This window comes from Nesoenas mayeri (assembly GCF_963082525.1).
Source record: "Nesoenas mayeri genome assembly, chromosome: 4".
Lineage (NCBI taxonomy): Eukaryota > Metazoa > Chordata > Aves > Columbiformes > Columbidae > Nesoenas > Nesoenas mayeri.
This window is the reverse complement of record NC_137540.1, coordinates 70,947,137-71,235,494: the sequence shown is the minus strand read 5'-3', so window position 1 is coordinate 71,235,494 and position 288,358 is coordinate 70,947,137. Positions and strand designations below refer to the sequence as shown.

At 43.9% G+C, this 288,358-nt stretch overlaps 1 protein-coding gene across 1 annotated transcript; it reads left to right on the top strand.

The window, feature by feature from the left end:
- Positions 1 to 62,194: 62,194 nt before the first annotated feature.
- On the top strand, positions 62,195 to 238,785 carry FGFRL1 (fibroblast growth factor receptor like 1; the record flags this gene model as incomplete). Its single annotated transcript, XM_080344456.1, has 7 exons — positions 62,195 to 62,289; positions 62,987 to 63,096; positions 151,518 to 151,790; positions 225,397 to 225,477; positions 230,541 to 230,825; positions 234,714 to 235,067; positions 238,376 to 238,785. The coding sequence occupies 7 exons, from the start codon at positions 62,195 to 62,197 to the stop codon at positions 238,783 to 238,785; spliced, it is 1,608 nt and encodes a 535-aa protein (XP_080200582.1).
- Between the last annotated feature and the right edge of the window lie 49,573 nt (positions 238,786 to 288,358).

The following is a 288,358-nucleotide window of genomic DNA, read 5'->3' as shown; positions in this document are numbered from 1 at the left end:
TACATCTACATGGGATCAGTGGACAATTTGAGCAGAAAACCTAGAAAGATGCAAAACATGTTACTGAATATGCTGGAACTTCAAAAACTTGTCCTCTGTTAGGGTCTTCTCCACTTCTCCTGCTGTGACAGTGTTGTCTGGGGCTGCTGACAAGCAGGTAGTTGAGTGTGGTGACAGCAATTATTTGCAGGCCAAGATCTTCTCACCATCAGGCCATCTTTGGACATAGTACAACGCTACTAAGAGCTGTCCAGAGCATCATTCTTCCCTCAGGCAACTTGGTTGAAAAGATGGGACTTCCTAGCCTTACATGGGCTTCTTAGACTTAATGATTTCTATTTTCTCTACCATGCAGCATGTGTTGCTGAAGTTTCAGGACTTGCCTAGTACACTGGAGCCCTGTGGCTTAGTCCAGTTAAATCTGAATTAGGTCACTGTTGGTCATCGCTAAGTAGGAAAAGTCCTCCACAGGCCAAGAATTTGTAAAACATTCAGCATTTCGCATAGCAGAAATTACTGCTAGGTTTTCCTTCTAGTAAATAAACAAATAAACATTGAAACACAATATCTCAGGACACCAGGTCACTTCAGAGTAATTTTCCATGGCCTTATTTGAGTTACTAGTCCTAAGTTTTCTGAGACCTTATTATAACCTTCTGCAAGCAAGATGAATATGAAAATCCCAGCCTAGGTGAATCAGCTGCCCAAACACCCATCCATCACCAAAATCAAAATAAATTCACATTAGCAGGAAAGCTCAGCATCATCCTTCTGTACCTTGTTTCCAAGACTGACACAAAGACTGATTCTTTGTGAGGACAGGGTGATTATAATAACCTCCCTGTTTCTGGGCAGGCAGCTCGTTGGCAATGATGTACATCTCAACGGTGAAATGTTGCTGGAAGAATGATCAAGACTGGGCTTACTTGAAATATAACCTTTAAAATAATCAAGTATAGGGAAAAATATATGTCCAAATAAAATCAATGTTCTAAAAGCAAGCAATCAGATTAGGTGCCTAATCAAGAGCTTAATCAGGAGCCTAAAATTATTAAGACTCCCTGTGCAACTTGCATGCTTTTGTGAAGAGAAAGGGCAGGAATGGGGAGAAGTTTGAAGCACTTAGTACCATGGAGCAATCTGTCCTCAGATCACACCATGGCACTGCTGCTTCTCTTCCCAGCTCTCCACCCCATCATTGGTTGTGTCCAGATGTGTCTGCCTTTCCTCAACACCCACAAACTCTTTCTTCTTTCTTGAGCTGCCCCTTATTTAACACAACTCACTGCACTGCTGTTCTGTATTTTTTTTAAGTCACTGTACAAAATTTGTTTATAGGATGGGCTCATGACAGTAACAAAACCCAGGACACGCATGAAGAAATCCTCCTAACTGGTGAAGAAATCACTGCAGTACTAAGTGCTTGGCTGGTATTCACCACACATCATCCTTTGGGCTTATTGCTTCACTTATGGGCTCTAGGCTGTGCTACCCACACAGCATGATGGTGCTGTCACGCATCATAGGTGTTGCATGGGTTGTGTGTCGTGGTAGCACTCTGGAGCTACTGGCACGTGTACCTGGGTCAAAACCCAGCTGCTACATCATTTGTCTCTGTTTTTGCCTCATCCAGGTACTATATAGAGGAACTGCAATGACCTGGACATCTAGATGGGACCTCTGGAGTAGGAACTGGAAAGGTGACCTGAGGCTGGAGCAAGCATGGGTAGGATCAGAACGGTGGAGAACCTGCCACATGAGATGAGACTGCTGGATTTGCCTTCTTTAGTTCAGGAAAACAAAAGTTCAAGGGAGGATGTGACAGCTGTCTATAAATATACTAGAGAGAGAAGAGTTATTTCAGCCCAAGGACAATGTTGGCAGAAGAACAAATGGGCCTGAAGCAACTATGAATATAACTAGGTTAGAAATTGGGAAGGTTGTTAGCAATTGGACTAATGAGCTCCTTCCTAAGCAGGAAGGACCAGGTATCAGTATAAGGTGGAGTGTGGTTGATTTATAGAAAGGATTTTTACGATGCTTTTGCTCAGGGTTGCAAGTGTCAGTGGCACAGGAGGTCCTCCCCGTCCTGTGTCTCAGTGCTCACTGGTTGAGATACAGCTAGTGGTGCAGCAGCTTGGCTGAAATGAAGTGCAAGTATTTCTTTTACAGATTTTCAAGGCCAAAACAGAATTTAATACCCAACTTCTCTGACCTCTCCCCAGCACAGGTGATAACTGTATCAACTTCAGTGTTTCTGTCATGAGCATGTCCTTACTTCAGGCAATGATGGGGAATTCACTTCTTTTTTAGAATCTTATTCTTCAGGGAGTGCACACAAACCAGGCTGTGCAGGGGCAGCCCTGAGCAAGCAGCGCACGGCACAAAGTGCTATCCCGCACCTCTATGCTCCGCGCTATTCCTTCTAACAGCTTCTGTGATATTTTCTTCAAAATATAAGGACTTTGGGACTAGGAGAAGAGAAACAAGCACCTGCTGATATTTCTTCTGCTGGCATTTATCAATTCAGCTGATGCTACCAGGGTTCATGCTGAGTGGTGTGATTACAGCAGTCGGTTGCAGGATCACACACACAGGTTGCCTGTCATGCGGGTGGATGGTTTAAGGTCTGATGTTTCCTACAGCTTCTTCTGTGGTGGCTCTGCACAGTGGCTGCAGGAGGGAAAGGGTAAAGAGACATAAATGGGGCAGTTATTAATATTTTTTGTGGCTGATTTATCAGGCACTGTTTTTTGCAGTAGAGGGCTGTTCTGGCTGCTCTGACTGTGAGTCATGGGGATGGTTGCAATCAGCAGGGTGATGGTTTTGTCACAGCAAATGGGGAGGTCAGGAAACAACATGGACTTTTTTTAGTCATCCAGCCCAGGACATGAGATTATTTTGAAGCATGTGAGATGTAGTACAGATTTAGGAAATCATGGAAGTGTTTGCCAGAGTTGAGCTCTCTGTCTTTTCCAGGACAGGAGCATGCAAACATGCTTGACATCTCTTTGATGATGGGTTTTGCCCCTCAGTCTCATCCCACAGCATGGCCACTATCAGTCTGCAACCCCAATCATTCCTGGGTTGCACGAGGAAGTCTATGGGTGTGGAGTGTGGCTGTGCCAAGACCTCAAAACCAAACAACACATGGGAGTTATTGGCACTTTCCCATCACTGGGATTTCTCAGTGAAGCTGGAAGAAGCTATTGCATGGGAACATCCCCCAGGCTGGGCAATGGCCATTTCAGCAGGAACGATGTATCTCTGTGATGCAGAAATGACTTAAAAATTGATGTGATAACAATCTGAAAAGTACTGTGGTTGCAGATTGCAAAACTTCTGGCCAACATGAGCCAGAGAATGGTTGCTCTCTTAAGATCACTCAAGGACATGGACAGAGTTTTTTCTAGGCGTTCTGGAGGAGGATTAGAATTTCATTGTTTTCTATGTACCCTTACACAGAAAGTCTAGAGGAGGATGCTGGTCTCATGTGTTTCTGGAAGACAGAGATATAAGAAGAGGTGCCCTGTGCTGATCATGGCTGTTTCCCATCTGTTTCCTCTTGAGATAACAGCTTCATGGAGAAGACTATGTCGTACCAAGGGAGATGCTGGAGTATGGCTTGGAGCAGACATATTGTGGACAGGTGAAGAGATGCCTCACATGGTGACAGGAAGGTCAGGAGTGCATTGTGCAGACTCTGCTCTGAAATGTGCTGCAACAAAAAAGGCAGATTTCTGATTTACTGGAAGCCAATACCCTGAGAGGATGTAAAGTTGTAGAAGAGTTAGACAGCACTTTGATGATATTTTTTCCATATGAGTTGCCCAAAATTAATGTATTATAGTTGCCAAAAAAGAGAGGAGATGCACTGAATCTTAAAATAAAATAAAAAAACAAAACAAAACCAAACCAAAAACCAAAAACCAAAAATCAAAAATCAAAAACCACAACAACAAACAAAACGTGTAAGTAAGGTTATTGAGGATCTGACCATGGAACACAGCCATTGTAGCCATGTGGTATTGTCACATCACTGAAGCCATGAGCAGAATGGTTCTGCTTTTCCATTTCTTTTGGAGGTGAATGCTGGGAAGATCTTCAAACTATTTTGAGCAAAAATGTTGGTATCATCAAAGAGTGTTCTCTGTATTTTCCATGAGACTAAAACAGCAGAAGACAGTCTGCCAAGCAGCAAGACCTTCACTACTATGTTTTTCTCTGAATTGTCTTAACTGTGCACTTGCAAAATTACCTGCAACTTTATGATTCCCTGAACGCGCTCCAGAAAATGCTGTCCTGAAGGCCATTTCTTGAAATGACTGTGGTTTTCCCATCCCTTGACCTCTCAATTTCACGCAGAGACCTAGGTCACCCTCTTTGCAGGTGGTGTCCTCCTGCTTGTGTTGGCCAAGGTGTGGAACATACTGAGAAGAGTCAGTGCACAATTGATTCTGTTCCCAAACCTCACCTTAAGGCAAATTATGTTGGAAAGATTGTGTTTCTTCAGCCATCAATGCTGTTCCCATATTTTCCTTGTACTCTGATGTTCCTTTTGAGAGACCTTATTGCTCTTTGCAACTACTTGAAAGGAGGTTGTAGCATGAAGGGTGTTGGTCTCATCTCCCAAGTAAAAAGTGACAGGACGAGAGGAAATGGCCTCAAGTTGCACCAGAGGAGGTTTAGAGTGGATATTAGGAAAAAATTCTTCATGGAAATGGTTGTCAGGCATTGGAACAGGCTGCCCAGGGAAGTGTTGGAGTCACCATCCCTAGAGATGTTTAAAAGCCATAAAGATGAGGTTCTTAGGGACATGGTTTAGTGCTAGAGTTAGGTTATGGTTGGACTTGATGATCCTGAGGGTCTTTTCCAACGAAAATGATTCTATCATTCCATGATAGATGTTCAGAAGCTTTCTGAATTTCTTTCTGCAAATACTCATCCCTATAGTGAGGAACCAGGACAAGGAAAGGCAGCGCTCTGAAGGGATGCATGTGCAAGCATAGAAGGAGAGGGCAAGTGGAAAGCTTGCACAGCCCCATTGCTAGTTGAGCTCAACATAGTGAAGTTCTCCTTGCCCACAAGAATTTAAATGGGGAATAGAGATCCTGCCAGAATAACCTAGGGCAAAGAACGAACACCCAAGTGCAAATGCGGGTGCCAAGCTAAGCAGCGTGGGGTAGCAGTCAAGCACTTGCCAGCGGCAAAAGCGGTGGGAGCCCATCCACAGCAATCCAACAAGAACAAGCTCTCCACAAAGCAACATAAAGTGTGATCCAAGGAGGCTTAACTACAGCCAACTGACCTGGGTGAAATGCAGGTTGTGTGCATGAGGTATTTTAGCATAAACTAGCTATGACTGTTGTTGATACTACTTCCCAGGATCCTTCAAAATGAGGTTGTAGTTGAATAATTCAGCAAAACTCCAATGCTTCTCACAAAACAGAAATCAGATGTCACTGGGTATTAATGGAGTGAGAAAAGTAATTAGGTCTAATTTCAAACGTCTCAGCCAATTAAACAACAGAGTGAGAAAAGCTGTGTAATTTAGCTCTGCTCATCAAAATTAAAGTTGTCAAATTGTCCACATTTACAAAACTCATGCTGAGCCCTTGGAAGGCTTAGGCAGGGTTTGTTTGGGAAAATACGCAAGTTGCATAGAAGGTGTCAAGACCAAGTGCACCTTGTGTTTTTCTGGTTCATAAAACTTGGACCTTTTAGGCTTAAATGGTTCAAAGCTCAGCTCTGCCCTCAGACATTCCCAAGAAACCAAGATCAGCCTGTCCAAACCAAGATCTGTCACTGGGTCTGAGAAGAAGCCTTAAATTCATAAATGAGAAATATGCTCCTCAAAAGGCAGGTGCATATGCTCAGCCTGTCAGATGGCAGAACCAGCACAACCACTCACTCCTGAGCCAAATTTTACAATAACAGTGTTTGCAACTGTAGAGCCAGGTCCTGGCCTCTATTCTGCATGAAATGCATATGCAGTTGTGCCACTGAATTTGGTAGAGATATGAAGGAATCAAAGTCACGTAATTAAGGCTAGAAACTGGCTCCTAGATTCCAGCCCTCCCTGATGTACGTGCTGGAGCTGGGCCAACCCTGCTTCAGTCTCAAATATCATATTGGCTGGCCAGACACCACTGCTTTCCCATCTTGTGTCCACATGGAAACATCTTTGACAACACAGAATAACTATTGCAAGAGGGAAAGTCCAAGGTGCAAATCTGCAACAGGAAGTGTTGAAAGCCCAGGACTGCAGGAGCTGAGCCTAAGAAAGATATATGGTGTCTATAACTTTCAAAGAGAGATGTAGTCTCTATAGACAGCAGGTCATGGGGTTTGTCACCCTGAATAACTGACAAGCTGGTTGGCTAATGGGGGATTTCAATATAAACCTGGACCTGGTTGCAGATCATAACCCTTGATCTATCACAAGACCCAAGCTCAGGGTAGATCCATGTGCAACCGGCCAAGCCAATGGAGATTTTATACTCAATAGCAGCATTTGTTTTCCTTTTATACTCAGCAGCAGGATCTGTTTTCCTTTGTCTGCATGAAAGGTGCTCATATTTGAGATTCACAGCTGACCAAGCAAAAATTTGCATGGCAACATCAGAACACTATTCATTGTGTTGAAAGTTGGAGGAGAAAAATGTGAGGAATGGGGTATAAAGGAGAAGAGAGGTGGGAGTAGGATGTGTTGCTACTCCAGTTGATTAGTCTTGGCTTTAAGACTCCTCTTCCAGGAGTGCATGCATATAACTGGTTTTATAATAACAAATAATTTGCATAATACCTTTCTTGCTGGCCTGTGCAGTGCTGAGACTGCTGATCGGGTCACCTAGAGGATTCAGATCTGCCAACCTGGCATTTACCTGCTAGACAGTAAATGGAAGCCACCAAACTAATGTCACATTCAGCCGTGAGGACTGCTTGGATGAAGACAACTTACAGTCATTGTTGACCTGTATGGGATTTGAATTAGTGACCCAGACATGAAAGGCTTTCTGTCCTAGTACCAGTTCTTTGACTCGCTTTGCTGTAACAATAAATATCCCCCAAATCTCTTGGAACTCCCAGCAATTATAGTCCTAAAATAAACTTACAACACAGGCTAGTGATTACCGAATCTTTCTTATTGTTTCCCCTCTGGGAGACATGTATCCCTCAGGAAATGAGCTTCTAATTAAATAGGAGAAGCAGGGCAGTAACGATAGTGTGGGAAAGCCAAATTAATAAAACTTCTGGGTACACTCTGACCCCCCTTGTACAGAAAGGTGAAAAATGATGAAATGTGACTGGACCAGGCATTTTTAACTTTGTCTCTTCATAGGAGATGCGTACACCAGATGTGGCAGAAGAGGTGTGAGTGGAGGAAGAAAGGATAGAAATAAAGATGCTATTAGTGACCCCAGGAAAAACTGCACAGAGCAGCCCACGGGAATGCTGCAGCCTGCAAATCCCAGACCATCTGAGGTTACTGGCAGCACCCTGTGCAGGACTTCAGCTACTAATTCTTTGGGCAAGTTAATAAAATCGGTGTGCATCCTCTATCCCCTGTGAGATGCTAACCCAGCTCATTTCAGAGTCCAGTATTCCCTTTAAAAACACAATTTTAGGGAGTCTGGATGCAGTTCAAGCCAGTGCCCTACCTCATGGAAAGCTGGGGCTGAAACACCCTGTATGGCTCAGAGAGGCTGGAAAGGATATAAATGCTTGTGATGGTTCATTGTGCCAGCTGGAATCCCCATGTCTGATTTTGGTTCTGTGAGTGCAAGAAAAAGAACTCTCCAACCCTTGCTTGAATTTGTTTCATTTCCCACAGTTCATACCATTTACAAACCTTGGGAATACAAGTAGTCCCTTGGAAAACATCTCAAATCTCATCCATGCAACAGTGGCATCCAGAGCAGAAAAAATGGTGCAAACACACTCAGTCCCTCTGGAAGTGAATATCAGGGTCTACACCCACACTCAGGTGATGTACTGTTGTCTGTTGCTACTGAAGACCAAAATCTTCAAGCCACATCTTTCTGGGCAAGATCAGGGTCATCCTTGTTCAGGAACTGTCTCTCTGTCTTGAACTGCTTTTCTGTGATGGAAGATGCATCAGCATAGAAGGGATGTGCCCTAAGATGGGAGTCAAAATACAGATGTCACATATCAAAACATGCATACTGCAGTCCACAAACATGTCCCAGGATTTGCAGAGTGGATGTCTAACATGAGACTGTTTACGGGGAACCCCTGTGAAATCTTGTTGTGTAATTCATTCAACATTAAAGAACGGAGAAATCCCATTTGTGTGTGCAAATAGCTCAGAAGCAACGGAGAAGGTAGGATAAACAGCAACAAGTCAAAACAAAACTTGGAGGAAATAATAGGATTTAATTTTAGGTGAGAATGTTGCCTTTCTATGGGTAGCTCAGAGCTTTATTTTATTTTGAGGTAGAAAACATACTAGTTCCTATATGACTGAGAATGTTTTTATTCTGAAGCCAGGAAAACTATTTTTGCTGAGTTTCAGCTTAGCCTGCAAATTGAAGCAAATTGCAGGGATCCCAAAACTACTCATTTGAAAATCAAGAGAGACAAAATTAGCTTCGTTCTCTTGGAACCAAAGCCACAGGATCTTGGCTTGTTGGAGCTGCACTTAAAATAACTAAATATCCTGTTCTTGGGATACAACTCACCATTTTGATCAAATCCACAGTTAAAACCTGTGGTTGTTAGACATTTAGTGGATCAGTACTCATCTTTATCTCCCAATCTATACATTTATGTTATTATTTTACTGTATAATTTGCCAGTTGGGCCTTTATCCTTGAGAAACATAGTGAGTAGCATCCTCACCTGTCCTGGCAGTGCCAAACCACACCTCTTAGGGATTCCACTGAGAGTGTTAATTGAATCTGAAATGGTGGTGCCAGCAAAACTTCATGATTTCAGCAACATATGTTGAAATGGCACAGGCTATATATGTACAGATAATATGTTCAATCCGCTCCTTGGGGAAACAGAGAATTTAAGTATCCACTGATGCGTTCTGTCCTTAGGGCTAGCGTGGGATCACCAAGCAAAAAATCGAATTGGCATATGGCAAGAGTTTACCCACTTGCAGCTGTAATTAGCTTCGTTCTGGCTGGTGAGGGTGCAAAATAAGACAGGACACATTCATAATAGCTTAATGTAGCTCATTTTACTTTGCTGTTGTTGCACATGAGGAGTTTTAATGTCTGAGCTTCTGAGAGAGTGGAGGTTACTTTTTCAGGTCATATCAACTCAATTGCTTCTGGTCTTTTGTAGCTACTCCTAGATCATCCTGCCCCAGGGTAAGACTCTTCTCCATCACATGAACATAACTAGTGGCTTTGTCTACTCTAGCTGTAAATAGCCACCAGCAATAAACATCTGCAGTGTCCCTCGAGAACCTGTTTCGCAGCCAGTGGGATGGTGGTATATTCTAGCACGCATACAGGTTTTTTAGCACAGGTACAGAGACTACATAGTGTTGGTCTTCATGAAGGAGAAATTATTTGGAACAAGACAAGACATTAAGTCCAGCAGAGCAAAAATGGGAAAAGCACTGGAATGAAACACTGAAAATTGCCTGCTGCCTTGATTTGTTATATAGTGTCCTCCTGACTTCTTCTACCAACTTCACCTGTTTAATGTGTACCAACAGTAACCCAAATATAGCTGCAGTTGGGTTTTCTCCCTCCATGTTTTCTGTTTATTGATTATTAACATGATGCACATGGTACAAAGAGGGCAAGATGCAACTATGGAGAACAGTGGCACCTCTTCATCTGTGTCATCCTGGACGGTTATTCGTATAGATAAGAACACCTTAAATGATAACACACCCCATGAGGGCACTTTTTGTTGTGTCCCTTTACATCTCCACCTTGCAGTGTGAACCGTCTGCCATTCTTTGTCTTGTCAGTTCTGGAAATAAGCTGCATCAGGACTGCACCTGACAGACCTGGGCTTGGAGTATCCACCTTTTACATCCTGTCTCTGTCTCATTGCCCTCTTAACTTTGTGACTGCTGTCTATGCAGTGCCCCCTCCAATACAGGACATGTATCAAGGTTTGGTCTACTAAGAACAGACAGTGGTAAATCTTTCAAATTATATTGCTAAGGCCACCACTTACCTTGCTGGCCCGTGTTACCTCCTTCTTCCATTTGTATTGTGTGCTATGTATCCACCTACCATTTCTTTCATATTTGGACTTGTCAGCTTCTTGGACATGGCCTGCATTTATGTTCTGTGTTTGTAAAGCACAATAAAACATAGCAAATAACAAGATATCCGACCAACAGGATCAAAACCAACAAACATATTGAATTTTCCTGTTGTTAAAATCGTTCTGGTCTGAGTGTCACATTATCCTAGGCTGTAAAAGGTAACAGTTCTTAGAAGGACCAACCTCCTTGAACTGTTTTCCCCTCTTGTTAACAATTTCCATCTCATTTCCTATTTCCGGCTCTAACTCCTGCCGATAATGCTCCTCAGCTAATATTGAAACCAAGAGGGAAAAATATATGAATAGTAGACATCCGATCCAAGCTTTGTGCAGAAAACTCAGGGCTGGAATGTTCTTGAGAACAAGAGGGTTTTTTAAATAGCAAAAGATGGCTTGTTTAGGAAGAAAAATTGCACTGATACCTATATTAGGTACTGCTGACGTTTGTTCCCACACTGCTTTTAGGTCAAATTTAACCATCTTCTTGAGAATTAATTTTTTTTAAAATTTTCAATGAGAAAGTGTGTGCATGGCAGTTTGCTATGCGACTGCAATTTGTATAAACATCGTCATGCATTTTCCCTGCGTACCTGACACAATTCTTGGTGCACAGATAGTTGTGCAGATGGCTGACTATTGGTGGAAATGAGCAGCCAAGGCAGTTTAAGTGCCCAGAGCAGACCCATCTTATCCTGATATTGCAGCCAGAGCTAATCCAAAACCAATCTGGCCATTTCTGGGCGAGCTGCCACATGCTCTTTTGCAGAAGAGATAAAAGCAAATATTTAATTTGTATAATGATGAGTAGTTAGGCAAGAGGTGAGTATGGGAAGTCCTCCTTGAGCAGTGACCATGTGAGGGTCTCTCTGTTGGAGCAGTTTTATGACCTAACCTACACTGGAAATACATCAAGAGGCACTGGCTATGAAAGGCAGGAAGGGAGTGGTCTGAGGAACTGCAGCTACACCAGCGAGCTAAGCAGAGCCAAGGAATGTCCTCAGGCACAACTCAGTTGTGTTGTTAAATTGTCAGTCCCTGGCTAGCAAATGCAGACTGCTCAGGGGTTGGCGAGGGCTTGGGACCGATCCCCATGGCAGCTTGGACATGGCCACCCCACACTGGAGGCCAACAATATGAATGTGGGCAATTGCACGCCAGTGGGCTTCAATGTCGGGGAGCTGTTCTGGGCATGAGCATTGGGATGAGAGTTTTGGTAGGAAGAGAAAGCTGCTTTTGGTGGATTCAGTTTTAGGCACCAAGGATCCCAGGTTTCTCTGTACAAATGGAGAGGGTGTGTGCAGCTCAGAGTCTCATATACAACTCTGGAAGTGGAATATGGACGTTACAGAGGCATCAAATCTCAAATTATTTGAAGATCTGTCTCTCCTTTGCGCACAAGCCGGTGCATTTGTGAGGGTCATAGCTTCTTCCACTGGATATTCAGCCAGTCCAGGACTGGGCTGCACAGTGGGAGGGGCAATCTCAGTTCTCCTGGCATGTAACACTCTGGCCAGCTCTGCCTCTGCTCCTGCTGGTGGCCCTGACTGGTGAAGACATGTTCCCAAGACATGCAGTGGCTCAAAGTCAGTTGTGCATCATTCTTCTTCTGGATTCTGACCCTCCCCCCCCACTCTCTGCTACTGGCTTCAGGATCTTTGTTTTGACTTTTTTTTTTTTAATGTGTTAGTGTGAATTTGAATCTTTTGGGGGCATTTATCTCCCTCAGGACCTGTGCACATAATACATCTCACATCAACAAGTGATCAATTTTTCACAAAGTCGTCTAGGATGGAGTCCTGAGGGCAGAGTGGAGCAGCAGAGCTTTGGGGCACATACTTGCTAGCAGTGTAACTTTTTTTTATGTCCATCACAGCCCAAGGCATCATTATCTTTCCCTTCATCACTCCCAAGATAGACAGTCCTTCTTGCAGATTCCCCACACCCCACTCCTTTTCTCACTCCTCTTCCATCCCTCTCTTGTGCCTTACTCTGGCTGGCTGGTCCCCACCACTGTCATTCTGCAGTAACCTCTCTCAGAGCCTGAGAGCCTTCAGTAGTTAACTTGTGTCAAGCAGCAAGTCTTCTGCCTTCAGGATGCTCCCTGCTACCAACAAAATGGTTCACTTTGGTTCCAAACTATAACAGTATAACAGTGAGTTGAGAAGGCAAGATGTTGTGTATTCTCCATAGAAATGGTCTACAAAGGTCTTTGTGGGGCCAATAAGTCTCCTACTGTCCTTCAGCCATAAGTTCTCCTTTACCTTAATCACAATTGGTTAATGCATTTTACTACAGAGGTTTCCAGTTTCAGTCCTCGTGGTCTTTGGTACATACCGGTGAAAGAGGGGCTTTGTGAAAAACCATGCCCTGAAAAAAGGTGTGTCCATTATTATCAACATGTTCTATATTCCTGTTCCTACATTTCCATCATTGAGGACACTGAGGAGAAGTAGATAGTGTTTGTTGGGACCATGATTTCTAAAAGCAAGCCTTCATTTGAGTGTTTCTATTGGATGGTCCTCATAGACTGATACAACCCTATAAAAAGGTTTGGTTCAGTTTCACCTGAGCCAGGTGTGACTCGTTTGCCCAGGTGAAGGGAGGTGGATCCAGGCCTCATAGTGCTCAAACTCAGGTTATTTAGGGCCAGAGGAGGTTCAGCATGGTTTCTTGGTTTGTAGGTTAAAGGCCTGAGAACCCTGGTCTGTGGGAGTAAGGAAGGTGGAAATCTTTAGAGGTGAGCTAAAGCTTTTCCTCATTGGGAGCCAGAAGAGAGTTTTTAAGGTGGTCTGCAGCTGTGTACAAGTGATAGGTCAGTGTCTCAAGGAGAAAGAAGACACTGCTTAGCTGCCTGGAGTGAAAATGGTGCCTGTTGCTGGATGCTGGTAAGTTCTTTTGATTTTTGGAAGTCTACACCCTGGTGAGTCCCATTCTGAAACTCCATAATGCAGGTCAAAATCTGTCTTGTGTGTGATGACTTGTGTCCTGTTCTTGCCTTAACTGCATAAACACACAGGGGTTCCCTGAGACTCCAGGAGGCCTCCAAATTAACCAGATTTTGGTTGCTTTGACCTGAGTGCTGCAATGTGTCCTGATCCCAGCAGATCTGCTGGCACCCAATAGGGCTTACTCTTCGGCAAAACTCAGGAATTAGAGTATTCATTTGCCTGTGGTTGGGCTCTGGTATCTGGAGAGGGCTTCTCCAAGGAAGGACCAGACAGGTTTTGTTATGCTGTAGGGAGGGAAAGGCCATGGGCATGAGCTGAAAATGTGAGCCCTGGGTGCCTGGAGCAGGTTTACATCATGTCCACATGGGGTTCAGCACTGGTGTAGACCTATGGGTGCTCTCTCACGAACCATGCAAGTGTCCCCTGTCCTTCTGAGCCCTTGTCAGCAGAGTGAGGATACAATGGGTGGCAAAGTCTTCCCAAGAGGGAGAAGCTGGCTGGAGAGTGAGGGATGGGGCTGGGAAGGCAGTGGAAGAAGAAGTTGCAGATATGTCTGTGAGAAAGAGAAAGAAACTGGAGCTCCCCTGCTGCTTTGAGAAGGGCGTAGGATGCTACATCTGGAGAGTGATTGTTTTCTTGACAATCTTCCCTAGAAGACAAGTGGTTGGGGAGGTCCATGAACTTCTAGCTTGAGCTGTGGGACAGGAGCCATGCAGCTTGCTGCTGGGGCTAGTGGAGCTCGGGGAGGCTTGTGGACAGGCCTGCACTTTCTCAAAGGCTTTTGAGGTGCACGGAGCTGGGTGGGAGAAGCACTAGGGAAGGGTTGCCAGCTGGAACAGCTGCTCTGCTCACTGCCTGGCTCACATTGGGCCCTGCGCCCCGGCTCCCCACTGGCAATTTCCACCCCTCCACGTAGGTTGTCCTCTAGCAGAGGGCATCACCACGATGCTTTGCACCACTGAAAGCTCAGAAGCAACAGCGCTGGCAGGGCCAAATACAAATTTCTTGCAGTTCTCCTTGCATGGGCAAGAATGGACAACCTCTGCCTTTCCAATGATGCCTCAGGCTGTGAATGTCCCTGTGAAACAAAAACAGAGATGGAAAACATAAATAATTATCTTCCTGGGGTCTGAGCAACAACAAAAAGGACAGGGAAGAAAAAATAGCCTCCTGGTGACAGGATCTCAAGGAGGAGAATCTCCAGGCCTTGTATCTGCCCAAATCCAAGAAAGCAGCAGACCGAGGATGCCTGATATCAAGCAACCCTGACACAACAGATGGTGTTCTGGGGACAAGAAGATTTGCTGCTGACCCATCTGGTGGAAAGCTGAAGAGCAGCCAATATGAGTGAGAAAGGGGGAGCCGAAGTGTGAGCTCTGAGACTTAATTTTGGACACCTGAGGAAGCGAGTGGCTTCTCAAAAACACCCTGACTCCAGAGGGTGCTGGCAGCGCTTGCTGCAAAACTGCTTCCAGGATAAGCTCTTTATTTTATTTTATTTGGTCAGAAAATGCCAGTTCCTTACAATGGAAACACTCTGCAGGGCTGTGTTGCCTCCGTGATGCTCCGAGAGAGGCCAAGCTATTTTCTTACCCAACTTCTTGGCTCCTCACAGCCCACCCTGGCAGGATGCTGTGCAATCACCATCCATCCTTGGGTTTAACCCTCTGTCCCATCCCAAAACCTCATGTCCCTCCTTGCTTGATGGCCAAGCTCCTGCTGACCTGTGAAGGTGAAGCAGGGGTGTAGTTTTCTGCTCCCCAGTTGGATCATTTTTTGGCTCAGGAGTTGGAGTGGCTTTTGTGTCTAATTGTGCAACTTTTGGGAAGTCAACCAGGGATTAATTTCATTCTTGTCTTCACGAGCTGGTTGGGGAGATGCTGGATCAGGACTGCATGCTTTCTTACTGGAAGCTGATCCATTGCCAGGCAAATGATATTTAAATGGTGTCTGGAGGGATGTTGTTAAAATAACTTAATCTAAGGAAATATTTTGATGAAATTGTCATTTGAGGGGGACCATTAAGCTTTTGACTTGCAGCTTTCAGAAAATACCTGTCTCTGTGCAGAAGTTGTCTGTCTTGGGCCAGCACTGGTGGAAAAACAAAGTATTTTCACTTCAGCAGGAAATCACAGTAACAGCTTGAGGATCCAGTTTGCTTGCTTCATACCATTTTTATTCCTGTAAAGGACAGGATCCCAAGGCCAAGGACTCATAGGTAAAATCTGATTTACCCTTTGCAAAGATAGAGAGCAGGCGACTTGGGCCCAAACTTACTTCCCTGCAGCATTTAAAAATAAAGTGGTTTTCTGCTTATTAATAAAATGTCCAAACTTTGGTTTGCCTGCAAATGTTGAGCAACCTGAGCAATTGAAAACCTATTTTGGCTGAAAGTTAGAGCAATCCTGTTCATGATCACTGTTCTTAATAAATAAACACCACTAACATTTAGCGAGAAATCCCTGGGCTTAGCACAACGTAGCTGCAGCACTGTGCTTGAGCTGAGCTCAGCTTGATCCAAAGACAGAGCAGTCAGAGCTGAGCCAAGTGCAAAGGGGAAGAAAATAACAAATGGAAAAATTAATTACATGTTAAAAACCCCCAGCACTCCAGCTTCCATCATCTCAGGAGTTCACAACTGGCAGGGAGTCTTTAATAAACTAATTAGTGGTCATGGCAAATTGTGGAGGAGTATGTAAGTTGTTGTAGTTGAGTAGAAGACAACTGAGTCTGGGTTACAGTAGCCAAGAGTCTTGCTCGTAATTTTTCACTGCACAATTTTATAAGTAAGGGAAGTTATTTACCCTGTCTCTGTTAAGATATTGCTTGTTTTGAATGAGACTTTACTTTAGAGCTTTAACTTTGACAGAGTTTTCTGTTTCATGTATATGAAAATAAGATATATTTATGTAACATATATATATTTTATATATATATATATATATAAATAAATAAAATAAAGTTACTCAGAGCCTTAAGTTAGCTATGAGAAAGCAAACACCTCCCATGATTTAGGGGTTTAATTTGCTGCTTCTCGAAGGGGTGCAGGAGGAGGTCAAGATCTCCAGGTTGCACAGTGCAGCACAGCGATGCTCATGACCATAAATAAACTTCGCCTGGGACTCCTTAAGCAACATTTCACTCTGAATAATCCTGGTGATTTAACTCCCACTAGAACATTAGTTTTAGTTCCACTTTGCTTTATTGCTGCCATGCTTAATTGATTCAACACTAGGATCGATCTGCATAATGAGGCTGCTTCAGCATAATGAAACCCTCACATTGTCAAAAATGAATGTTTTGTCTGCAGATTCTGGAAAGATTGCTAGTTAAACACTTCAAAAGTGTTAGATACAGAGATATGTGCAGATTTAGGAATTCATTAAGCTATGGAACTGGAAGATTAAATATTTCCTCTCTTATCCAGGGCTTATCCAAGTAATTACTTCGTTAATACATATTTCAGGGAGCTTGATTTTTTTTTTTTTAACACACAGATGTGAAATATCTTTAATTAGGGATGGTTATCATGGAGACACACTTATTTGTACCATGTAGATTGATGCTAGCTGTCTGTTTGCCTCCTGACAAATCTTTGAAGGCTTCTGCTTCTTTTATTTTGGGAGGAGGCTGCTGGATCCCCCATGGTTGCATTTGTAGTGGGAGACCTGAACTAAACAGCTCCGTCTAAGTGAGGTTTTCATCCTCACTGAATGTCCACTGAAAAGGGCCAGAAAATTTAGTTTTTGTGAAAAAACAAGCCTGGCTAGCCCTGTTACATCTTTTTCTTCTTTCACTGTATTTTTTTTGCAGACCCGCTCTGAAGGACCCAGAGCAAATTTGGCTTTGTCCACGAGGTGGTACTGTTAAGCTGTTGTAGGGGGAAGAGTTGCTTGCTCCGTCCCCAAACCAACCACTTTCGAAAATTTTCCACTCTTGGTGTACTCAAGTTAAGCTGGAGCCCCTGTTAATTGTTAGGGCACCAGACGAATGAGTGCATTCATGCCCGGTTTCCCTTCATACTGAGGATCAAATATGATTTACTTTTTTTCCCTGCCCGTAATGAAAGGAACGGGCTGGGATCTTCCACTGAGACCACATTCACAGCGTCCATTTGGGATCATTGCCTTTATGAAGATATTTTCTATATGAGCAATGTGACTCCTTGAGAGCCATGGAAAATGTGTTGGCTTTAATGTGTCCAAGGACACAGCAGGGCTTTAACTATAAGTTTGTGTTCCTAATCTGATGTGCAGCTTTCCCTGGGTGACCTGGATAACGTGTTCAGGCTCTGCCTGCAGTGACAGGAGGGGACACTCCAAGGTCCTGTTAGGGCTCCTGGGGCTCTCCTGTGCAGGGCTGATGTCTGTATATTCTCAGACAGTTCATCCTCCTACCTAGAAATGTTGTCCAGAAAGACTCTTGAAGGCGTTTTCTATGAATTTAGTCCCTCTGATACCTGCAATGGCTGTGACAGGGTTGCTGTATATCCTGAGCTCCCAGGCACAGCCACGGGGCAAAAAGCCATTTGAGGAGCATCTCTCACGCACGGTAATTCTGTCAGGCTGCAGAGATGTCAGATTCAGTGTCGCTATGGCTCATCTGGGAGGGAAGAGGACACAGGTACATGGAGATGCAGCTGCCTCACTGCTATGAGCTATTAAAATGCCATAGGAGCGATATAATTATTGATGTCCCTGGAGACTCTAATAACCCCTTAAAATCTGAGGACATTAACATTGTCTGATAGCTACTGCAGCTCTTCATTCCACAAGGATATTGCCAGCAGTGTACTCCGTCCATTGGGATTATTTATAGACTTCCCCACGTAAGCGTGAGTAATATTTTTTGTGCTTAGTTAACCATGAACTTCTGTACATCTGAGCAAACACAGGTCTTATCTGCTGCTGACTTTCCACACATGCCCTTTGAGCATTTCTCTAGTCCATGGCACTTTTCTTAAGACATTTGCATGTGCTGCGACAGGCTGGCTGGCAGGGTTTTTGCTTTGAGGCTGGTGCTGTTTATAGAGCTGAGAGTCACGGGCCACAGAGATGATGAAAAGACACTTAAACTGAAAGATCAGGTGCTTTCCAGGGCAAAACTAGCCACTTGGCAGAATTTAGCCAGTTGGAGTATCAGCAGCAGCTGCTTTTGGAGAGTTGCAGCTCTGGGAAGACTTGGTTTTTTGCGCCCCCCTCTGTCACACAGTGCTTATACCACTGTCACATACATAGAAGCCCCTGTGATCAGCATGGTTGCACAGGCAGCATGAGGGGCTTTAAACAACAAACCCTGCTGTAAAGCGGTTCTGCTGAGCACAGAAATACTCCTCCAAACTTGGCCAAGCAGTGGCATAATGTGCTAGGTCACCCTAAGGATCCAGATACCATAACAAATCTATATGGTGTGGGCCTGAGAAGCTGAAGTGATGGGTTTTTTTCCTTTATGTTATTAGCCAAGCAAATTAAAAAAAAACTGCCTAGAAAGCCCAATAGACCTTGACTATAACACATCAAGGATGATCTTGCATCCTTAAAATGACAGATGAGGTGAAGAGAGTTTGTCCCCTTTGTTTCCCCTCCTTCTCCAAACAAGAATTAACACAGAGGGAAATGAAATCTCTTTTAATCTAATAAGAGTTCCCAGACTGGTCATTTTTCCTGGTGTCTTGGGAAAGAGTGCTAATTTGCAAACAAGATATCTATTGCTACTTGGGTTTGAATACTACATTTTTGCCATCAGCTCTCACTCTCTGTGACTGTGTGACCTTGTGCAATGAAGTTGGGCTGTGGAGGGAGGAGAGTGGGGATTGCTGGTGGGGAGATGCCAGGGAAAAGAGGCTATTGGTGAAGGAGCAGTGGGAATTACTGGGAATGTTTTTCCTTATTCTAATGTGTAGAGGGAGAAAACTTCCTTTCCCCTGTCTTTAGCGGTTTGTGGTATTAGGCAACCCTGTTAGGTCTTGGTGCACCCCAAATTATTATTATTTTTTTTAATGAACCATTGTACTGAACAATTTGAGCCTCATCTCTGGTTCTGCAAAGGCTGGTTGTTCTTGGTGTGGAGCAGAAATACCCATAGAAAGGCAATTGCTCAGACTCCTCATGGGGCAGAAAGCTCGCAGCAGGAGCCAGCCCGATGTCATTTATAACTGCCCATTCCTGCTTCCTCTCAATTTAATTTCCTCCTGGCTTAATTTGCTGGTGCCCCATTCATAACCTTGCTTTTCCCTGGTGTCACTTCTCTGAGCTTGGCGCTCTGACTGCATCTCCTTGGTTGTGTTTGTGGACCTGTGGAACAAGTTTCACAAGTTTCCAGCTGCGTAATGTTGATGTGCTAAAGGGATTTTTTTCCCACGGATTGATATCGATGTTGCAAGCGGTAGGGTCATGGGGTGTGTTTTTTTCTCTGGGACTCCTTCCTACCAATTCTTTTGCTCTCCTCTTAAATTTCTGTCCACTGTAAACATTGTTTTAATGATACCTACCTGCAGCACTTCTAGACGTAATAACATTTGTGTGTCTTTGGTCAGTCCTTCTTAGGGCTTACAAAACAGCACCAAAAAAATCCTCACAGCTGAAACGTTCCTTTTCAAACAAAGAGTTTATCATGCCTCCCACTTACTGTGCATTTTTCCCTGGATATGACAGATGATCCATATCATCCCTTTTATCCTTTTTTCCCCACTTATTTTCTTAAAAAATCGAAGGGAGAGACAGTATTTCTTCAGTGCAGTTGTACAACAAAGACATTACCAGCATCTCATTTGGCTTCCAGTGCTCAGAACATTGTGCAAAGCCCCAACAGCCTCTGTGCGATGCACATCTTTGCTTCAACATCTGATTACTCTGGTTTAGTAATAAATACACCCACATATCTCTATTGAATAACGTGTAAATAAGAGCCACTGATGCTCTCTAAACGAATCCTTTGTTTAAAGCATTTTCTTACTTGTCTGTTCTGGGGCTGAAAAATGATGCCCAGCAGTGGGAGAAATTGAGCTTGGTATTTCAGGAAACAAAACAGCATGGGAATCAGATTTGCCCTAAAATATTTCTCCCAACCTTTGTGAACCTTTCTTTGAGCTGCAATGCTTGAGATTAGACAACTGTGTGAAACCAGCTCCTGCCCAACAAACCCTATGTTTCTGCTGTGAAGATGCAGAATAGAGGATACTGATAGCGACAAGGAGCACTTTTGCAAATCCCGTTTTGTGTATGGTCTGCCACTTTGCAGCAAATCAGAAAGAAGCCATTATTACCCTGTTTGACTGGGCAAATGCAAACACTTATGTTTGCCAGTAGGTTGAGATGAGGAGCTTGTTTGGGGTCATTCTGGCCTTGAGCTGGTGATGTATAAAAGGACGAAGAGATAAAAGAGGCTTGGGGAGGAAAGTTTTGTGAAGATCCCTGGTGCTTGGCAGGCTCATGGGTGTACTGGCCAGCACAGGAATGGTGACTAACTGCACAGAAGTAATGAGGTTATTTGGAAATAAATAGCCTATAGCAAATGTAGACACTTGGAGAAGAGCCTGCAAATGCTCCTAGGCTCCATAATTCCTTATAATTTTAGGAAACTGTTGTTCTCTGCTTGCAAACAGCCTGCAGAATTGGCTGCTACCTTCACTGGACAGATAAGCATTTGGTATAATAATGGAAGACTTAAATAGAAGGAGCGAGGGAGCCCACAATGCTTCACTAGAAAGTGTGGCGAGACCCTGCTTTTGGAAATCATTTGTCCATCCCTCAAATATCATAAGCTTGATTTCCCCCTGCCCCACCCCAGATCTCATGTTTAAGACAAATTATTTCAACATTTGAGCTTTACACATCACTTGTATCAATATGTATCTGTTTATCAATACAAGAGTTATCAATTAAGCAGTTTTATAATCTATACAAACTACGTATCTATATATACCATTCATCCGGACTATTTCCTGTAGCTAGATACTTGAAAGCTTGCTTTATTTTACCAGGGAGTTTGCAGTGAAAATATCTGACTGCTGGAGCCCGAGAGAGAGCATCAACTTTAATCTTTGAATGCAGCCTGTGCTTTCAAGGTGAAGGGACCTGTCACCCCTCTGCAATGCTGTAGCCTATAACACCATAACATACACCACCTTCTGTCCCACAACCATCCTGGAGCTGCACAAGATAATCGTAATTGTTGTTTTTTCTGTAATTTTTTCCATTTTTGCTTCTCTTCTGCCTTGCAAGCTCCTGCCTGCTCTCCCATGCTGGAGGATGTATGTCCAACAGTGAAGATGCTACCAAGGACTAAGGCATCACATGTGGAGACCTTGTTTATCTTGGGTGTCCTTTGGGGGTCTAAGGCCTCACGCTTGTGGAGGGGTGAAACTGCCATTTCCCTGCTGTGGAAGGTGTTGGAAGAGCTGCTCGTTGAAGGGTTGTGAGATAAAGGACCACGCAGCAGCACCCAGGGCAGCAGGGGATCTCCCTTGGTGTCACAAACCCTCTGCTCAGCTCTTTAGTTTTGAGAAACGCTTCAAGGATCACAGAGTTTCATGGAAAGCAGTTGAGAAAAACAGTTTTGAAAACTAAATTAATCCTTTTGTGTGAAGTTTTCTGTGCCTCACTTTTGGGATTTATGTCTTGCTTGTGTTTAAGGAAAGCCAAAAAAAAAATGTAGCTTCAACCCAGACCAAACCAAAATGATTTTGCTTTGATGGCCAAACTGGTAGATTCATTATCCTCAGTCCTACCTGTGCACTGAAAACAGATTTTTTTTTTATTATTTCCCCTGTAAAATAAACCAAGCAACTGAGAGATGTGTGTGTTTTCCAAGGGTCGAATGACCTGAGTGCACATCTTGTATGTGTGAGCTGTGGTCAGCTGGATGAGAGTCATGGTTTTTCTCATGGTCACAGCTGGTATGTGTTCTTGCATGTAGCAATTTCAAAATTTGGTTCCTACAAAAACTTGTGCCATGAACTATCCTCAGTATATTACGGAGACTCAGCCTGCAATAATAATTTAAAAAGTAAGCTAACTAGGGAATTAAGCATTATATGCAGATTGGTCACTGGAAATGAATTACTGGCTTGTTGACCCCTGTCCTCTGGGCCAGAGCCTTGGCTGTCTGAATTGAGTCACTGCACAATATGGCAATATCCTAAGCAACAGCTGGAGAGGAGAAGGGTATTGGTGGGGGGACGTGATTCAAGTTTTCAAAAGCTTCATGGAAATGGATACGCTGAATGTGATACTATTTTTCACCAAATCTCCTAATATTAAAACTGGAGGGAAAAATTATTAGAAGAGCGGTTTGAAATAGGGATTAGAAAGAACTGCCTTGGGCCAAGGCAGATAATGGTGGGACCATGCAGGACATTGTGGAGACAGTGTCAGCAGGTCCAAGGAGGACCTGGACAAATTCATCACCAGTAAAAGGATTCAATCCTTGCTGATGTGCAAGGCAACAAGTGCTGGCTGGAAATGTGGAATAAATTTCCTCTAAGTATTTGTACAGCTAAAGCTTGAATGTTTGTGGAGCTGGAACTTCAAATGAAGGAGAGTTTGCCCAAGCTGAATTAATTCACAGCCTTCAAGGAAAATGTGTATGGAAAACCTGTTGGAGCTGATCCATCCCTCAGCCAACACTCCACAAATGGGATCTTCATCCTGCCCATGGCCCCGGTGCAGCTCATTATGCCATGGCCGTGTCTGTTAGGACTTGGCTGCATGGGATGCAGCCTCTGATCTTACCACGGTGGAGCATTGTGGGTGGCAGTGTCTTGCCTGGGCTCTCCTGTCCTGCTTGGGGTTGAAAAAGGGGTGTGGGGAAGTGGTATAATGTAACTGTCTGCTGCTAGGAGTTTGGTCACAGAATCATAGAATCATAGGTTACTTTGGGTTGGAAGGGACCTTCAAAGGTCATCCAGTGCCACCCCTGCCATGAGCAGGGACATCTTCACCAGCTCAGGTTGCTCAGAGCCCCGTCCAGCCTGGCCTGGGATGTCTCCAGGGATGGGTCATCCACCACCTCTCTGGGCAATATGTTCTGGTATTTTACTACCCCTGTTGTAAAAAATTTCTTCCTCATGTCCAGCCTGAATCTCCCCTCTTTTAGTTTAAAACCATCACCCCTTGTCCTATCACAAAAGGTCCTTCTATAAAGTCTGTCTCCATCTTTCTTATAGGCCTCTTTTTAAGTCCTGCTCTTGCTAACCTGTGCTCTAGGGTACATGCTGTGGAAAAAACTGTCCTTCCCCTTGTCTGTCAAACTCCACCACCAGTGCCCATGGGAGAAACAGCAGACCCTATTTTTCATCTGACAGGGGTTATTTTGGTGTGGTGCAGTGCTCCCTTGTGCTCCCCCAAGCCCTGCCTTGGCATGTGCGAGTGAACGATGGGGTGAAGCCGGGGTGAATAGACCCAGGTCTGTTCTTGAATAGCTGCAGAAAATTCCTTTGGAGGTGTTATGTGTACACAGAGGCTATTGCAGGCTTCCTGAGGGCTGTTACACCTTCCCTCCTTGATGAATCCATGGGGTTTCACACACTGGATTATTACAGGGTGCCCTTTTAGCCCCTTCTAACACGACACCATTTGCATTTGTTCTCCCTCTGGAGAACAGGAGGGAAAGAACAGTGAGATATTCAAGGACTTAAAACCCCTGCACTTAAGAAAAATGAAATGGGATCTCATGCCAACTGCGAGATTCACACTCTCCTTGTTTTGTGCACAACTTCGGGGCTCTCCCCCTGCTTTCTTTTAGGTGATTAATTCCACCTCCTGCTAAATGGATTTACAATTAAAATGGGCTTATTTGTAGCAGCCATTGAATTTTCAGTCCTTTTTTTTTTTTTCAAATACATAATTGAAAACACACCCAAACTCAAGCCGCCTGTAAGTATTAATTTTCATTTCCACAGAATGCTCTGTCTCCGGGGCAAGGAAGGAAATTCCAGAGAGTTAGCCAAGACAATCAGGGTTAATGTGCTCTTTGAAAAGTGTGGTGTAAGCAGGACCCTCACTTTCTCATCCGAAGGTCAAGCCTGCTGCTGGGACACTGGTCTGGGTATGGGATGGGGAGGGCACAGGTCTGTCCCGTTTTGCCCAGAATGCAGTTTGGGAGGCCATAGTACGTGTGTAGCAACCGTGGGGATGGCAATGTGATTTTTTCAAAAAGCCTGTGGGTCACTCAGGGAAGCACGTGCTCTTTCACAAAGGAACAAAACCCATTCTCAGCTGTGCGGTGGATACCTGACTGCATAGCATGGGGAACGATGCAGTCATGAGTGCAGGAAAACACTTGTGGGGCTGGTGCTTTTTGGTTGCCCCCACCTTGACATCTAAAAAAAAGCAAGTGTAGACCATTTGGGTGGAACCTCATTCAGCCCAGCTTGAGCCACTTCAGCATGGGAAACAGAAGTGAAGACAGCAATAAAAAAGGCAGCAAGGCCTTATCACCTTGCTCATCTGGGCGATGGTCAGGGTCACCCAATGAATACTGATTTACCATTGACCACAGTCATGTCTGCAGCTTGGAAACTGGTAGAGGTGACTTTATGGCTCTTCATTCTGTGGTGCCTGTGGGTTCATCTTGCTTTGGTGCTAAGATGTCTAAAAAGCTCATCCACGTGCATTACAGGCTTCCCTCTGCAAATCTACTCTTTCAGTGTCCTGTGTGTGATTGGTGCTTCCCTATCATGCCGATAAGCTGTGATTTCCTCTCCACCTTGGAGACCACACTGTCAAAACCATGTTTTCAAGAGCACTAGGGCTTCTTCAAGATAAAATTTCAATTAATATTTGTAATGAAAAGAGCCCCCTCTTCCTTCCCACAACTGTTTTAGGCTTGGAAACCTAAGCACAAATGGGTTTTTGTTCATTGGTATAAAACCCGCAAAGTGAGACAAACTTGCTGCTCTTCTGCTTCTTCAGTTAATTAAATTTGGTTTCTGTGTTTTTTAGGTCTCACACTGTTTCCTGGCTGGCTCCCACCTCCCCTTTGGAAATGGGCAGGAACACTGAGTTCTGCTTGTGCGATAAGTATTATGGTCATTCACCCAAATTCCTCTCCTCCTCCCAGTCCCAATAGCTGAACCGCAGAGGAGGGCCAGGGCTTGTAAGAACATTTCCAGCTTCACTGCCAGTATTCAAGCCAGCAGTGCAAGACTTGCATTAGAGCAACGAGGGTCATCTTTTCCTCTCTGCCCTCTCCCTCCTGTAAGCAGTGAGGACAAGAAGTGCTGTTGATCAGCTTAATAAATACATATTTTTTTTTCTGATGAAAGAGCTGCAACAGTATTTAGGCTGAGATGCAAATCAGAACTGTTCTTACACCATAGGATTCCATGGTGTGGGGTATCAGCATTTGGGAAAGCCTATTCTGCATTGGAAACAACATGCAGGACAGTTTTGGGAAGATGTCCAGCAGTGCCAACGTCTACCTGTATGTCCTCCACTGCTCCCATGTCCTCCCAACAAGGAGTGGCTTTAGTGAACAGGGGTGTTTTCAGAGATATACCACTAAGAGAGCCTTCCAAAATATTATTTTTCTCATTGTAGTCTGGCTTTTGGACAGGACCATGGGCCCAGGAACACAATGCTCTAGCTAATATGCTGCTCGTGGGCATGTCATTCCATTGCTCCCTTGACCTTAAATGCCACCTTCTGCACGAAGATTAAATCAGACCTTGCGTGGTCAGACTGTGGTGCTTAAGTCTAGATAGGTAACCTCTCCTAATGTGTGAAATGGGGGCATCATCTCCAGCTCCCAAGGTTGGAGAGGTGAGATGAAAGCAGTAGGCTGTTGCTATCCAGCAGGGTCATGTTCAATGCTCTTTGGAGGTGGCATTGCTATCGATATAACTGGTAAAGCTAGTTGTAAGCAGTTGCTGTGAGGCTGGTCTGGTGGCTTGATAATTAATAATCTAATTTAGAAACATTTCATGTCACTTAGAGAACTGGAAAAGAAGGGAGCAGTGTGGCAAGTTGGGTATGTCTTTATTGCCTCAAAAAAGATAAATTCCTAAGAAATCTAGGCACCGGTTTCTTGATCCCAAATGTCAGCTTATGCACAAAAATACAGACTCTATTTCTGTATGAAAGTGCAAATGGTACAAATTGCTAATCTCTGAAAAAAATCTTGGTCCTCAATGCTTGCTTTTCCTTGAAAATGCTCTGTGCTAATTGCATTGATAGCATGTTTGTGTGAGATTTTAAGAATACTTACACCTTGGGCAAAAAAAGTGTATATAAATTAAGAGTCTGTGTGATCATGACAATGAGTGGTTTTAATTTCTTTTTTATACTCCAAACATGTAAAAAGGAACAAGACGAGTTTGGGGATTTTTTTGTTTGGTTTTGTTTGTGGTGTTGTTGTTTTTTCTGTCTCCAGTGATCCCTTCTGGGAAGATTTTTTAATTCATAAATTAAATACTGAGGTCCTATGGGTAGCAAGGTAAAGAAAAGACCCAGACAGAACCATCAAGAAATGGCCTGGGGAAGAACTCTAGAGAACATCTAGTCCAACCTCCTGCCAGGGCTCAAAGCATCAGCATCAAATGTGTCAGGATAAAAACAGGTGTGTTACTGCCATCAAGTACAAGGTAGCTGAGCAGTGATGATACTGATTTCTTCCCAAATTCAGTCTTCAGTTTGAGATGGTTTAAATTTGCTATGAGGATCATCAGTGTTGGTACGTGTGGATATGACATGGCTGCGGTTTTGTGTGGTTTTTGACTCTCTATGTTCCCGTATCCCCAACTTAGGTTTATTGAAACACTTGTGCTTTTTTCGAACAACATTAAGATCTAAGCCCCTGCAGCCTGTGTACATTGTGATAGCCCTTGTGAGAACATGCCATGCCATTGAGAAAATGACTTTATGACTTAAAAAAATGCATCAGTCGAGTCCCTGTTCAGCACAGAAAAGCTCAGTTTCATGGTGTCAGAGCTGTGGCTCCAGGCAAGTTAATTATAGCAGGGTTATTATTTTTTGTACCTTTGCAGCAGTAGATTTGATTAGGAGTCTAGGGTATTGCTTTGACAATGGTGAATGGTAGAACTTTATTCCTTTTAGGTCTTTATACAGAGCCAATCAATCTAACAAAATGCATATTTATATAGCATGCCAAAAAGTGATTATGTCTAATACTGAACTTTTTGTGTCAAAAAAAAAAAAAAAATCCAGGTTAGAAAAAGAACAGTTCAACTTTATAAAGTTGTCATTTATATAGAGCCAGGACAGGAAAATTGCTATGGGTAGGGTCAAACTAAATAGGCCAAAAAATAAAGGAGAAATGCAGTTAGTGCCCTTGTTCTCATTCTTTGTACTGGAGAATCCAGCCCAGTTGGAGGATGCGTCTTCTTTTAAACCCTTTGTCCTCGTGACTGCAGCCAGGTCTTTGTGGAACAGCGTTAACAAATCTGAGGCAGACCTTTCAAAAGACTCTTTTGCTTTTGGTCGGCCTGTAGGTTTATCCTGTTCAGATTCCAACTGTGCAAATCTTGCCATGGTAAAAGGCCTCCCTGTGAGAAGTGATGTTCACCACTGTGAGAGTCCTCCTGTTCAGCAATCCCCTTCAGCTGACTGGCAAAAAGAATCACTAACTTCCCTTCAAAACCCTAAAAAATAGATGCATATAACCCAAACCCTACAATCCGTAGAAATGGGGTTTAATGAACTTCTCTAAGAGCTTCATGACAGCTGAATTTTCCAAAAGCATCATCTCTGCCCATGATCTGGGGGTACAGATCAAGAGCTGCATGTGCTGAAAATACCTCATGGAACTGGTGTGCTGGTCAAGGAGAAACATGTTCATGTGTAATACTTAAAATACAAAAAATACTTCGCAAACTAAGTTTGTGAGGAGTGGCTGTATCTTTTATCCTCCAAACTGATAAGGCTGAGGCATGGAAAAAAGAAAACTTGCAAATTGTCCTGAACAGCTCACAAGGACTGGGGCTTGGGGAAAGGCTGGGGGAGCTGATCCCAGGGTTGGACTTGTGGGGATGGATCCAGTGAGGCTCGGCAGGGGTGCTCGGCGATCATTGGGGGACAGCTGTATGTCTCTGTGCTCCTGCATCCCCCACGGCTGCAGCTGTTACAGGAGGAAACGATACGGGGTTGTCGGCGGAGGGGGCTGGGGAGATTAAATAAACTCCCCCCCAGCACAGGAGCAGGGGAGTTCTGCCTCCCCTTTGCTTGCTTGGTAAAAAAATATTGTGGCCATTTGTTATCCCCCTGTTGCATGTTTGCCTGTCGGTCATTGTAATTGGGATGGTATATGGTCCCAGCCTCCTTCACCAAAGGCATTTCTTGGTTACATGTGTGAGATTCAACTGATGGTGAGAGCATGGCCAAGATCTGCCCATCCATGTGAGAATGGGGTAATTTTGCCTTTTTAACCTCTTTGCATCACCCCTTCCAGTTTTCTTGGAGATCTTGACATTTGCAGACTCATAAACTTTGTGTGGCTTCAACATCCTCCTGTACTGGGGGGTTTTGCTTGAGTAATTACTGGGTTTATGATATTATTTTAAACTGGTGTGAATGAAATTCCTGGGAAAGGTGTGAAAGATGGCTCATTTTAAAAGGGAAAAAATGGTAATGCAGGAGGAAGGGAGACTCTTCACCATCACTTTTCCCATCCTGCCCTACACTGGAGGAGAAACACAAAGATGTGAACTGAGCTAAAATTAAACTGTATTGTGTTCCGTTCTTGATCATAAGACTGATGCTAAGATTTAGCAAAAGATTTTCAGGCTATTTTTTTTTTAAACAAGAGGAAAATGGGGCCTTGACTAAAAGCAAATGTTCAGTTAAAGACGCGATTATTTCAACCTTTTCCCCCAAAAACCAAATTGTTGAAAAGAAACTATATGGGCTTTGAGGTTTGGGGACTTTTTATGAAGCAAGGTGATTGGGAAAGACTCTCTCTTTCAGTTGACACAGTTGGTTAAACTAATTTTTAGTTGGTAAAATGGATTTTCTTAGCTTATGGTTCTGGTGAGTCCTCGAATTGCTGGGCTGAAGCTGTCATACTCCACCTGTGAAACCCAAGCCTAGACCATGCTCTGTCCATGAAATCAAAGCTGGACCTTCACATTGCTGTGGATCTGGACTCTTCCTGAATTTCCATCAAAATAACGAAAGCCTCATTGCCTCCTTAACAACCCTCCAGCCTTTCCTTCAGGAGATCTTTTCTCAGGGAGGGTATCCTACAGGGCTTTTCATACCAGTGGATTTTTCCTTTCCCTGTCCAGTTTGCTGACTTTTCTCTCCACATGGGCATGGTGCAGTTGTATTTTCCCCGCTCTTCTTACACCATTTCTCTCTCTGTGTTGATCCAAACCATCCTCTCTGCTGTTGAAGTTGGTAGGTTTGGCAAGTGTTGCATTGAGAGCATGACCTGTGACTCTGGCTATAGCCTTTCTCTTCTCCACCTTAGGCTGAGACCTCTTCAATGACCTCATTGAGCACCTCATCATGTCATCTTCACTATTTCCCCTGAGTCCCTGCCATGCTGTAGCCAATGAGGTATGTCTTGGTGTAATTCTCTTCCTGAAGAGGATTGCTGTCATCATATCTGCAAAAATCCCATTTGGGCTGGCAAGGGATGGAATATATACCAAATCAGTGTTTTCTAGAAATTACGCTGTGGAAATTGATCCAGAAATTGTCTTCTCCAGAAGGCTCCTGTCTTTCATCTCTTTCATTCTCTCTTTTGTCTCATCCTCCCACTTGGTCCAACTTCCTGCTGCTTCAGATCTTTTTAGTGTGTAGATGAACGATCCACTTCTACCTTTGCAGGTCTGAAGCCAGGGTAGCTCCAGGGAGGACAAGGCTGATCAGCTGGAAATTACTCCGGTGTAGCCAAGCCCACGACTTGGCCATTTGTCAATGTACATTGATTTGGCTTCGTTCAGCTCTTGGCTGCTGAGAACATTTGTCCCACTTTACATTAGAAATAATTCCTCCAATGTCAGTAGAATGTCCTGAGTTGGAAGGGACCCACAAGGATCATCGAGTCCAAGGGTGTAGAACCCTGTAAAACTGATGTATCATGACATTGCCCTCATATTTTTGATCCAGCTTTTGACACAGCCCGGATTCCTTTGCTATTTTTCTCTGTGATATTGTAGGGTTTTTTGAATTTGGTCTCCCTTTACTACAAAACATGACTAGCAGATTCTCTGTGGGATCTAAAACTATATGTGGTCTTCACCTTGTTTTCTGCTGGCAGATCTACTTAAGATTTAACTGTCTCTACGCAGTTTGCTGATGGTTTTCTGTAAGACCAGAATGTGTGTTTTTAACAAATTAATTCCAAAGCTCACGAATCCATAGGAACCCAGAGCCAGACACAGACTTTCTTTTTGAGGTCTGTGGAAAATAAACACATCTTTTTACCACCTCTGAGCATGCTTCTGAGTTCTCAGGGTATCAATGTGCCAGCATCACTCCAATGAAAGCTGTTCTTGTGGGAACCTGGGAAAATTTGGAATCAACAGATATGCAGCCTTGAGAAGCGGATCAGATTCTGGTTTAAGGCTTTATGGTCCTCAAAACTTTCCAGGATCTCTTGTCTCACTTCTGGGGTGTTCTCATGGCAATCCTACAGTTTTAATCACATCAGCAAGTTCTTACTGGAAGATAGTTGGTCTCCAGGTTGGATTCAGTAGATAAATCCCTCCAGTAAGGCAAATGCAGAGATCTGAACAACTTTGAGATTTCATCTGAACCAATCCTAAAGTTTAGGTGAAGTTTCTGAATGGGCTTATTTCTTTTTATGATGTAATGAAGCAGCCACAGACTACAAAAACCACTTCAAAATCTCCATTCTCTCTAAAACAAAGATCAAATGATCGCACGGGTATAGCAAATCTCAGGATCAAGAATTCCTTTTTTCCAGTTCTCTTCCTTTCCTGTTGTCCTTCCTCGGTCCTTCAGACCAGTGGATGAGTAGATGGCTCCTAGGAGGAAGGCTCCTCCAGAAGGGTTCATTAGAGTCTTTCTCGCCACAGGCTTGGTCGCAAAATGAGGACATCAAAGTGGCCAAGTACACAGCCCTTTGTACCTAGAGTTTAGGGGTCTTTTTGTGTGTGGGTGTGTTTTGTTTGTTTGTTTTTCTGGGTTTTTTTTGGTTTGTTTGGGGTTTTTGTTGTTGTTGTTGTTGTTTTTTGTGGGTTTTTGTTGTTGTTGTTGTTGTTTGTTTGTTTTGTTTTGCTTTTTCATCGTTATTGTTTTTGGGTTTTTTCCTTTATTGAGCCCCTGGGGACATCTGGATAAACAGTTCAGTGTTTGGCTGTGGCTGACAAATAGATTACTGCCTTGCTGGTTGAGAGAGAGCAATCCAATTAAGCTAATAAAATATACCTGTTACCTGTTGTTTGTGAGGAAACCTCCCAGGGAAATGTATTGATTTCCAAATGTTTACACCATGTTTTAAATGGCTTCTCAGGGTAAACTCAAGGAATGAGGAGGGCATAAAATTGACAGCTGCAGGGTATTTCCCTCTAAAGTATCATGTAAAATGCATGAAGGGCCCTTGGAATGAGGTGAGCAAGAACAACCTCCTCCTCTTGGCTGTGGCTGCTGCATGCTCCACAGCTCTCTCTGCTCCTTGTAACTATGTAGAGATCCAGGTTGAAGGTGTAGAGCCAAAATGCAGCAGCTGTTGCCTTGTTGTTCCCCATACAGATGTAGAAGCTAATGCAGGACCTAAACTTTAGCAAGGGCTGGGAATGCAGTTCTGTACCTGTGCGTGGCCTTACTGCAAACCCAGAAACCAGTAGATCCCTGCTAGCAGCAAATGGCCTGGTTTTTCGCCCTCAGCTTGGGAAGGACACCCCACTTACAGACCCTGGCTGAGCTGCTTGAGGCAAGTGAACATGTTATATCCGGAATGTTCAAAAACAATGGTCTGAATTTCACCCAATGTCCATCTAAAGCACAATGCCAATTGCATTGTTCCCCAGATCACCGAAATAAAATCTCCAGGGGTCTGCAATGCCTAAAAGTTCTTCTTCAGCTTGAAAATGTCTTCACTAGGAAGAGTGGGAGGTGGGACTGGGTCTGTGGAAAAGACACTAGATGTAGTGTGGTGAACCCCAGCTTATTTCATGGCCCATTCAAGCCCACGCTTGGAGCTTAGCAGAGCTTGTAACTCCAAAACTGCTGCTCCACAAGCATGTTCCTTACTAGCCTGGGTTTGTGGCACAAAAATCAATGTTATTGATTCCTTTAGCAGAGGGTAGCAGTGGAGGAGCATGTAAACACACGTATATGCACACATGCCTTCACTCTCATATTCTTTACAACAAGAAAAGGAATGGAACACAAATGCCATCCCATGTAAAGGGATTGCTATCAGCTCATAGAATCATAGAATATTTTGGATTGGAAGGAACCTTCAAAGGTCATCCAGTCCAACATCTGCCATGAGCAGGGACATCTTCACCAGATCAAGTTGCTCAGAGCCCTGTCCAGACTGGTCTGGGATGTCTCCAGGGATGGGGCATCCACCACCTCTCTGGGCAACACGCTCCAGTATTTTACTGGAACATTGTAAAAAATGTCTTCCTCATGTCCAGCCTGAATCTAACCTCATTTAGTTTGAAACTATCACTCCTTGTCCTATTACGACTGGCCCTGCTAAAAAGTCTGTCCCCATCTTTCTTATAGGGGGAAAGTACAGAAAGGCCATAATAAGGTCTTCTCCAGGCTGAATAACCCCAACTCTCTCAGCTTGAGAGAAAAGATTTGTGCTCTGCAAGTCTTGCCATAGCAATGTTAGTGTCTGCCAAACTGACTGGATGGCTGAACTCAGAGGGCTGTGATCAACTGTGCAGGGTCTGGTTGGAGGCCTGTAGTTAGTGAGGTTCCCCAGGGGTCAGTGTTGGGTCCAGTCCTGTTCAACCTGTTCATCAGTGACCTGGATGAAGAGACTGAGTGGACCCTCAGTAGCTTTGCTGATGATACCAAACTGGGAGGAAGAGCTGACACACCAGAAGGCTGTGCTGCCATTCAGTGAGACCCAGACAGGCTGGCAGACTGGGAAGAGAAGAACCTGATGAAGTTAAATAAGGGCAAGTGGAGGGTCCTACACCTGGGGAGGAATAACCCCAGGTACCAGTACAGGTTAGGGGTGGGCCTGCTGGAAAGCAACTCTGCAGAGAAGGACTTGGGAGTTCTGTTTGATAGTACGTTGACCATGAGTCAACAATGTGTCCTTGTGGCCAAGAAGGCAAACAGTGTATTGGAGTGAATTAAGAAGAGCGTGACCAGCAGGTCCAGGGAGGTTGTCCATCCTCTCTACTCTGCCCCGGTGAGGCTGCATCTGGAGAACTGTGTCCAGTTCTGGGCTCTCCAGTTTAAGAAGGACAAGGAATTACTGGAGGGAGTCCAGCGGAGAGCTACGAAGATGATGAGGGGTCTGGAGCATCTTTCTTATGAGGAGAGACTGAGAGAGCTGGGTCTGTTCAGCCTGGAGAAGAGAAGCTGAGAGGGGATTTCATCAGTGTTTGTAAATATCTCAAGGCTGGGTGTCAAGAGGATGGACCAGACTCCTTTCAGTGGTGCCCAACAACAGGATGAGGGGAAATGGGCACAGACTGAAACACAGGAGGTTCCATCTGAATATGAGGAGAAACTTCTTTTCTTTGAGGTGCCAGAGCCCTGGAACAGGCTGCCCAGAGAGGTTGTGGAGTCTCCTTTGGAGACATTCAAACCCGCCTGGACACATTCCTGTGTGATCTGCTCTGGTGAACCTGCTTTAGCAGGCGGGTTGGACTGGATGATCTCCAGAGATCCCTTCCAACCCTAACTGTTCTGTGATTCTGTGACATGCAAAATCAGATGTGGTCCTCTTAAAACTCACTCTTCATTGCTTACAAATCTGCTCGTGATAGTTTGGCTCTTATATTTTTCTCTTGCCTTGGCTCATTGCTTCATGCTCGTGTGGTGGCTAAAGGATGGCAGCAGAAGTGAAGGTCAGCAGCCCTGAGGAGTAAAACAGAAGGCGGAGGTGGGGGGTAAAATTTTATATTAAGGGACATTTGGAAACAATTTCCTTAGTGCTACACCATGTGGCAGACAGAAAGGAGTTCCCCATCACTGTACACCACCCGCCAAACACCTGCTGAGTTCTTCAGGGATCCCAAGGAGTGGGACCACTTTATCATCAAGTCAGACTGAAGGAGATGCTGGGCTTGGGGTACTGACAATGAAGGTAGTGTCACCGCTGCCAGTAAACTTGCCAGATTCAGCAGAAAAGCTTATTAGAGCCTTATCTTAAACAAAGCTGCAGTTTTGTGATCTGAAATCATTAATCAAGCTAATTGCAGCTCATATTTATTGGCCTGTAGCTGCTGTGTAGCCATGAACAGCTGAACACACTGAACTTATCAGTTGAGTAATTGTTTCTGATAAATGAATTGCTGTCAAAAGAAAACAAGTGATGCCAGCAATCCATCAACAAAATGTCTGAGGGAAACCACTGGATGTGTTCAGTTCATACAGGCTCAGTCCTACTCAGTGTTAAATAAAAAGCAAGGGCAAATTGCTACAAGGACCTATATCCTGGCTACACTCTGACATCATGCAGCTTTTGGTGCATATGATGAATCCCTTCCAAAAAAAGGGCAAATATATATATTTTTGTATATCTCTGTATCTTTGACAGTGCCCTTGTCACCTGCTTTCTTTTCTTAATGCTTTTCTTACCATATGTTCAGTTCCACAGACCCAAGGGCCTCAGGGCTTTGTCCGTGGCAAGCAATCTCATAGGATGAGTGCTGGATTTAAGGAGGTGATGGCACAGCTTTCCCAGATTTTTCCCCTTCTTCTCAGTGATTTCTTCTGGATGTCTAATTCAGGCTCAGAATTACCCCAGAAAGCAATGGGAATTTTGCAACTGTTAATTCTGGCTGTCACCGTGAGCATAAGTAAATTTCTTGAGTTATGAAACATGATACTGAAGGAAAATGTTAGGGAAAGATATGAATAGGACTTGGAGAAATGGAAAAATAAAGGTGATGATGTTGCTTCCTAAACCAGGGGATTCCAAACCTATGCAAATCTCCATCCCTGCCCATAAAACTGCAACAGGGCTCATAGCAACTCTACTAGTTGGAAAGAGTGAGGGGGCTGGGCTTTTTTCCTGTGAAAATGGCCCCATGAACCATGTGTGTGAGAAAAGAAATAACTGGAAAAAGAAGGCACACATACCTGCTTGCAAAGAAAAGCCTGTTTGTGCTGCTAGTACACTGGAGGAAATTGTTGAAGAACAGTTCATCCATGTAAAAATACGACCCGTGCAAGGCTGCCAAGGCTGGTTAGAGCTGAGCGGATTGGTCGTCTAAATGCAGGTCAGACAAATTATTGGTGCCTAGGGGCAGCTTTCAGTTACGCACACCATATTTTCCCCCATAATTTATACAACTCATGGACAGCAGGATACAGGCAAATGGCTCATTGGGGTCCCAGTTACTCTTTCCTCTTCCAAATTCCTTGGCCTCCTTGTGGAAATGCCCTTGATGTCGCTGTGTTTATCTTTAGAGTTGGGGCAGTTCCACTCGCAGATGCTGGGCTGGAGAAAAAGGAGTCCTTTTCTGCAAGAGAAGTCACCTTTACATTCCCTTTTTTGCTTCTTTGGTAACAGAAAGCACAAATGGTAACTTGTTCGTGTGGTTTTAATGCCTTTAGTTAGCAGAAAGATGTCACAGATTTCTCAGACTGTTTTGAAGTGATGTTTCAATGATTTGCTCTGACTTTCTAGATAACACAGAACTCATTTCTGCAACAAGCCCATAACTTCTGCTACCACAATAGCTTCTTTAAATACAACTGTGATGTGAGAATTTCAAAAAACAGCAAGTCTCCTGAAACTTCTTCACAGTCCATTTCAAACAAATGAAGTTCTAAGATTAGGAATGAATATTTTTCTTGCTCTCCTAATTATAAGGCAGCTTGAATAAAAGGAAAAACCACGCTGCCACCCTTCTGCTTGCTTAATTTCTGTTTTATGGAGAAAAATGGTTTACAGCCATGGGTTAAGTGTCAGGACTCCTGGGTTCTTTTCCCAACTTAGCTACTGACTCATATTACATTTGGCAAGTCATTTAACATCTTTGCTTGGCTTTCTCTTCCATAAGAGAGATGTAATAATACTTCAGTGGCTTAATTAACTAAACCTTGTAAAGTACTTTCAGATCTTTGGCTGAAATTGTTCTAAATGGTGCTAAAATACCGTGATGGCAGAAACAGCACGATAGCAAAGCACAGCATTCGCCAGGCAGTATGGCAAGGACAGTCTGCCATGCAGTGAAGGTACCCAGGATGCCTGGGAGGAAGGAGCCTGAGATGTCCACCTGTCTTGCCAAGGAATTCTTGCCTTGATGAGTGGTGAATGTCATGTTTTTGGAGGTGGGAGAAGAAGATGGCTGGAAGGTTGCTGGAATACAGCTTAGAAGGGTAAGCCTGAGGTGCAAGTCCTTCCTATGGGGACAGGCTGGGAGAGTTGGGGTTGTTCATCCTGGAGAAGACAAGGCTCCAGGGAGACCTTATTATGGCCTTTCAATGCTTAAAAGGGGCCTATAAGAAAGATGGGGACAGACTTCTTAGCAGGGCCTGTTGTAATAGGACAAGGGGTGATTGTTATATAAGGGGTGACTGATATACAAGGAATTTTAAACTAAAGGAGGGGAGATTCAGGCTAGATGTGGGGAAGAAGTTTTTTACAATGAGGGTAGTAAAATACTGGAACATGTTGCCCAGAGAGGTGGTGGATGCCCCATCCCTGGAGACATCCCAGGCCAGGCTGGATGGGGCTCTGAGCAACCTGATCTGGTGAAGATGTCCCTGCTTATGGCAGGGGTGGCACTGGGTGAGCTTTGAAGGTTCCTTCCAACCCAAACTATTCTATGATTCTATGGTTCAACCCAGATTCAACAGCAAGAAGCATTCATCCAGTAGAGCAGGAATAGGGCAAATTTGTGTTCTTTGGTTGTTGCTTTTACAAGGAATTATTTGGGATAAACCACTGTCCTTTCCCTTTGTTGCAACTTTCTTGAGGTTGGTGGAACAGGTTATGTTTAACAGCTCCCTGTTCCTGCAGAGAGCCCAGATGGTTTCAGTGCATTCTGCAGGCAAAAGTGCTGGATGGAAACAGGGGTGCTGGGGCTCCTGTGTGATTCAGGGCTAGCCCATAAACCATCCCTGCGATGTTTCATTAGTCAGCAGGAAGGAGAAGTTAACAAATGGTCCGTATCATCTGAGCTCCTCAGCCAGGTCTGTGGGTGATGGGCTGCAGATGAAGGAGCTCCTCCCAAGACACACGAAGCCTCACCCTGCGTGCAGCGTGAGGCACTCCAAAGTTAACACAATTTCAAGGGAGCGACCCATGCTGTGCTGCTCCCCAGTATTCGTATTGCCTTGGACCTTAATGAAAAAAAGAGGCCGTGGGGTATTTTAATGCTGATTATGTGCTTATGAGAAGTCCCACCATCCCCAGGCAGAGTCAGGGCTTTGCCAGATGGGCAGAGGGGAAAGCCGAGTGCGTGCCTCCCATGGCTTAATTTTTAATTTTGACAAGCAATCTGGCTTGCAGCAAGGAGGGAGTGAAACAACCAGGAGGGAAGAGCGGGGAGAGGGTAGGAACTGCGAGGCATGCGGTTTCACAGGCTTGTTGGGTGCACAGCCACAGGGTGTTGAAATGTTTAAAGGGATTCAAGATAAATAAATCTCGCCCAGGCCCTGTCTTGGCAATGCCTGTTGGCGTAACTCAGAATCAGAGCAGAAACTAACCCGTTCTTTATAGGGAAAGTGTGAATCGAAGCGGGTTAATCCATCACTCACTTCTCCCCCCTTGCCCTCACCCTCCTCTGTCTGGGATAATTTCTAATCAGTGCCTGGGTCCAGACATGGTCTCAGCAGCTGTCTCTGACGCAATGGCGCAGCAACCCCTCCACCCTCCACCAAATGCAGACCCTATCCATGCTTTAGTTACATGAGGAGCCAGCCTCAACCTTTCCACTCCAGTCCTGTGTCCAGACAAGGCTGAGCTCATCTGCTACTTGCCCCCTGGACCATCAGGCAACCTGCCCCCTCTTTCCCTGATGCCCACCAGCAGCAAGGGAGCTGCAGCCTGACCCAGTGCCCTGTAGCTGGTGGGATGTCTCCATTTTAGCAACTGGACACTCTTGGTGCTGGAAGCAAGCGGAGGGGTGGAGGGTGTTTTATTTTCCCACTTCACGTTCCTTTTGGGACTGTCAAGTGTCACACAAACACAGGCACACACTCCATAATAGTTTTGAGGCAAAACTGCCACTTTGGGTATTTTTTTCTCCAGAACTTGCTCATTTTGCCCTAAAATTCACATGGTTCTTCCTGGCTCCCGAGGTGCTGTTGCCTCCTGGCAGATGGCCAGCTTGGGTTGGAGGAAGGCAATGGGCATAGACTGAAGCACATGAGGTTCCATATGAACATGAAGGAGAAACTTCTTTGCTTTGAGGTGCCAGAGCCTAGAACAGGCTGGCCAGAGAGGTTATGGAGTCTCCTTCTCTGCAGACATTCAAACCCGCCTGGACACCTTCCTGTGTGATCTGCTCTGGTGAACCTGCTTTAGCAGGTGGGTTGGACTGGATAATCTCCAGAGGTCCCTTCCAATGCCAACTATGCTGCGATTCTGTGACATGTATGTATGTTCCCCCATACATTCATATTTTGTGCATAAAGAAAAGTAACCTGCACAACAGGCAAGCAAAGCAAGTCTGAAGTGGCAATTCCCATCAAGGTAGGAGGGAGGAGAAGATGTCCCAACCCCTGGCTGATCTGTGTGCTGCAGGTGGGGAGAGGGGCTGGGGCAGACACATTTCTGTCTGACAATGGAGGGTTTTACACGGTGCAGGGAAGACTCAGCCCTCTGGTTGATGTCTGCTTAGTTGAGTCAGGAGGAATGAGTTCAAGGCATGGTGTGGGAGACCTCCCCTGCCATACAGTCAGTGACCTTATTGAGCCTAAACTTGTGTCTTCCATGTAATGCCTGTTTGTAGCACCTGAGGGTTTGACTTAGTGTCTGAAAGGAATTTATAACCCTTCACAAAGAACATTCTCAGGATTTGTTTGTTGATTTGTTTCAATCCAACCTCAAGTAATGGGGCTAAAAGAAAAAAAGGTAAATATAGCGGGGAAAGGTGCCCAAGAAGTCTTTTGCAAGGCCAGGGATTGAAATTAAGCCCCTTGCTCAGTGCCACGCACTGAAAATCACCCATCTTGTCTCAATGAAGTTCACTAAATCAGTCCAATACACGGTTTTTAACCAAAGGCCTCTAACTTACATGCTGGGAGGAATCCTGTTGCTTTTAAAGGGAAGTTCATAGACAATGAGAACCACTTAATGTTTGATGTCCAGCCAAGGTATCTCCCTGCAAGATTGTTGCCTGTGTTTGTAAATTAAACGTGCAAGACATCGAAGGGTTAGTGCTCTGCTTTCCGTCTGACCTCTCATGGGCATAGTGTCAGTGCTAATTGTAAATAACTTTTGTCCCATGAGCAGAGTCTACTTTTTGTTGGGTCCTACAGTAATATTATTATAAGAAATATCTCAGCTTTCTTGCACTTTCTCCTGTTGTTCACACAGATCCGATCCAGGTTGGCTTTAGGAAGCTGAATTTTTTTAAGATAAGGAGGTTTATTTTGGCCTGATCTCTGTCCCAACTTATCACTTTGTTTGAACGCAGACTGTTGTTTCTGAAGTGAGAAGCACATTTCAATAACGACATGACCATTGTGTCTTCAGTCGCCTTTTCTTTTTGCACTTGGGTGTTTTTGTTTCTCCACCAAGGCAAACTAACTATTTCTCACACAAATCAACAGATGAAGTGCGCCCAGGGAAGCTGAAAAAGTCCAGGACCATGTCCTCTCGCTCTTGATCAACCCAAGTTCTCTCTGCTGTCAATAGGAATTGGACAACATGAGAGGATCAGGCATCTATTAAGAAAAAAACACCAGTGAAAATTAAGCCAACAAATCTCCAGGTCAGAGGCATCTGAAGACTGGTAACAAACAAGTATGGTGCCTGTCTTTAAGAAGACCATGAAATCAGGTCTTGGCATCTCCTGTGTTATTAGCTTGTTGTCTGTTCTGGGGAAGTGTAATGACTTTACACTGTGCCGAAGGAGTTTATGTACCAGCATTTGGCAGAAAAGCATCCAATAGCCAGCAAAAAACATGGGCATACTAAAAAAAGATCATACCAAACAAATGTATAATTGCCTTCCTGATTTATTAGATGCAATGAATCTAGTGCAGCCATAATGTATTTTGGGATTCAGGAGGGTATTTGATATTGTGCTGTGCTAGAAACTTGATAAAAATACTAAGTAGTTAAAAATACCCTTGCTCAGATTATATATTATCCAGGAGTGAAGTGCTGTTGCTATTAGTGAGCTCCCCAGGGTGCAGCAGGGTGCCAAGGAGGTCAGTAGTGGAGGTGACTCTTATTTCATGTCTTCAAGACAAGGCCAGTTCCCGGTCATCTGGGCACTTGCTCCTTCTCTCATTCCCAGAGGGCATCAGGGACATGTGTGCTGTCAGCATCATCATCCTTACAGTACGTAAAAGGAGCCTGTAAGAAGGATGGGGACAGACTTTGTAGCAGGGCTTGTTGCAACAGGACAAGGGGTGATGGTTTTAACCTAAAGGAGGGGAGATTCAGGCTGGACATGGGGAAGAATTTTTTTACAATGAGAGTGGTAAAATACTGGAACATGTTGCCCAGAGAGGTGGTGGATGCCCCATGCCTGGAGACATCCCAGGCCAGGCTGGATGGGGCTCTGAGCAACCTGAGCTGGATGAAGATGTCCCTGCTCATGGCAGGGGTGGCACTGGATGAGCTTTGAAGGTCCCTTCCAACCCAAACTATTCTATGATTCTATGATCTGCAATGCTTGCAGGGAGAGCTGACTGCTGGTCCCTCTGGACACAGGAGTGCTGAGCCAGAGATGGGGAGCAGTGGTCTGGTGGCAGGGATAGCCCTGTGGTGAAATGCTGGAGTACTGCAGGTCACAAGCAGCAAAAGGGTGAAGGGAGGGATGGCTTGAAAACTCCTGCTGTGTCCAAGAGTAGGAAATGGAGACAGGGGATGAAGTGGGATTGTCATCCATAAAGGGAGAGTGAAACCATGAGCCACGGGATCTTGCAAAACACACCAAAGCTGGGTGCATTCATCAGTGCTGATGACCTGGCAGAAAACTTTAATTTAACTGTCAGCTCGTGATGTCAAAAGTGGAGGAGGACAAAGCCAAACTGGAGTGGAGAGTAGGGAAACTGTGGCAGCAATGAATGAGCAGCAATCCAGAAGCAGATCTGGGGGAAAAATCAGTTCCAGGAAAATTTGAAAGTTGCAGCAAATAATGAAGTAAATACAAGATCAGATTGCTGCTTTTGGAAGCCCACAGCCCCACAGCCCTGAAAGACCCCACCCTGAATATTTTAATTAGTCTTAGCCCATACAATTTAAGAAATGTAGGCATAGAAATGCTCAAAAGAAAAATGCTGAGAGGTTTAAAAGCTGCTGTGTATGGTGGGCTGATATTTGGTATGCTTGCCGGCAGGAAGAGCTCTTCATATTTTATTACTGATATGTTCAAGCAATGATGCAACTGTAGGGAGGGAGTTAGTCATTCTTGGGAGATTACTAGATAACGGCAGTGGTCAGATACTAGCAAAGCTTATGCCTTGCCATGAGATGGTTATGTGCTTTGCTTCTCGTTTCAACCCACCAAGCACCCAACTTCAGGTCCAAAATCCTTCTGCTGTTGGTGATCCTGATGTAAGCATAAGCTTAACCTCAGAAAGCGTATTCCTGCTCTCCACGTAGTGCACAGAGACATCACGCACCACTGCACTGCAGCATGGTGCAATCCAAGCTCCTGACTGCTCGTCTGCCAGATCATCGAGAGCACAGACCTACCGAGTTACTTCAAAACCTGGACATGTTCCCGTATCTCCTCCTGATGACAGACTTGTGCAAGGAGATACCTGGCATGTTAAGAAGTGCAGGCAGATTGTAAGTGGGAGACGAAGCTGAAGTCATCTAGATCTTGTAAAACTCTCTGTCTTGGCTTCTCCTGCTTAAGTCAAACTAAGAATGAAACGGAACCTCAGAGCCGGCTAATACCTGTGTGTAACATCATTAGGCTGTTTTCATAATGATCCTGGTTTACTTGAAATTTCAGAGCACTATAAAACAACATTTTGAGACTAAACACATTCTCAGAGCTCATTACGGCCAAATAATTAAATATTGCTAGGACGGCAAACGTTTGCAGCCGCTGGTCTGTCAGGTTCCATACTCGCCGGTGCCTGAAATACAGCGGCTATTTCCCCTTCCTTGGAAAAGGAGATGATTTCATCCTTTCATACCATCTCCTGTAGCAACATCATTACATGCCAGCTTTTTGGTGGGGATCTCTGTGCACCTAATTCATCCAGCTCACGCTAGCATTGCTGATGACAATCCCGAGCATGGGTCTTCCCTGAAGCTGTATTTGCTTAACCAGTATTTAGTGAAGTAGTTTCTAATTTGTCTGTCTAATCTGTGCCTAATTAGTTCTTTCTGAACTCATCATCCTGTATACCTACTTCTGAGAAACGATCTTGGGAGGTGGAGAAATGTTGCTGTCGAAATCAAGGGAGCCACACTGGTGCAAGTGAGCTCAGAGTTGGGCGTGATGTGGCAGTGCTGGAAATTGCTCTGCTTTCAGGGGCCATGTTTTAAAACTTGGATGATAAACTGTGCTGCTGGAAAACAAAAGGATTTGTCAGTTACTATTTTGCATCAAGTCTAGGCTTGCACATTCAGAGCAGTTATTTCTCCACGAAGAGCTCTTTCCAAGATCACGTATCCCTTTGCAGTCGTGCATCTTCATTTTTTCTGCAGCAAAGGGTGGGTTGGGAACATCCAGTTCCCCATATTCATGATCCAGATGAGTAATTGGCAGCTGTTGTGAACATGTGTCCTCATGCATTTATGTATATTTATGATCTTCCATAGTAGAGAGATGAACATGCTTTATCTCTGAGGACTCTGATGAGTCTACTTTCTTTTTCACTTTCCTGTAGCTTTGCTCATTGCCTATAGGTGTTTCATAGCAGAACAGCTGGCCAGATGGGTATAGGGGTATCTCAATGTCATGCTGAAGAGATATGTTGAAGTGTCATTTCTCCTGGAGGCAAGAACAGCAGGCTTGGCAGGCCAGGGCTCTGTTTGGCAGCTCCTACATCCCCATGATCTTTGCAAACTCACCCTGGTCCTTATGGTTCATAGTGCTCTTAAACCACAACAGCTGAGCTGCCCGGACATCCCCAGACCTCGGCTCTTGAAGGCATAAGAAAAAAGCTTCTGCACTGAAGGAGGAGTCCTCAGCCTTTAACCAGAAGATGGCACAATGTAACCGTTGTATGAACCTGGCCATTCTGGCGGCCCATTAGAGAGCTCTCCTTAAATAAAAGAGCGGAGAGTTGCTAAGAAGAGATCATAACTGCCAGACATTTTGCAAGGGGCGTATGGTGGCTCTCAGGTGATGGGTTCTGTGTTGCAGATCACACATCTCTCTCCCTGAGGGCTTCTTGTGCTTCTGCAAATGTGTGCAAGCCAGTGCATTCACACACCTCTGTTCGACCCCCTGCATGTGTTTGCGTGCATGCATGGGTGAGGATATTGCATATACATCCACATGTCTGCATGATTTCCATAGGGTTACACCCACTTCCAGCAAGACTGACTTTGGAAGGCGGCCTGAACAGCCAGCAGCCCACCTGCTTAATTATTCCCTCAGCCCAGAGCAAATCTCAAAACCCTCCAACAGATGCACAGGAGACCCCAGGAACTAATGTATTAGAGACCCTAGGCTGTCATCACCGGCTCATGGTCACGGTCCCCCCGCCTGCATGGTGCACACCTGGGCTTGCTGGCAGCCCGGGGTCCCAGGTGTTCCCCATGCTTGCATTCCTCTGCTCTCCTTCCTCTGAGCTTTAGGGACTTGCTGCCCATGTTTGCATGACTCCTGTGGACTCTTAGCCTGGCTGTGGCCTCTGCACCTTCTAACAAAACTGCTTGTGTTATATTTGTACTGAAAAGGCTGGCCAGGAGCTTCAGGAGAGAAGAGAAACTCTGGGGAGACCTTATTGTCGCCTTTCCGTACTTAAAAGGGGCCTATAGGAAAGACGGAGACAAGACTTTTTAGCAGGAACTGTTGCAACAGGGCAAGGGGTGATGGTTTTAAACTAAAGGAGGGGAGATTCAGGCCAGACACGAGGAAGAAATTTTTGACATGGAGGGTGGTAAAGCACTGGCCCAGGTTGCCCAGAGAGGTGGTGGATGCCCCATCCCTGGAGACATCCCAGGCCAGGCTGGACAGTGCTCTGAGCAGCCTGAGCTGGTGAAGATGTCCCTGCTCATGGCACGGGTGGCACTGGGTGAGCTTTGAAGGTCCCTTCCAACCCAAACTATTCTATGATTCTATAGAAGTCATGGAATGGCTCAAGAAGGGCAACCTTGCTGAAAGGTGGTGAAGGAGACCCAGGCATCTCCACTGCCATAGATAATTCAATTACTCTAGAGGGGTCTCATGGCTGGTGTCTCCCTGCTCTTGGGAAGGCTGAAAGTCCAAAGCTCATTCTATGAATGGGAAACTGAGGCTCAGGAAAAAATATGGCACTGGGTATGCAGAGAATGATTGTAGCCAAGGGCTGGATTGCTTCCTCTTCTCCTCAAGCGGTCTCTGCTGTGGCCATAGGCAAGTGTGTAGCTTTATTGTGGCAAACACAGCTACTCCTGTTGTGCCTCTGACCAAATTCTTGGGCACATTGTATTGCTTAAGCAGTTGGGACATGTAAAGCCCTATGCAAGTCTTGTATGAACACGCCTGTAGGAGTGCTAAGTGCTGTGGTGCTGAGGATGGATTATTTTAAGGCAGGGCCCAATTAATGTTGATGATGATGGTATGACAAGCAGTAGCTTAACTACAGATCCTAGACATGTAGCTGCACTGAGGTGAATAAGTGAGCAAAGGCCAGGGGCTCCTCTAACTTTCATCATCTTTTAGCTCAGTGCTGACATCAAAGTTGCACCAATGGCTGTCACCATAAGAGACGTGTCCCAGAGGTTTTGTGTCTGTCTCCAAGGACGGAATTGATTCCTAAGGTTTCTTTAATTGCCACTGATATTTTTTCATTTAACTTCTGCACCTTACTCAAACATAACCCCTTTGCTTGTCTAGGAAGATTCAAGCCCAATAAAACTGTGGTGGCAAAGAAAGCTTAAGAAAAAAACAAATGACTTGCTTGTGTTGTCTCTTGCCTTGGTGAAATTTGCTCTTTGGTGTGTCTGATAATGTTTGCATTCAATTATCCTCCTCTGAACAAAAATTGTTGGGACTAATTTAGGTTTTAGGGCATAAATCCAACCTTAGAAGGCTATAATAACATGGCAGCTCTCTGCCATTGAATTACATGTTAAGTATCTAACAGTGGAACTGTAATTACATGCTTACTCCAAGCATCGACAAGTAAACAGGATTATAACAGTCTCTGGAATCAATGTTTGCATGAATTCTTCAAGAGAAAAGAGAGACTTGAGGACACATATGCGGTTTATTTTCTGGCTGAAAGCATATAGTTCTTATTTATTATTCACATGCTGCTGCTATACATGGCAAAACAGAGGTTGTGCAGCACTTACCAGCTAAGAGGGAGACATGGATGAGAAAAGAAGAAATGAAAGGAAATGTTGGCGTTTTCAATATATAATCATGTTTCCTTTATCTGAGGTGGGGAGGGGATGGCGGATTGGGGCAGAAATCAGATATTGGTGAAAATGGAGGTAGCAATGGGATGCACTGGGAACACAATGGAGAAGTGCCTGCACAGAGTCTGCACCGAACTGTGTCAGCCTTCCAGTGACAATCAACACCTCTCTTAGCAGATCTGGAAGACTCTATGCAGAGCTTCTTACCTGTCTTTCCTGATGCTCTCTACCAATTCTGGGTCTTGAAGGACTTATCCATATGTAGGATATGGTAGTGAGATCTTGCCAATGACTTTTGACCTGGCCCTGGAAATCATATCGTTCATAGGAGCAAGGAGGTGTCATGCTTCCTCTGATGGAGCTCAGATGGATGTCTGCACCACCAGAAGGCTTTAGTAACAAAGGGATAAACCATCCAGCTGTTACTCACCCACAGCTGGGACTTGGCAGCATTTATTTCTCTCTTTCTCTGTTGTCTTAACTCTGGGATCAAAAGGGGGGTTAGCAAAGGGTGGTCTCTATAGCATAAACAAACATGTAGACTCCTACATTGTCTTCAGGAGAAAGTGGGATGAGGATCTAGTTCCCTGTCAAAGCTGAGAAGTGTGTGCAAAGCTTTCCTAAACATGATACTAACTGCAGAAAGTCAGTGAGAATAAATGAAAACAATGTAAGAAGGAGAGGAAGATGTTGCGAGTGCCATGTGCTCATTGTAGGTGTTTGGATGAGGCACTAGAAACCAAAGCAGCAGACGACGTCTTCATGAGATCTTGTGTCTCCAACAGGCTGCACAACAGCTTCAGGCCTAAATGCTCCTGAGTTTTGGGAAAATTTGCACTTGGAGCCAAATCCTGGGGCTGCAGGTCACCTCTGACCAGTGTTTTGTCAGCCTTAGCCCATGTGCTTGTGTTTGCTCTTTGTGCAAACTTCCCTTGTTAGGGGGTGACAGTGTCAGCCACTTGCCCTACACCTACAGTAACTGCATCGTTAAGAGATGCATTCACACCATGTGTCCTGCTCTCTGTGGTGGCATCTGGGGCCTCTCACAGGCATTCTCACTTACAGCTCGCAAGAGTGGTGGTGTGATTGCTATAAATCAGGAGCTTGGATACGATTGACATTTGAACTGGCAGCGAGAAGAAAAGAGCTTAACCATGCTGGAGTTTGGGTATGTCCTTGGTGGAAAACCCTCCTCCAGTGGAAGCCCTTCAGATACGTTGCTCTGGAATTGTGAAATCTCTCCTGCAGTATGTGCGTTGCAGGCAGACCAGTGCTTTTTTTTTTAATGGGAAATGGCCATAATGAAGCACTAAGGTTTATTACGAAGGACTGGGAGTCTGGGCTCCAGAGCTGAAGCTGACTGGGGGAGCTCAGCCAAGTGACTAAACTCGCCAGAGCCTTTTGCTTCTCCATCAAATGGAGTTACTCACAGGTCAGTGGAGCAGGAGGCTTCACTGAGATTTCACTTATGAACGGTAGTAAAATGCTTAGAGATGCATGAGTGAATGGACTAGTGTATATCTATATAGTAACCAAACAGCTTTTTACATGAACCTAAGAACAGATGATCAGGATATTGGCTATAGTGGTGTCCTAACATATCCAAAGATGACCCTACCTCTATGCAGAAAACATGCATGTAAAGCTGGAGACATTACAATATGACACGTGGTATTTTAGTTTGCAGTTCCAACCATCTCAACTTCCTTGTGTGTTTACCGGTTTTCCCAGAATAAGGAGCTGTAGATTTGGGTGCCTTTCACAGGCCTGAGATTGTTTTAAGAACATCTTGATTAGGAAAACAGAGCTAAACTTCTAAAGTATCTGGTTTATTCCTAGAAACCTTTGAGCCATGCAAGCATTCAAGTTTGTGTTTAACTCTGAAGCAATTTGGCATCTAGTTTCGTCAGGGCTATAACACCATGTTGTCTGACTTATCCACGTATATGGTTCACTGTTCCAATACACAGGTCCCCAGTGATGCCAGTTAGAAACCCAGTTTGAGACTCAGCTGTGCCCTGGATGGATTTCTACAGAATCACACCTGGAAACGGTTCTCCAGTGCAGCCACGATGTGCCTTCCTGCACTGTGCACTGGAGCCTTTGCTTCCAATTAAATCCACAATATCAATGTGGAAAGTGGCACCAAAGACACCTCAAAGTGATGGGAACAACACAGCACCCCCTTCAAGAACCTGCACTCCCTTTCTCACAGGATTGTACCTGTGCTAAATGTGACTTATATTCTTATTCTGCTTCCTGAAGGAAACACAAAGAGGAAGAAAACCAACCTGCCAAGAGTTGAATATAAGAAGGTATCATTTTCTTTGAGTGGCAGAATAAAACGGATGAAAAGAGGCAAGGTCAATTTGCACAGTCTCATCACTGGGTGAGGAAGATCAAGAAAAAAAGCTCAAAAGCCCTTAGCAGATGGTGAAAGTCTTAGCCTAAGAATGAAATACGCATTTCCAGGCCTGTTGGAGGACTGGCCTGTCAGAGTTCATGAATATAATAAACTGCAACTCTGCCTTCAAAGGGACTTGTCAGAAATGGGACTAAGCTAACCTCTACTTCGGTTTTTATGTGTCACTTTTGACTGACCCACAAGGCTTTATTCAGATCCAATAAACATGTTTTAACTATTTAGCCCCAGCACACCTCTGAGAGCCACGCAAAAAATAGCTACTAATAATTAAGACGTTCTTGCACATGCCATATTAGCCTTCTTGGGTTGTATCTTCAGAAAAGCATGGACCTACGTTTAACAACATTAATTATACAAGGATATAGATGTTAGCAACAATGTTTCTTTACTAAAAAAGAAGGGTCTTCTTATTTTTTTTAAATTTTATTCTTATACACACCAGCTCAAATGCCCTCCTGTTCCACATTCTATTAACGAGCCATTTTTCACAACCAAAGCTTTGTGTTTGTGCTGACAGATGCTGCTCTTTCCTGTACTCCTGGGTTTCAAGCCATGCAGTTCTACCTCCTGCACCTGAATTTCTACCAGCTCATCTTGAAGCACCTTCCAGAGGGCTTCTCATGAGGTGTAGCTGGGAGATATTCTCAACATGAGTATGCCCTGCAACTTTGCTGGGAAAACACACTTTGGGAGTAAATCTTGCCCAAGCAAAGAGTGACTCTAGGACTGGTTGTCCCTGAGGGGGTTCTAAGGCTGGGCAGGAACCCTTTGCTGGTGAAAGCAGAATGCTCTGATGGACCTTTGCTTTCCACTGGTTCCCGTCTGCCCTATGCACTGGGATTTGTAGAGCTGCTCGCCCTGCCAGAGCCCACTGACCAGTGTGGCTTTCCCCATCTGGCGTCACCATCAGTGATTTGGAAATGCTGACCTGTAGTTTCAATTCTCATTTTGCTTTTGAATCTCTTCTGAAGCGAAGCTCTGGTGAGCCTTTAATTCAGATGACTTTGGTGTCTGTAACCCAAGTACTGCACCTCGGTGTTGGGTTACATGACAGACTTACACTTACTACACTTTATTGGAAAATACGTCTGAGTCTATGCACCTTTGATTATCCAGATTGATCATCCTCATAATTCTGCTTGGCCTTGAAATGTAGTAATTTTTTCCATGATGCCTGGCCCAGATTTCCTTGTCTAAGGCTCAAGATGTGGTATTCCTTGAAGAATTCTTTTGCACCATGTAACTTTACAATATGAATAATTTATTCTCTCAATTTATTTACTTCGAGCGCTATGGGGAGGACTCTCACACCTTCAAAGTCCAAAGAATTTCCTTTGCATCTGATGGGAAACAAATGTCCCCGAGTAATTCAGGATGTATTTCTTCCGATGCTACTGCATGAAAATGAAGATTTCATATCTGAAAAGCGACACAATGTATGCTTTACGCCACTTGGATATTTACTGCTTATATATTCAGATGAGAATAGATGTTAAAGTCTTCTCCTCTGCTCTCTGCAGGCCAACACAGCAGAGGGATGGGGACAGACCCAGGATCAACCTTGGATTAAATGGGTGTGAACACAATCAGAATCAAATCCTGGGCTTGCAAAAAAACTTTGTTTCTTGCTTTGCTCCTGGAGTTGTGAGTGTCCTGCTTCTCTTGCAGGCATCCTGGAGATGCAGAGCATTGGTGAGTGGGGTGGGAATGCATCGAGCTTTGTATCATCTGCTTCTCAACTTTTTGCTAGGGGTAAAACAGCCTGTGGAGGAAGACAGATCTATTGGCTGGATGGTGGATGAAAGATGAGACATGAGCTGGCAATGTGCAACTTGCAGTCCAGAAGGCAAATCACACCTTGGGCTGCATCAAAAGCAGCATGACCAGCAGGTGGAGGGAGGTGATTCTGCCCCTCTGCTCTGCTCTGGTGAGACACCACCTAGAGTCCTGTGTCCAGATCTGGGGACCTCAGCACAGGACACACATGGACCTGTTGGCCAGAGGAGCCACAGAAATGATCCGAGGCTGGAACAGCTCTGCTGGGAGGATGAACTGAGAGAGCTGGGATGTTCAGCTGGAGAAGAGAAGGCTCTGGGGAGACCTTTTTGCAGCTTTTCAGTACTTAAAAGGGGCCAATAAGAAAGATGGGGACAGACATTTTAGCAGGGCCTGTTGTGACAGGACAAGGTGTGATCATTTTAAACTAAAGGAGGGCAGATTCAGGTTAGACATGGGGAAGAGATTTTTGACACTGAGGGTGGTAAAGCACTGTCCCAGGTTGCCCAGAGAGGTGGTGGATGAACCATCCCTGGAGACATCCCAGGCCAGGCTGGACAGGGCTCTGAGCAACCTGATCTGGTGAAGATGTCCCTGCTCATGGCAGAGGTTGGACCAGATGATCTTTGAAGGTCCCTTCCAACCCAAACTCTTCTATGATTCCATGATCCTATGACTTTACAGCTGGGCTGATATATGCCATTAGCTCACCATTCCCAAAGTGGGAATCTGCATGCTGAGGTTGCCAGACAGTGTCAAATCCTCCCAGACCCCTCCTGCCACAGGACATGGTGCTGCTGGATGCTCTTGAAGGATCCCTCATGCTAGGAAAATCCTATTATTGCCTTCAAACATGCTCTTGTCTTTGCTGGAGCAGCATAAAAAGAAAAGGGGAAGGTCAAACTGAGGACTTGACCCACCAGCCCAGGTTGAACTGAAGGGCTGGCAGTGTGGAATAAAATAATATTTCTGCTGCTAAACAGATCTGGTCTGGAATCAGTGAGGAATTACCCAGAGCTAACACAGCTTTCCCTGCGCTCCTCTTAGGAAAAAGCCTGCACGTGCACAGACCATTCAGAAATTGGGCTTCTTCCCCAGTGAGACTGACGGCTGCAGCCTCATTTTTTTCTCTTTTATACTTTTCTCTTTTTTTCGGTACTGTTTCCAGTGTGGATTTGTGGACAACCCCAGAGCATCCTCTGCTCCCCTCTGGGTTTTGTTTGGCTCTTTCTTGCAGAGACAAACATCCGTGTTCAGATTTTAGTGAGGACATTATTTTCTCTTTGATTTCGCACCGCCAGGAGTTATTCCTTTATACCCAGACTTGTCTATTTACTCTTTAAAGCATGTTCCTTTTATTTACTCCTCCAGAGCTGCCTGTTTAATCCAATCTCTTTTCCACTGAATTACACCAGCACAATAACACAGGCCAAACAGGTTCAGCCTGGGTCACGGGTGGCAGAGAAAGGGCTTATATTCTTGTCAGATAGTAAGTCTGGTATTAAAAAAAAAATAGTATTTACTGAGATTGGTGAGTTTTATAGCTAGAAAGAGAGTTGCTATTGCCAGACAGTATTTTCAATGGTTTTACAGCACCTATCCCTGCAAAAAGTAAACAAATGACCTGAAAATGAGGGTGAAGTCTAGCTTGTTTTTTCAGGAAGCCTGAGGTTTGACAAAAACCCCAGTAAATGGGTAGTGCCTGGTCAGTCAGATGTGGGACATCTTTGAGGAGACACATCCCAAATTCACAGTTGTCACTCAGCGCTACACCAAAACGCTGGGATGACATTCATCTATTTGAATTTATAGTCATGTACCACATGAATAAAACCACCTTGGTGAGCAGACCCTGGGGCTCAGAGCCAGCTCCACCCTGGGGGCTGCACCTTGGATCACCAGCATCTTTCTTCCCTCTGGCCTTGGCTTACAAAGCATGTGACAGCCGAGGACACCCTCTTATATATTTATGGCACATTTCTGCTCTTTCACTGGTGCATTACATCTGACTTGCTTTGCAAGAATTTTATGTTCTTCATTATTCTTTCTGAGTAGCAGATTTTTTTTTTGTTCTTCATTATTAATGTTACCTCTTAATCGCTCTCTTAAGTAAACAGAGACCTGCACTTTACAGAAACACAAGAAGATAACTTCTCCAGCCCAAGGAGGTTAAGTTCCTATTTATTTCTATGGTATATGATTTACTCTCCAGCCATTTTTCTATGTTATCACCATCTAGCTGCCCTGTATATATCTGCTGCTCACCAGGACACCAGCCAGCCCTACTCTGCTCCTGTTATTTTGGAAACCCGGAGCTGTGAGTTTTGTAAAGGCTGGGTTAAGTAAGCAACAGATTTATCTTTGTCTAAAGATAAAAGTGTTTGGCAGCAAACGTTGGCAGCTCATTGCATATTTTCAGGGCTCCTTAGTGTGCTCTCTCCTCTTCCCTTCATGTGGACATGGCTGGGGGGTGGCTGCCCCACCAAAGGGACCATCTTGCAGAATTCTAGTCTAAGCAGACCCAGTGTGGTCAATATTTAACCCTTCCTGTGTGGGAGTGTGGGACAGAGGCTCTGCTATGTAGTCATGGCATGTCATGGATTTTGTAGCCATCTTCCTCAAGTTGTGCTAGGGAAGCTTCGGCTTGGATATTAGGAAAAAATTCTTCACAGAAAGGGTTGTCCAGCATTGGCACAGGCTGTCCAGGGAAGTGGTGGAGTCACCATCCCTGAAGGAGTTTAAAAGGCCTTTAGATGAGGCTCTTAGAGCCATGGTTTAGTGTCAGAGTTAGGTTATGGTTGGACTCAATGATCTTGAGGGTCTCTTCCAACCAATTCTATGGTTCTATGATTCTATGATTCCTTGGGCTGTGTGCAAGCAGGCAGCGCTCCTCAGGTCCATCAGCATTTGGCCTCCTGGTGTGAGTGTCTTCCCTTCCAGCCTTGCCTCACACCTGCAGCCACCCTGCCAGTGCTGTTGGATGAAGCCATGGGCATGACACCAAAACAGGGAGGATTTGATGGACATTTGAGCAGCTGAAGGTCTGAGAGGTCCACCCTGAGCTCAGGAGATGCCTCTCTTATTGCAGCTCCCACGTCCGGTGCTGTTGGGAAACCATCTCTGGAACCAGCCAGTTTACTTGGGAAGCTCATCCCTCAGCCCAAGTAACACTAAGGCTGAGCCATCATGGTTTGCAGTTGCATGACCTGAGAGCTGTGTACAAGCCAGCACCCAGGCTGCAGGGTTTGCTTCAGAAATAATGCATCTGCGAGAGGAATGTCCTGGAGGGATATCATTATGGGGATGGATGCATCTTCCCTGCAAGCCCCATTGCTGTGCCAGAGCAGCCCCATCTGGCTGGATCTGCACTTGGGGAAATCCAGGAGAGGTTCTCAGGGAACCCTGGACACAACGAAGCTGCTGCCAGTCTAGGCAGGACAGAGCAAGAGGCTCCCCAGCATCTCTGCAAAGGTACAGCCTGGTGCTGACCTCCTTCCACCACACTCAGAGGACAAATCCTCACCCACAGATGGACAATCCCATCCTGCTGCTCTCTGGGGAGGCAGCAGCAAAGTCCTCCCACCCCATTTCTTGACAAGGATCTCATTCCAGCCTCTCCATTTGTTTTTATTTGCACACAGATAGAGAAAAAGAAGAGACTTCCTAGGAGGATTGTTTCCGTATGGTTTTACACATGAGAGTAAACAAGGCATAGCTGTCGACTATATAGTTAACATATTTTTGGTGGTGTTCCCATCCAGAAAATGCAGCTGCATTATATTCCTGATAAAGTGGAACTAATGTTCGGCTTCAGCAAGAATGCTAATAAATGAAAGACATTTCAAACAACACTGATTGAAGCAAAGTGTCATTCCAACCCCCCACCCAAAAATCAGAGAATCACAGAATGTCAGGGATTAGAAGGGACCTCAAAAGCTCATCCAGTCCAATCCCCCCGCCGGAGCAGGAACACCCAGACGAGGTTACACAGAAAGGTGTCCAGGTGGGTTTTAAATGTCTCCAAAGAAGGAGAGTCCACAACCCCCCTGGGCAGCCTGTTCCAGGCTCTGTCACCCTCACTGAGAAGAAGTTTCTTCTCAAATTTAAGTGGAACGTCTTGTGTTCCAGTTTGAACCCATTGCCCCTTGTCCTATCATTGGTTGTCACCGAGAAGAGCCTGGCTCCATCCTCCTGACACTCACCCTTTATATAGCTGTAAACATTAATGAGGTCACCCCTCAGTCTCCTCTTCTCCAAGCTAAAGAGCCCCAGCTCCCTCAGCCTTTCCTCATAAGGGAGATGCTCAGAGAGTTGCAAAAACTCTAATGCCTGACCCGGAGATCAGCAAATTTCTGCTCCTCGTTGTAGGTGTATGAATTTGAAGTGGCTTTACTGGTTTCAGTGGGTTTGTCTGGACTGGCACTTCGGTCACTGAGAGCAGGGCTGTGCTGTTATCTATAATACTTGGATCCTGCTTGATTGCAGGTTCTTCCTTCAAATAATACGGTTACTATTTGTTATGGAGATCCAGCCAGAAAGGGGGAGGTTGTGCTAGTACCACCTAAACTTAGCCAGTGCCCCTGACATGATGCATGTGGCTATTGCCTAATATCCTATTGCTGACAATTAAAACACAAACATATAGTCATATTTTTGGATAAAACTCTGCAAACATTTCAAAACAGTTTATACACACAGATTTGTATGTTATCAGAGAGCACCACACAGGCAAATGGAATTTATGGAAAATGCAGAGAGATTTGAAAGGAAATAGTCTGGGAAGTTGTCTTATTTTTTTGAACATAAATCCCCAAACAGTTTCCCTTAACATTCCTCACTTCGCTGCAGCAATTAATACTTGACATTTCTGTTTTCACTCTGTTGATCTTGTGTTGTGGTTTGTTTGTTTTGTTTTAACTACTATTTTTCACATTTCTTCTTTCATGTTCACTACATCTCTTTGCTAAACCCAGCATCGTTGTGTACAGACAAACTTCCTTGCACAGGAGGACGATATGAGGGAGCAATGAGAGGAGATTTAGGCCTTCAAAACTGTGGTCACCTCTGCAAATGAGATATTTCAATTTGAGGATGCATATTCTGAGTCTTAAGATCCTGCTACCTGGACTGAAAAGCTGCTGCACAGACGAGTCTGTTGGCTTGATCAGGTTTTTTTCTCACTTACAACGATTCCAATGGCTCCAGTGGGATTATTCTTGTACTAGCCAGATGTAAAAGGAAAGCAAAATCAAATCCTTCATACATCAGTGTCAGACTGACTCCAAGAAACCAGTGTTGAGTGATATAAAGAATAAGGGGCCTGAGGAAGGATGTGTTTATGGAGAACATTTGGAAACTTTAACTACTTGTAGTTTGAGCAAACGCTGAGTAAGGGAGTTGCCTGCAAACATTTAAGAGTGGAAAAAAGTCCAGAGCATAAGCAAATTGCTTAAGGTGATGCAAAGGGATGTGGGAAAGAAGAATGAGTTGCAATTAAAGAAAGCAGAAGGTGTATAGCTCTTTCAAACAAGTGGCAACCTCGTCTGCCATAATCTTTTTAAACCTTATTCCTCATCTGAATATCTCAGCAGCTTCTGGGAGGTTGGAAAGAGTGTGCTGAATGTCAGATGTGGTTTATTCCTGCTACAGCCATCATGGTGATGCATTCGTCAGGTGAAAGGGAAGCAAATTTTTGGGGGAGAGGTAATATCTTCCCTTAGACCTACTGGGACGAGTCAGAGAGAAAACAGATGAGATCTGGGACTTGGCATCCAAAACCTTCTCTGTGTTCTTCCATCTGTATTGCTTGATCCAAACCCCTTCCTTGTGCATACCTTTCCTGCAAGGGAGGAGAATTTTGCATGGATTGTGGTGTGTTATTACACCAGGACCTTCTTCCACACACTTTCAGAGCAGGGAAGGTTGTCTGAAGCTGTCATCAAGGAATATTGGCGTGTACTTCTTGGGGCTGCCCTGGGATACTCTGGCTCTCCTGTTGAAGCTATCAAGAGGACAAGTTGTCCTTTGCTAAAATTCACCTTGGAGACCTGAACTAAGCTGCTGAGCAGTATTTCCCAGCCACAGAGGCCTTGAACTTCATTTGGCAGCCCCTGGGAAGGCCGTGTGAGGGACTGGCGCTGCCGACGAGCTGCATCCTCCTGGGCTGGGCTGGCTGGCGTTCCTCGAGCGCTGCCCGGGCCCTGCTCCGGGCTGTCACGTTTCCTTAGTGCCAGGGAGCACTGACATAGCGTGCCTAACCTGGCCAAGGGAGATAGGGTCTCCCGGCCAACTGGGGATGGTGGAAAGCATTTCCTGCAGATGCCGTCATGTGCAAATTTAGCATCCATGAGAAAGCCAAGCACATTCTCCAGGCACAGTGAGACTGGGCAGCGTGTGCAACCGGTCACAGAATCACAGAATCAAATGGGTTGGAAAAGACCTCAGAGATCATCAAGTCCAACCCTTGGTTCAAGTCCAGTCCATTTACTAGATCATGGCACTAAGTGCCATGTCCAGTCTCAGTTTAAAAACCTCCAGGGACGGTGAGTCCAGCACCTCCCTGGGCAGCCATTCCAATGCCTGACCACTTTCTCTGGAAATAATTTCTTTCTAATATCCAGCCTAAATTTCCCCTGGCAGAGTTGAAGCCCATGGCCCCTTGTCCTATTGCTGACTGCCTGGGAGAAGAGACCAATCCTAAGGGGAAAGGCTGGGAACCCTGTCCTGGTGGTACTTCAGACCAAGACAGAGACCACAAGGCAGCAGAGTGATCATTCGTGCCTGCAAAAAGCCTCAAAAGCCTCAATGTAAGGGCCGTGGGGCGGTGGGACCTCCTAGCATCCCACACAGGACCAAAGGTTTGGCTGACAAGATATTCAACCCTGTGTTGCCATCTCTTCTTTGCCTGCCAGCGGTGTTCCTGCTTCGTGTGTAGAAGTTAACCTTATGCATATGATGTACCATTTGTTTCTTTGCAACACTGCTAAGAGCAAAGCATAGGGAATAAATGTATAAGTGGGGAGAAGAAATATCATTTTTTATTAAGGAAAAATTCAGTTTTCAGGACTGTATCACCCTGGTTCATCTTTCCATCTGCCCATACCTCCTCTCTGAATGTTACTGAGATTACAGCTAGGTATCAATTACCATAGATAGGGTAGATTGGGATTCAGCTCTCATAAAACATTGTTTTTTCTCTGAAAAGCACATTTTTAGCCTTAACTATAGATCCAAACGAATCAGCACAGTGAGTCTGCTGGTGTGCAAACAGAAAGGTGTGTGTTCTGCTTGGTTGTGACATTTAATGTGTCGTCTTGCCACACGACAAGTGCTTTATCAGAGTTGATCCACCCAGTTAATCATGTTACTCACCTTTCCTCATGTCCAGAGCAATACCCTTGCTCTGGCATCCTCGACGGATGCTCGATCCGACCCTGGGAGGCTGGTTTCCCCCTGGTAACCTGAGGAGAGCTGCACAAATGGGGCGGAGGGAATGTGCCTAATCCTGGCCATGCCCTTCCATCACCTTCATGTGCTCCGTCAGCTGCACCCAGCCACCCGGTCCCGCACACCCTCCGTCCCCACGGCATGTCCCTGTGGAGCTGTGCCATGGGGCCTCGTGCTCCTGCAAGGCACCGTTGCCAACCCAAGTCACTGTGTTGGTTTCAGCTCCCCACTCCATCCTGGGGGCGCTGTGTGTGATGGGGAATTCAACCTTGAGGCTACACCTGCAGTTTGAGAAAAGCATTGAAGCAGGTTAGGAATTACAGCCCAGAGGTGTTGTGTCTCCCAGATCACCTGTAGAGGAAAAGGCAACACAATCAAGATGGAAGGGATAAAATTGGGGGAAAACGGAGTTCTGTAATGATGGAGGTGAGCATCTCCCGGGAGAAAAGAGGTAAGAAAGCTGGAAAAAGGCCAAGTCGTGGTTTTGGAGACATGAGGAAAGTCGTTCTGGGGATGGATGTTCACTAGACCATCACAGCTATGCAAAACCTGAAAAGCCATGGTCTGGAAACGGGGCTTTGGGGACAACTGGGATACAAATGGACTGTTAGGCTGTTTCTCAGGCCGCATGGAGACACGTACTTGGTTGCTTAGCATTCCATTTTGTTTGTCAGCTTCAGAAAGCCGTTCCCACAGCTTGTCTCAGGACCGTGGGGTGCAGGAGCAAACTGGGGCTGTTGACTTTCAGACTACTCAATCATCCTGCAAATTACAGCCAGCCCAGAAAAAAAACACAGCTCTGCATGTTTCCTTATTTAGGTAGAAGTGTTGGGAAAACAGCACGAGATTTTATTCCTGATAAACTAGGAGCTGTTTCAGGATTATTAATTATTTTCGCTGTATCAATGTTTTCCATTTATTCCTCTGCTGCTGTATTGGGAATGAGATGGATGAAGTCTACAGCATGGTTTCAGACAGTCTTTCAGGCATGCCCAAGCGCCTGCAAAAACATAATAATTGTGCAGACATTTTGGAGTCAGTAGGGGTTGTTTTCTGGTTATTTTAGCCTGGGGTATGGAAGCTGTGGGCTCCATTCCCTGCCCCACGTAATCCCTTTGCAACATCACTTGGAGTCAGACCCTTAAAAGGCTTCTCAAGGCCTAAAGACAGAGGCTTAACGGGGATCTGAAGGTGTTTAGGCACCTGGGTGCTTTTGGAAAATCTTGTTTATCATCTCTATAATCCTCCATCTCCCAGAACTTCCCAGTGGTGAAATGCTGCAGGAGGCGTTTTGCTGCTTTACAGGTATATTGGGAGGAGGAATGCCCACAGCCTGGAAGATGTTGGAGCTCATAAAGGCACACGTGGGATTTTTTAGTATGGAAGTGAGGATGGAAGAAGTGGATGCATCAGAGGATCTTTTTCTCCTGTATCCAACCTGAGCTGGATGCTTGATGCTGGGCTTGGGGTGGAAGAATGTCCCTTCTTCCAGGCCAGAGCTGATTCGGGCCCAGAGCTCACCCGTGTCTCCAAGCATGCTATGATGACAAAGCCACCATGCATCTGGGAACTAAACCTCGATCTCAGTGCATGACCCACAAAAACAAGACGATGAGCAGGAGCTCCTCAGTCGGGTCCATCTAACTGATGGGAAACCCGTGATGGGCAGGCGTCCCACAGCTGAGCCAGAACTGAGGCTGCTTTGGATTTCAGTCTGAACGGGAACAGAAGGTCATGTAAATAGTTTTGGGGACGGATATTAGATGGTGATGTCCTTGGGACAAAGACCTTGAGTCTTTTGTGGTGAAATAGCGAGGAAATGTTACAGAGAGGTGTTTTACACATCTCGCCTTGAGATGTAGTGTGTGGTTGAGCTTATTCTAGTGCAAGTTGGAGTGATTCGCTCAGAATCAATGGCATGAATATGACCATGTAGGTCAAGTCCTTAAGGTTTGCCTCAGTCAACACTGTCTTTGAAGTCAATGAGGCTGAAGTTATTGCCTGATAGGAGGAGTAGTCCATCTGGGATTTCTCAGATGAATGAACTTTAATAATAAAAATGATGAAATAAATATGTAAAATATAAAAATGGTATTGTCAGCTGCTTTGTTTCTTTCTGATTCAGGGGTTTAGATGTTTAGTCTTGAATGTTTTTCACATTGATTTTGTATATCAAGATTTAATGCTGTCAGGAACCGCTCAGTAAAAACATTTAGTAATAATAATAACAGAGGGTGTGATTTCATAATCCTAACAAAATGGATAAAATGGATGTTCAAACTACTTGGCTTGGGTTTCAGGCTTCTCCTGATGCCCATCCCATTGAATTAGTATTGAGACAGTTTCATCTTCAAGGAAACTTTCATGTTGGAGCATATAAAATAAGAGGTCTAATAAACAATAACATCAACAGTAACAGTGCTTCTTTCCAGATATACACAAGTATAGCTATTGAAGCAGCTTTTTTTCTTGCCATTTGTTTAGTCTGTTTGGTGAATTCTGCCAGGTTGATTTTTATCCTGTGCGGAGAGTAATTTGCTGTAAGAGCGGATGCACCAGCTGAGTCCCCTTTGAAAACAAATAATAAATAATTGTAACAGTTAATCTAAGGAACAGACATCTCCACAGTTTATTTTCCAGTTCAGTTCACTCTCTTTCTGGCACGATTTGCATCCAAGCTGAGAGGTCAAAATGCCAGAGCTGGGGTGGGATCTCACCCACCCAAATAATAGAAACAGAGAATCATAGAATAGTTTGTGTTAGAAAGCACCTTCAAAGCTCATCCAGTGCCACCCCTGCCATGAGCAGGGACATCTTCACCAGCTCAGGTTGCTCAGAGCCCCGTCCAGCCTGGCCTGGGATGTCTCCAGGGATGGTTCATCCACCACCTCTCTGGCCAACCTGGGCCACTGTTTTACCACCCTCAGTGTAAAAAATTTCTTCCTCATGTCCAGCGGGAATCTCCCTTCCTTTAGTTTAAAACCATCACCCCTTGTCTTGCCATATCACACCCTTCCAAAAAGTCTGTCCCCCTCTTTCTCATAGGCCCCTTTTAAGTACGGAAAGGCTGCGATAAGGTCTCTCCGGAACCTCCTCTTCTCTAGGTGGAACACCACAACTCTCTCAGCCTGTTTAAGTATCATTGTCTCCCCATGGCATGTCCCCTGCACACCCCAGCTGTAAGGAGCCCAATCTCTCCTTCGATGCCTCCAGGGTGGGTTCCCACAGCCGGGGGTCTCCTTGCCCTGGGAAGAGGGGTGATTTGGCAAGGACGGGTTCCGGGGTGCATGGGGGGGGTGTGGGTCTCCAGAGCTTATGGGGGCTACGTGGGCTCCAGGGGGATGCTCTGGGGCACTGCAGGGGACAGGGTCGGTTGCGAGGGGCAGAAGGGGTGGCGGTGGGTTGCTCCGGGGCTTCATCGCCGTGGGGCTAAAGGGGGCAGAAGGGCTACGGGACGGGTCCCTTCACTCCAAGGCTCACACATAGCCCCGCGGGCCGCCCGTCCTCCCCTCCGCCGCCCCCGCAAAGGGTTAAGGGGAGCGGCGGCGCGGAGCGGGGAGGGCGGGGGCTCCCGGGGATTGGTGCGAAGTTTGGAGCGGGGCGGCACCGCACCGCCCTCCGCGGCGGCTCTGCCCCCACCGCCACAAAGCCCTGCAGGGAAAGTTGCTTTATCGCTGGTTTCTCTCGCCCCGGCTCTCCCCCCCCCGCCCCCCCTTCCCCTCCCTTTCCCCAGCCCCTTTCCCCTCCTCCCCTCGCTCCTTAAACGGGATTCCGGCTGGGCGAGCCGCGGGACGGCATCACCGGGCATCCCGCGGCGGAGCCCCGGCGGATCTGTCAGGTCCCCGCTGTCCCTCCCCGCACACACACACACTCAGCCCGACCCGGAAAGCAGGAAAAATAATTTACAAGGTTCCCCCCCTCCTTCTTTTACTTTGCTCCTCGCCCGTAGCTTCCTCGTGGAAAAACCGCCCTCAGGGCGAAAAGGGGGGAGTTGGTAAAAAGCCGGTGGTGAAGGGAGAAAGCTGCTCCGTGGGGAGGGCACCTCCAAAGCAGCGGGCAGCCCCCATCCGCCCCGGGGCGGGGGGGAGATGAGGTAGAGGCCGGCGGCGGAGCGCCCCGCCGGGCGCCGTGGCCGCGGAGGGCATGAGGCGGCGAGCGGCGAGGATGGGCGCCAGCGCACGGTGCTAGAGCCCCGGCAGCAGCCGAGGTAAGTGCCCCCCACACCACCCTCCCTGGCCGAGAGAACCCCCGCCTGGGTTAGCGCTGGGTCGGGGAGACACTAAGGCACAGCTGGGAGCAGGCGCGGTAGCCCCGAAGCGGGGGGCAGCACCAGGTGGCATCGCGCCGGGTGTCCCCCAGCCCCAGACCCTCGTCCTCCCTTCCCCGACCCCAGTTCCCGGCTGCGAATCTCCCCGTTACCGGCTGCGCTGCGCCCCGGGTCCTGCCCCGGGGGGAGCCCCCTCCGCCCGCCGGCCCCACCGGCCGCCCCCCGCCCCCTCCCTCCTTCCCTCCCTCCCTCCGAACCAGCTCCCCGCTGCAAATTGGGAAACTAATGGCAAGGCGTCCGTATTTACTTTGCTGGATGCTGCGCACGGGTTGTTGTGTGTCCTGGGGGCACGGAGTGTTTAAACCGGGGAGTTTACAAGGGTGAGGAATTCAGACAGTGTTTAGAGAGTGAGAGTTTTAGGAGGAGAACAGGGTGTAATTAATGTAAACCTGATCTACCCCCGGGTTTGTGTATCACAGCGAAGGCATCTTCAAGAATCTGGATAATTAAGTGTGGTTTTGCTTCGGGACGCACCTCTGGAGCACACGGAAACAAGTGGGGCTTTGGGGGCAAAGAGGAAAGGAAAAATCAGTGCTGTTCGGAGAAGGTGCAGAGTGGAGGAAGGCGCGTACCCAGGGCAGAGCCTGTCCGAGGGGCACTGCAGCAGCAACACAAAGTTTTCAGGGCTGCTTGATGGGAGAGGTAACATTCCTCCTCCCCCTTCCCCAAGTTCTTCCACAAATTGTTAACCTGAAATCTTGTTTTATGGCCACTTGCTAGTGTTTTGTTTGCCTTCCAGACTGGTTCTGTACAGGATACCAAAGAATTATGCATTAACTGTAAACTTAGAGGAGCTTACTGGCCTCAGTGGGTTCTTGATTTATATCAGGCTAAAACAGAGAGGAGGGCAAAGTTTTACTTGCTGAGCGCCAAGAAATGAATTGCAAGTACGTTCCTCTTTCATTTTCTGTTACTGCTCTTGCATCTTTGCGATAGGTTTTAAAAGTCTGCTAAGTTGTAGGTTGTTTGAGTTTCTTCCCCCAGCAATTATTTTGCTCTCGTTTTCCCTGCCTCCAGGTCTGAGAGGACGGCAGCCTGTACGATACAGAGGGATCTGTTTTTCAAAATGGAATTGCAGCTCGCGCTCCTTCTCGCCGGGATAATCGCGTTTTCGGACTCGGCGAGAGGTAAGGAGACCGCGCTGGCTGCGCACGCTGCGACTCGCGGCCGTCCCTCCGCTCCGCGGTGCCCTCGGAGGGACCCCCAAAGGGAGTTGCTGTCTGTGCAGACTCGTCCCATGCACGAACTTATCTGCGCAGGGGTGCAGGCTCGTGCCCACGTGTTGTACCTCCTTTACCTGCGTGTTTTGGGGCCGTCGCTTTGGATGGAGCGCGGTTGCTCTGGGTTTGCTGCAGTCTCATAGGCGCAGGTGAACTTCCAGGGGCTTTTCTCGTGCGTGTGTAAAAATACACAGGCAATTTTAAAGAAAAGCAACTGCATTCCTCTGTGGATCAGAAATACCTCTCCCCTCCTGTAATCCCTCCAGCCCCTGCCCCTGTATATTCCCACTAGCAAACTAAACAAACACATCCATTAACTTCCTCGGTGACAGACAAATGACAGTTCCCAACAGCGAGAGCGTATTTTAATGCTGGGGCTCCAGCAGTTGATCAGATTTCAATAAACAGGTTACCCTACCAGAGACAAATTGAAATACATTGACCTGGAAGTGACACGGGGGGTGGAAAAAGGAGAATTTTTTTGTGGGAAGGTGCTTTAAGCAAAGCTCTGGGATCAGAGTGGAAGGAGTGGTGGCTTTTCCTCTGCTCCCGCCTGTGTCATACCTTGGTGGGTGCTGTCTCTGGAAAGCCTGAATGGGAAACCATATTTCCAGCTCCCCCAGCTCCGCTCACGCAGGAGGGGTCGCGTTGTCCCAGAAGAATGGCTTTAGGATGCAGATTGCTCCAGCTGCAGTTGCCAGCAGTGTCGGAGTTGCGTGAATTGTTGAAAGACCTTTAAATCGCCCAGTGCCATGGAGTCACGACTTAAAAGGTTTAAACTTGCCCTTTGCTTGGGCTGTAACTTGCCAAAAATAAACCTTGAGGGGTGAGAGTGGGAAAGGAGAGGGGGAGCGTTACTCTAAAAACCCAAGGTTTCGTTACTACGTTGGTTTTTAATTTCTGTTCCTTCTTGGCATTGACTCCCAAGCAAATATTTTATGGAGGCAAAAGTGCTATAAAATGATTCGGCTGGAAGCTGAATGAAAAAGAAAACAGTATGTAGGCTGTAAGTCCTGCAAGTCTGAATTCCAGGCAAGGTTTACAATGGAGACTCAGTTGAAGTTGTAGGCAATGGTCAGCAGTGTATGGATTAAGATGACCTCATGGATGTATATTATTGCAATGGACCTGAGATGCTGGTGGAGTTCCGGAAAAGATCTGAAGTGGGCAGGAGAAGACAAAAAGATTTTTGTCTCTGTTGTGAGCTGAGTATCGGCTGCTTCACTGGCTTGACCCTGTTTAAATTTGGTTTGCACTTGTCTTGCTCATACATTTTTATTGCCCCTGGAAAAAGAAGTGTTGTGGGCTGTTGTCGTGTGAAGAAGCGATAGAAAATTAACAGTGGCGATTTCAGGATATAATAGTTTTTCCTACGGAAAGGTCTTTTAAATGTAACTTTGATAGGATCATATTGGTTACTGGGTTATTTGAACTCTTCTCAGAGCTTGAAAAATCCATCCTGCAAGTGGATGGAGAGATGGTCCTGGTTATTTATAACGATGTAGAAATAGAACTTAAAAAACAGGGCGAAACCCATGTAAAATGTCATTCATTCATGTGCTGATATCAAGAGAGGGAAAGTGGAGAAATAAAAGGTGTAAAGAAGTAAAAGGACAAAATCCTAACATTTAAATCTTGCTTTGCACCTCTTGGGGTTGAGAGTATTCTTGATAGTGAAGGACATAGATGAAAGATCAAACTTGTAAAGTGAGCAGAGGTGAGACGCTCTGTAGCGCTTTGCAACCTTGTTTTGCGCTGTCATATATGCCAAATTATTAGATGTTTACATTGGGATAATTTCAAATTCTTGGAAAAATGTGCCCGGTCGTTCACATGCCTGCAGATTTTTTCCGAGTGCATCACACGATGGGTTTGGGCGCTGGAAATGTATAAATGTTACCTGTTCCAGTTGCTCGGGCTTTACAGACAGTCCTTCGGCCAAAGCTCAGCCTGAGGTCACGAGGCTTTTCTCCAGAGGAAAAGGGGCTCTTTGTTCTGGCCAAACCAACACCTTGTATCTGTATCCTGACTGCAAATTAGACGTGTGTGGCCCAAAGATTGCCAACACCTCCTAATCTGAGGTGTCAGAAGTTAAATAGGTGCTCGCCGGCTTGTGATCAAGTGAAGAAGGTGGCTGAGGAGGCTCGATGTGAAAGTGCTGGTTCTTCTCTTTGGCTCATATTAGGCAAAAGTAGCTTATTCTGGAATTAGGAGGTTAATTTGGAGCCGGGTGATTGCCTGCCCCGTGTTTGGGGAAGGGCTGTGCCATAGTGCATTTGCTCAAGGGGGCAGAGTTAAGTTGCCCACGCGCTCCGGCCTCGATATTTCCTGACAGTTGAGTGCTCAGCTGCAATCTTGCATTAAGTGTTACCTTGTATTATTTTTACATCTTTATTTAGGTGATGCCTTTTAAGGCGACAAACCCCATTGGGTTGACTGATTGGGCTAACGCAGCCCTTCTTGTGACCCGATGTGTCACACTGCCCATGTACAAAACACTGCAAAAAAGGGGATATCTTGGGAAACCAAGAGAAACTCTTGATAAAGAGTCAATACATTCAAAGTATCCATGCAAAGTAGAGAGTAGGTCTGATTTTAGAGGCCCAGGTGCAGAACTCGCTGTGTCTGGAGGGATGAAGGATGAGGTAGCTCTGGCTAAGTTTGAACCAATGCTTTTGGGGCCGAAATTTAAAGTCTTTGGCTAAGGGCTTGTCTACACCTGCAAATACACTGGAATAACCCTTCCAAAAAACTGGACCTGGAATAACTCCCCCAGTGACGAATCTCATTCTGGGCTAAGGATCTCCAGGAGGGAGCCTGTATCAAAAAAGTCTTCCTCGGGAGCTATTTTGATAAATATCCAAGTCCCTTCTTTCCCTTGTGGGTGAACACAAGAACTTCTGTGTGTACAAAATCCACTTTTTTTGAGAACAAAACCTGCATGTTGTGGTTTTCTAAGAGGTTTTACGCCATCGGCTGATGGCCAAGGCGTCGGGTGGCAGCTTCAGCCCCGTCACCAGCTGCACGGGACAGTGTCAGCCCTAAACCTGGGGTAATAATGCAGGCCTGGTGGCTCGTCCTTCATGTCACCTCACTCCTCTTCTCTCCAAGCAGCCCTATACAGGGCATAAAAGTCCTCAGTGTCCTGCTCTGGCCCTCCTCCGCGGGGACGAATGCCATCTTGGGTCACTAACCTTTAGTGACGATGTCCTGCAGCAATGTAGCTCCTACCACTCCACACCTCCGGTCGGATACAGGTAATACAATCTGATATTTTCCTGCCTGTGTTGTCTCAGTGACACACAACGCAATATTTGTTCCAAATCTGTCAAGTTGCCATCTTATTCGCCTTGGTGACCGTATATGGTCACGTTGGGATGTGCTTGGCTTGGCCCCGTGGCTTAAATGAGATTTCGTATGGTATGTTTAGAAGTTTTTGGTAAGAGCAGTAACAACCCTTCTTTTAGCGAGTAAACTGATATTCTGCTGGAAACTAATTAGTTTGGATGTTGATTTCATTTTCGGTGTATTGCGTAGGGAGGGGAAGAACGGGACCTTAATTGCTTTCTGCTCTGGCACTTCTCTGAGCGACACTTGGCTTGCAAGCCTGGTTGGTGCCTGCATTAGAGGGAATTTGCTGTTGGGGCTGCCTCAAAATTCAGTGTTTTCATGTGGAAATAACGTTATGTGCCATTTTTGTTTTTCTGAATATTGGAGAAATGGGAATAGGACCCTAGAAGATTTTCTTTTCGTTTTCTTGTGAGATAAGTTCTTAATTCTGGTGAACGTATTTATCGTTCTCTAACTCTGGAGTTTATAAGAGTGAATGGCAGTAAACGTGTAAAAGATAAATAATGATAATATAAGAGAGATGGTTGTTGGCTTCTATTTTACTCCTTTATTCCTGTTGAATGGTTGTTAGCCGATTTAATGATTAGGTAATTCCTCACTTGTGAAAGAGAAGCAAGTTCAGATCTAACAGCCCGATTCAAATTTTATGTAAGTCGCTGCACATCTTCTGGTTAAGTTTGGGGCATTTTGGGATCGTGCCCTTGGGGAACTTGCTCATGAATAATCTGCCAGCATGACTTGTACCTAAAGTCAACATGACGATCTAAGAAAATCCTGGTTATTTTCTTTAAACCCTGGTTCCTCCCTTCTTCTGAGGCTGTCGGCTGCTTTATATTGCGGCTGAGTTTAAACATAAAATACAGTGTGCGTCATACTGGAAAATTAGGGTTGATTTTATTTTTTTTTTTATTAGGAATATTACAAAACTCGGCAAATTGCTCCAATACATTTAGATTTTCCTTTAAGTTTTTATAACTTTGTTTTCCAAGCCCTTCTATTTCTTTGACCTTCATTAAGAGATGCAAGCAGCAAATTAAAAGACGTCTTTTCTGTGATGAACTTGTACACAGCAAAGGCTGGATTCCAAAGTCTGACTTTTAGCCAAAGAAGAAGCTTTCATGTGCCATGAGGTGGTGCTTGAGAAATTACAGGATTCTTTTTTTTTCCAAGAAAAAAAAAAAAAGTCATTCAAAATCAAAAAGTGAACAAGAAAAAGTGATATTTGCTAGCAAATAGGAACCTGCATTTCAAGGTTTGGGACCATTGATATTAATTTATTACCTAAGGATGAAGTTTGTCATCTGGCCTGAATTGGCTTAATAGAGCTGATCTTCTCCAATGACCCATTTGATAATTCCTTTTCGAGTGGCTGTCTCGCCACGAGCGATGCTGCTACATCTGGGTGCAGAATACTTGGTATTGGAATAGCGTGAATGCGGGAGAGATGGTCAGTGTCTGAGTGTGCTTTTTTGGGTTAATTATTGGAAGACATAAACATTTCCACCAAGAGAGGAAAGTAATACTGCAGAGGTCTTCTTGCGCCTCGTTTGAATTTAAAACAAACAAAGAAACCCAAAACCAAACAAAAAGCCCCCAAACAAACACAAAACTGACAACAACCTTTAGCCATAGCTTTATTTATTCAGCAAGAGTAGAACCAATGTAGGTTTCTGATTTTTCCTAAGATGTGAAACTTCTACTCGTGTCTGCACTGACTTGTAAACTCACACTGTTCAAAGGGTCCGTGCAAATGTGTTACGTTTGGAGGTGTTGGAAATGATCCTTTCTCCCTTTCCTTTCATTAACCTGCTCATTTTGTCTTGTTTCAAAGAGTTTGTCTTTCACCTGACCTCCTCATGTGTTTTCTGGTGGGCTGGTCAAGCTGAAATTAATTTGATCTTGTTTTGAACATTTAATTTGGATTTCTATTCCTTTTCTTGCTCTCAATAATCAATCTTGACTTGGAGCTTTCTCTAATAATAATAATGCTTCCATAGGTATTTAGCTGTGTCGACCTGTCCTAATCCTTTGCATCAAGTTGAAACATTTTTGGTCATATAAGGGACTTTTTTTTGTTAAGAGTAGAGCCAATGTGAGTGTAGATGTTGCAAAGACTGCTGACTGTTGAAAGCCTGTTGAGTCTGGTTCTCATTCATAGCAGCATTGGTACTAAGGTAAAAGAAAATATTTTCAAAAGTAAGCTTGAATAATCTGATCCTGCAGCCCTGATGTTGTATGAAATATGCAGATGCAGCCCATGCCAGTTTTAACAGGTTGGAACCTGTGAGTGTTGGTGCTGTGACTCCTCTCACTCCCACCTGCTTTGGATCCATCCCTGAAGGGTGACTTGCACAGATTGTGATATTGATCTCTTTACGGATTCTTCACAGAATCATAGAATAGTTTGGGTTGGACAGGAATGTCAAAGCTCATCCAGTGCCACCCCTGCCATAGGCAGGGACATCTTCACCCAGATCAGGTTGCTCAGAGTCCCATCCAGCCTGGCCTGGGATGTCTCCAGGGATGGGGCATCCACCACCTCTCTGGGCAACCTGGGCCACAGTTTCACCACCTTCAGTGTAAAAAATGTCTTGCTCATGTCCAGCTTGAATCTCCCTTTCTTTAGTTTAACACCATCACCCCTTCTCCTGTTGTAACCGGCCCTTCTGAAAAATCTGTCCCCATCTTTCATATAGGCGCTTTTCAAGTATGACAGCACAACAGATGGGAGCTAAACGTGATATTTTGGATCCTGCCCTTCACTTGCTTGACTGGACCCCTGGACTCAATACTTTTATTCTAGAAACACGTTGCTTCTGGCCATTGCGAGCTCTGGCTGGTGGCTGTTGGAGCTGAAAGCAACTTGGTTATTAATTGTTTTAACTTTGGATGCTGCAGAGGGGTTATCCCCAAAGAAATGCTGCCATTCTGCAGACAGTGCTGCTCTCTGTGAAGGGGCTGAAGGCTGGCCTGAGTGTTATTTAACAAGTTAATATATGCCCTTTGCTGCTGAATCTATTAACATCTCAGATTTTTTTTCCCCCCTTCTGAGTCAAATAAACATGGGCTGCGTGGAGTTTGGGTGGCTGCCCCGATCACACAGTCTGCCCATTGTATCGCAGCAGAAATACAGTATCCAACAGTGCTGCGAATAACCTAACATTTTGATTTCATCCCAACCAGTCCAGTTCTTCAGGAGGAAATTCAGCCAGTAACTCCGGGCTGCTGCTTCCATTAAGTGTTCAAACTTAATTTTGAGCTACACTAAGGGAAGAAAAGTGTAAATTCGGAACAGAGTCTTTCTCAGAGCAGGTTGATGTTTCTCAGGACTGCTGCACCTCTGTTCTCAGCTTCTGTGAGTGGATTCTAGCTTGATGGGACCCAAAATCATTTCTCTTTATGTCTGGTAAATTTATTTCATGAAAGATTTACAGAATCTTGAGTGTCCTGTCAAGCGAGTAATACAAGAGGTGTCATACCCTAGATGCCACTTGGGGGGTGTTGACTTTGGTGGGTATTTTAGGAGCTGTCTGCACATGTTAGATAAAAACACAGGAACAGCAGACAAATGCAGAAATGCAAACTTAAAAATTCCTATTGCACATATTAAAAAGAATTAATATTCTCTTTGCTGGGTTTGCTTGCACACACTCAGTGAACTGATGACTGTAGGAGTTTGGTACTGGTGTTGTGCAGACTCTCTGTGGCAGTTTGGGGCTTGTGAGTTCTGCCCTGCACAAGATATATTGGAGAGGAAAAAGCTAGAGGAGGATATGAAAGGAAATCAAATCATTTTAGCCAACATCCAAGGGATATTTAGGCCGGATTAGTGTATGGCTGCTCTTGCGTTCCGGTGCAGCCAAGCTTTGGGAGAGGGTCTTGGGTGGGGAGCGTGTGTGCTGTGAAAAGGATGTTGGGCTGCAGCTTTTTCAAATCTGTCCTGTATTTCTCTTTTCACCTCATCATTAGTTATAGATATGATGCTTAATTGGCTTTTGACCAACCTGTGACTCTGAGCAGGAGCATCCTATTGTAAAAGGGGGGGGGGGGGTTCATTGTGGTAGCTGGTATTTTAGTATTGCCTTGTATGCATTTAAACTTTACTTTTTCTAGACAGAAGTGGGTGAGGTGAGGTCAAATCAACCCCAAAGGAGGGAGAAGGGACAGTTACTCAGCCCCACCAGCCTTCCAAAAGCCTTGATCAACCCAAACTACTGGATTTAGGATGCGACAGATGCTGGAACACTGTGACCTGGTTAATTTCCCACCTTCATCTTCTTGGCTGTTGGAGTAATTGAGGAAGCTATTTTTCGTAGTGGTTATTCTTACCGAAACAGATCTGTTAACACTGGTTAAGCAATGACAAGTGTCAGACGAGTTACAGGTGTATGAACTGCATGTCAAGGATCAGTGGGTTAATGAATAACAGGATAAACCTCTGGACATTGTTGAGTATCTCCCCAGGGACACTGCAGGCTCTCTGCAGAAGGAAGAATGCTGATTTGGCGTCCATCAGTCGATGTAAAACTGGTACCTAAAGCTCCTTCAGAGTATGGATACCCTTCTGAGAGAGGATGCTATGAGCCATATCGCTTGCCTTCTGGGTGGATCAAAATCTTTCCCATTCTTCTTCAGATTAACACAACATTTTGGTGGCAATCACAGTGTCTCTTTAGCCACACAAGTAATAGTATTATAGGAAGTGTTTATTGTATTTTTGAGCAACTTAAAGTCAGAAACAAGGAGAAGAGTTGCCAGCTCCACCAGCATATGGAGATCAGACTCTATGCTTGATAATTTGTTTCATATTTTAATATTCAGGATCAGATATTGCTTTCCAATACAAAGGTTAGAGTCCCTTTAGGTTCAGTGAGTTGTGGCTGAGTAGCAGTGAGTAGGATTTAAATTTAAAATCCTACCAAAAAGCAGCAACTGGGGCCTCATAAGACCAGACTGTGTTTCAGTTCTGTACAGCGTGGCACCAAGACACGGGAGGGTTCATCATGATCTGCGATAGTTAATATAAAACTAGATTAACAGATCTGAGCTGATGAGTATCTTTCCTCCTCCTGGTATTCACAACCAATCAGAAATGCAGTATTGCCGGGGTTAATTTTGCTAAGGGCTAATCAGAGTCGAGCTTTCACCTTAATCATGGCCAGGGACAGGAGTTTACTTTTCCTTGACAGGTTTGATTGACAAGGAATCGTAAACCTATTAGGGAGATATTTGCATATGCAGAGTAACTGGCTTTGGACAGTTGATTTCTAATCGCTGGATTTGTTATCTGAAAATGTTTGCCACTGCTCTCAGCACACATCTATTGTTTCTGGGAGACAAAGAGACACAAAGAAGTGGCAGAGGCTGGTCGGAGCATTTTGCTCAGGAGATGGAGAAATCATAAGGTAGGGATGGGTCAGTGTTTTATCTAGAGCAGAGCAAGGCCGATTCCCTGCTTGCTCAAACGGGGCTAGACCAGAGGATTTGGAGGATTCCAAGTAGTATTTTGTGATAGTGACATATACAGGATAATTCCTGTGACTGGAAGTTCATACCAGACTAGTCCTTTGCAACTGGTAATGTAGCCACAGGATATTGAATTCAAAGTTCAATTCAGGGCTCTTCTCGCCATGACTACTCCAGTTGGAAGGAGGATTGTAGATTCACAGGGATGCGAATCTGTCACTTTTCCCCATGTTTTACCATTAGTCCCAAGGACAAAACAGCAAGGTGCTACTCAAAAGTAGTCAGAGCAATAGACTTGTTTATTTATAATAATTATTACTGTTTATTGAGAGTTTCCAGTGAAGAAAAAAAAAATATAGAAAAGAGACCTCAAAAGTGTTTCTCAGCATAGGCAGTGTTCGTCTTCCAGATAGTGTCAGGAGAAAAAGCTTGGCTTCCTGAAGACCACAGACTAGCTAAGTGGAGTTTGAGGCTTATTTTTCTTTTATCTTAGAAAATCCAATAAATCCAGTAAATTCTTTCAGTGTGGTCTTCCAAGAGTTTTTCAACTTCATCTGACTCACAGATTATTTGAGTGCCATTATAGACTAGGGGTCAAGCAAGTTAATTCCCCGAACAGTATGCTGCCCTGTTCTCAAACTGTGCTAATCAGGGTTTTGAGTCAAAGCATGGTAGTTTGCTTAGTGGAAATTATTTTCCTGTTAGAAAATTACAAATAGGTTCTGACTATCCGTATTGGTTTTGGTCACCGGAGCGCTCGCATCACATGAGGACCAAAGCCCCCAGGGATGTGTGTGCTGTGGATCGGGTTCATTTTGTAGCCCCGTGGATTGAGCTCATGAAAATAGGCTGAAACCTTAGAAAAGAAATAAATTGTTACGGTCACATTTATACCCCCAGCAGGATGGAGGGAGGGCTGTGTGGAGCCCATCCGAGTGGTAACATGAATGTCCTTTCCCAAAGGAGACATTTAGTGGTTACCTCTCCCCCTCACCTTTTTGTAATTGACTCTTGTTTACTTTTTCCTCCTCCTTTCCTGAAGTTTATTACCACTGTTTAGGCAGAGGAAATGAATTAACACAATTTACTGTTGTTTTTTTTTAAAAAAACAAGACACATTCCCTGCATGTACATACACACACGCTCCCCCGTCACCCTCCCGGCGCTGTGCAGAGAACCGTGTTTACAGAGTCTGGGTCCATTTAGGGAGAACAATACCCTGATTATGGAGGGCAGCTTTTTATTCCCAGAAACCAGAAGGAACCATTCACTTCAAGCAGCTACTGTCCCTTGAAGGTACAGGCAGCTGGAGCTGCTGGAACGGGGGAATAAATCTGCTGTGGACACAAACCAGCAGCGTTGTTCTCTGCAGAAGTTGAATTTTGGGGTGGCAGGGGGAGAAATGTTGTTGGGACAAACCAAGCACCGAGTTTAAGATAAACCAGAGTGCAGAGAGGTGTTGTGGCTTTCAATATAATTTCCAAATAATAGCTGTGAGACTTTGCAAGGAATTATTTGGTGCTCCCTGAGCTGGAGGTTGAGTGGGGCAAAGATGGTAACTGCGGCTCCAAGTGTTTTCAGATGGGCTGCGTTGGGCTGAAAGGTGGTGTTATGTATGAAATGCTGGTTATTTCTAATTGCAGTCATGCACCTGTGCCTGGTAGATAATGCTGGAGCCACATCATATGGAGCATTTGCCTCACGTGATGTTGGGAAAGGTCAAACACGAGATTTCTGTCCTGCTAAGTTGGGTCACTAACTGCACAAACAGGACCCCCCCCTTCCTCTGCCCAGCTGCAGCCGCTTGGAATGCGGCAGTAAATGCTTCTCAGGTATGATCTCACAGCAGCTGAAGATGACTGAAGTTGACCTCACCACCATCCTGTCCTTGTCCTGCTCTGCTTCCAGCCTCGTAACTCCCTTGTGCCAGCGCAAGAGCTCTTCTGACCTTGTTGTTGGGTGTTGTGGGGAGATAACCTGGGCAGAAGCCGACCTGGAAAAACAGGTGATGAGGTAAAACGTTATAGGAGCATGATCTCAGCTTGTGATATTGGAGTGTGACAACAGGCAGCAGGTCCTTTTCATTCCCACTTGTGTCAGGAAGGCTCAGTACCTGAGAGGACTGAAAATTTACGTGAACTTTTATAAAATGACTCTTTGGGAATGTAAAATGCAGCAGGGTCCACACTGCAAAACGTAGCATTGCCTGGGGGCAGTGAATGTGAAGACTGGAGAAGTCAGATTTGGATCCTGGGTCCTCCCTCAGTGGATCCCATCAGAAGAAGTGTGTATTACTCTGGTAGGAACTTCTCATCCAGAAGCAGTTTGGGCCATTCTGAACAAGCAGTAGTTATTCCTTATTGACTTTTGCTCTTGGTTCAGCTCAGTCAGAGGGCAGCACATCGCTGTCCCTTCTGTATTGGGAGATTCCAGCTTTCGTACTCCACATCATAACTATTTTCCGTCTGTCTCAGTGTTCCCTTGAAATTTGGAGTGCTTTGCAGGAAAATGGGAATCTTCCTTCTACTGTCCTCTGCTTTTGGCTTATGAGGGAGAAGGATCGTTTTGGGGAGCTGGGATATGGCAAATTAATGCTGCCAGCACTTGCTGCCGGTTGTGCTCCTGATGGAGCAGCTCCTCCTTGCAGCAGACAAAGATGGGCTAAAACCAGCACTGCCGGTGGCCGAGTTCCGTCCAGTCCAAGCACCACGTGCTTTGACTCTGGTACCAAGGTGGAGTTGATATGTCGCCCTGAGAGGGAGCCAGGTTCCCCCCGCAACCTTGGCTTCGTCTCCTTGTGGACTCCTGACTACTGACACAGCTTCAGGGGGCTGCAAAAATAAGGCAGAGAAAACTTATGGAAAATACTTCCCGTGGGTGAAAATATTTTTCCAGGGGAACAGAGCCAGTAGGTTAAACAGGTAGAGCTGCAGGGCGGCATTAACCATGCTTTTAGGGGTTTTCTGGAGGGGTGTGTTTATGTTGGCTTGTGAGGCGCAGTGGGTGAATTCTGGCTGGGGATGATTGACGTGTGTCTAACATGACGAGCCATGACCCCGCACCCCGAAGAAACTCTGGCTTTCACTTGCCTGTTGATCCAGGCTTTTGTAGGGAGGGGAAGACCCTGGTACTTGTCTGGGAACTCACGGGAAGGATGCTGAGGTTACTCTTGTGTTGGAAGGCTAAACTACGGCTTGCTCAGGGAAATCAGAACTTGGTACTAAGTAATTATAATTAACCCATGGTGTCATGGTGTGGGTTTTTTTTTTATTATTATTTTTTTTCAAATGTCTTTTAAAACCTGACAAAGCGAGTGGGACAAGCACTGGTTCCCATGCCAGCTCATGGACCACAAGAAGTTCAACAAGAACAGGGCAACAAGAATGGCTCCAGAGTCCATCTCCATGTGTGTGTCTCCGCAATGGCTTTCTGCTCAGAGTGTGAGGGTGTGCGGTGATCTGTGGAAAAATGTGAATCTTGGCAGCGATCCCTCATTCAAAATATCTGGGAAACACTGAGCTGGGAGGTTGAAAATATATCTTTAGGGTTTCTTTCTCCAGAAGGAAAACCAGCATAGAACTTCCACTGAGAGAAGTGTTTGAAAGAAGAAAATGTGCAATGCAGAATTAAAAGGGAACAGCTTAGTTATTTGGCACTGATTGAAATAATAGCAGAGAGGAACAAGCCTGAATGAATTTTAATTGCCTCTTAATTTGGATCTTTTTGTTTGCATACGTGCAGGTGCTTTACCTTTTACATCTGTAAGAGTAATGCAGATACTATACTAAATGCAAAACCAACAAGCAGCAAACCCAATAACTTGTCTGGGGGGAATGAAAAATGCATCAAAGTAATTGAACAAGCTTTCTAAGTATCCCAGCCTTCAAACCAGTGCAAGGCCTTCATCCTGTGGCATGTGTTGGAGGGTATTTTTCTACGAGACAGATGTTAAGGCAGAGCTGGAGGAGGACTACAATGTCTAAAATATTTAATATTGCTCTGGATGAGCAGGTCAGCAAGCAAGCAGTGGTTTTGCTTGATACAATGAACACCAGGCAAAGTTGTTATTATAGCTGGTGTGATATTTTAGTATTGGGTTTAGTGCCTGGAAGTCCTGATTGTACCAAGGCCTTATTGTTCTGTTAAGGGCTGTCAAACCCAGAAAAAAAGACAGACAGCTACAGTTTTAACTGCAAGGTACTAGCAGCTCTTTGTATAGAGACTTTGTTTTACCCTGACAAAGGCTTCCTCCAAAAACCAGACCCATCGATCAGCTGAGTTTCATTTTACCCACATAAACCTGAGAAAGGTGAGATCCCATATTTGCTTACAGCGTCCCATGTAAAGCAGGCATTGCCTTGATAAGGATTTCTTGTTGCTGTTACAATAACAGACCTACATGATCGATAATCTCATGCCCAAACTCTGGTCAAGTGCCCAAGGTGAAAGAGATGCAAAGATATCGCTCATTCATGGGCTGAAGGGCCTGTGCCACACACCCGTCATGGTTCGTGTGTGTGTCACAAGCCCAGTGTTGCAGAATAAGTTTAATCAAATTATTATTCTATGGGAAACCTAGAGTCAAGAACATTTCTTGACTACCCAGTCTTTTCTTCTGCTTAAGTACAAACTTCAGCATTGACTTTAGGGAGAGTCAGGCATTGCACCATGTTTATTTTGGGGGGAAACAACAGTCAAAAGTCCTTGAATAGGAAAAAAAAAATGCAGAAATTATTCAAGCATTATTATTGTTATCATTTGCAATGTGTTTTCACATGTGCTGACAACAAGGTCTGCCTGCTCCTAGGCGTTGATCCACATCATGCTGGAGCTCATCATGGGTTTCTGTTCCCTCCTGGAAAAGTGCAAAGACAAGCCAACCTAAAATCTGGGGGAAGGGAAGAGAGTTGAGAAAGGTAAATTTGCACACTGGCACAGAAAAAGAGGTTCTTCCAAAAGATTTAATTTTGCTTGGAAAGGCTTGTGGTCGTTGTTGAAAGGGCATTTTGATGGAAAAGGGCCAAGCAGCTCTAGGCTGGACCAACATCCTCAACTAAGAAAGATTTTTCAAACAGCAGTACGGTTAAGAAGTAATTAAAGTCAAATAAAACACGGCAAAAATATTGTATGACACATCTATTTGAATTCATCCTGGTTTGAATCCACTGAAACCCATGTAGCATGACACCGGAGACACGCAAAGGGAAGTACAAAACTGAGTATTTCAATGCACTTTTGCAAAGTTTCTGATAGCAGGCACCATTTTTACCAAGTGTTTAATGACATATTTACTTTTAAGCACCTGAGGGTTGCTTGTATTCAAAGAAACACTTGCTGCGGAGCGTTACACAGTATGTTACTCTTATTTGAAATATGGAGGACCTAAGCATAGGCTGAAGTCGTAGCACATCTTTCTCAAGGATTCTGACACCGAGTTTTTCCCTTTAAAATTATTTTTCTGGATACCTGGAAATCAAGAAATAATTCAGCTTTCTGTTAAAGAATAGAGAAACTAAACCACAAGATTCCAGCCTTGATGATTTTGAAGGATTGCTAGAAAATGTGAGTTGTGTGCACCAGCCTCCTTGGCTGGCTTAGACACCAAGAGGGAAGTAAAGAAAGAACCAAAGCAAGTTTTCCTGACCCCTTTGAAGCAGTTCTATTATTCTAGAGCTTACTTTGTGATTTTTGAGGAGCTTGGGATAGGCAGTGCCCCTAAGTGTGCTGTCACTTCGGGGCCTGAGCCCAGTTGTATGGGCACCCTCCACACTTGCAGTTCCCTTTGCTTTGTCCGTCTGCCTCTCCTGCAATGCTATCTTGGGTGAAACTCGAAAGTAAAAAAGAAGAAAATTTTTAAAAAGGACCATTTTTGGGAGCCCAGCTGTGTCATTTCAATTTTTGCTAGCTGTTGAGGAAGATTTGTGAACCCTCTCTAGGGGAGGAAGGGTCAGGTCAGAGGTAGAAAGCTGCTTACCCTCTACCAGAGGCATTTATAATGCCAGGGCAGCTCCCTGGGGACCGTCCGTCTGTCTGTCCTTCCCTCTGGGGCTGACAGGAGGCAGACGGCCTCCCCCCAGCTGTTGCCTCTGCCACATTACAAATGAGACGCTGAAAAGCAGCCCTTGGCCTTGAGACAGCTCTTCTCTCTCTAGCTCATTCTACCCATCAATTAACGTCAAGCAAAGGTGTTTTATAACTCTTTTATAACTTTTTCAAGAGCGAGACCCTCCTGCCCTTGCAAAAGGAAAGTCCAGCTCCTGTGTGGGGTGGCTGCCAAAATCTGTGCCTGGTGAGTTACGTGCAAGAGCGAACAAGACTTTGGTGAATAAAAAGCTCCTTAACATTCAAATTCTTCCATGGAGACACTATCCAAAAAGAACATATTTTTAATAAGTGAGGGTAGGGAGAAAAAACATCTTTATCCTTCCCCATCAGGACAGTGGGGCTTAACACCAGTGTTGGATGTGATCTTCTGTCTGCTTCCACTTGATGCACTTCGAAACCCGGTACCAAAAGCTGGTGGCTTTGCCCAGACTCCATTGGTGCCTAATGAAAGCAAGTGGCATTTTGAGTCATTGTTCACCCTTGTAGCTCTTGGCTGGTGCAATGGGTGTGTAGTGTGAGGAGTGAATTATGAAAAAATAATTAAAAAACCATGCGTGGCAGCGTATTTCCTGACGGAGAGCGAGATGATGGCAGAGACTTTCAGGCCATCTCTTACCCTCTCACCCTCTTCTCTTGTACTGACTTCCAGCAATTCGCCTGTGTGTTTTCTTAGGATCCAGCTTCCACCCAAAGACTACTGAATTTTTCTTAAATGCTGGTTTCTGTTGGAGCTGATAAGGCAGCAGCCAGCCTGCAAAGATAACACAGGGTATCCAGGCTTCTTGGGTTTGTCTTTATTTGGATATTTAGCAAGTCTTCGACACACACTGAGAGCTCTTCTGGAGACTTTGGGTTTAGTGGGTCCCTTGCTCCTTCTTATTTGGTCCCAACATGATTTTAGAGTGGTTTGGGAGAGAAAAAAATAGTGCTAGCGGAGCTGGTGAATTAGCAGTAATTACTGAAGGGAGCAGGGAAGGTGGCCAGCCAGGGCTGGATGCTGAGGGTCACTCTGTCCCCTGCTCTTTTGATGGCTTCAGTTGGAAAATATTCCCCCCAGACAGGGTTTAAAGGGGCTGAGGAGCAACACAGAGTCACACTAAATGCCTGATCACCGGCAGAAATGTGTCACGGTGTAGGAAAGGTTGTGATTAATTGTCTTTTCCATCCTTCCCCCCACTCCAGTTCCCCTTTTCCCGAAGAATTATCCCTGTTTGGGCTCCTGGTTTTTGTTAACCTGTGAGGGAGTGTTTATGCTTGGCTTATGTTAACCAGAAAGGAAACTCTTCCAGCCAAAAATTGATTTACCTGCTAATGCTAATGACTTTTTTATAGGGAGCCTGTTGAGCAAGGCAGATGTGGATAGAAAACGTAGCCCATGCCCTTACACAAAGATGTTTTCTGTCGCCCTTGGAGTACAAGATGGGTATCCATTTTCACCTGAGCAAGCCCTTCGTGATGTAAGGTGTCCCACCATGCTCACGTCTTTACAGTGACCCCATGTGTCCCCAGCTTGCCCTCTGTCTGATGCAACTCTGTGGACAGTTGCATCGTGGGCCAGATTGGGACAGAGATCTGGCTGGAAATCCCACCAAAAAAAAGGACAAAAAAAATTAAGTCATGGCACAGCCCTATAACACTGAATTTTATACACCGGCTGTTATTTGTGGCACCCCTCAGGTGGTTTGTACAAAACACGCTGTTATTCACTGGTATTTAATACACGTTGTCTTCTCAGTGGTGTTTCACCACAGCTGAAATTATGACGCCAAATACCAAGTCCCATTTTCAAGTTTCAATGCAATTTGCGGGCACGCTTTAATTAAGCTTCACAGCACTGCTTGGAGGAACATGCTTTATGCCAACAGTATCGTGCGGGCAACCTCATCCAGAGGGACAGGAGCAGCATGGGAACACAGTGTTTTTGTTACACGCTTCTGCCCAGCAAATCGTTCTTGCTCTTTAGTGTAACCTGTTGCATGTGAAATTAATTTCGAACATGCATTTGCTCACAAAGTAGCATTCTTTGCACCAGAAATCCATAACAGTAGAAACCACCGCCAGATGTCTATATTTATAGAAAACTGGCACGTTCTGTCTGGTGATGACAGAATATTTCAGTATATTTATGAAGTGCTCATGTTTTTAGAAATACAGAAATCCAGTCAATATCAGTAGAACTATTCATGAGACATCTTGCCTTTTTTATTTTGTTTTAACGAACAGAACGTTTCTTTAGTTGATACAGTACCAAAAAACCTCCTACTTTCCCTCCCTCTCTGTCGCCATTGTATTATTTTTTCCACAAACTTCCTCATTTTAGAGTGGCATCTCTGGGTTTAATACAAACATTACTAGGATCACATGCAACTTTGACTATGTATTATACTGCATCGGGCATTTTTACCCAAGAGACAACTGTTCATAAAGCTGAAAGAACAATTTCCAGTGTAGAAATGGATCCTGCAACATTTTTCAGTTTTCAGAATATGGTGGTTGTTTTTTTGTTTGTTTGTTTTTTTAATAAGATGTCCCTCATTTGGGTTGTTACCATGCAAAGGGTCTCACCGTTGGATCTGATCGCACTGGGAATTAAATATGGATCAATTCAGTGGTAGCTAGAGGGTGCAGGAGCCCCAGAGGGCTGGTGGTTGAAGTGTGAAGCCCATCAGAAATCACGTCCTCGTGACAGTTCAGTTCTGTTTCAAAGTTCCTGTGTTAACAGCTAAATTGAGCCACTCAATGTCAAGATTTTTGCTTATATACCTGATGGAGACATGTGAGAGTTTTCAGAATTAAAATTTGCAGAGATCTCCACAGTTCTGAGTCAGCAGGGGCAGTTAGAGGGCAGAGATGCATACCTGTCAGTACATAAATTTAAGGGATTTAGATAGGTGCCCTTACATATTATGGTAGCAAATGAGAAGCTGTACAGAAACATTAGTGAGAGGGGCTCCTTGCAGGATTTGCGATTGGAACACAATTGCTAATCTGTGCAATCTACAAATCAAGTTAATTGAGTTTGCTCAGGCTTTTGCTCACACGATTGCTGAGCACAGTAGCTTGAAGGCAACAGAGGTTTGGCCTCCCAGTCTTTGCTGCGTATTTGTTTTTACAGAAAATGCCTTTGATATATGTAAGTTATATTTCCGTGCATTACAAATGATAGATTCCTCCCCCATATCCTGTGACAGCCTTCCCTGGAGACAGACAGTCTGTGTTGTTTTAGCCAGATGAAGAAAGATTAACGGGAAAGGTTTTGCTAGTGTTTGCAAAGACTTCCAGCAAAAGGGAAAGGTTTGGACTGAGGATTTAGTGAGAATGAAAAACCGCTTCTGAAAACTACTGCCTGCACACAGGGCTCCCCTCTCAAGTGAGCAGCAGCCTGCAAGGAGCACCATGACAGCCCTGATGAACCTCGAGGCTGAGGGCTTGATGTGCACTTGGCTCAGGTAGGACTGATCCCTCCTGCATCTACAGGTCTGCAAATGATTGTCTGATCCAGCTGTGCTGGTGCATTGACTCTCTGTGTGGGCAAGGAGCCTCCGCACCACTGGGGAGGATGAGAAGGTGGGTACACATGGGGAAGGTGCTCCAGGGGACCCCTTTGTCCTGTCCATGGGGTCTCACCCCATCAGGCAAGGGAATGCCGTCCTGCAGCATGGAGCTGAGGCACTGCGAGAGGTGTTCAGCTCATAGATGAACTCAAGGTTCAGACTGGACATTAAGAAACCTTTCTTCATGGAAAGAGTTGTGAAGCAATGGAAGAAGCTGCCCAAGGAAGTGGTGGAGTCACCATCCCTGGAGGTGTTTGAAAGACGTGTAGATGAGGCTCTTAGAGACATGGTTTAGTTCTAGTTTTAGGTTATGGTTGGACTCAATGATCTTAAGGGTCTCTTCCAACCAAAATGATTCTATGTTTCTATGATCCATATGTTGGTGTCTGAGCTGCCCTCAAAGCTGATGGAGATGGGAGTAAACAGGGCACTGAGCTAGTATCAACCAGCTCTCTGCAAGCCATAATGGGAGTTAGACACCTCACTTTAGGTGAATCAGAGAGCTGAGTCCTGGCCATATTTAGGTTCCTGGGATAGTTAATGGCGATGCTATATATGGTCAGTGCTCATTTATCTGCATGCAGTGCCAGTAATTAAAGCCTCTGGGTGATTCATGGGCATGTCCCCACTGAGGTTTTTTCCCTGAGTTTGAGCCTGGACAAGCTCTAGCTCACTCCTTAGCTACCTAATATCTCAGCCCACTTTAGGCCACCCTTATCCAGAGCCCCCCAACTTCTCTCCACCGGGTGCCGGTGCCTGAGGACACATCACAGTTCACACTGTCTGGACAAACATCCAAGGACAGACCCATGGGATTGTATAGGCTGCTATCAGCAAAGTAGCTGTCTGGGAGTTTCACACGCAGGTTAATTACTCCTAAGTGTGTAATATAATACTTATTTGAGGGAAGGGGTGGTTTTCCTCCCTCCTGGTGATCCATTTATACCCCAGAGTGGGAAGGATTAATAGCCCTTGGGGCTTTCTCATCCCCACAAACGGAATATTAGCATCCCAAGCAGGAGGAGCTCAAAGGTCGGACCTGAAACCTTGTGTGGTGTTTTCTTTGTGAAACATGGACAGGATGTACAGTAAATCAGGTTCAGGCTGTTCTGTTTGCTGAAAACAACATTATTTCACAGTGACCCTGAAAACATTACTTTCTTTTTTTTTTTTAAAGTCCTAGCAGAGGGATTGTAGCTGGATCTGGGAGGAGGAGTTGTGGGTGGTGGATCAGGAGCTGGAAGCAAAACTTTACTCTCTATGTTAGTGCTGCAAATCCTGCCCTTGCTGACAAGGCTGGTGACGCACACTGAGGACGTGGTGGCCTTCACCACGGCTAGATAGATGGTCGATACAGAGCTCTTGCTTCGTGTGAACTGGAAAAGGTGGACACGGTGGCCTGGAGCCCCACTGCCATGAAATGGAGCATCAAATCATGGCAGCAGCTGGAAAATGCCACCAGCAAAATGTGCTCTGTGCTAAGCCCCACTGGTCCTTCCGACAGCATGAAAGAGATAAGCTTGTCTGGCCCCTGCTATGCTGCAGAGCAGGATTTGTTTGGCTCAGTCTATTTACCTGCATGAGATGCATCGTGCCCTAAAAGCACCTTTTCCTCCTCTAAAGGGAGGTGAGGGACCCCTCAGGTGCCTACGCTGTGTGTGTCTGAAGTTAGAGGTGAAGAAGTCCTCACGGGGTCTGATTTTGAGCACAACCTAGTGGGAATCAGGAGTGGCTTGTTGAGGTGGAAAAGGAAAGGCTAATTTAAAGCCAATAAACATGAATTCACCCCCAGGCTTCAGTGAGTGCTAGGAGGATTAATACGTGAGCTGGCCCATTTCCTTACACACGCAAAACTTTTCCTTATGGCATGAAATTCAGCTGGTTGCAGAAGGCTCAGGTGCCACCACACCCCTCTTAAGGGCTTTCATGGGAGGCCAGAGGTTCATAGAACATTATGTTGCCTGCCTATCTGCACAGGGAGAAGTGTCATGGTAAATGAATCCATTACTCAGGATTGTTGGTTTAACACCTTTCTTCTACCTCTGGAAGAAGCTGCCTTCCAGGTCTTAAATCTGTGTTATCTTCAGCTCCCTCGGTGTAATTGGGGATTTGGGGATTAGAGGATGGGAGCCAACGTCACTGCTGCTTTTCTGCATTTTTGGAATGTGAGGGGAGAGGCCGGGGGTGGAAGGGTTCTCGTATGTGCAGTTTATTGGTGTGTCTTTGGTAGAGTTTTATTGCTTTGTTAAAAGATGTTGAGCTGTATGATTTATTAGCACTGCCATGGAGACGGTATTAATGATTATTTCACATTCCATGAGATCTTAGTGGGTCCTGCCCATAGTAAGGTCAAAACGAAGGGGCATTTGACATAGTACTGCTTTACTTACAATAACAACTGATAAGAAGCCTAGAAAATAAGTAAGTCTCTTTGACTGCAGGGTGCGTTATCTTGCAGCAGATATCAGCACACAGCCTTCCAGAGAGAACTGTTGACCCTTTGCTGCGTGTTGTCAGATCTCTAAGAAGTGCCATGGCAAATCTGCCTGCACGCACACACTTGAAAGTGCTTTTACTTGCTTAAGAAACAGCCATCCCAACATTAACAACTATTCCTGGCAAATGCGGTACCATCTGCTAACCATGCAGGTTCCATGGGGTTTGCTTGGGAATGACCAGGCCTAGTTGGCATGAAAAAGAGCTTGTAAACATTTGCTTTTCTTTTTCAGGGGTAGCCTCTAGTAAAAAGTCAACATGGCCCACTTGGTGCCTTCCGGAGCGATGGGTCAAGTCCCCAGGCTGGGGCTGGTTAGTCTCAGATTTCATACCTGAAGTGGTTTGTGGTTCTTTGACTATTTCTGCTGCACATTCAGAGTTCTTGACAATAAAATCAGTGTTTTTTGACCGCAACTTTCCCATTGCCACAATGCTGCAGCGGCTGAAGCTTTGAGAAAGTCAGTGATTATTGCAGATCTCTTTATAATCAAAAAAAGCATCTATTGGGCAGAGACCTCAATTTTGGGTGATTGCCATCCAGCATGGTAGACCAGTGCCTTCGGTCTGTATTAGATCTTGCAGATTTGCTTAGTCCAGCTTGGAGTGACAGGCCACCCGTGGGTCAGCCTTTCCTTCACAACATCTGCACTGGTGGAGATAAGACAGTAACCACATCCTCTGCTCGCTCTCCCCTGCTTCCAAAGCAGATTTTACAATGTTTTGTTAATTTTTCACAGGCTACTACTGGCCAAGTGGAGACATTCCATGTCTGGTATTCACGGGAGAAATGCCTGATTAGGGCTCCTCTTCCTGGAAACATCGGTAAAGCTGATGCCCTGGATCCTTTTTGCGCAGATAAGATTAAAAGCATTGAAATCGGCACGCTTCTGGCAGGGGTTTCGACTGGCTTAGGGTGGTAATTGCAGAGAGGCTGTTTGGGATGATGATGAGATATTTTCCAAAAGTTTTCCTGGATCATTTGTCAAGCGCCGATTGGTAGTGGGTGCTGGGGGCAGAGAACTCACCTAATTGAGATGGATTCTTTTTTCCCACGTTGTTTCTTTCGCTGGCAGTGGTTGTGATGGTTGCTGCTGCAAAGGGAATGAGTCACTCGTTTGTTTGAAGTGGAGAAGAAAGGTTCTGCGTGTTCCCGTTGATATTAAACATGAAGCTGTGATGGTGGTTTCCTTTTTTCTCACTTTCAGCGTATTTGGTTTTCATATCAGGGAGGTCAGGAACTCATGTTTGCTGCCTTCGAGGAGGAAGGAATCATGTAGTCTTTACCTCTTTTTGGCTGCCCATTGCAAAGTGCTGTCACTGAGGCACTGGAGAGCGTGTCAGCTGGGGATGTTTTCAGTTGTCATTTTCATGGAGAACCTGCCTGAGCTTTTAGCTGCAAAGGTCAACTTTTCTTCACTTATTTTTACTAAAGTCACTGGCCGGTGCAACCCTGGAAAGCATCCAGGCTTCATTTCACGGCATTACAGTTTGAAGGATGCAAAGATCGGCGCTTACCACTAGAGCAGCTGGTCCGTCCTGCCTGGCACAGAGCTGGGAGCTTCATCTGCTTAGTTTCTTCTAGGGGCACAAACTTGTGTTTAATTAAACCCATTCTAACATCTCTCTATACTATTATTTCCCTGCAGGCAAGTGAAAGATAGAGAGAAGTGCTTGCCGTCTGGGAATGTCTCCTTTCAGTCATCAGAAAACCTAATTTCCCACTTTTTTCTTAGCAAATCCCACTGATTTACCCAGTGGATTTTGCCTTTTTAGGGTGTCTTACTTAGCAAAATGCTGAAGTGGTTCACCTGGTGCAGGACAGGGCCATGAGAAAGCTGCTTTTCTGCCCCCCTGGTGATGTGACAAACTGCACCCTCCTCTGTTTCACGCCCCACAGGTAAATTTTCTGCAGAGTAGTCACTTGGGGATATATGTGTGCATATTTAAAATAATATATAAAATCCAGCTAGTGTCTTGTAAGCCTTCTGCTGGCTGCTAGTGCTGCTAAAAGCTGGAAGAGCAAATTTCCCTCTCCAAGTAAAATCTGACCCCTAAGGGGCACGTCTCTACCAGACATCAGCAGCACCCCATGTTTCCTCTATCATTTTAACTTTTGTTCGATCTGTAATTAAAAAAGCAAAACCATCCCATGGTCACCTCAACAGAGACCATATGTGGAACTGACTCTCTATGGTTGATGCAAGCCCAGCTTTTTAAAGCAGAAAATGTGACTGAAAACAGATTGAAAGTGATGTAAAAGCCACGCTTTTCAAAGAAAAACACTCACCCATTTTGCCCTCATGGTTCTGGAAGGGATTTCATCTTGTGCAAAATGTGTGTCCCCCTTGGCCCCCTCCCCTCACCCCGAGCTGTAAGTCCGCTTTTGTTTGGCCGGTGTCGTGGAGCTAAATCCTGGAAACGTAATTTATTCAAAGTGTTCCGCACACATGTAAATGGGCAAAACTTATTGACAGCTGAGTTAAAGTATCTCTTTCTTCTGCATAACAAGGCACTTTTGCTGAATCTTTCAACCGCTGGCTTTGTTCCGCAGACGGGTGAAAGGAGCTTAGGGGGAAAGAAACAGGCAGGCAGGGAAAATGCCTCTGGTGTGTGCCGTGCATCTGCACAGTCACAAATTTGCACGTGTACGGTGCGGCAGCATCTCTCCCCACATGTACATCCCCATGATGCACAAATCTGGGCATATATTTGATATAAGAAGAGCTGCTGTGGCTGTATGCGTGGGCACACCATCTGTGTGAAAAGCTCCACGAGGCCGTATGTCCACCTTTAACTGTGTAAAATAACAGTCCCCGAAAGGATCTTGGTATTTGTGGATTAAATTCCAAGCACACAGCAAATTTAGCCGAACTTTATGCTGCTTAAGCACTACTCTTTCCTCCTCCATACAAGGCCTTGAATTAGCTAATTAAAATCTAGCGGAGAGAAGGAACAGTCTGCAATGTAGTGAACTCACCAGATTTCTGAGGTCATTGCTGGTACAGAGTTCCCTCACTCTGTCCCATGAAAAGATTTTTAAGTATTCATTGGAAATCTCCCATGGATTTAACTTCTTCCTTTGTTTTGCTTTGCAGTAAAAGCTTGATTGAAAGTGGCTGTGGCAGCAGTAATGCCTGGCTGAGTTTGGAGAAAACAAGCTCTAGACCCATTTAGACGTTTCATTTAAAAGCAGCTTCCATTATCTCCTGTTAGGGGCTGTGATTAGTAAGTAGCGGGGTGAATGCATGTGTGTGTTCATCCATTATGACTTCTTTATCAATTTAATTTTTTAATCACTAGTTTTTTAGGAAGAGGTGGGATTATTTTTTTTGTATCGGTAATTGATTTCTGATAAACCTGAATCCTGTTTTCTACGGATAAAATTAAGCCAGTTGATTCCAGAGTTAAAATACAATTTGTTCTACACTATCCCTGCATCCTTTAGAATTTCTTCAATATCCCATGAAACAAAAGTGAAGAAAATTTGGGATTTTTCCCCCCTCTTTTTTTTTTTTTTTTTAATTTTGCGGAGGGAGACAAAGTTTTAAAAACTGGAATTACATGCTGTAATTAAAGGTATCAATTAGTGTAACCTGATCAAAGCTACCTCATGTTTTATTAAATGTCTTGTTTTCTGAACCTCAGTTAACACAGGCAAGACTGGGCCCTGGAGGTGCAGCTCCGCTCACTTCAGTGCTATTGGATGAAGATTTGGAGTTTGGCTCAGTAAAAATAGAGTAGAAATATTTCATGAAATTGAGTGCTTATTTATATAAGGACAGGACTGGAAATGTTTTGTTTTAACCCTAGAGCTGGTAGGGCACATGGAGGCAGTACCAGCTTCTGCAGCTTTATCTTGAGCAGGCAATTGCATGAGGGAAATTCTGCCTTAGCAGCTCTTGCCTGAGCCTGCTCTCTGCGTTGGGACAAAGAGCTATTTGTCAGCAGAGATTGTTTCATATAAAAACAATATTTTAAGGTGAGTTTCATTTTGGAGGCCCTTCTCTCCCCGTGTCCGTTCCTGCTGCTGGCTGCCTGCTGCCTTCTCACACTTTTGTGTCTGCACCAGGCCAATGGGACTCATAGCACCACTGAAAACTAATGCAACGAAACATTTTCTGCTGGTTTAATGACCAGAACCTTCCTTCTTACCACAACAGTACCCAGGGAGTGACCACACTCTGAGAAGTGGAAAGGGTCGGTTTGATTTTTGCCTTAGCGTTTTTTCAGACTTAGATGTCCCCAAGTTCATAGGTGAACCCAAACGCCATGCTGGTGAGGGTTGCTTGTTTTCCTCTTTGCAACTTGAGTCTAAGTTTGGAAGAGCTCACGTTTAGATCTTGGAGTCCGTCATGGAAGTGAGAGGTCTGATTCTGCGGTGCCTTATGCTTTCTATTTTTGTTGGGCTAATGGTAGGAAAATGCCACTTGGTGTTCAGGTTGATAGGAGGAAACAGCTCCTAAAAATACCCTTTTGCAGAGGGTTTTCCCAGGCTGCTGGAGGAATGTCAGGAAGGCGTTGTGCTGGGACAAGGGTTATGCTAGAAGCAGACCAAAGTCTCAGTTGGTCTGCACTCTACTTCTAGAGTCTGTCCAAGGTGGTGGGAAGGAGTAAGATGAAGCCAAGGTAATTTCAGTCCATGACTGTATGTTCTCCTCATGGATTATATCCTTGCTTTGAGCAGAGAAGGAGGAGTCAGGACTGTGTTAGGCCTTGTTCACCACACACACAAAGTGTCTTCAAGTGGGAGGCTACCTTTGAACGGAGTGGGCTCTCAGGGAAGGATTTCAATGTGCTGGATGAAGCAGGGAGCATTAGGAAGGGGCAACAGGCAAGAAGGGCCTCCAAACTTGCTGGGATGGCCAAGAAGATGGCTGACTTTTGTCCCATGGGTCTGTCATTTGGACTCTTTCAAGAGTGAGACCCTGGGCTGACCAAGCAGTGTGTTCTGAGGATTAACTTTAAATTACCCCAAACCAAATTACTTAGTGAAACCTCATTTCTTGGGGGGAGGTGTTGGTGCTGTCAGGCTTGGGCAGAGCCTCCCTGCGGCTGCGCTGGCTTCTGTCAGCTTTCTAAGTGTGGCCACGAAATTAACCATTTAACCATGTAATGACTTTTTATTTTATTTAATCTTCCAAAACCACTATTTATGCAAAAGCATTGGGAGTGCTGGGGTTTCTAATGCAGCATTTCTTTGGCTCATTTCCTGCCCAGCTGTTGTCCTCTCCAGCTCCTCATCCCCTGGCTGGACAGCGATATGACCCACAGCTGTGCGGAGGTCACATCTGCAGCTCTGCAATGACCACCTCAGCCCGTTCTATTCCTCCAAGACCTGGGGCCAGCCATTGCTGTGACCATCCAGCTTCTGGCTTGCTTCAGCTGTCATACCCAACCTTGGCCCAGCTGCTGTCGAGGTCATCAGGAGCATTATCTCTGGACCTTGTGTCTGATGAGGCCATCATGGGGCAGGAGCACTTACTGGAAAATGATTTATACTAATTAGGGGGCTTGAAGGTTTCTTGTGGAACAGTAGGAGGGAAGGCACAGAGGTCAGTTGTCTTTATTCTCCAAAAAGCCATCATCACCTGATAAAGATTCAACTGCCTTAGGTTTTGAAGAGGATGTTTCATGCTGCTTCAGCCAAAGCGGGGAGTGAAGTCTTCAATCTTGCGACCTTTGTTCTCTAAAGAGCGTGTCAGGTTTTGGCTGTGCTGCTGGCCTTGACTTTTAATTGTTGAAGAGGATGTGAGATCAGCCCCAAGCCTTTGTGCTGCAGCTTACCCGGTGAGAGAGGGGAAGTGCCGTGCTTCTCTGCACACCGCTGCCATAATTTAATTGGAAAAAAAGTATTGAGCCCCCCCCATTCCCCAGTAATGAGCTACCTCTTAACAGCAAAAATTAAAAGGAGAAAAGGTGATGGTTAGGGAGGGAAACCTGAAGATATTGCTAGCTGTGTTTTAATGCAGATTTTTACACCATGATGCGAGTTTTACCCTTTTTTGCTAACATAAATTTCATCCCCATATGATGGGCCAAAACCCCATTGTCTTCCTCAGTGGTGGCATGTGCTTGTGAGGTACCAGAATGTGTCCCTTCAAAGCTGCCTAGTCCTCCCGATATCCTGGACCCTGTTCTCATCCAGGCTGCTGCACCAGGTTCTCCAGAGGGAGGACACAGCAACATGGATTTGTGAAGAGTCGGCATGACAAACCCTGCCAGGATTTGGGGAAAAGGACCTTGTTCTGTGGGTAGGTCAATACTGAGCTCTGAAAGATGTTTCTCCACCATGCTGCCTGCCCATTGTGTGTTGTTCTGGTGGAGGAAAGAGACCCATGGTGGTTTCTGATCTCCTTTAGAGGTATGTCTATAAATGGAGTGCTCTGTGGACCATGTAATGCCAACCACTACTGCTCCATGCCTCATCGTCATGCCATCTTCTGATTACTTGGCATCCTCCCTTACCCTTTGTGCTAGTGTTTGCAAGAAGATCCTTGGAAGGTACCTACCCATGCTCCACTGTCTTTTCTAGAGAGCACAAATTATTTACAGCCCTTTTATGGCTCTTTGGCCCTTCTGCTTGACATAAAACCACTACAGTATGACTCAAAATGTCTGTGCTTCTCTTTAGAAAAGAACCAGGCTTAGGAGATGCTTTTTTCTTTTCCCCCAAGTATGGCAACCCTCTCACTTGTGGTGGTGGGCAGTCATTTCTTGGCTGACCTTACCAAGGATTGTCCCTCAAGTGTTGACGAGTTACTATCTTGGTTTCAGGGTTGCCGAGATATGTCTTGCAGGGAACGGCGCTTAGGAACTATCTTTTTTTCTTGACAAACGTCTCCTTACAACCTTGCTGCTCATGCGGGTTATGTGATTTCCAAGCTGGCCTGGAGCCTAGAAGTGAACTCATAGGCCTCAAGGAGCAATAAGTGCTGCAGTGTTTTAACCAGCCCAGCCAAACTCTGTGTGTGTGTGAAAGCACTTTCCAGCAGAGCGGCTATCTGGAATGATAACCCACCTGGCCTAGCTCCATTCAATAGTGGTATCAGCTGCAGTTCTCTGGTCCCATCAAAAAAACCAAGACAAACAAAGATATTTCCTCCTGAAATAACCTGTTGTGAACTCAACGAATGTCACCTGTAGGTATGTGTGAGTAGAACAAGTCTCTCTCGAGCTTGGTTTTGTGTGACGAGCCAAGGAACTGCTGGGAAAGCTGAGGTCCAAGCTGGTCACTTTGCATCAGCGTGTCCCAGGTAATTAACTTGCCTCTGAAATCAGCTCCACTTATTCCTCTTCCAGGTGCTACCATATTCCAGTCTTTAAAGGGTGGCTACAAAGATAGTTGAAAAGATGAGGGGTAATGGGTACAAGTTACTCCCAGGGAGATTCTAATTGGACATGAGGTAAATTTTTCACAAGAAGAACAATCAGCCATTGGAATAATCTCCCCAGGGATGTGGTAGATTCCCCAACATTGGGCACTTTGAAGATTCAGCTGGACAGGGTGCTGGGCCATCTTGTCTAGACTGTACTTTGCCAAGAAAGGTTGGACCAGATGATCCTTGAGTTCCTCCCAACAAGTTATTCTGTGATTCTATTATATCTTTGCAAGGCTTGCAATGGAATCTGACAATAGTACATATGCCGGTGATGGATTTGGAGGTTCTCTAAGCAGAGCCTCTAACCTGTGGTTTGGAAATACAGTCTGTTCTTTTATACTTGTGTTGTGCTCTCATGTAATCAGCTCTGGAGATGCTGAGCTGGCTCCTTTGAGAAACCAGGGAACTTTAGCTTTAGTATGAGCTGAAAGGAGCTGTGAGTGCTTCACAAGCCTATTAGGAGTGAAAAACCTGTCTTATGGTACCAAAGCAGTTTTGTATCTGGCTGGAGTCCATGAACAAAGCAGGAGAGAAAGGCAAGTTCATGCATTTACATTTTCCAGAGGTCTCTTTGAGCTTCAGATCATAGAATTGATGAAGATTTTGATTTGGGGCCGTCCTTATTTTACAGTCATTGCTCTATTGCTGTCTGAAGAGCCTGTCAAACGGAGTCTTTGTGGAGAGTATGCTGGGCTATGGGCTTGGAGACCTGGCCTGGGAATCATCTGACCTGTTTTAAGTGCCTGCATTATTGTGAGATGAGCAGAGTATCTCTATATGTTTAGTACAGGGAGCTAAAGGGCATACACAGCTGCATTGTGGAAATCTAGACTATTATTTGGTTTCCCAAACACAGATGGGGTCTCTTACCCAATGGTCTACTACCCTACAAGAAGATAGGCATCCCATAGCTTCAGTGTCCTATCTTCCAGCTCCATATAGATGACCTGGGGCATCTTGTGATGCCCTAAGCATCCTATGTTTAGGGTGATTCAAGGCCCTAAAGCCCAGAGAGCTGTCTCCCATCTCTACATCTACCCATAGGTCTGCCACTGATTTATCCTGACATCTTCATAGAATCATAGAATGGTTTGTGTTGGAAGGAATCTTTTAATGGTGGCAATTCCCTTTGTGATTATTGTAGGCCTTAGAATATTGTCTACTTTTAGCACCATTTGAAAAAACAAAGAAATAGGATTAGATGAGAATTCCTGATTTCAAATTTTTATTTTTTTGTGTGTGTTTTGTTTTGTTTTGGTTGGTTGTTTTTTTTCAGTCCTAAAACAAGATATTTCTCCAGAAAAGCTTTTTAAACTTACTGGAGCACATTCAACAACACCAAGGGCAGACAAGAAGGCAGTATTGGGAAATATAATTTGGTTAAAACCGATCTAGTGAGTTTTGGACTGATGTAGAGCAGCAGCACTCAGCTCTGGCTTTAGTGCCCTGCTTCCACTGCCATGATCCTGATTTTCATGGGCACGCACTGTGCTAGGGCAGGACACCACCCACTCCTGGGCATCTCTCGCAGAAGCAGAGGCCACTTCTGAAAACCTTTGTGTGCAACCTCTCTGAGCCTCTGATTTCTGCCCACCGCCTCAGTGTGATACAGTTGGAAAATACAGTGAAAAATCTGGAAAACATTGCTAGACCTCCAGAATTTTGCATTTACTGGGACCAGACTAACCTGACAAGCCCTTGAGTCATGATAACTTTTCTCTCCCAGCTTCCTGACCAAGGGTACACACCATTTCCCAGAGACTCCTGCCAGTGCCAGGAGAGGAGACAGTGTTGCTTTGCTCAGAGTTGTCCTTGTGCTTTTTCCTCCCTTTTGTTACTGAGATAAGGACTCCGTGAAAGACTGTGCAAAGCACCATGTCGGCTTAATCAGCGTACGAGGGAGAAACTAGATATGCCCCGTTAGTGCAGTCACAGTCCAAGCATGAAATTAAGTGGAGGTGGGGGTGGATGTGATGGGGAGAGATGCCGTCCATCTCTCAGGCATGTAGCAGAGAGTCTATAGAAAGGGGGGATTGAGTGAGACTCCTTGGAGAAAGCTTCTTGGAGCCTGGCAGACCAGGGCTGCCGTGTCTTGCAGTTATTGCACATAATAACCCAAAGTGGCTCACGCTGCAGTTTTTGTGCGACAGTATTAAGTGGCACTTTGAGAGAGCGTGCATGCTGATTATAGCTGATGAGGAATACCATCACTTTAATAGGGGTGAAAAAGAAAAAGTGAGAAGGAAAAGATTCTCTTTGCACCTCGAGGGATGTGAGGATAGTGTTTTCCCCATCGCCCCAGAGATCAGTGGAGAGTTACACGTACTCAATCCAAACATCGGAGCTGGAAGCTGCATGTTGACAGAGAGTTTAATGCGACCTGTCTGCTTAAATGCTCCTTGAAGCCATGGGGCTGTGTGGTGGTGAATACCTCCTCGCCTAAATTTCTGTGGGGCAGTGCTGTGCACTACCAAATGGTTTCTGTCGCTCAGCCCAGAGCTGGCAGCGTGATTCTGCGTCTAACACTGGTACCTTGAGCTTTTATGAGCTGGTCCCGCTGCTGAGGGACATGGTCCTGTCTGCCTGCTGCTCCTGACCACCTACCAGCCCTGTTCTACTCCTCCCTTACTGTAAGCAGTTGTGATAAACTGACGTGACTTACAACCAACTTCAGCCACAGCAGTGATTTAGGCCAACCTAAGTTGTGCAATTAGAGCCCTGCTTTCATTTCATGGTTGTCTCATGTGGATGCAGGATGAGGCTAGATGAATTAAAAGCAGTCTGGGAGCTCAGCCCTTTCCTACCAACCACTGATATGTCCCTCTTTGCCTAGTTTGGGTGAATACACCAAGAAATTGATACAGGTTGAGGTTTTACTGCCTGTCCTGCAGAGGCTCCCAGCTTTATGCAGAAAAAAAAGAGCTCCAGGTTACCATTGTGTCCTCCTCTCTTGTTGCTGTGATGTTCACATGCCACAGGATTTTTTGTTGGTGTTGCCTATTAAAATGAATTGTCTTTTTGACTGTGGAAGTAAGAGGAGAAAGTTGCTTAGGGGAGAATCAGAGGAAAAGCCTTTCTTGAGACACTAATTTTGCCTGTCCGACTTTTTGCATTTTATGCAGTGATTTTAATGTGCTCTTTAAGATAAAAAACTGAAAATGTTGTAAATTCAAATCTACATACAGGACTTTTTTCTGATATGTTAGTTATATGGGGAACCCACAAACAAGGTACTCGCAATGATGCTGTGCTGCCCCAATCTGTGCTGTTTAATTATCTGTCCTGTGTTTGCATACAGAAGAAAGCACTTTGCACCTCTTTCAAAATGAACAAATCTGTGCAGAATACTTTTATTTGCATATTTTTCATATTTTCTTAAAACACAGGATGATTTTAGTAGCCTCAGCCTACCCTCTGAGCTGCTACCTTAGGCAACAGTCCTGCTGAAATTAATGGACACTGCACCTTGTAGGGGGTAGGTCTTAAAATGCTTTAGCAGAGGCATTTGGCACCCTTGTCTCTTCTTTACAAACCCAAGGGACAGGGAAGAGCTCTCACTAAACCAAGCGGCAAGAAAAGGAGAATATGAGAGTGGTGAAACACTGACCGAGGCTGCCCAGAGAGGTGGTGGATGCCCCATTCCTGGAGACATCCCAGGCCAGGCTGGACGGGGCTCTGAGCAACCTGAGCTGGTGAAGATGTCCCTGCTCATGGCAGGGGTGGCACTGGGTGAGCTTGGAAGGTCCCTTCCAACCCAAACTGTCCTATGATTCTGTGCCCCACCTGCTAGCCAGTGGCAGTGCTTTAGACTGGTATTAGATCATCCCAGCTGAAACTAGTGCTGTCTGCTCTCCCTCCCATGGCTCTTCACCTGGGGTTGGAGGTGCTATTTATTAAGATCGGGAGAAAAAGCTGAGTTTGGCCTAGCTTATTTTGTGTGTACAACCTATGGGGTACAAATCTAAGCATGTAAATTTGCAGATATGGAGCCAACTTCCCCAGATAGGGCCATGGCCCAATAACATTTCAGAGAGAATGAAGAAAAAGATGCTTTGGTGACAGGGCTTTTTTGTGTACGCTGGAGAATCTGACATTCTCACTGTTGCTGCTGTAGCTGTGTAGCATCATTGGGGAAATCATGTCACAGCTCTTTTGTTTCTTAGTTATTGTTAGCTCTCTGTGAAGGTTTCAGTTCAGCCCTGGTTGGACACTTAATCCTGCTGGGGGAAGGAGCTTTCTGTAAACGTATGAAATTATGTGGCTGTGCCACTTGTTCTGACTTGATCCAATAGACCCTTTGCTTTTCTGTCTGCCTCTAGTTTGAAGCCGGACAGGTTGGAAAGGGTCACAAAGCAGCATATATCACCTCTGGATGCTGCTTTTTCCATTTGGCATGCTGTCTCCCAGCAGCCACACAGGGGGTCGGCCCCTGTGACGGGGGCATCAACCCTAAGCATCTTCAGGCTTTGCTCTGAAGCATCACACGGATCCTTGCCCTTCATCTGCTGGTCTCCAGCCTGGTCCACCAAGTTCCCCACTGTCTCCCCTGCCCAGACCCTTTACATGCAATGAGGTGGTGAGATACGGGGCTGCACGGAGTCGCCTCCCTGCCAGACACTCGGGCAACCCGCCAGCTGCCCTGGTCCCTTCGGCTGACAAAGGCTGGGCTGCTGCCGGAGGAGGAAGCATGTGCAGCTCCCAAGGGGAAAAAGGAGAGCGAGCACTTAGTGTCACTTGACAGGAAGGCCTCTGCTTGACAAAAGAGTGCTGCTGACAGGCTCCAAAAAGCAGCCCCGGGGCTTATATTTCCCGAGCCAGCAAGATATGGCGAGCTTTAGTGCAGAGGGGGTTAAATAGATGGCAGTGAGAGCAGGATCCTTGGGTGTTTGCAGACCTTGGCAGGTGGGTTAATGACCCATGTGTGGCTTCTGCTTCCCAAAAGGTGAATTTTCCACCCATCCTTTCCAGCCTCTGGATTCTGTGCGGCAACTGGGACATCGGGGATGCTGGCGGCTTGGGAAGCGCTCGCCAGATTTTTCGCTTCCCCCTCCGTCCCTCCCCCTGAGGCTCGCACAGCAGTGGAGTAATCTGTGACATTCAGACAGTGGGAAGGGGAAGCCGCTGCAAAATAAAATAACAGCATCAGGAAGCGGCACCGTGCTCATTCCCGCTCCCAGCTGGGAAATGACAACACTTCATTCAGCCGCTCAAAGCCCTGTCGCCGGTTCAGCGCTGCTGGCGAATAACTTCCCCCGTTGCCCTAGTTCGGCGCTGCCTGCCCAGTGGGCTCAGGGCTACTGGGAAGAGGAGACAGGCGAGATGCCAGCAAAGAGTCTCTTTAACAGCAGGCGCTGCACGATAGCACCTGGCAAAACAGTTGCTTGGGTTTATAGCTTCTGTGAGGACCCCGGAGGGTGTTTCTTTTTCATTTTAATTCCTGCTAGTTACATTTTGCAGGAAACCCAGAGCTCCCCCCTTCTTTTTACGGTGGCTGTTACTTTTACAGATGTCTTGCAACCCAACGTTTCACAGCCCAAATCCAGTGTGTAACGTGTCAAAGTGGGACCGCCGGAGGCAAGCTGACCACTCGGACAGGTGGTGTGTGCACTGGGAGAGGGGATTTTCTCTCCTCCTCCCCTTCTCATTACAGATCAACCCTTGGGTGCAAGGCATTGCCTCTCTAGACAGGTGTCTGAGTGCAGGATCCTGGTCCTGCTTCTCATCATTGTTTTTTCTTTAATGTGCATGAAAGGGCAAGAAAGTCAATGAGCCATCTTTTGTAATCTGCCCAAACTGACAGCCCACAGCCAGTTGAACCGTAGCCCCCAGGCAAAGGATGCAGTTTGTTCCTGGGGTAATATAATCCTAAAAGGTGAGACACTTAGTTTTCTGGATGCTCAGGTTTGTTAGCACCAATCTGACAGTGTGAGAAGGATGTGAAAGGGAGCGTGTGAGAAAATGGGGGTATCATCTAACTGTAGGCATCTAATTTGGGTATCTGAGTACTCAGAGTGGTGCCTACTCTGTCTATTAGTCTACACAGGAGAGTAAAGATAGGCAGTGTAAATAGCTCCAGACATTTGAGCTTACGGGAAAGCTGCTGGAAGGAAACAGTGCTGAAAATACTATTGCTTTAATGGTCAGAACTGGGCTGGACAGTGCACCAGCAAAGAGTTTGTGTGCTGACAGAACACGAGGGCTCATAGCGAAAAGTCTCCTCTGTCGTTGCCCATCATGCTAATCTGAACCAGAAGTGTTTCCCCACCATCCCTAACAGCAAGCAATTCTTCAAAAGCAACCTCAGTTTTCCCTTCTCTAGTGCTCTCTCCCTTTATAAAACATTAAGAGGAAAGAGAATTAATCAACCTGGCACGTCAGACCCGATGAACAGAGGCTGATGGCACCGGCCAAGCACCTTAACATGGACAGCAAGATCTACAGAATTTAAATACTCAAAAGCAGATGGTATTCTTTGTTTATGTATGACTGGAATGTAAAAATAAACAAGGCAAAGCTTCTCTTGTTAACTGGACTCCTAAACCACAGATCTGCTGCAAATTTAATGCCTGTTTTCCTCATTTGAATCAGTGCCTGGTGATGGGCTTGAGTTTCCCGGACAATGTCTGTCTCCCGTTTGGGGCGCCCACAGTTTGAGCTCTGATGGGCCTGTCTGTGGCTGTCCACAAGCCCTCTGTAATCTTGTGGTTCCTTTCTGATGTTGGCCCCTGGAAACTGCTTTCAGAAATTACAAAGCAGAAATGGTCACAAGTAAATGCACAAACTCTCCTATGAGGACAGGCTGAAAGAGTTGGGGTGTTCAGCCTGGAGAAGAGAAGGCTCCAGGGAGACCTTATTGCAGCATTTCAGTGCTTAAAAGAGGCCGATAAGAAAGATGGGGACAGACTTTTTAGCAGGGCCTGTTGTGATAGAACAAGGGGTGATGGTTTTAAACTAAAGGAGGGGAGATTCAGGCCAGACATGAGGAAGAAATTTTTTATAATGGGGATGGTGAAACACTGGCCCAGGTGGTAGATGCCCCATCCCTGGAGACGTTCAGTGCTGGGCTGAACGGGGCTCTGAGCAACCTGATCTGGTGAAGATGTCCCTGCTCATGGCAGGGGTGGCACTGGATGAGCTTTGAAGGTCCCTTCCAACCCAAAATATTCTGCGATTTTATGATAACCTACACATAGGTCTGCCCTGCCTGAGATGGGTGGCCTCATTGCTGCCCTCCCAACCAGCCATCTCCAAACTCTGTGCCAGCCTGGGATCCAGCTGGCAGAGCTTAATTATGGTGCTTGTGCTGCTGGGTGGGCACTGTTGGGAGGTGGAGCAGCTTTTCTGAATATTGCTCTTTGAGGATGATGTGGATGAGGCTGCTGATTGACAGAAGATGGAGGCTTGATTGTCAGCAAAATATCACCCACCAAGGACTGACCAAGATGGCTTTTTAGCCTAGGATGCAGCTTTTCTTCTAGGGATCCTAAGCCAGATTTTCTATAGACTTAACCATGCATTTGGGATTGAAATGCAGTTGTTTCCATTTATTATTATTTGTTTAAATCAGATCTTTTCCATAGCAACCACTTTTTTTAGCACTTAGGTACTTCAGGGTAACAAAGTTGATGGAGCCCCAGAGGTTGCCCCTCCAGCTTCCAGCCCTTCTCTTTGCATGTTGTGACTTGATGGTGTTACCTGAGAGATGATGTCATCTCATTGCTGTGCTGTCATCACAGGATATGTAGGAAGGAGCACAACACTCTACGGCTTGTAGTGTGTAGCATGGTCGTGTAAAATACCAAGCAGGTCCTACAAATTATTGAGATGTTTCATCTGGTGTAGTTGAAGCTCTTCCCATCCACCGGCTTTGGGAACTGTCACTTCAGATGGCTACAGCCTGAGCGGTTACCCCATCTGCATGGAGTTGCCTTGTGCTTGCACGAGGATGACATAAATGTCTGTCCATGTTCCTGTGGGGTTTTTTGAGTTGCTTCTGAATGTTAAAGTCAGCTTGTGTTTCACACCTGTTTTTTTATAACCCTGGTTCCACCACTGTCAATCCTCTTGCAATTGCTTATGTTAATCCTCTCGCTGGCTATTTCTTTTCCTCCACCCAGCATCAGTCTCTCCAGGCTTCTCATCTTGCATTACAGCTAAATCCTGAGAGCGCGGGGCTCTTCACCTGCATCCCAAATCAACACAAAACATTTCCAGTTTTTCTTGGCCAGGTGCACCAAGCAAGCAAAGGTATTAAATGATGTCACCATGTATTGACGGTGCTGTTTTGGTTCTGGTTTACCACAGAAAGCAAGAGTGCAGGTGTGAGCTGTAAAGGGGCAGACTCTGGCATGTACATCTGGACCACTGGTGCTCCAAAGCCACGTTTCCCTAAACAATGAGTCTGATTTTAAAGTGTCTGCTCACATATGAGGTTCTTAGGGCCGTGGTTTAGTGCCAGAGTTAGGGTGTGGTTGAACTTGATGATCTTGAGGGTCTCTTCCAACCAAAATGATTCTATGGTTGTGCAAACCTGTGCAAAGGGTGGTGTGACCTACCCTTGGGGTGATTCCTGCCTTTTGCAATCAACCTGCTGTGGGACTTTGGCCAATTCATTTCATAGCTCTGTTCATCCTCCTGCTTTCTGCCCAGTGGCTCCATTTGGACATGCTCTCTCATTGTGTGTTTGCAGGGTACCTCATTTGATCAGGGCTCTGATCCTGACTGGGACCTTGGCAGAAGTACTGTGGTAATTGTGATGTAAAAACCTACTGTGTCAATGTGACAGGGCTTTGACATGCCTGGCATCACTATATATGACTGCCCTGGGTGTAGCAGATCTACAAGTATGCGCTCTCTCTTCTCCATGCATGTAATTACATTAGCTCTGATACGTAGAGGGAAAAAAAAATAGGACAACTGTTTTCTGTCAGAAATTGTTTTCTGTCCCATTGAAATGAAAGCAGCTCACAGGGCAGTGTGGGCTTTGCTGAACTTCAGACCAAACCAATCCTCTTGAAAATAAGGGTTTCCTTCTAAGACAGTTTCCACAGTTCAGGTGTTGCTGCTGCCTCCAGGCCAGTCTGGATTTCAAAATCTCTGAAACTGTACATGAAATAAAATACCCACCTTCTGCCTACCTCTGGGTGCAGGAGGCTTTCAATACCCTGCCCTGTGGGCTGGGCAGGACATAGGCTTTAGAACAGGGGTGTCAGGAGCAGTTACGTTTATACAGTCGTAAAATTCCATTTGGCTCTTTGAAGGCAACCGTGAGGCTGATGTGGCCCCAGGTGAAAATGAGTTTGACACTCCTGCTTTAGTGGAAGAAGGTGGTTGAAGAGACACAACACAGGGAACCAAATGATCTTGGTCATGTTGTCTGCCTTGGTACAGCCTTCATGTTCAGCCCAGGTCATCAAGCCGTGTCTGCAGATAAAGAGCTATTCTGGTAAAGTGTGCTGAGAGGGGATGTGTAAATGCAATAAAACCTTAAATTTATGTGATGATTGACCCTCCTTTCCCCTGGAATTGGAGCTTCTAGTCTGTTTTAGGAAGTGATCCTTCTTAACTTAAAAAATAAGACAAAGCCACAAGTAAATAAAAGGACTGATATGACATGAAGGCGGTGGCAGCTCTGTGGTGGGAGCACCCAGCGCTTTGTGGCAGACAGGGACACTGCCCACCCGCTGACGGCTCCAGCTCATTAATCTGAAACCGCTGTATGCTGGTCTTGGGACGGTTTTTAAATAGCAAGTCAAGAGGGAAGCCACGTTTGTCTGGGGGCTGAGGATGGAGTCAAGCCTGAGATAGCGCTGCTTGCTGGAGTGTCTGGACAGCATGGGTGGAAAGGCTTCCTTCTTCCCTGTGGGGGTTTTGGCTTTAAAGGTGACTGTTTTTCAGATAAATGTCTACTAGTATGAAGACTGAGGAAGGAAAAATTAGCAACTGAGGCAGAGGAGGGCCCGTGCTTCATTCTCCCCGCTGAGGCGGTGGTCTGGATCTGCTGCAATGGCTGCCATGGGGTGCGGGGTTGGGTCGTGTGGTGAGTCAGGAGTGACGTGGCGGGTAGGTCACGGCATGGTGGATGCAGCACGACATGGTAGGTGTAGCATGACATGGTGGATGTAGCATGACATGGTGGATGTAGCATGACATGGTGGGCAGGGCATCGCGGTGGTAAACTCCTGAGGTGGCTGTTGGGCTCAGTGTATGTGGGGAGGGCCAGTGCTAGTGGGTGAGGGTAGGGGAGAGGGACAGTCCATCAGAGAAGGGAGAGGAGGAAAGGTCCTGGTGATGATGGGAACCAGCTTTGGGGCTGTGAGCCATGAGGACACCAAGGTTTTCATGGGAAAACAAATGAAAGTGCAATCAAATAGAAGCAAGATTTCTGAAACGCAGCAGTTAGAGCCTTGTTTTATGGTGTTTGCAGCCCTTTCAACTGGTCAGGGCCACCTCTTGTCCCATCAAGTGTCCTGCACTTTCATTTAAAGGGTGTTTATGAGATTTGCCCCACTTTTCCAGCAGAAGATGCACTGATGAATGAGGCCTCAGAACCAAAGAAGCTCCATTGGGGTCAAGGGAGGAAAACTAGTCCCTGCTCCTGAAAAACAGGTGGAGGGACCCTTTACAGCAGTGTCTTTCCAAGGTGGGAGAAGACTGTGGTGAACCCCACATCCCAGCCTCCTGCAATCCTTCAAACTGCTTTTACTTAACCTACATGGTGGCCATTTTCACGCTTTGGAGATTCCTTCCTGTATCCTGGGGATTAACTAGAACATGCAAGTGAGGCTAAGGTGGGTGCTGGAACCCGATGTCTATCTCAACATGAAGGGGTGCGGTGGTGGGTCTGCTGTGTGGCTGGTGTGCCTGGCCGCAGTGTCCCTTGTGTCCCCCGAGACGTGACCTGTGTCACTTGAAGTATATATCCGCTTCTGTGTGCCTATTTGGACCAAGCAGATCAGAGGAAAACCTTCAGCCAGGAGTGCTCTCCCCATTTATTAGAGCCTTGACAAGTTAAATAGAGGTAGAGATTAAATATGAATGGGGCTTATGTTGGAAAGATCAACCTTAGAGACATTAAAGAAAAGGGAGTTAAGTCAACAGGAAAGTCGCCTGACTAATGGGAGGAAAATCTAAGTATGGGGTGTGCTAGTGGTGTCCTGGTTCCCTTGCAGAGCGGAGGAGCTCGGGGTAGGATACCTGGAAGGCATTGGGCAGATATGGCATCACCCTGCTCACGGGGCAGCTGCAGCCACGGATAAGCAGCATCGTTTTAAACTTTCTTACACGTTGTTCGCCTTTCTGAAAAACACAACAAAAGCTGTCCACTTTTGTAACTTATGTGTAGTGCAATTAGTGGATCCTTTCCATGTGCTGACAGATTTCATCTGTCTGTCTTTAGTTATTAATTGCTTAGGCTGCTAAACACAAGTTTCTCATTCATTATCTTCATTTATCATCAACGCTTGTCTGATGGTATGCATAGCTGTCAAATTGAACTAAGTATTACTACTTCCTGGCAGATTTTTGTATTATTTGCATGAGAATAGCTTTCTGTTGCCTGTTTAAATTAGAATGAATGGGCAGTCATGTTAGCGACAAGATCAGGATGACTCCAGCTTTGTCCAGTAAAACTTGGACTAAGTGGTATTTTTTGCCATAGCATGGGAGGGGGCTTATTTGTATTTGTTGGTCTTTTTGTTTCTTTTTCTAAAGTATTTACTGAGACAGTGAATGCCATTTTAAAGCTGTTTCTTTAGCAAGGAAGTAGGTTATAAATAGAAGGCAAAGTTCTTAATTCCAAGAAAGCGCTGCAAATCTGGACCACATCTGCTGACTTCAGCAGAGTCACACCAGGTTTACACAACACACACATTGCAGCTGGACTCGTGTATACTTAGAGAAAGTTAAGTCACCACTAGAGGTGATGGGAACATTTTCACGAAATGGAGCTTTCCTGAATTTTTTTTGGTACTTTTGTTGAAACCAACAAACATGTGAAGAGGTAGAAGTTTTGAAGAAAATGTAATTAGGAATATCGCAAGAGAGAGGCCAAGCCAGAGGAAGAGCAAGACAGTCTTGAGTTCAGCTTGGTGGCTCAGGATATGTAGCTCCAGGTTCAAATGTACCTTTGGAAGAGGGAGAGTGAGACACTTGACCCTGCACCTCTGATACTTGGAGTCAAAGCTGTAACCTCATTCCTGAATGAAAGCTGAAATAAAAGTAAAATGAAAACAAGAAAAAGGGGGCTTCATATTTGGCCCTATCTGGTGCAGTACATATTTGTGCGTTGCTTGCTATGCTTGTGAGGGTACACAGTCTCCTCTGTTGTGTCCATTTTGGCAGCCTTCATCATTGTGACAGCTTTCATAGTCACCTTTTACTTGAAGGTACAATAAGGCAGTCTTAGTATCTAATGTGTTTATTCGTGTACTGTAAAGCCAGAGTATTTGCATGTTCTCCATAGTCTCCATGAGAACTTAACAAGAGTTACAGAATAGCTGAGGTGAGAAGGAAACTCTGAAGACCATCTAGACAAATGCCCGTTCAAAACAGGGGCACCTGGGGCAGGATGCTCAGGGCCCTGTCCAGTCTGATTTTTAATATCTCCAGGATGAAGATATCTCCAGCTTCTCCTGATGCATGGTTCACCCCTAGATGTAGGACTTCACATACTCCTTTGCTGAAGTCCGTGAGGTTTCAGTTTTTTCATTTCTTCAACCTATTGAGGTCCCTCTGAATGACAGCATGAACATCTGGTGCAGCAACCACTCCTCCCAGTTTTGTATCCTCTGCAAACTTGTTGAGGGTGCACCCGGTCCCAGTGTCCAGATTGTTGATGAAGATGTCAAACAGTATCCGCCGCAGTACTGACCCCTGGCTAGTGACTGGCCTCCAGTTGGACTTCGTGCTGCTGATCACAACCTGTTATGTCCATCAGCTCAGTCAGTTCTCAGTGCACCTTGCTGTCCATTTATCTAGGCCATACTTATTCAGTTTACCAATGAAGACTTTGTGGGAGACAATGACAGAAGTCTTGCTGAAGTTGAGATAAATAACATCCACTAATCTCCTCATCTCCACCGTAGTAGGCTAGATGGAGCACTGTTCCTTGGGTCTGGTATAATTTTCTCTTTGTAAATCTATGCTGACTGTTACCAGTCACTTTCTTGTCTGTGATATGTTTGTCTTTCAGGTTTATTTGATTTATCAGTTTCCTAGGAATCAAGATAAGGCAGATTGGCTTCCACATCTTACATACTTCTGTTTTGTGACTGAATTTAGCCAGGAGCTCGTTGTTCATCTGCACAAGCCTCCTTGTTACCTTTACCATATTTCCTGCTCATGGGGATAGATCATTCTTGAACATTGAGGAGATGATCCATGAAAATTAGCCAGCTTTGCTAGACCCGTCCTCTCTCCAGGAGCCTCCTCCCATGGGACTCTTCCAAGCAGCTTGCGTAACAGGCTCAAAACTGATCTCCTGAAGACCAGGGTTACGATCCTGCTTTTTGCCTTGCTTCTTCCTCTCAGGATCCTGAATTCCACCATTCATAATCCCTGCAGCCAAGGCTGTCCCTGACCTTCACATTCCTCACCAGTTCTTCCTTGTTCATATGTATCAGGCCCAACAGGGTGTCTTGTCATTTCCTCTGTCACCTATGTCAGGAAGTTATTGTCAATGAACTCCAGAAATCTCCTGGACTGCTTGTGCCCTTCTTCCCTTCCAAAAGACATCAGGGTGGTTCATGTTCCCCATGACGACTACGTCCTGTGAATATGAGGCTACTTCCAGTTGTCTGAAGGCTTCATCTACTTCTTCCTGAGCAGATCTGTTAGAGACACCCACCACAACATTGACCACAGTGGTCAGCTCTCTATTCCTGACCCATAAGCTCTCAGATGGCTTGTCATCCATCCCTCGCAGAGCTGCAGGATTTCCTTTTGCTTTCTCACATAAAAAGGCAATGGTTGCAGTCATCTTGTGAACCAATGGCCGGTAGGAAAAATATGGTCCAAAAGTACATACAGTAAGACTTTTGTTAATGGTACATTATTTCGCAAGGAATGGGCATCAATGGAAAACTTTATATGTTACATCTACATGGTAATTTTTATGTGGAATAAAGGCTTTTATTGGATCCAAATCCACACTTAATGGGTTTTGGTTTTGGATTTGGATTGCATGACCATAGAGGTCTGTTTTCTGAATTGGATCCCATTTAGAACAGGGATCAGGAAAAGAGGAATGACATTACAGCAGTGTGTGGTGGGGTACGGGAGCCTTTTTATGCTTCTCCAGATGGTATGAATCCAGTCAGAACACCAGATGATTCCAGCATCCTGGAAATGAGTTCTGCAACCTAGTTATGATTAGATCTCAAATCCTAAAGCCTGAGCAAACCAAATCTGGGCCAAGACTCAGGCACTGCTACTTCTGCTTAGATTAAGGAGCTCAGACTGGTTTTAGGGCTGTAAGATGCTTGCACAAATCTTTGGCGGAATAGTAATCTAATGCATCATGACCATTTCCAACATTGGATAACTGAGATGCTTCCAGACTGATTTCAAAGCCAAGTAAAGCGACATCCCTGAGTTTTGTGAGTTACATTTATTTTGGGTAAAACAGTATTCAGTGGATAGAGAAGTATGTCACAGTTTTTGGGGACAATGAACCTTTTATGCTGTGCCGTAACTGTCATGGACATATGTATTCATCATAGCTGTTGCTTTGTTGAAGTTCAGGTCACGAAGCACTGCAACCTAATCCAAAATCCTCTGCCTCATTCCTGGGAATTAGGCATTTTCCATGCATCTGCAGTTTATAACCCAAAATCACCTTGTCATGGGAGGAGACAACATAAAGACATACCTAATAGCCAAAAATTGTCAGCAGAGCTAGACTCCAGAATTTTCCTTTGCTGTTTTTGAAGGATTGTCAATTTTTCTGTCTCCAGCATGAATAGCATGAGGTTCCCAAATAATTGATACATCCCTGTTTAGTTTACAACAAATATTTAGCCATTGTTTGTGTTGGACTTGATCCTGCATTCAGCGGCAGGATGACTTGTGTCCGTCCCAGAGCCCACAGGGCTTGGTATGCAGCTCTTCCAGCTCTAGAGCTGGCTCCTTGGTTACCAAATGATGGAAAGGCAAGTGGATCTCATCCTGCTAGGCTGGAGCATGGGGGAACTGGGCTTTGCCACAGGTCCCCTCTGTCACTTTGGGAGATACCAGTCTACTTACGGCTGTTTTCTTCAGGCAGGGTCCATACTCCTACCTTCTTACTGCTGGCCATCTGTTCCTGTGCCACGTTGTGCTTCTCTGCCAGCTGTGCTGATCAGGTTGTTTGTGTGTTTGCTTGGCAAACAGGATCAGTGAAATGAACCAGTTAAAAGTAAAAAAAAAGGCCCCATAAAAGAAGACAGCAACAAAAAAACTCCTTGAGAGGTGATAATGCTTCCTCTCCCCTGTTGCTTTTTCTGTGAAGATTTTAAGCATGGCACGGTGGGGGCTGTCTCCCTCTGGAGCACAGAGATCTTCTGATCTCACTGGCATCCTTGAAGCAATGTGTTAGGAAAGAAAGTGGGAAGAGCCCAGGTCTTGTCAACAGAGACCATACATCTATTTTTGGTGGGCAGGAAACCTTACCAGACCCAATAGTTTGGAACCTGGATGTGCTTCTGAGAGGTAGCCAACCTTTCCTAGAAGTAACCTTTTGCACTCTTGCTGTTGAAATCCCCTTACTGACATCCTAACCCTGCTGGAGTGCAGCCTTTTCATTTCTTGGATGTGCCAGCAAACGTGTTTTTTTTTTTTTTCCTCCACAGTCAGTCTATTCAGTCCCTCTTAGAACAGACTGTCCTTCTGGGATGTTTCAGCGCAATTAGATATTAGGTGTCAGGAGCAGATAATGGGCAAACGTGTTATCATGGGAGATGGCACTTAGCTAATCACTGGCTCTCTTTATCTTACAGGCTATTTTAGGGGAAAACAACAACAATGCAAGAAAGCTCCTACTGTAGTGTCTGTGGCCAAGATTGGCTGCTGTTACTTTGGGGTTGTGTTGGCATTTCCATTCTGGCTTCATGTGGTGCTTTCCCGGTGCTCTTGTTTTCACAGCTGCCCCACGACTGGGCAGGAGCTGAGTGGCAAATAAATGTAGCCACAAATCTTGCAAGACCTCGTTATCGGCACGTCTGTCTTCTGCTGGATCATTTTCATGTTGTGTTGTTTGTTCCCTCAGGCAAACCGAGAACCTAGGTGTGGGGATTTATGGGAAAAGAAGATGAGCTATTAGAATAATTAGCATCATCCATGAAACTTTCACATTTTATATGCCTGTTACATCAGAAGCATTTAGGGTTGAAGATGCATCTTTAAGCATTTTAATACTTTTAAACACTTGATTCTCTGAATCTCCAGCATCTGCCTAGTTTAGGTGTCTTACATCATCTTTCTTGGATCTGTTTCAACAGTAGAGGAAAAAAAAGTATGTTGAACAAAACCTAGGGTGGCTGACCTAACACAGATTATTTTTCAAGCATTCTTTGCCTGAAACTAATTACCTCATACTAATTAGCCCTTTCTAAGTGGTGAATTAGTTGAGGAGGCAGCTGTGGATGTTGTCCGTCAGGCTCCAAAGTTCAGCTCCTGGTGAAATGAGAGCCCCGTTGAGCCTCTCCAGTTTTCACAAGGGTTGTTACTCTGAGGACTTGCCCTGGGTATCCCAGCTGGTTGAAACAGTTTTGGAAAAACAACAGGTTTTTTGACAGTTTTGGGAAAACAACTTTAAAGAGAAGTGGAAACTCCATCTTCCTGCTTACTGCTGTCCTATACAAAAAAGAAATCTCGCCATGTAACTCCTGAATTGCAGGAATTCCTGGAGCCCCAGCAAACCCTGTCTAATCTCTCCCAGTCCCTCACGTATCGCCTCTGAATGTTTTCAATGAGTTCCCAGACCTCGTGCTTTCTTGCTCCTGATAACTAGCCATTGCTGGGATGCCAGAACCACTGCATTGCATAGTTCAGCTATCAACAAAAATATAGTGAGATAAAGGGGTTGGTTAATACCAGAGTGTCTGTAGTAATGCAGATGTCAGAGATACTCAACTGGCTTTCCCGGAGAAGTTCTTTAATTGGGTCAAGTTACTTTGGGAAAATAGTATCTAGCCCTTTTGACAGTGTGAACATCCATAAGGACATCAGGCAAACATTTCCTCTTGTTGAAGAGTAGGCAGCCATCAAATATACCCATAGTACTTCAGAATCTTGGCAAAGCGAGACCACCTCGTCTAGGACTTTCCGAAGATAGCCTCTTGGGTGCTGAGCATGTTTGGAAAGCTCAGAGTTGCAACTGAAGATGAAAAGCTGGCCTGAATGCCGGGCAGTGAGTTCTTTTGAGAACTAATCCCATTAAAAATGTAAATCTAATAGAGGAGCTGAAGGATTTATTAAAATGACTGAGCAATTGTAGGGTCGCAGATGCCAAACAGGAAGAATAGGGCCGTTGGGTCTTCCTGTAGTGTCTAGTGTAGCAACCTGTTCAGTTGTTTCGAGTGATAGTTTCCATTGCTTCCCTTCTGAGACCATTTTATTTCCTGTTAGGAAAACTTAGTAACAAAGAGATCTAACTGCCAGGCTAATTTTTTCTTCCGTCTAATTGCTGGCTAATATTCTTATTCATTTTAATGGGAAATACATACTCAAAACGGAGAGAAGGAATCCTGTGGGGTTCCTTAGATGACGTGCCACAGGTCATGGCATTTTCACCAGGGCATCACTGGAACATACATTTTGTGTTTGCCTATATCCAGCGGCTGTGATGACTTGGTAGCTCAGCTGCTTCTTATGAACAACAATACCAAGAGTGTTTTGAGTTATGGTTTATGGCCTGTGAAGTTGGGTGATGCAGGAGTGGTGGTCTTGGTGTTGAAACTGGTTTTTGGGAACTAGGATTGGTAGAGTCTTTTCCTGACTTTGCTACTAGTTTGGGCAAACATCTTTAAGCCACAGTGAAATTGTGAGTGAAATGAGAGTTTGTCCCTCCTTCTGATCCTCATCAGAGAGATGCTCTGGCATTTTGTAGCCCACATAGCACTGTGTAAGGCACTGCTGGACATGTCAGAGAAAATGTGCTTTTGGGGTGTGGAAAGTGCAGGACAGAGTGTGCCCACTTAGTGTCTAATGAAAGACGCTTGAGCTAAGATGTTTGCATCTGAGATGGACGCAGAGCATTGTTGCCCAGTAAGCAGTGGTGGCTTGATCATACTTGGGAGTTTATAGCTGCTATGGGCAAAAACCAGAGAATGACTGGAGCTCCTTGTGCTGAAGGAGCTGTGGAGAACTGCAAAAATCAATGATTAACTCTAGTCCAGGATTTTATCCATGAGTTTCTGGCTCAGCGTGGGTCTCATACGCCTTTGTACTGAGTAGGGAGGGAGAAGCAGGAAAGAAGAGACCACTGTCACCTCCTCCATGCATGGGGATGCTGTGCTTCACCGTTTATGGAGGGTGACAGGCCTCAGCTGTGAAGGCAGCTGCCAGTCTGCCCCTCCCGACCATTATTTAATGCTTGTTAAGTGAATACAACCTTTAGTTTAGGTTCAGCATTTCACTTGATAGCTCTCCGTGCAGCCACCGGGGCTGGGAAAAAGGAGGGGGGAGGAATCCCAAGAGCAGAAGCAAGGCAGAGGAGAATAGCAATGGAAGGGAAAAAATATCAGGACATTGTTTCTAACAGCACTTAGTGGCCTAGATTTTCCTTTCACAGCTATTTCAGAAGTCTGCTTTATTGCAGATCCATTCAGCTTTTATTGGTATATAGTACACTGTGTAGTAGCAGCCACTGTTGTCTGCTCAGCTCTTAACATGATACTCTGCCAGATGGCAAGAATATAAACCTGCATTTGTACTCTGGGACTGATCAAAGTTTTTTTGCTGTTGTCACCCCTGTAACATTGTCACAGATGTAAGGCTACTGCACCCTGGCTCTCATGCCTGCAACCTCCCGGTGTATAAATTCAGTACAGTGCCCCTTTTCATAGCAATATAATGCCCACATTCCTTAAATCCCAAGAATAGCCCTGTGCAGGGGAGGATGCACTGCAAGGTTTCACCCAGAGATTTTTTAGGCAAGGCTCGTGCACAGGCAAGCATAGGGAGTGAAGCTGGGAGGAGGGTAGATCTCTAGTGGATGTAAATCAGCAGCCCAGTTAGTGTAGTTGCACTGATTTACTCCAGAGGAGAAGCCAGGCTGGGATCTCGGGAGGAGTCCCCAAAGGAAAGGCATTTGGGAGTGATTAAAAAAATACTCAAGGCAATGATTGTTCAGTGGTTTTGGATGAACAAAACTGCACAGAGGAGAGAAGCTGCTTTGGAAGGCTCATGGGACTGTGCATCTATAGGACGTTAAGAGAAATCCTGCCCTGTGCATGAAGGAAATGTAGGGGGATGGCACAGCAGTGCTACTCTGCAGACAGGTTAAATAATCTTTAATTCATGTTTACTTTCCCATCTGCTTCTTCCCATCCTTCCCTGGCTTTCACTCCCTATCCTGACATCCTTCTTCTTGCTGAGGGTGCACATGTGCCAGCACACTCCTGCAAAGAGCCCTAGTAGTTTTGGTTGGCTGTATCATGGGCTGGACTCAGCTCCTTTCCATGTGGTAGGAGAGCCGTGGTGTCATGGTCAACCTCTCTGTTTGCTGTGGTGAGACCATTAACATTTCAGCATGAAAATCCTGGGGTGTGGTCTTTGCTCCAAGGGCAGATGGTCTTTGCTCCAAGGGAAGGAGGGTGTCGTGTGGCCAAAGAGGCTGCAGGCCCACACCAGACAGAGGGAAGGCTGAGAGGGGATCTTATTGATGCTTATAAATATCTCAAGGTTGAGTGTCAAGAGGATGGACCAGACTCCTTTCAGTGGTGCCCAACGACAGGATGAGGGGCAATGAGTACAGACTGAAGCACAGGAGGTTCCATCTGAATACAAGGAGAAACTTCTTGACTTTGAGGGTGCCAGAGCCCTGGAACAGGAACAGAGAGGTTGTGGAGTCTCCTTCTCTGCAGACATTCAAACCCAGCTGGACACCTTCCTGTGTGATCTGCTCTGGTGAACCTGCTTTAGCAGGTGGGTTGGACTGGATGATCTCCAGAGGTCCCTTAAACCCCAACCAGTAAGCAGATGAGGAGAGAGAGCATCATGAGCTCATGAACAATCCTTCCCCCCCTGCCCTCAAAGGAAATGTAGTTGTGAGGAGGAGGGAGGGTGAAAACAATGTCCGTCGGTCTGTAGGGCTGCAGACAGAGCAGTGGGCCCTAGGTGGGAAATAAAAAGGGTCTGGAGGATTTAATCAGAGACCAGTACTCAGTCTGTGGTGGCAGAGGTCTGGGAACACTGCTCTAGCCTGTTACTTTAGATGGTTTTTACAAGACTGTTGTAATCCCACCTCATGCTGCTGGACTAGGACCTTGTGTGGCAAGGGGAGATGATTCCCTTCAACATGGTGATGTGTACGAATCGCTGCTGATGCATGTGGTAAAAAAGGCAAAGCCGTCAGTTTTGTCCTCCTGATGTTCACAAAACAGTTTGACTTTTTCTCACATTGATGGGGAGGACAGGGGAAGAAGCCTGGTTTGGGATGATTTATGGCTCCAGGGGTGGCTAACTTTTTGGCAAACCCAGCAGGAAGAGCCCCCGGAGCATGCCAGCCGTAATCTGACGAGCTTTCGAGAGATACACTGAGAGAGATAACATTTTATTTATCCTTGCACAAACAGGCTGATGGAAAATGTGCATGTCCTAGACAAGAGAACTCTCCCTCCTCCCTCTGCCCCCTTGCCCCAGTGCAGGCTTCCCAGGAGCAGCTGGGCTCTCTTACTCCTGCAGTCCCCAACAGCTTCAAATTCACTTCCCTCAGCGCCTTCAAAGGAGGTTTTGATAAATGCGTTACACTTTACAGCCAGCCAGGGCTCTAATTGCCAGGAGGATTACGATAAGCTTTTTTCTTGTTGTTTCAAAACAATCTGGAGGACGGTGTGCCCTCCCCGTGCAGAGCTCCCCCCGAGCCCGCCTGCACCCGGGCAGGGAGCAGGCAACGAGTTGCCATATTCACCTTGATTATTGCATTAAACTGGAGGTTATTTGGTTATAATCCAAGCAAAGCCGTGTGGAACCGTCGCTCGCTGCAGACCTGTTGGTGACCTGCGCTCAACACGAGACTTGTGCCAAGGCAGCTCCTCCGTCGGCCGCCAAGAGCCCTGGCACCTCCAGGGTCTCCGGAGTCCCAGCACCAGACCTGCCTTGTGGGCCAGCGAAGTGGAAACTCAAGAGGTCTGTCAGCCCCTGGGAGTGATTTCCTTTCTCCAGCCACGTAGCTATTCCACATATATTGTAGGTGGTTATTTATGTATTTTTTATTTAAATTTAAAGGACACCCTTGCTCCTTTTCTGCTAGGTTTAATGACCATGGCCTGGTTAAAAAATAATGCAGGGAAAAAAGCCGAGCTGCCTTGTGATCTAAAAATAGGGAAACCTATGCCATTAAATTGAGAGGATTTAGAAGCATATCCACAAAGCCAAGAAGAGTTTGCCAGGAGCTATCGAGTGACACAAATTTCAACTCCCTGCTTTGTCTAATTTTCTTCTTTTAAAGGTGAACTGAGCAGGCTCAGGTTACTATTTTCTGCTTTTGACTACAAATAGAGTTCAGGGAGTTCCTAGTGTGACAGCTATCAGTAGCATTTTCTTTGAAATTTTTATTGATTTTATTTGTAATATATTTCATCAGCAGAGAAAATGCTTTGTAAGCCCTGTTTAACCCTTAAATATCCCAATGTGGGATTGATGTACCTGAGATCTGTTCCAGGAGGGGAATTCAAGGACTTGTAACCTAGAGGGGAGAAAGAATGGTTTAGTGGTTATCATTCCCATCTGGGACTTAACTATGGTTTAAATCTTTGTGCATCAGCAGTCTTCCTGACTGATCTGAGAGAAATCCCTTTTGTCTTTGCTGTTGCCAGCATGAGTTTCCCAGGTGTGAAACAAGGATAATGTTGCTTCACAGATGTCCTTTGATTGGGAAGCGCCGGGTTGCTATGTGTTGCTCTGGAGAGACGTGGTGTCCAGCTCTGCTCCAGGAGTGGTGAAGGGTTGGAGACCCTGAGGTAGAGCATTCCAGCCTCTAGACCCCATCCTGTGCTCTGGTGCCAAAATTATTGGTGATATTCTTTAGCCAGGTTCACTCTGCAAACCCTTTTGGAAGAACTCTACTAGTAAAGTTCCTGCAGGTCAATCTTTTTAGCATTATTCCAGGTGGTTTCCTGCTCAGTGACCAACCAACTCACCTTACTGGTCCCCATCTCCTCATGATCACTGAAAATTTCCAGTGTAGCTCAATGAGATGCTTTTGGATGAGTTCCACTTCATTTTCCTTTCTCTGTGTGGTTGTCATGAGCCAATGCAGCTTTGTTGAAGCTCAGTATCACCTCTTCACGTCTAGAAAATCAGTTTTCATATCAAAAGCAGATTCCCAGCCAACTGGCATCTTTGATTAAGAAATGTTGCTTGCTACCCAATATTCTTGGCTACTAACTTACTTTCGATTGCTCAGAGCTTCAAGATTTGCTATAAAGCGCTGTGTAATACTAACGTTGTGTTCTTGGGCTTATACTCACCTCAGATGACACTGTGCCAGTCTCACTATCGCTGTATATGAAAAAGGGTATCAGACGGCTTGCTGTCAAGGAGAGAGTGTCTTTGAGTCAGCTGGAATCTGTTTCTTTCTCAGATGCCTTGAGTATGAGCAGAGCTGTCCAGTAAGCCAAAGGCAGCATGACAGACGAACAAGGAAATATTCAGGGAACTTTGAAGGTGATGAAAAGCAAAGTTATCGTAGATAAGCTCTGCAACATACTGCCATGAGATAATACCAGGCACGTGCTGGCTGGGATTAAAAAATATGTAGATATGTTGATAATGGGAATATCTGCTCTCATATTACTCAGTTTTCCTTTTTTAAGGGATGTTAATCTTGATACTTTAAAGGCATATGCCAAATACTGAGGGTACAGTTATTTAAGGAGTGCTTTACTGGAGTATATAATGGTATGCTGCGCAGTCAGTGGCTTCCTAGTGTGAATATTGCTTCTACGAGAAAGCCGTGCTTTGGCCCACACTGCTAAAGCATCCTCTGAAAACTAAGAAAGCTGCAGGTTTTCCCATATACACTGTTTATACTGGAGCCCTCTGAGCAAGCCTGGGATCACATTTACGCAGCCTCATCATTGTAGCAACAACACTCTGTAGGATAGCCCCTCTTTCTCTGCCATTCCCTTCCAATAATTACTGTTTACACCTGGCTGTCTGGGGGCAGAAGAAGTGTGTGTTGTCTCATACAGTGTTACTGGTTTTCAGAGCTAGTGACAAGATGATAGTCTAGCTGGCAAGATGTTCAGATCAGGAAAGCTGTAGGTGTGAGGCAATACCTGTATTTCTGATCCAGCAAAGCGCCAAGTTTCTTCAGCAAAACGCCAAGCATCCTCATCTCCATTTATATGCACTAAGAGTGAGAGAACTTTGATTATCGTGCCCGTGGCAAACACCTCGAGAGAGACATGACCACAGCATAGTGATGCTGTGCAGACCACTGGCCTGGGGACCAGCCCTGAAGTTCAAAGTGTGACACAGTCAGACACCTCTTGTGTCAGGGAGTAGCTGCAATGGCTTGTGAAATGCTGTTAGTGACAGGCTAAACCACGATGTATTGGAATGAACACACCATCAGCTTTGAAAACACCTTTCTAGCCCCTATGCTTGCAGCCGGTTGCTCTTGATCATCTTGAATTTAGCTACCAGGAGAAACAGATTCTGCTATCTTTAATATAAGCTGCTGCCCTTCTTAAACATGCTATATGAACAAATCCACTACTGCATGCACAGGTGAAGTATATGTGTGACTTGGCTGGGTGTTTTGAAGAGTACTTCAATCTGATTTGGTAACACTATCTTTGGATATGTATGTTCTGCATGCTTCAGAACTGGATCAGAATTGTCAGAAAAGGCTTTCTATTCATTCAAAGGGAATTGCGTTTGTATTCTGACCCATCACAATCTCCCTAGAGCTCCTCTAGCTGCTGTCTCACTTAGAACAATCCCATTTGTTTTTTACTCCCCTTCCTTGTTCCCATCACCCTAGCACTCTGGTTTATTTAGCAGATGTTGGCCCAAATTTCGAAGCAAGGGTAAACAGAGCTAAGGTCAATCTGAGAAACACAGCACCCCAGGAGAGCTGCTGCTTTTCACTGCTGCTGGCGAGTCTGTGTCCGAGTGGAATTGGAGGGAATCTGAAAAGACATGGGTAGGATTAGTCCCTGCGAGGATAGCAGGACTTATATATTAAATAAAATCACATAGAACGAAAGTGTGCAGCCTCAACATGAACTGGGTAAAGCTATACTCTTCTCATGTTTCCTCCCTTTGAAGACCCTGCATTTTGTGTTCACAGCCATTACCATATGAATCAATGATTAAAAAAAAAAACCAAAGCCAACATCTTGATAAGAATCCAACTTTGCTTTACCAGTCCATCCTATAAGGTAACCAGAGAGAGTTCCTTTCACTCCAGCCATTGTTGGCAACACAGATTATGTTCTTCAAAGACTGTCTGTCTCGTTCAAACACAACGTCCATATCTTGGCTGAACATTAACGATACCTGATAGGCCCTATGTCCAGTTCCACCTTGCCCTTCCCGGCAAATTAGGCTTTACAGCAGAGTCACAACATGAGCAAAGGGAATAAAGAGCCTTTGTGCTCCTGCTGGGTCCATCCCTTGAAGCTGATCAGGCCCCAGGATTGATTACCAGGCAGGAAAAGACCTGATAACCTACTGAATCAGTATGAAGACCCCTTTCTGACGACTTCTTCCTCTTCTGATTTGCATTTCAGAAATGATTTTATCTGTCAGTAGAGTGCAAACTGGAAGAAGTTCACATGAGAAGAGGCAGCTGGGAGGGTGTAAGCTTGAAGACTGCTCCTTTAGAATCATACAAATAGAAATTAAGGCCGTAATCCATTATTTAACGTGCAGCAATGATTAGTTCAGCTCTGCTTCACAAGTACTGGAAATTAGCATTCACTTACCATCCATCAAATATATTTACAAATATATACATTTATATCAAACAAATTATTAAGACTGCCAACCAAAGAATTGAAGAAAATGCCCTTTTCTACCTTGATTCAGCTCATATGTGCATATGCGAAATCGTAAAATTCCTAATTAGTTGTTCTACTATTTTTCCCTTGTAAGAATGTAGTTACATGTCCCAAACATGGGAAGGTCTTGGCGCAAATAATTATGTTTGGCAAAATTGTGAACAATTAATCTTTTGTCTTCATCCATTTTAACAACCTGTTGATTTGCACAATAACCACAGAGACTCATGGTAGCTAATATGTATGGATATATAACTCTGCAGTTTCTTTTGTTTGGGCTAGCAACAGCCCTTGAAACTTTGTGTTGCAAGGGTGGGGTTTCTTAAAAATGCTGATTTTTTTTAAAGATGCTGCTTATCTTTAAAAATATTGTTTATTTTATGGAAGTCCTGGCAAATAACGATGACGTTTGTTCAGTGCTTCTTCTCTCTCTGCTCTGCTGGTGCATGGTAGCTCCTAGAAACAGGTCTGGCTTGTGCAAAAGGTTGGACTCAATGATCCTGAGGGTCTCTTCCAACTGAAATGATTCAATGATTCTGTGATTCTATGAAAAGGCTGTGAAAGTGAGACTGTTTTCCATGTTATTTGTGTCTGTCTGCTGGAGGATACTTGCCAAAATATGTGAAATTTTCACCTCTCTGTTTGGGAAGTGACCCAACAGGCCCCAAAGCTCTTATTGCTGCGTTACAGGAACTGTGAGGAGAGGTGAAACCTCTCTTGCCTAAATCCAGCAATTATAAACAAGCCACTTAGCCAAAATATAAAAGATGGTATAAATGGAAGCATGCCTTCCCTTAGGGTTTTCCATCCGAGGGTCTGTTTTCCTGACATCCAGCCCTGGGGAATCGCCTTCTCTTTTGTGAGCGATTCCTATGGGAGGTCTGAAGAATTCTGAAGCTGTCAGGCTGTAATACCCTGGTTTTAGCTTTTTTCGAGAAAGCGCGCTGTTTTCCAGAGAGCGAAGCCAGATTGCTGGCTTAAAGCTGCTACATTTCACTAAAAGAATGCTGATTATTTCAGCGCCTGACCGGTAAAACATGTGGGCAGCCTGTCCACTCTTTTTTGTTTCTCCTCCCCTGTTTTTTCACCGATTTGGCTTCTTAATACAATGCCTGAAGATCTTTTGAAAGGGCCAGAAAAATCTGCTGACGACTCACGCAGCTGATTTGACCCGGAGCGCCTGCTTGGCTGAGCAGAAAGATGACACTGCAGCAAAAATGTTACTTTAAGGGAAAAGAAAACACACGCAATGCTCCTGCCATTGTTCACAGCCTCTGTTCTGGTGCCAAGCCCCGCACTTAGGAAAACACCGAGGTACCAGGTTTTAACCTTTCGCCTGCTCCCCGCAGGTGTTATCTTTTGCTCTGAATAGGCAGGATGAGGTCCACAAGTCGCATTCAAGCCTCTAGCAGCCCCGCTGGCTGCAAAAAAAGACAGCTTTTGGTGGTTTTCCTAGGGATTTTCAGCAAAAGGAGGCAATTGCTTGATTTTATTCTTTCTAGTTTTTCCGGGTAGTATTGGGTGAAGCCACTGGTGCCTTCTCTCACAATGATGGGAGATAGTAGAGGTGGTTCAGCTTTGGTATATCTAACCTGCGCTGAATAGGTACTATGGAGCGGGCAGATCTTTCTGCTTTTGTGATTTAACTATATTTTATCATCGGATTAAAAAACAAAAAATATCCGAAATTACTTTGGTGACCCTCCCATTTAAATAGTTATTGTTTTGAGTGAAAACGTTTTGTGGAAGGAGAGCAAAGCACTCTGACTTCAAAGCTTGTCATTGTAAAGAAATCTGATGGCGAGTGGTCACGCATACCTGAACGTTGCTCCTCCTACAGCAAAGCCCCAAGTGCTGGCAAGCAGCCTGGTCATGTTCCCATTAACGTCGGGGTGAGAGATCCTCAGCTGGTGTAAATCGCAATTGCTGTGTTGAAGTTGGAGATTATGTTTTTTAAACTTATTGACTGCACTGGGGGCTGGATCAAGCCCCATACGAGCCTGTGGGAGCTTCTTAAAACCTTCTGATCCTGTTATTTGTTTAAATCTTAGAGAAATCCTTTGAGCCCAAGAAAATGTGGTACAAGTGCAGACAAGAATTGCTGTATTTTTTCAGTATTCCAGGCTGCCTTGCCATTCAGTTGCTCTTAGGAGGACATTGATAATTGCCCAGGTGGAAGGTGTGTGCCCATCGTATCTGCTGTGAGAAATCAGAACTGCTTATTTAGCCCTGCTGAAGGGCTATTTTTATGAAGATGTAGCATGCCACATTCCTGTAGCTCAGCTGAATGCCATCCTGCACCATTGGGACAGGGTGATCAGAGTTCAGCAACATGCCTCGCTGTAATATTTGAGTGGTCTTGGTGTTTAGCTTGAAATACGCAGACCAAAAACAGTTCTTCTCCCCAGCAGACACACATGCGAGGTAACACACATGCACGTTCCCACCCTGCAGCTCAGGTAGCTCCATCGTGCAAGGATGATGCATTTTGCAAGGATAATGCAGCAGTGATGACAAATGGGTGCCTCTAAGTATTTGGAGGGTGCCTGGAAGGCAGACTGATTACCTCAGAAGCACCTCAAGCTAATCCTGCTCAAGAAAAACAGTTTTACTTAGCCTCTGATCTACTTACTGAAACTGGGGAAGATTTGGTGTACCTATTTTTGGAAGGAGGGGAGTAGGACGATGTACAAACCACCAGTTCGAGTCTGGAGATTGCTTGTTTGTCTTTGGGTGTGGAAAAATTGAAAGATATTTAATATTTATTTGACCACTGGTCATTTTTAGTATGTTTATGAATATCCCTCCTGTGCACTTGGAAGTGATAGGTGTTGATGAAAATCCACTGCCACAAGCACTGCTTGGTGCTTTTTTTCAGCAAGGGAATTGTGAATTAACCTGCACTTTATGAGAAGTTTGAAATGATTCAGACCTTTCTACTTGGCCTCTGCTTTGAGAACAGTGTCAACAAAAGTGTTAGAAGAGGCGTGTGCACAACTGGGAAGATGTTCCAGGGGGAAACTGTGATTACAGCTGTCCCAAGGATGGCAGATCTAGCTCCCGTTGCATTTCTGAGATTTAAAAAACTACTGTTCTGCGTTAGAACAAACCCAAAATCTTTCAGTTCCCCTTCAACAAGATGGAATGTCAACAAAATGTTGCTTTTGGACTGAAAATGTTGAGTTTTTCCATTCCTCCTGGCCACTGTATGAGTTTACTTCAGTTTTTTGTCCCCGCTTCTTCAGGAACAACTACACGTAGCCATCCTGGAAGTAGGAGGTTCGGCTGTATCTGTGCAACGTTGCCTGGATCCCACTGAACTCTTGGCAGCGATGCCTTCCCGGGTGAAGCTGTAGCCCAGCTTTTGCCAGGATTCTCCTTATTTGTGGATGGACCTGTTGACTGTCACTTAAACCTTGAATCTGCAAATCATACTCTAAGTAAACATCAAGCTATTTCCCCCTCACTAAAATAAATCTTCTAGGCATGCTAACTGGCTCACTTGTTTTTGTCATTGCTGAGTTTGTTGTCAGGTCATGGTAACCTGACCATAGATGTATATTTTAGTTGAAGGAAACATGGGGCTGATTCTTCAGCTAAAGTTCATGGCTTAGTTACAATTGCTTAACTACACCAATTTACTTTAAATGAGCATCTGTGATTTTTTAAAGTGACCCAGTCCCTGAGGAAACAGTTTCATAAGACATGGGGTCTCAGATAAGCCTGAACCAACCTGATAGGGAGGGGGAATGAAAAAGAAAAGGAGAATAGAGAAAAAAGCCATCACCTGAAATCTCCCAGAGCTCTTCGGTAACGATGCTACCTGGCATTGTTCTGGTGCTTTCCCTTAGTGAAAATCTAACCCCTTTATATAAAAATAGACAAAAAAACACCGTCTCCATTATAGTGATGGGGAAATGAGGCAGAGAAAGATGAAAGGACTTTGGCCTATTCATCCCACCAGGAAAATAACAACATCCAGGTCAGCCAAGTCCCAGTCTTTCCACTTTAGTCCTCAGGCCATGGCTTTCTAACTACCTTGCACATGTGTAAATAGGGGGACAGGTGCAAATCCCTGGTGTTTTGAGCAGCAGAGAGCAGCCTGCCGTGTTGGCCGTCCGCCGGGAATATACCTACGCTACAGGATGTCATCGGAGGATGGTTGAGCAACGTGTGTCCTTCCCTAACGCTGCTGCCCGCCCCAGACAATATGGCTTGTGTCCTCCCCCGGGGAGAAGGCATTGCTCTTGCAGTGTGAAAGCATGTAGTCAGCACAGGAGATTTCATGCTTCGTCTCTTGAAATCCAATATGAAGCAGTTGCCTTCCCTCCATCCCACAGGCTCATTACACAGCTCCGTGTGTGGCCTCTCCCCGTAATTAACCTGAGAGGGTTACTTTCCTTTTCTAATTTGTAGGAAGTGGCTCATGACATCTGTTGCAGCCCCGAGGCTCCTTCCTGCAAACCTTGAGCTGTTTTTCATTGAAAGAAAAGGCAACACGAAGAGATGTAACAATTAACCAACTTGAGTCCTGGCTTTGAAAATAGCATCTTCCAATTGCTCAATAAAAACCTACTGAGAGCAGAGTGAATAAGCATTTTTGAAGGGAACCATGGAGTTAAGCCTTGGGACTAAACAACCTTATATCTCTTCTTGTTAACAGTTCAGAAAACAAACAAACAAACAAAACCCAAACAACTTCTAATGCATTTTGCTTGATTTATATTGTTTGTTTCACAGTGCAAAGTTACAGCGGCCATCTTCCCATCTCACCCCTTCTCCTTTGCACATTTGCACTTACCTGCTGCATCTGCCTTAACTGAGACTTGGCACTATGGGGACCTTCCCTATAAAAAATACAGTGGAGTTTGATCCTAAGCCTTTTAGAAGCAACAAACATCTTTGCTAGACTTGAAAGGCAAAAGGGGTTGTTCGGATTCTCCTATCATAAATAGGTTTGTGGTTTTCCCATTGTATTTTAGAGTTGAGCAGTGTTTTTGCAAGGAAAAGAGACAGAAAGGCACCAACCTGTTCTGTGGGAGAGAAATCACTGGGGCAGGTGGGAAGGTGGTTCTCACCACACTACCTAGTCTGAGGTGGCCCTCTCTCAATATTGTTTCTTGGAGCACTTTATTATTATAAAGTCAGTATTCCTCAGGCTAGAGAGAGTGAAAAGCTGTAGAAGTGCATCCGTGTATGCGCTCAATCTGTGAGAAAATGTGAAAGTCTTGTTTTCACTGATTTATTACAAGGCTTGAACTGAGATTTTTGTGATTTAGGCTGTGGCTGTTCTGGGAAACATACATTTCCATGCTGAACCTAAAAAGTTTTTTACAGTATATAATTTTTGATATATTTTCTTCCAAAATTTGCACTTTTCTTCAAATTGGCATCTTCTGACTGAAAGGCAGGCAGCTGGAAAACGGTTGTGCTGTAATCTCATCCGACCTCTTGCATAATGCTCTTCACAAAATCTCACATGGTCATTTCTGCGTTGTTTCCGTTGGGCACAAAACATAAGTTGTATACAGAAAAACCCAAAAAAACAAAAGCAAAAACAAACCTCAGACTTTTCGAAAGCTCTCTACTCTGTTTGCAGTAGGCAGTTGTAGCATGAGTCGGGCGGCTTTGACCTCGGCCAAGGCTTGTGATACCTTAACAGCAGTTGTGTATGTGCCTGTGTGTAACAGCAACTGAATGAAAAAGTCTTTGAAGTTCCTGGCTGGCTGAGGAGCAAAAGTCCCTTCGTCTTTCAGCACCAGTCATGCTTGCCAGGCCATCCGGCACTACTGAAAATCCCCTTCCCTGTTCCCAATTGTGAACGCAAAGGAGATGACGGATAAAGTGCCGTTTGCCTCCTGCTCTACATGAGCAATGAAAGTCGCCTGGTTGGTCCTGCTGAGATTTGTATCTGTGTAAGGGCTTTTGGGGTTTGTTATTATTGTTGGGGACTTTTATGGGAAAGCAATCTCTTCCTCCATGAACTGAACTGCTGTCGTGTGAGGGCTTGCGGATGACTAATGATTGAAATGTTGAGTTTTGTGGAGCACTGTGTGCCAGCTTGGTCAAATTGTGGCCCTTCCTGCTGAGCAGTTTCACATCCAAGACCAGGGACTCTACAGAGCGTAATATCTTCAGCAAAAGGCAAAGAACAGTGTGGTGAACCCAGGCCTAAAGCTCTGTTATCTCATGGCTGTTGGCTGAGGGGGATGAACTGTCTCCTGCCATATCCATGTCATCAGGTTGTCTTCGTGGGAATGGACCTGTGTCTCCACCCTGCTCCCCAAATACTGGGGTAATAGCATTGTCCTTGGCTCTCCATGAGTCAGAACTGTTGCTGTACCTAGGGTACAATAGAGAGCAGGGAAGAAACATTTCTGTGCACAACACTGCACAATTACAACGGCCCTTTTAGTTTTAACATTATATATTTGAGAGGTCCGCTTGGCAAGGAGCTTTGTGGTCCCATGACCTGTATGAAGGATCAACATATCTAGCAGAAAATACATGGCTTTGTTAATAAATACCAAGATATATGTAAAAACTGTGTAGGGGGCTATGGCAGGACCAGGTTGTGTGGCTGTGAAGTCGAGGGCTCTGTTCAAAGAGAAGGGGAGCTTTTGTGTGGCGCGATGATATGGGAGCGTAACAAAATGTGTAAGGTCCCGCTTAAAAGCTGATGGGCACAGAGGTTGCAGAGCTGACTCTTCTGGAGAACAGTAGTAATGTAGACATCGCTTGGAGCTCTGGGAGCCTGGGCTCTGCAGACACCTCTGCGAAAACCTTCAGCATGTACTTTGCTTTGTGACCATCAGAAAATTGTTCGGTGAGTTCCTCCAGAAGTGCCACTTACTTTTGTTTGGGAGGAGAGGGTAGAGATGGGAGGGTCAGGGGACAGTAAAAAGTATAGTTGACATGTTGTCTGCAAGTGACCTGTGACAGCTTTAGCCACTAAAGACCTGACCTGCTCAAGTGCCCATTTGTTAACCTCAGATTTGCGCTGCAGGGGCTGTGTCAGTATATCCAGCTCTTTCTAGGGAGCTGGACTTGGGGCCCCTTCCAGGAATCGCTGAGAAACACTGGTCAAACCTCCTCTGCTCTCATTACATTAGCCTGGTATGTCCTTAGCATAAAATGCTCCTTCCCTTACTAAATGTTATCACACTGACATTGCCCATCTCATTTAGTCTCAGGTACTGGTATAACCTCATGATGCTGCAGTGAGATAGAGATTTAGATTTAGACACAATTCATAGGGAAGAATTAACACTAAGAAGTTAGGGCCCAAGCCTTCAAACTCACATGTTTAGTGATAGATGCTTAAATCCGTGATTAAACACCTAAATGTGTTGCCTTGGCCTCATCTGTGAAGACTGTTAAGCACTTGTAATTCTATTAATTTAGTGCCAGTTTAACAGACAGGCATCCCCTGCTACTTGCTGAGGACCATCCCCTCCACAGAAGAGACAGAGGCACAAAGTTGTTACAGGAAACCTCTGATTTCATCCTGGTCAAGTCCTGCAGCAGACAATAAAGATGTAATATTGCCCTTCCCAGAACCATGACTCAGTCTTCAACACTCAAGAGGATATTGTAAGGTATTTTAAAATCATTATTTGGACAGTCATTGCTTATTGTCTGGCTGACGGTTCAAATTCTCAAGCTTTCCACGTGCGTGTCACCACAATGGCTAAAATACTTCTTAAGGTTCATTCTTTTGTGTTATCTCATGGCTTCAGAAACTGGCACTTCATGAAAACATACTAAATATAGTTAACTCAGGATGAAAAGAGCAGAGGTGGCATGTCGGAGAGTTTTATGTGAGCACTAACATTTACAAGCCTGGCTCTGCTCTGAGAAATGATGGGCTGCAAGTGGCACCTTCTTGTTCAGTTGACTTTTTTCAGGAATCTTGTAAAGTCAGCACAGCCGAGGGAGGGTGAAGTCACTTCTCACCCGCCTTGTGCCTTGTCAACAATAAAAGCATGTAAGCATTGACTGCAGATTTTTCCTTAATTGGGTGAGATGGTTTGGAGAGAACCAGCTGTTATTGTCCCCCCCCGGAAAGCTTTTGGGCTGACATAACCCAGCAGCAAGGAAAGAGGATAGACGTGGGAGGGAGGTGGTAAGGGAGAGCAGGCGTTGGGTCTCACGCCTTCCCAAACCGAATTTCCTGTCTGTCACTAGCAGGTCTTGAAGCGGATGGCTCAGAAGGCAGTTGACATAGGTTAAGCGCTATAAGAGCAGTAGAAGTACCATGGCAGTGCGTGTCACAGCGGGGATGCTGCGACAGCCGCCCTGCTTGCTTGAGTTCAATCCGGTGTCACCGTGGGGGCTGTTTTCTTGCTCCTTGTTGAACTTGTATCACAACCCACAAGGCTTGACAGTGGTAGTGAATGGACCTTTATCGTCCTGAAATGAAAACATGGCTGTGCAATAACCACAGAGCTTGGCCCTGGCTAAGCCCTCGGTGGTTGGTGGTGAAATTGAGGACATTCCACGCACAAGTGCTTCTTCATCTCTCTCTGTTTTTATCTGAATGACCAATGTAATTTGTTCAGAGGAATGGAAGATCTTCAAGGCCATGTTAGATAGGGCAGCCTCCCAGGTGTTTGCAAGCTTTGCAAAGCATTTCACAGAATCACAGAATCATAGAATGTCCGGAGTTGGAAGGGACCCACAAGGATCATTGAGTCCAACTCCTGTCCCTGCATGTGACAACCCCACAGGTCACACCATGTGTCTGAGGACGTTGTGCAGTCTCTTCTTGAACACTGTCAGCCTTGGGGCTGTGACACCTCCCTGGGGAGCCTGTTCCAGTGTCCAGCACCCTCTGGGTGAAGAACCTTTTCCTCATGTCCAACCTAAACCTCCCCTGGCACATCTTCCTGCTGTTTTCTCCATTCTGTCATTGGTCACTAAAGAGAAGAGACCAGCACCTGTCTCTCCTCCTCCCCTTGTGAGGAAGCTGTAACCGTGATGAGGTCTCTTCTCCAGGCTGAACAGACCAAGTGACTTTAGCTGCTCCTCATACATCTTCCTCTCCAAACCCTTCACCAACTTCATAGCCCTAAGTTTTGGTTCCCCTGGCAGGGAGAGCTAGGGACATACCAGAGGGAAGGGCTGCCGTTACCCACGTGTTTGTTCATTGCCACATGTGAGTGAAACGATAAGGTGCATCTGGCACGAGGTCTCAGTGCATTTCTTCCTTGCTTGCTGACATGGGGAAATAGTGTGTTTCTCCATGTTACAGCTTCTTGGCTCTATGTGTGAAAGAATTCAATTCATTTCATCTTTTGTTGACGTTGCCATGTTGGGGAGGGAGTCACTTTCACTTTATAAGTCCAACGTGCATGAAATCTTATGTATTCTGTGTTTAAGAGTAGCTGGTGGCTCTGCCAATACACAGCTGCAGAAGCTCCATGGAATAACATAACAGCCATGAACTGCTGCGAGGCATGGAAATTTAGGATGCTCCCGTGTCAGCGCTGGGTCTAGCTGAGAATTTCTGGGGGTAACATTTTTGGAGGGGAACAGGCTGGCTTATCGCAACTGACATTTTGAGCAAAGAATTGATTTTGGTCATTCTTCAGGTCCACTTGGAAAAACCTGACACAGTTTCACAACTGTGCTTGGGGGACTTTATCTTGGATCAGAATGGGCTAATTGTTGTACAAATAAAGAATGGTAGGAATAGAATTGTCTCTCACCCAGGGAGGTTGTGATTTCAGCTTACTTTCTTCAAATGAAAAGCATCATTTTCTGATCTGAAATAGTCTGAGTACTTTTGTGTACTTTTTACCAAAAAGCTTGAAAAGATTAAAACTGAAGAGCAACTGCCAGGATTGAAATGAAACACTCCCAAACCACTGATACAACATTTGACCAGATAAGAAAAGATTCTTAGATTATACTTTTGAGAAAACGCTGGGGTTCTTGCTTTTCATTATTATTTGAATGAAAATGAAAAGTAATGATTTGTTACCACTCTTTGGAACAGAATTTTCCTTTTGAAATTTCAGAAAAAAATATCTGGGGACTGGAAAACCATTTCCCCCTTGTTTTCCTCACGGCTGCTGCAATTAGGCCATTGTTAAGAGTGGAGTGTCAGTGTGTGGGAGTTTTTCCCAGTGTTTTTTCTAACCCCACTCTAAGCAGGGTTAGGTCACCCAATACTAAAAACAGCTGAGTCCAGTCTTGCATTAGAGCACTGCTGTTGCTGCTATGGGCTGAACAGCAATTTTTTAATTATTTTTTTAAATTATGGGGCCAGTTTTTGCAGTGCAGACAAGGCTGTAATTATTTCCGGAGTGTGGAGTGGGTGATGTCATGCTGTTGCAGAAAGTAGACTCTGCATATGGTAAAATAGCCATGGGCTTCAAGACATGGAGAGAGCCTTCGTGGCTGTGGAGTAGCATCATGTGTTTCATTAATACAACGCTGTCCCAATTCTACCCTCATGAAATATGTGGCAATACACACATGTGCATTTTCTGTATGTGGGATGGTGTCATGTCCTGTTCCGCAGAGCCGTGTGATAAAATGCATGCGTTTTCACATGTAGGTCATGTGTGCACACGTGTGTGTGCTCTTGTGTGCTGTTCATGTGTGCATATATATACACATACACAGAGAACAAATTATAAGCTGCTAAGTTTTACAAAAACTTAGATTTAAAATAATTTGTAAGATCTTCTGTCACTTGTTGCATTATTTTAACATTCCCTTTCCCCTCTCCCCTTTCCACCTTGCCTCCATTTCCAGCAACAGTCACCATTTTTCCCCACACCAGCGACAGCTTGCTGGGCATTTCCAGTGTCGGAGGAGTTTAGCGGGGAATTAGCAGGAGCGCTCGGGCTGTGCAGGCAGCAGTGGTGCTGCTGCTCTAGGGGTGTATCAGCAAAAGTATATCAGCAACAAGACAGTGGACCATCCCAAATATGCTAGGAGGGTGGGAGAGAGAAGTTATATTTTCCATAAGGCTTGTTTTTTTTAACCTTGGACACCAGCCAGAGGTCCTCCAAGGCACACATTTTGATTGCTCATCTATGAAGAAGCTCTTACCCCCATGCCTTCTTGGGGGTCTCTCTCACTGCTCAGTTCAAAGCTCGCAGATGCATATGGTTTTCTGGGCAATGCATGGTTTTCTGGGTGATGCACAGCCCTGGCATTGCAAACGTTCACCATCCACGAGGTTTGGAAGCTGGGTGTGTTTCTAACCTCCCAGGCTTGTGGGATGACACAGGCTTACTCACTGCGAGCAGCGTGTTCGCACAGGAGCAGAGGAAGCGAGTCACGTCCATGTGAAATGCAGCGTCCCGTGGGTTGTGCAGGCTGCTTCATCTTAAGGTTGCTGCACAGAATTTCTTCCAGCTCAGCCTGCAGCCTGAAGTCCAATCTGCCTCTTGCTTAGAAAAAGTGAAAATAGAGATTTTCTTGTTCCAAAACAGCAGCTGTGCTGGTGGCCTCAGTCCAACGCACCTCCCACCCCGTCAGGGTTGGCACAACAGGCACCGACTGTCCTTACCTGTTTAGCCATGAGACACCCCAGAGCCTTCTTCTACATGGCCATGTGGGTTTGGAGCTCTGGTGTCCTGCGTGTCCGGGGACCCTGAACCAGACAGGGCTGACCGCTGCATCCTCCTTGTACACCATATCTGAAGACAGTTTCCCCGCCACAACAGGGAAATGCAGAATCTCTGTATAGATGCGCTTTCTTCCCTGCTGTCAGCGATATGAGTTCTGTGTATACTGAAAACCCGCTAAAATACGTATACATGAGGAAAAGTGGTGTCGTGCCTGAAGGCTTTAGGGCCACAGTCAATCCCTTCCTCCTGCTGGTACATGATTATCTGCCTGAGGGGTTTCATTTAAATCACAGGGGATTAGGTGTGTGAAGAACTGCTCGCTAGTGAAAGAAAGGTTCATAGTCCAGTCCTGGAAAGGGAAAACAAAACAAAACAATAAAACCACCAAACAACCAAAACAATCAAGCCAGCAGCTTCACATTATTTTAAAAGTCACTCCAAAGAAATCCCTTACACTTGTATAATGATTTCTTCTCCTGGGACATCTCTCTGCAATAGCTGTCCTCCTCCTTTAAGTGGTTACATATTGAGAATGTGATACCCTGCCAGAAGAGCCTCGATTGCTCTACTTAGGCTAAATGAACTGAAAAAAAGAAAGAAGCTTTATAAGATCAGTGCTTTCTGCTAATTGTTCTGCAGAGGGGTTTTTGCTAGCGCTAGTCTTGATGCCAGGTAAAAATAAAAAAGCTCTCACTGCACAGTTTTATTTCTTTCATGCTTCTGTAGTGGGGGAATGTTTGCAGTAATAATGTCAGGACTGCTTCTCTTCTCAGCTGTGTGCTTGTGAATCACTGACATTTTTAGAGGAGACTTGGTGTAAATCTTGCGGGGGGGGGGGGAAATATATAGTTAAATGTGGCATTTTGCATTGATCAGACTTATGGACATACATAAGGGCATCCAGAGGCTGAACTCTTCATGCTGAGATAGTCCCAGTCCTTTCTGTAACCCCGAGACTCTTGGTGCATCCGACTCTTGGTGCATCCCCATGTGACTTTGTGTCATGTCACTGCATCCCTAGATTCTTAACATGGTGGATTTTCCCAGTTTCGCCATGATCTACCATACTGATACTCCACAAATCAGCAATTTCCCTTTCTCCAACAAAAGTAACCATGGGGCTTGCTGAGCTCCTTATCATGGACAAGGTTTCACAGGAGGAAACGTCCTGGAGAGGGGAAACAACACCTGGTCATCACAGAAGAACACTGGGGATCCAAACTGAATTCCTGGTGTTGCCACAAGAGACTCGCGGGCAGCCTTGGGCCACTTGGTCTCTGTCTCTGTACTGGGCTGCATTCCATTTGCAATGCAGCTCATGGGAAATGATGCCAGAAGGTGTCGCGGAAGCAGTTGATGTGAGCCCTTGTGGGTTGTTGATAGACGAAATATTTTATCCTCCGTCAAGTGTTTGAGACTACCAGTCATAGCATTTTGAAGCCTTTAATTCATAAAGTATCCTGTGTCATCCTTACGTTAACATGCGAGTATGCAAAGCATTATTAGTCTTTATTCTTGTGTTCCTGAAGGGAGTAGTGGACAAGAGCATCTTTTAGAGAATTTCCCATGTGCAAATGAAGTGGGCAGAATGAAGCTGTTCACCTGCAAGATGTCCTGTCGCTTTCTGCCCTAAATTCTGATTTTTGGATAGTATAAACCAACTTTGTTATGGTTTTGCCTTAAACTCTATATTTAAAACACTGGAGTACTATACCTCCTGTGCTGGATGTGCTCCAGTCTAAACAATCTCCATCCTACTTGCCTAAATTCCCTTCTATAATTTCAGCTGAATGTGAAATTCTTTCCTGCTCCTCCATCTAAATTGCTATGTGCTGTTCCTCAGGGCTGGGGGACAGCTCGCGTGTTCCTCCCTGGAAGTGGCACCATCTCAGTAGTGTGTGAAGCGGGGTCTGCATAATCCTTTGGGATCTTTCAGGATAAAAAGCTACTCTATAAATACTATATCATTTTCATTGTCAGTCTGGATTCAGGAGCGAAATTATCCCCCTTAGTTAAAGCAGGATGAAGTGTCTATTTTCATATTTGTTTAATTGAACCACTCAGCGTGTCTGATAGTAATGGCTTTATTTGAAGCATGTGGTTCTTATGAGCTGTTAAGATACCAATAGCATTTGGATTAGTCTTTCTGCCAAGAAAGCCAGGTCAATTCTTCAGGAAAATAAAAAAACCTAAGGCAAACTTTATTTTAACAGTGTCTTAAGTTTCACTTTAGGTTCCATAAATATTTGTCAGTGTTCCTTTTGTAAGACCCACGCGAGCCCTTGGCAAGACATGAGGTCTATCTCCAGAACACGGAATATAAATAAATTCCCCAAACCATGCTGGAGAATTGGAGGTAATTTTAGCCCGTGCAAGAGACCTGAAGCCAAGCAAAGGGTTGATCGTGGTTCTTGAATTACTATTTGTATAGAGGAGAAGCAATGAGGGGAAAAAAGGGAAAAACACAGAGAGTAAAATATAAACATTTGTAGAAGGTATGTGGGAGCCCACACTGTCTTGTGCAGAAAGGTGGAGGTCATTTACCAAGGCAATGGCAGAAATGTGACTTCTGCAAAGCCCATGATGATTTCAAAGACTTGCCTATAGTTAAGTATTTAACCAGAGGTTTGGGGTGCAGGGCTTGTGATTTAAGAGCAAGACGTGTTCTGTGCAGTTGAGGGGGGAAATAGCTGAAATTTTATCCTATCCCTGACCACAGATTGAGATTACCAAAGCAGTACAAAAGCAGGGAGTCAGAATGAAGGAGCTGTATTGAAGGAAGCGGGACCTTGGCTTCTAGCAATGTGCTCTGGTTTTTGGATGGACTCCAATAAAAATTCAAATTCAGACAAGCTGAATGCCTTATTTGTCTGGTTAAGGGGGAGGAAGGTGAGGATGGATGAAGTTTTTCCTCTACCTCTGAAAGTTAAAATAATGGTAGTAGGATGTGAAAAGTACATATTCCTGAAGAATGTACTATTGTTATATCAGATATTTAGCAACTGTTTGGGTTTTTTTTCTCTTCTTTATATGCGTAAGCTGAAAAATTACAAAGCACAGATAAGTGGAGACATGAGAAGGGTCTGGTGGAGGAGAACCCTTTCTATGGTGAGATGGGAGCCTACCAGTCCATAGATTTAGAATTTCCTACAAAATGCTGGACAACTTTGATCTCCTTTTAAATTAACAGGAACTGAGTGTTGCTCACACCTCACAAGATCAGACTGTCTCTTTGCATGCAGAATTTCCAGCAGTGATCAGTGATCTCCATGCCAGTCATCAGTCATCTGTAAGAACTACAAAAAATATTAAAGAGCCATTAACCCTATGTTTTCTGCTTTCATACACAGCTGTCTGGGGCTCTGTAGTGGTTGATACTCTATAGCTTTCTATTCCTGACATGCTGTTCCTACGTATGGTTTTGGAAATAGTGACTGAGGTCTGCTAGCAGTTCCTTCATCTGGATACTCTGGGCATTAAGGAAAAAAAATCAGGTAACAATCTTCATCTGCAAAACTACTTCTGGTTTTGTGACTGGGATGAATATACAGCGAGCATTGTCAGATCATTTTTTATTTAAAAATACCCTCTCTCCCTCACCAAAACAGGAAACATCTTTCCAGGAATACCTGGGAAAGTGTTTGACTTTTATGTCACTGAGATAACTGGAGAAAATATTAAACAACTTTAAAGCTAGCAAAGGTTTGCCCAGACAGAAATACTCATCATACTCTACAGATATGAGTTGTATCTTCCTTCTTTCTAATGTAGAGATCAGTTTCTTCTCAGTGTGTGTGCATCTGTCCATGGCTACCTGAACAATCATCAGACCATGAATGATGGCTGGAATGCAGAGTGTGTCCCTGCTTGGAGCTGCTGTGCAGGGTCACATCCTGACCTTGTAATGTATGAACTATCAGATTTACGTGGTCTGTCCAGGGTACCAGACCTCCTGCCCATCGTAGATAGCAACCTACACAAATCAAGCAAGATCAAAGCTTCTAGAATGTTGTAAACTCATCACCTGCCTTTGTTCATTCTTCCTTATTCTTAATATACTAACATTTTTCTTCCCAGGGTTATCCTTCAGAGCTTCATAAAACTTGCTAAAAAAACTTCCATGATGTCCAAAAACTGTGCAGGAGGGGCAGAGTCGTGGCTGGTGTACGCTGGCAGGGTGTACACAGGCATTTCTCTGCCTGCGGGGTGAGGAGTTGCATTACTTAGTTGCATTACTTAGTTTACAGGAGCTGCTGCTGAGCGCAGGCTCCCAGCTAACGAAGGAGGAGGGGAGGGATGCTCGCTTTGTTCCTGCACCGAGGGCGATGGTTTACACGGCTTCATTGTATTGCACAGGGCTTTCCTGCCCTGCAGCTTGACTTGCTCCGTGACAAATTATTCCTTAATTGCTGGATGGCAGAAGAAAAGCTTTACAGCCCTGAGGTTATTCCTAACAAATCAGGTTACAGAAGCCTTGAAAATTATATTGAGCAGAAAAGAAGCACCATGAGGTTTCCTTGGGTGCTTGGAGTGTGTTAAGCTTGACTAAGGCAATGTGCTAATGAAGCTTGTTAAAATGCAATTACACTTTAATGCTGTGGATGCAGAAATGAGGATAATCAGTGGAGAGGTGCTAGTGAAGCTTTTGTGATTAGCGTGATTTGTGTGTGTCGCCGCTGTGCTCAGGACCTTCACCCCACTGTGCAAGGTGTTGTCTGAACACAGCAAGAAGGCTGTGCACAAAGACCTACTGGGGATATGAGGTGAAGGACGATGGCAGGAAGATGGAGAGGTGAGTGGAGCAGAGCAGCAGTGAGATGATGCTGACCATGAGGACCAGCAGATGTGTTAGGCTTAGCTGCTGACCAGTAGTGGTGGGTATCACAGAATCACAGCATGGTTAGGGTAGGAAAGAACCTCTGGAGATCATCCAGTCCAACCCACCTGCTAAAGCAGGTTCACCAGAGCAGATCACACAGGAATGTGTCCAGGCAGGTTTGAATGTCTGCAGAGAAGGAGACTCCACAGCCTCTCTGGGCAGCCTGTTGCGGGGTTCTGGTGCAGGAAAGCTTTAAGGTGTGTGGGGAGAGAGCAGAGACCTTCAGCCAATGCTGATGGGGAGCTGCTCCCGCACAGGGCGGGTACCTTGGCAGAAAAGGAAGAAATTTTTTACAATGAGCATGGTAAAATACTGGCCCAGGTTGCCCAGAGAGGTGGTGGATGCCCTGACCCTGGAGGCATCCAAGACCAGGCTGGACAGGGCTCTGAGCAACCTGATCTGGGTGAAGATGACCCTGCTCATGGCAGGGGAGTTGGACTAGATGACCACTGAAGGTACCTTCCAACCCAAACTATTCTATGATTCTACATTTTTCTTGGAAAAATGTAAAAAGGGAGGAGAGAGGCTGGACTTCTGGGTCAGCTGGAAGAGGGTGGACCTCTGGTAAGGAAGAGGTGATAGCAACAGTGGGGAGAGGCCAGGAGGAGCCTTGACAAGTGAAGAAAAGTAGCTGCTGTTTGCTGTGGCAGGGAAAGGGCAGAGAAGAGAAGCAGATGTGGCCAGAGTGGTGTCCAGAGAAAAATTAATATAAACAAGGCAAGAGTGTGGAGCAGAGGAGTCATGATGAAATACAACGGGAGCCTGGATGCAAACTGCAAGTGAGGGGATGGAAAGACAAGGCTGGGGCTTATCAATGAGGTGCAGAAAGACTCTGCTGGGATGTGGAGAGCTGGTGGGGGAGATGAGGAAAAAACTGCTTGGGCTGTGGGCCTGAGCGACAGACAGGATGGTAGCGGTGTCTGCAGCAATTAAGGAAGGAGGTGGGGAGGGGGAGGAAGATTAAGAGTTCTGAGCTTGAGCTGACAGCTCAACATCCATGAGATGTCAGGGAGACAGGCGAGGTTTTTGTCTGGACAGAGAGAGACAGGCCCGGATGATCGGATCAGACAACTGGGGGGACTGATTTATGTGAGAAGATTAAAAGAGCTGCTTGTAAATATATGTATAGCTTGGCTAAGTGGCACCTGAGGGGACAATAACTGTCTACAAGTGTATGAAGGGATTGGATACCGGAGCCAGGAGGAGGGGAAGGGAACAGTTTAGGAGCACAGATGAGGATTTTGACTAGAGGCACTGGAATCAGGTGGAGCAAAGCGAGCTGTGCTGATTGGGGAAAACATCCCCTGCAAGACGGGGAAGACTCTTTGGTGAGATTTCTTTTTCATTTAAAAGAAACCTGCACATCTGTCTAGGTACTCATCAGCACTCCCCTCATCACAGGGTGCCTGGCAATCCAATATAGGAGTTAGAGTCGATGATCCTTGTGGGTCACTTCCAACTAGGGACATTCTGTGATTCTATTCTATGATTCTGTGTTTGTCCTCATAGCACCCCATGAGAGGGAGATGTCCCAGTGTGCAGCTGTGACACTTTGGTACCTTTTATGACCCTTGCTATCTAACTTGAATCAAGGACCTAAGAAAATATCTTAACCATTATGCTCTCTTTCCTTTTACTTGTCTCTCTTTTAAAGGGTCAGTCCTGTTGATAGTATGGTGAGATGGGTGGGATGGAGATCTAACGGGGCTCCTCCAGCCTACAATTGGTGTGGTCTTCTCTACATGGTCCTTAAAATTTTCTACTCCTTATAAAGTTTTACTTCTCCTTGAAGCCAAGGGAAGAAGCAGCAGGTATCACTTTTTGGCTCATCCCTACATGAGCTCCTCCCATCAGTGCAAGAGAGCAAGTTTAGGAGGGAACCTGTGGCATGTTCAGATGGGGATTAAGTCCCCATTGAAGCAGTTTCACCCTAAACACACCTAGAATTGGGTAGCAGTGGGAAGAGGGCGCAAGTATGGTTGAATATGTTGTTGGTTACTGCTTGGTCACTGCTATAGTAACTATTGGGTTGGGTGTCAGCTGTGTGGTTTATTTTCCCAAGGCAAATGACAAGCTGGTCTCATTCACACCAAATGGCTTCATTTCTGCTCCAAGAGTGCTGTTGTGGGATCCATCCAAGAAGGATCTCAAGACACATGTGCAATGCTTTTAACAAAAATGACTCAGTTTCCCATCGGGTGAAATAGAGGTGATCTGACGTCAGAAAGAAAGCGTGTGGGTGATGGAAGAATAGAAAATATCGTGTATTTTGGAAACCCAGCCCTGTGCTGGGCTCATCTGTGGGCTGTGCAGTCCAGTGCCTTGTCTCTGCCCATGGCCTTTTCAGGTATTTCAGAAGGAGATGAGGGAATTTTGCAAGAGGTAACTCTAGAACCAGCTGTAGACTTGTTTTCCTAACACTGGTTACAGACTGCCTCTTATTTTGCACGCCCTGGGTTTCTGTGTCTTCTAAGCAACACTGGTCAGAACATGAGAGGATTTTTCTGGGAAACTTTAACATAATCACCAAGAAAAGTAAAATAAATCAGAAAAAAAATGGAACTGCTTCAGTTCTTGTGATCTTGATTTTCTGGTGAAGGTTCTGGCGTAATATCAGGTGGGGGTTATATCACACAGAATGGTTGGGGTTGGAAGGGACCTCTGGAGATCATCTAGTCCAACCCACTTGCTAAAGTAGGTTCACCTAGAGCAAATCCTCACAGAAAACTTACAGAGAGCCCAGCTTCCAAGTATAATACGTAACCAACTACCTCCTTCTGAGTACCCTTCCTGTACCTGTCCATGTCTGTCTAGTCTTTAGGTTGGTATCCTAAGGAGATGAGATCCATGTGTCAACATTTTTAGAGGGTTGTTCCATCTCTATCTCCTCCAATAACTTTCAGGCCTATTAACCAATTTTCAGACATGTCTGTTTGCAGAGTAATGTAGCAGATAAAAAGTTCTTACAAACGTTGTGAAAATGGGAAGCCGTGTAGATGGGAGTGATTGCAATAGTGCTGTATGTAACTGCCACCATGCCTGAGGCAAAAGCCATTGCATGGGTTCAACCTTTTCTAAATATTAGAGGGAGATGAATGCACCAGCAACACACAAGAAAACAGATAAATAAATGAAGCTGTCAGCAGGTTCCTGCCCTTTAATAGGTGCTGGGAAATCCAGATGCAGAATATATGGCCATTGGCAACTAAGCTTTGTTAGTCCTGCTGAGTTTTGATAACCGTAAAACCATGTCTGGCTGGCTGTCCCCAGCAGTGGGTGTGAAAGAGAGATTACATATGATGAATGAATGGCCTCCCATTGCAAACTACTCCATGCCCAGTGTGGGATTGTACAGGTATCAATGGGATACTGCAGGAAGATATGAATTACCGATGGCTATTGCATCTCTTTCTGTATATGAGGTGCACAGGGTGTCATCCCTTACCAATGCCAAACCAAGTACCTTAGTCTCACTGTTTATTTGCAAGAAAAACAGGTGGGGCCCAAATAATACAGAACCAAAGTTGTCTTTTCCAGCTCTTCATGCAGATTTTAGCTGCATTTTAACCGTGTAACACTTTAGCAGAGACCACAGGTCTATTTCTTTTTTTCTCCTGCAAGGAGTTAATATTTGACCTTGGCAGTCATAGTTAAAAGCAAAGCTCCCTGCTCTTTCACTTCTGTTTCAGCAGGACCAAAATCTGTGGGGCCTTTTTGAATATTTCCCTCCTCACCCAATATTGCTGAAAATGAGCCCAAAGTGTTGACAGACAGCAGCACACTCGGTGTGTAGGAATCCAACATAAACAGACTTGCTGGTTGTGTACTTGGGCATGTTAAACGAGGTCTCTGCTTTGATCTTCCCTGCACTATCCTAAAGCCCGGCAAGCAAAGGCTAAGTAAACAGACCTTTGATTTCAGGGCTGCTTGGAGCAGAGGTCTTGTAAAACTTTTATCAATGACAGAGCTGAGCTACTGAAGTCCCTCTTGGACTGTAGGTGCTGCAAGAGTAGCAGTGTGGTTTTATTGACCCTAATGTCCCTCTTTCTCCCTCCTTCCCATAATGACAAACATCTGGGGGTATGAGCCAGCTTCCTCTTGATTGCAGCATAACAGTTTCTCTAGGAGAGACACCTGCTTATATGGTGAATGGAGCACAAGCTATATTAGATCCTACAGCTATTGGATCCCACAGCCAGTGTAGCTTTTTTCTTAATGCGTGTCATAAAGATGCTTAAATAAATCACGTGGGACACATCCGTGGGAAACACTCACATTACTAATCCTGCGTGTTCAACACTCCTGGGTCAAACCCCAGAAAACCAGTGCCCTGGCTTAAGTAACATGAATGTTACAACAAATTGGATTTTATTTATTTGCTTCCTGTTTTTAGAGCATTTAGTGATTCCCTATGATCACAAAGGTCACAAATTTCCTTTCATGTTCAAATAAACAGGAGATTCTCCTTCAGGATTATGCCCTCAGAAAAAGAGACATTAAGAATCAAGTACCTAATATCACAAGAATTTTAAAATAAAATCGTGAATGCTGGCAAATTCCCCTCAATGGATGAAACACGGGAGTTAGTTTGGCTTCTGCTTTCTTTTAATTTAATATTTTTCTCTATCTTCTGGTGGGTTGCACGAAGGAGGCTTTGGCTTCCCTTCTACGAACTGTAGAAAAGTGATATGAGAGAGAGATCCTGCCAAGATACTCTATTTTTATAAGTGTTATCAATTTTCCATTGTTTTCAAAACTAAGAACCACTGTGCTTAGCAATGATCCCAGAGCCCAGGCTGTTCCCCGTAGGCCAGAAATGTGGTCCCTACTGCTGGGGCCATTTCAGCCCAAATCTTGATGGAGCTCAGAACCAAAACCTGGGGCATTTTTTTCAGCCCCACCGATGACTATTGCTTCTTATAAATACCAAATGATAAATTCATTGGGCAACCGCTTCATGCCAACACTGCTCCTGCTGTGCCTTCTGGAGATAAAGCTGAGATTGTTGGACAAGTCTGAGCTCCTGCCCATAAACTGTGACCCCAAGTGCATCTTTCTCACACCTTTATAGCATGGCCTTAAATTACGACCTTTCTTACACTGCCTTTTTCTGCCTTAGTCACCACCTGTAGGTAAAACAATGCCCTGGTTCTCCCTTCAGAAGTGAATTTTGTCTTTTGTTAAATAGTCAAATCCACTATTAGGTAAAAACCATTTTTAACAGCCCTTATTTGCTGGTATTTTATGGCGTTTCTTTGATCCGTTGAAGGGGCGTGTAGCGCTGTTTGTGATATACAGCAAATTGATTTTACACGTTTCCATCTTTTATCAATGAGTCTTCCAATGGGGTTTCACTGTAATCAGATTGGAGATTGCCACAGCACAGCCGTTGGGAAGGGATTGGAATTTACATGCAATAAAGATTAGGGGATTATTGACTGATTAGGAAAGTGCTGAGTTATCCAGCCACAGGTACAGCAAGGGGTCTTGCCTGTCTGCTTTTTTCTGACCTTGGGTTTTGACCTCTTGACTCCTTGCTTAGAAACGCCAGCATGCAGTGATTTCTGATTTGGCTTCTCTTAAGAACAAGTTGAAGTCATTGCAAGAGTAAAACTCCTATTTCCATGAACAGAGATGCTCAGAAATCTGCATGCGACTGGACACTTCGCTCCAATGTGGATCATAGAATAGTTTGAGTTGGAAAGGACCTTCAAAGTTGATCTTGTCCAACCCCCTGCCATGAGCAGGGACATCTTCATCCCGATCAGGTTGCTCAGAGCCCCGTCCAGCCTGGCCTGGGATGTCTCCAGGGATGGTTCATCCACCACCTCTCTGGGCAACCTGGGACAGTGTTTCACCACCCTCCTTGAAAACCTCTAGTTCATGGTAGGTGTGATGGAAGCACTCTATCCAGCTCTCTCCAAATTAAACTGTAATCAGAAGGGTCTACTTTATGTGCTCCTACATCACATGCATTGCCCAGGACAGGCTGAGCAGACAGACTATGGCAACACTTTAATCCGCAGTCGGGAATTCCTACTGACAGCTGATGCGAAGTGTGTGTGTTGGTACACGCACACGCGCGAGATGGGGGATAAAACCGCTACGTAATCACGCGACGAGACAATATTTCTCCGTGCACGGCTTTTCCTAGATAGCGCTTACGCTCTCCAGGTTTCTCTCCCCACGCACACGTGCAGGAGGGTAGCTGGGACCGTACATTACCAGACTGTGAGGTAATAGGAGCGCACATTAATTGCTATTCCAGTGGAGCTCTATCTACCTGATGGATACAGCATTACATACCGACGCACGGCCCGCCAGTGGAATGATGTCATTTGAAATTACAGAGCAATTGATGTCAGCAAAACTCCTGTACACTCTGTAGCTGCTGAAGCTCAAATAAAGCACTTCACCAACAGCCACAGGCTGTGCTAATAACAGGGGGCTGGTAGTTTACTTGTGTATCAGGTAATAATTAGCACCATCTTTCTGCTCATGCAGATTTATAGAGAGGAAAATCTGGCAATATGAGATCTTCAGCAAAGGAAATCTATTTCCAAATCCTTTGGATAATTTAGGGAATTTAAGTGGATTTATATTTTAAATATTTCCATTTAGTGTTTCAATACACCTACTGTTAGGTGCTGTTTTGGTAACACCATTCATCTTGAGAAGTGCCAGACAATAGAGCTATCACCTTTGTCCAGATGAAATGAAGCAGCTTTTGAGCAGCAACGGGTGCAGCAGAGCTTTGGACAAACAGATTAAATGCTATCTGATGTCAGAAGCTGAACAGTCCCAGGACTGTCCAGAAAAGCACCTGTTAATCCTAAACACAATCCATAGAATAAGCATAACAGAACAAGTCTTTGCTATCTCTTGCTAAGAAAGCTAATAAAGGCCACTTATTAGTGCATTAACCCTGTTGTTGTGAGCAAGCCAGCACGTGGAAAAGGAGGAGCAGAGAACTAGATCTGTTTGAAGCTGTCCCAGTTGCACGCAGACTGCTGAAATCTGGACTTGCCTCTGTCCAGGGCACCAACTGAGCCCCCAGACTCTGCCCACGATAACTCGAGTTTTCCCAGCCAGAAGGTTGCTTGTGCATGGACTTGAGCTGGCATCATCACATGTTTTACACCAGACTAGGGTTGATCTGTTTGAAGAAAATGTTACCTGCTTTTCTTTGGGTATGGCTTGGAGCTGAGGCTATTTCCTATATGAGATCTGACAATATAATATTCTTCCGGTATGAAGGCTTCATGCACTAAGAAATCCTGGCTTCTGCCAAAGCCATTAAGTATTGTGTGCATACACATCAGGTAGTGTGTGCCCCAGTGTCGGGGGAGCAGGAACCAGATGTGAATGCTATAAGAATTCATTGATGGTTTCCTTGTTTTCATATGCAGCAGACTGGGTGTCTCTTGAGTTTGAATGTATATTTTCACTGAACCAACCTATGCGAACACTTTCTTTTAAAATGCATTTAAGTATTTTTCCCGCCTGGAAGAGGTGTAGAGGTGTGTGTCAGCCTGTAGAATGGCACAACAGGAACAAATATTTAAAGTGAAATATTTGGTGATGAGGAGGTGATGTTCACACGGTAGGTATTTTGGGAGTTTATTTTGGATTAGGTCCAGTCTGGTCCTGTAGATTGAATTAATTGAAATCCAAGAGCACAGCTTCTGCTATTATTATTAGTATTAGTATTAGTATTAGTATTAGTATTAGTATTAGTATTAGTATTAGTGTTGATATTATTGATATTGATATTGATATTAATATTAATATTAATATTAATGTATTTAATTTTAACCAGGGACCCAGCTAGTGATTACTGGCTGTATCTTTATGAGCAGCTGGTGGGGATTGATAAGATTGGATCTATAAAACAAAACATTTGGTGTTGAGGACCTGACATCCCCATTTCAGAGGGGCGTTTCACTTCCGAATGGCCCTAATCTGGTCCTATCATTTAAATGCCTGCCTGAATTGGAACACGCCTTGCAGCTCAGTGTCATATAAAAGCAGCTCTTTTTGTGGGCACCAAAACTGTTTCATGATGTGAAGCAAAGTATAATTGGTCGGGATGATCAAAATATTCGCTTTAAAGCACACGTCTGGTCCAAACTAAAACACTGATGTAGGCACACATGAGGTAGATCCTTGTGATGACAGTTTAATTTGGAAAGAGCTGGACTGAGCACTTCCATCACACCTACCATTAGCTGGAGGTTTTAGTAGGGCAACGTTGTATGGTTTCAGGCAGAATTGTTGTTTAGAAGGTTGAAAGTCAGCTTGGTTTTGTGTTTTTCTTTTGGAGAAAAATGAGCAGTTTTAAAAATTTTTTGTTTTGGAGCAAGATTTTTTTAAATATATATATTTATATTTGCCCTTGTGAGTTTTTAATATATTTTCATTTATCCCTGTCCCAAATCAAAGCTGTTTTAATATTTTAGTGGTGCAGCAAGTCATTAAAAATATTACCATTACTTAATCAATATACTTTTAAAATCCTGATTTTTTTTGTTTGTACGTGTTTCATTTTAAGTTGCTGAAATCATGGCGCAAAAGATTTCTCACACTGCAAACTGGAATATTGAAAGAAAAAAATGGACAAAGTCTTGGTTCTTGAGAAAAATGTCATTTTCTGATAGAAAAACATTTCTGCAAAGCACTCCACACCAAGTCTGCTCTGCAGCCATTCAGCTGGAAGTGCTTTCTGTTTTAGAGAAGCCTCTGAAAATATCTTCAGTTCTTAAATACCACAGTGTTTATCTCTTTGTGGGCACCAACAAACAGTTGTTACTGTGTTTTTGCTCTGACCAAACTTAGAAGCCCCCAGTGACAAGAGCTGAGCAAAGAGAGGGCTGAAAACAGCTTTGCCATGATTTCCCAACAGCTAAAGGGTTATGGATATTTTGGATATATGGATATGTTTGACAGTGAGTGTTCCAGATTTCTTTGTGGTTTTTTTTTTTTAATGCCCTAAATGTGCTTTTCCATCTTGGGTATTGAGAACAGCCAGCAGAAACTAGCATTGGGTGAAGAGGGTAAAGTCTCCAATTTCATCCCTTAGAGTGAAATTTGTTAAAAAAGAGTGTAAAGAATATTTTGAGGAAAACCAAGGTCTTAGATACGAATGAAAATGGTCCCTGTGTGGCCCAAGACTTGCCGCTGTGGGCTATCAGGAAGGCAAACCAAGTATTTAAAGATCTTTGCTCACATCATTCCCAAATATGTCATGGAGTCAACCATCGTGGTTTCTGTTTCCCTGCAGACATAAACAATGACACTTAAAATTTCCAGCTTGTGCAGCTCTCACACAAACGCCTGCCTATAAGGGCAACAACTAATGACTTATTAAACCTTGCACTGTGCTTAGACTGGGTTAAATATTGACTGTGAAAGTTCAAGGGGAATCTGTGTTACCAAACGTGAACTTGGGCGTCCAATTTTCTCGAAGCTGTTTAAATAAGATGATTTGGTGACAGGATACTGCACATAGGCATTGGGGAAAAAGAAGGAGACAAAACTGAAGCAGGTTGACCCAGAAGTAAATGCCTGTCTTTGAAGCACTGAGTCTTGGAACATGATTGCAACTGGTGGCTCGAAGGGGAGTTTTGTTACAAAATAAGTGAATTAGACTGAGATTTGCGGAGTGTCTGGTTTGTTTTGCTGAAAGTCTTGGAGTTGGTGGGCGATTTGGCTGGGAAATCCGCTGGGCTTGTGAAGCAGGATTTGCATGGTTGGGAAGCAATTGGAAGGGCAGAGCACAATAGCATTTATGTTAGAATTGGGGTAGATTAATCCCAGAAGCTAATTCAGGGCTGCCTGACTGGATTGTTTCCCAGTGATTATGGGAAACAAACAGATGCCTTATGTTGGCAGAAATGGTCCCCGTGTGACTTGTGGTGGAGACACTGTGGGTTTGGGTTATGTTTGGTGAGCACAGGTTGGGGCTATGGGGCAGGATTTTCGTTGGGTCCTGAATCCTCCTAACTCCCTCAAGCCAGACGATTTCAGTTTTCTTCCAGAATTAGGCAGCTTGTCCTTCCTGGAAACAGGAGAGAAAAGAAAAAAAAGGAAAAAAAAAAAAAGCGCCTTTTAATTTCAGAACCTTGAAAACATGTTTTAATGCCATTTCTTTTTAAAAGGCAAATTAAGAATGCCATTATTCAGATGGACTTGCCTTCTTGAATGGAAATGAAAAGGGTAGATTGTGTGAGTATGTGTGCCAACACACCTTTGTTATACTTATCTCTTCTCTAAAAAAGGTTTTCTGGTTATCCATTGAACTGCATACCTGAACTGCGCTGTCAGTATAATTTCAGCCTTAGAAATATTAGTCGTCTCTTTTGGCCCATGCTAAGCCCACTGGAAGCACTTAAGAAACAATAAATAATATCTTTTCTTCCACACTAGAAGAAAAGCCTTCTAGAATATGGAGTCTGTTTCTTCAGAAGTAATTTGAAGTAATCCTAACTCTCCTCTGCGTTTGCTACCTCAAAACCTAAGGGATAAGGTTACTATTTTTTGCTGCTGAAAATATATTCAGCAACGCTTGAAATTGAATGTCACCCATGCACATTTAATTTAATAAGATGGTAATTTCATGTTAAATAAATACAACTGATTATTGAAAACATATGCTCAAAGGATTTAAAAACCACGTAAGAGATACGCATCTCATCTACTGTTGTTGAACTGCAATAAATCTATGCAATAATCAAGTGCCAATTGTTTAACATACAATAACTATTTTATTAAATCTCGGTGAAATGTGTATGCAGGGCACTTAATTAAATGGAACATGTTCACAAATATTCTATTTTTCTTATTTTTGGAACATCTAGAGTAGAAAATTTACTGGCAGCCTTTGCCCGAGGGGCTAGTTATTACTCATGTAAAAATATGGCAAGCACTTCTCGTGCTATCAATAAATATCCATTTCATCAGGAAAGCAGCTCCTACCACAAAGGTAGGGAAGAAAGAGAAAATATGTCACTTCACTTGCTAGAAAATGAATCCACAAAGCTGTTTTCTCCATCATGTTGTTGGGCTCAGCGGTGTAGTCCAAGCCTAGAACTTGCTCCTGCAAACAGCCGCTATTCCCAAAGCTGAGCCTGACCAGTCATCGGGGCTGGTCAGCAAATACTTGTGGTGTTTTTGTGCTCCTCTTTAAGAGTATTTGTTCTACAGAGATGCTGTTGTTTTTTTCTTTAATCTTTTGATTGTTTTTGATAAGCATTGTTTTTGTCTGTGGGCGCCTATGTTTTCAAGCCAAGAAGGACCCATTAGCTCATCTAATCTGATCTCCTCATGTCACATACCAAAGCATTTGGCCCAGTTACCCCTATGCTGACCCCTACTTTACTTGGCTAATTCATACCTTTTGGACATGGAGACTGTTTTGTTTTGAAAATATGAGAAGATGCAGGATTCACCAGTCCTTTGAACTGCTTATTCCAATAGTTAATGGGCAAAGCATTCATCCTTTTATCTCTATCAAAAAGCATTTTTATCAGTTCTCTCCATGTAATGACTTCCCACTGTGTGGAGAGCCAAGAGTTCCTCTCTTTGAGGAACACCTACTCATGTTAATTTGAACTCTTGCCACCATTGCTTTGTAAGCCCTTCCATGTGGGAATTGTTCTTTGGTAGGTGTCTGTCCAGCCCCCAGCATAGTGAGGCCTCTATATCCGTTGATCCATCATTACAGCTCGAATGCCAACACAAGTGAGGGTAATAATGATGTGCTGAGCATGCAAGTGTATAATCCTCATGTTAGTCTCGCAGAGAGGGTTAAACTATTGTAGTAATGGTTAAACTCCTGCTGTAAGCAGGAGTTGTCCAGCCCAGCTTTCTGGCAATGGATAGCCCAAGTTAACCAACTCTGGAAACGAGTTTAAAACATGGCTTTTAGATGGTCCTTCCCAGCCAACTGTGTTCATTCTGAAACATGGGAGAGGTGAAAGAAATTGACTTTGGTGCAAACCATTCTTGTACTAAGGACTTTGGAGGATCAGATTTTACAGTGATGAGTGTGGTGAAGGCCAAATGTTGCCTCAAGTGGTGGTGCAAGAGACTGTGTTCACACTGAATGATTGGTTTGATTAGCGGCCATTGTCCAACTCCTTCATCTCACTGTTGTAGTGAAAGATTTCTCTGCTTGGCTGTATTCTCCTCATAGGACAGACGTTATCTGTGGTACCCTAGTCCCCGATATTAATTCCTTCCGCATGTTGATGGGTTGTTTGGGTGCTTCATGGTAAATGACTTTGCTAATTTACTAACACAGCACTTCAAAAGAAATCTTATCTTCATGGAAAGTGAATGTGTTTGGTATTAAATAATAAAATATACATAGCCTATGGGGCTCTTAAAACTTATTTAAATTCTTTATAAACTTTACAATACAGTATGTGGATATTATAAATTACTTTCCATTCCAAGAAACTGTCCGGGCTAGTTGACCTTCCTTGGAATTTCCTCTTTGTAATTATGTTTAATGTGTTAATAAAGTTCACTTTGAACTGTATCATGGCAAATGGTCTCATAGGATGTGGGTCAGTGCTAGTGTGTTCACCATATGTGAAACTTGACGTTAGTGCAGAGTTTAGTTGAAGGAATAACAAGGCTAAGTCCAAACAATTGTAGAAGCAGTATCTCCTCCCCAGGTTAGCAGTAAAAGGGGTTCATGGAAAGTTAGGAATGTGGAGTGGGAAATCATTTAGCTTTCACTGCTAGGTGTTACTAAATTATAGCTCTAGGTTCGAGTCACTATCAAAACACCATATATCTAGAGGGTTTTCACACAGAGCTATAAATCATGTTTACTACATGTATGAGTTGAACTAGCGCATGAACTTTGTAATGCAGTCCAGGAAAATAAAATTACATGTGTGTGTTTTTGACTGTGAGAAATATGGACAGGAAGCTCCAGGCTATTCCACTGTTGTGTCTTAAATACACTTCTAGAAATTGTTTTTGCTGCTTCCCGGAAATAGCTATTTGGTAAAGCAGAGAGGCTTTCCTGGTTTTGCATAACTCCTTTTCTTGGGCTTTACATAACTCCTTTTGCCAAGAAGTGGCAACCACCAGCCCTTCCAAGGCACTGGAGGGGGAGAACAGGAATGCTTGTAAAGCAACGTCAGCAGCAGAACAGCAAGTGGGGCCTTTCTGTGGTATAGGATAGTGGAGAACAGTATTGCAGGATATAAACTGAAAATTGCCCAGCTGTTCAGTAAGACAGGTGTAGGATCTGTCTTTTATATAATGGAACAGAATGGAGATTCCAGTTGCTTGTATTCGTAAATGAGGCAAATAAATCTGCACACTTGTCTGCATGTATATGAACAGAAATATCTGAAACAAATGAGGTGATCATGGCATTTCCTTGTTAATGTTTGACTGGGCTTATATGATCTCGAACAGAAAACTTGGCATCTGGCTGGGATTGTTGGTTTATTTCTCTGTGTACTTAGATGTGTTTGCAGATGGGGAAACTACAAGCAAGCAAATAACTTGGTGGAAAATGTAGGGTCTGGACTGTTTAAATTATATTTTAAGCCTGATTGCACCCTGGCCCTTGGAACTCCAGGCATGATCCCTTTAAGTAACTAAAATGATTTGAATGTTATGGGGCAAAGTTATATTTAGTTTGTATTTGGAGAAAGAATAACAACCAGGCGCGGGGGGGAGGAGGCAGCTGCATTCTCGTCACTTCTTCCCAAGTCACATCCATGGATGTCAAACCCCACCCTTTCCCCTCAGCCGAAATATTAAGAAATTATTCTCTCAAATTATTGGTTTGAGGACAAGGGAGGCTGAAGAAAACCTGCCATTGGGTTTTTGTCGAGGTAGGGCTTAATTTATCATCGTAGCTCCTTCTATTTGCGCAGGCTGTGAAGTCGGCTGCCCCCTCTCCAGCTGAAAAGGCTGTTTATCAGCAGTGGCCATAGAGAGCTGCCTTTACCTGATGGAATATTGCAAGAGTGGAAGCACGAAATGGTGGTTGTTTTCTCTCCCCACCATTCCCCAGTCCCCTCCCAGTGATAAAAATGTGTAGAAATCTGTGTCGACAATTTTGGTAGAATATCTACCTGGCGTCTTCTCCCATATCTCATGGCGAAGTGCTGCGGGAAGTTGTCTCTGTCTCTAGCAACGTCAGAAGCTGCAGATTCTCAGCACTTAAAAAGGCTGATGTTTTCAAGAATCACTGCTTAATGGCTTAGAAATGACTGGGGTTATGGCATAAAGACACCTCCCCCAGGATTTACACCCAGGGCCTGAAAACAATGCTCTCTTCTGCTCTGTCCTCTAAGGATCCAGCCTGGAGCTTTGGCTCCATGGGCGCAGGCATGTGCCAATATATACCACAAAGATGGTGTATATATATGCATTAAAAAAATCATGTTGGTAAATATATGAATGAAAAACTTCAACAATCTGGTTTAACAAAATGATTTCAGCTCCTGAGACTATCCCTTGTGGTGCTGCCGTCCGGCTCTTGTGGTGTTGCCTTAATGCGCAACCCACAAACCAGGCAAGCAGCTATAGGGTGTTGCTCTCAAAATACATTAGATCATTTCTGCTCACATATAACGCAAAGCTGGAGTCTAGGATGGCTGAGATCGTGACACTGGCTGCTTGCGGAGGAATTGCATCTGCTTTTTAGTGCTACATTACAGCACAGGACAGAAGCCGGCAGCGGCAAAGGATGGGAAGTTGGCAGCAACCAGGGTTCAGCCTGGTTTTACCCCACTGGCAGCTGTAGGTGAAGCAACAGGTGCTTTCCTGGGGTTTTTCCTCTCTCAGCAGCTGTAGGAATGTGTCCAGATTGCCGGACCATGGGTTGTGCCGCCAAGGGACACCCCCAAACCAGCACCTTGGGGGACCTGTCATCTATTAGGCTCCCTGCTCTCATGGCCACCCTCCTGGCATGTTGTGGGCCAGTTCTGCAAGGCAGGGAGCTCCCTTCAGTAGCAGTGGTGCACATCAGAAGTTGGGATGCAATTTTTTTACTACATGTTTTTGCTCTGTTCATTTAGCGGAAGCTGGAAATGCCATAGAGAAGGCCTGGAAATGAAGCTTCAGGGGAACCCGAGTGATTCTGGGTAGCTTAATACATGGACTCAGAGGGGGAATACGTTTCTATCTGGATAGTGTGGCATTTCCGTGGCACATCATGTGAGGCAGCTCTGTGTCAGCAGCACCCACTGCACAGGGGATGTTGCAGAAAGGCCTTTTTGCAATACACACTTCCCCCTCTCCACCACCTCCCATCCAAATACTGACAGCGAAGAGTGGCGAGATATGCCAAACTGTATCTTGACTTGAAAAGCGTTCATCCATCACTGTTGCAGTTCCAAGGCAGGGCTGTGCAGATATGTAGTGAAATAAGACTCAGTTGATGCCTGTACATTAGAAAGAAAGACAGAGACCCATGATAACATTTTATTCTTGCTGTAGCCATGTACAGGAGGTCCAGCTATCGTTGGATTGCCAGGGCCTCTGAAGCCTTTGATGTAGGTGAAGGCACAGGTTCAGGAGAGAGAGCTCTACTTTTGCAGAAAGTTATTAATGCAAAGATGATATATAATAAAATGGGAATATTTGCGGCACTGAATGAACAGAAGCAAGGTTTTAACATCTTTGTCCTGGGGCTGTACCTTATTGAGAAGTGTATGCAGCTCTCCCTGGCAAAATTAACAGCAGGAAAAAGAGTGGGGGGCAATTTTTATTCCTCATCCTGAGAAAGTCGCTGGAGGGGCTAATGAAGGGCTGCAGAGGAATGCAGTAGTGTTTTTATTTTCAGGCAGAAAGGCCCTAAGAAATACACCCTTATCTAAATGTCATAAAGGTCTGTGAATAGATCCTGTGACAGAGAGCGATCCAACAATTCCTCAGAACGAAAGGTCAATCAAAGGAAAATGGCATTTGGGAGGACCAAGCTTACCACTGACCCAAACATGTGACAGGTCCAGAGGCAACTCTGGTGCCGTCAAGAGAGCCGCCTGTGCAGCCTGCCCCAACGAGGCACATGACGTGACTGGGAAACTATCTGATTCCTCCAGGTCTCAAAATTCATCAGGAGTCAACCTGAATGTCGGAAGGAAAAGGATTTTGAAGGAGCTACAGCAGGTTTCCAAGTTGGGAGGAGGGCGCTCTCTCTCCACTGTCCCTGCCTGCCCTGCACCTAACATTCTTTCCCAACCCTAATTATAGGTCTGGTTTTGCCATTTGAATATCCCGGCTTACAAGTAGATAGCAATGAAGCTACTCTTAAAGTCTGACTCGGTTTGGTATGGCTCTAAGTCAGAGTCGACCTCTCCAAGGGCCAACCCAGAATTTCAGCAAGGCTGTGGATTTGTCTGGACATTTCTGCTCTGTTGCACTGAGTGATATACTGCGACACATTGGGAAATGTAGCAGAATTTGGGACTGGATCTTCAGCCGGTGTTGGTGAATTCCACTTTATCAAAGCCAACACACACAATCCCTCCTGATTTGTGCATCTCCTCTTTAAAAGATTCAGAAACGCAGCTTGTGTCAGATCAGCATTCAAAGGATCTTTGGATTATCTCTCTATTCACAGAGCTGGTTGGAGATCTCCCAAGGCAAAGAACATTAACAGTGTGGTTTGCAGTGCTTAGAAAGACCTGGACAGTCAGGATTTTGTATGGTGTTCTAACAGTTCCCTTGGAGTATGGGAGGGCACCATCACATCCAAGACATTGTCAGGCATCTTTTTGAAGGTGTACAGGGATGGGTGTTACCTTTCCCAGGGACTGACTTTTTCAGATTATGAGCTGTTGAGATCCCCACTTTGGGTCCTCAGCAGTTCATCAGAATCTGAGTGTGTCTAAGACCCACTGGTCTAACCAGGCTCTTCGTTAAACTTATTAGTGAGTTTTAAGCTAGTTCATGACTCTGTCCTCAGTTTGAGCAGCACTTCTGTTCACCAGCAAAGCTGTAAAATCCATGGGTGCGATTCAACATGAGTAACTGCAACAGCAGCTCTGTAGTCATTCATGAGCTGGACTGTATGTACTGCCTTAGTCACGCTGGGGAAAATTAAGGCAGACATTGAAATAATAGGAATTAGTCATGAGGAAGTGCAAATATGAGCTCTGTAGCTTATCCCATGTGGGTCCAATCCTGCAAAACACTAGGAACAGAAATAAAATATGAGGGAACAGTTCCAAATCCCACAAACATCTTGTGGGTTTTGGGTGCAACTCAGCATCAGCAATCCTTAGCAAAACATTTTGTCCTTATGCAAGAGCAAGGCACTTATTATCACGCCCATTAATAGACTATTCTGGGAAGAGCATCGCTATTGCAGTTTGTGTGGGGAACTTGTGTAATGGTCTGGTTAATGAGAAGGCAGGGAAGGCACATGCAGGGAAAAGACTCTCTGCTTCAACTTTTCAGAGCCTTAGGAAGAAATTCTGGTTTGAATTCAGCTATAGGACCATTCCTGCTGTTGAAGTCTTTATGACCTCTTTCTTCTGAGTGTTGACTCGTCCAAGAGCATCCCGTTGTCATGTGGCAGACAGTGCGACATTCCAGGGACGCTCTGTTTTGCATAAAATCATCACCTTTTATGAAGAACAAATACTTTTGTCATTCGGGTCAAACCAACAGTGTCGCCACGGCAATTTATAAAAATAACCTCTTCTGGACTATAAGCGATGTTTACATATCAGGCTATGGTATATCTCTTAGTGAAGCGCTACCCAATGAATGCTTTCTGTTCAACAACTGCAGGCGTATGCGTCTCAGATAAAGCCCATCTGGTGACTATTAAAGGGAATTACTGTACATACAACATGAAAGGATTATAACTTTTTGAGGGGGGAAATGTTTTAAGTACCAGTGCTGTTACTAATTTTGCCTTCAGGTTAGGTGTTAAGTTAAAAACAACCACAGTTGCTTCATCAAATACAACTTAACAGTTTGTGTATTGGACTCCTCCTTGCTGTAGGAAAATGTGGGTGTTTTGGAAGAAACAGAGAGACCCAGAACCAGGCTTCCCTGGTGGGTTAGCATGAGTTGCTAATGATGGCAAGACTACAGCTTCAGGTCTCACACAAACCAGTATCTCTGTTGATGTATCCCTCTCTATCTCTCTCTATTTTTAGCCTTTGTTGTAGGAGATTTTTGGTTAGCACCTTTCACTATACCTCTGGATTGCAGTCAGTGTAATGTCCTGATTGATGTCTGGTCTTTAAATCCATGCTATATCACTGGCAAAAACAATAAGAGCTCTTCCTCTCTCTGTTCTTTCTTAGGTCCTCCAAGGATTGCCGATAAAGTGATTCACCGTCAGTCCGTGAGGTTAGGGAGGACCATCAAGCTCCTGTGCCCTGTGGAGGGTGACCCCCCGCCCCTCACCATGTGGATGAAGGATGGACGCACTATCCACAGTGGCTGGACAAGGTTCCGAATCCTTCAGCAAGGGCTGAAAATCAAGGAGGTGGAAAGTGAAGATGCAGGAACCTACATTTGCAAAGCCACCAATGGCTTTGGCAGCACCAACGTGAACTACACCCTCATTGTGATTGGTGAGTAGAGCTGGACTAAAGCTGGGACTCACCTGATTTTTGGGGAGAGAGCGAGCTGATTTCTGTGTAGCTGTCAGTGATCGCAGATTTGCTTCGCTAATCATTTACTGACCTCTCAACTGGCCCTTTCCAGTCTTTGAGGATTGCCAGAGCTGGCGATGGATGTTGCTGCACATCTTCTGCTGCAGCCGGGTGCAAGCAGATAAGATTACACAGTGCCAAAGGTTACAAATAAACAAAAGTGATGCAATAGTCACTAGGGTCCAAATCACAATGAATTCCACACAGGAAAGGCTGTGTGATAAGGAGAGGTCACACTGATCTTTATGTTTGCTGCTGGAATGGGATAGTTCTCAAAACAAATGTTTAGGCACCCATATAAAAACGCACAGCTGGAAGATCCATGTACTGAGCTTTTGCAAAGCACGATGTCTTCAGGAATAATATTTAGGTTGAAACAAAGCTCAGATCTGGCATATGCTCAGTTCCTGAGAAATCCCCTTGGTAGAGGCAGGATTAAAAAAGCTTCAGATGCTGTCTTGGTGACCATGGGTTCGCTGGCTGTGCTTTTGACTGGCTTCAAAGGGCTTAGCCTGGCGATAGGATTTTGGTGTCACTTGCTGGGCTGAGCATTCCTGAAGGCTCCCAAAGACACTTCTCTGGGTAATCAGAGATTCCTCTGCCATGGCTGCCACAGAAATATGCTCATTGGTCCTTGTCCGCAAGGAGGGAAATAGCTGGTTGAAGTTTGGCATGCTGGAGGATGCTGAGGAAGCAAAGCTGGAGGGTTGCAAAGCAAGGGGTGCGATCAGGCATCTTGTTCATCCTATTGCTTAACCAGCACCCCGAGTATCTGGTCTACAACATTCTGTTTCTCTCAGTGGAAATGATGACAGAGTTTGGGGCTGTTTCCAGCTGCCTACTAGTTGGCACTTGGTCTGGTTTTGTTCAGTTACTTCTTCTTCCCATCAGAGAAAGAGAAATGCTGTGAACTAAGAACATGTAGGAAACACTTCGTGCTGCTTGATGGAGGATTATCACCTGATAACAGATTGATTCTTGGAGAATGCACTTTACTGCAGAGCCAGCGTGGGAGACCAGAATGTGAATGTCTTATCGGGAAAGTGATGTTTAGGTGAGGGAAACCCTCTTGCTATATGACTCGTAGCATCAGTGGGATAAAGCTGCAAAAGCCATCTTATAGTTTACATAGTTTGCGGATTTGTTTTCCCTCATTCACCACTTTCCTATCCACATTCATCTGTTTTTGCTACACTGAGCAAAAAAGGTGAAGTGGAAGTAGTCTATAAAACATCGTGTCTATACAGACTCCTTTTGGATGTATTTTCCAGACTGTTTGGTATGGAGAAAGGAATGCTATAGGAACCTCCTTCAGTCCTTCTTGTGCCTTTGCACTATGTGGAGGTTGCCAAAGTCTTTGATCTTCTCTGTCATCCAGTATCTTCTGTAAAGTTCAGGGCCCAAGCCAGCTCCCATTATTCCAAGGCAAAGAGGCTTTGAGGCATCTGTGAGTCAAAGAAGGCTCTGATTATTCATGGTAGCACAACAGAAACAAATGAAAGGAAGGCACAGGGCAAAAGTTGGACTAGAATTCAGGAAAGACTGAGGCATAAAGTCAAATTCAGTTGCTCAGGGATATTGGATTATCAAATTTAATTGTGTTAAGAACAATAGTGTTCATTATATTTGGCACTGCAAAGCCCTGGGCACAAACACTAGTTATTTGTAGCCTCCTTGGGCAGCTATAGAAGGAAATTACAAGCTCCCACTGGCCTCTGTGGGTGTGAGATTGAGCCCTATACAAACAAATATTGATCACCAAGTGCCAAGAAAAGGCTAACTTTAAAGTAAATGTGTGGCAGACATATGGGCTGAGCTATCATTCATCTCCATGCATCCTTGTTCTAATACTGGCTAAAACCACTGTTTCTTAGACTCTCAGTGTACCCTTGTGCATTGTTGTTGCTCAGACCATTTTTGACAGATTACTTGTGTCCCTGGTCTCCAGCGGTACAGATGTGTTCCCATAATGTTTCAAACACTTGGTTTTCACTAGAACAATTTCCTCTGAAAACAAATGTTCCCCTAGTGTCTTTCTTGCCAAGGTCTACAAGCAAACACAAGGTATCACTGAATTATTCTTTCAAAGGATCCAAACTTTTAATGTATTGGCCAGATGTTTGTGTTTGTCTTGGTGAAAATGCTTTTGGTTGAAAGCAAGTCAATCATTTGTTGATTTTTGAGAAGGAGGCAATGTTTGAAAACGAACTGCTTGTCAGTTTTGAGGCTGAAGGTCAAATTGATGGAGCTGTTTTGTTTGTGCTCCGGAAAGCACAAACTTCATTAGGCAGAGTGGCCTTTTGAACCATATGGTCTCTCTATTCTCCGAGTCCTTCAAAGAAGAAAAAGACCTCTTTTTCCAACTTTACTGCTGACACCAAACATGTAAAACCATGCAGGTGTCAGACAAGGGCAAGCTGGTTAAGATATTAAATCTAGAATAGCATCAAGTGATTCATTAAACATTGGGACTTGAAAAAGTAAAATCCATTTTGGCATGAAAACATTCTGGGAATTTGAGCAGTAATATCTGGAATCCATACCGTAGCTTCTTGAAAGATTTTGGAGTTATGCTATATGTGTTTAACTGAGCTCCGCCACACCACTGTGGAACTGTTACCCCTGTGTTATATATGTGTACACTGCAGCAGAATAAGGTGATGGTTTACCCAAGGTTCTACAGAGACTTGGGACTAAATTCAGTTGCCTTGAACCTTCCTGCCTGCACTCAGTGCTCTATAACTCTTCTTAGTCTCTAAATTCCATTATAGTGTAGAGAACAAACAAAAATCTGTGACATTTTACTAAATTTTACAAAGGAATAAAACGGGCAGTGGATCTGCCAACACCGATGGGTGCCAGCAGACACGGTAGAGGTGAGCTCCCTTGTCTACGTTGCAGGTTGGTCTCTGTGAGATAGAATAATTTTGGTATAAGCCTGTTTGAATGTTGCTTTGTGGCTTTCATGACAGATCTTGCCACCAGCCAGCTTAGTGCACGAGCAGAGCAAACTTGGGGCTGCCTCTACACGTCTGGTAGACATACCTACACATTGCCTGGCTGGAGGACTTCTCCGTCTGCAAGGGCGGATGAGACAGATTACTGTGATTTTACAGATGGTAACTAAGGCAAACAGAGACCAGGTGATCAGTCCAAGACCACATAAAATATAAGCTGTGGCTCAGAGTTGAGTCTAAACCTCTTAAATCTCACCCTAAAAGACTACTCCTCCTTCATAACACTTGGTAAAGCCTTTTCTTCCTAATTTAGCATCTTCCTGCTGCTGTTTTGGAAGGGACCCTTCTCTTACTATAGGTTTTTGATCTTCTTCCTCAGACAAAGGTTTTGCCAACGCAGATGGTAGCAATTGGTTTCTGCCCTGCTTATTTCCCCATCTTCTCAGACTGCAGGGGCCCAGATCCCAAAGATCCAAGGAATCCTGCTCTAATACACTCCTGCGTGAAATGTAAGCCAGTAAAAGCAGATAACCAATATAAGTAAAAACTACAATTTCCCCTCCTAGCCAGCATTAATAGTTTTTGTGGCTTACCACAAGATTTGGGATGCCAGTTACACTCCAGACAGATTTACAAATGCTGGAAGAGAAACTTCTCTTTAATCAGTATTAAATCAGCATTGCAGTTATTAAGTACAATGGTTTCTTATTAGGGAGAATTACCTGTAGCTCATCAAAACAAATACGCTGTGCCTTCCCGAAAAGTTATTTGTACAATGATGCCATCAAAATCTTAATCTTTAAGTAGTTTTTGTTTTCCGGTATGTTTTTTGTTTGTTTGTTTGTTTTCCCAGCCAAATCAATTCAGAAAAACATTTATAACCTACAGGTGTGAAAAATAACTTTGTTTTTAGATGCTTGCTTGAAACCTGCGGTTTCTTTACTGCAGAATAAAACTTCCTTGCCAGTGTGCTCTAAAAGGAAGCCTAAGGCCAAAGAGGAAGAAACAAAATGTGGAATAGCTGCTCATTGTTTGAAAACTGTCCACCTTGTCTCCTGAATGGACTTAAGTTCTACAGAAAAGAAATAGTGTGTGATAACGTAACTGAAGCCTGTGGCCAGCTTGGAGAATGGGTGACCATCAGGCCCTTACTGGGAAATCTTAGCCCAGATGAGTGTGATTGCCTGACTTATGAATAACTAAAGACAAAATCTTCTAACAGGGAAGCGCTGGACAACCTCCATTACCATCTCTTTCTGCAGTAATAAACAGCATCACTTGTTCCAGAGGTCTGGCCATTTCCTGAAGGCAAAATTGTTGGTAAACAACTGTAGAAATGACTATTAGTAAATATTTATGCTGTAGGATAATGACCTCTTTTACTAATGCACAGCACAGAGGACTTTTCACTTGCAGGGGTGCTATGGGCCAAGGTGTGCCAGTATTGCAACACATGGGGCTATTGCTACAGGTACTGCCAGTAAATACTTCATCTTGCATCACTTGCTCAACCACGTGATGAAAGATCGAACTGTCTATTTTTGCATCCACATGCATGTTACTTATTACCTTCAGTAGCAAAAAAACCAAGCAGCAACAAGAGTAGGGTTTGGGATTGTTTCTGCACTGCTGACTTCTCACTTCACTCGGAGTTTGTAAACTGGCAAAGACACATCTCACTTGGGTGCATCTCAGCACAAAAAAGATCAGCGTTTAAGTCAAGGAACTGCTGCTCCAGTGTTTCTCTTTCTTACTCTGTGTCGCTGACTGCTGCAAGTATTCTTATTCTTATTTGGGTTTATTTGGAAGAAGATTTCGGTGAAGAATTCATCATCTGTTCAGACCATACTCCCCTCTGGTGCTTGGCCCTTTGACTGACTGAGCCACTTGGCCCCATTTGGGCTGTGGAGTGGTAAAATCTTGATGCAGAGAGCAGGAGGAAGAGTGCAGCTTGTTGTCCTAAAGCTCTGATGGGCTCTTGAGAAATTGAGCTACATCTTGTTTTCAAACCAATCAAATTTATTATTACATGCCTGCTGTCCATCTGCTGCGATTGATTGCTTTGAGAATCTTCCTTGACATCACATGATTTATCTTTAAAGTAGCTTTTTCCTGCTGAGCCAGCTGCTATTCTGTGCTTTTTTACAGCTTGTCCAAAGACAGCTCTCTTTGATAACAGGCATGTGTGAAAAATTTGCATTAAAATAACCTTTTTTTTTCAAACAGTCAGCATAAGTATCCTGAAAAAAAACATAGCAATGTCTGAATGGATGTTTATTCTAATGTGCTTTTTTCAGCTCATAGTAGTAGAAAAGACTGTGTGAAAAAAGCCTCTCAAGTACAGTAAAATACGGTTTGCATTACAGTTCTCCAATGAAGTCATCAATCTGTGTCTCAGAACTCATTTATAGTGCAAAAGCTGAGAAAACATTTGTAGCGCAGAGTCAGGTGCCACCAGCCATCTTGGAAAAGCATGACAAATTCATTTATGTTTGGGTTTTGGCCTCTTAATAAACTCTGGGGGCCAGAGAGAGATGTGCTCAGCAAGAAGATGTGAATCAACACTGAGTCAGCAATGTGTGCACCAAGGGACTGCTAGTGCTAAGCAAAAATTGAAATGAGTCAACACTTAAAAAAAAGGGAAAGAAAGAAGAAAAAAAGAGGTGCAGTATTTGCTTTTGAGAACAGGGTGGTGTGGATTGTGCTGGTTGTGGTATGGAGTTTGCAATCTGTGTTTAGCGCGTTTACTTCAACACAAAGTGTGAAAGGCAGCCCATCCAGCGTGGGACTGTTAACACAATCACAGGGCATAGAATCATGACTAATGAAGATTAGTCAGTTGTTATATGGAAATGAAGAATTCCTCGTGACAATAAACAGTAACAAAGTTCTCGTGTTTAATTTGTTAAGGCCCCGATCCGGCAGCTGGTCTATGTTGGTGGCCTCCTGTGCATACGCAGCATGATTAACACCAGATGAGGATCTGGCCATAGCCGCTGATGCTTAGTAATGGTTATGTTGCTAATTAAAGCTCAGATTGTTTTTGGCCTTTGGGAGTTGCGCAGAAAAGGGGAGCCTTAGTTTACTACTCAAGGCCTAGCAATTGCAATCATTGCACAAGGACTTGTTGTCGTCGTGTGGCGTGATGTCACTGGGTCACAGCGACCCCTGTCTGGAGGTGCAGGTTGGGCTTCAGTTCATAACAAGATCCGTCTTAGTGGTGTTGCCAAGTGAGGGGGTCCTGCGTGTCAGCCTGTGGGAAGGGACTGTCAACCTGCATGAACTGATCCCACTGCCTAGAGCAGTCAATGAAATGCTTGGTACATAAAATGTATTTTTGTGTTTTGGTGCAAAATCGTGGCTAAAAACTGTTCATTTGGAAATGAAGCTCCTTTTCCACTGGGAGGGACTCATCATCTCATCCTTGACTAATGATGCCCTCACCCAAGCAAGGGCTCTTCCTTCTGTGTGTTTATTAGTGCGGGCATAAAGAAACACACCCTGATCAAACTTGGTGTTGCTCAGGAACAGCACAAGCATGTTAAAAGAAATCTAAAAGCAACCAGGTATACTTATCCCCTGAATTTCAGTGGCGCTTCCTTTCCTCTCACAGGACATTTTCCAGGACTCAACATCCTGCATATTGGGACAGGGAGTTTGTTGGACTCTGGGCAGGATTCCCCAAATGAGGAGAAAATGTCCTGTGAGAGGAAAGGAGGAGAAAGAAACACTCCAAAATGAAAAGGTGACTATTCCAAGGTTGCCACAGAACGACGATTTCACTAGTTTTAGTCATTTTGATGAGTGCTACACTAGATTGATGTCACAACAGCTCATAATAATTTGTTACTGAAAAGTTAGTTCTCCATGAAGAGGTGATGGTGTGCCAGTATTAGCTGTAACTATCCTAAAAATGACTGATCAAAAATGTGGCACTGAGTGATTTGACTGATGGCTCTGGGCAAACGGGTGTAAAAGGCTGGAAAATATCACAACTGGGCAGCAGTCTTATTTCTTCTAAGTCCAGATCTATAATGTAACTCAGTGCTAATGCTGTATAATGTCCACAGTTTTTACAAGATCTTTGTTAGGTTTTATTAGTTTAATTTGATTTTATAACAAACTTTACAGTATGCTTATCAATACATCATGTTCTGGCTAACAAAAGCCTCACTGTTTTGGGTCGTTTTCTTTTTTCCCTTCGTGAAGCTGTAACATAGAAGCCAAGTTAAGAAGGTGACAACACCTGTTCACAATTTAAAGGAAATGAAAAGATTTTTTTCCACGGATGTAAGCATGAAATTCATATATATATGTATGGATATATAATTTCCCCCCCATACTCCATCCTGTGGCAGACTGTGGCAAACCAGAGCTGCAGCCAGTGTAAATTGGAGGCATGCAGGACATATGGATGCATTTAGCCCACAATCCTTTGCAGATGCTTTGGAGTGTGTAGCTGCTACTACACTCATGCAAACAGCAAACTGCAGCTCTGTTTGCTGCTGAAATATTTTTTGGGGGGAATGAAAGCAATACACTGTGCCAGGCAAGCTGACAATAAAAGTGTGTTTGATCTGAGCAAGTTATGGCTTCCTTCTGTTAAATGATATTAATAGAATTAGCCTCTGATCCCAATGAGTTTGTGGCGTACATGTTGTTTTTTTCTCGTCACTGTGTCTGAGGCTAAAAGCATCTTTTGCCTCTGACTTTATTAATCAGCTGTCTTTGTCACAATCCTCCATGGAGTTAATGGGCAGAATTGCAGCCCGTGTTGACAGAGCAATGCTGATGTGCACAGCCACTGACTTGCCCACCTCTACAAATCAAGAATGCTTAGAATCATAGAATGACAGAATGTCCTGAGTTGGAAGGAACCCACAAGGATCATCCAGTCCAACTCCTGTCCCTTCATATGACAACCGCACAATTCACACCACGTGTCTGAGGGCATTGTTTACTCACTATTCGAATACTTAAAGCAGCTGCATTTGTGAATAAAGCCAAGGCAGACACTGGTCCAAGCAGGTACTATGTATGTATGTGGAAAGCAGGCATGCAGAAGGTGTTCTAGTTTACTAGTCAAGGTCTGCTGTGACTGCAGAACAGTACTTAACAGTCTTTACTTAATAGTGCCCCAAGTAATGAGAAGCCATCATATTTATTGCTGACCTGGTCATCAGCAGTTTTGAGATATCTGCCACCTTGACAGCCATCCAAGATGACCATCTTCCCCAAGTAGCAGGACCTTTCTCTTAACTTTCCTACAACTACTGCTGTCCTCCTCTCTCCCTGATGGTGTTTCCTTGGCACCCATGCTCCATCCCTCTTCTTCTTGCCAAAGGCTGGAAGTGAAGAACTTAGCATGGCCTCACTGGACTCAGAAGACCACTGAAGCTGCATTGAGCTTCATGGGCACAGTGTCTCCAGGAGATCTCTGACGGGAAGCTCTGTGCCCCACTCGCTAGTGCCATCGTACAGCTCTGCTGTCCTCAGTTTTAGGAAAACACTGATAGTGCTTTTTAGCCAACCTTTAGTTCCTTTGGCATCAGTTAACTCAGAAATGCACAAAAGGCACACTTGTAGGTTAAAGCACAACGTACAATATTTATTATAGAGAGAATAACACCAAGTTGGACTAGTTTATAAGGTGTAACTTGAATGTTGATTTTGGAGACTGCCTCTTTATGTGCAAATGCACGTACGCACCATCGATCGCTCACATGCTGCTTCTTGATCCATAGATGTAGGTATGTTGCCCATTTAAATGTATGGTTGTTGAAGAGTTGTATTTTTACACGCTTGTTGGGTCTGGTTCTCTACCTTTCCCATGCTGTCTTTGGCATCCACATTAAGAAAAAGATGAAGAAACGGTGGGGGAGAGCCCAACAAAACTGCTGGCAATTAGTGTATAAACCTATTTTTAAATCAAATTTATTTTTGTTTGATGAGAGAAAGAACATATTATGTGCTGTGCTTGATGAAAAATATAATTGTACTAGAAAGCTTTGATTCTTCTTTATAATAACGTGGGTTTCATAGTCAGAAGACCTGAGTGTTTACATTATACACTTTTGGCAATAAATTTGGAAAAGAAGAGAAAAAAAGCGCTAATCCCAGGAGTTCTGAAACCTACACTCCTTCTTAAACGTCCCCTGTTAAAGACATTAAGTCCCTTGCAAACATCCATCTATCAGCAGTTGAGAGTTTGTAAAAGGCGTACTTTGTTCTGAACTCCCTGCCCTACTGATTATGCACAGTTCTTTTATTTTGTGAATAGAATGACGACCCCTTAGCCCGGTAATGATGACAGATTTATGTATTTTAACACCCAGACGCTGCTGTATTTGTTAAGGACTGCCAGACTCCAGCAGCGCTGCAACCGTCGTTTATTTTCATTGTCAGTTTGTGCTGCTTTTTAAGGTGTTCTGCAGCCACTGGAGGCAATGCTGCTGCTGCTCGCAGAGGTTGAGATGTCAGGATGTTAAGAGCATAAGCCACCATCCTTGGACTATTTCCACTCATAAAATGTCAGTTTTCACTCTGGTCGCGCTGACGGGGGTGGAACCTCCTCATTGCGCTGAAGCCAAGGAAAAGAGGGGAGAAATAAAACCCCTTCGAGCAGTAAAAGGAATCAGATAACCTGGAATTTATCCCTTCACTTTCTACTCCCGTGATGTCTTTTGCAGCTCTCAATGTTTTAAAGAGAACCTAAAAGCAAAGAACATAAACATACCTTGCAAGTTTAGCTGTTAAAGGACTGAATGGGTCAACACATCTGTCCTCTATGCAATGCATCTGTCCGTGATTGCTTTTGGGTTGTTTTAAATTACTGGAAGTGGCAGAACAATAGGGAGACAAACAGTAAGAACAATGCTGTTGTTTAATAACAGGCTAAATTATTAACAGGCCTGTACAGAAAATATTTCATGTAAATTAAAGGGAAGCAAATAATTTTATTTTCCATTGCAACGATCCAGTACAATAAAGACAGTTGATGTCTTTATTTATTTCTTCTTTTCATTCATCTTGCTACAGATATGTGAGTTCCTGTGTGTGTATATAGTTTTCTTACAGCCACACTACAAAGGTTACAGGGCAAAAAATGCAGAGTATGGATGGTTTTCTAATCTCTTAATGCCAACCAAGACACTAAATCTGAGTTGATCACACAATCCAAATTAAGCATAGGACTTCTATCACTCTTTTTGTTAGGTTGTTTTTAATTCCATGTCATTGTTTCCCTGAAAAATGTTGTTAAATCAGTTGAACTGTTGAGTTGGTTTTCTGCTTGATTGCCAACAAAGGGCTTTGAAATATTTTGGATTGAATCTTCCATTGCAAAACTATTTTGATTTGGAAAAAAACGTCACCACCAAATTCTTCATTGAGTTTTCTTTGGTCCGATATTGGATGTTTCTCTCTTAAAGAGAAATCACATGAGTTGGCAGGTTGGTTTTGCATTTTTTCAATCTTGGGTAAATTATGATGACCTTTTTGCTGAAGGGAACAAGGGTCTTCGTCTCACCTTTATTGAATGTACAGCTGGTAGGAGAGAGAAGAGCTGGTGACAGTCCTCCCCATTACCTGGCAGGGAATTTGGAAAGGGAGCTGAATTGACTTCAGATGTGGGCTGAGATTCCCAGACCTGCCTGCTGCTCTTTCCAGATTGATGCCAGGAGTCTCATGGAGAAGAGGGATGGCACCTCCCCAATTCATGGCACAACCCAGTGTCTGTGCTCTATTGGCAGCATCTCCTAACAACTGCAAGCCCACTGGTAGCCCTCATTTCTGAAGTGTGGTTTGGTTAATCTCTTTCTTTCAAGGAGGCTTTGAAGATGCAGTGGCCTTCACTTGTGGGAAGTGAGGGTGAATTTTGAGAAGCTGATTTGTGCCTTTGGCTTGAAATGCAAGCAAGGTGCTAGGTGTGCTCCTCTTGTCCTGACACATGTGCTCCTCAGGTGTCACCCATCTCCTGCTCACATAGGCAGATCAGTTGGCTTCATCTATGGGGACTCCAGCAGCTTCTTTCCACCAGGATGGTTTTCAGAGCCTACGGAGAGGTGTTTGAGAAACCCTAATCATGCCTGTTGTAAAAACATGTCAATGCGACCTTCAAGACCTTCAAAAAAAAAGAGGTTGTTCTCTGGGTGCTCCGTCCTTGGGTAATTTTGAGAATTTTGTGGTGGCCACTTGAAACCTTGCCACAATAAACAGACAAAAGGGTAACAGCTTTCAGGAGCAGAATTGCATCAGAAAGGAATTTGGCCACCTGACATCCCCAGTACCATTAGAGCCCGTGTGTATCTCCCATGCCTTTGCCAGGAATGATTTGGATACATTTTACTCGTGTTCTAGGCAAAACCTGGGTCACGGACATTCTCAACTATGAATTAAACTCTTAATAATGAAGTTATGTCTTATACGTGGTTATTGCTGTTTGTTTGTTTGTTTGACCTATGTTAGCTCTTCTTAGGAGTTCTTGGGCCTTCTGTTCAAAGCTTCATGCTTAACAGGAGGACGGGCTGCGAACTGAAGTGCTCACAAAGTGACATTTTTGCCACCGTTTAGCATCTGCAGTGAGGGAAAGGAATATTGCAGATCCTGTGACAGCATCCCCAACCCTCCAAGGCCACATTGACATGTCCCAAAGGACAAACTCTTTTAAAGATTCACTAGATCCTCCTCACCTGGTATTTGGAAAAAGCATGCTTCTGTGTTTAGGGTCACATCTATTCATCTTTGCTCCCATGCTATGACTGCAGAAATAGTTTCACACATAAGGAATAAAAACCAACAAGTTGCCTGCATGTCTTTCATGTTATTGCTGCTACAGCCTATTTTTCCAGTATTTTATTTCTTTTCTCATTGACGGTTACCTCCCTGGAGCCCCATACCAACTTTTTTGACACTTAGCACAGGGAGCCTGTTTGCCGAGGTGCAATGACCAGTGTCTTGAGCCCTTACGGAGTTCTGCACTGCCTTTTTATCCTTCAGATGTGACACGATAACTGCTGCCGCCGAAGCTCTGCAGGATGCATAGTGATATGATTTAACTTATTGGGATGACGTTGCTTTTGCGCCTTGCTTAGACATGATCCCATGGACTTGAAGGGTATTTTCAAACCTGCCTGCTTCATCCTGCCTATTTTGGAATATTTGCTGTTGTAATGCAGTGGGATTTCTTCTCCAACCTCAAATGCTAAACCACTGATCAGCTGAGACAATACAGCCAGTTCTTTACTGATACCTTAGTCTCTGCTCAGAGTGTGAAGTAATGGGTGGATTTCTGGCCACTGCATTTCTCAAACCCCTCTTCAAATATTTCATAACTCAGGCCACAAGTGAAATGCTTTGCATCTTCTTAAAAGAGGGAAGAAGTGGACCCCACTTTGAGATCTGTAATTTTAAAGGGAGGAGGTGAACTGAACTTCCAGCACTTTATCTCTGGGGCTGTCAAAGATGGAAGATAAAGGGGAGTTTTTCAAAAGCAGTCAGCCGAGGATGAGTCAACCCCTTTTGAAGAATTCCCATGAACTTCCATGGGATGAGTATTGCCAGTGTTGAAAGCTTTTGAAACCTTACCTGGCCATCCAGTGACAACTTTTGAAAAATGTGTGTACTAAGCACACATTCCTGGGAAAATGTCAGTAGGGTTCACATGTGTTGAATGCCGAGGTGCTTTCTCAGGAGCAGGTGTTTTGAAAGGAAATTGAGAAAATGGGCTTCTGAAGCAATTTTAGTGAGCTATAGTGTCTGCCCTAGTCAGTAGGGGCATAGTACTTAAGATGAAGCTATTTTTTAACACAGTTTTCTCTCCTGTAAGCAAGGCCTGACTGATAAGTCATGATAAGCAATCCCTCTAATGCCAGTCCAACACATTCAGCTGTTGTGTGAAGTCCCGATGAGCATAAAACAATTGCAAGGTTTACTGGCGTCTAACTCGGAGCTTGTACGATGCTTTGGGATTCAGAATATGAAGGACATTTCTGCACATGAGATGTAACTGCTGTAACAGTTAAATACAAATTAATAAGAACATGGAAGCTAGGGCCTGAAACAGTCCCAAGGTTGCAGTAATATGTTTTTTTTTTTCTTCTGCTGTAAGAAAATTCCGGGCTCAAATGTCAGGAACACTGCTGCTGGATGTAATCCATGCATGCAGTTGCTGTCAGCCATGGTGGGAAATCAGTAGTGTTACTCAGAAGGAATGTCTGTGAGAGAGGAGCAGGGTGCTCTGCCCAAGTCGCAGGGACGCGTCCCAATACCCAGCCTTGTTAGCTCTAGGACTGCCAAAATTCATTGCATTCATCTGAAGGGAATGGCTTGTCTTGCAGTTCTGCAGAGAGGAAATGAAGGAGAGAAGGAGCAAAAGAAGAAAAACATCAGGGAAGGGATTTAAAAAGAATCTTTCCTTCCTTTTGCATTGCAGACACATTAAGTACTTAATATCTTAAGAGCATCTTCTTACTTAGAAAAGCTGGCAAAGATGGGATTCAGTATGCGTCTGCCAGATTGATTTACAAATCGGCCTTACAAACTCCTGCTGCTTAAACATACCAGAATGCGACAATTAAAGCCAACATCTGGAATTCATTGGTGGAGCAGATCCTAGATAAACATTAAGTGAATGTCCATTTCCTTAGCATTGGATTTCCTCTGGCTACCACAGCTTAAGCAGCGTCATCCTATCAGATGTAGCTGATGATGATAGCAGAGCAAATGTCAAAGTCATGAGCCAGATCTATTTGTTCCATCTTTTAGCACCCAAACTAGGACTAAAACTGGGCTGAGGAGACACCCACTGTTTTTCTCCACTAGACTGTGGAGATGGGATCCTCATGTAACTAACCTGAGCTAAACTGGCTATGTGGTTCTTCTTCTCTCCTGTGAAGACAGAATACTCCAGATTAGTTAGGTTAATCTCACTTGAGGAGTAGAGTTTTCCTCTCTCTGTTCCCTAAAAACCTGCCAAGGTTATGGGAGACTCCCTCCGTTCTCCGGCTCCAAGGAATGGATTCTGTTCATTTGTTAGAAGCAGAGAAAACCAGCTAATGAATTTGGGACTAAGTCCCAGGTTACATAATTGGAAGCCAGTCACAGCACATATCCACCTGTCTTCCTTTGCAACAGAACTCTTCCCTGAGGCTTGGCTGAGGCAGGGAGTGATCAGTGCTGTCCACATCCATAGTGGTCAAGATGGAGAGCCCTGGGGAATGATTTTTCTCATGGCCAAGAAGAGCTTGCTTCCCCTCACAAGAATCATATTTCTTTCTACAATCCAACCTGTCATCATGAGGGAAATAAAAAGCACCTTTCAGATTCCAGTTGTGTTCATATTGCCCTACAGCCTCTTACCTCCTTGGTCATTGAAGGAGCAAAAAATGTGATGGTCTCTAGGTGGTTTTATTTGCACAACCATTGTTTCCCCCATCTGAAGTTATTCAGTTCTGGATCATTGAAATTAGGGTGAGGAGAAGTGTTTCCATGTGGACAGGCACTCTGGACCCATACAACTTGAGGAGAAAAATGTCCCTTCCGTGGAAAACCATAAATGCTTTTAGAAGTGGAGCCTTCTGCTAGGGCACATGAAAACACATTTGCTCAGATCTGCACTCAGGACACCATTCTGGCCTCCGATCTGAAAAGAAACTGGATGAGGTGTGGGGTCTGTAGGAACTTTCTGAGAATTGAGGTCATCTATTGAAGTGTCTGATATTACCTGTCTGAGGTGTGAGGTTTTGTCCATAAGCAAATATACATTGATTTTGCAGAAAGCTCTTTGAAGCAGTTGCTTTCTGTTCTCTACCATGCAGGAGCGATATTGAAAGAAGTAAACATATTGCTGGTGCAGGGGTCCTCCTAACCTTGAGATGATCTCCAAAATCTCTATTAGTGCCTCTCTGTGTCTGCAGGTCACCTCTTGACGGCTCCCTTTTTGCAGCTCCCAGTTTTGCTTGAAGCACGGTCTCTCTCTCTCCCTTGGGACCTCAGTATTCAGCTTCTTCCCACTTTCACCAACGCAACAATCAAAAAGTCCTCCTTCCCACCTCTTGCCTAGTCATTCAGCTTTATAAAAGCATTAACTCAGCACTTTTGTTTCTCTGGGGAAAATTACACGAATCTTTTCCTTCCGTTCCCTTCCCTCCAATGCTTTCCCACCCTGCCTCCCCCCACCTTGTGTAGAAGCTGAATCCATATGGATCTTCTCGACTCAGGACGTAGCTCCTGGGAAGCACCCAGGTGGCTTTCGGGAGGTGTTTGGGTTTCCGATTTCTCACCCCCGATTCAGCAAGGAGCAACACAGCCATGAGGGCTTGTGCTTGACATACCTCGGAGCGCTCAGCGACGCAGTAATACCTCAAGGGCCGGCGCGTTTCAGGAGCGGAGCACAGATGGGTTCCCCGGATCATCCTACCGAATCAGCAGGACTTTCCGCACGGAGCAGGCGCCTTCTCTCCTCTGAACGCCCCCAGCCCGGCTTAGCCGGCGGGAGCGGGTGACCCCGCGCACAGCGATGCATGAGAGCTGCGAGTGAGACTCGTATGGCCCTTGCGCTTTGCATTCTGATCGTATAGAGTTGCCTGCTTGGGGTAGGCTTGAAGAGGCAGAAGTATTTTTTCTGGCTGGTTGGCCCTTTTTTTCCCCGTGTGGTTCTGTTAGCGTTAATCTGCGAGTTGAAAGCGTAATATGAAAGAGCTCCACAGAGAGGAAAGATTCAGGTGAGTTTACAGTTCTGTTATTTTGCTTTGCTGGTGACTTCTATCTGGTGGGTTTCCCAAAGCAGCCGGTAAATATTTTCTCTCTGTTACAGTGCTGACAGTAGCCTGAAGTCCCAATTTCCTCCTACGGAAGATAGACCTTCGAGGTCTATAAAATTTATACAGTATACTTTCTGATTTTTATTAGCCTAGTAAAAGAGATCATATTTTGTGTGCTTCTGTATCTTCAGAAATTATGACTGGGGAATTATTCCACAAGGCAACAAGCGGAATGCTGAGGTTGAAAATACTGGTTTATCTGAGCTGTGAAAGTGGTAGACTGAGCAGATAATGAAAGTCCTTGAAATGCTTCGGACATGCACAGCCATTTTAGAATATCCCACAAGGGGGCTATGGGTTACGTTGTCATTTAGCTTTTAGTCGTTGCTAATTAGTTCCACCTAAATACTGATTTCCCAAGCCCATTCCTCGTCTCTTAATTGTAACACCCCAAAGAATGAATTTGTTTTCCTTTCCCTGTGTTTGAAAACAGTTTCATGGCAACTGGTCTGTTTGTGGATGTGCAGTGAATCTAAATACCTTTAAAAATATAATGATTTCTAATAAACGTGTGCTTCCAGGCCCAGCTATGAGAGGGCACAGCAGAAAGCGAGTGCCAGACTTTATAGTATAAACAGATGAAGTTGATCGAGGACTGGTGGAGTAACAGAGGTACAAAAAGGTAAAAGGAGTTTCTAAACCTGGTGCAGAACATCGATGGCATAAATGGCCTCTTTATGTCCCCTATTAGTTTCTTCTCCACATTGTTTTTCTTATCTAGGCAGCTAAAAAAAGAAACAGAGTATTGGCCAGTAAAGCACATATTGTTTAATAGCCTCTGTTTCTATTCAAATAGAAATTTGTACCAAGACTGGGTAAATAGTTGTGCTTGGGACAGAGCAGGGCTGGAATGGAGCTACCATTTAGGTATGTGTAACTTGTCCCTGTGAGATCAGCCATGACTTTTACCTCAATAATAAGAAAAATGGCTTTCTTCCAATGAAGGAGGAAAAAAAAAAGTGGTAGAAATGCCTTGTGAAGCAGGAATAACAGTCTTTTCCATTGCTTGGCTTAGGCTGGAATATTTTTCGGTGTACACATTTTTCCAAAGTCATTTGTTTGCTATAAGAAAGCCTCCAGAATGACCTGATCTCAACACACCGGCAGACATGGGAGCGGAGGGGATCAGTTCGGTGTCATCGGGTGGGATGTCAGGAGGGACAGTCCGTGCTGGGGACTCCTGCTCTTCCCTCCGGGAAAACAATGGCCGGTGCATAGCTGAGACACAACCTGGGATTTACCTCCTTTGTTTTACACCGTTTGCAGCCAAGGGGCAGCTGAGCACAGAGGTGAGGAGGTTCTGGGGCTGCGTGATCCCTGCACAGTCCCAGAGGTGCTGCCGGAGGGAGATGCCGTATCCTCCTGTCCTCCTCCTTCTGTGCAAAATTCCACCAAGCTGGGTCTTTGTCACAAACATAGGTGAGCCCCCCTCACCACCACATGGAAGAAATGACCCAACTCTTTGGCCTTTTGTTCAGTAAAGGGCAGTGGAAGGTAAATGAGGTGATTCTCTTGCCTTGTGCATCATTTTTCGGACCTAAAAATAACACCGTGGCCCCTGCGGTTGCCATTAGGGTTATTTAGTGCTTTTCCCCTCTTCCCTTTCCAGAACACTACTGCTTCTGAGCAGAAGAACTGCCCCATTGTGCGAGCCCAAAGGAAACACTGCATAGAAAATGCGAGGAATTTTTAGGCCATGATATGTTTGGACTAGGAAGCAGGGGACTCGGAGGAATGCGGAGCACGGTTCCAAAAATATTCCTTGCAACAGCGCTCTTGGTCAGTAACAGTTATTTTTGTTGGCCCGCCAGCCCCCTGGAGCAGAGGTGATGTCATTCCCCAGCATGGTGGAGGTGGAAATACAGAGAGTGCCCTGTGGTTTTGCAGGGCTGAGAGCAGACAGCTGAACCGAATGCCTTCTCCTGTCTCAAATGCTCCTTCTGTCGTGAAAAAAAAAGCAGCATATTGTGGGGGATGGCGAGGAGGGCTTTAAAAGAATTAACAGCACTGTAGAAACATTTTCTGTAGTTGTAGTCTCTTCCTCCTGTGTGAGCTCCCTTCCTGTTAGCTCTTCTGCGTTTCTCCTTGCAGTGAGGTGCATGCTTGGGTTGTGTTTGTAATGTTGCATTTCTTTAGTTATTAAAACTGATCAAATTATAACACCTAGCAATCTCAGTGCCCTGGGCACCTCTGGCCGAGACGTGGGCATGTGGATGTCTTTACAGTGATTAAAATGGGCTGGTGTACCCTAGAACACCTCTGAAGAGGAAAGCCAGCACTTTTTATGTAAGAAACAGGATGAAGCAGTAAAACATTGGGACCTTTTTCTATGCTGGTGCCTCTCAATGTTCATTGTTATCTTGATGACTTTTAAGTGCACGTGAGACAGAGACCAAGAAATAAAGGAACTGTGATTTTTTTAAACCACGTTTGTCTAGGCTGATAAGACAGTATCTTGTACCATGTCACAGTATCACAGTATGTTCTGGATTGGAAGGGACCTCAAAAGATCATCTAGTCCAATCCCCCTGCTGGAGCAGGAACGCCTAAGTGAGGTTGCACAGGAACATGTCCAGGTGGGTCTTGAATGTCTCCAGAGAAGGAGACTCCACAACCCCCCTGGGCAGCCTGTTCCAGTGTCCATGTGTTATATGAACCCAACGAGAGCGTAACTTCATCTTCAATACCCTTAATTACGTTTAACACATGTAGCTAAGCCAAATTTCCACTTTACCCCAGAAATGTGGTGCCACAGCATGCTGGACATGAGGCAAGGAGTTATAAAACCTCTATTTTTATTCCTGGTTCTGGAATTTAGCTACTGGGTGCCACTGGGTGTTGCTTTCCTACCTGGGTCTTATATATGTTACTCGTGTACTTCCAGAGGGACAGTGTTCATCCTTATGGGGCTCTAATTTTTGGTATGGCCTCTGGCATGGCAAGTAGTAGCCACACTGATGGTGCTTGTCCCTTCACCATCACTTGTGAAAGTTGTATCTTGTCATATGACATGAAGGGCAACAGATTTGAGCTATTTAGGACAATGGGAGCAGTCCAAAACTCCTGTTCAGATCTGTGTTGGATGGTGTTTCACGGGGGAAGGAAGAATCTGTAAGAACACACAGCGCTGCCTTTCCCAGGATTCTTCAGCCAGGTATTTTGGGGCTGCAGAGGAAAGAAAACTGTATAAAAACAACCCAAAAGCGTATGAATGCAAACGTTTCTTAACCTGGAAACTTAACTTCTGGGTTGATAAAATCCATGCAACGCTGACAGATATACAGTGGCAGGAAATTGTTAAAGGTGTCAGGTTTTCCATTTTAATTCTGGGAACAGTCTGGCAGTAGATTTCCTTGAAAATGCTGCTGAAAAGGTCCCACTTTCTTAATTGGAAAGATTTACAATTTACCTTTTCTGTTAACCTCTTGTTCCTCAAAAGGTTAAGTAAGGGAAATTCCTCTTTTTAACACTGGTAGCTATTTGACAGGGTTTCCTTAGCAGTGAGTAACGTTCGATTTCTCAGCAAATATGCCACTGTAATAGTAAGAGAAACACTTGCAAGCTATCTACAGAGGTCTTAGAAAACTGCTTATTTCATATAATTCACGTATCCCATTTTCTTTTCATTATTGCTTAATGTACCCTACTGAATTTACCACTTGCACAAGCGTCTTACTTCTTCAAGGTGTTATACAATTTTGAGTGAATTAATCCTATATAACCCAGGAAGAAATCAAGTAAGCATATTTTTGATAACAATATCACAGAATCGCAGAATGTCAGGGATTGGAAGGGATCTCAAAATCTCGAAAGCTCATCCAGTCCAATCCCCCTGCTGGAGCAGGAACACCCAGATGAGGTTACACAGGAAGGTGTCCAGACAGGTTTGAATGTCTGCAGAGACTCCACAACCACCTGGGCAGCCTGTTCCAGTGTCTGTCACCCTCACTGTGAAGAAGTTTCTTCTCAAATTTAAGTGGAACGTCTTGTGTTCCAGTTTGAACCCATTACCCCTTGTCCTATCATTGGTTGTCACTGAGAAGAGCCTGGCTCCATCCTCATGGCACTCACCCTTTATATATTTCTAAACATTAATAAGGTCACCCCTCAGTCTCCTCTTCTCCAGGCTAAAGAGCTCCAGCTCCCTCAGTCTTTCCTCATAAGGGAGGTACTCCACTCCCTTCATCATCTTTGTTGCCGTGCTTTGGTTATCAGCATAGCCAATTTATACAGGAGAAATCTACTTCATTTGAGGACAAGCAGGTACATTTGGAATTGCTGTTGAAATCTGAATTCCTTTAGGATAACTGTAAAGCAGGGTAGGGTTTGATAGACTTGGAGTTGGCATGTTCAGTCTCACATGTGATCAGTTCATAGCTCAAGCTTTGCTGGAGAGAAGATGGAGCTTTCTAGAGTGAATTAGAGGCAATGGAGACCGCTACTTTGGGTGCAGGATGATTGCTGAGTGTTGAACTTGGAGAGTGGGAGAAGGAAAGAATGCTGCAATGTGCTTCGAGATGTTATCCCAGACTGCTGGGGCAGTGATGGGACATGTGAGAGCTCTGGGACAAGGAGAAGGGAGCTAATTTCAATTAAAACTAAACCTGCTATGGGTAAGACTGCAAAGGTGATGTCTTTCTCGGAAGAAAAAGTCTTTGGAGCTCTTGGAAAGGGATCAGGTGGTCTCAAGGGGCAGTTCTCCCAGGGTTAATCCACATCTCCAGATTCCAGTCCACAACAGGAAAATATCCAGCCACTTCTTCTCTTCCTGGGTCTTAATGTGGTTGGGGCAGGTTTAAAAAAATCAATTGCATCTGGAGTTTCATCAGGACTTCTTGGTGTAATGGGTTATCTACTGACTGTGGAGTAGGCATGGAATGCTATGAGCAGACTATCGGCTGGGGCATATGTCAGGATTAATATGACTTGATTAGCTCTACCCTGGCAGCTGCCTAGTAGCCACCTTCCAGGATAAATAATCTTACAACTCTGGGGTTCATATTCCAAAGCTTAAAATATGAAAGCCATACTGTGCTCTTTCTCAATACCATGGCCTTAATAGGTTTCCAGTAAGAGCTGTAAAAATTGTCCCTGCACCCACTCTGCTTTGAAAACATCTGTGCAACAGTGCATGGCTTACTGTCCTGGGCAGGACTGAATGAAACCCATTGCCTAATTGGAGAAGAAAGGTCTTTCATGTGCCCCAGATTAAAGACCTCTAATGGTCTCTCTAATTAGTCACTGAAATAGATTTGTAGTCCCGAAGTAAATTGTATCAGAAACATTGATGGTCATGGCTAATTATTTTTGTTTCTATTCTTCAGATAGTCCGATAAACTGCAATTAGGTGATGGGGTGTATTGGCCTGTTGGGACACATACTAAAGGAGACAAACAGGACAAAGGAAACTGCAGCACATTTACTGCACTGGGAAAAGCAGAGAGAGACGAGAAATTGTAGAGGGTGATGGTCAAAATGTCCCAAGTGCTTTGTTTTGAGGAGCTCAATAGGGTGGGTTGTGGACAGTTTGTGTTGAAACCTAAAGCACTGGGTATTTATTGATGCATAGTTCTGTGGTACCCACCAGTTAGTTCCCAAATGCAGCCAAAATTGAAGCAAGGTTGTATAGGGGCAGTTTTATACAGCTGGCGGGAGCATCAAGGGAACATAAGTGATCTTTGGAGTTAAGGGGTCCTGGCCCTTGGGACAAAGATGGTGACATGCGGAATGGAGATATCCAACAATTTCCTGGGAGGGGCAATTCCTGTTTGTCTCCTAGAGCCTTGTTATGCTACTGATATGGGTTATTGAAACAAGGTGTTGCCATCATCACTTCCTCACATTGGCATTGCAATATTCTCTGCCAGTGAAATTCCTGCCTTAACTTCAATCCTTAGCAGAGTCACGGTTTTCACCCAGCTGTTCCCCCATGGGCTGCTCTGCAGGGCAGGTCATTTGCTGCCAGGACCCTCTAAAGAAGATTTGTCTCTCTGGATTGTACCTTGTAGCAAAGCCGGCAGTGAACACTGGATTCATTTTCTATGTTATTGTTAGAGTGAGCTCTTTATAACCATTCAATTTTCTTTTAAACAAATCCCATTTGGAAAAACAAATCCTGCCCATAAAAGCAGCTCTCTGTGCTGGGTTAGTTTTCAGCATACTGTACACAGCTGTATATTTGGGTTTATGTCTCCAGGCTCAATTCTCATTCCTGTGTGCAAGAGCAATGGCAAAGCTGTTTCTAGGGATTCTTGGGGTTTCCTTTGGTCTAACGGCATAAGGAAAGATGAAAGAGAATAAGATGGGAAGGTGAATTAACCCAGTGGTTTGTCCCAGGGACTCCTGTGTGAAAGAAGATAAAGGGCCCAAGTTCATGCCTATAAAGTCTAAGGTGGTAGAAATCCTTGTGTCAGCTTTTCCCCAGCCTGGTGGGCATCACATGCATCCTGCCAGTCTGGTTCCCACATTTGGACCCATTTGTCTTCTTCTGCTATGCTGTCCCATGTCCCTTGTGCACCATGGAGACAAATCTTGACCTCTGACCACATGTAGAGGTAGCAGGGACATCTAACCAGGGTGGCCTCTCCCTCCAGTGCAGGAGTGGGTCTTTTCTGTGCCCACAGAGAATGCGGAGAGGGCTGAGACTGATTAAGAATAGATGCAGTTTTGTGGGACTCAGGACTGCATTAGAATCTTCCTGAGAGCATCATCCATTTTTTTTTTTCTGATCTCAAGTAAAAATATGTGGCCAGAACATTCATGTTTCCAAGGAGGACAGTCCTACAACATGGTAACAGAGGTCCCAGATCCCTTGCCTTGCGGATCTTAGCTGAGTTCAACAAGTTGCAAAGGCCATGGGAGAAAACATAAGAGGACTGTCACTTTTGCCAAATTGGTGAAAATTGTTTGATGTTTGAATTCATTCACAGCTCCTGGAGGTTCCCAAAGGGTCAATAGCAGTTAGGTGGCTTAGACCACTTTCTGTTCATTATAAATGGTTTACCTATGCTTCACCAGATGGTAGCAAATAACCTAGGTCTACAGAGAAAGACAGTGGAAAGGTAGGGGATCTTTCCTCTCCTTGTATAGCATGCTAGGAAGAAAATGGAACTCATTGTGCAGCTCACTCCAGGGCTTCACACTATTTTGTCCATCCTTAATAGTTTGACATCAAGGTTCTGAGCTCTTCTGGGGGTTGCAAGAGAGCAGTCCCTCTCAGGATTCCCTATGGGTCTCCTAATGGCTGAGTTGATGCTCTTCCAACTTGACCATGTCGGGCCACCAGCCCTTCCTGCAAACACCCATGGGCAAGGAAGATCCGAGTGAATGTTCTGTAGGTAACATCTGACTGTGTGAGTCACTAAGAATCACAGAATCACAGAATGTCAGGGATTGGAAGGGACCTCGAAAGATGATCTAATCCAATCCCCCCGCCGGAGCAGGAACACCCACATGAGGCTACACAGGAAGGTGTCCAGGCAGGTTTGAATGTCTCCAGAGAAGGAGACTCCACAACCTCCATGGGCAGCCTGTTCCTGTGATACAGGTCCATTGCCCCTAGATGCCATTTCAGGTGGCTTGGTAAAGAACATAGCTGTTGAGGTATGCTGCACCTTTCCAGTTTCCGAAGCCTTCACAGCTTCGTGGTCTCTGAAAATGTACCGTTTATGACTGAAGCTTCACTGCTTCATGCAAGCTGTCTCTTTAAATTCCTTTTTCTTCTTTTTTTTCCCCTGCAAGAAGGAGATGAGAAGAAGCAATTGTCCCACAGTTGTTGCCAATACTTTGCTGGCTGACACTTAAAATATAAGAAAAAGTCAGCAAAATATAGAATCTGTGAAGAGGGAGAGAAATCTCGAAAGAAACCATGGGAATTGGAGCTCGTTTGAAACAAAAGCACCATTATTCATCGTGGGCTTCATCTCAGCAGTTCCAGTGTGTAAGACACTGCAAACCTCTGCTGTTGGGACACAGCAAGAGAGTCATCTGAAGATATAATTGTGAAGGAACGTGAGGCGCTTTCTTCCTTTCCATCCTCGTTACATCTGGAATTATTTCACACTGTGTTTTAATAACGCTGTAACAATAATACTTTGCAGTTCTTTAGTAAGGTTTCAAATAAGGCCTCAGAATGTCATTAGTGGAAAGTCACACTTAAATTACAGAAGACTATTTTAAGTATGTTTTCCTTTTAATTTCTATGTGTAATTCTTGAGACAGAGTAGTTTGTTTGTGCTTCTGTCTATCCTGGACATGAGAGAATTCAAAGACCTATTTCTGGATATTGTCTTTGCAGGTAGTTTGGGGGCATTTTTTTCAATTAGCATGAAGGGGTGGAAGGAAGCCTGGTTTAACACTTTAGCCAGAGCACAGAATGAAATATTTTAAAGCAGTTTTTGCTGACTATAGGGCCTGTGTGTCACTGTTGAGGGGGTGGGGCAGGATTTTTGGACATTTCAAAGAAACCATATTGTTCTGCATAATGCAGAGCAAATTCCTGGCGGGACTTCCGAGTGCTCAGCACACGAAGTTGGCCAAAGGCTCCTGTTCCTGCATTGCTTTTGACCTCCCGTTCATCATTCCCTGTGCAAAACAATGCAGGAGTCAGGGGAGAAAAGTTCTTCAGTTCCTGTGGATCTTCGCAGCTTGCAAAAGGTTCAGCGTTTGCATAGCTTCTGCTAAAACAATTTCCTTTGCAAAAATAATGTAATAGAATTTGAAAAAAGTAGTCCCTTTATTTCAAGTGGCAGACCTCAGGCTCTGTCAAAAGCAGCTGTGTTCAGGTTTTCATTATGATTCTCCTATTTTAGGAATTAAGTGAGATATGGGTTCTGGTAATCTGAAAGGTTAGCACTGAGTGGCTGAGTCAGAAGATGCAGAGAGAGATAGAGAAGTGATTTTCAGACTCACGTCTCCAGTATTGCTGGAAAGCCACAGCTCAAGTTTGCATTTGGGTTGGACCCTCAGCAGCGTTTCTTCAGCAATTCATGTCACACCACCAACACTTTGCTTTTCTTCAAGTAGATGTTTCACTAGCTGCATTCATACCCTTGGGGAAAAATAACAAGTGTGTATGATTAGGAAAGTGATTTGATATGACCAAAAAGGAAAATAGCTCAAGCTTTTTGAACTGAAGTGAATATTTAGTGCTTGTGTCAGCGGTGCATACAGCATTTGATTTCCTTAGTGGATTAGTTCTCCTCTCCACTTACCTCCTTCTGTCACTTACATTTTTGTATGACATGGAAGTACCTGATAGAGGTTCATAAAGTAGAGGCTTTTGCAGACCTTTAATTTGAAGTGTGGTGGTGTGATGTGTTGCTAAAAAGCAGGAGGCTGCCTTGTGCCATCCCTTGGGCTTCAGTCTAGCCTGAGTTGTCCATTTGCTTGGGACTACACCAAGGCTGAATTCGCTTCTCCAGTTTTGAAATCTGCTTTCTGTCTGAGGGAAAATTGTGCATGTATTTTTCAGGATCCAAGATTCATACCACGGGGGAGAACAGAGCTTATGGCATTATCTTCTCCATGTCCTTTCGTACCTCTCCTGTGGTGGCCAGCAGCAGAGGAGACACTGGCAGCTGAACCATTGGGTGAAGGTGCAGGTGAAAGGATAGACCCTTGGTGAGTGGTTGAGGAAAGGTTATCAGCCAGGCTACAAGGTGCAACAAAGTCACTCAAGGTGCCATATTCCGGAGGCAGGAGCTGGTGACAGAGACCCCAGCAGCATCTCAGAGCAGTTTAAGGCAGAACCTGTAAAAGAGGAGCAACCTGGCAGGAATCCAGAGCTGCTGCCTGCTCCTGTCCTGCTGGCCTGGATACTGAAGCAGTAACATCCATCTGTCAGATACCATGAGTTTGCTGCCCATCCCCAGCTACGAAATCTACCTGTCCCACCTCAGAACTAATCTTATTTTTGGACAGTGTCATTGCCTTCCTGATTTACACGATTTTATTGCAAGAAACATGTTGTGTGGGGTTTTTTTGTTTGTCAGTTTTTGGGAGTTTTTTCCTTACTGTTTTGTCCCCCTCAGCCTATTTTTTATTTTTCTCTTTTTTTTTTTAAGTTTTAAATACATTGGGATTATTTCTTATCTGGTAGTGCTCAGTGGGCCGAATGGAAAGCAAAGCCATGTTGTGCTGGGCATTTTTCTAATGCATAGTAAGAAATAGACCTCACCCCTATGATCTTCCAGACTAAGCCATCTGCACAGACAAATGATGAGTGACAGCCCTTGTCCCATTTTACTGAGTGAGGGAACTTCCTGAAGTCTCAAAGGAAGTTTGTAAAGGAATTGGAAACTGAGCCTCTATGGTATGAGTCCCAGTGCCATAAGCAGAAGCAGAATCAGTCTTTTCCAAAACTTATTAATACATCTTATTTCTCTGCCAGAGTTTTTTTTGGTGTTTGTTTGTTTTTTAATTTCCTCATGTAGAACCTAAATATTTTATTTTTGAATTTCATTCTACTGGTTTGAGGGAAACACAATGTAAAGAATTCAATATCCCCTTTTGATTTGGCTTTGGCTTTCTACTATTGACAACACACAAACGTGACAGAGAACAGTGACTGTTGGGTTTGCTTCTGCACGCAGATGTAAGTTAGTGCATCAGGGAACTTCTCTAGTGCATATGGAAAGTATTGTGTGTTAAAATTTTCCAGTCAGGCAGGCTTATAAACTATATTATAGCAAGCTATAATGTCTTGGTGTGAAGAGGAGAAGACACGGGACAAAGGTGCTTCCATGCGCATGTACCTGGCCCAAATGTGGAGGATACAATCTTTTAACAATTTAGAAGATTCTGCTGTCTAATCTAAGCCCTGGCTATGATGGATATGTTCCACTGGTTTTGAGTCCAAATTTGTTTTCCACATTTTAGTTGTTAAATTAAGGACCCAGAAGGATCTGTTAAGAGTGTCTCAATGCACTGGAGGTGCCATAAATCTCTTTGACCCTCTGGCAGTAGTGGTTTAGTCTTAGAATTTTACAACATTTATAGCTTTATTACAATAAATCAAGCATAGCTTCTCTTCCCTAAGAATTTGCTTTTTTGAGGAGTCTTTGACTGTAGAAAATACGAAATTATCTGTACTATCACTGATAACCCTATTGTCACCCCAACTGTCACTGAGATAGTTTCCTCAGATAGGGTCTTACATGCCGGCTTTAGGAACAGGGTATCAAGACACAGGCATGCCCAGGCCACACTGAAGCAGAGACCCATCCAGCACAATCGTCTGTCTATAACAGCCACAATAGTGGACACCCAAGGAAAAGGGAAAACAAAGAAACAAGCAAGCAAAGAAAACAACATGTTGTGGCATTCCCCTTCCAAGACCCCAATTGTTTTCTGTTTGGGAATTCCAACACAATACTTTCCTTGTGACAAGAGCTCCCTGGGCCTGATCCTTCATTCTGGGAACAGCCAAATTAAATGCATTGCTGAAAAGTCTTTATCTGGATCTACATTGGCCACAGGTTGGCACCCATTATTTCAAAGAGCCACAGGGTAATCTTTTTGTTTTCCTTCACAGTTGTCCCCAAATCCTTCCAGATTTGCCTTGGTCATAGTATCTGTGGGCTTGCAGTGGTAAGAAGATATATGCTGTGTGTGGAATACTGGAAATGACACCCAAAATGATGGTGGGGATATGGTACTATAGTCTTTCCTTCACCTTGTCTCTTTCCAAATAACATGCAGTCATTTATTCAGATTTGGTGCCTTCTGAAAGAGCTTGTTGCAGCCTCTGATGGTTTCCAGACCAGTAGTGATTCTGAGATCAAACCCTACATTTTCTTTCTGAAGATTTTCTCGAGTTGGATGGAACCAGAAGATAGTTTCTGTGCTAAAAACCATTCACATTTCCGTAAGAAAAAGAGTAAGGAAAATACCTCTGTAGAAAATATCACCTTGGGCAGAGTGTAACATGGCCATAGGGCCCTTCTGACCAAACCCAACTCAAATCAGGGGCAGAAAAGCTGAGGTCCATGAGAGACCAGTCTAGTGAGATGTCTCCTGGGAGGGTTGTGCCCCACACTCACCATGAAAGGTTTTAGCCTTGCAGTAAGAAGAAAGTCGTGTCTTGAAAGCATGTAAAATGTTTTTCCGTGCTTGTAGCTGCACATTATCTTGTGTGCTACTTCACCCAGTAGGACTCAAATACAATGTGTGTAAATGGCATTTTATATCCACTTTGGGTAAGTGCAAATGACTTCAAGAAAGTGAAAAGCAAAGCCCGTTTCCTCTGATTAGATGATGTTACAGCGTAATGCCTCTGTGATTCAAACTGAAGGGAATTTTTTTAGGTAGGCAGTGTACAGCAATTACGCAAATTGGAATTTTGGCTGGAACAAACATCTCTGCTTTTGTGAAAAATGCAATGGGATTTTTAATTATGATGAATGATCAGCACACTCGTTTTGTATTTTGCCCAAAAGAGGGATGAATCATAGATCTAAGAGCTGGAAAAGACTTATAGAAAGAGACCATGTAATCCATCTCCAAGAAGACAGGATCACATTAATGTTTGGTTGTTAAAGATACTTGAAGAGCACTTCAGTAGTAGGAACTTTGCTGTTCTGTTCACTTGCTTCTTTCCTGATGCTTTCAGGTTTTCCTTCAGTTTCAATGCATCCCCGCAAGAGAAGAAAACTCATCCTAATCCTTTGTCATGACAGATGCTAAGCAGTGCTCAAACCGTAAAAGCCAGATTCTACCCAGAAGTTTTTGGTAACTGCCAACCAACAACAAATTCCATAATTTGAGCATTTTTCAAAGATAACAACCACTGGATCAGTCATTTGCACAGTGCCAGGAAAATACTACGTGGTTTTTTTTTAGGCACAAAACTGGAATTTTCTCTGCAAGGTTTTTATGGTGATTTAAGTTTAGGAGGTAGTCCCGTCATCTCTCTCCTTTAAAATAATGTTAAGCAAATGTGTATAAAATGACATCCTTTTCTAGGTAGGACTAAGCAGCCTGATTTTAAGGGAACTTTTTTGACAAGATCTTCTAAATATAGCCCTTAAGCCAGCTCCTCTGGAAAGTGATATCACCTCAGGCTTTTAAAGTTTTGCATGAAAGTAGATGTCCACCGAGGGCACTCCCAGGATTTTAAGAAATATTTAGAAAGCTGTCAACCCAACATCATCCTTTATTTTCAGAGTTTCTGTAACTGTTTCCCTTTATACCATTTGGATTAAGGACGCTTATATTGCACCAGGCTAGGGGCTGTGTTGACAGTTTGCCAGGCTCTTGAGAGCCACATGTAATTTTCAAAATATGGAGAAAATTGCAGCTGGTGCTTATTTGGAACATGGCAGGTTGCATCACTTAACCGTGCAGGAGTGTTACTATGCCCACAGAGGGACACATATTTTGACAGAGCTGTGGTTATGCCAGCCTGCCCTGGATGACCTAAAAACCCTCTTCCTGTGTCCTGTTTTTGTAAGTGGGGATTTCTGAGTAATTTCTGAGCAGGAGACGTTGCATCATGGGATGGTATTAGGAAAGTTGTCTGAACAGCTGCAGCTGGTGGACTTCATCCCCAGCAGAGCAGGGAGCACCATATGGTGGATGCTCATCCAGACCTGTGCTGGATTCAGTCTTATTGAGGGTCACCAAAAATACCTGCAGCAGCTCAGTGCCTCAGAGTACATGGAACCGAATGAAGCAGAGAATACCAAACATTATAACCAACTCCTTTAAAAAAAAAAAATAAAGATAGCTAAATCATTATCATTCACACATAGACAGATAAGCTTGTCCTTGACTTTGCAGAGGGCCTGAGCCAAGACACAGTTAAACGTATTAACAAGTCACTAACTTGGGTTTCTGTGAAATATCTGAGATTGCTTAATGTGTTTTTAAAAGCGATAATCATTGTTCAGCAGGACAAATTGTGTTGAATGTTGTGCTAAAAAATATGTTTGCTAACACAACGCTTTTCTGCCGTGCAGATAAGACTGAAGCATATTATAGTTTCAGGTAGCCAGAGCAGGGAACTATGCATGTTCCCTTATGAGAAGCAATACCCTGGGCTATATTGCTTATCACTCATGTGACTAGGCAGGCGCCAGGAAGGATGATGGATACCATTGCATCTTACAATTACTTACCTAACAAGAAAATAATAATAATGACTCAAAACCTACAAACCAGACATAAGTCTTGTTTGCATATCCATGTCACCTTGTGCTTTGTGTTCCTGGTCTGTGTGTCTCATGGCCTGAATGTAGTCTCTGAGCAATAGCTACAGAATAAATAATAGATAACAAAAACAGCAGTCTTTGCAACGATTGTCATCCTATGCTGTTAACATTCACAGGTTACCTAAAAGTAAGTTAGGAAAGAATATAGAAAATAGTTACTGCTGCAGAATAATTACTATATTCTAGCCAAATCCAGTAGACCATATCAACAAAGTGGAGATCTTTGTTCTTATTTCTGAGACAGCATAGTGGTGTCAATGTCTGTATTCTGTGTCTTCCTCACATGGCGAGGACCTTTCCTTGCCAGACTGGGAACCAGCAATCTTTTCTTTAAGGCTTTTGGCAGGGATCACTCAATATTTTTTTTGCAGCAGGGGTATTGCTAGCACTGAGCCTTACTTCACTTGGGCAATTAATCCTCTTCTTCATCGGGGCCTTGAAAACGAGTCAGTGGTTGGGCCTTCACTGTTGTGTTTGATGCAGTTGCTTGAAAATTGGGAACTGTGTTAACTAAAACCTTTTGTGTTTCCAATGAAGTATTTGTGCAATGTATCATGCCATGTAATAAGTAGACGGTCAATATAGATATTTCTGTGATATCTTTTGACCTTCAGATACGACATCTAAATGTACAGGTTTATGTAGGAAAGGCCAGTCTGATCGCACAGATTTTTCTGTGGTTGCCTCAAGAGAGGAGCCGTTCAGCTTCTGTGTGTGACTTGTATGATTGCAGAGCAGCAAAGTCAGGCCACCGCTGTCTGCTGAAAAATGCACTACCTGCCTTTGCAATCAATAAAAAATAAAACTTGATCAGGAGCAATATTTGTGGCTTAAAAGGGCTTAAGACAGGGTGAAGATCTCAGTGAAAGCTACAGAAGTGAGAGGCTGACTGCCCACATGGTTAATATTCTGTTCTTCCCTGAAACAGACATCTAATAAAAGTGATATCAGTCAAGTCTACATCCGGGAACCTAAATGAATGTTGCTTTTACCTGGGGATCCCTTTCTTTGTGTGAATCTCTGCTAGGACTTTCTTGCAGAGAAAAAGTAGCCTAGGATCAGCTGCTCAGCTGGAATAAATCGATTTTACTAGCAGTAGCAGAATTTTGTCCATATGATAATTTTCTGTGTCTGTTTGAGCACAGAAGGATCTGGGAATAAAGCTCTGTAAGTATAATGTTTCTAGTGTAGATGAGGCATCAGTAAAGAGGCTGTGCTGAAGACAGGCTGGATTATATTTGCTAAGTGAATGGAGCATGGCCAGCAGATCACTCTTCCCTTTAGAAGCCTATCCCCACGTACAGGACTGTTCTGTCTTACAAATGCTTTTCAGATGTCTTTCAAACATGGATTGCTTTTAAAAGGAAGAAAGGTCAAGCATTTCTAGTACTGTGTCCACCCTTGCTACATGGATCTCAGCATGAAATTTGATTTTGCTGCGTCAATGTCCCACACCTGGATGTTAACTCTCCTTTCTCACTGTTCCTCTACTCATTTTGTCCTGGACTTGCCCCTTCAGTCCCCTGAGTTTACCATTTAATGGTCAACAAAGAGATGAACAAAAGAATCGGGAGACCTCATTATCAGTTTGCACTCACTTATAATTAAATGCTCTCATCAGACACTCGTGGAGTCTTAATGAGGCAGAGGAAATCAGTGAGTGACAGAGAGAAGTGCTGATGCACTTTGCAGTAATTACAGGCAGTGGGAATATCTTTGAGATCTTCTGAACTTTATAGGAAAGCCAGAAATGTTGTAGGATAAAGCAGCTGGATCATACATACTCTGCTGGGGAAAAAGAAGTTCCCTTCAGATTAATGATACATGAAGATTTGTGAGAGGTTGTTAAACCATGTACTGTGGTTTAGTATAGAAACGTGCCTTGTCTTGTTTGCTAACTGGGTTCTTGGTGGGGTTTTTTTTGCCTTTTCCTCTTTTCCCACTGTGTGCTGGGACTAAGTCTGATTTCACCAACCTTTTGGGAATGCACAATGCATAGTTCAGCCTCTCTGGTACAGTGCATATGAAAACACAGGACTAATGCGCTGGCTCCCTTCCATGTCACTAGGATTTTTGCAGCGTAAACAGGCTAAGATCTTGTTGATGGCACAAATAGGTCTCCTTGCCATTCAGCACAGCTTCTCAGAAGGCAGATTAGCCAGCCAGCATCTAGACACGTTTTCAGCAGAGGGAAAATGCACCAGGGGACTGTAAACATTCGCATTTGTTCCTCTTCAAAGAGATGGTTCTGCTCTCATTAGTTCCCCTCTCTCCTCTGCCTGGCTCCAGCCCTACCCTATTTAGACTCATGATTTACTGGGCTTCCTTGAACTCTGACCTGTGTCAATAGGACCATGATGTAAACATCTTCCTGTGGCTGCAAAGCTGTGACCTGTAGAAACAGGTGGGGGATGAGCACAGGGTTGGGGTGAGAGACGTGTCATGTGTGCAGCCCTATTTTTGGCCCAGGGCCTTATTATGAAGACAACAGTTCCCTGCTCTTCAGAGAAGCAAGAACTGAAGCCTATAGAAGTCACGAGGAGCCTTTCTGTTGAACGATCTTTGGATCAGGCCATATGTTTGCTGTGCAAATGGGAAGATAGCCCTCATAAAACCCACGCCGTGAAAGAGAAAGGGCACACGGAGGTCCGGCTTGGTGGGTGATCTTTCTTTGTGAATGAAAGCAGATACGCGGTTCCTTGTGTAAGACGTGCTGCACAACAAAAGAGAAGCTGGCATTGTGGAAGCCAGGCAGGAAAGGATCTGGCTCCAGACACGTAGGCATAGCTCAGATCCTAGCCCAGGAGACCAAGTGTTTTTGCGTTTCATTGTTCTCATGGCTGTGAGTGCTGGTATCCACCTTCAGCCCATGTGGGAGGATGAGATGCACTACTCTGGGGAGCAGGAGTGGAAGGAAAGGGGTTGCAGAGAGATGTTTTGTGCAGCTCCTGAAGGTTATTGGGAAGGAGTCAAGTGTCAATCAGCTCTTATAGTGTTCCTTCCAACCTGCGTTGTGGAAATGCCAGCAACACTTCTCACTTTTCCACAGTGTTTAGTTTGAAAGCAGGTTTCAGCCTGGCTGCAGGACCGCTGTAACTATCGCTGACTATTTTCCATTCTTTATTTATGAAGATGGATATTAAAATTGTTTGGGGCAATCTATGTGCTTACTCTTTTACCTGAGAACAGCTAGTTTTCTGCAGGACTACATCTGTTTCTGATACATTTGTATTTGTAGCATGATTTTTTCCAAGAGCCATTTATGGAACATTACATTACATACATGAAATGAGATCTCAAACTGAAAAACTTGGATAGCGTGGTTACCGTGAGAAGGTCAGATACTCTGTTACTTTTCCCCAAAAAGTCTTCTCTCTGGTGAAAGGAGTGAAAACCAATTTTTGTTCTTTTTACTGACCTCAATGTCTGCTGCTCTCCTCTGCAGAACAAATTAAGCTTAAAGCTGTGGATAAATAGGTGTGCTTGGATTTCACTGGAACTCTAAATAATTGACCTTAATTTCTTGTCCACAACTTCACCCAGGTAAAATGGTTTGGTGTTTCAGTAGGATGAAAGCTTTTGGAGAAAGTGCTGCAGGCACTGGGGACCTGACAGAGGTTTTTTTGGGACACTATCACAACATAAATGTTAATCAACAGTCCAACAAACAGTGTATATCATGGAACTGTGACATCAGCTTCCTTGGAAAGGACCAAAATGCTTCAAGACAGTTTTTAGAGTAGAGTAAGAACTTCCTACCCCTTTGAATACATTTTTAGTTTGGCTCAGATGGAGGGTGAAGGTTTAGGTCAGCACTTGTGTCTGGTGTTGGGGAACAGCTGCCTCTATTTGCTATCCTACCCAGAAGAAAGCTGAGGCAGAGGGCTGAGTCTGAATGCCCATGTGTTTTCATGCCAGTAAGATGCTAGAGGATTTACAGTTCAATTCAAGCAACCTAAAATCCCAGGGTTTGGCTGAACAATGCTGCTGCGATCACCGTTTAATGAGCTACCTCTCATCAGCTGAGCTGTGGTAGCCGAACTGGCATTCTCATGCCATCACATTCACAGCACTTTAGATTTCTATGTTTCATTTGCTATGAGGGCAAACTGAGTCATTATTTACTGTGACAAAGAGGTGGCTGGGATAGACAGAGCAGCTCAACCATCTTCAGCTGTGAGCCTTTATGCTAAAAGAGAGCGTAGCCAGAGTTGTCCTCTTGGAGCTTCCAATATCCTAAGCCATAATCAAGATGCTGTGCATGGAGAGGATGAAAAGCAAGCAGGAGTGTCACTGCCTGTCAGTGTTGAGATTATGTGTTCCTGTGGACTAGAACCTCCCAGCAGAAGTGTGTGGAAGGCATTAGAGGACTGGGACTGGGATGGCATTACAGACACAGGTGGTCACGTGGAAGGCAGCAGAAAAGAAGCATGGAAGATGGGTACAAAGAAAGAGGGTAAACAGGCATGTGCTAATTTGGTATGAAGAGCAGGGACGTCTCGGTGAGGTGTGCAAGTGGGACTTGTTCACCCTTCCTTGGTTAAAACCTCCATCGGGGTTTGGCTGAAAGAAAAGGGTTTGCACAGACTCCTGGGGACGAGCAACTGTTTTGGACAAAGGATGCTGGAATCTCTAGTGACCTAGAGAGGAGACTGTGAATAGCGTTATATTGGCCTGCTCAGCATGTAATAACAATTCCTCAGAGTCCTACATCTTATTTATTGGGTGGGTTTTCTTTCCTCTTTCTGCCTATCTCTATAGTGTATATGAACCACAGCTGTTGACAAGGAAAATATGCGGTTGCTCTGCAGCAGCAACAAATCATTGTCCCCTCACCCCTTGTGTTACTATTGACTTACCAGCGACTGTGCTGAGGTTTAAACCACGCAGAGCTGCATGCGTAAATGACAGGGAATTTACTCTGAACTAGAGCACACTGCCATTCATGACAGAACAATTCTCTTATTTCTAATTGCGATCCCCTCACAAGCAGTTCAGCCATACGGTAGAACAGCTATGATCATTATTTCAGCAAAGTCGCTCCTATTTTGTGCCAACACAAAGCTCGGAGATAATAACTCTACCAGGAGTTTTGCTACAAGAGTGGTGAGAGCTGGGCATTGGGTCGATGGTCTGGAGCAGAGCACCAGAGGGGGTTAATTGTCTTCTGTGCAACTGAGGGTGGAATTTGCTTGTTGAGATGTTCAATGATGTAGCGCTTTTCATGCCAGAGAACTCCCTCTGCCCCTCCTGGTTCTCCCAGCAGACATAACTGCACATATTCCCCAAACAAACAAACTTGAACAGATAGTAAAATTTGCCCCAGAAGGCATGCATATTTTTGTGAATAGATCAGATGTGACCAAGGGCACAGTTTCAGTTTGTCATGGTCAGATCTTCCTCTAGTTTATACTATTGTTGCTCCTTCTCATTAGTGGAGTTACATTCATTTACACTAGTTGACAGCACAGACCTGTATTTTAGATGACTTTTGGGATATATTTTGTTTCTTTTTTTGAAGCCTTCTGCCCTCAGGCTTCCATTCTGCCTGGCAAATGAATTTTTCAAACAGACATCTAAACCCAATCTCTGTGTCCTGCGGTGAAAACAAGACTGACTGTATTCATTCTTAGTTGTCACTCTCTAATATATGTCTTCCTGATTAAATTAGAGGATAAGAGCTGGTTGCACACTACAATATGATACAAAGATGCATACTCTGCTCCCTCTGACCTTTCCTCCTTCATGATCAATTTTTTTAGGGTTCTTTTTGTTGTTGTTAAATACCTTCTGTCTTGAGAACTTCTTTTCCTTTGGCTGATCCTGCTGACTTCTGTGTGAACAGATCAGACGTGAGCAAGGACAGAATTCCAGTCCATCTTGCACAGACAGCACATATTTCTGGTTTGCTGTAAGTGTTTATATCGGATTAAGCACACAGAGGACACGTATAAAGTCTGGATCCAGCATACTACACATTGCACAGCAAATTTGGTGTCATTGGCCTACTCTGCCTTTTATTTGGCTGTTAAGCCTTTAAAATCAAATAGCTTCACAGATTTCAAACCATCCAGTCTCTGCTCTCCAGCTGGAAGATCGAAACTGGATTATAGGATAATCTCAAATGTCATCACAATTGCTACCTACGCTACATTAGTTCCTTTTGTTTAGAAAAACGGGGAAATATTTGGGTTTGGTTATTTGGTTAAACGTTGCTACCTGCCAAGGTTGAAGTTAATGAAAAATGACAGGTTTAGGAATCCATGAAAGATTTACCGTGAAAAAAACAGTTGACATCTTCAGTCCCATATTACAGCTCTACATCTCTGCATGTGTCCAGGAAAAGGCTGGAAAATTGAACATGCTGCTGAACGAAACAAGAAAAATTGCACTTTTGCAAATACTCCTTTGTTATTGGCCAATTTACACCACCAGTCACTGGCTTATATTTTGCCTGGTTCACCAGGATTGCAGAGGCCACAACTTTATCAGTTTGTTATGTTGCAGAATCTTTTAAGGGGGCTTAACTCACTTCTCAGCCTTCTTTCTAACTATTAGAATGTGTTGAGCAATTTAACATTTACAAGTGTTTTCTCCCACACTATTAATTGCTCATTTTTGTACCCTTTTGGGTTTTTTTCTTCATTCTTTCCATTTAATTTTTGAGCCGTGACATCAAGTCTGGACCCAAAATGATATCTCAGTATTGTGTATACCTACCCACTTCTATGCAGTATTCTCCTTGTATCCATATAATGCATTAGCTGTTTTCACCACAGATTTTGCCTGAGAGTTCAAGTTGAGCTGGTTGTCCTAAAGTCTCTACTTTCGAAGACTGAGTCTCACAACCTGAAGCTTTGCACTCTTCCAACTTCAAATATATTAACATTGCATCAGTCTGCTGAATAGTTACCTATTCAGTGGAAGATGCAGTTTATGCTCTAACAGTCATCTCTCTTCTCAGGATACACAGTCTCCACAGTTTGCTTTTGCTTCTGTCCTTTCTGTTCTACCACTGATGGTTTTTCCTTCCCCATACAGCAACAGGATTATCCTGAACTGGAAATGGATTTTTAAATGCCGCTTTATTGATTTTGGCTTGATGAGTCCCTGGTGTTTCACTCCTTTAACTTGACTTTTTTTGCAGGCTGTGTTTCTTAAAGACTAATAACAGTCTTCATCATCAATCTTCTGTTTATATTTATGACTAGAGGCTTAAGGAGCAGTCATTGTCTTTGCTAATCGCAGTGGATGGTCAGCCAATGAAAGCAGATGCTCTGTGAAAAATCCTCCTGGCAATCCCAGCCTTAAACTCACAGAACTGAGCTTGCTGTAGATAGAAGCTATAAATCTCTCTTCCTCCTTCACATGGTCTTAAAATGTTTAGTTTAACCTGCCTTATGCAGTGCAATATGGCACAGCCGTTATAATCCCTCCACCCTTGCAGACACAGCTTTCTCTTTGGAGGACAGTAAATATTTAATTCAGCAAATCCTATAGGGAAGATGACTGCTGACAGCTTCCTGGTCGCTTGCAAGTTCCCCAACATGCATCTTCTTCTGCGTTTTTCTGTTTCTGTTGACTCATCTGGTTCTGGTAGTTACACAGGATAAGAGAGCACGAACTGTCTCGAAACCATCATGGTGCACACTGCTCTTTACTTTCTCTGAAGTTCAACTTCTTGGAAGATGTGCATGAAAAATTCAGGCTTTTTGCGTGTTACAAAGCTGTGGAGATGCGGTTAACTTCCCCTGAAATTTGTTTTCTCATCCAAAGCAAAACATGCATACCCTTTTAGCTTGACTGCACCTGTGTACGGCATTCCTGGTTACAATGCAGTGAAGGAAAATCAGTGCCTAATCTTCTCTAATGAGCAAGCTGACCAAGGTGTGCCTGTGGTTTTATTAAATGTGCCGTGCAGGAAGGATAAAAGGGACCAAAGCGGAGGAGAGTTTTGCTGGAATCATGGTCCAGTTGTTCAGCCAGTGGGGCATGCTATATTTTCCATTTCTCACATTGCCAGTAGGCACATGAGTAATCGTGTGGTAAAGGAAAGAAAGGAAAGTACTGAAAAGAGTGCAGAAGGTGAATGTGTCAGGGTTTAATGAATGCCATGCTCTGGTCCAGGTGCTCATTTCCAGCGAAGTGTCCGCGTGTCACTTATTATTTAGAGTCGCTAACACTTGCTCAAGGTGCCGGAAAATAAAAACAGACGCTGACACGTAGCGGGCACAAAACGAGATCGCAGCAGCGCAGATGCGAGGTTGGGTTTCACGCTCCGGCGTTGGTTAACATGGCGCGAGGGGGATCGGTTTCAGAGAGGCCGACCGGGCCGCTCTCCAAATGAGGCGTTCCACATGATTTCACATCAAACAACCGCTGGAGTGGCACATTTGTTGTTTCCACTCGTGTGATAACGCAGCAATGTGCTGGGGCATTCATTGAGGATTTATTGATGGGGCTATTTTTCCTAATGTGTTTTAAGCTGCGGTAGTACGAATCGTGGATGGCGCGTTACCATGTTTCACTGACTTGGATAAGCACACAGCAGCCATTCGTCCTGATCAGTTACTGTCAAATACTTTCCCCCAGGGCCAGAAAATAACTTTTCTTGCCTGGAGGAGTAGGTGTGTGCATAAGAGTGAAGCGCACCATGAAACCTATCACTTATTTGCCTGCCTTATTTGCCTATGAATTACTAGCCACAGGAGATGACCCATTTGGTTGTGTGTCGGTGAAATACAAGAAATCAATGCGATATGGGTGTTTTCATAGTAAATTTGGCATTTGAGCCATGTTCAGTAAAGTTTTGCCAGAGGTAGTAAGCCTTGCCAGCTTCTTCCGTGATCCAAGGACAAGTCCTTTGTATGGCAAAGCAAGAAACTTCGTGAATGTAAAATTGACTTATGCCTTGGGGATGAAAGAAATATGCCACAAGAAACCAAAAAAAGCTGTTGCAAAACTAGGCAATAGAAATGTATTTTCTTCTAGTTTTTAATGATATTGCTGACAACGTAACAACTGAGACATGGGTTGAACTAGATGTTCTCCAGAGGACCCTTCCAACCCAAACCATTCTGTGATTCTGCGAAGAGCCCCAACATGAGCTGGGACCATGTTGTACTAGACAGTGTATAATGAACAGAAAGATGGTTGCTGCCTCAACCAACAAAGTTTATGAAAGCTATTTGGAAACCCTTCCCGGAGACGTTTTCTAATGGAAAATGGAATTTCCATAAAATTATAAATCTATTAATTCAGAAAACTTCTGATTATGCCAAAAATATCAGTTCTTCTGTTGGGAAAATCCCAAAGAAATTTTATTTGAGTATGCATTATTCAAATTAAAATATTTTGCTTTATTGAATCTGACTCAACTTGGTTTTGAGTCAGTTCAATAAGGCATTAAGTTGCTTCCATTAATGCAGTGAGCACTTATACTTTTGTCTTACATTCTTTGCCATGGGCTATTTTTGTAATACAATACCTGTGTCTCTTGTCCAAACTTGTCTGATCCATCGCAAAAATCAGTCATTCTGCATACCTATTAGAAGATGAAGTGTGATCAGGAACTACAGCTCCCATAAGGCCACAAGCAAGACTAGGAAAATGCAGTCTAGTTTCAACATTGAGACAAATTAAGCATTTTAGGATTTTTCAACACATTAATATGGGATCTTGAATTTTTTAGAATAGTAGCGTGTTTTGTTGTGATTTGACAACATGATTTGGCGAACTGACAACAGTTTGATGTTTCGGTCCATTAGACGAATATTAAAAGGTGTCAAAATTTTAGACAGAACACTTTGTGTTAGTTGCTTTTGCACACATTTAATATACATCTTTGTAAGGTCTCTGGGCTATAGCCATGAAGTTATTTATTTCAAGATATTTAGTATATTTTGTTCCTAAATTTTTCCATCTTCCTTTTTCAGTTCAGTACAGGTTTGCATAGTGCTTGTATCAGAAATAACATACAACCAATACTGATGTTCTAGAAAGTCATTTAGCCTGAAAGAAGGACTCGGCTAGATTCTATTTCTGGTTTAGATGGGGAAGGGGTCCCTAGTTTGTCTGCTGCAGAATATCTTGTTGATATGTCACCAGAGATTGGCCTTAATGCTGTTGGATACACGTTTTCACAACCTGAGGTTGTTTAGATCCTGGCTTTTTGCTTGGGCTAATCTTGAAGTAGATCTCCAATGCATAGAAAGGGGTGTATAATTTATTTATATGTGTTATACATAGAAGTGCCATTCTCATTTTCCAACTTTACATCAACTCTCATCGGTGAAGAGGGAATAATATGTCTTGAAGACATGGAGCAGAGGTTAACTATTTCTTATATAAATACCTGGAGATTTGAAAGATGCTGCAATATTTATGTGATAACTGCTGTGATCAAACAGTTGTGGTTTCGTGTCTTAGTAATCCCCTTTCTTTGTGATCTTGTGCAGTAGGTGTGGCTTTGAAAAGAGGGATTTGATGGTAAAATCCATCTCCAAAAGGAGACCTGTCTTCTGTGGCGGAGCAAGTAGCGGCAGTGATTAAACTCTACCCACAGCGCTTTGATGGCAGAGGGGGATAGTGTTACACAAGGGGAGCACGCACGAATTACTTGTGCAGCAGATGAGAGAAGCCTCACCCTTTCTGTCAGCAAAGAAGACAAATATTTGTGTCTCCTGAGAAGTGGGGTTTTTTTTGTTGTTATTATTGTGAAAGTAACAAAGCTACTAAATTATCTTTTGATGTAAAAAGGCCATTATAATTGGGGTTTTAGTTTAACAGATTTCTTTTGCCCTCATTACAAAGCACACCAGCTTTAAAAGAAACTTTGCCAGCTCTGCTATTTTATAAACTTAAGTCCTCTGTGGCAGATGGAGCAACCACATTTCTTGCTTTCATGTGCCGAGAGGTGAGGGGTAGATCCAGCACCCTTGTGCACCACACACTTGTCTCTTTTCTGCTTCTGGGGTTGGAACATGAACTGGCCTTGAACTTGGAGGCAAGAGAAAAGGGAGCCCTTGGTCATCACTGAGGGGTCTCATCCCGCCTTCAGGGCAGCCCTGGTCAGGCGTCAGCCTGTCTGCCGCCAGCCATGACTCCCATCCAAAGGGAAGAAGCCAAGCCAAGGAGAAAGTCCTGGCGTCACCGGTGAACAACACCTGCCAGGCCTGGCCGTAGCTGCGTATTGGAAAAGCAGAACCTCGCCTGCGTGGGGAATGGCATGGGTTCAGCAGCTGACGGCCAGCACTTGGCTTGGCCCCACCGGCCCTGACCTCTGTGGCAGGCGGGAGGGCAGGCTAGTGTTTGCCTTGGCCAGTCTAATCAGGGTTTATTCCTCATGGAATGGGAAATAAACCGTGGCTGCTTCTTTCCCATCGCTCCCCGTGTGTATTGGTGGAGTACACTGCATGGCATCGCTGGCAGGATCTGACCCACTAACCATCCCCTATGGCAGCAAATGATGACACGTCTTGCTGCTCATGTCACTGATCTTGGAAAAGCCTTAGCGAGGCAGCCTGTGTGCTTTATTTCCAAGCAAAATCTTATTTGGTTGACAAACGCAATGTGAAAATGCCAGCTTTCTGAGTACCTATACTAAGGGGACATCTTACGAGTTTTTTGTGTCAAATAAAACCATTATATATAAATACATGTATACCATTTTATATATATACAATCATAGAATCATAGAATTGTTTTGGTTGGAAGAGACCCTCAGGATCATTGAGTCCAACCATAACCTAACTCTGAAAAAATATATACACCATTATAGATAGATAGATAGATAGATAGATAGATAGATAGATAGATAGATATAGCTCTGAAGAGTTAGTGCTGAACTAGAGGGGTATTTTGCCTCCTTGTGTTTGCCCTCTACAACAAGGGCAACTACTTTGCTGGGGACTGTGCTGCCTTCATGAGTGCAGGGCAGTACTCATGGGAGGAGATTCCCTTTTTCTTTCTTTTTTAAAAAGAATTTTGTGAAGATCCTTTCTCATAAACTAAATGGGGTCATGCTGAGGCAAAGGTGTAATTCTAAAGTGTATGTGTGTATATATTAAACCGGACATTAGGAGGTGTTTCTTTACTGAGAGGGTGGTCAAACAAGCAGTGGAAGAGGCTTCCTAAAGAGGTGGTCGATGCCCCAAGCAGGTCAGTGTTTAAGAGGCATTTGGACAATGTCCTTAACAACACGCTTTAACTTGGTCAGCCCTGAACTGGTCAGGCAGTTGGACTAAATGATCATTGCAGGTCCCTTCCAACTGAAACAGTCGATTCTATATTGTACAGTAAAATTCCAAGGCTACTTGGAGCTTTGTGTTCTGAATAGAGGCTGGAAATCCTGTGTTGCTTTGGTTGGAAGATGCTGGAATAGAATGAGATCAATATTTGCTTGGACTGACAACTGGAGCTTCAAATATGAACTGCTGTAAAATACTTATTTACTTTTATTTAACATTTGGCCCACTCATCAGATCCTCTTTGGTCCAGGTTGAAATCTATATGAGTAAACCTTATATATGTTCAAGTGTTTTTTTCCCCTCACTCTTGAAAGACAAAGGTCATAAGGGACATTTTTCTTGTGATCACAAGCCAGGTCCTGATCTTGTTTCCACAGCTAAATATCTGGAATAACATAATGTGTTTAATAGATTTGCTTCAGATCTTTGGCCATGTGAATGATACCGTGAAGGACTCTCCCATCCCATTTAGCTCACTTTGCACTGACCCGCTGAGTTTAATTACAGGCTTATCAAGGAAAATGTGCTTTCAAAAATGTACATGCAAACACACACTGCTTCAGCACGAGGGATGCGGCATGTGGCGGTTTATTGTCAGAATGTTTCATTAGTTGAAGCCAATGACAGAAGTTGATGCTTGGACATCACCCAGTAAAGAAACCGTATCCCTCTGCTGAAGGCGCTTTGAGTCCTTGGGAGGACTACAGTGATAAATATATGCATACATGCACATTTGCCCATCCTGATACAGTAGATCTCCTCCCAAGCTTTCATCTAACTTTTGCTCTGGAAAATACCTCTGGTCATACAAGGGGAAGGCTATATCCAGTAAAGTTTGAAGTCAGATCCTTTGCCCTCTTTGATTCTTGATTGGGTGTGTTGTTTGTCACCTCGTAGTTAGAGATGCACTGATAAACTAGTAGCTGCTGGTAGTTAACAGGAATATCATTAAGAACCATTTAATACAAGGATGACCTTGTGAATGAAATTTGTTAGGCACTTGTTCCACACTAAAGAATGCTGCAATGCCCTCTGCTCTCAGTAGCTGTGCTGCAGTAACTGTTCCAAGCAGCCAACAGTAAAGATGATCATCCCTCAAATGTTGTCCATCACTTTTTATCAGCACTTTAGGAGCAAATTATTGCTATGTAATGGCGTTTTAATGGCTTATGTGTCACTCTACACCTGGAAGACAATGAGGATAGAAGGGTAAGGGGGAAATTAATGGTTGATTTTCACAGAAGGGAGCACTGTGATTACCTTCATCAGCTTTTGTCTGGTCTCTGAAGCTCAAATCTCAGTCTTTTTATTCAGATCTACTGGTGCCCATGCAGCTGTACTGGTTCATGACAATGATGTGATCTAGTTACTTTTTCCAGTAACACATTCACAAAACCTTTCTATCTGCTTTCTCCGACACTGGCAGGGTAGAGGTCTTGACGAACAGATTAAATCTTCATGAAGCCTGGACCCATCCTATTTGAAGGATCTCTACACTTTGGTGTCTCTCCCTACAGGTTTTTGCTCTACCCCAAGTCTGTAATCCCAAGCAAAGCTCTCTAGACAGGCATTTGGTAGCAATTTCTAATCTGCTGCACCACCATCTGCTGCTTTGCTCCTACTTCATTGCTGCCTAAGTCTGGGGGCCCAGATATAGCGTGCCCTTGCTGGTACATAACATTTGCTAGGAGAAATATTTTAATGTTTTGCCTTTTCCACTCTATTTCTTCCCCTTCTTGGCTCCATTCTTTTGTCTTGTTTTTGCATTACTGGGCATGGTGTCTGATTTCTAGTAGTGTATTAGTAATGTAGGAAAAATGAACATAATTGCAAAAATGCCGCACAAAGGACTTGTATGTCGCTTTCATTGCTTAATCCGCTTGCTGGGAATAATTGAACGGGATTCCTTTTGTTTTGTAGCTGCTTGATTTGCTGGGTAGAAGTCCCCTCCTCGCATGCCTGACCCTGCAAGTACTGATGGGCAAACAAGCTTGAAAGGAATAAGAACCGAATCCAACACTTTGAACCCACTCCACAGAGTCAGAAACGCATGGCTGAAAGTACTAATTCTTGTCACTTCTCACCTCATAGGTGCTTTACACACATTGGCAAAGATTCACCTAGTCTAGGATGCAAACTCTGCTCCAAGCTGGTGATGATAAGCTCCGTGCTACTTTTGCAAAAGCCTGGAGTAACCTGGATATTGGGGGTGGGAGGGAGTTCTGCCGTTTCAATGGGGAGAACTTCTCCTAAGAGAGCCATAATTCAGTGGTGTAGTAGTGAGAAATGGTCTTAGAAGAGACCTCGTCTGTCAAAACCACTTTTTCCTGATTCTGGATAGCTGTTACTAGTTCAGTTTCAAGCCTCTTTGGTCCAAACGTGTGTCATCACCCTTGTTTTAGATAAATGTGGTGGTTCAAGGTGGGCTCAAAGCCACAAAGCTCCTATTCACACCAGCAGGTCTCAGCTTCTCTGTCCTCTGCACTACGCGGTGATGTGAGATCTCTTTGCACGGCTCCGATGGTGTCAGTGTTCCTATTTGTCATTTCCTCTATTGCTTCTGTGTTTGTCAGATCTACCCAGAGCGCAGACAGAAATATTGTGGAATGGGAGCAAGAGCCACCAGAAGTCCTGCAGGGAAAATCCATCTGTGAGTTCCCAGACAGGCTTGTGGGTGACAGACCCAAAACTCTGTGTATCTGCACAAGGGCCTGTTAAGAAAACACAGTTACTATTGCTGTGATGGCTTGTAATAGGAAAGGAAATGCTGAAGGTGTGATGCCCCAAAGACATGCTTTCTGTCTTATTTGACCTGCTTATTGTTGTAAACTTTTATCTATTGTGAGCATTTGGTCTTAACTGATTTACAGTTGCTCATTTAATCCATACACTTCCCTCCCGCCCCCTTTAAAATATATAATAACTGGATATGAAGTCTACTGAGACAGGTTAATGCTGCAGCATTTCCTTATGATGGGAGTTGCTTGTGTCCCAAGGCCTCATGATAGGGTAGGTTTGGGAGATTTTCCTTCTCCCTTCCCTTCTAGTCAAATCCAGTAACGAAGTATTGTCTTGCAAACAAATTTAAGTCTGCCTTTTCCCTTAGTTCAGGTGCAGAAAATAAGCAGTATCAATTCCCATAGAAGGTTCAGAAAGGCATTTTTTGCGCTAAGTACCTCTCTCTGTTTGTTAAATATGATTGTATATTGATGTAAATGATGCCATTGTAAAAGGGCTGGTGTTGTCTCATTTGTTGGGAGCAGGAGGTTGTTTTGCAATGTGAACAGTGTTGGCAAGATAGAGAGATGTTGCACAGAACCAAAGGGCCCGTGCATTAGAAAGCACACTGACATATTGGGGAGGCTATATAAAAAAACACAAAAATGTTGATGGGATGAAGATATGGCCTTAAAGAAAGAGATTTAAAGAACTTATCAACAGTAAGACTGAGAGGTGACTTAATTGCAGTGTACAAGTGCTTCATGGGCAGAAGATTCACGATATTAAATGACTCTTCAATGTAGCAAAAGAAAGGCATAACCCAATATGAGACCTAAAAGGTGAATCTGGACAAAAGCAAGGTAGAAACTAGCCAGGCAGTGGAGGTGAAAAGCCCCTGGGAGAAACTGCTGAGGGAAAGGATGGATTTTACATCTTTTGACATCTTCAGCTTTCAGGATGTTTTCAGGAAGATTTCCCGAAAAATATTTTCACCCAATACAGCAGCACTGACTAGATGGGAGCTCAGATGTGATGTTCAAACAGTCCCTGCTTGCTTTGAAGTCTATACATCTTCTTGTCACACGAGTGTGAGACAGAGGACACAGCTCTGGAGGGACCTGGCACATTCCCGGCTCTGATACTGGTGTATTTTATAAACTTGAGGAAATCAGCTTTGAATGGTCATCTAAAAAGTCATCCAAGATGAAGTATTCATACTGTATTTGGAAGGTTAAACACTACAATAAATGGCCTGGTTTCACTGTTGCTCTGCAAAAGTGAGAGCTGCAAACACTTTACTCCTTTATTATCCTGAAATAAGGATAATTATTTATGTACCGAAATAAAATTTGCATGCTCGACTTTCTTATACTCAATTAAATAGCATGTGTTCCTTTTGCTGTGTGGAGCTGGCAATATTTGAGTTGATCCCACGCATTGTGAAGTAATAAATTGCAAAAGTTATGCCTACTATTTCATTTTGGAAGCAAACCGATAACTCATTCCTACAGTAAGTTGTTGTCCGTACGAAACTCGGCACAGGCTGAGGCAGCTTTATTGTGCAGCCATGCAACATTCCTACCAGTAATATATGTGTGTGGAGAGAGAGGGCGGGCAGGAGGTAATTGTTTCACTGACAGAAAAGATATAGACAGATGCACAGAAGCATTCTGGAACAAAAATGGGGCTGCATCCACTGAAACAACAGATGCTGCCTTGTGAAAATATTTTTTCCATTATAGCTCCAATGTCATCTCCCACTTATCTCTCAGGAGCGCAGAAGGAGCTCAATTCAAGGGTACCTATTCTTGCCAGTGGCATTCCTCCTGCCTCGCAGCCTCAAAAAAGGGAATGGGTTTTTAACAGGCATCATGGTGGGGGGAACCATTTGTCTGCGATTAGGCCCGAGAAAGGAACGAAACTTTTGTCCAAGTGAAAGGGAAGCTTGTAGTTCATTAAGCGGTGGAGGGATTAGTTATGTCGAGGGCTCTGTTCTGAAAAAGGACTGGAGTGGGCCCGGGGAGGGGAGGTCTCTCGGTAAGAACTTTCTTCCTTTTCTCTTCTATTCTGTGGGTCTTTAATGGCTTCCCCGCGGTGGGGCATGGCGTAAGTAGGGGATCTTGGTCTTATTAACAGGCTTTGGCCCCCCCACCTCCCTCCAGGCCAGCATCTCTTTATCATTCTGCCAGTTCATTACAGGCCAAGATTTCACCGGCTTGGGACCAAGCTAAAGAGAGAGAAAGAAAAGGGGGTGGGGGGAGGGAAGAGGATGCAAAGCAATTAATTTGGGAGCATTCAGGCCTGAGAATGTAGGCCACTCCAGCAGAAATGGTCCGCTCAAAGAAAAGAAGAAAATACAAACCTTTGACAATGTTTTCTTTCAGGGTTTTGGCTACTGTTGCATAAAACCCTCCAGAGCTTTGATTTTTTCCAGTTCTAATTTGCCTGCACTGAGGAGTTTCTCCATAGAAATATTTCCCTTCATTAGGAGCTTTCAGACTTCCCCTTGATTCCCAAATGCTACTGCTTTGGAGGCAGAAAGGCTCCATGAAACATGAAGTTTGTGTGCAGGTAAATTCCCTCTGTTTTTGCTGGGAACCTCAGTTGAGTATCGACCAGTGTAACAGGCAAGTCAAGGCTCCAGGATTTACCTCCTGCTGTTCCTACAGAACATTCCTTCTGCAACCAAAATAGTTCTTGCTCTTTCAGGGGAGTATGATCAAACGCAGAATTTATGCAGGTTTAGCTGGCACTGAGACCTGTCCAGAGAGCTTCCTTTGCTTCCTTTGCACCAATATTTGGAAATTCTGGAAGGGGTATCGTGGCATAAATTCATTGTTAGACACCAATTCTGGAGTGCAAACCCCTCTTTACAGGGGTCTGAGCTCAACACTCATTCCTCATCTGGGCTGAGAGCTTGGGAATACGGGTACTGCCATGGGGCTGATGGCAAAATAGTTATTCTGGAGCCAGCTCCAAGCGCAGATGCTCTCAGAGCTATTTCCTCTGGACCAGTGGGAGTTTTGGTGGGCTTGGAGGTCCGGTCTTGCTGCCTCACCATGCCAGCCTGCATACATGAAGGCATCCAAATCATTTATCCTAACGACAGAGCCACAAATGAGTAATGCAGAAAATACCTTCAAGCAGGAGCAAAAAACTCACCAAGTTACAAGTTCCAATTGTTTATTCTCACCTATGTGTACCCTCTCGTGATTTCCTGTCCAGAAAAGGCACAGCAGTGTGCACAACTCTATGGATAAGTGGATATATGGCTGTGCATTAGTTTAGGAATTTTTTAGAAATGTTTGGATAAATGGAGGTGGATTGAAAATGAGGGAGAGCGTTTGAGATGAGACCGTGTTGCACCTCCTGCAAAACCAGCCATGTGTTTTCTCTGGGCTTGCATTTCTGTGCTAACTGCATTCACCACATGACTGAAATGCTCAGCATATGCTGAATTTCCACTAGAGATGAACCACAGCTGAACAACTCGCATGTCAGTTTGACTAAAGAAATCTGGGCTGTATTTTTGCTGTGTTGTCTCCTAGTTTGTTTGCTGTAATCTGCTTGGGTTCTTAAAAATTCATCTGCCCATTTGCGCATGATCTTACACGGTGTAGAAGAACGGTGTTCACAAATCAATGCAGGAGCTCTCTGCTACTGGGGAAATCACAGTTCAAATATTTAATTTACAAAAGTCCCACAGTAACACACTGACATTCAATTGCAGGCAAATGTAAAGGTGTTTCAAATCAAGGAGGGATACAAACACGGGGAGCAAGGGCATCCACACTATGTTGGCATAGCTTAAATTTATGAAATGGGGTGAATCTGGGATGATCATGGGATCATTAGACTCCTAATAAGAGAGATAAGAGGAAGCCTGGAAGGACTGGGACATCAGCCCCACTACTGGCTTCTCACTCTGTCAAACATGAGCAGCTTTTATTCATACCTGGAAGATTACAGAAGCACTCAGTTCCCTGAAGAAGGTGATGAGATGAACTGATTTTGCTGCTATTAATACTTGATGCTGCTTCTCGTGCTTTGCCACAGTGCTCCTGGGAGGACTCCTGAGGCCCAGCATCTTTGGGAAAGGGCAGCAATGATGATTTGCTTTGCAACGACCTATGGTTAGGAACTTTGGTGCCAAATTCTTTGCTCACGCATTTGTTTAGCAGCCCAGTCGCCCGTTTCTGCCTGAGGGCAGGATTTAGGCACGTAAAATGAGTGCATTACCAGAACTGCTATCTTCATTCGTTTTCTTTATTTCCTGTTTCACTTCCTTTTTGGCCAAGGTTAATTCAGACCTCTCATGGGTTTCCACTAGAATGACTGGAGAATATTTCTTGATATTTTCCAAACTGTTCTCCAGCAAAGGCTGCTGGTATGAGGCACTATAAACACCAGTATGAGGTTCATACTGGCAATCAGCAGCTCTGACTTCCAGTATCTTACCACAGGGTGAGCTGTAAAACAGGGGGTGGCGGGTAAATTGAGACTAAAATTGTGGTGGGTAGAGCTGCAGGCAACGTCTGCCTTTCCCATCAGCGCGAAGGCAGAGCAGCTACTCCTTTTATTTTTAGCAATTTTATTTGCAAACATGTGATATTCCACTGAAGAAGAGGTGGTCAGTTAAATGGATGTTTTGGCAAGTGACTTTCCTCCTGGAGTCTGGTCTCAGTGGAGTGAGGCTGAGCTGTGCCCTGACCCTGAGCCCACGTCCCATCGCGGGTTGTCCCTCCCGCACAGTTCTCAGACACATGTTTGGATTCATAGCCCGCAGGGAGAAAAATTGGGGTTTAATTATGGATGGAGCTAATCAGTTAGATAAAATGACAGCCCATTTGGGTTTTAGCACAGAACTCCTACTGCATTTTTTCAGTGATTACAAAACCCAAATCCTCCCATTTCTCTGCTCCCCACCCGCATATGTGTATTCATTGGTATTTCTGAGTTTTGGTCTGAGCAGTAATAAAAATGAAGGTTAATGTACCATAATATTGAGTCAACTGACTTGTAAAAATTCTTGCTTTAGTTTCTCTTAGTTCACACTTAAGGTTCAGAACTTTTTCCAGCAAGATTTGCTATTTGCAACATGCTCTTATTATGACAGCTTTTACTTTTAGAAATGTTGAGAATCCTTTTGGAAACTATTTTTAGGTTGTCTGCTCAAGTATGCTAGAGCTTTTTATTTTTGTTTAATTATTGCACACGTAGTTTTCCTTTGATGTTGTTTTTATTTCATGACGAGGGAATTCAAATGCAGCTAAGGCATGATTTCACTGTGGAAGTTATTTGGGATAAATTCACTCAGATAGACCCTCAGATTAATATGTCAGATGCCCCAGGTGAGTGCTTATTTGTCAGGGTTTTATGCAAACCATAAAGAAGCAGTCAGTTTAAGTGCTGAAGCTGACTCCCTGCAGAGGGGGATGCTTTGCTCCATCCTTTTTCTGATCCTGTGTCCCCTTCTGTTGTTTTGAGTATTTCTCCATGCATCCCAGACGCCGAATTATGAATCATGTCGCCTAATTTTTTGATCACTTGTTACCTAGAAAGTAACTTCCATCATTATTTCAAATTATCCATTTGCTCTCTTTCTGTTTTTCCTTCACTAAAATCTTGATATTCATTAGCCCCGTTGCCACACTGTAGAAACCAGTTTAGGAAAATATCACCATGCCTGTGATTTTATGAGGACTCCACAGTGGAGAAATTGGATATATTTGTGTCCAAGTCAAAATGACAAGGGCTCAAATGCATGGAAACATTTTAATCTAGTATGTTAATAGTTCTTTTCCTGTCTCAGAAATGTCTGTTCTCTACTCAGGCAAAAGAAATAAAATGCAAAAAAGTTATTAAAGTCATCTAATTGAAAAGCCATCCCTAGTTTTGGCTCCTAGAGCAGAAATTAACCATGATGGCAGCTTCTGGAAGGTATTTGTCAATGCTATTATGCAGCATTCTGAAAAATGCTGTTTTTTCCTAGGCGTCTGTTATCAGGAGCAGTTATGTGTTTTGCCTAGAGACTATTACTTCCATTGTTTTTGAACTTTACACCAGACACACTCTATCACAAAAATAATCACTTGTCTTGCGACAAAATAAACCGTTCCATTTCTTTCTTTTTTTCAAGGCACCTCATTATCAACTTTGGAAGGAAGTTGAATTTATAAAAAGATAAGTCATGTAAACAAACTGGAAGAAATCTAATGAAAGTCCTTTGTCTTCTTTGGCAAGCACACCTCCATTAAACCATGATTCTCCTTTGAAGCTTCAATTACCTGACTTACCAGAGCTGGTGCAGGGGGGAAATGGCTAATATTTCTGAACAATGTGGATGTGTGTATGTAAGGGGAAGTTATTACCTTTTTAGACAAAAAAAAAAAAAGAAAAGGACAAAAAAAAAAGTCGGAGCACGTTTACAGATCGCAGTTTTATTGTTCTGGCCAGGTGCTTGGAATCACAGGACGAAATTTATCCCTTGTGTCTCCACTGTAAGCAAGCAGAGGAATAAATGCTGTCTCATGTCTCATGACTCTCCTTCCTCTCTACTCTGTCCTGGTGAGACCACACCTGGAATATTGTGTCCAGTTCTGGGCCCCTCAGTTCCAGCAGGACATGGAACTGCTGGAGAGGGTCCAGTGCAGGGCAACAGATAATGAAGGGAGTGGAGCATCTGCCGTGTGAGGAAAGGCTGAGGGAGCTGGGGCTCTGGAGCCTGGAGGAGACTGAGGGGTGACCTCGTTAATGTTTACAAATATATAAAGGGTGAGTGTCATGAGGATGGAGCCAGGCTCTTCTCGATGACAACCAAAGATAGGACAAGGGGTAATGGGTTCAAACTGGAACACAAAAGGTTCCACTTAAATTTGAGAAGAAACTTCTTCTCAGTAAGGGTAACAGAACACTGGAACAGGCTGCCCAGAGGGGTTGTGGAGTCTCCTACTGTGGAGACATTAAACCCGCCTGGACGCCTTCCTGTGTAACCTCATCTGGGTGTTCTTGCTCCATGGGGGGATTGGACTGGATGAGCTTTTGAGGTCCCTTCCAATCCCTGACATTCTGTGATTCTGTGATTCTGTGAATAACTCGAGTGCACAAGCACCAGAGATGCTTGTGTCCCGTTACCTTTCTCACGTGCACCTGGGCAAATATGAGCACAACTCACACTTGAACCCACTCATGTCTACATGTATTTGGGGCTCCAAATGCTGTTTTTATTTTGCGCACATCAGAAACGCATTGCTCCCACAGCAGTGCTCCATAGACTGTATTGCACAGGGTCCTTTTTGGTGTTTATTCTTTCCCACCACGTTAATGTCAGTTCTTCCCATTTAAAGGAGATTCCAATTGGACACAAGAGGAAAATTTTTCATGATGAGAACAAACAACCAGTGGAATAATCTCCCCAGGGAAGTGGTGGACTCTCCAATATGGGACACTTTTAAGATTCAGCTGGACAGGGTGCTGGGCCATCTTGTCTAGACTGTGTCTTTACCAAGAAAGGTTGGACCAGTTGATCCTTGAGTTCCTCCCTTCCAACCTGGTATTTGCTGATTCCTCTCATGGGTTTTGGGGTTTGCCTTTACCGCTGTCTTCAATGTAATAGAGTGATGACAGATGCAATTAGACTGGCTATCATGGGGACCAGCATTCACCTAGCTGTGGTGGCGTGAAACTCTGTGTGTCTTACACTGTTAGAGCAAATCAGAATAGCTGAGAAATCCTGAGTATTTGAATAAAATACTGCTGAGCTCTGTGTTGCTGCAACTAAATTTCTGCTGACTGGGGAGCTTCCTCTAAACTCAGCCAGACTCCATGAATTGCCATGGAGAGGCAAGAGACTTGCAAGGCAGTAAGACCCATCTGCCTTCTCCCAAATAGCACTGAGCCACACACTTTCTTATTCTTCACTCAAGCATTCAGCTGATGCGTCATTGAGCAGTACACATGCATCTTGCTGCAGATTTCTTACAAATTATTTTAATCCTTCTAAAACCTCCCCTATCGTTCTGGGTTGTATAAATAACCTAAAAAATAAGGGCTGAAAACATGGATTTTCTGTTCTTCGTTGGAATGCTACTCTGGTGTAACTGAGAGGAGAATTTGACCTGCTGTATCCGTTTTTGCAGAGTTCAAACTGTAATTCCAGGCCAGATTCTAATCTGTGCCTCTCACTCATATTTCACTGAAGCTCTCAAAAAATACACATGCTGCAGACTGAAGTGCAGTGTTGCAGGCAGCGAGTGACCATTATCTGGCCTGAAGGGTCTTCTGGAAATAAAAGAAAAAAAAGAAGATAGTGATCAGATTGCTGAAGTGAACAACTGATGGGTGTTTTAAGTCTTTAATTTGTTTTCCTTTGCTTGGAAAAGCAGAGCACGTTTGTCTTTGGAGCAAAAGGCTCCAAAGCGCTACTTAAGTGAGCAAAATAAAATGCTTGCAATGACAGTTATCAAAGGCTAGGTCCCCGGAGATAAAAAGCTTTTGTGTGCATGTGCGCTCCAAACCCAATCTTTCTATGGGGCTACATAAAGTATACAACAATGTACTTCCCTTCTGAACTTTTTTGGGACATGGTATGGAAAGACTGTAGCAGTCTTCATGAAGTCAAATCCCAGATGGGTATTGGTTTCAAAGGGAACGATGACTAGCCAGTATGTTAAATATTTTAATTCAGTAAAGCCTCCTGTTCTCCTTGATGTTTGCTAAAGTTACGTTCAGCAGCTGTAGAGGAGAATGTGCACAAGAAACCGAAGGAGAATCCTGTGTCCTCTCCTCTTGCCTAACCAATAAATTTTAGCACTGAGTAGGCAGGCACAAACCTTCCTCACCTTGGCCCGAGGGGCTGGGAGATGGGCAGCGAGGGGTTTAGATGGAAGCGGAGCCGCGAGCAGCTGGACCAGGTGCCACTGGTGCTCTGAAATGTCGCTTTAAAGGCTATTAACATAGTGAAGGCTTTTGAAGGCTACAGAACTGTTTGTAGCATAATCCTTCCGCTTTTCTCCTGGAGCACTCTGCGTGTTGTGCTAATAGAGGCTTGTGCGGATGGAGCCCAGCCTGCACATAGCTCTGGGGAGAAAAATTGCAATAAGTACCTTAACGCTACACAGTTGGAGATCATTACTGTTTGTGCTGTAAGTCTGATACAGGCAGGCAGTTGGGTCTGACCTGCCCCATTTTTAAGCAGATTTTATTTATTCTGGATACGAGGGTTATCTGGATCTGGGCAGAACTCCTTGAAAGATAAGAAATTATTAATAATAGAGGTGAGAGGTTTTTCTAGGGAAGATTTGTCTTGAACTTGTTCACATTACCAATGCTTTCTGCAGTATTAGAGAATAATCCTTCCATCAACATTAGAAGGTTGTTTGCAAACAATTTTTGGAGAAAGGGACTGCTTTTGCAGTCAGCCAGTATGAAAGCCTTTCCTCCAGAGCAATTGGCTTTTGATTTCTTTTGCTTTCTTCTGCTATTTTTTGGCTTCTCCAGAATTTGTCTTATCTTACCTTGCTTGAACTGTGCACCAGAGTCTTTAGACCACGTAGATTATTGCAGCAGATTTAGGGCAAGCCTTGATGTGTAGGTAATTTCTCCCTGATGCCCCACTTCTCTCTGACCACTCGGCTCTGGGCTGTCCTGCTTGGCTGGACTGGGGTGAAGGAGACAGGTACCTGCTTCTCATGCTGATTAGGCAACAGTTGAGACATAAGAAAAAGAAACCCTTTTTCCATCCTCCTATTTGTGTGACTGGATTTACTACTGAAAATGTTCTTAGCTGTGACTTTGCTCTACAGGTATCTCTGCTTTTATATTCTGTAATTGATGAGACATTTAGCTCATTTTCCAAGAGCATCTCCTTTGCTTTTCACAGGGCAAAGCTCAAATATGGCATTATTCACTACACTGCAGCTGGTTAAATCAGTTTCTTTTTAACAACAATTTTTTCCATGCCAAGTATTTGATCAGCTTGTTTCTTTTCATTATAATTTATTGCCAGTTATGTTTTCCTTGCTCAGAAGCAGTAATGTATGACATAAAAGCAAGCTCTCCCCTTCCTCCCAGGCTACGCTTGTCAACTGTTCACTCATAGCTGCTGCCATTTTAAAAACTGGTTCCTGCTCTTAGATCTTGAAGGTGTATGATTTAAAAATCCAACAGCTGAGACTCGCAGTGAAATGCAGTGATTTTGCTGGAAAAGGCAACCCTTCGACCTATCTTTCACCTCAGGGAAAAGGCAAAGATGGGAGATGATACGCCAGTTGTCCAGTCCCTCTTCTTACCTGGAGTAAGGCTGTCTAGACAATTAAATCCTCACCTTTCTGGGACTAGTTGATGCCTGATGGGTTCTGATCAAACAGCATTTCCTCTGTTGCTTGTCTCTGTTGAAGGATTGTCACCCTTTTCTCAGGTGAATTGCCCATACTGGGGTGGATTCACTCTGTTCACCATTCCCACAGGGGGGTGTTTGTTGCTGAAGGGAAAGCACTTGCCATTTCCTCAGCTCTGGTAGCCAGGAGGGTTGGATAGGTGGCTGAGAAGTGTGCTTTGTGGCCATTGCAAAGGTGAGTTACTTGTTTTAAGAAATCACAAGCACAGAGGAGCACTTACAGCCAGGTGGTGTTTCTTTTACGTGGGGCAGTCCCTTTCCTGGTAGCACATGGGAACTTGTGTCCTGTCTGATTTGGTGAATGATGTTGGAAGCTTGTCCTTGTTTTAGATGACAGAAGCACAAATCGGTGTCTCCTTACCTATTGTGTTCAGACAAGCAACAACATATTATGAGAAAATAGTTTCCTTTCAAAGCAATGATTGTAATAACCATGTTCCTTAATAATAAGATCTTTCTGGCACAAATTGCCAATGGGACCATTGATTGTGAGTACAGCTCAGGATTTATCATAAGGTCTACTACTTGTTAAGCTCAAAAACACCCCAAGGTGTAGATCAAATCAGGTATCAAAGAACTCACACAAATAGCCTACATAACATATGTTGTCCTTAAGGCAACATGTTACTGAACAGATGTTTTTGCATCTTCCACTGCCACTCTTTGCATTGCTGCTGCTAACTAGGTATTTCACCTTCCCATCCAGTAATACCCCTGTGCAGCAAAGGTGTGATTTAGATTTGGTTTCAGACAGAAACTTTAAAGGGCGAAGGTGGTAATTTTACCCAGGCTCTTTTCCTAAGTAATTTGTATTGTTCCCTTTACTGGAACCTTCCACAGCTTGTGCTTTCCACTGCTTTTTTCTTTTTCTTTTTTCTTTCTTATTTTTTCCTGTGCCATTGCTTCAGTCTTGTTGATATAATCCTCTAATATATGATGGCGAACACTTCCACCCTTCAGGGACATGCCATTGGAGAACAGTTTCAGGTTATTGAATCTTTCATTGTTGTTCAAATCCTTCCTTAAACATTAATGTTCTTCATCCATTCTACTTTGAAGCCAATCAGACATTTTAATTGGCTTTAGTGTGCTTTGATCCAGCCTGTGATAGCTGTATAATGTTGTCATCACGCTGTACAGGTTGTTAAAATGAGTTTGCATTTAGCCTTTCCTCTAAAGGAATACCAACTTTGCTCTTAGTTGTTACTAGCTCATTGTAGTAGGGTCCTGTTGTGCAAGTGGTTGTGAACAGTTGAGCAAGCCTTGCCCAAAGAATATGTACTCTTAGTAAAAGCAGACAAGGCAGAATTAATGTCGTCATTGGTAAAAATTTGAGGCAGAAAGAGGGCCAAAAATTTTGCTCATTTTTACTCAGGGGCATTGAGCAGAGCTTAGAAAAGGTCAGCTCCCCTGGATCATAGACCTATGCCTTGTGCTTCCACCAGTTGTTCTGGATCATACCAGCTCCTCCCATTTGAGACCAGTGGAAAGGGTGTATGCATCTGAAAGCAGAGTCCAGCCTTTCCTATAGGAATCAATTTGCACATTGCTATGGAGCGACCACAGGGAAACTGTACAAACCCCATATTGTGCCTGAGATTAAGACAGGAAATACGGGATTGCAAGTTGAAACTGCATGGTAAATTTAAGTATGTTATACACACTGACTAAAACAACGTGTCTGTCTCTCTGTGTCTATGCTAGTACCAGAGAGGCTCACAATTTGGCTGTGTTTATCCTCATGTTACTCCCAGTTGTTGAAAACGTATTGCTCCTGGTTTCACAGATGGTATCCATTGAGAAGGCAAAAACACAATTACTGTAGTGTATAATGGTTAATTAACCCTTCTTGTCTGGAGGAGATAACACATAAGACCCCTTTTACACTACTTTCACTGTGGAATAAAGTAGCAGTGGTATGAATCCAATTCTAACACTGAAGTTTTACAATCAGTTGTATTATTATTGCAGTTGTAACATTTTTATAGCCAGAGCAGAAGGCTTCTGAAATTAAAGTGATATTCAGTCCTCTTAAGATTGCTGGGCACCAACTAACCACTCAGCCTATAGAAAAGAGATAGCTGCCTTCTGCTTGGCTTTATCCAGAATTAATGCCACACCTCGGTTTCTGGGGAGTTTTCTATGCAGTTTTCATTTGGAATATCTGGTCACTTGAGTAACGTATAGCTTAGAAATAAAATAGAAGCAATTTTCTGCTTCATTTAAAACATAATCCTAAATTCTGCCAACTTCAGCCTGGCAATTTAATGGAAAGATTTCAGTATGGAGCTTTGTGATCAAATGTCATGTTATGAAGTCTGGATTTCATCTCTGGTGTACTGAGAGTGTGTTTGCACTAGCTCTTGCTTATGAAGGGACAATGTGGTGTATCACCTTCTAGACAGCTTCTCGGGAGAACCATCCCAGCCTTGGCCAGGCTGCCCTTAAGGATCAGTGAGCTTTATGTAGACTGGGCCAGGACAATGTGGGCAAGTTGGAACAAAGGCAATGGGAATCTGCCCGCTGAGCTGAACAAACTGGGTTGTGCAGGAGGGCTGTCTCTCTCTGTTATGAGAAGGTCTTGCAGAAGAGACTTCTTGCAGTTTGAAATGCTGAAAAATTATGATTACACCAGCCAGATGTCAATTTAAGGGAGATTCATGTGGATGCTGATTTAGTTGGCCAACAGTATAATTTTTTAGTGCTCAAAGAGCAAAACCAGCACGGTTAAACCCTGCTTTCCTGCCGTGTTATCTCCAAGGGGACTTGCCAAATCACCCTGACTTGCTTCCCTCTACATGGGACTCCAAGGGAGCAAGTGGGATTCTGCTGAGGCAGGTTTCAGGGCGTATAGGTAGTGGGGTCTCTAACCCTGCATCACACAGCAGATCTTAGTCCAGGGGTTTACTGTAAAAACAGCGACTAATCTCTACCCCAATGTGGTTGATTTGGAAGTACACAGGGATACGTAATAAGGTTTCCTCGCAACAAGCTGGTGATTGTTCCATGAGAAACAGGCAGTTCATTACACATTGTGCTGATATACAAATGTCCTGACTGCTTTGAGCACTTAGAGATCCAGTGACTTCAGCAGGGAAATGTAGCATCTCAAGCCTATCTTTACTCATAGAAACCACAGCGGCAGATATGATCCAAAACCCCATGTTCTTGCTAGGTTCTGAAGAGTTTACCTTTTTTTTTTTGAACTAGAGTGGGTGTACTATTGCATTTTTTTCAGAGTTTCATAGTTACAAGACTTCCAATATCACATTGTGTAGCACAAGGGTTATTTTTTTTTTACAGCTTGTGGATCCCCAGAATTTCCAGGACTCATTGCAGGGGATTGGACTAGATGACCTTCGAAGGTCCATTCCAACCCAAACTATTCTATGAAAACTCTATCAAAAGTACTGCAAAAGAATGGCTACTGCCATTTGGTTTGTCCTCAGTTATCTTCCCTGGTCCTTCGAAAGCAGTTACAGATACACAGACCATAGTGCCTCATTGCAGGCTTCCTCCCCAGTGCTTGCTTCTTGTCTTGGAAATTCTGATTTTATGAGAAATATTTCTCTCCTTGGTTGCTTCTTCGCCGTTTCACTGAGTCTCCTTCGGAGCAACCGCTCTCCAGCATTCCTCCCATCCCACTGCCATGATGCTGCCTTTATTCCTGGTCGAATTCCTGAAGCTTTTCCCCCTCCCCGCTGCATTCATGTGTCCCAGAGCAGGGTTTACCCCAGGCTTCCCATTGCGTAGGGCTCTGTACAGCTGCCAGATGATACTCGCTGTATATGCTGCGGGTGATTCTCTCAGCCTCTGGAATGAATTATTTTATTGCTGCCAGCTTGTCAGAGAAATCAGCTTGAAAGCTAAGCCAGGGAGCAGTCCTGGGAGCGACCAATTCAAAGTGGAAGCAAGTCACCATCAAGCAAAATAAATAGGGGAACGCATCAGCTGGATAATATGAATGCCGGTTTATAAGGGAATTTCAAAAGAACCAGTTAGATTTTAACAGGGAACCAGGCCTTATATTTAAAGCTCATAAATACACAAATCATGACATTCTAATTAAGCATTGCTGTTTTCCAAGGTTTTGGTTTTTTAAGGGTAGAGTTTTCTGTTTAACTGCCGTTCTTGTAAAGATTTGGCATGGTCTGGGACGTTTTTCTCTTGCTGGTTACCTCGTAAGGAATTTGCATTCCCGCTCGGTGCCTGCGCTTTGGTGTGCGTGCTGCCACTGAAAAGGCTGTGAGCCATAAATAAAAGAACAATATGACCACAAGCACCCCCTGCAGAGGAAGAAGAAAGGCATGAGTAAAATAATATGCCGGAGAAAATCGTACACCAGATAATTTATCCACCCCTAATTATTTCAGAGCCAGAATGAGGTATTTCAAATAGTAAGAAAACAACTGTCTTATTTTTATTCTAGTGATTTCAAACCATTGGCCTATTGCAATTTGATTCAATTTTAGTTGGCTCTTTGTCAAGAAAAAGATCACCAAAAGTAATTTATGAGCACCGCAAAATCAGCAGCATATACGTTTCTGAAGCAGAAAGACTATTTTTTCGTGCATTTCTGACACTTTCAGCCATTCAGACTCCTATGTCTTGAAAGAAAACACATCTCAGGTGTCACATTAATCTGGTTGGTATGAGATTATGGCTTGCAACTTGCTGATTTTGGATATGGATGCCTGGTCCATTTAAACGACTTCAGCATAAATAGAAATAATAGACTACAGTGGCACAGTCTTTCAGAAGGCGAGACAAAAAAACTGTGCTTGTTAAAACAAAAAGAAGCAGGAAATTTAATATTATTAATGAAAACAGAAGGAATTATTAGGAATACTTTCACACGACAGAGTTCCTCATTCAGGACGTATTGCTGCGGAGACTTTACCAAGAGGTCTTGCTGAATCTTTTCTCCCGAACGCATCTGCAGCTCTGTGAACATTCCTCTGCTATAACTTATGATGTATTTGTAGTATTTGCATGTAATCTGTCAGGCGGGGCCTCTGCTATAGAGCGTGGGAGTTTCGGGCCCGTGGGATTTGTGAGGCTGCAGATGCAGAAGTTGAAGCCGGTCAGATGCGTGGCACGGAGAGGGGTTTCCCCGGTGTTAGAAGAAGTGAAGAGTAAACCCCGAGTGCTCTGCAGTCTGACTGTGCACAGGCTATTCTCACAAGGTTTCTGTTTTCAAGGCTTGGATGCTTTTTGGCATTGGAGCGCTCCTTTTAAGCTGATCCTCCGCAATTTTTCAAGGTTCACCCACAAGTCATAGTTACCCTGGAGGATAACAGCACATGGATGCAATGAAACGCATTCATAAAAGTGCTTGTTTTTGCATTGATGGGGCTCTAACTGCTTGTTGTCTCTGAGCGTGATTTAGAGGGATATAAATGTAGCATCTCAGCCTTACACATTCATAACTCCTTCCATCAAAAAATCTCAAAGCATTTTACACACAGATGTAACCGGATAGTATGTCCTGTTGTCTGTGTGGCATCTCCAACATCGGTTATCATCGTTCTAAACCATATGCCAGGGTCTAGAGTATTCCCTGAAGTATTTTACATAGGAGGAATACATGTAAATAAAATATCTGGCAATCTATGAATGGCTCACAGGATTTTAATCAACTGCACAGTTTTAAAATTGGCATTTAAATCCCTCTCACATCTGTTGTTTAAAATAGCCAACAGCATGTGGGATACATTCAGTATGCAGTTTTCATATGGGTATGTTAATAATAGTATACATTATTACGGTAAAATATAAGGTGTGTAACTGCAGTGCACGTTAGAGTATTTAGAGGTTTTGAAGAAAGCACTGTTTAATAGTGAAAAAATAAATATTTTTTTCCCATGGATAGGCTGGAGATATATATTCTCTTTGTTTTAAATGGAGGACCTAAATCATGCTCTCCAAGATCAGTCCTTACGTGGTAACTCGCATAGAAACTGAATAAACTGCACCTGCTTTAGCTTCAAAATATCAAAGGTAAAATACTTCTTGGGAAAAGTGGTTTATGGATTGTCTAGGCAAGGTCACAGGTGAGAGGTAACTGGTTAGGTGTTCGCTAGCTCCAGTTCATTGACAAGGACTGAATTCAACTGCAACCCTCGTCTGTCTTCTCAATGCATTCGTACAGTCTTTGTGCCTTTGTTCCCTGAGGGCAAAACAACATCACTCATGCAGGTTCTCTGCCACTCTTCCTTCATCTCAGTGAAGCCTCAAAGAGAAGTTCAAGGTATGAAGTGCACTAACACGGGGTGTGTTGCGTCTCTGTAGAGGGTTCTGAGTCTTGAGGAGAGCTGCCCTCTTCTCTTTAGTGGCCAATGACAGAACCCAAGGGAATGGCAGGAAGATGTTCCAGGGGAGGTTTAGGTTAGACATTAGGAAAAGGTCCTTCACCAAGCCTGACAGTGTTCAAGAAGAGACTGGACAACACCCTCAGACGCACGGTGTTAACTGTGGGGTTGTCATATTCAGGGACAGGAGTTGGACTGGATGATCCTTGCGAGTCCCTTCCAACTCAGGACATTCTATGATTCTATGATTCTCGCTCTCTAAACAATGCAGTAACACTGCAACTCAGCACCCAAAATCTGGTGAATTCTACCTAAAAAAATCTTGAGTTTCACATATTTTCTTAGGTAGATCCTGTCTCTGGTCATTTCTGGTCCTAATCTCATTGTTATTCTCATACACTGCTGGTCATGTGCTAGGACAAGCATTCAAATAAAATAAAAGAAAAAGTAAGAAAAAAACAAACACACTGAACAAAAAACAATGAAAAGAAAAAGGGGAATTTAATTCCATCCCACAGGAATGACTTTACTACACTATCCATTGTTTTGAAGTATGTTTAAGAAATTTGTAATGACAGCGTTGGGATTAGGTAGTTGACTGTGGAGCAACCATTTTTACAATTCGTGTTTTACCCCACATGGAAAGCTATAATTTACTCCAAATAATTAGGTTAGGTTTAATTTTGGCAAGACATAGGCCCATATTATCCAGTGTAACATACTGTAATCCTCACATTATGTGGGGTGCCAAGTATTCAGGGTTTTTTTGAGAGCCAACGAAATTGCCACTTGCCCAGAGTTGTTCTTGGACAGAATTGTAAAAGTGGTAACATTTTGCTACTTAAACCAGTTTATTATTAGTCTGACAATGACCCAGACATATATGTAGCAGTCATTGAACATGATGTAGAAGGTGGATGGCACTTCACTTGTAAAATGATGTATTTAACAGCTTATGAGGGCTATGTGGAAAGACTTGACATCATCAGGCACTGGTGCTACTTTCTGTCTTTCATAATCGGGCCCCAAAATGTCAATTTCTTTAATTATTTCTCATAATGTAGAGTGTAGTGGTCAGAGACATTACACCACTGTCATATTGCTATTACAGCACTGCATACCAGTCTGTTAATAAAAGATAATCCAAGTTTAATTAAAAAAAAAAGCACTAAATTTGTTTTTCCTCTCTCAAATGCCTTTTCTGTACTTTCTGTCTTAGTGGTTTACCTGTCCTTTAGAAAGTCCATTTATCAAAATATATTTTAGTATATAGTCATAGGTTGGTGGCTGTTGAGGGGCTGACAGCTGCAAATGACATAACTTTTAAAATCCATATTTATTGCATATATGGACTGTTTTCTGAAATATTTCTCTGTACTTTTGAATCTGAGAGGAAGGATTCCCTAACATTTTGTCCCTTATCGAATACAACTAACATCTTAGACAGTGAAATTTTTATGTTCTCTAACGCCCAATTAAAAACGGTCATCCTCTGTTGATTTCTTAGCACTTTTACCTCTTATAGGTGCTGTGATTTCTTGAAATCAAAGTTAAAACATAATAGGCTAGTGATGGATCTTGATGAGGTGTGATTTTTCACCTCAAGCAAACACCCATGGGACTCACTCCTCTCAGAGTTTGCTTCATTTGGTAATTGTTATACTGCATAGGATGTTTTATTTTCTTCCATAGGAAGTATTTTTATTTTCTACCAGGAGACTATGAAATATGTAAGCCCATAAAGAATGTTTCAATAATTTTCATACTGGTGTTGAAGAAACAACTGGATCCACATTCCTGTCTGTAAAGTCCAGTATAGCAGTTCCCAGTTCATCATGATGGATTGGGTAATTCCACACTAAGGAATTAACTCAGTGTTTGGAAGGGATTGATTATTTTTGTTTGATTATAAATACCATCCAAAAATAATTCTTGTACTTAGGCACTAACATATATGACCTCTCTTTCCTTCCAACCCCTCTGGAAATTTCTTTGCGCTGGCTATGTTGACCATGTGAAAGTTCAGGGTGATAGAACATGTATCAGTGATGTTCCTACACATCTCAGTGCAGCAAGTAATAAATATTGATCAGTGCTACTGGGGAGGGATGTGATAGAGGTATAACTTTATGGGGAACAGCAGCTGCACAGTGGTTAAAATAGAAGGCTGAGAGCCAGGTCTTATCAGTTTATCTTCGGCTCTGCTGTAATCTTCTTCTTATCATTAACCTTGCGTTAGTCCTTCCAGTGGCATGCTTCCCTCCCCCAACCCTAAGCAATTTAGAATTGTTGAAGATGGAATTTTGGCCTATGTTCTTGGGTGGAGTGTTCATACCACCTCGCTTTTGGCACACACTGTACGTGGCTGAGGCTCCCTCCGTCATCTCTTTTACAGTCCAGAGAAGAGAGGTAGATGTCAACCTGACCTTCTTCTCATTCTCACTCCTAACTTGGGCACTGGAGTTAGGTTTCTAAAATAAGTACTATTTCAACATCTTTGTTTGTCAGATAACCATTAAAATCACATAGTTCTTTTCAATGTTTATAAGCTTACTATAAGTAACTAATGATTTATTATTATAAATAATAAATTCAATACAATTGTTATAAATTCAGGTAGACTGATTAGTGTTATAAATGAAGCCTTGCCTTTCAACTCTACAAAAGCACAAGATTCCCCCAAAAGGCCAGAACAGGTGGATGCTAAAAAATATGTTTCTTGAGGAACCTCAATACATGTGACATCCAGTCCGTGCCTGCAATACATGGGCAGTGAGCTCTTTTAACAAGGACTGTCTTTTCTGCTGTGTGTGAACAATGTCTAATACACTGGGAGGCTATTTCTAAGAAATCCTTAATGTTATCATATCATGGTCCAAGAATAAATTTAAAAATACTGGGAGATATTATAAGTTTGTTCGAAGTTTAGAACAGCTAATTGGTAATTGCTGTTTTTTTGGTGCTACTATTTCATGCTCAGAAAGTGCTGGTGACAAGGCAGAAGTGTAACCACTCCTCTTGTTCTCTGATTTCTTCTCCCTTTCATCCCCTCCAGTAGTAGATCAAGAATAAAACCACAGACTGGTGCCTGTGGTGCAGAGCTCCCGGGGCTGCTGTCTGTGTGTGCTGAGGCACTCTCATTAAAAAAGTAACCTCAACAACAACAACAAAGAAGGAAGAATTGTTTTCTTACCCCCAGTGGAATGGAGACCTGAGGGCAGGGTGGGAGGTCCTTGTGTCTGGAGGAGTCGGCATGGCGGAAGACCTGTGATTGCCCTTGTAATGTAATTGTTATAATGGCAGGCCAGGGAATTGCAGTGGTTCAGTGAAAACTCCAGCCATTTCTCCTTGTGGTTCTTTGTGTGGTTACAGCAGGAGGTGGAGCATCCCTATGTGTGGATGTGCCATGGCTGAGAACATGTCTCAGATGACCCTGTGAGCTCTGTGGGTAGCGATAGACCACAAGGGGCAAGAGAAGAACTAAAACTTCGGGAAGGCTTCTCCCTCCACACCTTTATGGAAAGTAGTTGGGGAAGAAGGAGGAAAAAGAGTTATAAAGTAGGTGCAGATCTCAACCAGATACAGAGTCATGGGGACAAAGAAGGAGAGGAGGGAGACGAACATGGTATGCCCAGGTCTCATCCTGCATGGACTCAGAAGAGCTCCATGCATGACCCCAGGAGAGCTTCTAAGTTCTTCTGTATATACATAGCCAAGAGAGAATTTTTTAGTCTTCGAGTTCTCCTTTTTCACAAACATCCTTTTCTGTTGTGCTTTTTTAACTCTTATCGATCATACCATATTAACAGTAACAGTGAAGGAATCACTAAAACTCTCTTTGGGAACTAGATGAGCCAACTTTGGCAAAGGGATTTGTAAAATCTCTGGTTCAGCCATAGTCAGACTATTATAATTTTAGATCTTCCAAAGATTCTCTAAGGAAATATGTGATCCCTTTGCATACCAAAGCTTTTTAATGGAGCCCAAACAATAAATCACAGTAGTCTTTAGTGGTCTGAAAGAGTACAGAGAAGGGATGTGTCTATGTTGGACTCCTATCATAGGTTGCAGTATTAAGAAGGAATTGGTGGTAAGAGAGTTAGCTCAGGTGCCAGTAGGAGCTTATGCACAGCAGTGCTATTTTCTCTGTGGGCTGCTAAAACTCTCCAGAGAAGTAGGACAGGTTTGCCTGCGCTGTTGGAGCTAGATTGGAATCAGCTCGTAAAATAAACTGGCTCTGATACATCCATGCTACCCCATAGTCCCTCCTTTATTCATTCTGTGAAAGTGAGTTGAGTCTTCTTTGGTCATTATGTAGTCACTTCTGATATATGTTCACCTGTTTGTTGAGATGTGGGATGCAGCAATAACCACCAATTAAGAGCTTTGCCACCTACAGGTAATAGGATGGGCCTATACATCATCATAACTTAAAAATGTGAGTTACTGATATTACCTAGAGACAGAAGTCTTGTTTCTTCAAACCCCAGCCAGGGCTTTGCTCTGTAGACTGCAGAGTCTTTCCAGTGTTTTGGGGGGCAGCTGGGCTGCGAATGTTTCTTTTGCAAAGCACCCTGCTTACAGAGAGATTCCCAGTGCTGGGGCTGAAGTGAAATACATGAAAAATTTTGCATGAAAACTTTCATGAAATCGCCAAAGCTGAAAATAGCAAAAAAAAAGCCACTAATGCAAACATTTTTTTTTATTTTCAGGAAATTCCAGTATCGATACCTCTGGTTATTTCTGGCCCAACTGGAGCCAAAGGCAGTAGGCAGTAAATACTTCAGTGCCTGTTAGAGGCAAATTCTCTGCCAGTAACCTTTTCGTTTGTGTTGGGTTTATTTTGTTTTGTTTTTTGAGAAAAGTAGAGTGTTCCTTGGCTATGTGCTCCTCTGAGTGGGTTTCTTCTTTTTCCTCTTGAGGGGTTTTGTTTGGCTGGGCCCAAGGAGAGGGGTTTCCTTCATGAGATCCTTTTTCGTCCCTTAAAATATTCCTCTTTCCTTTGCTTTCACTGTGCCCTTCCAAATTCTAAACACATTTCCTGTCTTCTCATAGTGTCAGTACTTATAATACAGTAGGTGACACTGTTAATATAGTAGGCAGGTTAAGGAATGGTGAGGGTGAGGTGAAGAGTGGATGGAGGAACTATGAAAAACATTCAAAATAGTATCTAAGATTTACACCAGATTAGTGGGATGTGTTCATTGGAGTTTTGTTCTGTCTGCCTCTGGTGGAAAGGAGGGGTCAGAGAAGTGGTGTGCTAAATTAGACCTTAATGATGTGGGGAAATTCATAATTAGTCAAGATGAGGACTTTGCGTCTTAATCTTCTTCATTATTTCAAATCAGCCTTGGGATTCATCTATGGATCACCAGTACCGAGGGTCCTTAAGCCATAATTCAGACCTAGCAAAACCACCAAACGAGCTGAAAAATCACAAGATCTCAAAAATCAGTGTTTTGTTGCTTTCCCTCCAAGCTTTTAACATATATTTGTGCAGAGTTCTTCTTTACAATCACAGATGTTAAAAGTCATTATTCAATCACAGAAAAAATTAGATTGTCAAGTAGTCACTTGCCAGGATCAAGGCTTTCCAGAAACATCCCAAGTAACACAAGATGAGTAATAAAATCCTGACAGCTGGCAGTGGTGGCTTTCACATGGAAATCATGTGCTAGCCAGTAGGTTGGGATGTGTTTCCCTGGCCATTGGGGGTTAATACTAGCTGAAAGTCTAGTGAAACCTGGAGTGTTAATCCACATTAAGAAGATCTGGGGAAAGCAAGTGCCTTAATCCTCACAAACCCAGTGATAGAGTTGTTACTACCTGCATGTATACGGCATGGACCATTCATATGGGCATCAGATGAACCAGTCGGGATAGCAGAAGACTCACTAAAAAAAAGTACAGAATGATCTTTCCCTTGTGTTTCCCCCTAAATTCCAGCAGCTATTACAGCAAATCCTGAATTTATCTGAGATAAACTGCAGAGCTCTACTTTTTTTTTTCAGAATGTACTTACTTTCATGTGTATTTATTTTCTGTCTACTGCATCATCAAGACTAGTGAAAAATAAGTCAAATTGCTTCCTGATCTGAGTTTATGGTGCGTTCCCACCCCTCGGTTTTACTGGTTGGGCTCAGCAGAACAAATTCTGATTTAACTCTTTAGAAAGACACAAGACCCATCTCCCACAAGCAACTGGTATTTTGTCTCTCACTAGACACCTGCAGCAGTGAAGGACGTTGGGGAGCAAATATGATGTACAAATATGATGCATCTGGGTAAACCAAGAGTCGCTGCTTAAAGCCGGAGTTCAGAGAGATCTCTTTCATTCATCCATGGGAGAAGGCCTCATTATAATTGTTCAAGCCTGACTGGATTACATCACTTTCCCCCTCATTTCACCCCCTCTCTGCTTGCCTCCCTCCTTTTATTTACACCCCTTGTTCGGCGGTGTTGAGCGGGGGCTGCCTTAATGATGCATGCTGATCGCTTCATTCCCCATCGCCCCCCCCATCGCCTCCCCCAGCTCTTTGAAGTGTGCTCAGGTCTCAGGCTCCAGTTCAGAGGTCACTTTGTTTATTTATGCAAAGCTGGCTCATCTGTGAAATGGGGCTTTCAAGGCCCCTGACATCAAAGACTCCAAAGCTGGTCCTATCAAGTCAGAGCAGGGACGGGCCTTGCATTATAACAAATTAAATCAACTTTGTGAATCATAGAGAAATATTACGGCTAGATTTTTGCTTCAGAAATTGGGCTGTTGTTTTGACTTGGGGATGGACGCTTAGGACGTAGTGTTGGCCTGAAAACAAGTTATACCCATTCAACTAAAACCCAAAGCCTTCATGGAGAGTCTGTGGGTAAATAAAATTTGATCCTGGCTTGGTAACAATCTGTGAATATTTCTCATCAATTTCTCTCTGAGCTGGACCATTATGCAGAATTTTCTATTTGTTATAAATTTTAAGAGGGAATAGAACAATTCTGCTGTGGTGATAAACGGTAACTATGCCCAGCTTATCTGGCACTCTTTGTCTCCAAAGTGCTTTGTCAACGGATGAGGTTACATACAGAAATCCCTTTTCTGCAGAAATCCTGCCTGCTTTGGGACTGGGAATAGACCAAAAAGACCCATGGAAGGCAATACATGTAGAGAAAGGACAATTTGGCCCTTTATGTCAGCACTTAGAATCAGGGCCTCATACACTCAGACATGTCAAGCCTTATGTAAAAACAAGGCTGTGATTGCCCCTTTCAGCCCCACCACACACTTCCCCAGTGCCAACATCTCAGTCCTGTGAGATCTCAGACCTAGAAGCCAGCTTGGAACAAGGTCCTGAAGCAAGAGAGAGGCAATGGCTGGAGAGCAGCCGGAGATCACACCACTGGGACGACATTCCCCAACAACAAGCCAATGCCTCTGGATCCATGCTGGCCCCGTCTTGTATGGCCAGGTGCAGTATTTGGAGGGGAAAAGGCTACACGAGTTTGTCTCGTGTATCCAAGTCTATCACCTGACATGATATCTGAGCCTTCCACTTCAGGTTTCTCAACCAGCCAGCATGCTTTGTAACACCACGGAACCAAATTGTACAGTGAGGACACCTAAATCATGTATGTATTTTCTTAGCCTCAGATACTCGTGACATAAAATTAGTCAGTGCTTATTTTTCAAGGCAGGTTTTCCACTTCATCTTCCAACTGGCTGCTCTCCTAAGCCTGTGATACTGTCCAAGAAGTCCAGTACAGGATGACCTTCCAATATAGGTCACAGAAAAGGGAGCTTGTAGGAAACTTCAGCAGCCCATCCTCCTTAGCACTGCCTCTTGCGGTAATCTGCTGGCAGCAGAGCTGGCAACGCTGCAGAGCTGGTGCCTGCTGCCCTTTGGCTGCAGGCTGATTTTTTTGTATGTACTTATCACCCTGACCTGCCTGCCTCTGTGGGAGGTGAGAAGAGTACAAGTAAGCAATCGGCTTATTAGGTCATTTTTGAATATGGCTAAGACTCATGTGATTTCTGCTACTAACTCATCATTATGTATACTTGTCATACATACCTGAATGTGGCTTATTTTTTCAGGTCAACTTTCTGTCTAATAAGAATATTGCCAGGCCAGTTGCATTTGTAAAGCTTGGGGTGAAATGCAAACAGCAGGTCTTCAGTTCTGGCAGTATTAACCAGGCTTCAGACCCCAGGTTTGGCCTGAAACAGATGCCTCTGAACTTTCAGGAAATTTGGCTTTACTTTCACTGTCATAGATCCCTCTCTAGGAAGGAACAGGCTGACCAAAGTGTGTCTGTGATACAGAAAGATATCCATCCTTGCTAGCACAGGGACTAGAACAAACCGCAAACGTGTTTCCCTACCCTAGAAAACAACTTGTTACAAAAATTTTAGAAATCAAGGAAGTTCTTCAAAACAGAGAGAAACAGGTTATTTCCATGCAGCCACAGTACTAACTTTGGATGGGGCAAATGGAAGTCAAATCTTGGTGATATCTGAAGTACAGACAGGGGAGGGGTCTTCCATCCTAGGGATGTTCCTAAGATATCTGTCTCCCACAGTGCAGTTTCACTTTATGTAATAATAAACTCATTTTTGGCTCTCTGAGACCACAGTTCAGAGCTTAAGATGCTCACCCAAGGTGCAAAAGGAGAGGTTCAAATCCCTTTCTGAATGCAGCAGAAGAGGAACTTGACCCTGGGTCACTCACATCTCAGGTTAACACTTTATCTCACTGGCTATTCTGCTGCCTCACTCACACTTTTAAGCTTGACCAGAGTTTCCTGGACTTCAGAGAATCTCCCCAAAATGAGCTTTGCTGAATTTCATCCAATTCCTGGATTTCATGAATGAAGTTTTTTTTCATATAGTTCTCAAGCATGAGTTTGTTCAAATACAGTCATGCCGAAGGTAGGAGCAGAATTCGCTGCATGTTGCTGTAACATTCCTCACCCAGCATGGGGATGGGAAGGAGTAGTTTTGTTCTACATGAGTTTCCATGTTTATGGCATTTCCCCCACTCCCCGAGACTTTTGCTATGTGTTGTTGTTAACATCACCACATTCCTAAAAAAGACAAAACTGGTTCCAGTGGATCTAAACCAAATTCATAAATGCGTGCAGTTATTTATTTCAGCCTTGCTCCCCCACCAAATTATCTATTTCATAGGCTCAGCATGGTGGCATTAGTTATCCTGATCTCTTCGCCACAAAATGATTTTTTTCTGTGTTTGGCGGGTTACTCCGCAGGTTTGTGATTTGACAGGATAACAACCAACGAAGCATCTTCAAAGGATCAAACAGATTCTGAGCAATTTTACTTACATCAAAAGCTTGGCAGCGAGTCAAGAGGTGTTGAGAACCCCAGTCAGTCCTTGTGTGTAGGCAGGAGGAGCGCACATGGGCTGACATACTGTAACATGAGGCAGGAGGCAAGGGGAGGATATGCTGCTCTTTGTACATCAAGCTGAGTAGGATTAAGATAAAATTGACAGAACATCACCGCTTAAATGTCTTAACCACTTTTAAGATATTCGGCAGTTAACAATGGAAGGAATCCTATACCTCTGGCTGCAGTTTTTCTTTCTTCTCCGTTACTTAATACATTTTTCTGATCGTGCTAAGGGATTTAGTAAGTTCTTTCTCAGAAAGCGTCCAAGATTTCATTCGTAGCACTACTGATACTTATGTGAAAAACTGTACAAATGCCAGAAGGGAATCAATTCAGTATTTTGACTGAAAGGAGACAATCATCCATATGCAAGCCATCATATATAATGGGTATATTTGTAATCCCTGCGTTCAGTTTGCCACAGCTGTAAAAATATATTTGTAAAATGCAGCACGTGGGTTACTTGTCTGCTTTGCAACACAGGCTGCAGGCCAGCCTCGGCACAGACCGGGCAGTACGTTTGCACCATGCACGGGCTGATGTTCCATGCTGCTTCCCTGTGGCTTGGGCTGGGAGCTGGCTGGACCCCGGGGAAAGCCTTCGGGTTTCCAGCGATGGATGGAGGGGGAGAAGGAGGTGGGAAGGGGCAGTCAGCTGGAGGGAGCTGAAGTAAGAGCACAGCACACTGCTGCCCTGAAAGTTTTCTTTCCGCCTCGAGGTGACAGCTGCACATACCGCCGGGGGAAACTGCTGAAGTAACCACAAGGAGAAGGGAAAAATCTGCCGGGGTGAGGGGGGACAAACCCATATGGCATTGCAGCCGCTCTGCATAAGGGACAGCGGCAAACGAGAGCGGAGCATGTGTCGGCTTAAAATGCTGAAGAGACGGGATGATTTTCCAAAATAGCGGAAACTGGGGTGAGGATGGGGTTAAACACACATTCTTCTCACACAGAGACTTCACACAAGTTTACATGATAAACGCTGTTTAAGCACAACCTAGCTTCTGAAACTGTAAACTCACCGTCCCTGCAGGTTTTTAAACTGAGATCGGACATGGCACTTAGTGCCATGATCTAGTAAATGGACTGAAGTTGGACCAAGGGTTGGACTTGATGATCTCTGAGGTCTTTTCCAACCCAGTCGATTCTGTGTAAAGAGCAGTTCAACTATTTGTACATTTTCGAGGCGGGGGTGGGGACATGCTCATGTATAAGCTCGGATAAGTTTTTCCTCTCTGCCACAGAGATTACAGCAAGAAATTTCCTCTCTTTTGCTCATGAGATGTTTTACTTACGGGTTTTAGGAACTGTGCATTTGAAGGGATTCATTCGTTGTGTCAGGTGTTTCCAATTCTCTTGATTTGTTTACTTTTTTTTTACACCATTGTGGAGCAGTTCCCAATTGAGGTGAACGTTCTTCCCAGCCTTCACTTGACTTATCACTGAAAAGCAAACTTCTTCAGCATTTCAGTACACTTTAGCTACAAGCTGAGTAGCTCTTGATCAAGATCTTCACCTCAAATCCAGCTGCTGTATGGAGCTGCTCAGACTGTAGGGCAGGGAAGTGGCCTTAGAAGAGCCACACTTTGCTGTGCCTTCACCCATAAGTGCCCAAAGTCCCTCAGGTGGACCTCCATCCTGGTGTGGTGCATTGCTATAAGAGGATGCTCTGAGCTGAGAGCTTGTGCAGTGGAGGAGGAAAAAGCTTCACATCCAGGCACTGCAGATGTGTGAGGCCACTGGCACCACCTGGGTTGTGGAAGGAGGCTCGGGGAACTGCCTAATGCCCTTTTGGAGACCTTGTAGGTGGCCATATCACAGTGGGAATTTGAGGTGGGATCTGCTGGAGGGGCGGGGCTTTCACCTTCTGGGGTGAAACCTTATGGTTTTGTGTGGGTTTTGGTTTTTTCCCCCGTCTTGGGGATTAGACCTTTTCAATTTGATATTACTTTCTCCAGCCATAGCTTTGCATTCAGTAGCCCTTGAGGGCTCATTTGACCCCAGACCTGCTTGTTCTCCTGATTTTATATGGAAACTGAAAGGAAAATTAGTGGCCCTAATTCCACTGCGTGTGCTCTGTGTGACTGATCACATAAGTCTTCCCCCACCTCCTAGGTTTAATTAGCTTTAATTTTGATTTATACCATCATTTGCATAAAAGGTACAACAGATCAGCTCCTCCTAGGGAACACCAACCTGTAAACATAAACAAAGAGGCTTTTGTCAGCTATTAATGGAAACATTGATTAATCTCCCATTGCTTTGGTAACCTGCTGAAAAGCCCATAAAGCAGCGAACTAAATTGTGCATAGAACTGGCCAAGCTGTAAGTGCTGGGATGTGGATGCCAAATGTATGTTGAGTGTGTTTCAGCTGCTTGGCGCCTCCAGGAGGAAATGCAAACTTGTTATCATGCTGCTGCACTGCAGGAGACCTTCTTAACATCTTCTCTTTTCTTTGCAGATGATGCCAGCTCAAGAAAGGATAGCCAGGCACCTGAAGGCTCCAATGGTGAATATGAAGATCATTCTGGGAAGCAATGGGGTAAGGAGCAGAGTACGGTTTTTATTTTCCTCGGTTCTTGGTTTAGTGCTGTTCATGTGGTACAATTTGTGGTTGAGAAAGAAAAAAGGAAAGGGAAAGGGAAAGGGAAAGGGAAAGGGAAAGGAAAAGGGAAAGGGAAAGGAAAGGCAAAGCGACTGGAGTGAGTTCTCCCTACAGATGGTGAAATAATAGAGCATCAGCTGAACGCGTCGGTGTGAATGGATCCCATCCAAGTGTCCTGTGAAATGCAGCCTATGGTCCATTCTAGGGCCCCTTGCCATATACCCCAGCATGGTTCTCCCTTGCATTTGTTTTTGTGGGCACAGCCAGCATGGTTCTCCCTTGCATTTGTTTTTCTGGGCACTGACTTTCTTTTGCATGTGCAGCTATTACAGCTTTCATAGACTGTCTATAAAAGGCATATTGACTTTTACAGCAATTTTTCCAAAAGCCTTCAGTGCCAACATAACACTGCTCCCATGGAGGGCAAATGTGAGGTCTGACTTCACTTCAGGAGAACTAACATTAAGCCAAAGCTGAGTATTTTTTTAAATTACCATCTCTTTTAGGCACCTGCATGAACTTCTCTAAGCCCTGGACTGTTCAAGCGTAGGATTTTGATGCTGTTGCAGAGCTTTGGGGAACTACTAAAATCTCACTTGGAGCAGGTTCTGACTCACCTCAAGACTTGCAGGTCCAAAGTTTGGTCCAAGCACTCCTTGAAGGACAATATGTTGTCAGGCTGATGCCAAACAGCTTTTGGCCACTACTTACAGGAGTGTGATGTGAGTTTATGACCTCAAGGGATGAAGCACAGAATTTCCATTTCACTCTTGCAGTACATCCCTCCTTTTAATTTCATAATACAGAGGTGACTTTGTACCACATTCATGGCCAGGGCGTAACCTCATAGCGGTGGTAGGGGTGGAACCTGTCAAGCTTTCACCGTTTCACTTGAGCTGAGGCCAGATTTCCTCAGGAGCTGGCAAAGAAGGGACGTGGCGTGCTGTGGTGTAGTCCAGTCCACACCTGGAAGAGGCAGTGCCGTAACAGCTTTGAATTACAGATTTGTCTGAGATTGAGCTTGCTCTGGTAGAGGAAGCTAACCCTTACTGATTCTGGAGAAGGATGACAACATTTTAGAGCTAGAAAAAGGGTGGCTTAGGTAAATTAGAGGCCAGGAGTCCAGGAGGGATTCAGCAGCTTGCAAGAAAAGCTGCTATCTCTCCATTCTTCAGTACCATGGTGGAGATAGAAGCAAAAACTAAATGCCATGCTGGATGTTCTCCTGGTAGAGCTGGTCCATGATGGATCAATAAGAAAAAATAGTATTATGAAAAAAAGGTGTAGGCATTGAGAATCTCATATCAGATTGTGTCTTGCTCTGTGCTGCCCTGGTCCAGTTGTTCTTTGTACTGCAGAGCGTTCCTGCACCTCTGCTTTTCCCCTTCCATCCCTCCTGTCTCCCCTTCCCAGTCAGGGAAGTGGCTGGGGCAGACCATACACAGACAAGCCTTTTCCATCCAGCAGTGGTCACCAGCAAATTGCTGCTGTGGGTTATTGTGGAGAGAGGGTCAGTATGTGTCCTGCAGGTCTCTGGAGGATAACGGGTGAAGGAATAGTTTGTGTTTGCAGAGTCCTGGGCCCTAGAGAAGTGAGAGAGGAGAAGCATGGTGTAAAAAAAGCTCCACTTCACTTCCCAACTAGTGTCATGGAATGGTATCATTGGGGAGAAGTCCTGTCCCCATCAAGAGCAGGAAGCTGATGGGGAAATGATAAAATACCCCCATGAACATCTTCCCACAACTGGCTGAGCTCTTATCCAAAAGACTTGAAAGTATTTCATTAGTTAGTTGTATCATGATGCTTTTTGTATAAGTTTCGTGAAAGCTCGAAGTGGTACTGTCACTGTGTGGAGTTAATTGTGGTGGATTACGTTGGACTACATGTTTTAGCTAACCACCTTGCTTTGTATGAACAGCATCCGACAGGAGCTTCTGTAAGCTAATCCATGCACCTCGAGGTGTCCCACAGTGAGAGGAGACTGTGCAGTCCTTCCCAGGTCTTTGTGCTGACAGCCTTGTGTTTAATTTCATTTTCATTAGCTTGGATAAATCTTCGTGGTAAACAGCATTTCATCAAGGAACCCCTAGACAACACTCTCTCTTTGTCTCGTCCACTTGTGTTTTCCCTTCCTCTTGTGTGTGGCATAATTTATACTGTACAAATGTGCAGTTCATGTTTATGAAGCAAACGCCAAGTGATGTGGAGGAGAACAAGCATGTGAAGTATAAATAACACAGAGGCACTTTGTAATGGCCCTCGCTGGCACTCCAACAAGCAAAACTTCTGTAAATGGTACAGATTTGGGGACAGACATTTACTAGCACCCACTCAAAAGAGAATTTTTCTGCCTCTCTCTCACGCTGCTGCTTCTCCTTCTTTCTCCTTTGTGCTTGCTGGGTCCTTTTTCTCTCTTATGTGTGTGTCTCTGTCTTTTTCCCCTTTTTTGTTAACTGGCTTTTCTAAACTTGTCCAATTCAGGCTTTTGTCAAGGAAACATTCAGGACTGTGTAAATGGGATCTGGTTTCAGCATATTGCACACAGCCTGGAGTAGCTTTTGAGACTGCATAATCACTTAACCTTCTTTAAAAGGAAGAAGAAAGAAAGACAGAAAGAGCCAAAGAAGTTTAGCTTTACCTGTAGTTTGGTACGTATCTGGGCAACAATGTACGAGGAGTGAATGCAAAACTCCAGACAGATTCATATGAGTCGCAGTGGGAGGAAAACCAGAAATGTTACAGGCCTGCTTTCTTGGGAGGAAAGAGCGTTTCTGTCTTTCAATGCCCTTATGAGCAGGAACATCACCAAGTCTTTCTGAAATATTGCTGAGGAAGCAGGAGAGAGGTAAGGGAAGGTGAGAGCTTAGAGTCACTCACTTGACTTTTCAGTTTGCATGGGTGATGTGACTGTCCTGTCTCCAACCTGCTCTTTGATATGTAAGTCCCAGCCCAGGAATCCCATCCAGAAAGGATCTACCCCTACCTGGATCTGCAGTTCCTGGTCTCAGAGTGAATTACTGCCATATTAGAGGATAATCATAGGTCGGTTCAGCCTGGAGAAGAGGCCTCATTGTGTTCTACAGCTTCCTCACTAGGGGGAAGATAGAGCAGGTGATGATCTCTTGTCTCTGATGACCAACGATAGAACCTGAGGGAATGGCACGAAAATGTGCCAGGGGAGGTTCAGGTTGGACATGAGGAAGAGGTTCTTCACCCAGAGGGTGCTGGAGCACTGAACAGGCTCCCCAGGGAGGTGTCACAGCCCCAAGCCTGACAGTGTTCAAGAAGCAACTGGATCACATCCTCTGACACATGGTGTGAACTTTGGGATTGTCCTGTGCAGGGACAGGAGTTGGACTCAATGATCCTTGTAGATCGCTTACAACTCAGGACATTCTATGATTCTGTGAACTGTTTAGACCCATTTCACAGCTGGTTCTTAACCTCTCCTTGTATCTTGCAGACATTTACTCGATTTCCACAATGACAGCCCTTATCAGCATGTCTCCCTCAGCTCAGACATAAACTTCAAAATGTCATTGCTCACAACGTGCAGCTATGACAGGGTTAATTGTCTTTTTGGGAGGGTGATTGTTTCTTTCTTTCTGGGAGGGGGCCTTCTCTTGCAGCAGACCCCCAAGGGAATACCCAGCAATTTAGGCACCATGACCTGTGGAGTGGGTTAGTATGTCACACTTGCTGCTCAGCTGTCACCGCAAGGACTTTCAGTGCCAGAGTTGCTCCGGTTCATTAGATTACACATGAAAGACTCTGTGTGGAGAGTAAAGCATTTCTGAGCAAGAGTTTGAAATAACATGAAATGGCTGGGACCCAAAATTACAGCCAAAGGGAGCAAGGGAAGGCTGTGGGGGCAGATGGTTTCCCCTGCAGAAAAGGACTCTGAAGAGAGGGGTATGCCAAGGGGTGTCCTCTTCCAAGAGGGAGGGATGTTGGGCAAGGCTGCAGGGGTGAGGACTAAGGGATATGTTCACAGACCTCAAAGGGCAATGGCTGCATTTCCCATGTGCTTGGAGAGAGGAAGCTGCAGATCAGGCTGCGAGAGTTGGGGTGTTCATTCTGGAGAAGAGAAGGCTCTGGGGAGACCTTATTGCGGCCTTTCCGTACCTAAAAAGAGCCTATAAGAAGAATGGAGACAAACTTTTTAGAAGGATGTGCAGTGACAGGACAAGGGGTAATGGTTTTAAACTAGAAGAGGGGAGATTCAGGTTAGTTCCATATCTTAACCCATGATTCTGTGCACCAGCAGCTATTGCTTCAGCTTCTCCATTTTTGGGATGGACTGGTGTGATATATCCTCTAGTAGCAAACTCAAGGGGTTTTTACTGGATCTTTCCTTTTGTTTGTTTGCTTCTTTGGGCCTTTCAACGTGAATGCTTCATAAATTAATGGTGAAGGAATTGTGTACATGTAAGTTCAGATCAATGTGCAAATGTCTGGCATACTTCTAAGACTTCCCTACATATTGAAAAGAAGTTGTCTCTTCCTAAGTCCCATTATAGTCAGTGAGAACTAAGGGGCAAAACTTCTTCAGAAAATGAAGCTTCAAGTGACCACCAGTGTCAGCCTGACAGGAATCTGAGGTTTTTCCTTTGGTCTTGGCTAAGGGCTTGCATTTGTGGCATGGAATATGGTAACAATTATAAAGTGATTGTGGGGCCACATTTTGCTTTCAGCTACAACAGCATGATTTTGGTATTATTTTGTGAGATGGTCTGATGCAGCTCGCTTACAGACACCAAGAAATTACAGGGTTGTACGATGGAGATGGGTAATGCGGTGGCTGCAGCAGTCCAGTAGACATTTAAAAGCATCAGGCTGGATGGTGTCTCCTTTCTAATGAAATCAATTTGAGCTGATATGAGGGTGATACGCTGGTATGTTTAGGGCTGCCAGGTGCCTCTCAAGCAAATTTGGCCATAGCAGCATCATTCTTTGCACGCCCTTTGCTCACCACGGTCAATTTTTCATGCCTTTTGCAGCCCGGCCCAGGTTCACACAGCCTGCCAAGATGAGACGGAGGGTGATCGCCCGTCCTGTCGGCAGCTCCATCCGCCTGAAGTGCGTGGCCAGCGGGAACCCGCGGCCTGACATCACGTGGCTGAAGGACAACAAACCCCTGACACCCCAAGAGATCGGGGAGAACAAGAAGAAGAAGTGGACGCTGAACCTGAAGAACTTGAAGCCAGAGGATAGTGGGAAATACACCTGCCGAGTGTTTAACAAAGTTGGAGAAATCAATGCAACGTACAAAGTTGAAGTAATCCGTAAGTGCAGCCTCCGGGGGGGAAGGCAGGAAGGGAGCTTTGGGAAGGGGGCTGGCTGAGTAAAGAGAGTGTGATGGCAAGTGCTCTGTGCCAATAGCCAGACACAGAAATGGGCAAGTGTTTAAAACATCAGCAGAGACAGAGAAAACATTACTGAAACTCAAGAATAAACTTAACACCTCAGCAAGACGGAGTAGCAGCAATACGATTAAGCAGCTGAAATGAGGAGAGGTGCTTGGGAAAAAGTCATCTCTAAGGGCACCTGCATGGTAGAAGTTCATCATTGCCCAGTCCAATCTTACACCACCAACAGAGTCCATTCAAGGACAGACTGAGAAGTAGCTGAGGAAGCCCTTTCATGTACCTTAAAGGAGGGATGGAAATATTTAGGGTGGCCAAGATTACATTGTTAAAGTGGTAATAAAGTGAAAGCAATCAATTGAAAATTTAGTCTAGATAGCTGTAATAGGAGACCTACTTCATTAGTGAAATCTCCCAAGGGAATTAGTAGAAATTTTGTGATGAGAGTGATTAGCCAGAGAAGGCTTTATGGCCAGATTAAAAAACAAACAAACAAACAAAAACAAAACAACAACAAAAACAACAAAAACAACACAAAAAAACCCACAAAACAAAATGAACAAAATATCAAAAAAAACACCACACCCAAACATTTGTCCATCTGAAAGTTCAATTGGGCACAAATGAGATACTAAGAAAACAAAGAAAATCCCACTAGGGTCCAGTCTGTATCTTTAGTTGCTGACATAGCTTCAAAGATTCAACCTTAGAAGATGATCTGTGGGGGATTACCCTGCATTGTGGTGGGGTAAATTGCTCTTCTTACTATCTAGCTATTCTGATTCCTGTTCTCTAATCTCCTGTTTCCCCTATGATTACTGAAGAAAATTATACTCAAATCCCACATAAATCTACCAGAGAAGAGCTCTTATTCTTAAATCATTTTGCTTTGTCCATGACATCATCAGGAGTTGTCATGGAAATGATTACAGAGCTGTCAACTCAAGAAAGTGGAGAAGATGAGCTGAGTGGAGGGAAGATTGAATAGCCTTCATTAATGAGGAGCAGGGGCATGGAGGGCTATTTCCAGCCACATGGAAAGCATGTTATTTGTCTGTCTGTGCATATATTTTAGCATGAGAAAGTTTATCCCAGTGTGAAAGATTGTTCTTAAAAGTAAAGATCTGTTCTCTGATAAGTCCTTTCTCTAGAATCACAGGAATTAAAAGCACATGTGGGGAGCTCTGTTGGGCTCCAAACGCAAAAACCTGCTGGACATCTGGGATTGATAAAGAGGCAGCTGTGTGGAGACAGTAAAAACATGTGTTTACACTAAAACCAGGAGCAGAGACAGGGAAATGAATCAAGCCCCATCCTAATGGCAGCTGTGGCATTTTCACTTCATCAAAACCAGACAGCACCAGGAACAAACCCCTTTCTGTGTCCCTGTTTATCTTGGTTTTTATCAACTTAAAGATGTATGTAACCTTTGTTTTCATTAGCTTTTGCTGGCTAGGAGTGAAAACAGTAACCAAAGCTGGAACCAGAGTCAAGGAGATAAGGGCATTAAGCAGTTTTCAGACGTCTTTCTATTTTTAACATCATTCTGTGGAGCATTACAGGTTTTATTCAATTTCCTCCTGCTTTTTCCCCCCTGAGCCTCCACTCCTAAGTCCTGCTTATCTGAGTCTCAGTCTCCCCAGCTGTGATTCCTGCTCATAGTCCCAAGTCAAAGCCTATAGAGACCACTGTGGTACTTTTGTTTCCCAAGCACATCTTTAGAGCCCTCATTATTGGAAGTATCCTGAGTTTTTGAAAGAGGGTCCATTGTTTCTTCCTCTCATCCCAAAGCCAGTGCTTGTGGGAGCTGTTTTGTTACATGCTCAATCCAACAGTGTTTGCCGTCAAAAGCAGTTGATGATTGCCAGCAGTTACCACCCACAGTGATACCATAATTTCTCTCTATGCCTACTAGGATAGAGGTTTGCAGTACCTCCTTGTCTAGAAACTGTGGCTGATTTCTCTGATGTCAGAAAAAAATCCAAGCATTCCTCAGAATGAGGGATAAATTTTTTCCTTTGACTTTATGTGGTGTTGACACAACCTAAAGCTGGAAGAGATGAGCTTGTGAGCCACTTATGTTTGATTTCCTTTCCTACCATCTTGTTTCCCTCATCGTCTGAGATAGGAGGCAAAATAATAGTGGGAAATAAAATATTTTTTATTGGCTAGAAAAGCAAAAGCCATCTGAGCTCTTCCTCCACAAAAATTTGCTCCATAGTGAGTGTGGGAATGATTAGACTGAAGGAAAATAGTAGAATCAGGCAGGTGAGGATGAAGATCTTCCTCATCAGCAGTGTCTGCGGTCTCAGTTTCCCCAGCAGTGGATGATATGGCATGATGTGGCTTCCAGTAGAGTTTGGTCCCCATAGGTAGCTACCAGGCCCAGCAACGGAGGTGACAGATATCTCCTGAAGGACTCCCAGACAAAAGATAAGACAATATCCACAGCCTGCCATTAGTCCATGATAGAAGAGGCCCTTTCCCATCCAATTTTATCTGTCTTTAAGGAGTATTTGGGAAGACCAAAAGGACATGGAACATATCCTGCCCTACCCCTCACTGTCCCCAAACTGGGGGTAGCCACAGTGGTTCTGGTGTGGACTCTCAATAGATATATACTTGTAAATAATCTAGTAAAAAACTGAGAATACAGAAGTTTCTGTCATATTCACCTGTAAATTGCAACCTGCCAGACATAGTGGTAAGAGACACAGCATCACAAAATCACAGAATGGTTGAGGTTGGAAGGGATCTCTGAAGGGCATCTGGTCCAAACCCCTGCTCAAGCACCGACACCTGGATCCAGTTGCCCAGGACTATGTCCAGATGTCTTTTGAATATCATCAAGGATGGAGATGCCACAATCTTTTTGGGCATCCTGTGCCAGGGCTCAGTCATCCTTACAGTAAAAAGGTGTTTCCTGATGTTATATACATTGACAGGACATTATCAGGGTCAATATGAAGTGAACATTTACAGTAAAATAATCCACTTGGTTTGTGTTCAGACCTGCACTATTGGCCCAATTTAATCCTGAAATGGGTTTTGGCCTTTTTGGCTAGTACCAGGCCATTTAACTTGCTCTGGTCAAGACTCAAGAAAGATCACTGCAGCCCCTGACCCTGTAGGTAAAGGTGCATCATTAAGAGCCCATTATTCTGGGATATGGTCCCTGAGGCATGGGGATAAGTGGGAGTACAAGGCAGGATGGCCCCTTTTGTCATCTCATACAGCAAGGAAATGGGGAAATTCAGCAATCTGGGCTGGACTTACACCACTTGCCAAGAAGAAGAAAGGTCAGGTCTGACTTGTGTGGTGCTGAGTAACACAACTGCAAACTGAGTACGCATATATAAATACTTCATGACTGACCTGAGAGAGCAGAAACGCAGCCAAGACAGAAGAACCTTCTGTAGGAGGTTCTCAAGGCCCTGTTTGCTTAGCAGTCAGGAGAGTTATTCAGTGTACCAAAGAGAGACCTGAAGAAAATCTTCCAAAATATAAAGGCTAAGAGGGAGAACAAGCTTTTCTGCAGGTCTGATGCACATAGCTCACTTCCTTGTTACAAACAGGAAGGTTCGGGTTGAGCATGAGAAAAGACTTTCTAAGCCTCAGACAATGGAGGAGTTGTCTGGAGAGTCTGGAGAGCATCTGCCATTAGCGGCTTTGGCAGAGGCTGAGCAAATTTATATCAGGAGAGGTTTGCAGGAATTGTCCTGTGTCTTTTTCCAATGTTTCTGCAATCACAACTTAATGAGATTGGCAAACACCTTTTTCCATGGAGTTTCCTGTGTTTTTGTGCAGAGAGGACGAGATCCAAACCCATCCTGACAGGGACGCACCCTGTCAACACAACAGTAGACTATGGTGGGACCACATCCTTCCAGTGCAAAGTCCGCAGTGATGTCAAACCTGTCATCCAGTGGCTGAAAAGGGTGGAGTACGGCACAGAGAGCAAGTACAACTCAACCATTGATGTTGGGGGACAGAAGTTTGTTGTGCTGCCTACGGGGGAAGTCTGGTCTCGTCCCGATGGTTCCTACCTGAACAAACTGATGATTACTCGAGCCAAGGAAGAGGATGCAGGGATGTACATTTGCCTAGGGGCAAACACCATGGGCTACAGCTTTCGCAGCGCTTTTCTAACAGTCCTGCCAGGTGAGTTATGCCTTTTTTTTCCCAATCTGAAACAGTAGACTGCATTATGGAATTTATGGGAGCTGGGGCTGTTTAGCCTTGAGAAAAGGAGGGTGAGGGGAGACCTTGTTGCTACCAGCAGCTACCTGAAAGGAGGTTGTAGCATGGAGGGTGTTGGTCTCTTCTCCCAAGTACCAACTGGTAGGACAAGAGGAAATGGCCTCAAGTTGCACCAGCAGAGGTTTAAATTTGATATTAGGGAAAAATACTCCACAGAAAGGGTTGTCAGGCATTGGGACAGGCTGCCCAGGGAAGTGGTGGAGTCACCATCACTGGAGGGATTTAAAAGGCATTTAGACAAGGTTCTCAGGGACATGGTTTAGTGCTAGAGCTAGTTTAGGTTATGGTTGGACTCTATGATCTTGAGGGTCTCTTCCAACTGAAATGATTCTATGATTAATGGAACTACTGGTACTGAGTGGGGTCTATGGCCCTCTGTGATGCTGTGCTGATTTAGGCTAGCCTGGTTCTGATAAGAATGAAAGAGGGACTAAATCAGGCCTGATTTAAATCACCCCCTGCTGAAATCCTCTTTATGATGTTTCCTTTTCTCCCTTCATGGGAAATAATGATTCGAGCAAGGTGAAATAAAATGAGTGATCTGATCCTGTATGGAAGGGGAGCTGGGAGAGGATACTGCAGTTGCAGGCACTACATCACTTCATCAATAGGGTGCAGGACATGAGAGGGGAACTGAATAGCAGCACAGTTTGCAACCCCATTCCCTTACGTTCCTCCTTTCTCTTGTTCTTATTTATATTGCTTTTACTGGTAAAGAAAACAATGATACAGACCCATAAAATGAGAGAAGAATAAAAACTGTCCTGGTCACAAGGAAAGGAAAAGAATGAGGTGAAGGAGAGAATGATTGAACAGTTAAATTCTTATCCAGTGATCCCCTGGGGACCCTTGTACTAAACTCACAGCTGCTTCCTTCTCTCCCCAGGCCTCAGCACTGGTGGCCATGTCCAACTGAGGGTGGATCAAGAGTGTTTGAGGCACACACTTTGTAATTTACTCATTTGCCTCTTGATTGTGAAGTTCTGCCCTGAAGAATATTTTTAATTGAAAAGGGCATTTCTTTCTGACTCCTCTTACTGTGTGAACCTAGCTTCAGATCCACCAGTTTTATGACAAAAGTCAATCTCACTGCTTTTTCTTCCCTTCACCACCACAAGACCAACACAGCTAAAAGACTGCAAGAGTTGGAGCCAGTATGAGAACATTTTAGCTGTTGGATCTAATTGGGTGTCTCCAGCCAAGACACCAGTGAGAGACAGAGATCATCAACTCTTCCAGGCTGTTAGGACTGGTTTTCTGTGTAGGTAGTGGTGAAAATGCTCATGAGTCCTGTAATTACGGCAGCATGGCTTCTTCTGCTCACTGGTTGACAGAGTTCTGCATCTCAGCAGCCATTGAGAGTCACTAGCTTAAATTCAAATACTGACAGCAAGTTGCCAAGTAAGAGAATGCTCTTGGCATCTTCTTCAGCATCACTTACATTTAGGACTAAACCCCACCTAGTAAGCCCGTCAATCCAAGGAAAAGGCTGCATGGGTGCAGTATAACCCAAAGCCTCTGGGAGCTCCTGAACAATGAAAGCCTGATCCAGTTCCCACTGAAATCAGTGGGAGACTTTCCATTGATTTAAGTGGCACTATAATGAGGCCTCATACCAGAACTAGAGCCTGCAGGCCTGTTGTTATTAGCAATGACAAAGAAAGAGAACCTAGCTTGCCCTCAAAGGCAAAGATGTGTTTGCAAAGCCATGAGTTAGAAAAACACAATTTTGCTTCTAAATCTACCAGATTTGACATAGACAGCTCCAAAGAACAGCATGGAGGAATATCAAAACACTTTCGTTTCAGCCCAGCAGAGGATTTCTGCCAACTGACATGAAGACTGTTGTTTTCGTGGTCAGCTGATGGGTCACTTCTCCAATCCTGTCTTGCTTTGAGCAGGGCGCTGGACCAGATGACCTCCAGACTCTCCTTCAAACCTAAATTACTCTGTAATTTCCAGTGCTAGTGAATCAAAGTTTTGTCTATTGAGGTCAATCATATAGGTCCTTCTGACTTCAAAGAGACCACATGGTAGATATTTAATATTTCAAGCTAGCCATAGGATTATTTGTCAAGGAGGGAAAAAGACATTAGTGTCTTAAAGAAGTTTTGCTTGGAAAGTTAAGTGATGTATGTTTGAATATAACATATTAGGCGATTTGGATAAACCAAAAAGTTTCTTGAGTGTCTCCCTGCAAGCTGAACTCCGTGCCTGTGTGTTTTTCAGGGCTTTGCAAATCCCAGATGGTAGCTATCTAGGTGGGGATTTTGATAGTTAGGATCCTACCCTAGAACTCCTTTTGGATCTGTAAATCAAGAGAACAGGCTAAGAAACTGGAATAGCTACACATGATGTATAGTCTGCCAATAGCAGAGAGGGGAAGGGGGAGTTAGGTACAAAAGATGCTGTCTGAAGCATCTTATCTCCTCCAGTAGCTGAATTTGCTGCCCTTGGAAAGCCAACTGCAGCTCCAAAGAGACTGATGGAGTTAGATCCCATTTGACATAGGGAGCTGGACACACACTTTAATGCCGTGTGAACTTTAATGTCTCCATGACTTGGGCACCAAGGAGGGCACACCAGCTCACCTACATTTTTCCCATCCTTCAGCCTTCTGCTCAGCCTCACAAGAACCTCAAGACAGCACTCCGAAACACCATCTTCATGCTGCCTGCCATGGTGGACCTTTGCTGAGTAGCTCCAGTATCTATAGATAGGGACACTAAAGAGTGTGTAAAGCCCATGCAGACACAGCTATGCAAGTGGGCAACGTGCCATGGCTCTGCACAACCCTATCGTTCCTCCTGGGCTGCTGACTTGGAGGTATTGCTGACACGTCCCGTGTTGTCTCCTCCAATTTGGGCAGCAACATCCACTCCATCGCAGAGTGAGGGTGTTAGGAAACTCACTCAGGCTGTCTCTAGTGCATCCATTAAAACTTGGATAGGAAAGTTTAAAAAATCCCCCAAAGACTCCCCTTCTGACCCCTAAACTGGAGAAAATGAGTTGCTTGTTCTTCCAGGAGCACTGAAAAGTGAAGCAGTTACCAAACATCATATGCTGGCTTGATTTCTCCCTTGTTACTTGGTCTGGCATGGTTGCCAGACAGCCTGTACAAAAGCCAGCCCGGGTGTGACATCTGGTTTGAATCCACTTTGCCTGCATTTAATTAACTCTTTTTGTCTCTCTCCTGCTGTCGTGTCCAGATCCCAAGCCCCCGAGTGCACCTGTGCCCCCTTCCTCGGCCAGCAGCCTGCCCTGGCCCGTCATCATCGGCATCCCGGCCGGAGCTGTCTTCATCTTTGGGACGATCCTCCTGTGGCTTTGCCAGACCAAGAAGAAACCCTGCTCCCCTCCAGCTGCTGCCCCCGTGCACCGGCCGCAGCCCCGGGACAGGATCTGCGTCTCCCAGGTCCCTGACAAAGACTGCATCTCCTCCATAAACTATGAGGAATATGTCGCCCAGCAGCAGCATTTATTGTCCCAAGGGCCTGCACTTGCCCCGGCCATGGCATCCAAAATGTACCCAAAGATTTACACGGACATCCACACCCACACCCACTCGCACGTGGAAGGCAAAGTCCACCAGCACCAGCACATCCAGTACCAGTGCTAAGAGGGCGGCCGTGTTCAGTAGTAGCTCATTTGGGCTTTTCCTCGTGGTACCTCAGAAGAGACTGCTCCAAGTCAGCTCACACTGCCAGCAATAGGCAAAGCAGACAGAAAAGATTATATATATAATTTTAAATATATATATATACATATATATATAATTGTATATGCGTGTGTGTATGTGTGTATATATATGTGTATATATCTATATCTATCTATATAAATGTATATATAATAGACAAAGAGAGAAAAGAGATTTTTTTTTTTAATTATTGCAATCAGGATGTAGCTGAGGAATAATGAAGGAACTCCATATCTCAGTAGAGAAGCAGCCATCTCCAACAGCAGAGCCTTCCTGGATTTTTTAATCAAAGTGGGGACAAGTGAGACAGAACACAGGGACATGAACCATCACCTCCTTGCTTGTGTTGCTAAAAGGAGTGAGAAGAGCAAGAGGCGACTGTGGTGTTTTTCTGGATGGGCACAGTTGTTCCTGTGCCTGCTGCACATCACTCATTTCAGTGGGAAGCCCCCAGACCCGTCCTGCTCCGTGTGACTCGAGCCACAAAGTACCTGAGGTTTAATGCCAATTGAATAACCAGTTCACCTGGTGAAAAAAAACAACACAAGAGGGTCTGGAAAAGCTAATTCCTTTTCACAATATGAAACGCCAGATGCTTCTCAATCACAGTAATTTGATCTGAAATGATAACCAAGCTGGTTGGTTCAATTTCTGCCAGTTGAAGGCATTGTGTTTCCCACGGAGTGTTCTGCAGATCAAACAGCACGTGCTTCACTCCCCCGGTCCTGGGACTCAGTACCACTACCAGGAAAATGGAAAGAAGGAAAGAGGAACATTGTACAGAACACCTTTATATTTATATTTAAGAAATAATAATAATAATAATAATAATAATTGAACTGCTGATGGTGAAGAAGGTAAAACATGCTGTCCTTCTCTGATGGCTCACAGTGACAAGCTACTGGATTTTCTACATCAATGTGACATACATGAAAACATTAGAAAAAAAGAGTAAGAAACAAGGAGAATGAAATAATAATTTTGTAGGAAAAAAAGTGTTTGAGGAATATTCAACTAGGTTGTGTGTGGTTGTCCCCACCTCTCAGATAACTTTTCGGAAATGATTCAACTTCATTGCACTTCAAACAATAGTAAAAACAGAAAGAAGAGAAAATAAATAAGGACCATATTAAATATCTATATGGACTGGAAATGAATCCAATTGCAAATATAAAACCTTTGTAATTCTATATAGAGTTTAAACAGAAGTCGTGTATATTTAATTTATTTTGTTAAACAAGAAAAAAAAATGTATGATATTTTCCTTGAAACAGGCATTTCTATACATATTTTTGATCAAAGAAAATAAAGATTTTTTTTTTTTCAGGTTCTATAGATGCCATGCTCAGAATATGCTCAATGTAGCATGTGACCAACTGTACTTCTAACCTAGAGGTCATCTATTTCTATGCCTTTTTACACTAGCCACGTGTAACCTCCTATCATCGCAGGTACCTCTGGTGCCATCCTTTCCATCAGAAGCTGATGTTTTCCACTGTTCATATTCTGGCTGTGAGGGCCTGCAGTGGCCAGATCACTTCTCATGGATCCCTTGTCATCTTCAATAGCAAAATTCTCTGTTTACAGGGAAATCTGTTTCACTATGCATTTGTTTTTGAAGCACAAACCTGCAGCGGGTTTTCTTTTTAAAAGAAAATTTTGTAAATCAAAATATAATAATTTGCAAGCCTGTAAAATGAACTTCAGCCTCAGGGTGCTTGGAAAGGATTAATGTAGGTGAAACACTTGTGTTTGTAAATGCAGCTGCTGAAGGAGCCGGTGGCGGTTGAGTTAGATGCAGAAGGAGAGCACAAAGGGGGAGATGCCAAGGAGAGGCATCCAGCCCTTTAGCGACCAACATTTTCTTCAGAAAGGCAGGTTCAGCAATGCTGCAACTGTTTGCTGTTCACTGCAGTTTCTCTTAAAGTTTGCTGGGGAAAAAAAGAAAAAAAAAAAAAAAAGCCCTGATAATTTGAAACATGCCAATTTTTAAGTTTGAAATTGCTTTCTTCTCAAGCCTGCTGTGCAAAAGAGATCTTCAGCAAACCAGCTGCTCCGTTTCAAAGTGAAACACTTCATTTAACCTGAAACAAAACAATGCTTTAGGCTTTGCTTTTCCCTGGACTTTTCTGAAGGTATTTGCTCTGGGTTGACCTGCAGTGATTTTTCTGTTGACTTCTTTGAGTCACCAGCAAACCAAACAGTTCCCTGTTTGCTCAGCCGTGGTGCTCTGAGATGGAGCCGCGATTCAGCGAAGCACGTGAGCTCCTGATCTCTTTCACCAATTCATGCTGCTACTAAAAGTCCCTTTTTTTTTGCCTCAGCCATCTGGATTGGTGGCTCCATCCCTGCCCACTGTGCCAGTGCTGGCAGAACCCACCCATTAGCAATAGTACTGGTGCAGGGGAGGAGGAAGGGGGGAGAAAGTGGAAGAGGGACACCTTCCTACTCACCTGGAGTTTGCCAACATGTGCTGTTGCAATATAGCACCGCATAGCACATTCTGATGCTTTCCTACAAGCTGTAGCAGGAACTCCGCGTTATAACCTCTACAGAAAGACCATCCCTTACGATGATCTTCCTGTATGAATAATAACATCATCAGGAAGGTTCAGTTACATTCTGTTAACATGAATTTATGAAGTCCAAAATAGCTAAATTCAGATCATGGGTATCTTTGCCTGCATCCTCTCAGCTTCAGGGAGACATCATTATGAGCACTGTGGGCTCTGTTTGGATATAAGGTATGATTTAGGCAGGAGTTCTTAATGGCTGTAGTTTATTGAGTGATTTCAATTAATATTAAAAAAAAAAAAAAGAAAAAGGAAAACAAACCCAATAAAACACACTAAAAAGCCTTTATACACTAAATGCATCACCTTCATCTGATAAAGGCAATAAGTGGATTCTTCCATGAGATATACTAAGGGCTACATCTCATATCTCAAGCCAACTTACTGCTCAATAGTACGTCCCGAGCTACTGCAGGTGTGAGCAGCATTGGGGACATGGCAGAGGGTGGGATGTACATGTAACCCTCTGGCCCTTCTCTGCTCTCTGTGCCAGGCTGCAGCGAGACGACACTTCTAACACATGCTGTGTGGCAGTACTGATTCCAGCATCAAATGTGGGGTGAACACTGTTTTTGTGTGGTTGAGCTCTAAGCAAACACTATGTCCTGTAGCACTTTTAAAAATTGCAGCTGTATCGCTGACCCTCAGAGTGGGGGTTAGTGGGTTAAAAGAAGCAATTCTGCATTGCCCATCCAGCACAATCTTCCACGCTGAGTGTAATGCTCTCCACCAGTGCCTTCTACCCTTTGTGATCCAGCTCTAGTGTTGTATCACACAGTAAAACACTTTATGTATTGCCAGATACGCAGAAGGAGTGACTTCTTCCTGCCGTTTATAGCTCCTACCTTTAGACACAAATCTCTAGTGATGCTGATAGAGGGACTGCCAAAGGGGAACACCACAACAAACCACCCAGCACGGACGGTGCAGTGGCCAAGCACAGCTGCAGCTCTCAGCCACGGTGCTGAGAAGGCAGCTCTGGTTTTGGATGCATCATCTGAGATGCTATAAAGGTCTTGATTTGCAGAAAGCTTGGGGTTTTCATGCTGCCTTGGGTATCAGCTCCCTCTTGAGCATCTCTTGTTGGGCACCTAAATAGTTGTGAAATTTCCCCCTAGGAAAATACCATCATGTGCTCTATTTAAGAAGGGCTCTATATATTGTCTGGGCCTTGTGTTGGCTTGCTGTGCCTGGGTGGGTTTTGCATTTCTGAGGAGTTATTTTGCCTCCAGAGGGAATCTGTAAGTGCTCTTAAGAGTCACTCTGTCCCATGCCCTATTTCATGCCATTTATTTTTGAGGCTTGATTGTGCCTTGCATGTACTGCAAAGTCTTCCTTACTCTAAATAAATTCAGCCAGGTCCTGCTTGTGTTTGAATTTGTTTTTCATCAGTGGGCAAGATTTGGACTGATCTTCACTCATGAATAGAGGATATTTAAAGAAGAAAACCGTAGTCTTGCAATTAACTACTCTATTTTGAACACAGAAGTTTTTATGTAATGTATAATTATACATGTACATATAGGCATATAGATATATATGCCAGGCTGTGATACAGAAGACAGTTGTACTTTTAAAGCCATGTGACTTCAAAGATCAAAGGATTTTTAGGCTTAAAACTCACCATCTTTGTTTAATTTATTTGCATTACAGATAAAACACGGCCTTACATGCCAGTTGTGTGTGGCATTTTTAAACTTTGTATGGACAATCTTTGTATGGTCGGTCCCTTTCAAACTAAAAAAAACCCCATTCATCAGACATTTAAAATAAAAAGTGCCATGTGATCTTCAGTCAATAGCAAATATGGTAACTGAACACATCAAAATGAGACAGCATGACAGAGTGTGTGTATGTCTGTGACTGTGTAATAAAAGTTACAGAAGAAAGGAATGAAAGCCTGGAAATGCGTTAATAGACGATAGAGTTCTGCAAACTTACCATGTTTTGAAGGGAAAGATGTCTGTGCGTGTGTGAGAGGGTGTGAATGTAGGTGTGTTTGCACACGTCAGGGATATGTGCTGGCAAGACAAAGCAGAAAATATTGCAGAATTACCTTTGCACCACAACTCGGTCTAATATTTTGTGCAGGTGCTGTGAATCCAAAAGAGGTATTAGTTTTTATAAAATTTGGAAAAGGTTTCTATTTTTTAGCGAAAAGAGACTATTTTTCCTCTCTCTACCTCTAGAGTCAAATGCCATAGTTGCACCAGGACCCAAAATACCACTAACAAGATGAAATGTTGGGGTCCCTCAGGCTGATGGCCAAAGTTCAGTGCCTGGAGTAGAGCAGAGATTTCAGGGTCAAGCCCAGCACCTCCACCCCATTGAGGTGAATGTGTCTCACTACTCACTCCAGAGCCAGCAGATATGCAAGCTGTGACAATTTTAAGTTAAGAAAAGCTGGCCGTCACCCAAACTTCATCTTGACATGACCTAAACCTTTGACCCAAAGAGCCCTGTGCAGAAATTGCACACTTGGGGTGGGAAAGAGGAAATATTTCTCTGTCAGCTTAGTTTCTGTGGCTCTCTGAAACTCTTCAGAGGTTTGAAATATTGGAAGAAAGCCCCAGGGGAGATGTAGCAGTGAGCAAAAACTGTGAGGTGGTCAAAGGTTAATGGGGAATTTATCATGGTTTTTTTATCTGGGCATCACTTCTGTCTACTGGGGTATGTTGAGTGTGCCCAGGACTCCAAATGTCCCAAAGTCCATTTTTATTCCACATACAGCACCCATTCCAGCTCTTGTAGATGCCAGTGGGAAAAAATCCCTGCAATGTCCATTGGGAAATCAATTGGATGCATGGAGTCATTGCAAGGTTTTTACATCTCTTCTTCTGGCTGGCCCATTGGCAGAGAAAGATATGACAGGACTTAATGGCCAGAGTATGAAGCCAGACACATTTAAATGGGAAATGCACATATTTTGGAAAGAGTTAACAAAGGAAGGGGTAGACACTGCATCTCTCACAATTTTCAAAACAAGGCTGGGTGCTTTGTGGAGAGGGTGTTTCATTTGGATGCAAGATTTTGGGAATGTTATTGGGTTGAAAGGATACATCTAGTCCAGATGGGGTCATCTAGTGGTCCCTTCTGGCCCTAAAGAAGTTTAGTCCATCTGCAGAAAAGAGGAGGCACAAGTGCAGGTCCCCTGCACCCAGCACACATGCACCATAGGCCTTACAGCAACATTTGGCTCAGGACAGCCCTGCTCAGGCTGCACACCCAGCTCCACTTGCATCCAGACTGTAAATATGTGATCTCAGCACCTTCCAGCTTATTACTACAGTAATGGTGTTATTTATATAGACTGGAGCTGTGCATCGACATTTACTGTGTCTGCAAGAAGCCCCTGGTGTAAACAGCAGCGTAGCCCAGTGTGTGCACACATCGCTCCTCTGTGCTGTCAGCGTTTAAGAAAATCATACTGGATCCACTGCAGTTAGTGTCACGAAGGATTTACGTGGGAATTTGGATGTAAACACATGTGGTTAACAGTCTGCTCAATTGCTGGAGCGATTTCAGAGAAGGGCAACAAAGATGGTGAGGGATCTGGAGCACAAGGATGACGAGGAGCAGTTGAGGGAACTGGGGCTGTTCAGCCTGGAGAAAAGGAGGCTGAGGGGAGACCTTATCGCTGTCTACAACTACCTGAAGGGAGGTTGTAGCATGGAGGGTGTTGGTCTCTTCTCACAGGTAACAAACCATAGGACAAGAGGAAATGGCCTCAAGTTGCTCCAGGGGAGGTTTAGATTGGATATTGGGAAACATTTATTCCCAGGAAGTGTTGTCAGGCATTGGTACAGCTGCCCAGGGCAGTGGTGGAGTCACCATCCCCAGAGATATCTAAAAGATGCATATATGAGGTTCTTAGACACATGGTTCAGTGCCAGTGTTAGGTTAATGGTTGGTCTCAATGATCTTGATGGTCTTTTCCAACCAAAATGATTCCATGATTCTATAAACTTATTCCTGGTGTAAGCATCTTCCATTCCCTTTTATCATGGATGAGAGCCAGCTGGGATCCTGCCCTGCCCTCGCCATGGGCTGGACACAGCTACCCCCCAGCACACTCATTTGGACGTGAGGGGTTGTACGTTGGGTTGTACAGTTTGGCCAAAGTAACCATGCAGGTCTCCTACATTCATGGGATCCCAGTGAGTGTTAGACCAATGGAGGGGACACTCATGTACATTTTTCTGTGAACTGATGGATGTAGGGAGGGTGTGAGGGGTATAGGGACAAAAGCGCCTAGCTCTACCGAGTGGATTTCACCTATAGATCTCAGCAAGAATCTCACAGAGGAAAAAGCGAGGCGTGAAGGTACCAGCCAGGGTTAGTGTCTGTCATTCAAACACGCTGGGATACACCCAGGACACCTAACAGGTTGGTTCTGTATTCTAGACCTGCCAGAAGATGCTAAGAATTAGGAATTGTAGGCATTTCAGACTTTCTCTTGACTGTAACTTACCAGCAAAACACTTTTTGGGCAAAGGTTCTCAGATTTTAGAAGTTTTCTACAAATGTAAAAAACAAAAGCAAACAAAAAAACATTCCCAAAACAAACAAACAAAAAGTCAATTATAGTAGTTGAAAATAGGAAGTAATGGCTGATAAAACCATTTTTAAAATACTTGTGTTATACTGACTGTTAAGTGGCACATAAATATCATCTGTGCATAGAGTCTGGAGGAAAGAGGATGCCCGTTTTACATTTTGTGTTTAGCCCAGGCACATTTGTGTGTGTTTACCACCTTCAGGTCTCTGAGAGCAATATGTGGAGCTATAACCTTTATTTGTCCTTATTTTAGATTTTACACTTTTTCTTTCTTTTGCCTTTTCCTTTCTGCCAGTCTATTGTAATTAGGATTTAACATATCCCCCAATATACGTGGACATCAGCAAAGCATTGAATATTCTATTTTTTCTCATTTTCACTAACGAAATCCAATCCAAAGCGCTATTTCTGTCTGAGCTGATCTATGCTTCAGTGAGAGGAGTAATAAATAACACTTTAGACCAGACTTCAAAATGCCTTTTTTTCTTTTGATCCGAGTAATTAAAGTCAAGCTGCTGTTCCTGAGAGTTTTCTGATGGAATTACACGAGTTACACAGCTCTTCATTTGTATGTTATTAAGCTTTATGTTTTATTGCTGCTGTTGAAACAATTAGTACCTAAATATGCCCCATATTCTCATAAAGAGGCAGTAGCAGTGTTAATGTTAATGCCCTAGTTAGCAGTTTGTTTCCATACGGAGTCCACCGTCGTGCTCGAATACCATTCACTATCAATCGGATCTCTACCGATGCCCTTCTCCCGTTGTTTTCCTGCAATCATTTAACTGTGCAATGAAGTGAGGATAAGTCGAACAATAAAGTTAAGTAAAAATGGCATTTCTCTAAACACAGGAATTTTTTTAAGTTCATTGCAAGTTTTGGTTATAAAAAGGCCAGTGCTTCACGGCCATCGGTCATTTTGACATTTTTATGGTGGTTTTATTACCCCTGGCTCATTTCCATGCTAAAGCGAACATTTGTAACAATACTTGCTTGCTCTGTTATGATTAGGATTGTGCTTTTGCCGCACTTTGTTCGGCTGTTGCTGCGCTCAGTAATGCTCTTGGCACACGTCTTCCCAGACCCCACGGTGTGTTTATTCAAAAGGAAGGAAAAAGAAGTGTCTACTAAAACAATAAACTACTACTGCTTGCTTTAACATGGCCATAACTTCCCTGTTCTGCACACAATCAGTTAGCAAAGCTGTTAGGTAAACTTGCTCCTTCACTGTTGAAAAAATAAATATTCATGAAGCTTACAGCCACGTTTTCCTGTGCTTTATTATCAGGTTGAAAATGGTGAAGGATTTTAAAGCTAATTATTTAATCACATAGATAAGGATGGAGGCCCAGATCCTGAAAGCAGTAGGAGCTGGGATCTCAAATACAAGAAAGCTGGAGAAGAACTTTATACAAGGGTGTGTAGTGATAGGGCAAGGGGTATTGGCTTTAAACTGAGTGTAGGTTTAGATTAAGTATAAGGAAGAAATTCTTCACCATGAGGGTGGTGAGACACTGGGACAGGCTGCCCAGAGATGCTATGGGTGCCCCATCCCTGGAAGTGTTCAAGGTCAGGCTGGATGGGACTTTGAGCAACCTGGTCTGGTAGAAGGTGTCCCTGCTCACGGCAGGGGGGTGGACTAGAAGTTCTCTAAGGTCCTTTCCAACCCAAACCATTCTATGATTCTGTGATTCTGTTGCTGAGGACTTGGCTAAGGGGTTATGGCAAATTTTACTGAGTTACTTCAATATTAATGTTAATAATATTGAAAATGGAAAATATTAATATTTTCACTAATGCTGCCTAAGACAGGAGGCGAATGTGAAAAGGGGAGATGTGAATGGCAAGTGGGAGCAATTAAAAAAAGAGGGGGAGAGGTGTTATGTTGCAGGAGGTTTCCAGGGTTTAGTCAAGTCATTGGTTTGGCTGGTGCACATGGGTTGGAGCCCAGGAGGCAGCCAGAGGCCGCTGTGGAGTGCTCCCCCCAGACCCAGGACAAACCAGAGCACTCAATGCTCAAAATAACAGCCAATTTCTCTTGAGGACACCACCGCAGAACATCTTTAATTTAACACATGTTCTTGTCTTGCCTGGATTTCAAAGAGAAATGTGTTTTAAGGCCTGGATTCATACTTCTTAAATGAGGTAGCAAAGTTAGGGACAGAGTCATCATGAGCATCCTTAAATGGGGAGGAGAAACTGGCACTTCCTGAAGGTGGTTTGTTTTCTGGGTGGAGAGAAAGACCCCCAATGGTGTTTACTGTTCCACTGAAGTCAAGGAGATAAGTTTAATTTGTCATCCAGGTACTATAAAACAAAAATATAAATCTGACTTTGGCACTGAGATATCGGAAAATTACAAAAATAAGCAGGAAACCAGTGAAGTGTCCATCTACATTCAGTGTGCCATATCTATATTGGACTCAGCAAATAATTGTGACTTTCCTTATACTGCTGTATCCCTGCAGCATCCCTCTGAGCCTGGGAGGCTGATGTTCTGAACTCTCCCTGCCTATAGGGATAGGAAACAACACAAGGGAATCAGAGGGGAGAGGTGGATGGGGTGGGATTGACTGCTGGTACAAGCCCCAGCTTTTATTGCATGGCTCCAGCCACATTTTGCTGCTGCTTGGGGAACACAAGCTGCCCTCCATCATGGTTGAATGAGAGCAAAGAGCTGCCCTGCTTGACATCAGAAGAGGCACATTTTGATATTTATCTGAAACCTTCTTCCAAATATGCATGCACAATAGATCCTGCATGTAAGGACAGGTTCAACCTGATACCACACAGAAGTGATAAAACACTTTTTTTCCTCATTTTGGTGTCCTAAGGCCTAATATTTCCATATGCTAGAAAAAACTCTTAAGGGGCCATAAACTCAGCACAACTCTGTTTGCGCTTGTTTTTCAGTTCCTTGACAGTGCTGCGGGGGACTCTGTGCAAACGCAGCTCTGCAGTCAGCATTTAAACTGCCAGTCCCCACGGCACTTAATATGATTTGCCATCTTTGCTGGAATTGTCACCTACAAATCAAAAGGCAGAAAATCACATGGGCAGAACAAGGTAAAAATGGCACTTTAAAAACCCCTACTTGTCACATTTTATAATTTTAGGAGATAATATTATATACATTCTGTAGGTAAATGACTGAGTTTCCATAGTGTCTGCACTGCGGACACCTTTGCCCACGTATTCTCACTACATCACTGAGGATTGTAGCAATAATTACTCTCATTGTATAGAAGAGTCATTGAAATACAGAGAAATGAAAATCTTCTGAACTTGGATCCACACACCAAATGAATGTCTGTCCAATGCCATCGCCTTTCTCATTGTACCACTAGTGCTTGTTTGGCACAGGGAAATCACAGGACATCTACTGTCTTTGAGAGCATCAGTGGTAGCAAATCAAAACCAAGATCAATTATTTCCCAAACCTGAGCTGCTGACAGAGTGAAGATACTGGAGTCCACACTGGGGTCGTCGTGTCCCAGTGCTGAGCTCAGTTTCTCAGGCAGTGGAAGGCATAGCTGGGTTGTTATTCCTTTCCGAGTTGTGTTTCTTCCAAATCATGGTCTAAAAAAAAGGCAAAGATCTCTTTCCCCAGCCACTGGTTGAGACTGTCAGAGTGATTTGGGTTATTCTTGGCCTCTTGGAAGTTACTGGGAGTCTTATACTCACAGAATCACAGAATGTTAGGGATTGGAAGGAACCTCATAAGCTCATCCAGTCCAGTCCACGCGCCAGAGCAGGAACACCCAGATGAGGTTACACAGGAAGGTGTCCAGGTGGGTTTTGAATGTCTCAAGAGTAGGAGACTCCACAACCTCCCTGGGCAGCCTGTTCCAGGCTCTGGCATCCTTACTGAGAAGAAGTTTCTTCTCAAATTTAAGTGGAACCTTTTGTGTTCCAGTTTGAACCCATTACCCCTTGTCCTATCACTGGTTGTCACCGAGAAGAGCCTGGCTCCATCCTCCTGACACTCACCCTTTATATATTTATAAACATTAATGAGGTCACCCCTCAGTCTCCTCTTCTCCAGCTCCAGAGCCCCAGCTCCCTCAGCCTTTCCTCACACGGGAGATGCTCCACTCCCTTCAGCATCTTTGTTGCCCTGCGCTGGACTCTCTCCAGCAGTTCCCTGTCCTGCTGGAACTGAGGGGCCCAGAACTGGACACAATATTCCAGGTGTGGTCTCCTCAGGGCAGAGCAGAGGGGCAGGAGAACCTCTCTGACCTACTGACCACCACCCTTCTAATACACCCCAGGATGCCATTGACCTTCCTGGCCACAAGGGCCCAGTGCTGGCTCATGGTCATCCTGCTGTCCACCAGGACCCCCAGGTCCCTTTCCCCTACACTGCTCTCTAATAGGTCATTCCCCAACTTATACTGGAACCTGGGGTTGTTCCTACTCAGATGCAAGACTCTACACTTTCCTTTCCGTATACTGGTCTTCATGGGAGAATAGCTCATTTTCCTTAATAAGGTAGCAGCTTTCTGACAACTGCTGTCATTGGCACTGAGAAGTGTCTTTTTTTTCTTTTTTTCTTCTTTTCTTTTTTCCCTTTTTCCTTGTTTTCTTGTTTTATTTTTTCTTTCTTTTTTATTTTCTTTTTTTTTTCTTTTTTCTTTCTTTCTTTTTTTTTTTTTTTTGTAGTTTTTCCCACGGAAGTGTGTGCAACAGAAATATGAGGGGAAAATTCTCACCATCCTGGAGGAGCTGTGCAAGATGCGACAACATCAAAGCTTTTAACTACAGCTACTACAGAAAGTTACTTGTGTGTCATTCCAGCCCATGCACGTTCCTTCAAAAACTTTTATCAAAAAACATACATTGTCCTTAAGTAAGCTGGAGGGAAAAAAGGTATCATAAATAATTCATATTTCAACTAGCGTTAAATGGAAGCTTTGCAAACCAGATTCAAATTATTAAATAAACACTGATAGGTCCCTCCAGGAGTATCAGGCAACAAATGATAGACAATATTTTGGCAGTGAAGAGAAGTGGCTGCTTCCAACAATTATGGATGACCAGACTGTCTATGAAACATGTTCAGATTTTTAATCTTGATAGGTTCTCATTGTTCAGATTTTAGCTGGAGGCACTAGTACAGGGAAAACTATATCGGATGTCGAATTTTTGTAACCATGTGGTGTCAAATTTTGGATGTCTAGTTATTCAAAATTTTTTAAAAAGTCACACAAAAAAAGTGAATTTCCAAAATCTTTGGTGTTCTTACTATTTTTTTTTAAATAGTATAAAGATATATTCTTGATGCTTTTTAATCTTCCAGAAACCAATGAAGGGTGTTTACAGAGACAAAACGTGTTCTTGCTGTTTTCAATCATGAAGTTACAGTAATCATTTTATGATGGTTGCTTTAATATATGTCACTAGTATTGGGAAACAGGGAAACCTATTTTATTGTTTCCAAGACTGTCAGACGTTTGAGCTGCCCCATGACTGTATTTGTAATACTGTACTTTGATGTCTCTAGGTTATTCCACTCTATTTGGAACTCAGAAGCTAGATTTTTATTTTTTTTTTAATTGTAGTGTATTAAATGTTGAACAGTGGAGATGTGTTTTGGTCTTCGCCTCTGGCGATGCCTGTGCAGTGTGTAAAGGGCATTAGTCAATAATTCCCATTTTTCCAAGGGGAAATATCAGACACTGGAAGTACCAAATACCCATCAGGCTGCATGGGACCCGCAGCCTGGAGTGCTCTTCTCTACAACCCTTCTCCCAAAATCCAAAGAATGATTTCTTTTAAAACTCTCCGAGAGGATTTGCCACCCTTTAATGGGATGACCTCATTGTAACTCTCACTCAAGGTGAGTGAGAAGGGCTCTGTAAACTCCAGTCCCTGCAAATTTTCCAGCCAAAGACCTGGAAATTGCCCCAAATCTTGGCTTACTGAGCACCCTCAGCTAGACACCCTGATGCTTGCTTTTGAGTGGGGATGAAAACAAGAGTTGTAGACCAGGCAGGGAAAGGAAGGAAGCAACTTTATTTCAAAGTCTGGGGTGAAGCTGCATGAGAGCTGCTCAGATTAAACCCCAGCCCTCCCAGCTCCTTGCGGCCGCCTTGATTCACCCTGGACTCTCAGCAGATATTTGCAGGTTGGCTTTGGAGATGAGAGCAGAACCATCACCCTGGGGCAGGCTATCACATCTCTCAGTCATCCGTCCTGGAGCAGGAATGCCGGCTGTGCTGAAAGGCTGGAAGACATGGGCTGAAAATGGCTTCATCTAACACATCTAAGGCAGGCAAGTTAGGGAGAGAGCCAGTTGCCAAGACCCATATTTGGAAGTCTTTCATGGCCATCATCTGCCATCATCTCAAGCCAAGAATCATAAGCATTATAACAAGGAGATATACTTGAGCACAGCGGATTACAGTTTTCTCAAGGATTGTTGTCACAAACCCCATAGTGGGTAGAGCTTAACATAGTTTATGATAATAACTGAGTATCATGTTGCCCATAGCATCAAAAAATGACAGCAAAATTCAGGAGCAGGTGGGCAGCTTTAATTATACAGGCTCCAAAGGGAATAAACACTGGGATGGTTTTTACTGTCTGTCTGGTATGAATCAGTCGACAATGACCCTACTGGTGCCGATTTGGTGAGAATAAAAAGCATCTAACCCATATTTAACCATATGAGGTATCTTTTTTTCCTTTCCTTTCCTTTCCTTTCCTTTCCTTTCCTTTCCTTTCCTTTCCTTTCCTTTCCTTTCCTTTCCTTTCCTTTCCTTTCCTTTCCTTTCCTTTCCTTTCCTTTCCTCTCCTTTTTCCTTTTTCCTCTCCTTTTTCCTCTCCTCTCCTCCCATCTCTCTGTGAGAGCAGAGAAAACAGGATTTGTTGGAGGAACTGGCGGATGTAATACTGTCACTGATTTGCACACATCAGGGCTGAAACATCAGAGAGAGGAAGTACCCGAACAGCTGGGACTGCAACAGATGTTCTCCAGACAGCTCTGCCTCATGAAGATGTAGTATAGAAACAGGTCATGTTACAGAAACAGAAAATTTAAAAGAGTGATTTTACATGCATGAGCGCTGGCTTCCCGGGCCCAGCGGTATGAGTGACACTGAACAGGGAAAGGCAGCTGGGACCTTTCTGAAGAGATCATTGTGTCTCTTGCCACTGGGACCTGCTTTTCTAACATACAAATGTCTCTAGCAGGAATAAGACGACTCTGGGTACAGAAACACAGAAGGAGTGAGTGCAAAATCCCCTTGTCATTCCTGCAATTTAAAGGTGGATTCTTAATTATTCGGTGCCTCTGCTTCAAGACTTTTAGCCTCTTCCTCTCCTCCCTCAGGTCACTGATCAGGCAATTTCTTGTATACCGGTCTAGAAACGAGAGTAGCTGTAGGACTCACAGCAGCTTTGCCTGAAATGTCTCTAGATGCTTGCCTTTAGTCTTCAGACATGGTCTGAAGAGCCTGTTCTAGTAAAACCAGATGGTGATCTCCCACCTAAAGCTCCATCACAGTCTCAGCTAGTCTGCCATGTCAACCCAAGGCCTCCCAGAGAAGGTTCCAGAATGTGGTCAGCACATACACTACATTTGCTTTTGATAATGGCTGCTGTTTGCATTCATCTAGGAAGAAAGAAGCTATCATTCAGATCAAGGGACACTAAACCTTCCTTTCCCTCAAACTAAGTGTCCTAACCACCAGGTTCTAGGGTTTCTTGAGAGCTGCCCAATCTTTTCCTTGAAACTGAGCTGTTTTGCCCCCAGGAATGTGATAGTGATGTGGTCAGATGGGAACAGGGAGCGGAGACCTTGTATGGTTATTAATTTGTTTTTCCAAAATGGGCATCTATTGCTTCCACAGTAAGCAGTATCATAAAAAAGAAACTGGCCTTCTTCACTCTTTCCCGTTGGGTACATAGAGTAATTTGTTACTTCACTGACTTGTTGCTCTATTTTAATATATCCTCACAGTTTTCCTCATTTACTTGTTTTCATTACAAAACTGAAGGTTGCCTTCTTAAATACTGGATGTGCACTCCTCAGTGCTTTCAATATGTTATAGTTACTGATGTCTTTCATGGGTATCTTATGCAGCCTTCCCACTATGACGCTCTTAAAAAACTCCAACAGTAGATGGAAATGGACTCCATAGGCTATTAAATATATTTAAGTAAACACATTAAGCAAGCATTAAGAAAAGTGAGTACTCTTAACTCGATGAAATGAGACTGCAAGCACACAAGGGCCCCATAATGGCAGTTTCATTACAAACAGACTCCTGTACACATATTCACATGTTCCAGCCCTCTCTCCTAATATGAGGAAAGTGTGATCTGTCATGTCTTTGCATGATATCACTGCTCTGCTGGCATTTAAATAATTACAGTACATCGTGAAGTGCTTGGGACCAAAGACATCGTGGTCCCAAGTGGAAGTGCCTCATTTTGTTGTGTCTCTCCATGTTCATGAAGTTCCCATAGCAACCTAAAGCCCATCAAATAATTTAATAACATATTCGCAAGTGTATGGGGCAGTCACTGGGGATTTCTTAAAATGTTTGCATCTCCTTAACCACTAATTTCTGGCAAGAGAATAATTTCATTCAGCCTTTAGCACACCTCATGCTATAGTGTAGTTCCTTTTACAGCAGTACATGGATACTGCTGGAATGTTTAGCTGGCCTTTCTGACACTGCAAACGGCATCCCTTACTGGGAAATTACATAAACTAATCTAAGAGAGCAATTCATGGACATTCCACTGCCTGAAAGTTATTACTCAAAATTTTGATGAAGGTTTATGAATAGTAAGCACTTGTACAAAATTCAGGGAATGATTTGTGAGAAAGGGAAAGAGGAACTAGCATTTTTTTAAAAAACATGTTTTCTATGTTTCATTTTAAATTAGTAATTGCTTCCTCACTTGGGATTACACGCCATTATTTTAAACTTCAGAACATCAGTGACATACAGGGACAGATTGATTGCAATTCTCTCTTTTTCTTATTTCTGAATGGAAATGGCTTGGAAAACCTGGATATTATCCTTGCCTGGGGGATTAGGGTAAGGTATCTATTCTTTGTCATTCCACATGCCTGTCCTGTGTTGCCATCTCGCTCTTTCCCTGACTTCCTCTTAGCCCTTTGCACCCCCCTGCCCATTTGAGATCATCCCTGCAATAGTGTCCAGAAAAATTACCTCGCTGCAAAGAAAAAGGTGTAGAACTGAAAAGGCAAGTTGGATTTTAGAAGGACCTTCAGAAATATTTTCCTACTGCTCATAGGACCTCACTGAAGCCTTATTTGACCTGTCCTGGCCATTGAACATTCTCCATTGCTACTCCCCTGGGAACCCAATCTTCTCCAATGTCCAGGATTATGTATGTAAATCGCGACAGGGATTTCTGCAAGCAGCACCTGCTCCCAGTGCAAAAAACAACACTTCACGTGTCATTGAGCCATCCTCTGCCAATATGGCATAACTTTTGGAGCACAGCCTGGAGCTGTCCAGGCTGCCCAGGGAGGTTGCAGAGTCTCCTTCTCTGGAGACATTCAAACCTGCCTGGACACATTCCTGTGTAACCTCATCTGGGTGTTCCTGCTCCGGTGGGGGAATGAACTGGATAATCTTTCGAGGTCCCTTCCAGTCCCTAACATTCTATGATTCTATGATATCTGCTACCTGGAGCAATTTCCCCCGTTTGCTCTCCTGGTAGATGTAGAGGCAGTCAGCCTGGGCTCCATTTTGCCTCGGCTGCTGTTCCTGGGCTGGTGAATGGTGTACTCTCTTGGTCACGTCTCCTTGGCTCCTGACTAGTAGCTTTTTTCCCGACTGAAGGCTTGGGACAGGCAATAAGAAGAAAAATACCTACTGTAGTAATCTGAGTGCAAAACAAAGTTCATGCAGGACAAGGAATTAAGAACTGACCACATGCTTTCATGGTAAAACCTGAGGAAAGGTTGACATTGGTTTTGTAAAAGCTTACGAGGGTGGCACACAGTCTTGTCCACACTTCCAAGACCTTGTGACCATTTGGAAACTCATCGATTGTCTCCATAATGAAGCTGAAGGCTTGAACATCCCATAACCTCTGCTGAGCACCTCCCAACATCACAGGAGAAGAGAACCAGCTAGGCACTCAGGGCTGCTCGTCTTATTTTTTTCTGCTGAAACCACTTGTGTTTTCTGCTGAAACCACTGACTGCTGTGGTAGAGCATGCCAAAGGAACTGATAGGAATCCACATGCTGCTGAACATATTTGTGCTGAATTCCTCGATGATTTACTGGCTGCAGAGATGATAGATCCCAGAGTTCAAACCATAACAAAAAGGTGTGAAGAGTAGCAGAGGAAGAGCAGAGAGAAACACTTGAACCTTCCCTCTGGGAGGCTTTTCTGAAAGATATCCCGTTTGTCATGATCTGGGACGCTTCAACCGGAAAATCTGCAGACGAGTGAGACACGAGTGGCTGTTTCAGGATTTGAGAGGCCTTTTTGAGGGTGAAGTTCAAGGAATAAATGGCCAAGGCCAGGAAGAGAATGAGAAGTCAAAAAAACCCATAAGAGCATAAAAACTGGGAGAAGTTTGGGGTCAATTATTATTTAATATAACTGCATGGTCATCTTCTACCAGCACAAGAGACACAGCTCGCATGCTTAATACTAAGCAGGAATTGTGCAAAGAACCAAGTTAATTTGGAGGAAGAGGAGGAAGTTGAGTTGAGAATGAGAGATAGGGTTCATTACTTCATCTTAATCTACCCCTAATATTCATTATACCCGCCATGACCAGTTTATATTTGAGAGGGGAGTATTTCCTCTCCATGTGTTGATGGAAAGAAACCTTCACCAGGGCTGGTTTGCTATGAGAGCAGCTCTGCCTGGAGAACTTGGCCCCCACAAGTGATCAGAAAACTTGTTCCCCATCCTGTGAGAAGTTTCAGAGTTTTTGATTTTCCCCTCCTGCAAAACATATGAAGAACAAGTAGAACTCTGCATGCTAAACTCTCCCCTTCCAGTTTCAAATTGGTTCCACTGAAATTTTTAATCCGAATCATATGGGAATGGTTTATTTTAATTCTGATATCTAAAGAAAATGAAAAACTTTTGAAAATATTAGTGTACTGTAATTTTGAAGATGCTTTAGAATCAAAAGAAATTCTTCATTTAAAGAAAAGAGAGAGAGAGAGCGTGCATTATGGCAAGTTGAAAAGTATATTTTTAAAATGTTTAATCTGGAGATTCTTCCCTAAATGCTCCGGCAAGCAGGTTGGCTTCTCACAAGCCAGTTTCCAGGAAATGTGGCTTTTCTCATGCCAGTTTCCTGTACTGTCTTGGAGATCCTCATCTCTGTGACCTCAAATATTGCCCCTAGACCTGTGTTGAAAAAATCCACAATGAGCTTTCTTGATTCAAAACCTGCCTACTTACACAGGCTGGACAAGGTGAACAAGAGGGACTTCTTGCTTTTGCTACCTGATGAGACAGGACATGCAAGCTCATGGGCAGCTTTTGCAGTGAGAATTTTGAAGGAAGGTGCTTATACTCTTCCTCCCGACACCCTTATTCCAACTGGAATAAGCAGTCTAACATCTAAAGGGAGAAGTATACGATCCAGACACCCTCTGTCATAACCCGAAGCAACAGGCAGTCTGGTATATCCAGAGTATAAAGCATCAGGTATTCTAGAGACTGGGAGAGGATCCAAAACCAAGTTAACAGGACATTCAGATGAGAATAAAAGAGACCTTATTTGAAGAGTTATAAAATCATTGAAATATGTTCCATGTATAGAAGGAACAAGAGGTCACAGAAGTGGCTGGTTTGGCTTACACAAGGCACCAAGGGCAATGCGCTGGCAGTACACACGCTAGACGATGCCAAAGAAATCAAATGTAGCTTGCTTCAGCTTAGGAAGGTTGAGGGACCAATAACACAAAGAGATTCAATTATAACTTGGTCAGTCCCCTGACGCTAGTTTGTTTCTGGAGTTGGAACTGAAGCTTTTCGATCCAAAATAGGGTTAATTGTGTATAAACCACGTGAAACTGCCTCCCCCCACCTTGAGCTGGGTTTTAGGTTTTCTTTGGGCCACATATGGGAAAAGCATGTCAGAGATGAAGTGCACATCCCACGGGCTATTGCAGAAAGAATGTCCCCCTCTCCCTGCACTTAGCCCCATCCCCTCTGCATGAAAACCCCTTAATAATTACATGAGAAGACCTAATGACCCAACTTCTAAGATAGTCTTCAGCACAGGCTGTGGACATTGAAGAAGGTCTCTCATGTCAGAGATGTGTAGGTTAATGTTTGGGGTAGAAGAGCTGTACACAAGCTAGCCCAACTCTAGTATTTTTTTGAGGGAGACAAATGACTGACCTGATTCATAGCTTAGACTTGAGAAAAAAGCTCCAGCTGTTAATCCCATATGAAATTTCTTGCCTTCAGCATTTTGCTTTTTTTAATAGAGGGTCTGATACTAGGCAGAGCCATGTTCAGGGTGCTGGGGTTTGTGAACTACCATCTTTAGGAATTGCTTAATTAGGTTTTAGGAACAGGGTCTAATACTGATCCTTAAATCCTTCCCGTGAATTCAGTCCCATATGTATGAGCATTTAGTCTTTGGAATTAATCAACACAGCCCTGCACAGTTTGGTTTTCCTGTCTCTGAAATGTACAAGCTGAATAACAAAACAGGGTAAATCCTGTAAGAATTAGGCTCTGTGTTTGTTTAATCTCACTGGATTCCTGTTTCTAAATATTTACGTTACCTGAGATTTTGTTACAAATGTAATGATCAGCACTGCTATAGTCCAGTAAGCAACAGAAACGACCTTTGGTTTGCACAATGCTTAGAGAAGGGAACAGCCTTGAGTGTCTGGAAGGTGCTTTGCCCATAGCAATACATAAACATGCTAGTGTGAGTTTTTGTGCATGTAGGAGAAAATCACTTTTGTTATTCCTTCTGAAAAGTTAGTCTGAAACACAGTTATCTGTACAAAAATTAAAGGGAGGCTTTAGGTTATCTAACTGGTCACATAGGTTATCTAACTGTATTTTGTGGTTAAGTTGGAGTGAAGTTTCCAAAGAAATGCCTAATCTTATACAGTTTTTCTCCTTTTATCTGTCTGCTCTTCTTCCTATTTCCCCGATAACAGTCACTATTAATTGATATGTTATTAAGTCAGGACTTGGCATCTCTAGTTTATGGTTTTAATTGAGAGAGGCATATCTGAGACACATGTAGCACTTTGTTCAGCTTCAGGCACTAAAGGTTAAGTAATACGTACTGCAGACACATGAGATCCAAATCACAGAAGAGAAGATAGATGGAAAAATTGTGGACAAATGAAAGAATCAGATTTGCTGAACACCAGAAAGCTCTGTAACTTGATGGATAGGCAAGTGCTGGAATAGACTGCATGGAAAGGTTTCTAACAGGAGATTTTTAGGAGATCTTAGGTGAGACAGGCCTTGAACTGAGGTATTGTAGACATTTGTTGCTGTATATCTTTGTCTTTAAGAGCTATTGTCATCCCGATTTAAACCAGATTCCGATTAGACCTGAGAAGTCTATACCTTAATACAGCATTTAACGGTAAATGAATAAGCAAAACCTTTCTGGACCTCTCCTCTAAGCCTTTTCTGTGACTGAAAGGGTATGGAAATGAGGTTTTGCACCTTGGGCTGTAAACGAATCAGATCTGTCTTTGTTTGGAGAGCTGGAAAGCTGACTAGTAACAAAAGCTTCATCTGAAACCAGGGACACACAGAGCAGACATAACTCTCCTGACTTTATACAATGTATTAGTGGATGTCTGTAGTACACCACACATAAATCTGATGATAAAAATTTCTATTTCTTCACAAGGAATTTATACAATAATTCTTGTAAGTATTTTCTGGCAAATTAGAGCTAAAAACCAGCTCTTCTCCCTTAGCTTCCCAGACTTCATCCAACTAACAACATCTTTTTCAATCTTTCTCTAGAAGGTCCTTTACTTCTGAAGCCACCTGTTGCTGAATTTTGTCTTAAATCGGATCCTGGGTTGCCAGCAGTGTTTTCTCTGCTGGTGATTACCATAGGTCCCTATGGATCTGTCCTGAACCCACAGCAAGAAAGAATTTGCACTGCCAGAACCCACCTGCTTGTTGTCCAACCCCTTGTCTTACTGATGAGCTCTGCTGTGAGATGCTCCAGGCCCACCAACATGTGCTTCTCATCAGCAACAAAGGAAGCTGGAGCTGATAGGGTCAAACTGGATGAGCTAATCTTTTTAATCAACAAATCCCTAAACACAAGAGAGATGCAGCTGTGTGGCTGATACAGTTATTCAACCAGCTTGTGGGAGGACAGCAATTAGCTTGCTGAAATGCTAATAAAGAGGCAAAATTACTGAAGAAATACACACAGCAAGGCCAGAGGCATAAAGAGATCAGTGGAGGGGAGCCAGGAAGAGGTGGAAGAGGAACCTGACTCCATGGGAGATATGGTGGGTGACATGGGGTATTGAGGCATCTGCAAATTTGGATCAGAACCAGGCTGGAAGAGGAGCAGCAGGGCTGCCCCAGAGCTCCTACATTTGGGTGTAGACCCTGGTGCTGGCCCATCCAGTACTTCACCATGGACTATTAACATAGTTCTTACATATTTGAGTGCTTCAGCTTATTAAAGAGTATCAAGAGGATGTTTCTTACTGTTAATTAATCTCTCCTCACTCCTTACGTCTCACTTCATTCTCCTCTTTATGATTCCCCATGGGCCTCCGGCTCTGGAAATCTCATTAAAATAAATAGCATCTCTTACTCCCTTCAAAGTTCACATCATTACAGACCCCAACTGTTCTTGTAAGAAAAGCAATGGCTCCATTTGAACCTTCTCCTGGGCCTTCCCAGGCATTTTAAGCTGTTCAGTTATTTGCCCATCAATTACATGAATTAGTGTAGCAAGCAAATCAGGACCCACTGTCTGAGGTGCAAATGAGGCAAATAAAACCCAGTTCTCTCCTCAGCAAATACAGTCCACCTGCATGTGCAACATCAGCTCTCCAGGGCCTCTTGTCAAAAAACTATCTGTAAAATGATATAAAAATTAAGTACTCATTGAAGGAAAATTGAGCCTAAGCAGCACAGAAACATATGGAAGGGTGTTAGCTTGCAAGTCCTTGAAGAGTTTCTGTCACTTTAGTTCCTTTGAAATTTGTTGGTTTGTTTTCTTTTTTTTAAGCCAGCAAGATCTGAGATAATGATGTGTGTTTGAGGAAATGTAACTGAGCATCTGGCTGTTCATCAGAGCACAGGGATCATCCTGCAGTATCCCTGAAATCCCTTCCTGGGAGGTGGATTGCATAGTGTCAGTACAAGGACTGAGACAACCAACCTCCTTGTACTGGCACATATCACGTAACACTTTAGGGACCTGGTCTAACTTCTCAAAACTGGAGGCCTAGGGTCAATTGGGTTGTCATCCCTCTACTCCTGGCAAGCTCCTCGGGGCTGGTGACACCCACCACAGCCAGGGGGGATATTTTAGAGTGCCCCTTGTCCTCTCACTGTAACCAGTGCCCTTTTCCCTCTACCAAATGTCTGATAACTCACTTCTTGGTGCTTACAGGTGCTGTGCTTCAGTCCCTGTCTAGATGCTGAACTTATGAGCATTGGTCAGGGCTTTGTGTGCATAGCTTCAACCTTTAACTTCAACGACTTTGTACTAACCACCTAAAAATCCTCTCTCCCTGTCCTACTCCATGTCTCTTGAGGTGTGTGTTCCAAAGCAGAAAGATCCAGTTTGAGAAGCCTCGGCTGGACTGAGTAGCCCCAAGTTCGTCAAAACTGCTTAACTTCAGGGAGACTCCAGCAGTGACTAATTCTGACCTTTATACAAAATCCAAGGCAGAGCAAGCAAAGGTGTCTCTGTATTCTAATTTAAATTTTACACTCGAAGGATATACATACATTTTAAACCCACCTCTTTAATCCTTGCAGCTGAACCATTCAGCTCTTGTGTTGCCAATGAGAATTCAGGCGGAGTGTTTGACAGAGGGTGAGGGAGCTGCTCCGCATCGTTAGGGAAAGCAGAGGTAGAGGGCAAGAGTGTGTGACCTCTGGAAGAAACAACCCGCTCTGAATGCATCAAACAGTAAAATGTTGCCAGAAAAGAAGAGGATTAAACCCCTCAAACTGCACTTGAAATCACATATGCCTAGAAGTGGAGAAATTCCTTCCTAACTTGTTTTCTCCTTATGTAATTAGTCTTCAAATACGCTTACTGGAGTGAGAGCATTTGTCCCAACCTAAGGAAACAAATGGAATGATGTAACTGGTTTCTTTCAGTTCCCACTTCAGTGCAGCTTCATAATACCCTTGGACTTCAGGGGATTAAGTTCCTGTCTTGGCCGTGGTCCAGTTACTGGTCATTGCTATTTGCCGATTATCCCAGCATTCCAGAAATCATTTTATCCCCTTCATTAACTCACAATTGACCAATCACATAAATCAGGTTAAGGACTAGTGGACATGTCTACAAAGAAAGGAGAGATTCAAAGAAAGGCGAGATTAAAGAACAGGTTGAATTTGATTTTTCTTTTAAGATCTCTATTCTTGAAATTGCAAATAATGACCCCTGACAAAAAAAAAATTAAAAAAAAGAAGAACATGAATTAAACCTACCACTCTTTTGTTCATGCTTTCAAAAGATGAAAAAAAAAAAAATCATTGTTTCTCCAAAAGAAGCCCCTACTTTCTTAAAGATACACCTCTCATTTACATCATGATGTTTAAAACCAGATAATTTACACATGTAGCATCTGTGAATGTGTGAATACACAGATGCAGAACTGCATGTCTGTTGTGGGCTCACTGTGTCACCAGTGCACTGGGGTGCTGCTGTGCAGACAACGGAGCATTGGGGACACACTGATGCAAGGCTGCTCTCAGGTCTGCCTGAGCCTTAATTCAATAAGAACCAGGAGAACTCTCAGCACTGATTTCGCCAAAAGCAAGATGGTGTCTTGAATGAAATCAGCTTGCCATCCTCGTGGGTGATATGGAAAACATTCAACATTCATAAATATTCAACATTCAAACCTGTTTTCACATGGACCTAAAGACACACCATATTCAAACATAAAGTTTCTTGTTGTCAACAAGAAAGAAGTTCTTTGCATGCTGAAGCAATGTTGTTGGTCAAGAAGACAGCTTCTGGCATAGCGCTAGTTTTAGTTACTTTCAGTTTCTCTGAGACTGCAAATAATAAGATGTAGACAATAGCACCCTGTGAATACATTAAACTTTCCATTTAGCCATAGCCTGATTCAGCATGACTGTAGATAAAGGCAGCAGCAAACAATCATCGAAGCTAAAAGAACATTTTAAAAATAAGTACTAAGGCTTCTTATTTGTTCTGAAACTGTTTGTTTTATTTTCAGTGAATACTGTTTAATTTAGGAGGATTAAGAGTTCTGGTGCAGGGCTGTAACCTCTCCTGTTTGAACCCAAGGACCCTCAAGCCTCCTCTAAAGTAACAATTAGGGCTACAATTTTGCATCCTGCCCTTCCTGCACCTCTTTTGTTTGGCCACGCTGCAGCCCTGGAGCCGTAAGAGAATGATGCAATTCCTTGTGCCTCTTGTTGGTATTTTGAATACATATTTTTCTTCATTTGACTTGGGGGAGAATGTTTCCAAGAACGTTACTAGATGGGTTTTAAATTGTACACTTCTCTCTGGGCTGCTCTCTGGGTTCTTGCGTACGTGTGACCAACATGTCTCTGTCTGTGGGCAGGACCAGTAAATGCTGCATGATGATGGGTGACTGGTGTGCCCACATCCTCTCCATCCAAGGCCTGGGTTGCTGTGGGCTCCTGGAAGAGAAGCAAAATATTTGGTTTCCTTCTTTTGATGTCTGTGGGGTGTGATTTTCTGGAATAAAGCTGATGTGTTATTTTTGTGTACAAAACCTTCTCTGAGGGATTTCTACCCTACAAGAAGACAGACATTCTTGTTGCAATATTCATTTTGTCAGGGAAGAGAAATTTAAGCTGCCAAATCACTCTAGGACCTATTTTCTTTTCTCTTGGGGGAGATACAGATTGTCAGGACCCAGCATGGTAATAAGGTGAAAGCACAGAATTATAGACTATCTCAAGTTGGAAGGGACCCATAAGGACCGTCAAATCAAACTCCCTGCTCCTTTAGGACTACCTGAAACTAAACCATATAACTAAAAGCAGAGACAGTACAGAGAGCTCTTCCTCCTCCACAGCCTTTAGGCATTGGCCTTCATGTAAAAGCTCCTCAAAAATCCAGTAACTCCCTCTGTGCAGGTTTTCCATCACTCAGAAAGCATGAAGCTTCTTGACTGAAGTGTTGGGGTTGGCAGAAGAGAGCTGTGGTCCACCTTCGAGGAACTGCATCTTAAATAGGGAAGAGTCTGGTGCTGCTGTATCTAAGATAGATATGCATACCTGCACTTCCAACCAGGATGTGGCTTTTATGGGACCTTGTGTGACAATGCTGTTAATTGAAGAGAGTCACATACGCGTTTCTGGCCTTGGGACAACCTGTTTTAAGCTGGCATAACAAAAATCGTTCAAGTGCTGAGGGCTTCAGCCATTCTTTTCTTGCTCAAAATGGTCCATACTGGCCTTAGGCACTGTGTATGTACTGGTGAATTAAGTATATGTGTGATCTGTGTCTGACATTGAGACTTCATGCAACAGAATCATAGAATGGGTTGGGTTAGAAGGGATGCTAGACCAGGCTGCTCAAAGCCCTGTCCACCCTGGCCTTGAACACTTCCAGGGATAGGGCATCCACAGCTTCTCTGGGCAGCCTGTTCCAGTTCCTCAGCACCTGCATAGTGAAGAATTTCTTCTTTATATCTAATCTAAATCTACACTTTCAGTTTCAAGCCATTACCCCTTGTCCTATCACCACATACCCTTGCAAAAAGTCCCTCTCCAACTTTCTAGTAGCACGTCTTTAGAAAGAAATTTTCTGCAGCAATGATAGACAGTCTTGGACAAAAACATGACAGTGTCTGCACCATAAAGACAACTGAATTGCATTGACCAAGATGCCCCTTGGGCTAATTTGTCTGCTGATATAGATGGAGCCAAAGTCTCTGAGCACTTCTCTCCCACAACCTAGTGCCTGTATCCATTCAGCACTGACCTGGGCTCTTCCTCATTAAGCTCCAGATGTCTTCTACTTTACTGCTAACAACCACAGTCTCAGAAGAAAACTGGAAGGTCACTGAAGGCAGACCAACCTCATGACATAGAGTGCTCTCAGAGTCTAATCACCATTTTAACTAACCATGCAAATAGCTTTTCCTGACAGCACTGTTCAGTGTTTCATTAGGTGCCAAGAACACTGGGATATATTTGCAGGCTCTAGTTCTACCCACCTATGCAACACTTTCAGGGGAGCAGATGGTGGTGATGGAGCTGATCCTGTCACCTTTACCATTGCTGAACATCTCCATCACCTGGACCACCATCCCAGCTATTCTGGGTCTCTTTAGCTTGGAGAAGAGGAGACTGAGGGGTGACCTCATTAATGTTTATAAATATATAAAGGTTAAGTGTCAGGAGGATGGAGCCAGGCTCTTCTTGGTGACAACCAATGATAGGACAAGGGGCAATGAGTACAAACTGGAACACAAAAGGTTCCACTTAAATATGGGAAAAAATTTCTTCACAGTGAGGGTGACAGACATCAGAACAAGCTGCCAAGGGAGGTTGTGGAGTCTCCTTCTCAGGAGACATTCAAACCCACCTGGACACCTTCCTGTGTAACCTCATCTGGGTGTTCCTGCTCTGGCAGGGGGATTGGACTGAATGATCTTTCGAGGTCCCTTCCAATCCCTGACATTCTGTGATTCTGTGAGCTCCTTGAGGGCTGTGGCTCTGGTTCATACACCATCTGAAGAAACAGATCCAGTGTTCATATCACCCTCTGTGGCTGACTGCAGTGCCAGGGGATCTGGCAGACCTTGTTGTGCAAAAGGTGCTTTGACTGGAGCTGAAGTGGAAAATCTATGACTCAAAGGCCATTAAGGCTCCAGAGAGTGGCATGGAGACCATGACTCTGACAAATTTTTCTTGGAGGAGAGTCATTGCCCTTGGAGAGCTGCTAAACTGGCTGGTGAGATGTAGGAGGTGATAGTCTCATCCTCTTTGGTCCAGAAGAGGCCTATTCAAGAAAAGGGGAGAAAACTCTCCAGTACCAGCAGCCCCAAAGCCCTGAGGCATCCCTCATTGCCTTTGAAAGGGCTACCAGCTAAAGTTGGGTCACCTGCCAGAAGCCTTTGATGGGATCATGAACCTGTTCTCCCTAGACCTATGACCCAAGGATGAGGAAAGATGGGAAAACAGACAACCTGCATGGTCACCTCCTGCACTCCTGGCTCACATGGAAGGGTACTCATTAATCACACTGCCCTTCAGTCACTCCTGTTTCTGAGGATGAGGAGGAAGATGTAATATTTGTGATGTAGGGGCATCATTAATTTATAAAATGGCTTACCAAGACCAGTGTGACAAAATTTATACTGGTAAAGGGGTCTGAGATGTGCTGAGGAAAAGTTCAAAATAATATCATGGAGAGGCCAGTCAAGGTCTAAATTTGCAGCAGCTGCTCTGCTATCAGTAGGACCAAAGTCAATATCAGTGGGCAAATCAGATATGTACCTTGTAATTCCTTGTCATATTCAGACAGGAAAAGATGGAAGTCAGCACGAATTAGGTGAGGAGGGTCTAAGGAAAGAAAGTGGTCCCTTGCCTGAGATTCATTAAACTTAGTGCATTAAATATCTACTGTGATTTAAAATCCCAAATGCCATTTGGCATCCATCTGCTGCCTAAATGACGCCTAAGTAAGAGCAGTTTTTCACTCATTACTTTTAAGCAGTCTTTCTGGCAAAAGCACAATGACATAGTGTGCTGCTATTGCGTTTGCATCAACTTTTCACTAAGTGTTGATTTATGTTTATTTAATCACCTTTACTCGTTTATATGTTATGCCTCATTTCTTTAAACCGTATGATTCCCCCCCCAAAAAAAAAATCTGAGTACACGATTTATGATGGAAAATCCATAAAAGGTCCCTTTTGTTCCACCTAATTGAATTTCACCTCCCGTTACCATTACCTTATTCCTGTTCACAGCACAGAGAGAATGAAAAGCTTTGGCAAGTTTTGGGGTGAGTACATCCAAGAAGTTAGAAATCTTGGCCTTTCTTCTGGAAGGTATTGTGCAAGGCAGACATCCTGGACATATCCCTGTGCTTTTCCCCCTTCCCCTCTGCGTCGTTCCTATAGTCAGCCTGAAGTTGTGGCATAGCTGCATTCAAGTATTTTGTAGGATAGAGTTTCTCAAACCTACATTACCTCAAAAAGCTTTCCTAGATCTGTTTGACATTTAAATATTTGAGAAATGGTTCAGACAACGCTGACAGTCCTTAGCCTTTGATTCTCTCTGTCTTTGCTTTGGGAGTGATTCTAACCCTAGAAATTACCTGGCAGCATCACATTGAAGGTTTTTATCGTGTCTTTTCTGTCTCATGCCACCATAAAGAGCAGCGGTTCAGTGACTTCACTCGGAGCTGAAACTCATGTCCATGTTTTCCTGCCCCAAAAGGGCCAGTTTCCTTTGTGTTTTCATTTTTAACCGTGTTCAAGTACTGTCTAGTCTTAACAAAGAACTGATCCCTTGTGTGTTAATGAACTAGCCAGTCTACACATAAACTTTCTTCTGGAAAGAACATGCTTCTCAGAGAGGTCAAAGGCCCTCAGTTGCCAACAGAAATATAAAAGAGGTATCTGTGCTCTTGATGCAGCTCCATGAAATGAATAGGAAACTCCCTGTGGTCCAAAGTGCAAAACTGAGATTCTCCAGTCCTGTCTCAGCTGCTGTCTGTGTGTAATACTGAAGTCTCAGGACATGATTTGCATGGGGACTTGGACCTTCAGGTGTTCAGGTGTGTGAATGACCTGGCTGTTCACATCACTGTATGCATTTCACAGTGGTCCAGATGTACAGAGAGGTATCATCACAGGGGAGGAAGGGTCCTTTACATGAATACTTCTTGTGCCTAAGGACACTGCAACGCTGAAGACCTGGGACAGGTCTATTGTGAACTACCTGGCAAATCTTACCATAAGTTAGGAATGGTTCGCTGGATACCCTGTGCACATCCAGACAAGTTTTGAACGTGCTGGACACTGACACATCTCACCTACAGATAAAGCCTGCCAGAGGGCATGCAAGAGGCATTTCTCCAGCCGTCTCCCTGGCTAGGTGGGCACCCATTGGTGTTTGCAGGGCATCTGTCAGGATGGGCATTTTGCAAAATGCAGCCAGCAGACACAAGACTGAAGAAGGATTTTAAAGAATGAAAGGTTTACACCACTAACTACTTAAGAGTCATTTAGGTGGTTTCCACCCCATATCACTCATCCAAATAACACAATGATAAAATGCTTTTGCTGGATTAAAAGCATGACTTTGTAAGGTATAAATAACGTTAGCTCTTCTCTGCAGACATTAGTCTTGGCAAAAGCCTGCCTCATCTCAGGAATAAGGGCATTCTTATGGATCCAATTATAGAAAAAACACTGTCTGGCAAGAAAGAACAAAACCTATAATACTTCTGACTGTACAATGGCAGCTGAAATAAAATTTTCTCATATGAGAACATGTGAGCTCAATGTGTAAGGAGAACCTGGGCTTGTCAGACTTAATTAGACTGAGAGAAATGGCCTACGGACAGAAACTGCATGTACTGTCCACTCCTGTCTTCTGAGGCTGAGCCAGATTCAGAGGTCAGTGGGACAGCACCTCACTCCTGGACACATGAGTTCACACCAAGGGCTTCTCAGTGGTGCTGGTGAGAAAACTGTAGACTGTCTCATTTGTTAAAATTTTATCTCATCCTGGTGACTGAATGACAAGAGGTTTCACCAGAAAGCCTCAAAGCATGCTCTGAATAGCTGTTAGCGATGGGATGTGGGCCAGAGTGTTGCAGAGAAATGTGTGCACGCTGGAGGCTGGTTTGGACAGTAATGGCGCCATCGCGGGTAATACATCAGATCCATCCACCTGAAGTACATAAATAGCTGTAATTACATCAGCATCTAAGTGCCTCATAGCATGCCTCTAAGCTAGAGATTTCCTGTTATTCCCAATTTATATGGAGGCCTGAGGGACAAGGAGACTATAGGATTTCAGTAGGATCTAGACATTCAGTTACCCTTCCAAGACCTACCCTTGGGGACATGTGTATCATCATGCAAGAATGGCCTCTGAAGCGCTGCCAACCGCCTTTCCATGAGGTGATGGAGTCAGAGTGTACTTGCGGTGGTGCACTGACCTGCTGTGCTCATTTGGGCACCAGAGCTCAAAGAGTTTGGAAGCTGCTTTGCAGGCAGTGTAGAAGAAAGTATGAGATTTACTGGGAGAGTAGAGTAGGAAGAGAGCATTGTAACATCTTCACTGGCACCATGCACTGAATCAAACACGCTCCTGGTCTCCTGAGTCAGGATCTCGTATCCTGGGGGATCATTCCCCTAACAACATCTTCCAAGGTGACATCAAAATGATTTTGTTTCCCTTAAACTTTTGCTGAACTAAATAAATCAACTTGAAACAGAATCATGAGGTGGTCGAAAAGGTTCAGAGAGAAAGGCAACAAAAGAGACACTGCTACCAGCCTACAGTAGCACAAATGTATTTGAGATGATTCTAACACAGGAGAACTTAACTCATAGATAAAGTGTGGGTGAGGGTTTTATAAGGGCTTTGTTGAAACAGAACTTCCCTTTGTGATCACAGATAACTCATTTTATTCAATTCTTGGTAGTTAGCTTCAGGTTAATATTTTTCTTTTGTCTTCATTCACATTATGTGCTTATATTTTATGCTTCCCAGGACAGAAGCTGTCCTAAAGACTGACTAGGGCTTCAATCTCAGCTGAGGTCTCTGCGTGTTACTGCAAATACAAAAGTGGATCAGTGCATGCCCTCTTTTACATCAAGCTAAATGTTACTTGTCCTACAGACTCAAGATCTTTGCTTCTGACAAAAAAAATCTTTGGGATGAGGGGAAAGAGAAGCTCATAAAATCCTCAGTCTTCAGTTTAAGGGGGTTCTCCCACTTTGGACAAAGGGAATTGGAGGTATCTTAAAGGAATACAAGAAAATCCTGACTTTTCACCTGACATAGCTCTTCATGTCATCATGTTCCCAAGTGAAAGGGCATCATGTGCCCTACTAAAGACCAGAAAGGGTTATGTCCCTTGGCTCTCTTCTTGAGGCAAATGTACAAGCGGTATCTTGGGCTCAGATTTACGCAATCCTTTGAAATTTGATTTGTCCCCTGGTCCAGTTGCCTATTATGCAGAGTGGCAGTGGGCAGAACTGTCATGTTGATGTCCCCATTGGTGACCACATATATTTCAGGAATGCTCTGTAATACAACCTGCCTCATTGTTGACAGCCAGAACTTTCCATGAGGTCCACAGGCTTCTTTTCTTCTCCTCAGCTTGCTTACTTATTAGGAAGCCAGTGACAAAACAGGTGTGCCTGGAGTGCAAGGATGTACCAAGGCACCAAACTGCAAGGTTCAGGCAGAGCAGGAGAAGGTACTTCCTGGGGAAGAGATCTCTTGCCACCACATATAGGCTGTCCTTATATATCCATTATTGCCTGGTACATTACCCAAGGGCAAAGATCTGACCAACTTCTAAGCAGGCAGTGTGCCATCGTAACAGATGGGCATAAATGGGGCAGCCAAGAAGCCATGTATGTGCATCTAGTGTGTTTAAGGGTTGGATTCCCCGGCAGGAACGTCGGAGCAGCTGTCCACCCTCAGTTTACGTGCCTATAGTTTAGGGAGATCTGCCACCACTAATCCAGCTTCAGAGCTGGTTTAACTTTCAAAAATTAAAAATAGCACATACTGCCCCATATGGAAATCGAGTCTTGACCCATTTACATCAAGGGGTTGTGTGGGTGAATGGAGCAGGGAGGGCAACATCAAAGAACAGCAGGGTGGGGAAATGTGTTGACCTCCATTTGTCTTTTTGCTAGGCTTTGCTGTGGGGTTGTGTTAAGAATGGCTTCACACACCAATCAGCTCTGGCTGGGGTGCCCAAGGCAGGATTTGGGCTCTGCTGGGAGGTCTCTGCTCCCATGCACTGGAGAGGACCAGATACTTCTATCCTGTTCATCTCCATCCTACAGCTCCAAGCTACCCCATGTCAGCAGTGGCTGAATCTAGGGATTCAAAATTGACATTTTAAAGTTCTAAATTCCTTGTACTTAAAATTGAATCCTCCTGGTAAATGCCTAAGATCTGGATGTCAGAATTTACCACTGATAGATGCCTCACCAAAGCACTTAATCTCTGCAGCAAAGATGTGCTTGTGTTGCAAATGTGTGAAGTAGGTCTTCACAGGGAAATAATAAGATTTTCCCTGTGTCTAACTATCCCATTTTAGGAATAGCTAGAGTCTCAGAGCTAGAACTAATTAAGGTTTTAGACTGGAAAAGGTCAGTCATTTAAGAACCTGCCTTAGATGTTTAAGTGCTTGAGGGATCCAGACCTGTGAGCTGAGAGCTGTGACTTATATACTTCAAAAATCACTTAAGAAAGGGTGTGGATCAGTCAACATATGGGGAGCCACCCTAATTGACCCTAAAGAAAGGATAAATATAGGTCTGTGTTTACAATCTTACACCTCCTGAAACTAGGAGTAGTGATTGCCCGGTGATTAGAGCATATCCATTCAATGCTCATCCAAAGCCTGGAGATCCTTCCATCTCAATCTACATGACATACGTATTTGTAAAATGTGACCAGATCACAGGATTTATCCTCTTTCCTCCTCTTGTAAAAGGTTATTCTCCAGCTGCTGAGCTACCAGGTGAGGCCAGTTGCACTTTCTCATCCCACCTGTTCTGAGTGGGAGCTCACCCCAGGACCTCTGCTTAGGCCGGTGGTTGTTCCCTACCAGTTTTCAGTATGAATTACATGCCTAGAAGAAAAGATGTTGTTGGAAAGGTAGTTGACAGTACAAGTCAAAATGCTTAAGGGGAAGCTTAGGAGTTATAGTTGAAGAACTCAGTGGACATACATTTTGCACATAGGCACACCTTACACACCTGGACTCTTGGAGTCTGGATTCACTAATTTACTGTGATCTTAATAGTATTTCAACTTTGAAATCTTACTGGGCATCTTTAGGTGCCACAAATGTTGTAAATAATTGACCATATATACCCAAACTCCTATTTTTCAAAGTTACTCAAGCTTTGTGACTTGAGATTTAGGGTATAACTGCACAAAGAAGTTATCACAGAGTGAGCCAGGGGATGATCTTATTTCACCTCACTGACTGTTGGTAAATACCCGTTCTTGCCCATGACAGCGTATGAGTTCGATCAAAGGAGTTGGGGTTAGCAGACACATCGGAATATTCCCACAGTCATGACATGACCCATGGTCTGTACACCTGGTCTTCTGTGTATGGCCTTGCCCATGGGAATGTGCTGGTATAGTTGTGGCTTTATCCTCCAAGGTCACACAGATGCAGCTGAAAATTTTTTCCATCATCTAAAATATTTATCTTTTCCATCTTTCTTCTTCTCTGTGGTATGACGTATTTTCCAATTTTTTTTTTTGTGCTGTAGATTAAGTCCCATAAAGCGTGTGAATTTGGAGCTCATATGAGAGATACACAGCAAAATGTTGAGTTGTGTCACGGCATCTTCCAGGGGCCCCTGTGCACACCACAGTGTTATGTAGTATTTGTAGCTTACAAGTGACCTGTTGTGATATGCCCATCGGTGCAATTATCACAACCTTGGAAACTCGCACACCTACTTGTGGTATGTGATTTGTCCTGAATCATTTGGTTTCAACCCATAGTCTAAGAATAGCATCTGTCTGTACGAGTGTTGTCCCCATTTTCTGAGAGGAGAGAGCATATCAGAGTGTATTACATCTCTGCAAAATAGTTCTATGCAACACTTAAGACTTAACTTCTTTGTGACGATAATTTGCCCTGTTTGTCTCAGTGAGTTTCTTCTAATTCCTCTCTCATCATCTCAGTAAATTGTAGCTTTATTCACCATCTGCAAACACTGTGTGCTGCAATGGAAACCAGGGAGAATAATTTCTGTAACTGCGCACCTGGAAATGGCATTATTAGCACTGAAACAATAAATAGAATAGGAAGAAAGGGGAAGTAACAGGGATAAATGTTAATTTTGCAGTGTTATTGGAATACATTAAGACAGAGTAACTGTTAAAACCTATTGTTACATATGATATTATATGTATTCAATATTTCTATTCAGGTGGTGCCAAGGCACCCTGAAGATGGACAATGGCAACATTTTGATAGGCAGCTAATAACCCAGAAATGCAAGAGGTCTGACAATATGGATTTATCAAGTCCCCAGCTGCTGCCTACAGAAAGGAATGGTCTAATTTGTGATGTTGGTTAGGAATGTCATGTCATATGAAATTCTTCAAAACACAGTTCCTGCAGTTAAAAGTGAGGCAAGAAAGAAAACAAGCAAGATGTAAAAATGAGTGAGGTGCATCATACAGGTTCATGACTGCTGAGGGCAATGTAAGAACCCTATCTGAAGCAGGAATGGATATTCTCCTTCATATTCAGCTTTTGCCATTAATCTTCCTTCCACTCTTGCTGGCTGAGCAAATATCTGCCTCTGTTAACGAGAGCAGAGCACCTTCACCAAAACCAGCTGTGAATCTCTCACTTTTGTGGGTTGGTTAGGACTGGTTTTGGGAGGAATTATGACTTATTAACTTGGGTGCAGCATGGGAAAATTCAGAGTTATTCTCCACCCAGGCTGGAGTGGGGATGCCCGTGGCACCAGCCTGTGCTGCATCCTCTGGCTCCTGCTGGCGACGTGGCTGCACCGGTGTCGGCATCTCCTGCCATTTCCCAGCCTTGGCATCTGGAACACTTGGGTTCAGTGCGTGAAGAAGAGACCTCTGTTAAAACAAATCAGAATAAGACTTTTCTTTCAGGAACTTTCTGGATTTGCCCTATTCCCCAGCCACTGTAACGCTCCAGCAAATACTTTGCGAGCCAACTTTCTTACTGCTTCTAGGAACACACAGAATATTCAAGCAAAAATGTCATGCGTTGTCTATTTGACCTCTTGGCATTTGTTGACACAAGTTTACCTCATGGCTACTATTTTCCTAATAAATTCTGTTTACGGTTTGTTTTTCAGGCTCAAATGGAAAATCCCAAATTCTGTCATGACAAGAGTAAACACTCCTACATGTTGAACTTTTTCTGTTTTCCATTGCTCTGCTGCCAATGTCTGGGGGTGAAAAAAGGCCCAAACAGGCTGAGTGTCGAGAGTGTGGTAGAAGTGGGCAGCAGCCAACTTGAAGTCTGGAGCTTGAGTGCTGCTGCAACAGCTGAATTACTATTGCCCCGATGCATGCATAAAGGGCCAATAATAAAAGCTTTCTCCTTAATACAGCCATCCCTGCCATGATGAGATGTTGGAAGGAATGTTCTTCAGTGAAAGAAGTGTAATAAGCTTGCACAGCACTGAGCAGACCACAAACACTTAGAAGAGGTGTGCATCTCACACATCTGCGTGCGGGACTATGGTACTTGGAGAAGTAGTGGTGCAGCAGAATTCCTCGGGTATTTTACCACCTGAATCTGAGCTCTGCCACTTTGCAAGTCTGAACTCAGAGCAGCGTTTCAGGGAAATGAAGGGATTAGATTCCAGAAAGTCCTTGTGAACATGTCTAGATGATGAAGTGCCTGTATTCAGTACACGGGCTCTGCTGGGGTGCTCCACACTTCATATCAGCTGCCACAGCAGGTGCCTAACTTTCTACCAGAAACTATAAGCAAACTTACCAGGCCCTGGTAGAGCTAAGATACCTGGAGGTGTGCATGAACCTCAAGAGATTCCCATACTAACCATTCTTCTCCCTCTCCCCTATGGGCCAAAGTACAGGGTTATTCAGATAACACATGGCATGGCCTTTTGGGCTGAGTGACACATGTGGCCATGTGGAGAACATCCCCTCCAGCTCATCTGAAGCTGGGCTATCACTTCATGGTTTGATACAAACTCAGATAGACTTTAAGCTACTGGCCAATGCATTCCTGTTTTTGCATTTTCTGTGCACATTTAAATATCCATCAGGTCAGGGGAGACAGAGAGAGATGAGCTAGAGGAGGAATATTGCTTTCAAATTTCAGATTCGATTTCCTACATTTCAGGTGTATGTTTTCTCACCACTCCTGTACAAGAGAGTTGGAGGAAAGGCAGACCAGCCTTGGAGACCTTACAGTAGCAGAGGATTCGCAGCTGAGTTTTGTACCTAAATGCACTGCAAAATTTAATCTGCTTTGTCATTTTTTTCACATTTAAGTACAAGTTTTAAGCTGCAAAGTCTTTGTCTCAGGCATAGTCCAGATCACAGCTAGCATACATAAAATCAGAATACAGCCTTAAAGGGCTGATTCTTTGAGACAGGCTTTCCATTCAGTTAGAGTATTTTTGTCCCACTGATTTTTTTCTTCATGGAGCCAGCTCTGAAGTCTGACCAATAAACATGAGTTTGAGCACAGTGTCCTCCTCATGTTGTTTACCAGGCCTTTCTGAAGCAGTGGGCTGACATCTGAGCTCTCACCTGTGAGAATTCTCAGTGACACTGGAATAAGTGACAAAAGTTCTATCGATCTTCCACCGGGAGTGATTTTGCTGAAGCAATTAGACCTCAATAAAAGAAATGCAGAAGCATCTCAAACACTAACGTGGTCCAGATGTTCATGATGAAATGAGAATTGTCTTGCAGAGATGTCTTGCAGGGAATAAATGGAGGCAGCTTTGAGAAGGACCCACGCAATGCTTTCATGCGTGAGGATTTACTGGGTCTGGAGGGCTGAATTATCTCCTTCCAGCCCTGCAAAGGGGCCTGATTTCTCACAAGGTGAGTTTTCTCAAGTCGGGCACGACACAGCTGAGTTTTCCAAAACTGCTAATCACTTCAGAAAGATTTGGCTCCGGGATCTGTCCTGAAAGCTTTTCTTGACATGTCCAAAGATAATCTCAAGTCTGCCAGAAGGACCTTGGAGCCAAAATGTTAACCTTTCATTTTTCATTTCTGTCTCCACCGAGTTTAGTCCTGCTCTTAGGTAAGAAATGACTTGTTTCTGCTTGAAGCTGCTTTGCTCAAGCCTTGCACTGCACATGCCCAAGTGTTTTTGCAAGGAGAGAAAAACCAGCTCCCCACCAGGCTGGCTGGAAAGCAGGAAAGTGGATGGCAGCTGAGGAGGTTTTTAACACTCCAAGAGTTTTGTCTGTTCTTTCTCTTCACTGAGTGAGCTGATTGGCATCCAAGACACATTCAATCACGCTCTGCAAAACGGCAATGTTTTAACAACTAGATGGCTTACCCACCTAAAAACTCACATTTTCCAAGAAAACATGCCAAGCTGTGTTTGAAACTCTACATGCAAACAGATCATGGGATATGTGTGGTAATTCCACAAGTTTTGATGACACTTCTTGTGAGGATAGCAGCATGCTTTTGTGTATTTATGCAGTGATTGATCTGTTTTCTAAACATCCTTACCTTATGGTAGATAAGACAAGTATAGATGTAAAATACAGAGCTTACTTCACCCGTGTGCAGTTCCAGCTGTTTCTGGATGGAAAACTGCCATCGTTTCACAGTTCATAACAACAGTAAGTAAAATTTTAGAGCTGAAATTGTATTTTTCTCACGTGCTGTAGATGTTGTGACAAGCTATATGAGTTTTACAGCTGTACAATGAGTTAGGGGGATGCTGATTTTACCTGTCAGTAGAAGGTGACCAGCCAAATACTGCATTCAAAGCAATCTTGCATCAGCGGCTTGACTCACCTTTACTTTTCCAACTATTTTCAAATGAAAAGACCTTTAACAGCTGAGCTTTCCCCAGACTGGATTTTCCATAAATGTATTAAAGAAAAGAGCATTTAGTAAAGGTGCTCCTTAGAAAAGCAAAGGAAGAGTTCTTCAAACTGGATATGTGAGGCTAGTGATTGAACTGGAAAAATCCTACCATAAATATGGGCACACACCAGACTAGTTGATAGTAATAACACAAATAATCAAGCACCAATACTGGCAGAGTTTAAGAAAAGTGTGGCATCAGATGAGAAGAAAACAACACTTAAACAGATCTCCATAAATAACTTATTTAATGGTACAGAGGGATACCAACCAATGGGAAAGTAACAAGGGAGTAACTGCAAACATTGGGTTTAAGGAGGTGTGAGCAGGGGAGAGGAGGCAGCAGCTCAAAAAAGGGCAGTGTTAAGAAAAATGGGAGTCATAGAAAAGGAAAGTGGAAAACTGAGAGTATAACAGGAGAAATAATGAGGTCCGGAGCAGAAACCCAGCCTCCAGGGAAGTTACACCCCGCTTCATGGCACAGAAGTCTTTTTGAAAGGCTTGTTTTGCAAATATTCTATTATAAGAGACCTAAAAGAGCAACAGTTGAGGATGGCAGCGGGCCATGTGGTCCATCTACCCACTGTATCTGTCCACCATGGGACGTGTTTTCCCTCCAAACGCCTGGCTGACTCACGCTTTAATGGGTTTGCAGTTGCACAACTGCTTTTGGCTCTATGTGAAGCATGCAGACATTTCATTTAACTTCCAGCATTCACCACTGTTCATGAGCTTTTGATGGTGTTGTTTTGCATGTTTGAGTAAGTGAGATTCAGACGCCATGACCCTGTGGGCTGGAGGAGACCCTTCTCCTGGCTCATCCAGGGACTGTTAGTTCATTTAACAGCGTAAATGTTCAAGGCCCAAATTTGGTGCCACTGGAAGCAGTGGAAATTTGCCACCAGTCCAAATGGATCTAGGGCTCAGAGTCAAAATTTTCTTTGAACCAAGATAGGGAGACATTTGCACTCTGTCCAACCCATGGAGGCTTGTGTTTTGTGATTAATTTCCCTTTTTCAGTACACCGTGGAAGAAAGTTGGCCTTTCAGTATGAACATCCACAGGATGTGTAGGGTTAGCATGAGACTTACGCTCTTTATAAATTTAAGGCAGTTAACAACTGAAGCATACAAAGCCATACAAGTTCTTCTTTAAAATGACAGCTCCTAAGCAAAGGGTTCTTGAAGCTCAGGACTGAACTTGCTCTTTCTTGAAGAAAAGAAAGAGCCAGAAGCAGAAGCCAGTGGGATCCAGAAAAGGTTTTCCAACTTCCGAGAAAAAAGCAAGACAAAAAAGGGGATAATATTTCTGCATAGGGAAGAGGAGGCAGATCAGAGCTCTCCTGACCCCCACCTCTGCTGGGGCTCAGCCTGCGTCCCACTTGACCCAGGGGCATCCCCATCAGACAGCCCAGGGTGCACGGCAGCGCACCAGGGAAGAGCTGGCAAGGCTGTTTTTCATGAAGGAACATAGGAAATAGCAGCTGTTTGGGACAGCGTGGGAAGATCAGATGGACAGGAAAGTTTGTGCCTGCAGCAGGTTTGCCTCCCTGGAAGCTGTGAAGAAAAATTCAACCAAAGAAAATGAAGGGGTGAAAAAAAGAAAGAAAAAAAAAAAAGACAAGAATATCCAGTGGTGAAATGAGAAAACAAGCCAAAAAGTCATTTGCAAGATGTAATTTTATTTGACTTCCAGTTCTAACGCATTTTTTTGCATTGGCTACTCTTTTCTTTGAGCACCCTGAGCATCATTAAAAGTCCATTTATTTTACTAGCTTGTGCATCAGGCTAATTATATCCTGTGCAGAGCACACTTGGACTTGACAACCCAAAAGGGACAGCTAGAACTGGGTTTGTTAAAAAGAGTTTTTCATTTTATAGCACTATAAAAAATAATGATACAATTCAGTCCCAAACTCACAATAACCAAACTTGTACGGCACAAAATCCTTTCCTCCAAATTTGGATTTCTTAGTCAGAGCTTTAAAGATTTTTCTCTCCTGTATTTTCTCTGTCACTCCACCATCCTCAGAGGACATCAAGTCACCACCTTATCTAAAGGTGTCCAGAATTAATTAGCCAATAAAATGGTGTTGTTTTTCTACCAACAGTAACACCTAGGGTTGGCCAAAGCCACGTAACTGATTCAGGAACACACTTATTTTTAAATAACTTTTAGTTCCGATATAATATGGCTCTGAGGCCTCTTTCAGTGAGATACTTTAAAATCATAAATGTAAGCAGAGCTGGCCTCGAAAGAATTTATGTGCTAGACCCTTTGGTACTACTGACATAAATCTGTGCCTAGATGGAGGACTCGTTATCTTGCAGGAAGGTCAGTACTGCTAATGATTATTGAGCCAGAAATGACCCCATTTAAATCTCCGTTCCCTGGCTGACAACTCCTCTGATTTGTAAATAGAGTGAAAAAAGCTGCTTCTGAACCAGATATGTACAATGGTACTTTTACAGCCTTTTTTTTTTTTTTTTTCTGATTACAGCTCTGCCATAAATAACCCAAGATAGCCCTTTAAATAATTGTTTAGGACCTGGAAGCATAACTAACAACTTCCAAGTAAGAGGATTTTCATTTCTAACAGGACAGAAGAATAGAAGAATTTGGGGTGTGACTGAGAAATAGCATCCCGCAACTGTGTACTCTGGCACTTTTCCAAAAAAGCTCTTCTCTGGCCTAGCATTGCTCCGTTTATGTGTATGTACCATGCAGATATCTCTACAGGGGCAGATTTTGCCTAATACAAGGCTGTTTCGTAAATCCTCTTCCCATATGGTTTAGACTGATACGTGAAAGCGTGAGCAGCATCCTCTACTCATCTGAGCACAAGATGCCCCGAAGTCCTCACACCATTCGTGTGTGAAAGATACACCAAAAAAACCCACCAGACCTCTCTACATTTGCCTATAAATATGCTTGATTCCTCCTGGAGGAAGGTTCCCTCTGGCAAGAGCAGCCTTCCCTTGAGGGTGTCACAGCCATGCAACCACCAAATGGCAAAGACACAACAAAAGTGTCCCAACTGGAATGTGGACCAATAGACAGACCAAGGAGAAAACTGCTGGGAGAAAAACAAAAACAAAACAAAACAAACAAACAAACAAAAACCAATTTTCCTTAACTTGCTACATAGCTGGATTTGAGAACAAAATTTACAAACGGAGGTTGAAAGGGGATTTATACTGGGTATGTATTAGCACAGCACCAAAAGGCATCATTTGGAATTCCAGACATGGGGATTTAAGTCAAAAAGTACTCATGGCACCTTCAGTCTTTGCTTTCCACCAGTGCTTTGACAGCAAGTCTTTCTTCTCGTGGGAAGGACTAGGAGCACAATTCCTTTCTGTAGCAAATTTTCATTGGGGTGGGATGATTTCCCATTTCAGAAACCAAAGAAAAAAAAAATTAAGATTTCTAATTAATTAATACTAACTGTGATGTTAGCCTCCTCTACGACTAGCACCCTGTCTTACAAAAGGTGATTTTCTTAGCCTATGATAAGAAAACAAGTTATTTAATCAGTATATTTTCCAGCATACGTGTTCTTTGGCAGAGACTTTAAGTTGTCTCTTTTGATCGTGTATGTGTCTCTGCATGGATATTTGTGTGTGTGCAAGCATTCCTATTTCAGAAAACAGAGTTGTTGGACATGGATAGGAATGTGTTTGGCATCTTCAGAAGAAAGACTCAGAAGGAAATCAGTATTTCAGCGAGTTTTGCAAGATATCCAGCTCTGACTGTTTTGCGGTTAACTTTCCATTCCAAAATTGCTAATGGTGAGCCGTCCAGACCATGTCTCTTACCAAAGAATTTTGGAATCGTGAGAAAACAATGAGTTAGCCATTAGAAAAGATCAGCCTCCCAACCTTAATCCTTCCAACTATCACTTTACATAAAAAGGGCATTCATGTCTAAATCACTGCTAAAGACTCTCGGATAAATTTCTCTCTAGCCTAACGCCACTGAATCTGTCACTGCTACATCAAATATACGGTGATTTAATGCAAGCTGGCTACAGTTTCTATTGCAATAGTGTTAGAATCACCATCCAATATTGGAGTCCTGTTAGTGCTACTATACACTGTATTTATATAGAGAAAACTTACAAGCTGAGCAGTCAAGACAGACAAAGAACAGAGAAGGGAAATATTTTTATACTTCACACATAGGCAATAAAGACTCAAACTAATAAGATTATTTACCCACAAATGTATAAAGAATTGGGGAATGAAAGTGAAATAAACCCAGCTTTGCTGAATCCCACACCATTCCTCCCTATTGCTTTTCAAAGCATATCAGTGTTTAATTTATTATGGAAAGGGCAAGCTGTCTCTTCTGATTTCACCAGTGCATCCACAACCAGAACAAAATGTAACAATTCAGAATAACTGAACAAATCTTTTCCCAGAATAAGTCTGCTGGCAATCCCTTGTATCAATAACATTTTAGGCCTAGGAGCAAAAAGGTGCTTAGCGCCTGTCACTTATTCAGGCATTTTAATCCCTGCTGCTTTCCTAAACAGGACCTAGGCTCCTCAACATATTTGTAGTTCTCAGGCTCCAGGTTTTAAAAGTCAGAAATAAAAACATTTATCAAGTTTTTTTTTAACGTAAAAAGCTAGTACTGGTTTGTTCAGGAACCTATCTGGTAAATACATGTCCAATCACTATCAGTGCAAAACTACCTGACTGGTGACATAAAATTGGCAGTTATGACCTTGACATCCTCTATCCACAAAGTTGCATAAAAAAATCTGTGCACTTTAACCCATGATTTTGCAAACTATGGAGACATCAGCTGAACCCTCATGCAATGGCAGCCTCATGCCAGCAATGCTGTGGTTTGGTGGCTCCAGATGTGGTGGTGAGACCACATCCAGCTGTGCCAGTGTACCAGCTACACGTGTCCATCCTGTGAAACTTGCCTGGTGATCATGTGAATGCAGCTTTCAGTTATCACATTTTGGAGAGGAAAAAATGGCAAAAAAATGTCCATCTCACCCAGGTTTGGATTCTGGGCTGCTCTCAGTGGTTTGGACGATGCTGAGCTCAACAATGCAAGGGACTAACACTGACTGCATTAAAATCACCATGGAAATGCAGAATGGAGTGATAAGATGGATAGGATGAGATGGAGGGGTGCATACCTCATGCTTCTGATTCTGCAAAGGGAAATTTTTGGTGTGAAAACTCGAGGGCTTTAACTAGTCCAGTTGTAGGTTTGCCTCTGGCAACAAGAGCTGTGATTCCTTAGCCAGCACAAGTGGTCACCACTGTCCTTGACAAAAAAAATGAGCTTATACCAAGGGGACTGACAGCTTGCAAGCATTATGAACAGAGGAGAAGGGAGAAGTTTTAGGCATTTTAGAGCTTCCCCATCATTACAGTGCACCAAATGAAATCCTGAAGAAAGGAAGAGATGAGAAGAGAGGAGAGAGGAGAGAGGAGAGAGGAGAGAGGAGAGAGGAGAGGAGAGGAGAGGAGAGGAGAGGAGAGGAGAGGAGAGGAGAGGAGAGGAGAGGAGAGGAGAGGAGAGGAGAGGAGAGGAGAGGAGAGGAGAGGAGAGGAGAGGAGAGGAGAGGAGAGGAAAGAGAGAAGAGAGAGAAAGAAGAGAAGAGAAGAGAAAAGAGAAGAGAAGAGAAGAGAAGAGAAGAGAAGAGAAGAGAAGAGAAGAGAAGAGAAGAGAAGAGAAGAGAAGAGAGAAAGAAAGAAAGAGAGAGAGAGAAAGAAAGAAAGAAAGAAAGAAAGAAAGAAAGAAAGAAAGAAAAAGAAAGGAAAAGAAAAAAAAGAAATAGGACCATCTTGTTCCTAAAGGCTGCTGTGCCACCAGGATAACAAGTTGGTTAAAATCACTTTGATACTGCACCAGGAGCAGTGTCGCCAGCAGGTTGAGGGAGGTGGTCCTTCCATCTACTAAGCACTGGTGAGGTCACACCTGATGTACTAGGTCTAGTTCTGGGCTCCCCAGTACTAAAGAGACATGGACATACTGGAGATAGTCAAGCAATGGGCCACAAAGATCCTTAAAGGACTGGACCACCTCTCCTATGACAAAAGGTTGAGAGAGCTGGGACTGTTCAGCCTGAAGAAGAGAAGGCTCGGGAGGATCTCATCAATGTATATAAAATACCTGAGGGGAGAGAGCAAAGAGGACAGAGCCAGGCTCTTTTCCATGGTGCCTAGTGACAGGACCAGGGGCCGTGGGCACAGACTGACACACAGGAGCATCCCTCTGAACATCAGGAAACATTTTTTTTTCTGTGAGGATGACCAAGCTCTGGCACAGGTTGCCCAGAGAGCTGGTGGAGTCTCCATCCTTGGAGATGTTCAAAGGCCATCTGGACACATTCCTGGGCAACCAGCTTCAGGTGGCCCTGCTTGAGCAAGTAGGTTCAACAAGATCATCCCCTGAGGTCTTTTCCAACCTCAACCAGTTTGTGATTCTGTGATTGACCAGCTAGAAGACTCTTGTGCGGTTTCATAGCTGCCAACCATGCTGCATTGGTGCCCTGGTACTGATGGGGGTATCTAGAGTCTCTTTATCCTTGAGGGTATTTTGAGAAATGAAGGCATACACCATTGCTTGCTTATTTTTCTTCAAAAACAAAAAACATTTTATGCACAATACTTCTCATCATCTTCTGGCTCACACCAATGAGGCGTGTTTGAGCAATGATCTTCCTGGGTGCAGAAGTAATTTCTGTGACACAAAGATTGCTGTCAGCATGCTCTTGCTTTTCCAGGAGGTAAAGATGAAACAACCACCATTTATTTCAGGATGTGCTATGTTTCCTAGTTCCCTCTTGCTGCAGCTGTACCTGCTTTGGGCTCCTATGCTCCCAGAAGAGCGTCTCCAGCTGCAGAAATATGTGTTGTGACAGCAGGATGAAGGACGTGTCAGGAAGAACAGGAGATATATGGCACAGCAGACATGCTAATGGTCTTGCTGATAATGTAGCCAGAGAGCTAAGGCCCACTTACCTCATTGCTGGATGAAGCAAATTAAAGAAAACAGCTTCTCTAGGTGATGTACGCTACTGTGTCAACAATAATTATCCAGATGGGAATTGATTTTGCCACACTGCTCCATGTTTTTTAAAAGAATTGGAAAAATTGATTAATATCTTGACTGCTTTGTTGGATTTCTTGTTGTATTTGGGTGCAGTGAGCAGTGTTGCCTGGCCAAATAATTTCTAAGATGGTTATTGTCTGTTGAAAAAAAGAAAGAAGAAACAAACCAAAAACAACAAACAAACAAACAAAACAAACAAACAACAACCACACACACAAAAACCCAAACAAACAGACAAACAATAAAACCAACAGGTGTGTTTAATTATCTGGAGCTATTACCACCATCTGTGCTCCAATTACACCTGCAAGTCCCTTGCAGTGTAGTGCTTAGGCACCCTGGAGACCATCCTCACCCCAAAAAGGGCAAAGGGGCATTAAATAACTCCAGGAGAATGTGACTATGCCAAAAACGGAGGAGACATCACATCTAGTCTTAGCTCAAAGCCTTAACGCCAGTATTACACTTAAGGCTGAGGAGCTGTTAAATATTATGGACTTCATGCATATAGATATAGAGCTATATGCACATGCAGACTTTAAATATAGATGAGCTACAGTCACAATCTGGAATGACTACTGTTTCATCTGCAGGCAGTGATTGAGTGGAAGCACTATCATTGACCATGGGACAGATGACCTCAAGTCTGCAAATGCTGCATGACATGTGCCTTCAGAGCCATGATTCTGGTGGGGTTAACACTCATGCCTGGCACAGGACATTAATGGTTTTCCTGAAAGCATTAAGGCTCTTTATCTGCCAAAAGCCAGCTCTAAAAGCCTGGAGCATTAGTTAGCAGAGATAACCGAGTGTATAAAATTTCCGTTATGTAGCTCAATAGGTGATTTATTTTTATTATTCTGAATGAGCTACACAGCCAGAGGAGAATGATCTAGTGAGTCCTCTGGGCACAGCCTGGGCTACCGATTCCCTCCGGCAGTTCCTGCATCAACCCCAAAAACAATAGACAAGGAAGTGTCAGTTATCAAACAGGCTGAAAACACTTTCCATTGTTAAGTAAAGGATTTCCTTATGATTTCCCATGCCAAATAGTACATCGTAAGTTATACAATTTGTGCCATGACAGTCCAGGACTACTGCGAAGACGATTAATGTGGTAACTGAATGACATCTTTACCATCTCTTCTCATAGCTGGCTCAGGACTATTCCCATTAGCTGCAGGGCTGAGTTTAACTCTTCCCCTTCTCCTTCCCATTCTACTTCCTTTCAGCTGGGAGAGATGGAAGGGGAAAGGAGAATATGGTGTTTTGTATCTGGATCCGACAGCTGCCATAAGGGACAGCTTTCGGCTTGTCCTCCAGCTGGGAGAGCTATGGCACAGCCTGGTGGGATCAGGCCATGACCTTTTCCACCTCACTGGGAGCAAAGAATTGCAAACTTGTTCACTGGTCCATAAATACAGTGAGTGTTATTGTGTTATTTTTTTTTTAATGGGATTTTTTTTCCTTATTTTCCTCCAGTGGCTAGAAATTGCAAGGGCTCGGGAAAAGAAGAGGATTGTAGGGGAACCCAATTCCCTTGGGCGAGCTGTCGTACACATGTACAGGAAATTGAATGCAGAAATTACTGCATGCGAGGCTGTTAAAAAAGTGACAGGGTTATAAAACAGATCTTTCAACTGCCACCCATTATGGACATTCCAGTTGTAAAGGGTCACATTTTAATACAAATTTGCTGTCCCGAGTTACATTTGTCTTTTTCTATAAACTAGAAGTCAGCAAAGATTTACAGGAAGGTAATTTTCCTCCTTGTTATTTTAACTCATTTATATCCTCTCTGAATTTCACAAGAAGAAGAAAAACCCACTGGTTTTGTAGAATTTATTAGGTTGCAATGGTATAGTGGCTTCTGTTTTGGGGCTGCTGAAATGTCCATGAAAACTCTGAGGGTCTTTTTAAGCTTACCCTAGCCTTCATGAAATGGATAGTGTGGTGTTGCAGAAATAAAACACAAAATCTTATTATGCTTGATGTGACTAATTTATTACATAAATTCTGCACTCCCAATCTGTTATTCCAATATTTGCTATGTGAGATCATAACACACACTGAAAGTGAGATGGCCTGTTTCTAAGTATCTTTGACAATGAAATAGTTTGATATTCATATCTTTAGTTATTACCCTCAATTTAGATTATGCTTTCCTTTTTCTGCCTCTGCTTTTCTTCCTGTTTTCAAGGCCACAGACAAAAAGATGTCTCAAGGACATTTGCAGAATTAGATTTGAGATTACAGTGTAAATAGGTAGATGCAGTACCAGTTAATTGAATTAGTTTTGAAACAGGTAAAAGGAAAACAAGCTCACAACCCCTTCAATGAAATCATGTTCCAGAGGCATGCTCATTGGTGCTATCATTTTTTCCCAAAATTCATCTGAATTTTCCTATCGGCAAATCAAGAGCTGATATTCCACCCTTAACACTAATTCTGATCTAAATCCTTTTTTCACTTAAAGCCAGATACAACGTACATTTTTAAACACTGCTGCTCAGTTTATACCCCAGCAATTAATGTTTCTTCTGGCTATTTCAGTTCTATTCATTATTCCTTGAGACTCTGTAAATGCACAGGACAAATCCCCCGAGTTTTGCTTTTAAGTCAGCAAATTCAATTTTAGTGGCTCTATGCAAACTTTGAAGCTCTGTTGGAGCCAGTCGCTAGGAACTGCAGGTCATACGTTGCAGAGGCTTAGTCTTGATTTTGCAAAGTGCTTTTGTGTAATCAGTCAATTAGAGCTATGACCAGTGATCCATATCAGCAACTGATAGCGAAGTGCAGGATTGGTATGCTTGGAATCCAGTCTTTCTGGTTAGGTAGCAATTCTTGAACAGCATCAATTTCAAAAATTGTATATTGATTTCTTCAATTTTTTTTTTTTTACTACAAACACTTGTTGTCTACTCTGTATTACTTACAGAACTTCACTTCTTTTAATCTTTCTGCCTACACTTGCATTATTAAGAAGTTCTTCCCCAATAGTTTTCTGTAACATCATCTGAAAGTGGAAATAAATGCACTGATACAATTACAGTCAGTTAACAAGCAAATCTTGCCCCTACATCTCAAAGTCTGTTTGTTTAAACTCTGAAATGGTGTAGTTAGATCATTTTATCTATCTGTATGATGCATAACTTTTCAAAGAATATTAAGGCACAGTAAAATTTGAGTTAGTGGGCACTTCTTTAAAAGCCACATATTTAAGAAGACACTTTTATAGCTGCAATTCTATGAGAAAAAATAATGGGAAGAAAACTTCAGAGGTTAGCATTATTTTATAATTTCCCCTTTCAGTGACCTCCTTAGATTATGTTTGCTGAGTTCTTTGTTGGTATAAAATAATTGTTTCATGGCTGACAATAAATGTCAAATGCAAATACATTCTCCAGTGCTTACAATGCCATTAATAGCTTTATTTGCAGTTTGTAATGATTGTCATTGCCTTTAAACACCCAAATGTACTGAAAGTTAACTGAAGTAAATTTAGATTAAATATTACTAATTCATCTCTGTGTGTAGTTTTGAGTACTCGTGAGTTTAGTAATAGAGGAACCATCACAGCTTAAGCAGTCATGAGCACGCCATGAGGAGTCACATAGAGGGATGAAACAGCTTCCACCCCGGATGAATCCCTTGGGGTAAGATCAGGAAGGAAAGCAGTGCAGCTACAAACTAGCTGGCACTATTTGGTGTGAGAATCAGGGATCGCTCCCTAAAATGTCTATATTTAGATACATTTGCCCATCAACACTGGGAGTAAGGCACAGGGATCACAGAACCAAAGAGCCATAGAATGGTTGGGGTTGGAAGGGACCTCTGGAGATCATCCAGTCCAACCCACCTGCTAAAGCAGGTTCACCAGAGCAGATCACACAGGAAGGTGTCCAAGTGGGTTTGAATGTCTCCAGAGAAGGAGACTCCACAACCTCTCTGGGCAGCCTGTTCCAGGCTCTGGGACCTCAATGTAAAGAAGTTTCTGATATTCAGATGGAAACTCCTGTGATTCAGTCTGTGCCTGTTGCCCCTCATCCTACCACTGGGCACCAGTGAAAGGAGTCTGGTCTTTCCTCTTGACATCCACCCTGGAGATATTTATAAACATTGATGAGATCTCCTCTCAGCTTCTCTTCTCCAGGCTAAACAGACCCAGCTCTCTCAGTCTCTCCTCATAAGAAAGATGCTCCAGACCTCTCATCATCTTCGTAGCTCTTCGCTGGGCTCCCTCCAGTAATTCCTTGTCCTACTTAAACTAGGGAGCCC